At 42.3% G+C, this 252,397-nt stretch overlaps 3 protein-coding genes and 1 long non-coding RNA gene across 20 annotated transcripts; 1 reads left to right on the top strand and 3 right to left on the bottom strand.

The window, feature by feature from the left end:
- Positions 1–4,609: 4,609 nt before the first annotated feature.
- On the bottom strand, positions 4,610–56,101 carry DHX9 (DExH-box helicase 9). 2 transcript variants are annotated; one of them, XM_025920939.2, is made up of 28 exons: positions 55,964–56,101; positions 53,254–53,386; positions 51,619–51,759; positions 35,551–35,665; positions 33,965–34,077; positions 33,045–33,193; positions 30,682–30,728; positions 28,935–29,071; positions 28,489–28,578; positions 28,231–28,392; positions 28,012–28,089; positions 26,831–27,022; positions 22,091–22,232; positions 21,574–21,656; positions 18,976–19,132; positions 16,916–17,016; positions 15,207–15,420; positions 14,918–15,012; positions 14,554–14,627; positions 13,201–13,353; positions 11,691–11,851; positions 10,828–10,939; positions 10,100–10,261; positions 9,876–10,003; positions 8,716–8,945; positions 8,194–8,309; positions 7,253–7,453; positions 4,610–5,069 (listed from the first exon to the last, which is right to left on the bottom strand). In XM_025920939.2, the coding sequence occupies exons 2-28, from the start codon at positions 53,362–53,364 to the stop codon at positions 4,703–4,705; spliced, it is 3,831 nt and encodes a 1,276-aa protein (XP_025776724.1). In that variant the 5' UTR covers positions 53,365–53,386; positions 55,964–56,101; the 3' UTR covers positions 4,610–4,702. The 2 variants fall into 2 exon arrangements, with proteins under 2 accessions (XP_025776724.1, XP_086550167.1); XM_086694041.1 differs by lacking the exons at positions 33,045–33,193; positions 33,965–34,077; positions 35,551–35,665; ... (1 more) ...; positions 53,254–53,386; positions 55,964–56,101 and adding an exon at positions 31,545–31,680.
- Positions 56,102–71,899: 15,798 nt separating this feature from the next.
- NPL (N-acetylneuraminate pyruvate lyase) lies at positions 71,900–109,721 on the bottom strand. Of its 4 annotated transcripts, none has more exons than XM_086693862.1 (12): positions 109,583–109,721; positions 104,968–105,053; positions 95,106–95,179; positions 93,315–93,402; positions 89,505–89,562; positions 84,054–84,129; positions 82,406–82,498; positions 81,536–81,684; positions 81,370–81,416; positions 78,710–78,794; positions 75,545–75,584; positions 71,900–72,492 (listed from the first exon to the last, which is right to left on the bottom strand). In XM_086693862.1, exons 2-12 carry the CDS (start codon positions 105,033–105,035, stop codon positions 72,308–72,310), a joined length of 963 nt encoding a protein of 320 aa, XP_086549988.1. In that variant the 5' UTR covers positions 105,036–105,053; positions 109,583–109,721; the 3' UTR covers positions 71,900–72,307. The 4 variants fall into 4 exon arrangements, with proteins under 4 accessions (XP_086549988.1, XP_025776891.1, XP_086549989.1 ...); XM_025921106.2 differs by lacking the exon at positions 109,583–109,721 and adding an exon at positions 109,378–109,500; XM_086693863.1 differs by lacking the exons at positions 82,406–82,498; positions 109,583–109,721 and adding an exon at positions 109,378–109,500.
- Positions 109,355–244,483, top strand: RGS8 (regulator of G protein signaling 8). Of its 13 annotated transcripts, none has more exons than XM_086693850.1 (7): positions 109,355–109,777; positions 116,037–116,152; positions 215,838–215,911; positions 220,378–220,479; positions 221,544–221,608; positions 238,010–238,176; positions 239,406–244,483. In XM_086693850.1, exons 1-7 carry the CDS (start codon positions 109,723–109,725, stop codon positions 239,586–239,588), a joined length of 762 nt encoding a protein of 253 aa, XP_086549976.1. In that variant the 5' UTR covers positions 109,355–109,722; the 3' UTR covers positions 239,589–244,483. The 13 variants fall into 13 exon arrangements, with proteins under 13 accessions (XP_086549976.1, XP_086549979.1, XP_086549987.1 ...); XM_086693853.1 differs by lacking the exon at positions 109,355–109,777 and adding an exon at positions 174,068–174,148 and having other exon boundaries at positions 116,081–116,152; XM_086693856.1 differs by lacking the exons at positions 109,355–109,777; positions 116,037–116,152 and adding exons at positions 212,139–212,283; positions 217,792–217,921.
- Positions 244,484–247,169: 2,686 nt separating this feature from the next.
- LOC147572633 (uncharacterized) lies at positions 247,170–248,832 on the bottom strand. The gene is made up of 2 exons (XR_015246032.1): positions 247,867–248,832; positions 247,170–247,348 (listed from the first exon to the last, which is right to left on the bottom strand). It is a non-coding gene; the product is annotated as an uncharacterized LOC147572633 (long non-coding RNA).
- Between the last annotated feature and the right edge of the window lie 3,565 nt (positions 248,833–252,397).

Here is a 252,397-nt window from a genome sequence, read left to right as displayed (position 1 = left end):
TAAGGACATTTCATCAAAGTTGCTGAGGATGAAAATGTTAGGATTCTAGAGGTCAAAGACTGATCAAACCGAGGTTAGATGAGCGACCTGTGGTGTGGAATGAAAAGGGGTGAGTTTGAACCTCATTTTTCTTTTTTGTAATACTGGCAGTGGGAGTGGAAACTTCCCATTTCATTACTATGCCAGTAGCAGCTAAGGGTAGAACCTCAACTGCACAATGGGACCCACAATGCCAAAGCCTGCTGTCACTTTACAAAGTAGCAGCAGTGAAACTGGCTACAAATCAAAGGACGGAAAGGCATTCCTCTGGCAGCACGGGGTACAGAAAAGTTGCTCTGATTATAGGAGAAAGTTGCCATTCCTTGCAAGACAACTGCCCCGAAGTAAGGGTTCTCTTCTAGATTCAACAGCTACACCCAGAAAACATTACATTTGAGGACAGGGGTATAATTTTTCCAAACTATTAAAATGAAAGACGAGAAGACTATGCAAATATAGTAGTATACTTCAGTGGATTGAACTGAATCAGGTGTTCTTAAAGTGAAGTACATAGGGGCTTGAAGGGTCTGTGATCTAGTGAAACTTTTAAGTAAAAAATTTTGTGCATGCCTTCTGGTGGGGAGTCACAGCTTTCATCATATTCTCAAAGGAGCCTCTCAGCCCACAGAAGCTTCTGACCACTGATATGCGTAATATTTAAGTCTCTTTTCACATATTCTTTACTATTCAAACTGAAGCCTAAAGTGGTCTTATAACAAAATTATGTTGCTTTTTCTACAGAACACTCATTTGTTCTGTAGAAAACTCGGGCAACTTATAACTATTTTAATACCAAACATTACAATACAAAATTTTTTTATCATTTTTTAGATTTTGCATTTGTATAAGGTGCACTTTTACTTACCAATAAAATTCTGAAGCCATTGACAGCTATCATTAGCATACTAATTTAATTTGGAAATGCTTAGAACTATTACTAATGCCAAAAAACTTTAGATTTTATTTATATCAGAGGGTTAATCAAATCCTATTGTACTTCCTATTATTTTAAAAAGATAAAATTTTTTAATCATTTCAATTATTACTAAAGTATTAAAAATAACCACTAAGTATATATAGTTCATATTTTTATAGGTTAGTATGCAAAATACTACATAGGTTTACCAAAGTGAGAAGTGTTAAACACTGGATTATATAATTTCCTTTAACATCTCTATAATTAATTTCTAGGTTTGAGGGGAATATGTGATTTCAAAGTTTGGAAATTCCTGAACGATCTCCCATTAAGATTATCCTACGGGGACCAACTTGTTCCACTTTGCACAGTACTTTCCCAGTTTCAGTAGTTTCCATGTTTCAGTCCTGGGTAAACTGGGACAGTTGGTCACCCTAATTAGTTCCCAAGGAGATTCTTTCCTAAAAGCTAAATTATCAGTAAGTAGTTCAATAACTGTAATCAGCTCTGATTCAGTAGTAAATTTTCTTCACATGATTCAGAATTTACACTATACCAAATAGGACAGTCTACAAATATCACAGGACACAAATACACTTCTAATTAACTTGCCTTTCAGGTAAATCCAGTGGGTTCAGGAACTTTTTCCAGTCAAAACCAAAACCATCCATCAGTTTCAGGGTAATTCACACTTCCATTTCTGGCGGTGTTTCTCTTATCCCAATTCTGCTTCTAAAATCAGAGGCAGGGAAACTGGCTTTCAAATATGTGCTTTGCCACACACAGTTGAGGTCCTCTTTCTAGGTGTCTGTGCTGACCCTAAGTGGACACAACTGTTTGTGGTCTCCTGGTCTGTTCCTCTGGCAGAGGTGAGGTCCAGAGGATTTTATGTGCACACTCACAACATAGAGGAGATCCCATCAAACTGTAGCTGTTGTTTAGGGACACAGCGTTGACAGCCTCTTGACACAAAGACTACGCAGAGCACGGTTTCCCGGAACTGGCACATCGGCTTATTCCCTCTCTGGGCCCAGAGGAATCTCTGCGATTCCCTTCTGTATCACCCTCAGCCTCAAAGAAAGCTGAGTCATCATTTCTACAATCTTCAAACTGAGAAGTACACAGTGAAGATACCATCACACGACAGGTCCATTCTCATCCCGGCCTAAATTTCTAGCAGGGGAGACCCAGTTTTTTCAGTGCCAACTTTCCCTACACTTCCAAACCCCAATGAACGTGTGTGATGAGCAACTTTACACCCTTCGACAGATCTTTCTCCCCAATTCTTTCACCCTGTGTCTAGCCCTTTTCATCTCCTGAATGGGAAAGGGGTACAATCAGCTCTCTTGTTTTGGAAACGCTTTCCAGTCACCTCGTACCTGCAACGTCCCTTAAACTGAATATTCTCTTCATCCCAGGCAGATATAGAGGGACGTTTGAGAAAGAAAGGAAACACGGCACATTGGTTGAGGTCTCCAGGTATTTTTTTTTTAATGTTTATTTTTGAGAGACAGAATGTGTGAGCAGGGGACAGGCAGAGAGAGGGAGACACAGAATCCAAAACAGGCTCCAGGCTCTGAGCTGCCAGCATAGAGCTCAATCCAGGCTCGAACTCAGGAACCCATGAGATCATGACCTGAGCCAAAGTCGAACACGTAACCAGCTGAGCCACCCAGGTGCCTCGATATCTCCAGGTATTAATATGCCACAAAGTAATCCTCCACATGGCCTTCCGCTCCATGTGTCTGATAATTCTTAAAAAGGAATGGTTTCTGGAGGTTATAATGGATTCTTTTGACAATTAAAATCAACTTAAGTTGACTTCCACTTATAGCTATGGACAGTCTGATGGCTGATTTTCCTCCCCACTCCCATGCAAACAACTAGAAAACCAAATGACCTATTTAAAAAAACCCACAAAGCTGTTATCTCCATACATGTAACTGGTAGATCACGGCAGAGGAAGAAAGAACCAAGCACAGCACAAGCAGTTTCACGGAGCTCAAGAGACAGAGGCTGTTTTAGGGAGGATAGCTATAATTGGTGGAGCAAACACAGGCAGCAGGGAGCCACAAAGGGAAGAGCTCTAGAAATCTGCCTAGGCATTTCCTTAGGTTCTTAGCAAAAGACTAAAAGATTATGCCTAACTGGTTCTTTCAAGTTCTAGAGAATGTAATTGTCATCTCTCTTGGCCATTCTGGTCATCTTTTGATTTCTCATTTGTAGTTAAAGCTGTTGGTGAAATGAGTACCAGGTGAGTGAGGTGTTACTGAATGTATATGTTCTGTGGGAGTTTTCACAACACGTGCAAAAGGCAAGAGAAAGCATGGTGCACTGATGAGGCTAGAAGTTCAGTATGGCTGGCGAGTAGGACTGAGGCTGGAGGAGGAGAGGGGAGAAGGGAGAGCAGTTTCTACTCTGAAGGCTCTAGGGAATCAATGGTTTAAGCCAGGAGTGGGTGGCGGTGGTATGAGATTTGTATGGGAATGTTTACGCTGGCTGCAGCATCACTGCACTTCCAAGTGAACACAAGCCTGAAGAGAACAGGCAGCTGGTTTACGAAAGCACAACCAGAAAGTGTTTAAGGCTTTGGCCAGAAGCAGCTAAAACTCCTGTGATTAAAAAAAAAAAAAACAAAAAAACAAAAAACCAAACATACACACACACACACCAAAAACCACAGATGAACAGGGGAACACAGTATAGGATAGGGCACCGGGTGAATTAGGTGGTTCTCTTCAGTCTGGAAAGTGCTGAGTTCTTGGTTTCTGTGGCTATCTAAGCAGCAGTTGTTAATAGGATCTGGTGCTCAGAAAGGAAATCGTAGTTGGAGATACAATCTTGAGATCTGCAGCTTTAAGATGAACCCAATTCTATTCAGTCCAAAGCCTTTGTAATCTCTCCTGTACTGTGCTATTTCTCAAGTCAGAAACGTGAAAATTTATTGAAAACCATATAGTGTTATAAATGTATAAACATCTCTACTAAAACTTGATGCACTGGTGAAGGTTCATTCTTTGATTTATAATCATTGAAGAGTTTTGTAGGTTAATTTTTAATTCTAATTAAAATTAATTTTTACACTACAAACTAACTAGAAAAGAGAATGCTGACCTTGGTCTTAGACTTTTCAAAGACAAAGCTTGGGAAAAAGTAAAAATATTCAGCCGTAGGTCAAAAGTTTTATTCAAGTGCAGAGGTCCATGTGAAATTGTGTACTGGCCAGGATTTGCTGTAAGAATAACAATTCCATTTCAAGGCTATTTATTTTAACTACTACAAGCAGTAATATCACTTGGTATCCTTTAGAAAACTGAAAGTACAATTTTTCCTGTGAAGCTTAAAACTAACTAATAGATGTAACTGGCATTGTAAAATTACTCTACCATGTAAGGTCAACAACGAACTACATGGCCAGTATTTGGTATAATACTTTATTTTCTATTGTAGTAAACTAAAGCCAAGAAAATATCAAGTTAATTTTAAGGGCAAATCTTTACTCCTTAAAGAAAAAATACAAACTGTGGTACTTTTATAATAGGTCATCATATTTTACATAATATAAACAAAACCACTAATGTAGCTATACGCTTGGTTTCCTTAAACTACAATGAACCACAAAATGGATGGAAAATGGGTTTAGTTACTGGCATCAAATAAACAACTTGGGGGAAATAGGTAGCATGCAATTTTTTTTTTTTTTTTTTTTTTTTACTGTCTATGCATAGGAACTGACATAACCAAGCTTTAATAGCCACCACCTCCTCTTCCTTGTCCAAAGTAACCTCCCCCAAAGCCCCCTCTCATACCCCCTTGCTGGAATCCCCCAGATCCTCTGAAGCCTCCTCCACTAGCCCCTCTGTAGTCGCCTCCTGAGACACCTCTAAAGCCACCTCGGGCACCTCCTCTATAGCCTCCGCCGAAGCCTGCCCGAAAGGAGTTGGGACCACCACCATAGCCACTGCCACCGAAGCCTCCACTACCACCATAGCCTCCGCCACCTCCGTAGCCTCCGCTGCCATAGCCTCCACCACCATAACCAGAAGTTCCCCATCTATATCCACTTCCATTATCATATCGAGCCATCTTGGGAGGACGTGGACCATCTCCATACCTAGGAAAAGTACAAAGAAAATGAGGGGTAATGAAAAACTGCATAAATCAAGATGTCTCACCAAAAACCCCAGTTCAGGATACCCCACACTGCTTACTCCTCCTCCTCTGCAGCTTTCCTTAGAGACTAGCACTCTGAATTCAGCAGCTGTCCAGTCAGAAATGTGGCTGGGGTCTGTCTTCACTCCTTCCATGCGCTATTCCCCCCCCACTGCAACCCATCACCAGTTCTTCCCAATTCTCTTGCAAACCTGTCTGATCCACTCACTTCTGTCCATTTCAATTCTCCCTACTGTAATTCAGGCCATCGTTATATTTACGCAACTTGAACTCTGTCTTGTATTTATCCCATCCTTTCTAGGTCAGGACTTTTGTCCTTCACAGAGCAGACTATATGTGAAGCCTCCTTAATCATGATCCCTCCTGCCAAAAGTAATCTCTCCTCTTCTAAACACCCAAGAGCACTACAGTTGTATCTGCCTATGACACTTATTTTCTACCTTTCTTTTTGAAGACTATTCTCAATAATTCTTCATATATTTGACCCTCTGGGCAGGGCAAAGTATTAACACAATAAATAAGAGCACTGTTTTAGGAGTTGCTATGGTCTTAGTCTGAATCCAGTCCTACCATTCACTAGCTCTATGGCCTTCAGTCTGAACTTCTCTGTGCTAGTTCCCTCATTCATGTTAATGGAACAAGATCTACCTACATCACAGATCAAATATCAGAAAAGCACTTAGCACAGTGCCAAGAATACAATGAATACTATGCGTTATGATTAATAAGTTTTAAGAAGTAAATCAGTTATAGCGAGATATGACCCAGAATCCATAAAGCACATAACAGTTCTATATGTTAAAATTACAGTAGTTTATAACCAAATGCAGTAAGTGATCCTTAAGAGGGAGATTAAGGAATATTTTTGGGTAATTAGAAAAATTTTAGTATGTTTGTATATTAGATAGTGTTATCACAACACTTACATTTTTGGAGTGTGATCATGGTATTGCAGCTATGTGCTTAAATGATACACTAAGTATACCAATGTAAAATAACAACCGCTGAGAGTCCATCACAAAGGATTAAGAAAAAGTGGTGTGTTTGTGCAAACAGATATATGAAAGCAAGTGGCACAAGATGCTGGTGATTAGGGAGTTTAGGTTACGATACCATACGGGGGTTGCCATTTCTGCAGGTATCAAATGTTTCCATATAAAAAGTTGTGGGCAAATAAAGATTAAAAAGGTGAAAAAAAGTGAACCAAAGAAAAAAATTTAAGAATTAAGATATTTCACATTCTTCTCTTTACCCTTCAAGATACTCACACTTTTCTCTTTAAAAAGTTTATTTATTTTGAGAGCGAGAGAGCAAACTGGGTAGGGGCAGAGAGGGAGAGAAGAGAGAATCCCAAGCAGGCTCCATGCTGTCAGCGCAGAGCGTGACTTGGGGTGCTGGCACTCAACGAACCATGAGATCGTGACCTGAGCCAAAATCAAGAGTCAGAAGCTTAACCGATTGAGCCACCCAGGCATTCTAAGATATTCACATTCTTCCACTTCCCTAAGATAAACCTTGAGGCTTTTCATTTGAAGAAACAGCAATTTAACACCCACCAACATTTTTTCGCTAGAGATAGCAAAACAGTACTGTGCAAAAAGAACTGTCTGGGCTCTGTCACTTTCCTGTCATGTGACCCACCCTGGGCTTTGAATGTACTTTCAAGATCCCCTTCAAACTCCCAATATGCACTGACATAATATATCGTTAACAGAGACAAAAGTTAGTAACATCCTTCTGAGTGTGTTAACCAGCATTATATTTCATATTGAGTGTACGTCTAGAATTTTAAATAACCAGGCCTCTATCAGTTAACTGTGGGAATTTTAGGCCAGTGTAAGATCACTGTCCTCTGGGGCGCCTGGGTGGCTCAGCTGGTTAAGCGTCTGACTCCTGATTTCAGCTCAGGTCAATGATCTCATGATTCTCGAGATCAAGCCCCATACCAGGCTCCATGCTGGCAGCTTGGAGCCTGCTAGGAATTCATTCTCTCCCTCTCTCTCTGTCCCTCCCCTTCTCGTGTTCTCTCCCTCTCAAAATAAATAAATAAATAGCTTAAGACAGGAAAGAAAAAAAGATTCCTGTCCTCAGCTTGGTTCAAAGAGAAGTTACTGGGGTACTCACCGTGTACTGCCAATCATGAGGTTGATACCAGCAGCTGAGGGCCTAGAGATCTGGCGGATCATGTTCAGCATATGCTCATTAACGGGGTCCAACTGGCTGATGATATTAGGTTGTTTAGTTACTTCAACAACCAGAGCCTCCATGGCTGCCCGGAGAGCAGTGATACAGGCAGCAGCTTCATGAGATATTTGCAATCTGATCCTAAAATAGAGAAAAACGACAAAGTACAACAAGGGTACATATAGCAAAATACGACTACCTCCCTATTTCATACATGGTAACTGAAGAATAAATTTAACTTCTTACTAAGTACCAACACTTTCAACTACAGGTATCAAGAACAATAACCGTCTACACTAATTTCTTAAAACTCACTGCTAGCTACTGGCAGGTATTGAGAACCAAGAAGTTTTTCAAGCAAAATACTGTTAGGTTAGCAACGCAGATCACTTAGCTTCAATAAAAGAATGGAAGAAATTACACACTGCTGGAGTGTTACAAATTTTCAGGAATATGACTGAGCCTACTGACTGGTCACTAAGATCTCCATTTTTGTCAAGTGCTAATTACTACACGCTTACCAGTCGTCTCTAACCAACATACAGAGTACACAAAACAAGTACCCAAGTTCCAATTGGATTCTGATTCCCTAGGATAGTATTCATGGGGGCAGATATAGCTCCAATGCCTAATGCATCTGCTTCTATTGGTATAGGTCATGTAAGACTTACTACTGAGTATCAACTGCCAAAGTATACCACTCTCCAAGAAAAGACAATGTTATAAAGCACTTGTGTCACGAAATTGTCATGTTTCACAAATTAAGTTAGATTGGCAGCTGTATCCCCTTACACTTTAAGAATGTGTATCCCCAACTTTAAGAATGCTGTATCCCCCAACTTTAAGAATGCAGTTTGTAGTTCACATCTGAAACTCCGTACCAGTCATCCACAAGCACAATCTGTCCATCAGACTGGACTTTCTTGGAGGCAAAGAGAAGCAACTGCAGGGGGGTGACTAAGGTCATGCCTTTAGCAGAGATGGCTCGGGTTCGAATCTGCAGATGGAAAAAGAGGCAAGAGGAAATAGAGGACATTGTAATTCCCAAATAATGATAATGAACTTATGCTTTGAAAATGAAAACTCGGGGCGCCTGGGTGGCTCAGTCGGTTAAGTGTCCGACTTTAACTCAGGTCACGATCTCGCAGTCCATGAGTTTGAGCCCCGCATCGGGCTCTGGGCTGATGGCTCAGAGCCTGAAGCCTGCTTCAGATTCTGTGTCTCCCTCTCTCTCTGCCCCTCCCCCGTTCATGCTCTGTCTCTCTCTGTCTCAAAAATAAATAAACGTCAAAAAAAAAAAAAAAAAATTAAAGAAAATGAAAACTCATGTTCCCACTGCACTTTAATAAGTAAGGACAACCTAGATTTTCACTGCTAATTTTTCTAAGTGAATCTTTTCTTACCTTTTCACCAAATACAAAGAAGGGAGATGGGTACTTCATGTCTTGGCTACTGAAAGGACAATTAACAGACGACTTGTGGATAAGTGCATTACGCCCTTCAGTGGTGAGAATCTTTCTCTTTTCCTTATGATAGCACACATTAGGGTACACCCCAAAAGCCAGGAGAGAGATAACAACATCCAAATTATTGTCCGGTCCGGTGTTAGTGAACACTTGTGTCAGCAAGCAATCTGTTAAGAGGAATGGGGTAAAAATATCAGATATCTGGGTAATGATCCCATAATGCATGTAAACTAGTTAAGAGAATTAGGTGAACTGACTCCTTCCCATGTCTTTTTTCCGATAACCTGCCTGCCTGACTTCCTCTATTCTCTGAACTCTTGCACCCACATTAAGTTCAAGGAGAAACTCTGCTGAGTCTCCACAACAAAAAAACTAAAATACCTGTATTTTCTAATACAGACTTGACCACAACATAAGCCTGGAGTGATTACTTAAAGACAAAAAAACAAAACCCCTCCGCATACATTGGTTTAATCATCTACTCTCTGAATAAGAGCTAGACCAACAGGACAATAAAAATATTCCATCTGCTGTTCTTAAATAGCCATTCTTTCTAGAGAAGATGGGAGTTCAATAGCTCAATTCGCATATGAAATAAACAGCTGGATTACTTGTTTCTCCAGCACACATCCAAGCCCTTTTACCTGCCAGCACACGAAAGCCTCAATTAAAGCCACTTAAAATTTAACATGGTAAATTTCATATCTACACGTGAACACGTGGGCAGGCTGATCAGTCAACTTCACAAACCACTAATTGAGGTAATTCAACAAACTGCTCATTCTAAAACTGCTAAAAGCTATGCCCCTTCTTAAAAGAGACTTAAAAAGTCTCTAAAAAGTAGTACAGTTTTTAAAACATCTATTAATCATCTTTGTAGTGTGTTACAATTTGAGCATCACAACCTTCCGTTTCCTTTTTTAAAAGGCTGAATAAAGGTGAAAAACTGATTATCACTATGGTTCAAATAACTAAGAAATAGCTAGGAACACAGAAAAAGCACAGGGTCTAAAGTGAAGCTAAAATATACTGCACTGTCAACGTGTGCATGCTACATAAACATCCTTCAGGGAGGTTTCAAGAATGTGAGTCATTACCTTCTGGAAATCCAGAATTAATCAGAATCTCTTTGAGCTGAACTTTAGCTTCCCACGTCATTCTTAGTGTAGCCATATTGAGTCTTTTGTGCTCACAAAAACGTATCTCTGCTTCTTCTCCACCCATTCTGAAATAGACAAAGAGTCATTCTCAAAGCCCAGTATCACATTAGAAGCTGGAGACGGTTCTCACATCTTACAACTCTTCTCTTTCAAACCCATACCTAGCATCATCCCAAGCTTGGAATACTGATAAAAGAGCCACATGATCAGAAAATCTGTTTCCGGCAAAATTTCGATGAACATAACCCAGTCGCTTTCCTTCACTAATGAACGGCTCCGGAAAGCAGGTGGCAGCAGAGATGGTACAGACGGCATCTCCCACACTGAAAGAGACAGGAAATACAGTCAGATCGCAGTCTTGTTCTAGCAGTTCACGAGCAGTACTGTCACTGTGGGTCAGAGCCTTTCTTGGCCATGATACTGCTTTATTTGCAGTGAGTTGGTTTAACAAAGAACTTTTACAGCTGCTCTCTCCAGAAGCAGAAAGGGAAAAAATAAATAAGGAGCTCTGAGATTAATGGATGCATATTAATCATAAATTATGACCAAGTATTACATTTTTTCTTTCCTTATTCTCTCTTCTCCCATCTTTTCAAATCTCTCCATCTTCAAAATTTCCTAATGTTATTTCTCTTTCAAAAACAACTACGTAAGCCCCTGAGAGTAACTGCACTTCTGAGAAACTAGCTCTTTCCCCCAACAAGTTGGGCCCAGGTGTCCATCTACTGAAACGATTCATTCTCCGCACTTCATACTTTCCTCAGTATCTACAGTAGGCCACTTCTATACTTCAGAAGTTAGTTTTGTCTTCTATTTTTTTATGGGGAAGGGAATAATATTCTGAAATTGTTCTGCCACTTAAGTATCAGCAATAAGACAAAGCACTTACTAGAAAATACATCCCATTATCATCATTTTGCCAAAACGAGGCTCAATGGGGAGCTTAGCCAGGATTCGTCCCAGAGGAGTCAATTCATCATTGGCATCTAATGCATCAAGCTCTGTGGGGAGAGATTTGTTTATGAGCAGACACAGTAATGAATGCCCCTTTAACCAAGGCAAAGGTGAAACATTTCCTTACAGGCTAAGGTTAGTTTTCAGTATCTGTCAAGCCAACCGCGAGCACCATGCCCACAGCCAGCAATTCTCCTCACTCAAAAATAGAACAAAACCAAATTCGGGAGTACCTGATAAGAAGAAGGTATTAGAATTAGGCTGCTGTAGGTTGTGAAGTGGAATACAGTCCATGAGAACTCTATACATGCAGTCAAAATGACAGTAACAGCATTAAATACACATGTCCTAACAAGTCTAATACCATCTATTGAATTTTTAGAAAGATGAAATCTAAAGTCTAAAGTTCATATTAACAGATGAGTACTAGATTCAAAATTCAAAACCAGATTCCCCTGGCTCCAATGCCCTTATTTTTTCTCCGATACTTTACCACTTTTATGATGTGATTATAAAACACAAATAGATCTACGTAAAATAAGAGAGCTACATAAAATATTGTATTGTGACTAACTCATGTTCTGATCATTAAATATTGGTTAAGAAAGACTCCTGTTACTTCTTTCTTACTTCATGTTGCTCATTTTATAAAACTGACCACACTAAATACATATGGCAACATTGGAAGTCTTATCACAGCCCTGCTGACTGTATCTTGATTCATTTGTTACATGTTAGTTGCAGGACAAGACAATGGCATAATTTACATGTATTAGGTAGGTCTGTATTTGCAGGTACCTCTAAGAGTGTGCTCTGCTTCGATCACAGCATCCAAAGGCGGAGGTTCAATTGCCTTGGCCAGAAATTGGCCAATTCCTCCCAGACGCAGAAGTTTTATGCTCAATGCAATTTCATGCAATGGTGTTCGGAACATCTCAGGTGTCATGTGGGTTTCCAGTCTTAGAGAAAAAAAGCATAAAATAACCATCTTCCCTTGTATATACATGTTTGTTTAATAAAATCTTTGCAGAGAGATCGTCAGATTTATAGTTTTAACTCCCTCATGCTTTGCAGAGAGATCATCAGATTTTATAGAGCTCTCCTTCCCTCATGCTTTTATAGTTACCAAAGCATGTTTTATATTTACTACAAAAAGACTCTCTGGACAAGACCCTCTTAACTGAGCAGTGACTTGTAACTTTATACTTATATTTTGATGTTATTTTCATCTGAGGAGTGAAGAATGATGAAAAATTATCCTGAATCCTTAATGTTATTATCACACCTAGGACTTCTTCAGGTCCTGTCTGCTGACAAACATGGTTAAAATACTAGCTCGACAGAGTGGAGGGGCAGAGGAGGGTACAAGGGGAGGAACAGGCAAAATGGGTGAAAGAGAGTGGGAGATACAGTCTTCCAGTTATGGGATAAATAAGCCACAAGGGTCCGAGGTAGAGCACAGAGAATATCGTCGATGGTATTGTGACAGTGTTGTATGGGGACAGACAGTAGCTACACTTGTGGAGAGCACAGTATAATATACAGAGCTATTGAATCGCTGTGTTGTACACCTGAAACTAACCTAACATCAGATGTCAACTATACTCAAAAACAAATGGGCACCTGGCTGGCTCAGTCGGTTAAGCATCTATTAACTCCTGATTTCAGTTCAGGTCATGATCTCAGTCACGAAATCCAGCCTCATGTTGGGCTCCATGCTGAGTATGGAGCCTGCTTAGAATTCTCTCCCTCCCTCTCCCTCTGCCCCTCCCACTCTTGCCAAATAATGTCCATACAGCCTCCCTTTAAAAGATTAGTAGTAATCAGGTAACCACTATCAAACATGCCATCAATGACAAATTGCCACAATGACAATTCTTGCCACAACCTTGTTATGAAAGACAACTATCCTCCAATATACATAACTGGAGGCATTTATGTACTCTGAGTTCATTAGGTTCATAGCAGGGTGGGTATGTACTCTGAGTTCATTAGGTTCATAGCAGGATGGGGGGAGGGGATGAATGAAGGGGTAAAAAAAAAATCCTTAATCTTTATTCAAGAATTGGTCTCTTGGAGCGCCTGGGTGGCCCAGTCGGGTTAAGCATCTGACTTTGTCTCAGGTCACGATCTCAAGGTTAGTGAGTTCGAGCCCCATGTCAGGCTCTGTGCTGACAATTCAGAGCCTGGAGCTTGCTTCGGATTCTGTGTCTCCCCCCCTCTCTCTCTGACCCTCCCCTGCTCGCATACTCTGTGTCAAAAATAAATAAACATTAAAAAATTAAAAAAAAAAAAGAATTGGTCTCACCTCTCAAAACGAGCTCGGCTACACAGGTGAAAGCAGAATCCAGGCCGTACGCGGCCAGCTCGTCCTTTCCGCTGCTCAAGGTTTGTTTTGGACGCCCACACTGTAGCATAGTTGGTCATATTGTTGTGAGCAGTGAACAGCTTCACTTTCTGCCTAAATAGGAAACAGCGGTTAATTCTAAGACTTATGCACGACCAGCACATAACTATTGTTATGTCCACTGAGGGGTGGATGCTTTCCAGTGAACTATGCCAACTATCTGTGAAAAGCACCAGTAAGAACCTGATGGCATCTTCTGATCTGTCAAACTTCTAAGAGGGAAAAATAACACATATGTGCCACATGTGCTTGACATCTTGGCCAAGTTACTAATACTCATCTTTTCGTGCCTCATTTTCCTCATTTGAAAATGACTATAATACTCTTACTGACCTCACAGGATCTTTACTTATAAACATTAAGTGAATTAATGAACTCTGTAAAGCACACAAACAGGATCTAGCACATACATGTAAGTAAATGATAATGATTTAAACCAACTCTATTCCAATGTTTAGTTTAACTTCCAGGCTACCTGTGACCTAAAAGTTATGTGCTGAACCAGAATACGTGGCACTTCTGATGACCTCACCAACTGGTGCCTGCATGGTCTTTCTGAACCCCTAAGCAACCTCAGATTCCTTCAACGATCCACATAGGCAGCTGGCACCAAGAGACTGGAAGTGGCCCATAGGGCTGCGTGCTCTGCACCAGTCCCTAGAACGGGCACTGGCAGATCTTTCTCGACTGCTGGGACAAGCTGTGGGACTATGTGGAGAAGACATGGGCCAGATATAACAAAGTTTTGACGTTTTCTTCTCTCTGGGTGTCTCGTGTACTTATCTGTACACAACGCATCCCTGTGTATTTGTCAGGATCATCATGTACCAAATATGAAGTTTTTAAAATTTTTTTGAAGCTTTTTAATTCTTAAGTGAATGATTCAAAGGTAGGATATCTTATCATGAGATAAATACTGGTCATCTTTATACACTAACCAGCCTGCTACTGTGTGGCAGTGGTCAACGGAAACACCCAATGAGAAATGAGCAAACATCAGCAGACAAGAGCAGTGGGAAGCTCAGAAGTTAGTGTTAAGCTTTTCACTTTCTACTATAACAGACTTATGACAAATCAACACCAAGAATTACTAATTAGCCTGTATCATAGTATGTATAGTGCACAGCAATTCTGACAGTACAAGAACACAAAATTTCAATTAAAAAAAAAAAGGTGTTTTTGATTCCGATACTAGATACTACATGGAACATTCTTCAGATTTACTCTACGCAAATAGGTGCCTTGGAAACTTACTTGCAGGAGTCAATGACATAAACGACATCATTTATGGTAATGCTAGTCTCGGCAATATTTGTGGACAAAATAACCTGTGATGAAATATTAAGAAAAATTATACTTCAGAAAATATTCTACTATGCACTTAAAAGAACGGATTTGTTTATGTAACAAATGACAAGAGAATTACAGGAGCCTTAAAAAAACCATCCACCTGCAGCCTGACTTATGAAAAACTTAACTCACAATGAGAAGACCCTTTTTTTCCCTCCTCAATTTAGCTGGATTACAATTTTTTAGGGGTAGCTCTTTGAAGGCCTATAACATCTGCTTAGAATCTATGGAACTTCCCAACCCATAAGTGTAAATGTTTATTTTTTACCTTGGTCACTCCACTTGGTACAGGATCAAATACTTTGCGCTGTTCCTCTCGAGGAATCTGAGAATGCAGAGGTAGAATCTGATACCTATGGCTTCCTATAAGAATAAGGAAAAGTTAAAGTTTAAAAATAATAGCGTATTTTAAAACTGCTCTACGTAATGCATACTTTTATTCAAATACTGACACAATACTACATTTTGTTTTCACACTGGCTAGGGAACAAGCAAAAATATTAACTTTCACTGTCAAATATTGTGTGAGAATTCGAAGAATTCAAAGAATCACCCACCAAAATGAGGATTCATCTCCAAATGCTTCTGCATAGTATAAATCAAATTCCAGCCAGGCAGAAACACCAACACTGCTCCGGGAACATTGAGGGTCTCAATGTACTTGAGTAGAGCCTCGATGAGTTCAAAAGGGGTTTCCTTTTCATTCAACTGTGCCATGCTCATCCTGGTTTCTGGACCGTACTCATCACCACAGATAAGGTTGCAATTTGCCTGCAAAAATTAGGAGACATATTCTGAATGGTCTCAATTACTGCAGCTCATGAGGTGTCTCTTGGATGTGTTCTTCACATTCAAATAACACCTAATGTCCTTATTAATTCTAGCTGATTAATCAGATCTGCATATAGAAATTTAAGCTCTAAAAATGTAGAACCTGCTACATGTTGAGATACCAAATTTTTCTCATGACCTATGTATGGGAAATACATTGGCAATGCCAAAATCCAAGCACAATCTCTTAAATTCGATTCTGCCAACTTTGAATGGCTCCATCTACCAAATGTATTTATCTCTCTTAGGACTATACTCTGTTGACTTCTCAAAAATATTTTCCTTACTAATTAAGTTCTATGATCCTGTGTATCAATTACCATATAATTACTTTACTTATACACAATATCTCCCTGTAGAATTCCCAGGCTCATCTCATACCAAATGTGAAGTCCTTTAATTTTTAAATAAATGTCCTCCTGGCAGCTCACTTGATCATCTATTTCTATTATAATGTGTCTGGGCCACTTGTGTGGCTCAGTCGATTAAGCATCTGCCTCTTGATTTCAGCTCAGGTCATGATCTCATGGTTCAGGGGTTTAAGCCCTGTGTGGTGCTCTGCCCTGACAGCATGGAGCCTGCTTGGGATTCTCTCTCTCCACCACCCCTCCACTCACTCTCAAAATAAAAAAATAAAAAGTGTCTGAATTTTCTATAAAGTCTGCCTGAGATTCAGTGATAAACAAAACCTTTAGTAATGAGAAACAGAATTGTTACAACTGGTCTTTTTTTCCCCCCGATAAACTAATTTGTTGTTCATTTATATTAAGTCTTCTGATTAAAAATATCCCAGATTATTATTGAATTCTGCACTGCTAAACTGTCTTTTAGTATTTATTCTGTTCAAATTTCCAGATACAAGATGAATTTTTATATTACCACTGATTGAGCTATCAAAATAAATGTCGGTTTTCTTTCTTGTTTCTTCTTAGGAAATCCCTCCTGACTCCCTGATTTAATACTCTCCATCTGATAATGTCATCACCATACAATCTCTCTAATCTAGGAGGATGGCTGCTGCTTTGAAAACTTTATTGTATATATAGATCACATGGAGACTTTGTTAAAATGTAACTTCTGATTTAGTAGAGCTGGGGTCGGGCACAAGACTGCCTCTCTACCAGCTTCCCAGGTACTCTGGCCCATAGAAAATGTAATAGCAAACTCTTATAAAACCACATGTGGCCTTTAAACATCTTACTATTTCCTCCTCCTCCTTTTGACCTTTCTCCAGAGATGATTTAACTTGTGGTATGAAAAGAGCTTGTCATACATGGAATTCTTTAGAGTGAAATACATCAATTAATTAAAAAACATGATAGCTTTTAAAAAGGTTTTCTTTAATGGTAACTCATTGCAACTTTTTACTTTAATCATTCTGTTCACTGCATTAACCACCTGTCCCTAATGAAAATTCTCCATGAGATTCACTTACATCATCATCCTCAAAACCATCATCATCCTTCTCCTTCTTTTTCTTGTCCTTTGGTGGAGGAACAAAGTGGGTCATCTGAATACAGTCTTCCAAAAAATATTCTGCCAGGACAATCCAGTCAGGTAAGTACAGTCAACTTTCAGAATGGAACAGTCTTCAAAACTCATTTTCTAATTCATAACTCAAAATTACCTTAATACCTTCAATCTGATTATTCACAATTGGCAAGAAATTCCAGTGTTAATAACCTCTTTTTCCAAACTTAGTGTTTGGACTAAGGCTTGGGCCTTGCAGGTAGGTGCAGTGTCTCTCATTCATGTTCCCACTAAGCCAGACAGGGTATCCCCTATATACAATAATCAAACATTTGTGGTATGGCTGCAGGGCACACGCACTGTATTGTACACTCCCATGGTACAGCAGTTAGATATGGAAAGAGAGGTCTATACAATAATATACTGTAGTCCATCCTTCCTCTATAAAGACGTACATATAAAATGGTCTCCCTTTGGTTATTACTCTAAAGAGGGACATCAGCAAAGCTGGAGTATCTGCTGACCAATTATATCCCTGAGGTTCTCTGCTGGGTCAAGAAATGTCTCAATCTATGAACACTTCCCCTCTATATGCTAAGAGTCCCAAGTGCAAATCATCACATTATACCAAGGGTACACACAACCTACATGACTCATCACTGACGATGTTAAACTTGTTCACCTGAGGTAGTGTTTGTTAAGTTACTCCAAGTTACTACAAACAGTATATATACAAGAATATACAAGTATACTCCAAATTACTGTGAAGTTACTTTTGCTTCTCCCTTTCTACACTCTACTCTGTGGAAGCAAGTCATTAAGCACAATACACTCAAGGGACTGGGAGGTAAGTCATGTTTTCAAGGTAAGGAGGAGAGTACATAATTTTTTGGGAATTATTCCATATGAGATCTGCCTTTGTTACCCATTTATTTATTCAACCACCATATAGATTCATGGGCATTTATTTTATCCTTAGGGTTATAATTCTGTACTATGTTCCTTTCTTTTTGGTCAAATTATTTCAGCTCTTTCCGGCTGGTTCCTGTGTCCCTGAGTCTCCATCACTGTGGTCAACAGAGCTAGGAAATATATGCATGTATACTCACCTGTGTATCCATACATATCTGTAATGATTTATCTATTCACTTGTATCTGAACATGACATCTTACTGATTGTCTCTAACTGTAATCCAATACCACCCAGTTTATTCAAAGCTTCCCTCCTACTTACCTGTACCCTCTAAACTCCAACAGTAAACCTGACTCCCCCATCTGCCATCCACTTAATTGTTTTTTCAATCTCAATATACATGTAAAGCAGTTTTAGAACTGTCGCCCTTACCCTCACAAGATACAACTGCCCTGGCTTTTATTTTAGGCCTACTCTTACTTTGGAATTTCAAAAAAAAAAAAAAAAAAATAGCATGCTAAATAGCCATTTATCATTTCATACCCACATAGCAAAATTTTTAGCTTATTTTCATGCCCTGAATTTGACTGTGCTAGAATTTATTTTTCTAACCAAGCTGTTAGATGGCTGTCCTAAAAAACGGTAATAAAATCTTCTGAAAAAGGAGGTCCTAACCATCAGAAATACTTGATCTTGAAACACACACCTTAATGTCATTTTAAAATATGCCTGCTCTGGCTCTAAGAAAGATTCTCTTGTTAATTTGACTCTGGCTGCTTATACTGTTATCTCCCATAAACATCTATAGGCTATACTGATTTACACCTGACTGTATATAATTCTGAAAGCTATCTTCGGCTGTAAGGAAGAGCCAGGAAATTTACTGGACTTGCCAACTCCTCAAGAATGAATGAAACTTGTTCTTGCTCCTCAGATTACACTTGCCATAGTTTGACTAAAAGCCCAAGAATGCCATGATTCATTTGATATTCTACATTGGCCTGTATTTTAAATGTCTTTAGAACTATTATTCCAATCTCCAAGATTAAGCAAATCCAAACACTAATGCATAAAAGAAGTTTACCTTCCCATCCCACCTCCAAACTATTTACCTTGAACTGGATAAGTCCTTCCGTAAACTTCAATGATGGGGCAATTGAAGAAATATTCACAGAACATACTGGTGTCAATAGTAGCAGACATGAGAACAATGCGAACTTCAGGATAAGCCTGAACCACATCACGCAACACTACCAAAAGGAAGTCAGTCTATTAAAACACAAATGAAAATACAATCGCGTAAGTTCATTCTAATGAGAGACACCTAAGAGATTTCTTGTCATGCAGACATCAGTGAAATTCAGGTTCTTTGGTAGCTTCCAGAAGTGTAACATAGAGGGCCACTGTGAAATTCAGTAGAATTTTTAACAACAGTTTTTAGACTAATAGCTGTGGGGATTAGAAATGAGTGCTATTTGGACAGAAGAAGAGGAAAAAAAACGACCGCAAAGAATTCATCAAAATTTTCAGTGAAATTTCTATTTGTAGGCAAACAAACTTTAGCTACAGAAAATGGGAAAGCCATGAGCCCAAACTCAGTTATCCAACCACCTGCAAAGCTAAAATGTTTTACAATGTTACAAAGGTTGTATTTGGTTCATTCAAACAAAATAATGGCCAAAATAGTTATTACTTAATAAGGTACCGTACCCATCTACCTACCAAATAACACAAAAGCTACAGCCCTATAGCTGTAAACTCTTCTCTGGCTGCAAAGCCCTCTTGCTCGTCACTTTCTGCCTCCCTCAACTACAGAAAACGATCCCGAATTTTTATTCCTTTTCAGATACCTTTCCTCTCTCATCTATGCAGGTACCCTACAGACATATACATATTTCTATTGGTCAGTGCCATCTAGATGTTTACTTATATTTTTTACTTAAAGAATTTTTAAATTGCTTTGGCATTTTTCCTTAATCTATCTGGAAACTGATTTTTGTATTTAGATAGGAGGCAAGGATCCAACTGCACCTATTTCCTTATGGATGACCATCTGTTTCCAGCTCTATTTGCTGTAGAACCTATTCCCCTTTCCCAGTGACCCAACACATCATCACTCTTTTACCAAAGGTGCATTCAACACACCATCTGTTTCTACACTCTGAATAATTCAGTGGTCAAATGGTCAACCCAGGGACTATACTATCTCAATTACTAGAACTTCCAAGTTAAGTGCTGATATCTGAAAAGCCAAGACTATCCTTTCTGCTCTTCTTCAGAAATCCTGGCTATTTGGGGCCATAAATTTTCTCTGTAAATATTCATAATCAGCCTGTTAAATTCTATGAAAAACGCTGATGAGAATTTGATGAGAACTGCATTCAAACCGCATCAACTTGGGAAGAATGGACATCTATATGATTGATTTATTCTTTAAGTACTTGACATTCTGACTACAGCAATGTTATCTTTTGTTTTCTAGCTGTTCGTTTTTAATATACAAAATACAAATGACTCGGGTAATTAACCTTTTAATCCAGCAGCATTGCTGAATTTTCCTATTCCTCTATTATTTAGAATAATTCATCTGTAAGTTGGATAATTTAGGATAAGGTTCATCTGAAAGAGAATATAGTTTCTGCAAAGGTACTTTTTCATTTTTTCATTGAATGGTACCTTCATATTGACCTGACAGTCTTTGAAGGAAAATTGACCAAAACTTTTTTTTAATTTTATCTTTTTTAGGAAAATAGCAATGGTGATCCATGAGGTTTCCAGTAGGATTTGGAATAAACTAAAAACACTGGATTGTACCCATGCTGGTGAAGACAGTTTTGAAACATTTCATTTTGATTAAGTTCATTAGAAAAAGAACTACAGTTTTCAAGAGATTCTGAATGACAAAAACCACAAAAATTTTATCCTACTGGAAAGTTAAATTTCAGATTTTAAAAGTTATCTGATAAACCAAACTTTCTTAGTCATTTTAGCTCAACCATAAAGGTCAAAGTTTTCTCAAAATAAAGATGGCTAGCAACAACAGCTGTAAGAGTCCTGTCTGAAGAAAAGGCCAATGAATGTTTTGAGCAACAGTGGCTTGCTAACAGTTTGAATGACATATTGTCTATTCAATAACACCTCTGGATATGGAAAATAGTGGCATAAAAACAAATTGTTGCTTTATGGTATCAATCTTCAAATCATACAATTATATAGTAATTGTATACAATTTTTGCCATAGACCAAAAAAGGGAAGGGTGTGAAATAAATGCTAGTTTCCTCCTAATTAGAGCATGATTATCATTAACATCTGAAAAGATCAGAGCTGCACACATCCAAAAAGACATTACTAATTCTATAAAATTTAAAAATAACATTTACCATAGATAAACCTCCAGTTCAAAGAAAAATTGATTATTAAAATTCTATCAGTGATTCAGTCATAAATAGTTCAGTTGCTGAATTATGCTAGCTCTTACTAATCACTGCAATGACACTTAACAAGAGAACTTTACTTTCAGAATTCAGTGCATTTAACCAAGAAAAAAAGGTTTACTGCCTGTGCTAAAAACAGTTGTCTACTGTATTAGTGACTGAAGTTTCTGATTTTGATAGAAGATGTAAAGTGGGGAAAGGGAAAGACATTCTACTTTTTTAATTTTTTAAATTCAGAATCCTAGCATTAGTACTTTAACTCTCAAGTTACTCACATTTATGTCTCTTTCGTGTATTTCATCTACAATTACATGACTGATTCCTCGAATGCCTGCTTCTAATTTTCTTAGGAGCACACCTGGAAAAGGAAATGAGAGCAACACCTGGAGTTAAGTTTCTATGTTGATTACAGTAGGGAAGTATAAAAAGTGAAAAGAAACAAACTTCTAGACAATCACTATGCTTTAGTTAATATAACCCCACCATCATTTTAAGAATGACACAGCAACCTGAATACTTAAGTTACTAAAAAGGTTAACAGTGTACTCTGAAACATATTTGTTTGACGAAAAGAGTATTAAAAGATGCAATTCTACTAACCTAAGCTACAACAAGAGGGTAATTTCATGCTCTCCATTTTGGAAAAAAGTGCCAGAAGTTCTATTTAAACTGGAATTCTAAGACTGGCTCCTGAGTTCTCATTTCTAGCCACTCTGCACCGTACCAAGTTTTCTTCATAAACGACACAATATAAACCCCCAGCGAAAGGCCAAAATAAAACCCATTACTGACCGACAGTACAAAACATTATGCTGGCATGAGGGCGGGGAAGGACGGACTCAAATCGAACACTGTAGCCACAGCTTTTCCCAGGCTCTTCTCCTCTCTCATATGCAACTCGCTCAGCCACGGAGACTGCACTTATTCTCCTGGGCTGAGATAAGAAAAAAAGAAAGTCATTCAAAAGCTAAAAAAACTACAGTTATACTTATTAGGGTGACTAAGTTAGTGTAGTAAATCTGTCCCACTGCCAGATCACTGCCAGCTCAACAATCAACACAATTAATAGTAATGAGCTTTTCAGCAAACTCCAAAATTTATTATGATAAATCATAACAAAAACAATTACCATTTAATTCTGTGGCAAGACTCTTAAAAATGCCGTTTTTCATTCTGTATATAAAGGTATCCTCAGGTTTTTATAGAAAATAAAATTTCTCCACCACTGGGCTAAATGCTTAATGATATTCAGAGTAATTTTCCAGCAAGGAAGGGGGTAGGCACACAGTGGGAGATGGTTCCTGTAACTTCGCATCAAAGCGAGGGCACATGTTTAAAAAATTATTTAACTGAGCTGTATAGCTTTTAGAAGGTAAATACGCTCCTTCTTTGCCATATGTACTATGACCATCTTTCATTTGATCATTTTATTAACTCATAAAGTAGTCTTTGAATATTTGTATCAGGAGCCATAGACAGTGCTAGAGATAGAAAACTGAATGAAATCACGCCTGTTCATGGCTTACATGGCGAGGAAAACTGGAGTGTATATTACTATTTCCAGCAATAAATATGCTAAACCCAGGGGGAATGCCATAGGCTAATGTTTTAAGCGTTGGACCTTAATTTTTCTGAAAACAAAATCTTCTGAAGTATTCCATATTCTTGTAGGCACACAATATTTACATGGTGGATACTATGGCTATTATGATATCCTGGAGGTACATGCAGATTTATAAAGACTGAATGCTTCGAAGTTGACTTGAATTTGATTTTGTCAAAAAATTCTTGATGGCAGGGTTATAAAGTACAAGTTCCTTGCTTGGGAAAACTTTTTCTGAGTTTCATGTTTAAATATCAGTATGTTATCCCAGGTTATGACAGTACTATTTAAGAAATCAGAGAATAACAATCTTAAAAAGAAAAGAATCCGTAACAAAAATTCAATGACTTCACTAAAATTATCCATATCCTTTGAATACAAAAGAATGATTTATGATTTTTCTATCCTTAATTTAAGAGTCTCTTAGGTAATGGGGCTAATAACCAATATAGGTAAGTATGCAATCACCTAGTTCATATTTATCCTGTCCACATAGGTATTAAAAGATGCCTTCTTGGGGCGCCTGGGTGGCGCAGTCGGTTAAGCATCCGACTTCAGCCAGGTCACGATCTCGCGGTCCGTGAGTTCGAGCCCCGCGTCAGGCTCTGGGCTGATGGCTCAGAGCCTGGAGCCTGTTTCCGATTCTATGTCTCCCTCTCTCTCTGCCCCTCCCCCGTTCATGCTCTGTCTCTCTCTGTCCCAAAAATAAATAAAAACGTTGAAAAAAAAAATTAAAAAAAAAAAAAAGATGCCTTCTTGAACACATGGTGTTGAATTTTCCTGAGCTTATACTCTGCTTTATGTACCTTGATTTGCTGACCTATGCTAGTTTTTACTGACCACTACTGACCTGTACTCTGCACCTCACTAACTGTGAACAAGCATCACATGAAGAACTGAGCTCTGTATTTATCCTTCAAGAGAAGAGTTCTGCTATATACTTGTATCAGGAAATGTGAAAATGATATTCCACTAATAAGCACAAAATACAATGTTTTCCGGGACCTTTCAAGAAGTTTGCTGCATTCTACAAACAGGTAAATTCCGGACACTGCTATTATCTCCTTGCTCTATTTTTGTCTCTTCTGAAGTTCTCAACATTTCTACTAACTAGGTGACTTTAGAAGAACTTCAAATCTATTAGGATATTTGACTCTTTGGAGGTATATTCATAGGTTACTGGATACTTGAGGGTTGATTTTTATCTCCCTGGTGCCACTTTCAGGTCTATCATCTTTGTAGTTTCCAGCCTTCTAAAATGACTACAGACAGGAGATGGCATATTCCTTAATTAGTACCTATTGTAGTTCTTAACTCTATGGCCCCCAAACACAACTGTCTTAAGAGACTCAAGAAAGCCATGAATGAAAAAGGTTATAAATTAACATAAGAGGTGCTAAAACAACCATCTTCAGAAGCACTATGGGCCACATTTTCTTGAATATGCACAGAAAACACCAGTATCAAGAGGACTATTCATCAAAACAGCAGAGAGACAAATGACCCTGTAATCTTCTTCCCTTAATTTTTGCATCCTTCTCTGACCTCTCAGCTTCCAGTTTCCTCAACAGTCTTCACTTTAAAACAAAAAAATCCACTTAAAATACATATTGAAGAAAGATTTTATTCATAAATGATTTGATGGAATTTTTCCTAAGAGTATGATAAAGTGCATAAAAGTTTATTAAAAAAAAGGAAACATTAGGACATCATACAAATTTTTAAGCTTTTAAAGACTTATTACAGGGGCGCCTGGGTGGCTTACTCGGTTAGGCGTCTGACTTCGGCTCAGGTCATGATCTCGCGGTCCGTGAGTTTGAGCCCCGCGTCGGGCTCTGTGCTGACCGCTCAGAGCCTGGAGCCTGTTTCAGATTCTATGTCTCCCTCTCTCTCTGACCCTCCCCCATTCATGCTCTGTCTCTCTCTGTCTCAAAAATAAATAAATGTTAAAAAAAAAAAAAAAAAAAAAGACTTATTACAGGAAAAAGGCAGAGACTGATTTTGGGGCAAGCACTAGGACAAAAAGATTCAGTGTAACAGTTCAGTCACTTGTTCAAAATTAGAACACAAGCTACATTCCCAACTGATGTAAAATTTAAAGCATAAGTGACCACCTGTTATGAACATTCCATCCAGAGAAGATGAAATAATTCTCTGAAGTATCTTTCAACTTCATGATTCTATCACTTTATCAAAGAAAACAAGAGGACTAATAGAGAAATGAAAGCTGTTTTCATATGCAAAGTAAAACATTTGACACACCCTTCCATCCTGTAGCTCACTGCTTACATTTGTTATAGTCTATCTAGGGAAACCTGTGCATTTTACAGATCAAGCCAATGGAAATGTCCACAAATTATTTGGGAAGGGACACACGCTAGTAAGCAAGTTACACGAAGTTGAAGACTGTAACACAAAAGCCAATTTTGTCTAGAACACATAAAGCCATTTTTGGCTGGATCAACTTGGCTTTGACATTTATTGGATGGCTAGTGCGAACACACCTTCTTACTTAAGAAGCGGTTTTATTCTACTCATGACATGTGAACCACTTTCTGTGTGAGAACACAGGTTTTCAGCTCATCTGCTGAATTCTGCATTTCTTCCTAGATGACTATTTTTGAGATTAAAAGTGGAGAGTTGTAGTAAGGAGGGTGGGCAGAGGATAGCTTAAGACTCCTAACAATACACCTCCTACAAGATAGGTAAACATTAAGAGCAAGGATATTTTACTGATCACAGTACTTGGGGTTAGAACTTTCACTGTAAGGCAAAGGATTCACAGCCAGTGTTGGGAGTGGGAGGGGTAATCAAAGAACATTTTGAGAAAAAGAAGAAAGCTAAGGATCCTTTCCTAGAAAAAATGCAGACTTACCATATCTCTTAAGCCTAAGATAGCATTGATTTTTAATGCAACATTCATTCCTTCAGTGATTCTTTTTTAGGCTAAAAAACCCAACTGTCATATCAAACACAGAAACCAATTAAAAGATATACCTCAATTTCAGAAATTTTTTAAAAATATGATTTGTACATATACACATAAACGCACAGGCACAAACATGTTTTGCTATTTCAAGGTTCACAACTCCTTCCCAAATATCAACTGTGTGTCCCAGGTTATGAATCCCTAAGTCAAGGTCTGAGCCAGCCTGAGAGGTGGTATCTAGTTTATTGCAATGCTCTCCTTCTAAGTGCCAGAAGTACTGGGTTAGAGCTGATGAGAACTGCTTTAACCTGAGAAGATTTGGAAGAACTAATCAGCTCTTCCCTATTGCTAATAAGGTAATACAATGTCGTAGTTAAAAGGAAGAATCCTGAAGGCAAGTCGGTTGGTTTTGAATCCTAGTTCCACCATATCCTGTGTTAATAACTTGAGCAATTTATTTAGTATCTTTTTGTACCTTAATTTACTGAAGGAGAAATATTAAACAAAATAATAGGTACATCTTACAGTCATAATAAACTTTAAAGGAGTTAAAAAAAATACCAACTGTTTAAAACAGAACCTGGCATAGGGTAACCATTCCATTAGCGTCAACCATTACCTGTTCTGTTAGCTTGCCTACTCTTGCTCTCAGTATTAAGGTGGTAAGATGGAGAGGACCAAGATTTGCACGTGAACTTAAGGAGAAGGTACTCTCAGTCCTGTCTGATTCTAGGCCAAAAGACTCCCCCTAGCCAGGACAAAAAGAATCACTCACATGGCTCAGTTCAGCCCATCAGTGTAAGAAATTAGAACAAGACTTAAATGCGTATTTTTTTTTTTTAATTTTTAAAGGGTCTAATGTTCTACCAATTTCAGTACCTTATGTGGCTACAAAGGGGAGTTAATCAAAGAATTAGAAACAGCCTGGCCGCTACGTTTTTCCTACTCTCAAACTCGATCAACACCAGACACATACCTTCTAAGTTGGCTTACTACTTACCTGAGTTACTACAATATTACACTCTGCTGCTCGGTCATTCTGGATGAAGTCATCTAGAATAAACTGTGGAACCTGTGTAGTTTTACCACATCCAGTAGCGCCTCGGATAATGATAACTGAATTTTGACTAATTGCTTCCAGGATTTCACTTTCAAATTTCTTCACAGGCAGCAACTCTCTCTCCTGTAAGATCTGTTTTATAAAAGTTACATATCAGTCAAATTTCTACCAACATATACATTAGAAGCAACTGTCTTAATCATAAAAAAATTTCCCATCTCTATAAAAACCCTCCTTTCCACTAGCTCCATACTCAAAATACATTTTTGGGAGGGCGCGCCTGGGTGCTCAGTCGGTTGAGCGTCCGACTCTCGATTCTGGCCTCAGGTCATGGTATTGAGCTCCACTTCAGGCGCCAAGCTGAGCAGAGCCTGTTTAAGTTTCTCTCTTTCTCCCTTGTCCCCTCTTCCCCACTTGTGCACTCTCTCTAAACAAAATAAATTTTAAAAACCACATTTTTTTTTCCATAAAACAATATACATATTTATATCATTAACAGAACTATCTCTTTTCACTAAGTTTCTGAAGAATCTATCTGTGGCCTTGTCCACACCCTTATTTTCCTCCTTTCTCCCTGAACATTCAATACACATTCCCTTTCTTGTAAGGTGTTAATGTTGTTTTACTCAGGAAATAGTTAAAAATGCCAAAAAAAAAAAAAAAAAAAAGGAGGGGGTATTAGCCTAATGTCTTCATTTACATTAGAATCCCAGGCTCTTGGGGCACCTGGGTGGCTCAGTCAGTTAAATGTCAGACTTTGGCTGTCATGCATGATCTTGCTTCTCAGGCTCTGTGCTGACAGCTCAGACCCTGGAGCCCGCTTCGGTTTTCTGTGTCTCCCCCTCTCTCTTGACCCTCCCCTGCTCACGCGTGGTCTCTCTCTCAAAAATAAACAAACATTAAAAAAACAAAAAACAAAAAAAAACAACCCCAGGCCCTTAATTCAAAACTATCCTCAGAGGTAACTACAATTACTGGTTTCATAAATACCTTTGATCTATATTCCTAGAAGGGCAAAATGTATCATCCACTGTTTGTTTTTTTTTTTTTTGTCTTTTTTACCCTACCTATAAAGTTCTGAAGCTCTGGGTACCATATGTCTAAAATCTTCAATGACTTACTGCTTGCAAATCATGATCCTGTTCCAGCTGGTACATTAACTCATTCTTGAGGTCCATGCTAATTTGTTCTGGAGTAGCCTGTAAAATGGGAAGGCAACAATCAAACAAAAGTACATAACTTATATTTAAATTGAAAAGTTTTTATAATCTGGATATCTTAATGAAATGTATTCAAAAGCTTAGATAACAGTCTGAGCTCAAAAACAATGTTGCACTCACGTAAGCCAGGGGCCCCTCATCAATGTTGCTACTAGTCCAAGGATTCCAGTTGGATTGTGGAGGTGACCAAGGAACCACACCAATTTGGTTTTGTCGCTGAGATGGCTCAAAGTGAGCCAATTTGCCAAGGTTAAGTACAACAGGCAGAAAAGGATCCTCAGGCTATTAAAAAACAAGAAAAACAAAAAAGGCAATACCAGTTAGTTGTCTGACTAGAGATGTTCAATACAAAGGTGTATTAAATAACTGTATGCTTACTGGGGGCACGATCTCAAGATTTAGCTCCTGAATGACGTTTTGCAGCTGATGCTCTAAATCTTGTGAGAGGTTAACTTTGTAAGGCTCCACCTATCGAAAAAGGAAAGCCATGAAAATTATGTAATATACGTATGAATAAAAATTATGTCACATATGAGCACTACTCAAAACTATAGCAGTGTTAAGAGCATATAGTTAACTAGGTCTACAATATTCATAAAACAAATAGGTCAATTCCCTGTCATGAAAAAATGACTTTAATGATTATTTACTCATAGCCCACTCTGAACACAGCATCACGCCAGACAGAGGATTAGAAGGGCCATTTCCATTTCTTGAGGTAAGATTCCTAAAACTATGAATTAAACTTCTTTAGCCAAATACAAATCAAAAGCTAAATTGAATCTTAAGAGTATCTCTCTGTACTACTAAGTCTAAAGACTCACAGTCTCTCCTTCTTTCTTCTTTGTAAGTCCAGAGTAAGCTTCAATTACTCCAAGATGGTAGAGTTGTCTGACAAGTGACAGGGCACAGGACTGTGCTGCCAGTTTTTTATTTGATCCATGTTCGCGTGCGAAAATCCCTATAATTTAAGGTCAGGATTACCAAAGACAATAGGATAAGTCATCTGAGTAAAGAAAAATCTCATCATAAGCCCCATCAACTAAGGGGCTTAGGTACAAAAGTACCCCCCCCCCCAAATAGAGTAGGTTGTAAATTCTTTTTCATTCTAACTGCTAACCATCAGCAATTGCATTAACAGCGTATCAATTATTTTGATTACAGGCTGATACAAAGACACAGACAAATCATCATTATGAAAGCAGTTAACGTATTTCAACAAAGTTGTCACTATTTTTTTCATCTGGCATTAAAACAGAGAAAGAAAACATAGTTTAACTTTTGAAAAACAGAATAAGGAATAAAAATGGGTCGAAAGTGGTCACTGATTCCAGGAATCGCTGATAGTCTATAAAGAATAAGATAATAAATAGTTTAGGCTTGGCAGGCCATATCGTGTCTGTCATAGCCACTCAACTCTGCCTTGAAAGCACGAAAGCATCCACAGACAACACTTAAACTAGAGTATGACAAACTATGGGCCCAAGAACTAAAAATGGCTTATCTGTTTTTAGAAGAGTTATAAAAATAACAACAGGTGATAGATGTGACCCGCAAAGCTTAAAATATTTATGATCTGGCCTTTTACAAAAGGCCCCTGCCTTAAACAAATGAGTGTTGCTATGTTCCAATAAAATTTTGTTTATAAAACAGGTAGGGAACTTATATTTGGCCGGAGGCCTGCAGTTTGCTGTTCCTGGCACCAGAATGAAGCCAGCAGCTACTCAAATTCTTCAAGAAAATGGCACAAATTATACTGCCTTTATCCTCATCCCTTAGTATCTCATCCACTCAAAGTCTAACTTATTTTTAAAGTCTAGGATAACAAATTTCAACATCATCTCTTGATGATTTGAAGATCTGATTTTATGAGAAGTCTTTCATATACTATAAATCATTGATGTCAGTTCCAGAATTCTGAAGCTGGATAGAATCTTAGGCTGTTCTCTCAATTTGCAGATAAGTAAATGGAGTCCCAGCAACATTAGGGACAAAACCAGGTACACAGGACTAGTTCCTTCCTTTCAAGTATAATAACACTGCCTGCTTTAAACTTATGGTCTTAGAATAGAGAATACATGATCAGATCTTTGTCTTTTTACTTCCTTTATGAATAACCCCAACCTCTTTGGTGTTTATTTTGGGTAACTTTCTCACCTCTTCTTGACTCTATGACTCTGAAATGCTACACATCCACCTTTGGCTTCAAATGCTATCATTTAACTTACTTTCTAAATTTCACTTTGCTAGTTTTACCTGAACAAACTGGGAAACATTCTCATGCAGAAAGATATTAAAAAAAGTTTTAAAGCTCTCTAACACTGGTAGACTCCTAAATTGCCTACCTACCATCTCTTCTTACCCTTTGAAATATACTAACATGATCTCTTTTTCATATGCAAACTGGGAAACTGAGCCCTCTAATTCATAGAATTACTAATATTCTAAAATACCCCAGATGCTACCTTTCAATTAATACTCTTTCAGTTAATATAACTTCACATATATGTGGCTGAAGACTGTTACTCCACTATGGAAGACTCAGAATATCACAAGAACAGTAATACTTACTTCTGCCCAGCTGCTTGATATAAATGGTCATTTCTGCAATAAAGCTCCTGTAACAACATATACAAACAAGGTTAGGAATTTCACTGTTAGAAATGACTAAATCCAGGACTCCCAAATCAGGCAGGCTTTCCAACTGCTTAGGCAAGTCACAGCAAAAAACCATTGTAAACACTTATTTCTGTTCAATCCTAGAATAAATCAAGTGTATGTAAACTTCAAATAATGTACAACATGGCACAAGACAACCATAATCAAAGTTGACAAGCCAACTGTTCACAAAAAAGAAAATGTTAAGGTTTAGATGATGTTTACTTACTCCAAAGGTTGCAGTCTGAATAGCTAGAACACATTCAATGAAAAGGAATTTTCCATTTAGCCTGGGGCAAAGAAATAGGCCCCAAATTCTTGAAATTGTAATTGTGATTATTTTAAGATCGCTTTGCATGGGCCACCCACTAATAACTTCAATCTGTTAAGATAAGCTAAATATATGCATGCATTGCACACATACACATGAACATACGAACACTATGCATGCATCTGTGGCTCCTGAGGCAGGGGTCTGGTATATGCCTGCAGTTGGAAGCAGCCCTTGATAACAAAAAACTTGTATCACACTTATTTATTAAATCAGAGAACAAGATATTTTTTTTGGAAGTTAGAGCTAAAACCACTAGCAGATTCTAGGGAATGAATTTAGGTTTCAATAAAGCAAAAACTGTCCTTTGAAAACTGTATGCTATCTGATCCTTCCACTGCTCAGGTACATTCTAGCCTTGACTCTGTGCTTTGAATAAAAGGTTAGGTAAGGCTTAAGAAAAAAATAAACGTTAGACTCCTTCCTATACCTCTTGTGAACTGACCTTCAGGCACAGCGGCTTCAGGGGTCAAAGGCCACTGGCTTTCAGGGGAACAACATCCACCCTTTCATTAATGACACCGATGCCAGTATGTTTCTCAGCCAGGCTTAAAGTCAGCACTCAATCTCATTCTCCTCCACCTAGGGGGAACAGCGACACCAGAAATCAGTTTACAATAGTTTTCCATGTGATTGCTTAGTTCAGCCTAAGCAGCAGCACATGTGTGTTATGAACACAGACCTCTGGTGTTGCTGTCTGTTATGCCTTTAAATAAAGGACATAAGGAGATGCTGTCCTAGCTCCCCCAACGGTCTTTTGCCTCCCTCATTGTCATATCCTGAATTCTTCAATTCTTTGAATCAGGAGTCATACTGGTATCAAACATGTTTTACAACAAGCTTGGTTTATCGGTTCTTAAAGTCACCAAGTGATACTAATAAGCTCAATCAGTTCAGAAGGACAACATATTAAAGAAAAATCAATAAATGGATCCTTCCTTTATAACCTCCAAGGGTTTTAGAAAGTCTGATGTCAGAATTAAGTATTTTGAGAATTCAGGATTGAACAAACAGTAGGAAGCAGGGGGAACCATGCTCTGAACATCATTTTGATCATAGTGTCAAAATTTTATTTTGGTAATAATTATTTTAGGATTACTAGATGTAATGAAGGGAGAACACTGATTTTCATGAAAAATACTTTTAATTCATTTTGAGTAATTTATTTCACATAAAGGACAGCAAATTAAATCATCCAGAAGGTATCCATAGCCTTCTTTACCTTCCAATAAAAATACAGTGCCCCCAGAAGAGTCTAATCCATATGAGCCTTCCTGGGAGTAATAATTACTACACCCTGGAATGCTCTCAGGAAGAACAGCAAGCAGGCTGAGAAACATACTGTCAACTGTTACAATGACCTCCCTTTATGTTCAGTTTTATAAACTTAACAGGATAAAAGTCAGCTAATTTAACTCACATACAAAGACTGAAGCTATCCTTCAGCTTTACAATAAGCCTTTACACACTTCAACAGGACTCAAGAGCTGGCAACTTTCAAAGCTAAAGGGAAATTTGGATCTAGACGCATGCAGTTCACCCGAGACTTTGAAACTTGAGTGTCTAACTTGATCCATTAAATAATCCTTACTACTACCTTTAACAATACCACAGCGACAGTAAATAAACTCACCACCTTGGGCTAATTGTTAAGCCAAACACAGACAAACCACCACTTGTGGCTATGATTTTTGCCTCTCACAGATACAAAGGAGAACCTCAAAAGTCTAGCAACACAGATTTTTGCAGAACTTCTAAAAATCACACACCTAAGTGAAAATCCTAGTAAACTACTAATTACAAATCAAGGACAATTTTTCTTGCGCAACTTGTTTTCACAATTCACTTCTAATCCACAAACTGAATCAGAGAACATGTACAAAAATAGAACGATGAATATACAAAACAACCTTACTATAGAAGGAAAAGACTGAAACAAGCAAACCTGTTGTGATCAGGACCCACTTGGGTGTACTTATATTCTCCTTGGATCTTTTCTTTTTGGAAATACTGGTTCAGGCGAGCCTTAGCATTTTCCAATGTCCAGTTTCCATGAAGCCCAGCATTTAAATCCACTTCTTCTGACTCTAAAGTCTGTTGAATCAATGATAATTAAATTTGGCTCCATTAATTTTAGTTTAGTTATGCATATTTAAGGTAAAGACATTTAGGGGTGCCTGGATGGCTCAGTTAAGCATCTGACTCTTGATATCAGCTCAGGTCATGAGCTCATGGTTCATGGGTTTGAGCCTGTATCAGGCTCTGCACTGACAGTGCAGAGTCTCCTTGGGATTCTCTCTCTGGCCCTCCCCCACTCCACTCTCTTAAACATTAAAAATTATAACAGTATCTTCTTTGTGCCATCCTTTATAATGCAAAAATGGTTTTTAAAGTTTCTAATCCTAGTCAAAATTGAACCAGAATTAGTTTTTACTGCATCTGGTGGTCCTATTGTATAAACAAGCCATTAGCTAAACGTACTGTATTTAAACTGTTCCCAAGAAACACTGATGAATTTTTTTGTTGGTTTTAACACTTCAAATACATTAAGTGGAAAAATAAGCTGTCCTATTAAGACATTTTTACTCTGATTGCTCGTGAAATGAGGTTTACTGAGGTACCTACATTTCCTGTAAAGCAGATGAGGACACATTCTACCACCTGAAAAATACTGTTATTTCACAGGCGATCCTAGTGACCAGAGTTAATGGGTAGATTGGGTTTATATTGTCTTGTGTGAACAAGTAGTCTCAAACGACAACTTAAAAGAATCACCAAATTATTAAACTGAATTATCTTGAACCTTGCAGTGAATCAAGCACTAAGTCACAATCCTGGATATGTGACAAAAGATGACAGCCTTACCGCTTGTACTTCTTGTTCTTCCTTTCTTGAATAATAGTCTTTCAAGTTGGCTCCTCGATCCCATGTGGGCCCAGGAGGACCATAGCCAGAGGCCCCAACTCCAGAATTATTTTCTATTAAGGAAAGAAATTTAGTGTTCTCTTAATGAATCAAACTGTAGGAAGATCCTAAAACATTACAAAAGAATATTCTTAGAGCTTGGCATTCTGTAATTAGAAAGCCAAAGTTTCAATTATTTGGAAATGGGCCCCAAATCTTCATGACTTACTTAAAAAGTGTTTCATGATTGGAGTATAGGTCTAAATTGATAATCTCAAGGCTTGTATGTAGAGGGGGGCTCCTGGCAATGATCATAAGTTACTGATAATCTAGCACACATTTTCAAGTTGATTAAACTTGATACCTGATTAAATTTGTTAAAACTGCTTCTTTGCTAACTATGACCTTGAGAGAAAACTGTTAGCACTAGTGACGGGGATTAGGAGAAGCTGAAAAGGTGTAAGAAAGTGATGAATCTTGGTAGGAAAGCAGAGAAAGATAGTTAATAGAGAAAGATAGTGAATATTGCCTATTAGCTCTACAAAGATTATGACATCCTTTTAAAAAAATTTACTCCTCACAACAATCTTCTTACAAAGTAAATACTACTGTTATTCTCATTTCATAAATGTTGGATCTGAGACTTAAGCAGCTTGACCAAGATCCTAGTATATCTTTCCTATACTGGGCAGACCAATAAAAGCTTTGATAATAATATACAGAATTCAGCAACACTTTGGATCCATAAAGTAAACAAGTCTACAATATATCTGGGAGGAATTACAAACAAGAAAGGGCAACAGGGGTGTCTGGGTGGCTCAGTGGGTTAGGCATCCAACTCTTGGTTTCAGCTCGGGTCATGATCTCACAGCTTCATGAGTTCAAGTCCCGCATCAGGCTCTGTGACGGTGGTGTGGAGCCTGCTTGGGATTCTCTCTCTCTCCCTCTCTCTGCCCCTTGCCCACTCACGCTCTCTCTCTCTCAAAAATTAAACTTGGAACAGATAAATAAAATAAAATATGAAAATAAAAATAAAAAAGAAAGGGCAATAAACAAGACCCTTTAATCAAATGTTCTAGCCTGTGCAAAATCTAGCCAGAGATAAAAATTAGAAGCTGGAGCTCCTGGGAGGCTCAGTCGGTTGAGCATCCAACTCTTGATTTTGGCTCAGGTCAGGAGCTCACGGTCTCATGGTGAGTTCTGAGCCCCACACTGGGCTCTGCACTGAAGAGTGTGGGGCCAGACTGGCATTCTTGCTCTCCCTGTCTCTCTGCCCTGCCCTCACTCTCTCAGATGCATGCTCTCAAAATAATTACAACTTTAAGAAAAAATTTGTAAAAGCTAACAACAGCTAAGGAATCAGGCTATACCATGTTTAATAAGAGAAATCACTGGTGGTATTTGTAAACTTATGAAGCCCCTGCATTCTCTCAACATTATGAGTTTACTATAGTAATTTCTTTCTATCCAAATGAGAAAGAGATAATAACTAAGCAGGATCATGTGTATCTTATCCACTGTCATACATGCACTTTCAAGTCCCTTACCTGCCTTAAGAGCCAAATGGGGAGGAAGAGGTCCTCCCATGGTTGCTGGTAAACTTTCGCCTGCGTTTGCCGTGGCATCAGGTGTATCAGTAAGTGGAGGTGGGGGAGGTGCTACCTGCAAGAGGAAGAGACAAGGTGGTGTCAGTAATTTCACCCTCACAGGGACTAGTAAATTCTTTCACATAAAGGAAGTCCACATGTCACCCCTTCGTATCTCCATAATATTAGTATCTTTGTTTTCAGTGATTAAAAAACTATTATGTTCTCACTTGAGGCAGAAAAAAGGGTAGTAAAAATTATTCATAATTCTCCAGCTGGAGATTTTGTATGTAAACAAATAACAGTTTTTCCCAAAAAAAGTCCAATTAGTTTATGGTATATAGTTAATCTTTTTCCACTCAGTAGCTTTATAAATACATTCCACATTCAAGAAGCATCTGTCAGGACCCTTTCTATGTAGTTCTGGGTACTGAGGAAAAAATGAACAAGAGAGACAGCTGTCCTGTATTTACAGAGCTATATTCAAATAGCTGTATTATAATTCTACATTCTTACAAAGCTAAACAACACATAATAGGTCAAGGACAATACAATACAGCCAAGAAAAATTATGCAGAAAATAAAAGGGACACTATGCGAGACCACTATTTAAATGAAGTGAACTAGGAAAGTCATACTCCTAAGTGACTTGAAGAGAGAGATGAAACCGAGGAGACAACCAAGAGTATGGGTAGAAAAGACTTCCAGTTGTCTTATATACACTGTATATAAAATGTAAAATATTTTACATACATCTTTTACTTCTTTAAATATTAATCTACGTGAATTTTAATGACTTACTACTCCAATGGATGGAAGTAGTACGCATAACTTAGGCAATACCACGTTGATGAACATTTAGCTTGTAGCTGATCTTAAATTATAGAACAACACCGCCACAGACTCTTTGTACTTTGGCTTCTTTCAGGAAAGATTCACTTAAGTGAAATGCCTGGAGAGTGCCTAGGTGGCTCAGTCAGTTTAACCTCAACTTCAGCTCAAGTCATGATCTCATGGCTCGTGAGTTCAAGCCCCACATTGGGCTCTGTGCTGACAGCTCAGAGCCTGGAGCCTGCTTTGGATTCTGTATCAGTCTCTCTCTGCCCCTCCCTTGCTGTCTAATATAAGTAAACATTAAAAAAAAGTGAAATTCCTGGGTTAAAAGGCATCAACACCTGGGGTGCCTGGCTGGCTCAGTTGGTGGAGCGTAGACTCTTGATCTCAGGGTTGTGGGTTCAAGCCCCATGTGGGTGTAGGGATTACTTAAAAATAAATTTTTTTAAATCTAAAAGGCATCAACATTTTAAAAAGCACCATGGTGTATTACAGAAAAATTGCAATTCTATATGTGCATCAGCACTATATATATACACGACAATCTATTTCTCTACATTTTCAATTCTGGAAATTACAGCAAGTGTTTTATACCTGTACCAATATTAGCTCAGTTTTTTGTTATAACAGCCTATTATTTTAATTTACATTTCCTTTGCCTATTATTCTATCTGGATATCCATTGTTCTCATTAATTTCTAAGAATTTAACATTTCAGTGCTATTAATTTCTTGTCATACAAGTTGCAAGTAAGTTTTACTGTCCTTTTCCTTTTTTAATTTTGTTACTACTGCTTACTGTCCAAAAAGGTTATTTTGTTTTTGTTTCTTGATCAAATCTAGTTTCTTCTTGTGCTAGCCTCCATACGATGGCCTCTCCTGTCCAAAACCTGTTCTGCATTATTTTATATACATTTTAATTTAGAAATAGTATTATGTAAATATAATTACTGTAATCTTACAATAGTTAAAAGTCTTCATTAATATGTGGTAGGATCAGCTGGTATACTTTCAAATTCTTCTTGGCTATTTTTCAGCAATTATTTTTTCTAATTAACTTAAAAAAAATTTTTTTTAATGTTTATTTATTCTTGAGAGAGAGGAGACAGAATGTGAACAGGGGAAGGGCAGAGAGAGAGGGAGAGAGAGAATCTGAAGCAGTCTCCAGGCTGAGCTGTCAGCACAGAGCCCAACATGGGGCTCAAACCCACGAACCGCGAGATCATGACCTGAGCCAAAGTCGGACGCTCAACCAACTGAGCCACCCAGGCGCACCCCTAATTAACTTTTTAAATCTAATTCATCAAAGAATGTTAAATTTATACAATTTACTCAAGGAGAATGGCTTTCCTAACAAGGAACTGATTGACATGATAATGCAACCTCCCACCCAGAAACACGGTATGGCTCTATATTTCATCAAGTCTTCTATCTGTTAAGACAATTCTCCATGAATATCTGTGGCTCTCTAAGTCTTGTTTACACATCTTTTCAAGGAGGTTTGAATAGCAAATAATAACCTTGGAAGGCAGAGGTAAGATCTTACTCCAGGGTAGGGAGCAGATTTATTTCCTAATGAGGATAGTAAGAAAGATAGGGTTGCAGTTTTGCCAGCAGCTTTTTTTTTTTTTTTTAAGACCGACAGTTTCTTAAACTCCAAGTACCTCAAGTGTAATACCAATTAACTGTGCCCTCAGGATCTACCTGGACCTGCTCCATATTGTCCCCAAAAGATTTAAGGACATGGGGGGGGGCAATACAAACATGAAGCTCATGCTGCCTGCTATCCCATGAGTAGTAAACATCCTTTGTCTCTAACTCAGAAGTCCTGTGTCTTCTGCCATTAGGCTGAATCATTAGATTGCAAGTATGGTAAAATCTCTTTAAGACTTAACACTATCCTTCAGTAAAAATCTGTCACATTGAGAGTAATGGCAGTGGTAGTGGACACATTGGGTCTTGTCTTAACTTTACAACTATCTGCAAAGAAGAACTGGTTTTGAGTTTTTCCCCCTAATCCACTGGGAGTAAAATTTTTGTAAATACAATGAAAATGAACTGCTAGAAATATAAATCAGACATACAAAATACAAGCCCAAGTTCTCTAACTATTATAGTCAACAAATGTAAAACTGCTGTCACTCTATTAGCATTTCTAATTGTGCACTCCTTTTTATACTTACCACCGTAACAAACATTTTGAGCAGCGCTGCTCCATGTTTTTATACCTGTTTTTAGTATTTACTATTATTTTTACTATTGTTTAAAGATTTTACTTATTTTTAATTGTTTTAACATTTATTCATTTTTGAGAGACAGAGGACTGTGAGTGGGGGAGGGGCAGAGAGTAGGGTAAAGAGATTCTGAAAGCAGGCTCCAGGCTCTGAGCTGTCAGCACTCACGACCCGTAAGAACATGACCTGAGCCACCCAGATGCCCCTAAAGATTTTATTTTTAAGTAATCTCTACACCATCGTGGGGCTCAAACTCACAATCCTGAGGTTAAGAGTTGCACGCTTCACTGTCTGAGCCAGCCAGCTACCCCTACTATTATTTTTATTTATTTTTTTTTTTTTTTTAATTTTTTTTTTCAACGTTTATTTATTTTTGGGACAGAGAGAGACAGAGCATGAACGGGGGAGGGGCAGACTGAGAGGGAGACACAGAATCGGAAACAGGCTCCAGGCTCTGAGCCATCAGCCCAGAGCCTGACGCGGGGCTCGAACTCACGGACCGTGAGATCGTGACCTGGCTGAAGTCGGACGCTTAACTGACTGCGCCACCCAGGCGCCCCATCCCTACTATTATTTTTAGAGGACACTTTTCAACATGCCAAGAAGTATTTTTCTACTTCATTTCCTTAGTACTTTATGTGTAATAAGCATTTTATCAAATGCTTTTTTTATTTCAAAAAAAATTTTTTTAACGTTTATTTATTTTTGAGACAGAGAGAGACAGAGCATGAACGGGGGAGGATCAGAGAGAGAGGGAGACCCAGAATCCGAAACAGGCTCCAGGCTCTGAGCTATCAGCACAGAGCCCAACGCGGGGCTTGAACTCACGAACCGCGAGATCATGACCTGAGCCAAAGTCGGACGCTTAACCGACTGAGCCACCCAGGCGCCCCTCAAATGCTTTTTTTTAAACCTCCACTAACTCAACCACTGAGTAGTTAGCATTTTTCTCTCAAAAAACTCAATGTGATGTAGCTAGAAAGTTCGACTACAGGGTTTTGCTTCAGATGTACTGGAGGTGTCATGTAAGATATGGTATGTACACCATACCACTTTTCTAAAATATGGAAAGTCTGAATTCTCAAACCCACCTAAGCACATGGTTTTTTGATAAAGGAATATGAATCTATAGTATTTACTATTGTCTTAATTAACCTTGGGATGGATTATTTATCTTTTGAAAAGGTTATTTAAAATTTTTACTCATCACTTTTACTTCTTTCTAATTCTATAAAATTTCTGATTTTATCTTTATTAATTTCTTCTTACTCTAAGTGTGTTCTATTTTCCTGAGCTGAAAATCACTAGTTTACTCATTTAAAAAAAAACTATTTCTTATGCAATAATACAAGCATTTGATGTTTCTTTGAATAAATGACAATTCCTCTGGCCTTCCAGAGTTCTGACACTGTTAAACAGCCTGTAATTTTCAATTTTCATTTAAAACCAAGTGTTTAAATTTCCTAATGTTTAGGATTGTTTTGGTCCCTTTGCTACTTTCTCACATTACCATTTTAGTTTTGCCAATATACACATAAGCATTTTTAATAGTAAGTGGGGATTGGTATGTTGTGAACTGTTTGTATTTTCTGCTTTCTTAAAGTTTATTTTGATATTAATACTGTTACTCCCATTTTATTTTGTACTTCATTTGCCTAGTATAGCTTTACTCTGGTCTTTACTTTCAATCTTTCTAATTGGAAGACTTCTTTATTTTATAGATAGCACATAATTTGAGGCACAGTGTTCTTCCAAGGTTAGGGCTGTGAAGGCACAGTACAGTTTATTCTAGGGACAGCTCTAACAGCCAAGTTCCAGGAAAAGAAAAACAGTGGGCAACACTGGTGCTGATTTGTCTTTCTTTCCACCACCTTGCCCACTCCATGTCCAAAATGCTGTTCTATCTCATTCTGTATCTATGTAAATTTAAAAGAAAAATCTCTTCAAGACTTGAGATGTTTGGGTGGGATAACTTCCTGTTTTGCAGTGACGAAGAGTGTTACAAATGGAACGCTTCTATCTCCCCAAAATTAGTATTTTGAAATTTAACCTCCAATGTGATATTAGGAAGCAGGCCCTTTGGAAGGTGATTAGGTCTTAGGGGAGGGGCCCACATGAAAGAGGTTGGTGCCTTATTGAAAAGGAGAGAGCTCTCTTGCTTTTTCTGCCACGTGAGGATATAGTGAGAGGAGAACCTCACCAGACACTGAATCAGCCAGAACCTAAGACTTACACTTCCCAACTTTCAGAAGTGTGAGAAATATGTTCCTGTTGTTTATAAGCCACCCAATCTATGGTACTTTGTTAGAGCAGCCTGAACCAAATAGGAAGGATTTTCTTTAAATCTTTAAATTTCTTGATCAATGAAGATGAAGGTAGAGGGAAAGAGGGTATTAACCACCTGTCTCCACACTTTGTGGAGTGGTCCTGGCCAGCTCAGTCTGTGACAGTTTTGAGTCCCCTATGGAGGATGACCAGTGTCTCCTTGTTAAAAGTACACATCCTGTTCACTACTTTCAAGATCAAGAGACATATGTGACCTGCCTAACACAGAGAAACAGACACAGAGAATTAGGCAAGATGAGACAGAAGAAAATGTCACAAATGTAAGAACCACAGCAAGAAACCTAAGCAAAACAGGTATAAGTAACATGCCTGATAGAGATTTTACAGTAATGATCATAAAATTTTTTTTTTCAACATTTATTTATTTTTGGGACAGAGAGAGACAGAGCATGAACGGGGGAGGGGCAGAGAGAGAGGGAGACACAGAATCGGAAACAGGCTCCAGGCTCTGAGCCATCAGCCCAGAGCCTGACGCGGGGCTTGAACTCACGGACCGCAAGATACAGTAATGATCATAAAGATACTCTCTGGACTTGAGAGAAGAGTTGAGGACATCAGTGAGACCCTTAAGAAAGAGCCTGAAAACATAAAATAGAACCAGAGATGAAGATGGAATAAATGGCAGGCTGGAAGTAGAGGAAAAAATTAAGTAGAAAATGGAGGAATGGAAAGTAATCAAGCTAAACAAATGAGAGAAAAAAAGAATTATGCAAAATGAGAACAGACTCAGGGAACTCAGTGATTCCATCACGCACAATAACATACATAGTACAGGGATCCCAGAAGAAGAGTGAGAAAGGAGGGTAGGAAATTTATTTGAAGAAATAATAGCTAACAACTTCCCTAATCTGGGGAAGGAAACAGATATCTAGACCCGGGAGACACAGAGATCCCCAACAAAAATCAACCAAAGGAAGTCCACACCAAGACATAACCATCAAAATGGCAAAAAGTAGAGATAAAGGAAAAAAAAATTAAAAGCAACAAGAGAAAAGAAGACAGGTACATATACAAAAGAAAACCCATGAGGCTATTAGTGGATTTTCCAGCAGAATTTTTGGCAGTTTGAAGGGACTGGCATGATATATTCAAAGTGCTGAAAGGGAAAAAATTTACAGCCAAGAATATTCTACCAAGGAAGTCTATCATTTGGAACAGAAGGACAGATAAAGAGCTCCTCAGACAAATAAAAACTAAAGGAGTTCAAGATGACTAAGCCAACCCTACAAGAAATATCAAAGAGAACTGTTAAGATTGGAAAGGAAAAGACCGTTAAGTATGAAAAGTAGGAAACACAGAACCAGTAAAAATAAGTATTTCTATAAAAAGTCAGTCAAGGGATTCACAAAATAAAAGGATGTAAAATAGGACACTATATACATAAAATGTGGGGGTTGGAGAAGCGTAAAGAATGGGTTTTTAACTTGTTTTTGTAGTTTTTCTTTCTCTCTTTCGTGGTCTGCTGGGTTACTTCTGTGATATACTTGGATTGTTTTCTCTTTATTCTTTGCACATCTGTTAGTAGTTTTAATTTGTGGTTGCCATTAGGTTGTATATGATACCTTCCACATATATCAGTCTGTATTAAGTTGATGGGTTGCTGCTTGGGATTCTCTCTCTCCCTCTCTCTCTCTCCCCCCACCTCAAAAAAATAAACTAACTGAACAAAAAACTTCTGGGGGTGCCTCCATGGCTCAGTCAGTCAAGAAATCTGACTTCACCTCAGGTCATGATCTCACGGCTTGTGAGTTTTGACCCCTGCATTGGGCTTGGCACTGACAGTGCAGAGCCTGCCTGGGATCTCTCCCTCTCTCTCGGCCCCTCCCCACCTTGCGGGCATACACTCTCTCAATATAAATAAATAAACTTAAAAAAAACAAAAACGAAAACAACTTTTAACAAATTAAAAATTAAGTAAATAAATAAAAACAAAAAGCTTCTGCACAGCAAAGGAAACAAACTACAAGACAACCAAGGGAATGCGAGAAGATATTTGCAAATGACATACCCAATAAAGGTTAGTATCCAAAATATATAAAGAACTGCTACAACTCAACACCCAAAAAATAAATAACCCAATTAAAAAATGGGTAGAAGACATGAACACACATTTCTCTAAAGACATCCAGAGGGCCAACAGACATATGAAAAGATGCTCAATGTCACTCATCATCAAGGAAATACAAATCAAAACCATAAGATATCACCTTGGACCTATCAGAATGGCTAAAATCAAAAACACAAGAAACAACAAGTGTTGTTGAGGATGTGGAGAAAAAGGAACCCTCCTGCACTTGTGTTTGTAGGAATGCAAACTGGTGTAGCCACTGTGGAAGACCTGTACGGAGGTTCCTCAAAAAATTAAAAATATCAACTAGTGATCCAGTAATTGTACAAGGTATTTACCCAAAGAATTCAAAAACACTAATTTGAGAGAATATATGCACCCTTCTGTTTACCACAGGATTATTTACAATAGCCAAATTATGGTAGCAGCCCAAATGTGCATTAGGATTCTCTCTCCCCCACCCACACCCCTCTCCCCTGCTCGTGCTTTCTCTAAACAAAAAAACAAAAAAACAAACCCTGACAGATCTCACATTCCAAGACCCACAAGATGGTAGCAATCTGTAAAATGCCTCTTAAAGGGCTTGTGTGCTTGGACTCACCTGCCCCAAGGCTCAACTCAGAAGTAGCCAATTGCACTGAGTTAAAGTGAAAGGACGCAAGGCACTTGGCTTATATTAAAACCTTGGCCCGAGGGGCAGGTATCTAATTTAACACACACATCTAGAAATCTGTACCCAGGAATGGAGACCAGTAGGTGCTGTCTTTGCATGCTTCAAAGCACCAGTACCTCCCAGAAAAGAACCTTTACACGTGCCTGGTGCCTTAATTTTTGTTGCTGCTGCACAGGGGATGCCTCTTGATCACCTGGCTCTGGAGGCCAGGGAAGCTTGTGTTCCTGGTCACATACGACTGTAATAATGAGCATTACCCAGAAAGGAGCTCAAAAACCTGTCTGTGGCCCCAAATTTCATGACTGCTGCCAGAGAACACCTCGACTTTGCCTGTCTCACTCAGGTGCCCTGTGCAGCTTATGCTCCTGGGTCTCACAAATCTGTAACCCATAGAAAAAGTTATAATTTTTTTTTGAGTAGAGTTGACACACAATGTTGTATTAGTTTCAGGTATACAACATGATGACTAGATAAGCTTGCTGGAGACAATTCTTGAACAGCTACTGCACCCATAGCACAAAAAGAGGCAACAGACCCAGGAGCTGAGTCTGTCTGTAAAGGAGGCCTACTAGCTAATCATGACTGTGGCCCAAGGAAGAGGCTTCTAATGAAAGAAGCATCTCTTTCATTAGAAATGAAAGGGGCTGACTGTAATCCTTTCCAGAGACTTCTGAGAGAAGGTGCTATCTTTATGTTCTTCTGTTGTGTTCCAGAGTAACAGTGTCTACTGAAGGGAAGCTTTACATTGAGCGCTTTTTGCAGCTAACACCCAGGGATGCCTTCTGATTGCCCTGTTCTGGTGACCAGAGGAGCTCTGCATTCTTGGGGTCCCCTAGGAGGGTGTCAATCAGAGCAGCGGTTCTGGGCAGGTTACAATCCTCAAGGCATTGTACAGACAGTGGACTGAGGCACACCCCAGTCTTTCTGTGAAGGTCACTTTGCTTGTCCTGAAGCTCTAGACAGAGGGGCAGGCTTCAGGTTGGGCACTCACTGGCTATGGAGCTGCTCTGAAGGAATGTATGCTATGGAAGCCATCTTCGTGCTCTCCCTCTCCTTGCTTCAGCTTGCTGGTATCTCCCAGAAAGGAGACTATACACTTGACTGAAGCCCCCAAATTTGCAAATGCAGCCCAGGGAACACCTCCAGATTATCTGGCCCTGATGGTCAGCAGGGCTTATGCTTTTTGGCACCTCAGAACTATACATATCTGCATTACTTTTAGAAGTGCTGCCCGAGGGTCTGGCTTCTAGTCTGCGAATCTAGGTGCTGAGATCCTACCCTCTGGACACTGAGAGGTCTCAGCATATCCTCAACTACTAGGAGCTATTAAAAATATAACAGGCTGCTTGGTCAAGCACAGAGGTTTGAGAAACAACCAAGAGCTGGGGCAGCAGGGCTGAATGAAAAAGTTCATCTCCTACACAAGGCCACTCCTTCAAGACTTGGGAGAAGTTGTTTCATCTATTGTATAGGAACCAACATAGTGAGGCAAAATGAAGAAACAGTAATACCTGTCAAAAGAACAAGATGAAACCGTAATGAAATGGAACTATGTAATTTACCTGATAAAGTCTTTAAAATAATGGTTATAAAGACACTCTTCAAACTAGGGAGAGGAATGAACACAAAACTTCAACTAAGAGATGGAAAATGAAAGTACGAATTAGGTAAGTCACGGAACTAAGAAATACAATAACTGAACTGAAAAATACAGGAGAGGTGTTTAACAGCAGACCAGATGAAAAAGAAGAAAGAATCAGTGAACTCAAAACCAAGGCAGTGGAATTCACCCAATGAGAGCAGCAAAAAGGAAAAAAAAAGTGAAAAATGTAAAGACAGCCTAAGGGACTTCAGGAAAACATGAAATGGACTAAGAGCTGTATCATTGGGCTTCAAGGAGAGAGAGAGAAAGGGGCAGAAATCTTATTTGAAAAAATAATGGTTGAAAATGTTCCTAACATGGAGAAAGACAAAGATATATTCAAAGTGCTGGGAAAAAAAAAAAAATTCCAACCAAAAATACACTACCTGCCAAAGTCATCATTCAGAATTAAAGGAGAGAGAAATTGTTTCCCAGGAAAACAAAAGCTTGAAGCGTTCATGACCACTAAACCGGCCTTACAAGAAATGTTAAAGGGACTTCTTTAAGCTGTAAAGAAAGGGCACTTATTGGTAACAAGAACAAATTATGAAAGAATAAATATCTTTTATACATAAAGCCAGTATGACGGTTAACGACAAAAGTAGTAAAAATAACTATGATTACAATTGGTTAAATGATACACAAAATAAAGAGATATAAAATGTTATCATCAAAAATATGAAATGTGCAGGGCGCCTGGGTGGCTCAGTCAGTTGAGATTCAACTTCAGCTCAGGTCATAATCTCACAGTTCGTGGGTTCGAGGCCCACAATGGGCTGTGCTGACAGCTCAGAGCCTGGAGCCTGCTTCAGATTCTGTCTCCCTCTCTCTCTGCCCCTTCCCGACTCACACTCTGTCCTGTCTCTCAAAAATGAATAAAGACAAAAAATTTTTTTTAAAAATCTAAAATGTGGTGAAGGGAGTAAAACTGTTGAGCTTTAGAACTTAAATTACTGACTTAAGACAGACTGTAGATATTTGTTACATGTAAGCATAAAAGTAATCAAAGCAAAAATGTGAAATAGATAAAGAGAAAGGAATAGGAGCATACCATTAAAGAAAATCTTCAAACCACAAAGAGTAAGAGAAGGAACAGATAGAAACTAGAGAAACAGCTAGAGGGGCGCCTGGGTGGCTCAGTCGGTTGAGCGGCCGACTTCGGCTCAGGTCATGATCTCGCAGTCCGTGAGTTTGAGCCCCGCGTCGGGCTCTGTGCTGACAGCTCAGAGCCCTGAGCCTGCTTCCGATTCTGTGTCTCCCTCTCTCTGACCCTCCCCCGTTCATGCTCTGTCTCTCTCTGTCTCAAAAATAAATAAACGTTAAAAAAATTAAAAAAAAAAAAAAAACAGCTAGAAAACAATTAACAGTATGGCAATAAACACACACCTATCCATAATTACTTTCAATGTAAATGGACTAAATTCTCCAATCAAAAAGGAGTGGCTGAATGGATAAAAGAGCACAAACCATTTATAGTTGTCTACAAGAGATACAATATTTTGTGTTATGTTATTTTTATTCAATTTTTGACTAGGCAAGGAACTTTATTTTTTGTCAGCTAGTTTGTCTCAGCGTGGCCTGTAATGGTCAAAGTGTTCACTGCCAAGGATGTCTAAACTTTAGGGTTGTTAAAATGAATGACTGTTCATTGGTTTGTGAACATATTCACTTCTTCAATAACAGAGATGTTGTTTACCCCTAACTTCTTTAAGGAGTACGGAAGTATTTTTATCATCTACTGGAGACGTTCTATGAATCACTTTCTTTCGATAAGCAGTTCCTTTCCCACTAATGTGCACTTGTGCTTGCAGTCTGGCGAGTTTCTCCTGGTTCATGACAGCTTCATTCATCTTGCTGGAGCAGAAATGGGACCACGGTGGGGGGACTAGGGTTGGTGCTCAGAGGGTCTCCAGGGAACAAGCTGAGATTAGGGGCACACACGGGGGAGAAGCAAGATGGCAGCTAGAGGGAGGTCAGAAGTGATCCAAGAGATACACTTTAGATGTAAGTACACACAGAATGAAAGTGAAGGGCAGAAAAAGATATCCCATGCACTGGAAACAAACATTTTCATTTGTCTGGGGTATCAAACTGACAAAATAGACTTTGAAACAGAGTGTAATAAGAGACAAAGAAGGGTGTTACAAAATGATAAAAGGGTCAATCCAGCAAGAGGATGTAGCATTTATAAATATTTCGGCACCCAACGTAGGAGCACCAAAATATATAAAGCAAATATTAACAGATGTAAGACAAAAAGAGTTAATAGTACAATTATAGTAAGGAACTTTAATACCCCAGTTACATCAGTGGATAATCATCCAGACAGAAATCAGTAAGGAAACACTGGATTTAAATAAATGACTTGTTAGAACAGAAGGACTTAACAGAAATTTACAAAATATTTTTAAATAAAGGAAAAGAATCAAACATTTATCTCATTTCCCTGTCTAAATTCTAACAGTGTGATTACTGATGAGAAATTTCCTTTTATGTAAGTATTCCAGCTAAAAATCAAAGGAAATTGATAATGAAATAATAAATCTACACAGCAATAATCCACCCCTACTAATATCACAATTATGTACCTCCTCCTGATAGAAGTGTAGAATATTACTTTTGGAGTTTTCTTGTTCTTGCTCTTTCACTCTAATCAAGTCTCAGTCTAATCAAGTCTCTAGATCTAACTACCAATTATGGAAAACAGAGGGGCAGAGAAATGTTTTATGAGACTAAAGAATAAATGATGTGCTTTCTTCAACAAATTGCAAAGAAAAGTAAGAAAGAGGGTGAGAGAATTTACTGATTAAAAGAATTATCAATCACTTGCTGTATAAGGACATCATTAGGAGCATGATTTAAACAAACTGTAAAAAGTGGATTTATGAAACAATCAAGAAAATCTGAATATAACTGGATGTCTGAGGACATTAAGAAACAATTCTTAAAAATTTTTAGGTTTGGGGGTGCCTGGGTGTCTCAGTCAGTTAAGTGTCTGACTCTTGATTTTGATCAGATCATGATCCCAGGGTCCTGGGATCGGGCCTTGCACCAGGCTCCTCACAGAGCGTGGAGCCTGCTCAGGATTCTCTCTCCCCACTTCACCCTTCTACCCTAAACAGGTTTTTCTCTCCCGAAAATAGAAAATAAATAAAAAAATAAACAAATATTTTAAGGTACAATGATGGAATTATTATGTTTTTAAGAGGATTATCTTTTAGAGATACAAAGTGAAATAGTAACAGATAAATTATAGGATGTCTGGAATTTGCTTTAAAATAATCTGAAAGTAGAGAAGCCCTTTTGAGAAATACTGCAATTGGATTTTGACAACGTGGATTTGTAACATTATTCTTACTTCTCTACACATTTGAAATTTCTCCCCCTCCTTCAAAATTTAAAAATATCCTTTGCATTTAGAAACAGGCCACTTTTGGCAAGAGCAATTTGTGCAATGAAAGGGCAAATGCTAGATGAAGTGACATGAACAGGATTTGGCAAGGATGAAGAGGTGAGATAAAGATGGTAGCTAGAAGTAGAAATTGGGCTTGTTGTATGACCTTTTTCCAAATTCACCCATTCATCATTCATTCATTCAATCAAAAAACTTCAAGTGCCTGCTGTACAGACCAGAACCATTCTAATGCTACAGACACAGCAATGAACTAAAAAGCAGATAAAAATCCTGCTCGTATGACCTTTTGTTCTCACATGAAGGTCTGGGGAAAATTAGGTTAGAAGAGAATTTTTTATACTATGTACAACTGACATTTTATGCTGGATAATTCTTTGTTGTAGGAGGCTATCTTGTGTATTGTAGGATGTTTGGTAGCATCCCTGGCCTCTATTTACTATATTTCAGTATTGCTGACACCCCCTTCCAGTTGCAACAACTAAAATGACTCCACACATTGCCAAATATCCCTAGGGGACAACATCGCCTTCAGCTGACAAACAATGGGTTGAAATTAGTTAAGTGCTATTGAGAAAAATGAAACAATGAAAGAGAATAAGAAACACAAAAGTCTTGAGGTAGAAAGGTGCTGGAAGATTGAGGAATGGCAAGAAAGCCAGTGTAGCTGGAAAAGAGGAAGTCAGGGAGAAAGTGGCAAATGCATAGACTAGACTGGCCTTCCTGCAGATAACGGAGACATCTAAGGGCGAAAAGAAACCCCACCCTCAAACCCCAAAGGCCCTAACAATTATATGCAGGTGTTAAAAAGTGAACAAAAGCTGGTAGATTCTGGAGGTGACTTGAAATGAGAAATCAAGGATAAGCAAAGGCTGTAATTCCTGTTTATTATGGCTTTTAGCCTGAGGAAGACCATGTGAAGCAGCTAAAACTCCCCAGTCTTTCTGGCCTGAAGAATCAGAGAATATGAGCCTGGGGAAACAAACACTGCTAGAAAGTGAGGAAGCAATCCTAAAAGGGAAAGAAGGAATTCTTTGTACAAACTCGCCCAAATCACTGGCTAAACCCTGAACAACACATGTGCAGGACAGACTCTAAGCTCCCTAGCAAAGATCAGAAAACTCAAGGGAGATAGATGTGAGCAGTTACCCAAAAGACAGGGTTTGTAGTTTGAGTTCCAACCAAACTGACAGCACAACAAATCAATAATATTTCAAAAAATATAACTTACAGTATCTACAACATAATTATCACAATGCCCACGATAAATCCAAAATTACCTGACATACAGAATGAAAAAGGTGAACCAATCTCAAGAGAAAATAAAATCAACAGAGCCCAACCAGGCCCAGATGTTAAAATTTGTAGTCAAGATTTAAAAATTTTTTTTTTTCGGGGCGCCTGGGTGGCGCAGTCTCTCTCTGTCCCAAAAATAAAAAAAAAAAAAAAACGTTGAAAAAAAAAATTAAAAAAAAAAAAAAAAAAAAAATTTTTTTTTTTCAACGTTTATTTAATTTTGGGACAGAGAGAGACAGAGCATGAACGGGGGAGGGGCAGAGAGAGAGGGAGACACAGAATCGGAAACAGGCTCCAGGCTCTGAGCCATCAGCCCAGAGCCCGACGCGGGGCTCGAACTCCCGGACCGCGAGATCGTGACCTGGCTGTCTAAATACCCCTTCTTTGCTTTTCAGTCACTCCCTCATCCCTCACTACCCTACTTTCTCTGTCCCTTTCCACTTACAGCTTCTCCATGGTGGGTAATCTCTTATCTTTTTAAAAATTAATGTAAAGGGGCGCCTGGGTGGCGCAGTCGGTTAAGCGTCCGACTTCAGCCAGGTCACGATCTCGCGGTCCGTGAGTTCGAACCCCGCGTCGGGCTCTGGGCTGATGGCTCAGAGCCTGGAGCCTGTTTCCGATTCTGTGTCTCCCTCTCTCTCTGCCCCTCCCCCGTTCATGCTCTGTCTCTCTCTGTCCCAAAAATAAATAAACGTTGAAAAAAAAAAAAAAAAAGAAAGTAAGTCTCCTAACTTCTGGGTCAAAACAATAAAAGGGAATAAAACATATATATTAACCTTCAGAAACAACGCAAAATATAAACACAGTGACAATAAATTGTTGAAATTGATATAGATATTATTCCTGCAATTTTTATAAAAACTGAGTATTTCATTTAAGTTACCTTAGGTATTTATCTTAAATCATGTAAGATTTAAGATCACATAGATTTAAAATTTAAGATCATATAAAAATTCGAATTTTCATTTTTTAATTAGATAAAGTTTATTTCTTAAAATCAGTACTAGACAGGAGTCTGTTGCATATTTACATAATATAATTTAAATTATCATGGTATCAAAATGATTATGAATGATTATGCCATTGCATGAAACAGGATTTTCTCTCTGCTGTAATAAGGAACTGCCACTGGGAGTAAACACTGCGTCTTAAAGTGTTACTGATTTTTATATTGTTTGAAATGTTATCTTTGGAAGTATACAAAGCACAACAGGCTCTGAAAATTAGTTTATGAATGAATGAAATATATAAAACCACAAATACAAAGATTAAAGGAATTTTTCAAACCCACAAGTCAGGTACATAATGAGAATGAAATCCTAATCTTAGTAAAGTGCTCTAAGAGAACAAGATTCTGAGGTTCGCTAAGGAACACGTTAATACATTTGAAAACAACATTGAAAAATCATCATCCCATGTCTCCATATGGCAAGTAATAAAAAATTCTGCAATTATCTAGTCGTACAATATATACAAGGCATGACCTTGTAACATACATTTCAAGTGCTGGGCCATGAGTACTTACCCCAACAGCTGGGACTTCTTCACTCTTTACTTCATTTATCCGAACCAAATAGTTAACAAAATCTCTGGCAGCATTGCTTTGTGCATCTTTTTTATTGGTGGAATTGCCCATGCCAGTGTAATTATAACCTTCCACCCGAACCTTTAATGGTCAGAAAAAAAAAAATGCATTAAAAGAGATTGACCTGGGTAATTCTGGGATTTAAAAAATTCATAATTCAATTATGAATTAAGGGATAACAGTTAAATGTTGAAGATATACTCTATACAAACACTGAAAATAACATCCAGGGAATTCATAGGCTGACTTATAAAAAAGCTTTGTGTTTTCCAGTGATAAACTAATCTAAAAACTATAATTTATGTGGCTCAGATATTCTCTTCTCATGTAACAGAATGTTCCACGTTAACAAGTTCTCCATTTGCATTTATTTTAACTGATTTGACTTGAAGCAATCAAGAATTGCTCTACTTTCTACAGAAATTAGTAAAACCACAAACAGCTGATATGACTTTTCTAACCTGCACTACTGGTACTGTGGAAGTTAAGGAAGACACATCTTCTCACTAGAATTTACCTATCAGATTGTTTTAAAAGTAGGGGCGCCTGGGTGGCTCAGTCGGTTAAGCGGCCGACTTCGGCTCAGGTCACGATCTCACACTCTGTGAGTTCGAGCCCCGCGTCGGGCTCTGTGCTGACCACTCAGAGCCTGGAGCCTGTTTCAGATTCTGTGTCTCCCTCTCTCTGACCCTCCCCCATTCATTCTCTGTCTCAAAAATAAATAAACGTTAAAAAAAAAAAAAAATTTTAAAAGTAATGCTCCCTTGAAAATGACTTACAATAAAACAGAATAGCAGGCAAGTGACAATAAAGAATGTGCAACACATTATCATTCCAAACAGAAAACAATGTTCTCTTAACAACAAAACAAGCAGGAAAAAAACCACATAATGGGGACACCTGGGTGGTTCAGTTGATTGAGCGTCTGACTTTTGATTTTGGTTCAGGTCATAAACCCAGGGTCATGGGATCAAGCTCTGCATCCAGCTTTGTGCGGAGTGTGGAAGCTGCTTAAGATTCCCGGGGGGGGGGGCGGGGAGCACCTGAGTGGCTCAGTTGGTCGGTTAAGCACCCGACTTTGGCTTCAGGTCATGATCTCACAGTTCGTGAGTTCGAGCCCCACATTGGGCTCTGGGCCAACAGCTCAGAGCCTGGAGCCCACTTCAGATTCTGTCTGCAGCTTGCACTGTCTCTCACATTGTCTCAAAAATAAATAAACATTAAAAAAAAAAAAAAAAAGATTCTCTCTCAGGATGCCTGGGTGGCTCAGTCAGTTAAGCGTCTGACTTCAGCTCAGATCATGTTCCCATGATTCCTGGGTTTGAGCCCCATGTCAGGCTCTGTGCTGACAGCTCAGAGCCCGGAGCCTGCTTTGGATTGTGTCTCCCTTTCTCTCTCCCCTTCCCCACCCGTCTCTGTCTCTGAAATAAACATTAAAAAAAAAAAAAAAAAAAAAAAAGAATCTCTCTCCCCCAACCTCCCTCTGTCCCTCTCCCTGGCTCACACGTGTGCTCTCTAAAATAAAAACAAAACAAAACAAAACTTCACGTAAATGTAAATTGTATTCTGCAGTACCTCACACATGAATTTTTGCCTGTTTTTGTTCCCCACTGCTCTAATTTCATAGGATGGGGTCATCTTCCTTTTGCCACACCAGGCATACAGAAAATTCTTAACATCACCCATGATTCAAGAGTCTTCTTCAGACCTAAGAAAACAGAAATTAAATTGCATTATTTGTAAGAGCAAACATTAGAAATAACCAATAACTGGAATTAACTCAAAATCTAGGTTAAATACAGGATATTCTAGCATGCTACTATTAAAACTGCATGACAAAACTTTTAATGACAAAAGTGGAAGGTCTATGACATGCTATGTGAAAAAGCAGGATACAAAACCACATGATTTGAACTATATAAAAGTATATATGCATAAATCAAGTCTGAAAAAGAAATATCCCTCAAAATGGTTATCTCTGGGTGACCACGAGTGATTTTGACCTTTTCCTAAAAAACATTTGATGAAAGGCCTATGTTTTACATTTTAACTCACTTAATCCTCAGTGACAGATAAAATTATATACTAAACACTTTCTACAGAGGAAGAAAACCAGGGACGGCATAGAAAGTTTAGGTAACTTTTCCAAGTCACCCACTGTGGAGGCATAAATTCAAACTCGAACTACTATATTAAGAAATGGTCATCAATCAGTTTGCGTATACATCAGTTTACTGTCATTCTGAAGTATGTCTCCTAGCAGACTATCCTCCAAGTTGTACACTATATATTACACCAAGAATTCAGTACTTGATCTGAAAACAGTAATCTATTAACTTAAACACCAAATTTCTTCTTTAGGCCTTGTTATTCATTAAAATTTGAGGACATTAAGTTTTGTTGAAGTGCAACATACCATACATGTTGGCACTCTCCCTAAGTCCAGTTTATAAAGACAGCAAAAGATACGGCGCCTGTGAGTCTAAAATCTGATTCTAAATTAAAAATAAGATACAGTACCTGAGACCAAATTTAGATCTAGAGAAAATATGCAAATAAAATTAGTTTGCTGCGAGAAAAAACCCTATTACTAGCATTACACCTCTGTCTTCTGTTAATGTTGTGTATTTTATTAGCACCTAAATCTAATGTCATAAAACTGGACCCTAGTATAAACTTGTTCATTCTGTAGCCACAAACGAACCCTGGGGAAATCCTATTGACTGAAAAGCTGTGGAAAGCTCATGAGGTCTATCTGTAAATTCCACCCCTGAATAATTAATTTAAAAAAACAAGCCCTCACGGTGAATGGGTAACATGAAATATGAAGGACTACACTATCAAATTCCTTCCTCCCCAGCAGTCTCATCTGACGCCATTATAGTCAGTATTAACTGTATTGTAATGATGCCCAAATATACACTCAAAATTTAGTCTTTTCTCTTATTTAAGCTCCAAAATCAAGTTCATCCAACAGTCGCACTAATGTGCATATGTTAACTTGACGTCCCAGTCAAATCAGAATTTAAGTTTCCTCCCCAAATCTGTTCCTCCTTCCCTAGGTCCAAGTGTTTTCATATCCCAAAATGGCACCGCTATCTACCAAGTTACTCCTATCACAACTTGGGGAGTCATACACTCCCTTAAGATCCTCCATAGGTATCCGTTGAGAGACCTCAGCATGCGCCAGGCAGTAACCTTAGAGGGTCATCTACAAGAACTATCTTCCTTAACCCTTAGAATAATTGTACAGATAAGACTATTATTATTATCTTCCTTTAGGGAAGAATAAACAGAGACAAAGAATACCTTGCCCCAGAGAAGACAAAGCCCCTAACCGGGAGACCCAGAATTCCAAGCCAGGTAGTCTGCCTCCTCATCTACTACGCAATTTCTGCCTCCAAAACATGTTTGCAATCCATTCGCTTCTCTCCGTCTCCGGCCATCACTACCGCACACCTGGAGTGCTGCAACAACGTCTTAGATCTCATAGCTCTAGATTCCTGCTTCCACTCTGGCCGCCCTAAAATCTATTCTTAATTCCTTCCCACCATACCCCAGTAACATGGCCTTCTTTGTTTCTTCCCAATCTCTGCTCTCAAGCGCTAATTCCTTCCACCTCTGCGATTCTTTTCCTCCCCATCTTTATAGCTGACGCATTCTCAACCTAAGGGCCGAGATATCAGCTCAAAAGTCTACCTCCTCCGAAACGCTTTCTCTTACCACCCTAATGAAAGTAGCTCCCTTGACACCACCTCCCATTTCCTCGAATCTTTTTACTGAAACCCGCAGACGCTTTTTTTCCCCGTTGCCTCCCACTACGACAGAAACCTTCTTGCGGGGGGAGGGGTAGGGACTGTGCCCCACGTGTTTATGGCTCTACCACCCAGCCCGCAGGACAGCGCCCGGTATTTGCTGCCACAATGAATGGAGGGCCCTAAGTGTGTGTGGCGGCATCATGGCGGGCTCACCACCTCGTGATTCCCTCCCCCCTTTCAATAGGCTGCAACAGCGCCACCGCCACGCGCAGACAGGAGGAGGAAGAAGGGTTTGAACGCTTCGGACACCGGGCTGGCAATCGCTGGGGGAAAGACGGGTCCACAAAGCGGACCCGGACAGCGCAGGCGTGGTGCGGCGAGCCGCGTGCAACCCGCAATCCGGGAACCCGGCGGGCGCCTCGCCCCTTCCCCCATCCCCCACAGCCGCCCGCGCTTCGCAACAAAGCCCGGCTGCAAGAGCGCGGGGCCCACGCCCCCAACGAGTGGCAAGGACGTCTCTTCCCTACCGCGTTCTCTTCCTGGTGCCAGAAAACACAGCCCTTTTAAGACCGTCCGCAACCGCGGCCTTCCTCAGAGAGACCCGGGACAAACACCGCAGCTCGCTCGGAGGCGGCGGCGAAATGGCTCCGACAGCGTCGCCAGTGGGGCGGGGCCAGTGCGCGTACGCGTGCGCAGGAAGCGAGCTTGGGACCAAGGGCGCCCGGGGGGAGGGGCGGGGCTGCAGCTCCCTCGCCCCGGGTAGCGTCCCGTCGCCAGGGAGATCTGATCTGCTGCTTTGGGCCTGCAGCGCTGGGCCTACTGCGCCCCAGCCACACTTCTTCCCGTACTGTGCTACCCACTTTTAAGGTTTTTGAGAGTTGGGGATCTGTAGAATTTTGACGTAGCAAAATGTTTCATAGTCTCTATCATAGGACCTTCAGTAGATGACAGATAAATGGTAGAAGATAGGTGGATATCTTCCTCGAATCTTAGGTGCTACCTTTATAATTAAATTAGATGGCATATATATGAAAGGGGTTTAGCTCAGTACCTGGGACATAGTATGTGTTCAGTAGCTGTGAAGGGAGGAAACTAGCCTGGCTAGTTGAGGCTACTCACTGCTGTGTGGGGCAAATCGTAAGCGCTCAGTAAAAACCAGCTTAATGAGTGGATAAAACCTGCAAGGTTGTTTTTGCTTAAATTGGATAACCTTTTGTCTTCAGAGTCTTTGGACTAATTTGTATTCTTAAATATTGTAGTAGTCGTTGCTACATTTTTGAACTCTAGTGCTTCCCATGAAGGCAACAATACAAAAAATATTTCGTTTGTCTTCAGAGTCTTTGGACTAATTTGTATTCTTAAATATTGTAGTAGTCATTGTTACCTTTTTGAACTCTAGTGTTTCCCGTGAAGGCAACAATAAAAAAAAAAATATTTCAAGTTGGGTTGTTCCAGAGACTCCAGACTAAACAATCGTATGGGCCCATCATATCTTATCCATCCTCACTTTTCACCTCTTTTACTGCTTTTTTTTCTTTTTTTTTTATGTTTATGTATTTTCTTTTTTTTTTTTAATTTTTTTTTCAACGTTTTATTTATTTTTGGGACAGAGAGAGACAGAGCATGAACGGGGGAGGGGCAGAGAGAGAGGGAGACACAGAATCGGAAACAGGCTCCAGGCTCTGAGCCATCAGCCCAGAGCCCGACGCGGGGCTCGAACTCACGGACCGCGAGATCGTGACCTGGCTGAAGTCGGACGCTTAACCGACTGCGCCACCCAGGCGCCCCATGTTTATGTATTTTCGAGAAAGAGAGAGAGAGCGTGCCAGCGGGGGAAGGACAGAGAGAGACAGGCACAGAATCCAAAGCAGGCCCCAGGCTCCAAGCTGTCAGTCAGCACAGAGTCCAATGCAGAGCTTGAACTCATGAACTGCAATGTCATGACTTGAGCCGAAGTCTGAGGCCTAACTGACTGAGCCACCCAGGCACCCTTCTTGCTTTTTTTCTTAATTCTTCTAGCTAATAGTGATCAATTCCTCTAAAACCCTGTTGCTCCTACAGTTAGAATAAGTTTAGCATTTATTTTTTCTTTTCTTCATGTGTTTGCTCTCTTCAGTTAAGAGTAAAATCATTCAGAGAAAGATCTTCATCTTTTATTTCTTTGTACCTTTCAGGGTGCTTAAAGCAGCGGGTGCCTGACAGTTATTTATGATAAAGGAAACTCAAGGAGCACACATGGATTGCAAATGTTTTTGTACTAGATAACGAATACAGCAAAAATGACAACATGTTAAGTATAAATAAAATTTTCAGAGGTGTATCTTTAGCTTCCAAGAATTATGAAGAATTTTGTTATTAAGTTGGTTCTTAATTTGTGCCTTGCTCTCCTCCTGAGACCTAGAGTCCCCAGTGGATTGGTGACCATAACTAGCATTACCTTTGTAGGTTGCTGTTGGCAACTATCACCCTCCAACATCTTAACATTTGTAAATGAAGCTTCGAAACCTGCTCCAGAAGTAGAGTGTGGTCAGATTTCAGTATAACAACTAGATGTTTCCAGTATAGGACTATCTAGAAGACTACAGAGGTTGGCAAAGCAGGATAGAGCAGTGTGAGTGGACCACTTAATATTTCACATTTACCTTTTTAAAGTTATTCTTATGTTTTTTTAAGTTTTTAAGTTATTTTCAAGTTTTTAAGTTATTACCTAGAAATAACTTAAAAAAAATTTTTTTTAACATTTATTTATTTTTGAGAGACAGATCATGAGCAGGGGAGGGGCAGAGAGAGAGTGAGACACAGAATCTGGAACCAGGCTCTGAGCTGTCAGCACTGAGCCTGACATGGGGCTTGAACTCACGAATCACAAGATCGTGACCTAGGCCGAAGTCAGATGCCTAACCAACCGAGCCACCCAGGCACCCCTAGAAATAACTTCTGAAAGAGTTGACTTGGTTCCTGAGTTTGGTAGAAGATAAAGATTATAAAGATATGTATTAAAGTCAATCTGAGGAGTGTATGGGGGGAAAAACCCCAGCAAAGTTTCTCATGTCATTTGTTATTTCTGCCAACCCAATGGACTGAGGCAAAGTTTCTTCCAGGGAGAATGAGACAGTTATTACCAACACCTATAGTTGAAATGGATGATGAGAAATGAGGGAGAATGTTTTGGTTCATCACTCTTCCTCTGTTCCTCAAATAAGCAGAAGGTTGGGGATGGGGGAATGGAAGAAGAACGCCAGGGACCAGAACTAGAATTTAAGCAGAGTTATGATGTCTTGAGGAAGTCAGTGTTGGTAAAGTTTGAACCCACTCATAACTTGTGAACACCAATGACACTTGTGACCTTCAACACTCCTGTACTACTACCATATACAATGTTGCATTCAGACAGGAAGTTTTTTTGTTTGTTTTGTTCTGTTAGAGACTTCCTGATAGATGGGGTAACTTGACTTGAGAGTCTTAGGAAGTGGCCTATAATGCTGAATAGGCTAGGGTCCTTGTATTCAGGGTCCTCCGAGAATTGTTTACACCCTTTTCACTTCTAAAACCAGAATAAATTATGTTAAAGTTGGTAGGTTTACATTAAGAACATATAAAAGGGTAAAAGAAGTGAAAGTGATGGATAGAAAGGCAAAACCCAAGGAGGAAGACAAGTTGGGTGCTCTCTGCATTCCAGGAGGGTATACAATCCAAGTTATCCTGTGGGCCAAATTCGTCTGCCACCCTCACAAGTGCATCCACAGAATCTGGATGTTAGTTTCAGGGAAAGATATAAAAAAATAATTCCTTTACGGGCACCTGGGTGGCTCAGTTGGTTGAGTGTCTGACTTTTGATCTCGGCTCAGGTCATGATCTCATGGTTTGTGGGGTCAAGCGCCATGTTAGGCTCTGCACTGCACAGAGACTGCTTAGGATTCATTCACTCTCTCCTTGTCTCTTTGCCTCTCCCCCTACTTGTGTATGCCCTCTCTCTCTCTCTCAAAATAAATGAAGTTAAAACAATTTTTTTTAATGTTTGTTTATTTTTGAGAGAGAGGCAAAGCATGAGTAGGGGAGGGACAGAGCGAGAGGGAGACACAGAAGCTGAAGCAGGCTCCAGGCTCTGAGCTGTCAGCACAGATTGCAATGCAGGGCTCGAACTCACGGACCAGGAGATCATGACCCGAGCAGAAGTTGGACACTTAACTAACTGAGCCATTCAGGCACCCCAATGAGTGAACTTAAAAAAGAAAAGGGGCGCCTGGGTGGCCCAGTCGGTTAAGCGGCCGACTTCGGCTCAGGTCATGATCTCGCGGTCCGTGAGTTCGAGCCCCGCGTCGGGCTCTGTGCTGACAGCTCGGAGCCTGGAGCCTGTTTCAGATTCTGTGTCTCCCTCTCTCTCTCTCTGACCCTCCCCCATTCATGCTCTGTCTCTCTCTGTCTCAAAAATAAATAAACGTTAAAAAAAAAAAAATAGGGGCGCCTGGGTGGCGCAGTCGGTTAAGCGTCCGACTTCAGCCAGGTCACGATCTCGCGGTCCGTGAGTTCGAGCCCCGCATCAGGCTCTGGGCTGATGGCTCGGAGCCTGGAGCCTGTTTCCCATTCTGTGTCTCCCTCTCTCTCTGCCCCTCCCCCGTTCATGCTCTGTCTCTCTCTGTCCCAAAAATAAACGTTGAAAAAAAAAAAATTAAAAAAAAAAAAAATAGTCCCTTTAAGGAAAAGTTCAAAAGTACGAACCACAGGAAAAAAACAAAAGGCATTGGTTATATTAAAATTAAGGATATTTGCTCAAAAAGGACACCGTGAATGAAGTTATTGCATAGTTGACAGAGTTGGGGAAGATATTCATGATGTTCAAGGTTGTCAAGAGATGTTTAAGGCTGTCAAGAGATGATTAACTATTCTGAACTATTCAGGAAACTCCTTCAAACCAACAAGAAAAATGTAGCAATCCTGACAGAAAAATGGGCAGGGGACAAGAAGCAATGTCAGAAAAGGAAAACCAAAAGGTCACTAAGCATATTCAAGATGTTCAAAAGTGTTAGTACCAGGAGAAATGCAATTAAAACAATAATCAGATATTACCACATGCCCATTAGATCAGCAAACATTAGAAAAGTGAATACTGTCAAATGTTAGTGATGATGTTGGGATATAAGGTTCACCATGCCCAGCTTGTAAAAAAGCAGACTGATACAGCCATTCTGGGGAGAAATCAGGTACTACTTACTCAAACAATCTGTATGGGTAAAATCAAACAAGTCTGCTCGTGTGTGTGTGTGTGTGTGTGTGTGTGTGTGTGCGCGCGCGTAAGTATGTGTGTGTGTATATGTGTGTGTATACACATATATATGTGTGTATATGTATGTATACGTGTATATACACACACATATGATAAGATATATATATCTATATAAGTTTTTACATAAGTTTTACATAGATTATATATATATCTATATATCTATAGGTTTATAGATATATAGATATATATATGAAAGTTTTACAGAAGTCCAAAAGAGAACATTTAAGATATGTTTATTACAGCATTATTCACGTTGGCAGGGAGTTAGAGGCAATTTGATGTTCTTCCCTAGACAGGTAAAATGCAGTGGATGTTAACCATGGAATCTAATGCAACGGTCAGAAGAAATGAATTGGATATACACAGAACTTAAGGGTGTAGGGTTAGTGAAAAAAAAAAAAAGGAACAAAATAAGTTATCTATGTCAATTTAAAATGACACTAGGGGCACCTGGGTGGCTCAGGCAGTTGAGCATCTGTCTCTTGATCTCAGCTCAAGTCATGGTCTCACAGCTGGTGGATTCAAACCCTGTGTTGGGCTGACAGTACAGAGCCTGCTTGGGATTCTGTCTCTCCCTCTTTCTGCCCTCCTCCACCCTCAAAATAAATTTAAAAACTTCAAAAAAATGATACTAGATATTTTGCAAAAAAATGTTTTTAAAAGTTACGCATTAAACACAGTAGAATAGATGTCTATTGTATTGGGGGGGAATGTGGGTGAGGAATTATTTTAAAAGGAAAACATCTACCCTTCTAGACTCCCTTGGATAGATACGCAAGACTGTAAATGATACAGATGTCAAGGACAGATATAGGGTCTAATTCTTTTTTTTTTAATAGGGTGTAATTCTTACTTATATTAATTAAAATAAATGTTTATGGAGGGCTTAAAAAATTTTTTTTTACTAGGCACTGTTCTGGAGGAAATGGCCATAAATAAGACAGATGACATCCTTTTCTCATAGAGCTTGCATTTAGAGATGACTTCTGTGTAGTATGATAGAGTAGTTTTATCAGACCGACTCTCCTGCCAATAACAACTCCAAAATCTGAAGGGAAAAAAAAAATCCAAACAAGACTGCTGTTTGAAGCATTAGAAGTAAGGCAGCTAATATCTGAGGAGTTAAAATCCTGGGGAAGAGGGAAGAGCAGAGCTTTTGAATCACTTTGCACTTTGATGCATTTGCTGATTCCTAACTAACCTGCCTAGGGCAAGAGATCAAGAAGCCAAATAGAAAACAGAGGCTATGAGGCTGAAAAACTAGGTAGAGCTTTCTGGAGCCTAATGATACTAGAGAGACAAAACCTGGACCAAGGAAGAGAGGCCAGGCTTTCATCTGATACCCCCTGCAGAAGTACATTCTAGAAGGAAGGACAAACTCAGGGGAATGAGAACCAGCCTTGAATCATCGTACTTTCTCATTGGACCAAAGTGCTCTGTCCTCCTCTTCTGGCAGAATGACCTGTAACTTGTAAAATTTTTTATAGAATCTCCCAAATTCAATAAAGAAAAAAAAGTCTCCAGGCAAGCCAGGAGACAGGCCAAATGACTGAAAATCAAGAGGAAAAAAATAAGATGGGGTGCCTGGGTGGTTCAGTCGGTTAAGCATCCAACTCTTGGTTTCAGCTCAGGTCATGATCTCATGGTTCATGAGTTTGAGCCCCACATGGGGCTTGGGATTCTCTCTGCCGTCTCTCTCTGCTCCTCTCCTACTCACTCTCTGTTTCTCTCAGAATGGATGAGTGAATAGACTTAACATTTTTTTTAAACTTTTAAAAAAGAGAAAAAATAAGAGAAGCACTCCCATAAATGATCCAGACACTGAAATCATCAGAGACTTTATAAAAATTGTGATTAATATGCTCAAGAATAGATGAGCCTGAGTGGCTCAGTCGGTTAAGCGTCGACTCTAGGTGTTGGCTCAAGTCATGATCTCACAGTTTTGTGAGTTTGAGCCCCGTGTTGGGCTCTGTGCAGACAATGCAGAGCCTGCCAGGGATTCTCTCTCTTCTCCCTCTCTCTCTGCCCCTCCCCTGCTCATGCTGTCTCTGTCTATAAATAAATAAATAAATTAAATAAATAAATAAATAAATAAACTTTTTTAAAAAGGAAAAATAGATGAAAACATTGAAGATGATTTACAGAGAGCTGGAGTGAGAAGTATCAAATAGAAATTTTAGAAGTGAAAATAGAAATCACCGAAATTCAGAACTCAATGAGGTAATAGATTGTACATAGCAGGAAAGAGAATTCATCAATTGGAAATAGATCAATAGAAGATATCCACATTGACCTTGCAGAGAAAAACAAACGATAAATACATGAAAGAACCTAAAAGATGAGTGGAACATGGTGAAAAGTTCTATTGTACACATAATTAAAGTTTCAAAAGTAGAAGAGAGATAGCATGGAGAAAATGCAATGTCTGAAGTGAAACTCCCTAACACCAATGAAGACATAAAGCCACAGCTTCAAGGAAGCTTGCATTTTAGCAGAGAGACAATTAACATGGATGCAAATAAAATATTCACTGGTAACAAATGCTATGCAGAGAATTAAATATAATGCTGAGATAGAATTTGACTGGATGGCTATTTTAAACTTGGATGGTTAAAAATATCATTTCCAAGAAGGTAGTATTTAAGCTAACATCTGAATGGCAGACAAGAAGACAGTCATGTAAGAATGAGGAGAAGAGCATTACAGACTCTTATATCCCCCTGTAAGGAGGAAAAGAGGTAACAAGTCATGTAGGGCTGGATAACGTTTAAAACAGTACAGTGTCTGGGGCGCCTGGGTGGCTCAGTCGGCTGAGCGTCCGACTTCGGCTCAGGTCGTGATCTCACGGTCTGTGAGTTAAAGCCCCATGTCGGGCTCTGTGCTGACAGCTCAGAGCCTGGAGCCTGATTCAGATTCTGTGTCTCCCTCTCTCTCTGAACCTCCCCCATTCATGCTCTCTCTCTGTGTCTCAAAAATCAATAAAGGTTAAAAAAAATAAAAATAAATAAAATAAAATAAAACAGTACAGTGTCTCTGTTCTCAAAGTGCCTTGAACCCATATCTTCCTAGCCGAGAAGGTCCAAAGATTATCTGTTTAAGACAAGACATCTCAGAGGAGAAACTCTACCACAGGTCAAGGCAAATTATGGTAAAGGCCTAAGCTCTTAGTAGGTAAGGTCTGTGGTACAGATAACTGGATATTTTGAAGGAGAGGATGTTGGGGGAATAAATGGCTTTATTTCCCCACATGATCCTAATTCCTCCCTTGAAGCAGACCTAGTGGCCATAGTTTTTGCATTTCATTTCATTCCTTCTGATCCATTTTTAGTCAATCCCCTGTAAGAAAAGTCTGTGATTCTCCTGTGGGCCACAAGCATGGTCTTTTCTGAACTCTCTCAAGGGGGTGTACAGATCACCATGCTTTCAATTACATACAGACTACACTGAAAGAACTCCCCCCAAATTTTCATGCATAATTAATTCAGTTAATTGTGGTCCCTATCTTTTAATTGAGGTATTTACATATGTAAAGATTATAAACCCTTAAATGGACAGCCTTTCTTTTTTTTTTTTAGCCTATGTGTACACCAATAGAACTACCACCCAAATCCAGATACTGACCATTTCTATCATCCAGACAGTTATCTTGTGTCCTTTCTCAGTGGTAACTATCATTCTCACTTTTATGACAATAATGTTACTTGTTCTTCAACTTCATAAAAGTGGCATCATGTTCTGTTCTGGATCTGGCTTCTTTCACTCAACATAATACTTTTGAGATTCATCCATGTTGTTAGATCTAGCAGTACTTTTTATTACTGTTTGTACTCTGTTCTATTAACATTCCACAATTTGTTTATCCACTCTCCTGACGATGGGCATCTGAGTAATTTCTAGTTTTGGCTAATGTGAATAGAGTTGCTATGGACATTCCTGATTAAGTCTTTGGCTTCTCTGCGTTTAGTTTTAATTTTAGTTTGCAATGGGGGAAACCACAGCCCTTTGAACTGCTTGCAGTATTAGAATTCCATCAAAGCAATATTTAATATTTAAATGTGGCCCCAGCCCTGTAGCCTTTAATCCAACTATCATCAATAATGAGGGCTTAGAAATAGTTGAGTCTTCTGATCATGATTTGAAAGAACATAAAAGACCTTGGGCAACTTTTTTTAAGAAGAAATTCAGAGGCTAAAGGAAAAAAGAATGTATATCGAATGTACCATTTCCACAAAACTGTCTTAAAGTTTAGTTTTCTATTGCTACGTAACACATTAGTATAAACTTAGTGGCTTAACTCAACATTTGGTTATTATCTCACATTTCTGTGGTCACATTCTTGGTAGAACATTAAAAAGACTGTGGTCCTATTTGCTCTTAGGAAGAGTAAACAAATTTTATGATGCTAAGCTTGAAGAGTTTTAAGTGGCTGGTCAATGGTCCATAATCAGAGAGCAAATGATGGTTTTCCTATTGGAAGGCTAACAAGGGCGTGGGCAGGTGTGGGGAATAAGCTTAGGAATTTCCTGAGCCTGCACTGATGGGTTAACAAGGCATAAAGAATTAGAAAGCCATAGGATGTACACACCAAAGTTTGGGTAAACAAGATTAGGTAAATCAAGAATAGGTAAAGTGGGGCAAAGGTCCCTGTATAGGACAAATGCATAGAAATAGGGAATCTCAGGATGAAAACATTCAAATATGAGGTAAACAAGATTAGGTATTCAGGGTGGAAGCGCCCCCCCCCCCCCCAACTTGGTTCTATAGCAGAAAGCTGCTTTCGCAGGAAGGAAGGACCAAATTAGGTAAACAGGTAAATAGAGCTATAGACCTCTGCAGGGCGAAGTTGCCCAAAGCTGAGCTAATTAGCAAAAGAAAGATGCCTTTTTGACCTTGAGGTAGCATGCTCTTTCTTGTCCCCTAGAACAGTCTGGGTAAACAGCCTCATGTCTGCTGTAAACAACTGTAAACAATCTTCCCCGCAGGGCGCTAGGATTTTGTTTTGTATTAAACCAAACCCCTAACACCACTTATTTTCAAAACCCCCATTCCCTCATGCCCGTGAGTTAATGTTCACAGTTTCATTGTCTCTTTGTGCACATCCAACACCACGTTTGTAAGCCTTCTGATCCTAATAAAAACGGAGCAAGGACCCTTAATCGGGGCTCTTGTCTTCCCCGGACATCAGCCTTTCTCACATTTTTAATCCTACGTCCCGCTTTCTTGCTGGACAAGAAGGAACTCCAGACCCAGAGTCTACGACAGGCGGGAATGCATGGAAGAAACTTGCAGGAAGGAATTAGGAGACAGGCTCTGATTCCTGAGAGTGGTTTGTCGATGGGCCTACTTCCTGGAATGTGGCAAGTAGCACTGTTTGAGTGCCCAGGAGTTGTGCTTCATCGGGAATCGAACCCCAGGCTTGCGGTATGAGACCATGGGTATCTGCTATTGAACAGAACAGTGTGGTCATACATATTGGTCCAGATGAATCCTATGGGAGAGTCACGTTCTCTAGGGAGAGTCATTTGGGTTCTAGGGTAAGATTGGTTGGCTAATGTTTTATATAAAAAATAACTTACTTATATAATTTTTTGAATTATATTTAACTGGTCACATATAATTTATAAAATTAATAATGCATATGTAAATGTAGTAGTAAAAAACTTAAAACAGTAATGTATAAAATATTAGAGTCATGCTCCCAAGAGCCAATTGTTCCATCTCCAAGAAGTTTGCAAGCCAGTTGATGTCGTGTTGTAATTTGATATCACCATGGTGGGAATATTTAGACCACAGAAATTGGCAAATGTGACAAATCTGGGCCTTTTCCCCCCAACCCCATGCTCTGCCAGAGCCAGTTGCTGACCACTTGTCCACTTAGCAGTGGCCCTGGTCTGGGCAGGTCCTTCAGCTGTTTTGGGTTGAGTCTTTCCTTCCCTTGAGTCAGGAGTTGGGTGGCTGCTGGTCTTCCAGCGCCAGTCTTCTTCCCTGCAGCCTGTGAAGCCTGATGGTGAGTTGTGCTGCTTCTGAGCTACCTTAAGCCTGGGGCTCAGCCTGTGATGGGGTGGTTGAGAGTGGTACCTCGCGCAGTACCCAACTGCTGAGCTTCCAGGACTACCTACACTTCAAAGAGGCCTTCGGTGGTGGTTGGGAGGCTCTGGTCCTTTGAGGCTGTTACCTTGCTGTCTATTTTCCTTTGAACTCTATGTTCTTCTCCAAGCAAATGTTCTGAACATTACCACCCATCATATTTGAGGATTTGGAGTTCCTTTGAGCACAGCTGTGCTCCCATATCTCTGATCATTCCGTCTCAGACTCCTATGCCACCTCCTCTATAGGCACTCCAAATGCCAGTCATGCCTAGGTTCTCTTCTTAGCCCTCTATGTATACTCTGTTTGGATAATCTTATTCTTCTCATCGCTTCAACTACCATCTCTATGTTGATATTTCCTCAACCTCTATCTCCTAACCAAACCTTCTTTTGAGCTTCAGATTAACATATATACATGCTTGGCGGACCTCTCTATATCATGTCCCACAGGCTCTGATTCTTGGGTGTCAACTCTGATTCCTTCAGTATTGTGGTAGACAACCTTCCAAGATGGCCAACAATGGTCCTTGCCTCCTGGAATTCATACCCTGTTAGTCCCATCCTACATTGTACCAGAATTGGTCTTCTGTATGACTAATAGCATACAGAAAGGGATGGTAGGTCACTTCTGAGATTTCTTTAAAAGACCATTATTTCTGTTTTGGGCTCTTGGCCCATTCTTTCTCTCTCTTTCCAGAGGAAGTAAGCTGAAGCCTCTGGTCAACAGCCAGGAAGGAACTGAGGCCTGCCCACTACTTTTTAAGTGAACCTAGAATCAGATTCTCCAGCTCCAGTTGAACCTTGACATGAGTGAAGCTCTGGTCAATAGCTTGACTGCTATCTACAAGGTTGTAAAAGAAACTTGAGGCAGAACCACCCAGTTAAACTGCTCCTGGATTCTCAACCCTCAAAAACTATGTGAGTTAATTAATGTTTGCAGTTTTGAGCTGCTAAGTTTTGGGGTGATTTGTTACAAAGAATATATAACAAATACAAATATCTTCTATATTCAGATTCTATTCTTTCATTCCTTTCTGCCACTTCCTTAGTTTAGGGCTTCACCATTGGGTGCCAATTGCAATAGGCCACCAAATAGTTTACCTGTTCCTGGTCTCTGTCTTCCAATCTACTCATCGTATTGTCTCGAGTGACATTTTTAATACACAGTCATGTCACATACCTCCCTATCCTATACACACATTTTTCAATAATGATGACTCATTGTTTTCCCTTTTCTTATCCATGCTTCTTTGACCTGCTTGTTCTCAAATCACTTAGCACAAGGCATTCTCTAATTGTTAGTCCCTGTTCCAAATAGTTACACACAGCTCATTCAAAAACCCACAGACATATTTTTTTGAATGATTTTTAAAAAAAATTTTAAATGTTTTAATATTTACTTTTGAGGAAAAGAGGCAGAGCATGAACAGGGAGGGGCAGAGAGAGAGAGAGATAGAGAAAGAGAGAGAGAGAGAGAGAGAGACAGAGTCCAAAGCAGCTCGAGGCTCTGAGCTGTCAGCACAGAACCTGATGCGGAGCTCGAACTCACGAACCACAAGATCACGACCTGAGCTGAAGTCAGACGCTTAACTGACTGAGCCACCCAGGCACCCCCAGATATATTTTTTAAATTAATTTTTTAAATTTACATCCAACTTAGCATATAGTGATTTCAGGAGGAGATTCCTTAATGCCCCTTACCCATTTAGCCCATCCTCCCTCCCACAACCACTCCAGCAACCCTCAATTTGTTCTCGATATTTGTGAGTCTCTTCTATTTTGTCCCCCTCCCTGTTTTTATATTATTTTTGCTTCCCTTCCCTATGTTCATCTGTTCTGTGTCTTAAAGTCCTCATGTGAGTGAAGTCATATGATATTTGTCTTTCTCCAATTTCACTTAGCATAATACCCTCTAGTTCCATCCATGTAGTTGCAAATGGCAAGATTTCATTCTTTTTGATTGCTGAGTAATACTCCATTGTATATATATACCACATCTTCTTTATCCATTCATCCATCGATGGACATTTGGGCTCTTTCCATACTTTGGCTATTGTTGATAGTGCTGCTATAAACATCGGGGTGCATGTGACCCTTCAAAACAGCACACTTGTATCCCTTGGATAAATACCAAGTAGTGCAATTGCTGGGTTGTAGGGTAGTTCTATTTTTAGTTTTTTGAGGAACCTCCATACTGTTTTCCAGAGTGGCTGCATCAGTTTTCATTCTCACCAGCAGGTGCAAAAGAGATCCCCTTCTCTGCATCCTTGCCAACATCTGTTGTTGCCTGAGCTGTTAATGTCAGCCATTCTGACAGGTGTGAGGTGGTATCTCATTGTGGAAAAACCCACAGATACCTTTCATTTCCTACCGTCTATGGTTGGATGGAAACACAGTAAAACTTCCCAACCCAGGAAAAAACCTGAGAGTGGCCCTATAATCTGGGCTTCATTAATAATAAATGCAAATTTCTGTTGCAGTTCTTGCCTTGGGTTTAGTCTCATTTTCAACTTCATTTCGCCAGCTATTCATTAAAAGGTTTAGCAGTGATGTAATATTTCTCTGTTGTATAAAGAGTATATATGAATGCCTTGGATAGCTACAAAAACTAGTACTTCACTGTGTGAATGCCGTGCCAGACACTATTCAATATTCATTAAGAACTTTATATGTATTATTTGGTGTAATCCTCATAATAACCAGGAGACAGGTAATACATATTATAATTCTCATGTTATCGATAACTGAAAGACTGAGAAGCTAAATGAAATGTTGTAGGTCATACACAGAGAGTGGTGGAGCCGGGACTTGAACCCACACAGCCTGGACCTGAGCACATACTCCTCACCATGAGGTGACCCTGCCTTTCATACAACCATGCCATACCATCTGTCATTTCATACTATGTTGAACCCAACTCTCCACTATATCAGTAGGCCCTTGGGCTTGAATCTTAGGGATAACACTAGCTAAGAGGTATTGTTAAAAGTGGACATACATTTTTAAGACTCTTGGTGTGGAATATAGTCTGGTTTCCACCCAGTCAAGATTCCTGTTCTGGCTCTGCCACAGACCATGTGTGACCTTAAGATATTAAACTTCTCTTTGCCATAGTTACCCCATTTTAAAAAAGGGACGATGCTCTGTTGTATCAGTTCTAAAATACACTTTGAAAAGCATTTTGATATCTCTAGAATGAGATGGAATGTCCTACTTTATCAGCATTTTTTTCTTCCTCAGAGGTATATCAAATGATATCTTACAATGAAGAGCATCTTAGAAATTTAATGAAACATCATTAATCTACATCATAAAGTAACTATAAAGAATAGATAAATAAGCATACGAGATTCAGGACTTGGCATATACCATATTTAAAACTTGTTTTTCTCTTTGAAAAAAAAAAAAACAAGCATCTGAAAATTACCTTGTGTTCACGACACCTATGTGTGGTTGGAAAGACGAGACCCCACCTAGAGCAAGAATGGCAAGAGGTACATAAATAAGGAATCCAGGGTAAGCTGCAGTGATCAGTATGTCCCAGAGCACAAAAAGTGATGTGTCACCTCTGAGGGACAAAATGTACCAGCCCAGAATATCCCAGTAAGGATGTACATTTTGCCCATAGGCTTGGTTTTGTTTACAAAATAGTAAGTCACAGTATCTTATTCTTCTAAGATTTAGTTTTAAATGTGTTGCCACAGTAACCCATGGCTCAAAAGCCAGGGAGGATTTGATCTAACATTAAATTCAAACTTAATGCAGTAGACCCTGAGAAGTGTGCTGCTGAGTGAGACTGTGCATGGTCACTACCTAACCAAGCAGTAGAGTTGGAGACAATGACGACAGAGCCTGATAGATGCCAGACACAGCAAAAACAATAACGCCTGAGTGCTTCAGTCGGTTGAGTGTCCTACTTTGGCTCAGGTCATGATCTCACCATTCATGATTTAGAGCCTGCATCAGGCTCCCTGCTGTCAGCGCAGAGCCCACTTCAGATCCTCTGATTCCCTCTCTCTGCCCCTCCCCAACTCATGCTAAGATAAACATTAAAAAATAAATAAATAAAAAGTATACCTGACATGAATTTCAAGTACTTGCCCTTTGCCAATGAGCAGACTCATTACAGAAGAAACAAAAACAAAATCTTAGATAAGTGACAGACTGGATAGTCCGGTTTAAAATCATCAAGGGTTGGGGCGCCTGGGTGGCTCAGTCGGTTAAGCGTCCGACTTTGGCTCAGGTCATGATCTTGAGGTCCGTGGGTTTGAGCCCCACGTCGGGCTCTGGGCTGACAGCTCAGAGCCTGGAGCCTGTTTCAGATTCTGTTGTCTCCCTCTTTCTCTGACCCTCCCCTGTTCATGCTCTCTCTCTCTCTCTGTCTCAAAAGTAAATAAACATTAAAAAACATTTTTTTTTTAAATAAATAAAATCATCAAGGGTTGACTGGCAGTATATTTTGTTACTAGGAAGCGCTCACAAGGGTTTGCTGGAAAAGAGATTAAACAGCCAGGGATATAGTACGTAGAAAGGAAAAAGTAAAGAAGGTGTGTAGGGAAAGCTAGACTGAAATAAAATCTTTGGGTCCTCCTCAAATCTTCCTTCACTGAAGAAATGTGCTTGAAAGTATGACCTAGAAATAACAGGGGCCCCTGGGCTAACTGTAAAAGGGACATTGGCCTTCACTTCCAGTAATTCAGGGACCTGTTGGGGAGACACTTTCTTCTCAATGGGGAAAGGGTAAGTATGTGGTGCCCAGGGGAGAGCCCTTTGGTTCTTTGAGATTTTGAGCTGTGACAAGTTCTCTGTATAGCAAGAAGTGGAGACCTGAGTTCATCTTTGGGGAGGGCCTTTTCTTGGTTCTGTGAAAAGCACTCTCATGGGCCCTTTAGTGGTCAAGGAAGTTTCCACATAACCCAATGTTTGGGGGGAAAACTGTGACATCACAGTTAATCTGAAAGCAGATAGTCTAGAGTTAGACTGAGCAGCAAAGTGAGCTGGTGTGTTAATAGTTGTGTAAAGTTGAGTCATGTTGTAATTTGGTATTGAAGTAAGTGTACCCGCCTAAATGCAGTAGCTCAGAACTGTCCTAGATTCCAAATGAATATTTATTAAAATGAAAGTACATTATAGGGGTTTAAAATTAGAAAATTTTAAAATAGGATTAAGAATCAGAAATCAAGATAATGGGAGCTCCTAAAGGCAAGTGGAATGAATCACTTATAATTTTCCTCTTGATTCCGCTTCATCCATATAAGCAGAAATTTCTCCACAAAAATGTTGTGAAATATTGAATGATTTAGGGTTCATGACCCCATTTAGGGTTTTTGCCCCTTCACAAAAATTAAACATTTTAGGATCACAGAATGTACTTAAATACTTGTCGATTGAGGTGAGATTTCATTTGTTAGAAAAGTGTTTAGTTCAAGTTCATTTAAAAAGCCCTTGAGAAATGAATGCAGTATTCAAGGTACACACTCTGATTTGATAGAAAGGCCTTAGCTACAGGATTCCAAGTTTCCATCCTTTAAATCAGTGGAAGAAAGGAAATCCAGGCTCTCCAGACTAGCTTTGGCTTCATCAATAAACTCTCTGGAAGCTCTCTGCAGGGGAGGCCGGGGTGGGCCCATTGGAATCCCAGAAACCAGAGTCATGATGGCTTTCGTCTGCGACACTCCAAAACCTAGATAAGAAAAACAAATGAGGAAATGTGACTGGGACTGTCCACTTTGCCACAAACATCTCAAAGCGAGATCACATTCTTACAGTGACTTCTATGACAGGATAAGGTGGGAATAAAAGAGGGGAACATTTCCGGTCACTATGGCAGACTTAGCAGACACAGGAAATTCCTCTTCCTGTCTCAAACACATAGAAAAGATGGAATATTTTAAACAACTTGGCAAACAGTAAAACAAAACAAAGGAAGACTCAAAGTCAACCTCAGAAACAAGGAGGGACCAAAGGTATCGGGAAGAGGGAAGTCAGTGTGGTGAGGAGTTGCTGAAGCCAACTGGTCCAGGAGGACAATCTGATTCAGGGATATACTGCCATGGATCGAATGATAGGACTTCATCGCTAAGACAGAATTTAGTTCAAGTAAATCTAAGAAGTCCCTGAGAAACGCACTATTTAAGATGCTGCTGTTTTAGAGCTGGTGTTATAAAGCTGGTCAGGAATCCAAGAAGAAGCCTTGGGTCTGTGCATAGAGGGGGTTGAATTAAACTCCCTGTGTGAAACTGGGAGCCAGCCTGCCGGCCTCGGCATAAGAGAGGCAAGGAAGCTTCATTTCCACGACGGTTGTGGATGGAAGAAGATCATATGAAAGAAACCCCAAGTTTCTGCCATATATGAACACTGAGTCCACATTTGCATTAGGTACTTGGTGTAAGAACTGGATTAAGAAATTAACCTAAAAACTGGTTAGAACTGGTAAAAGCTCCAACAGAGGCAAATGTAAAACCACTTGTTACGACACCTTATAAACTAGAGCACAATGGATTCTCCAGAAAACAAGTCTCTGAAGACAAATTCAGAATTAAAATTTACAAAATACATGAGAAAAAGAAGTCACACAAGAGCTAGCAAATGCTTAACTGACAAATCTTACATCGTGAGAATTGATGATACAGAAATATCTGGGGGAAAAAAACAAAAAGAAATACTAGAAATGAAAAATTTACATTCAGTGAAATGAAATAGTAGAAAACAGAGCTAAACATAGAATTAGGGATTTTGAAGGCGGATCTAAGGAAACAATACAGCACAGCCAGATATTTGTTTTAATCAGCTACCGTTTTTGGATCTAGGGTATGAAACATAACTTTCTTTTGCTAAGTTAACTAACTGAACATTGGGAAGGAAAATACTAACATGACCAAAGATACAGTATAGTTTGATGAATGCAAAATGGCCCTCCCAGGCTTATTACAAATGGTGGAATAGGGAGCTACCCTCATAGTAAGACTACAAGTTTATTTATTTATTTATTTTAAGCATTTATTTTTTGAGAGTGCAAGTGGGGGAGGAGCAGAGAGAGGGGGACAGAATCTGAAGCAGGCTCTGCACATATAGCAGCAGCAAGCCCGATGTGGGGCTTGAACTCAGAAACCACGAGATCATGACCTGAGCTGAAGCGGATGCTCAACCAACTGAATCACCCAGGTGCCCTGTAGACTACAAATTTATTAAGATAGTCTCTCCTTGACTAAATCACGAAAGCTCCAACCTGCCAAGGAAGTCTGAAACGATTTCTTTAAAGATGTGTTCTCTTAAATCATAAAAATTATCTTCAAGAGTCCACATTCAAAACGCAAATATTCTGGGGGCACCTGGGTGGCTCAGTCCATCAAGTGTTTGACTCGATTTCAGTTCAGGTCAGGATCTCACAGTTTGTGAGTTCAAGTCCCACAACGGGCTCTCTGCTAACGGCGTGGAGCCTGCTTGGGATTCTCTCTTTCCCCTTCTCTCTCTCTCTCTCTCTCTCTTATGAAATAAATAAACTTAAAAAAAATGCAAATATTCTGGCAAGAGTATCAGCTAGTATGTTAGAGCTCTATGTGGCAGAAATGTTGCAGTGTCACTGCTAGACAATCTTATATGTACACAAGCACACTTTTAGCTCTAGTTTTAATAGTTTAATATTTATTTAAATGTACCTTAGGAACATACACACCTACCACACCAAACCCACAATTTTGTGAAAAGTATGGCTTAGGTAGGACAAGGGAATAATACTGTACTTGTGGCACATAAATAGGACAACAATCATGGAAGTGGAAGAGCGAATGGGAAACAGCATCTTCGAAGGATGAAGACAGCTAGTGGAGGACCTTGCAGGAATGAGGTGCTCCATATGATAGGTGTTTGGAGCTCTGGAGGAGTCGCCAGAAGACAAAAGGCTCTGAAAGGGAGGTGGGAGGTCTGCCAAGAACAAACCTAAAACTTTTCCTGGACTCGACCCAAGTTCTCAGAAAGGGCCAACCTCCTCAAGAGGTGGACTAAATGGTGGCATTTGTCACAGGATAAGATTTAGGAGATTGTGAGGAGGTTTCTCTATGCAAATTCACTGTATTTCCCTCAAATTCTACTCTGTCCTATTATCCAAACCTCCATCATCTGAGCTTACTTATGTTAATAAACTCTCTTTACATTGCAAATACTCTTGGGAGAGCTGTCAGTCATTCACAATTTAGTAAGGTCTGTGTGCAGACTGCCTTCCCCCACCAAGCCCTCGGGCTGAAATCTGTGTGGTAGAATTTTAATGAGCAACGGCAGGATGGTGGGAGAAAAGGATAAAAAAAAATGGTGTGCAGAGGCGGGGGAGGCAAACAAAGTGATAAAATGGAGGATTGAGATTTGTGGAAGGGTGCCAAAGACCCTCCAAGTAGGTTTACTTCACCATTTTATAGGGTTGGCCTTAAAGCTAGTATTGGAAATAAAACTCTGCTTGCAACGGAACAGGAAGAAGTGTCCTTGCTGGGGGAGCCTGGGTGGCTCAGCTGACTGAGTGTCCGACTTCAGCATAGGTCACGATCCAACATTTGGTGGGTTCGAGCCCTACACTGGGTTTTGCACCAACAGCACAGAGCCTGCTTCAGATTCTCTCTCCCTTTCTCTCTGCCCCTCAAAAATAAACATCAAAAAAAATGTTTTTAAAGGTGTCCTTGTTGAACCCTCACAGTGATGGTGTTCCATTTCCTTTACACTCATAGCAGGCAAAGCAGAAAACTTACCAAGTTTGAGCACAAAGTTGATAAATCTCTGAATGCAAAACTGGAAAGAAAAAAGAAAAACACAAATCTATAGTCAGTATTACTAAGCTGTGATAACAATTTAGAAATTTTGGAAGTCAAAGGACAGAAACCCCAAACTAAAAAGCCCACACACCCTAGTTGTCTCAAGGCCTGTCAGAGTGGAAAAAAACAGCCAAGTGAGGTTGGGGTTGAGATCCACCCAGGAGAAGGTAGGATCTTTTCACATACATAAGCTTTATTAAAAGGGCTCTTGCAGAAAAGAAGTGCCAAAGATAGAGTTGTAGGCTAGAGCTAAGATGGGGGCAGGCACCCTTTATTCATCTAGCTTGCATAGCTAAACTATCAGCTATTGTGGCTGTTCTCAAACTGGGGTACACTAACCTCTGGGGCACTTTCTTTCCAAGATACCCAAGGGACATTTAGCCAAGGCTAAGATTTATGGGGATAAATAATTTCTAGATCCTCAACATCCATAAATGCTATTTTCTAAAACTGATGAGGTGGAGAATTCGCATGTAATACAGCTACAGGTTGTCCTTTTGTATTTCCTTTTCATAGTCCTTTTTCTCCCACTTTTGAAAAAAATAAAGACATACCTCCCATATCACTGCCTTGGGACACCTCTGGGAACCAAATAAAGGAGCAGATCAAAATACTGGTATTGGCACTGACAAAGTGACAAAACGACTCCTCTAATTAATGGGTAACGAGTCCTCTAAAAAACCATAGGGCTTTCAACTTCTTGCTTTCAACATTATTTTCAATGTTGCTACCCAGGCTGTTAGTGAAAATCACTAAAGCATTCTGTGATTTTTAACATGACTCAAAAACTGTTCAAAGAATTGAGTGACTTCGCTGTAACAAAATTTCTTCCATTCCTACAGGGTTTCGCAGCACTCATTTCTCTAAAAACAAAAACCAGAAATAATATCGATGCTGAAATTAAACTCATGCTAGCATTAAGTAATATTCATCCAAGAATTTGTGAACTAATTCATAAGAAAAAGACTCCATCCGTCTCATGAAGAGATGCCTTTTCAGTAACATTTTACTCTTATGTTGTTTTCATCAACTGTATATGGCCTAGTAACAGAAAATTCTGTGCAGAATGAAATTTTAACACCCAGAACCTCACAAACACGTATGTATTTATGTTCTTTTCTCCCTCTCACACAAACTGTAGCACATCACATTCATGACTCTATACCCTGCTGCTTTTTTACATTTAATATATCATGGAATATTTCCAGGCCTGTACATAGAAAACTATTTCACCCTTTTAAGGGCTGCATAGAATTCCATTGTGTAACTCAAACTCAATGCATTTAACCATTTCCTTATGGATGGATATTTGGGTTGTTTCCATCTTTTGGTATTATAAACAAGGTTGTACGGAACATCTCTGTACGTGTGTCATTTCACTTATGTAAATATAACAGATGGCATTTAAGTCCATTAGAATGAATAAATTCTGCCCTAACTTTTTGCTTCTTCACTTGATTATATATTCCCTTAGAGCAGAGACCAGTATTAATGAAGTTATGCACTTGGCTCAGACCTTGGCATATAAATAAATGAGTAAATGAGACCCACTCACACTAGCCTTCTATAAGAATAAAACAGAGAATGTGGTAAACTAAATTCCTTACCAATACTATTTTGAGTGGGACTAATGGGGGAAAAGAAAGAGATGGAAACCGGACCAGTCAATGAAAGAAACCACTAAATGGAAGGGCTCCTATCACAGCTGTTTTACTGTCTACTCCATCATATGGTTTCCCTGTCATTCAGCTTAGAACAGATTGGAATTTTCAGAAATAACTTTCACTGGGAAACTAAGGAAAAAGAAAATAACCATTGGTGCAAAAAAAAAAAAAAAAAAAGGCAAAGTCTGCACAATTCAGACAGACTTCTTATCTTAATTTAAACCAAAGTCTTGTCAATGTTTGGTTTAGTTGGCAAAGCTTCCTAAGTCCCTACCCTGTTCTTGTTCTCAGCTTCACCTGATCTGAGGCTGAACAAAGGCAACTATTAAATCAGCTATTTAAACTTGAAATAGGAAGTAGATTTAGGATCGCTCAATGTTCAGGTCTAAAAGGTGGGGAATTAATCATTCCTGGCAACTGCTACCTCACATTCTCTCTGACTTGGAGCTCAGGTCACCCCCTCTCCCTCTAACCTCCAGGATGTTCTGCACTTCTGCTCTATAATCTCTAATTTCCCTAAAGGCAGCCTGTCTTGTTAAAAAAGATTCCTTATCTGAATCTTATTGGGACTGAGCACCTGCTCTGATCTTGCCTATGCCTTTCATTCAGCTTATTTTCTTGGGATACTCTACTCCGTCACTTTATTATACTCCACTCAGTCACTTTGATTATTTACTATTTCGGAGGCCAAGTCCTTCTCTTGTGCCTACGCTCTTTCTTTCCATCCCATTCCACTTGTGTCGAGTACACATATTACCCAGCTGCGAGATTGGTTCTGCCCTTCAGGAGTCTCTTCATTCTCTGGACAGCTGGCCTGTCCTCCATGTAGCTTTAACAGTGGCCACTATCCCCCCCGGGTTCCTCCCTGTAAAGCATCATCTCCTGCTACTTTTCTCTTCTTAGTTCAAAGCCAGTGTCTCCTTTTAGATCACTCACTAGGCTCTTGTTTCTGCCTGGTGGATGCTTCCACCAGTTCTCAGCACACTGCAAGTGAAGGTGACTGACTGGCTCTGACTTCAGCTCAAGTCTTCCCATTTTGGGGTTACCAGCTTCACAGCTTCTTCATAAACTCTGGAGACTTGGGTGTCAGGTCCTCAAGGGGACAGCATTTGGTCACATTTTTCCCAGAAATCTATCACTGTTATTTCATACTCACAAAAATACTTTGAACATAGAGTAAAAGATCGTTTGTAGGAGGAACAGAGAGAGATCATTCCCGTACAGGGACGGTCCTGATTAGCTTGCAGGGAACACAGACAATGGGGACAGGTTTGGTTTTAAACAAGAACAGGTAAGAAGCAGAAGGAAAATGAAGAGAGAGGCAGCTGGGCAATTTTAACAAGGGCAGGTAAGGTAGGAGTGCTGATGAGAAAGAATAAGAATTATCCAGTGGAAAGAAAAGTGGCTGTGATTTATATGAAGGGAAAATCAAGTTAACCTGATGGTTCAGGGCTGAAGAGAAGTCCTTTCGTTCAAAAGCCTCCAACATCTGGTTTGTCTTTTTTCCCAGGTAGTTATAGGTACTAGAAAGAAAACAGTATACACTGCAAGATCAATAACTCAGCAGGAGAGGTTCTTCCAATCCCTTTGATGCTTAAAAGGGAAAAATATACCAGGCCTTCCAGAAGTGTATTTTTTGGCCCTAATCTATTAGAGATCAGGTGTCTTCAGTTCTGAGTTTTGTAGCGACACTAAGCAGTGCCAAGAGGAGGCACAGAACACCAAAGGGGATAAAGAAAAGGAAGAAAAATGGAAAATGATAAAGTTAGAAGAAAAGGGAAAAAAGTGAGAGATGGAGTTAGTGTATTTGGTAGGGAGTAAATGAGGCCAACACCTGCCTCAGGGCACATGTGCAGGCACAATGCTAGCCAAGAGCCGTGGATAAAATATAGCATCTGAGCTGAGGCCTTGAAGTCTTATGCTGAAGAACTGGGTGAATGGGGCAAATCCCAGCAGATTGTCTAAATTCTCTGCCCAGTTTATACACTACCTGTAATAAATATGCTTAATTCATATATTATCTAGAAGCTAGTTTCTAATAATAATGTTAATAAAGATAATAATAAAACAAGAGATCATTTACTGTCTATTGTGTTCCAGGTGCATGTGTTCCAGGTTCCTCTCAAAGCCCTGCAGGGTAAGCCTGGCTTCTGTTTCACTGTGAAAAAACTCCGGCTTAAAGAAGGCTACAGAGTTGTGGCAAAGGCTTTCACCACCTCACACCACCATCTATTACAATTCAGCAAACATAAACGTGAGAATAAGTCCTTTGATCTGATAGAGTGTAGGCTGGAAAAAAAAGTCTCTAGCTACCAATAAAGACAAATATCTTAGACTAATCACTGAATTTTTAGAGAAATCGGCAAGGTAGATGTTTACAGAAATTCTTAACAAGGATGCTTCCCCAGTGTCGAGCAACTTCTCATAGAGTTAAGTCAGTATCAGAAAAATATATTTATCTTGGTATATGAAGAACAGAATGCTGTTGGTACTTCATATATGTAGACCCTGGAATGAGCAGCAAGGGATTCCAAGAATGTGAAGTTCCACATTACCTTCTGGTCATAAAGTAAGGAAAAATAAAACATAATAGCTGAGATAAGTCACTTACAGATGTGGAACACTTCTAGGTCACGATATGTACGTGAACGTCAGGGGAGTTTCAGAATACTAAAATTCAAATCCCAGGGGTCTTAGGCATATTTGGTTAGAGAGAATGTGATTATAGTGAAGAAGAAATAAAGTCTAACCAAATGTACTTTGCCTCCAGATTATGTTGACAGAATTAAAAATGCCAAATGGGGGCCCAAAAAAACAAAAGTCAAAAAAGTAAGAATTTACAGCGGAAAAAAGTAAGAATTTCACAGCCAGCATATCCAGGCATTCAGGTCTCCTTGGCAGAAATGTCCCTGTAGTGACAATGGATATTTCTGGCCATCCTGACTTGGTGAATAAGCCATTAAATTATCCAACTTAATTATTCTTTCCTTTTAAATAAATTTTTAAGTTATTTATTTATTTATTTATTTGAGAGAGAGACAGACAGACAGACAGACAGACATCGCGAGTGGGGTAGGGGCAGAGAGAGAGGGAGACAGAGAATCCTAAGCAGGATCTGCACTGTCAGCACAGAGCCTGTCATGGGGCTCAAACTCATGAAACCATGAGATCATGACCTGAGCTGAAATCGAGAGTCGGATGCTTAAACGACTAAGCCACCCAGGAGCTCCCAACTTAATTATTCTTCATCAAAGCCACACTCACCAAGACATGTTATCAATATTACTTTGCTTCTCCCTACACTTTTCCTATAGGGAGGAAATGTACTTTCAGTGAATACAAATTATTTCAATCAATCCCTTGTAGGCACTTTTCTAATAAATTAGGTTACCATGTGCAGTGGACATGCTGATCGAATTTCCTGCCTTCCCTAGCCTAAGTAGGCATCAGGCCACATAATTCTACTTTCTTGGCTGCAGGTGACTGGACTTCAGGCAAACTGAACAGGAGGTGTGATCTGGTGACACCCTGAGGTGCCATGCTTGGGCAGCCACGATTGGCCATGTGCACACGCTGACGCACAGCAAGCCCACGTGCAGAGCCAGAGGGGAAATAGAGGGGTGCGCAGAGAGACACAGGGGCGAGAGTCTCCAGAGGGCCACAGACAGGAGAGTGCTCTGCTGTGGCTGCTGAGAGATTTGCAGTTCTGGATTCTCATCTTCTCTGAGGCCTGGCTGCACTTCCTCCTCTTGAGTTTTATGTAATTTTCCAGTAGTTTATACCTTATCTTTGTCTACATTAGCTCCTTTGAATGGGTTTCTGTTACTAGTAACTAAATAATTTCTGACGGGTTCTGTGCATGCTCTTGGCTCTGGTGCCTCACCTCTGATTGCAGCAGAGGCTTATAGGGACAATGATTGGGTTGCTAACAAACTGCTATGCCCTACTTAATTCCTTTGTACTGAAAGACTGGGGGAAAGAAAGGCAATTTGTATTAAAAACGGTGTCTGTGCAAGAAGTATAACCAATTAGGTGGTGACTACCTCTCCCTGGGGGACTTGACATTTATAACTGTTGGGAAAAATGCGTCATGCTTACCTGCCCACCGCTCCCGTCGCTCCCATCACCAGAGCACTCAGTAGTTGCTAGTCAAAAACAGACACAGAGTATTCGCTTTTATGAACAAGAGAAAGCAAGAGGCTGCTGCTCTATAGCTTTATAAATGGTTCCAGAGGGCAACTAACCTGACAAGTGAGCGACTTACCTCATCCACCCCAAAAAGGAAAGCAAACTGCCGCTCGCGATTCTGATCAACACATTGCCCAAAGTCTAAGAGATCTGTGTCACTGAACTTCAGCCCTTGGAAGGTGGGGATCTTCTCCTGAATCCCGTCCAGCAATTCCTCAGCACGAACTGCTCAAAACAGTCAATGCCTCACTAATCTGCACACTCCAGAAGATGCCAAACCGCGTCTTGTAGGTCCCCCTGCATCTGCACAGAGTGCCAGACCTGTTCTCAGCTGGACATCACGCACCCTCACCTAGTAGTTCCTGTACACTTGTCAAATTATAGCCCCAAACCTTCTGTTCTTTGAAGACAACACGTGCATGTTTCCAAGGCGCAACTTCTACTTTTTTCTTTTAAGGAAGTAGAAAGGAATGAAATCTAAAAAATAAGCCCCTAAGAAATGTCATCTAATTGTAACAATCTCCTTGTTGGAGAAGCATAGTAACGATAAAAGAAAAGCCAGGAGAGAAGTGAGGAGGGCTCAGGGTACCTCAGTACCTACCACACTGAGAATATGGTAGAGGACATGGTAGACACAGTCTTTCTCCTTGAGGGTCTTACAGGCTTGTGTCTTCTCATATAAGAAGCAGGGGTGTGTGCGATAGACACAACATATCTGCTAGAAGTGCCTACGTGTCAGCTCGTCTTTCACACTTAAAAACTTCCATTATAAGGAAGTGTCAACGATGGATAACACTGACTTATTGTGGATCAACTGGAACTGTCTGGTCAACAATATTATGCTTTGATGATGTGGGGTGGAGTGGGATGGAGTGGGAGTTTTCTTAGTGAAACAGGGTAAGATATGGGATGGAGGGACAGAAACATTGAAAGAGGCCACACTTACTCTTTACCCCCGTCAAGGCAGGAATGTGATAGTAATAAAATGGCAATGCTGGGGCCGCAGCAGCCACCTCCTTTAGGAAATTAATCAAGACATCTGAAAGAAGAGCAGGAAAAGCCGTGGTGTGAACAAGCATATAAAACGCTGGCTTTCCCTGCTAAAAACAACACACACACACACAAAAAAGAACCATTTAATGAAATGCAACCATCCCTCTCAGCAGCTGAAAATTCTTGATCACTTTTACCATCCCTGAGATTGTTACGGCAATGTCATTGCAGCTTGTTCCATTCAAAGTTTTATTTTCCTTTCTGGAGAAAGGCCAAAATAAGATGATCACTTTCGTACCATACTAAAATACTATTAAAAAACTGGTGCAAACCCTCCCAGGTATTAAGAGAAGATCATGAAATACTCTCATAAAAGCCAGAAGCCCATCAAGAAGACTTTTATGCTCTTTCCCCACAAGGGTTAAACGTGGTCAGGGAACAACAAGGAATCTGCATTAGGATCAGAATCATCAAGTTTTAACTGAGAAAATTCTACAACAAAGAGGTAAACAACATTTGCTTAAAGAGGGAAGTTATAAGAATAGAGGCATATCTCACAATAATTCAACCAGAGGCTGGTTCTTTCCCTGTTTGGGGAGAAATCCAGATATGGCAGAAGAGAACTCACTCTACTTTACTGAGAAGTTGCAATTTCCTACATCATCCACTGTGAGCTTCAACTGCAACATTACTACAGATGATAAATAAATCTAGCAGACTTGCTTGCACTTTGGCTAGTGGGAAAGAGATTTAAAAAAAATTTTTTTTTTTAACATTTATTTATTTTTGAGAGAGAGAGAGAGAGATAGAGCACAAGCAGGGGAGGGGCAGAGAGAGGGAGAGAATCTGAAGCAGGCTCCAGGCTCTGAGCTGTCAGCACAGAGCCCAAGTGGGGGCTCCAACTCACCAACTGTGAGATCATGACCTGAGCCTAAGTCGGATGCTTAACCAACTGAGCCACCCAGGCTTCCCTAGCTATGCATTTATTTAATCATGCATGCAATCATGGATTGTCTGTTTTCAATCTTTTCAAAATTTGCATTTCTTTGTTAATCAGGAGGATTAAAAAGACTCAGTACACTTGGAAACCACAAGTAGTTTCCATAGAGAAAGCAGAGAAGGAGAAAGCAATTAACTTGTTATTTTGGGAGACAATGGATGTTTCTGTGAAATCTCCCTCAAATTCATTACTCATTCAATCTTGAATAGAACGTGTATTCTCAAGATGCCCATCACTTATATTCCTCTGTTTTGAGAAAACCGGTCCCATGTTTTGCCATGTTACTCTGACACTGCAAAACCGGCTGGACTAGGAGTGAACACCTGACTCAAACAGGCACCTATAGGCTGACACGGGGCTTGGTGGATGATGACCCAATCAGATTGTTTGGCAAAGGAGTTGAAGCCCTTCTCAAAGGAGTATTTTCTCACATGGATCCAGGAGGCCAAATATCCTGGCCAAGTATACTGCTGTATACTACTGCAACTGCACACTGTCAGTCCATAAAACTTTACTTTCACGAGTTCAGTGTAACCATTTTGAATGAAGGCAAAAAGAAGCGGCCCGTGTGAGGCGCCATGTGTTTGGACTGTCTACTTACCTTTGTTCCATGGCTTGAGAAAGAAAGGCGCAATGACAGCGATGCCATCGGCTCCTATTTCTGCTGCATGTCGGGCCTTTAAAAGAAGAAATAAGACCATTGTGGGTCTAGCCACAATTCTGATATGTGGGTGTGGGGGTTTCCCCACATCAGCAAGCAATTCTCTGATACCAGCTGTGTGTCCCACAATTCTACTCAACTCTGATGCTATCTACCTGGAGACAGAATCAGATTCCACAGGTTAAGGGCTCAGTCCTGTAAGACTACTCCACCTCCTCCAACTTTAGATGCCAGTCAGAAGCCCAGGTTGTCACCTGTGTTTCTGGCTCACTGGCTACAGGCTGGGGGTTCCAATGATTCCCTTCTTGGGTTGATTAATTTGCTAGAGCAGCTCACAGAACTCAGAGAAACTATTTATTTACTAGATCACCGGTTTATTGTTAAGAGGATATTACTCAGGAACAGCCAGGTGGAAGAGATGCATAGCATCAGGGAGGGAGACAGGGCTTATGGTTTCCACATCTTCTCCCAGCACCGGGGCACCACTCTCCCCAGATTGCCACATGTTCATCAACATGGAAGCTCTCTGAAACCTGCCTTTTTGGGTTTTAATAGAGGCTTCCCCGTAGAGGCACCATTGATTAAATCACTGACCTCTGGTGACTGATTCAACCTCCAGTTCCCCCTCCCTCTCCAGGGGTGGAGGTCGAGTAGGACTGAAAGTTCCAACCCTCTAATCATGTGGTTGGTTCTCCTGGCAACCAGCCCTCATCCTTAGTTGCATTTTTTTTAATTTTTTAAATGCTTACTTGTTTTTGAGAGAGAGAGAGAGGCAGAGAGAGAGGGAGACACAGAATCTGAAGCAGGCTCCAGGCTCTGAGCTGTCAGCACAGAGCCCGATGTGGGGTCGAACTCACAGAGCATGAGATCATGACCTGAACCAAAGTTGGATGCTTAACCCACAGAGCCACCCAGGCGCCCCTCAATTAGTTGCATTCTAAAAGCCACCTCATTCATGTAAACAGAGACACCTTTATTGCTCTCATCACAGAGAATTCCAAGAGTGTTAGGAACTCTGTGCCAGAAGCTGAGCAAAGACCAAATACATATTTATTATAAATTACAATATCACTTGGAATAAGTGACTTATTATATGCACCTTCAGTTAGATAATGAGAGTAGCAACAAACTACTGACAGTAGCACTTGAAGTGATGCAACTGATGCACCACTAGAGAACAGAAAATAAGCCAAATTTAATGATAAATGTCATTACCAGGAAAATCCCAAATTGCAAAGTAGAGACCGCTGTTGGAGGTGGCCTGTGCATTTAATCTGATTCTTCTTCAGACTCTGTCAGTACAAAAAAACCTTACTAAAGCAGACATGAGTGGTTCATTAAAGGGAAACTTGCAGGTGTAATTTCTCTTCTAGTGTTCAGCCCATTGGATCCATTGGATGACGCTATCTTTCCTGTCCAGTGCTTTAATAGTCATATTTTAAAATTTATTCTAAATTTATTTAAAAATTTTAATTTATGGATTGGGAATGAAGTTGAGGATGGTTGAGAAGAAAAAGATTATGCACATAAAGGAAGATACACTGTACCACTATTCTGAGGTTTTCTCAGATTTCTCCAGGAAAAACAACATTCCCTTCTGCTGGGCCCTCAAACATCCTTATCTATTTCAAGTAGAGTACCTAAAGTCTACTACATGGCAAGAGAGTTGTGTACAGTGACTGTTCTCAAATAGAATGAGTTCCCTGAGGGCACGGGTCAGATTTTACTCTTGTGTACAGTTAGTTAATCATGGTGCTGAGCACATAGCAGGGACTGGCGGATTGCTTCAGAACATGTCCCACTACCTAAAATGGAAACACGCTTCCCTTTGAGACTTTAATACCTATACCTAATAGATCTGATTAGCTTTCTGCAGAAGTAGGAGAGCCAAAAAGAAGACTGGGATATAGTCCAAAGACCAATTGTGACATTGGGTGTAATTTCATTAACATGGGGTTGGAATGTAATGTATTTGAATAATTTGTTTTAGCACTCTGTTTAGGGCAAGAAGTAGAAGGGTAACCTTAGCTGGAAATAAGGAAACAGCTAAAGACAGTTGATGGCAGTGCCCATTCAAACCCCATCCAATGGAGTTATGGCTAAGCAGATACAAAATTATCATCTCATTGGTAAGATTATCCCCACAGTAGGGGATTATCCCTATAGCAGGGGATTATCCCTATAGCAGGGGATTATTTCTATACTAGGATTATACTCTTCTAGTGGTTAGCCCAATAGAGGACGGTTTTCATGTCATGACATGACAATACTTTAAAATTTATGTCACACATAGGGAAAGAAAGCAATTGAAAAGAGATGGAAAAAAAAAGGTTTCCTACATGATACTTCCTAAACTGAAAGACCTATCAAGAATAAGAAGGATAGGGGCGCCTGGGTGGCGCAGTCGGTTAAGCGTCCGACTTCAGCCAGGTCACGATCTCGCGGTCCGTGAGTTCGAGCCCCGCATCAGGCTCTGGGCTGATGGCTCAGAGCCTGGAGCCTGTTTCCGATTCTGTGTCTCCCTCTCTCTCTGCTCCTCCTCCGTTCATGCTCTGTCTCTCTCTGTCCCAAAAATAAATAAAAACTTGAAAAAAAAAAAATTTAAAAAAAAAAAAATAAAAAAAAAAAAAGAATAAGAAGGATAAATCAAGTCTCCAACTTCTGATTTTAGGCTTATTAAGCAACCATCTAGCAATATGTCTTCCTGTGTGGCTTGCCTAAGAGTGTTGAACTGCAATTTTGCAAATATGTATAATGCATTCTATTTCTAAATTCAGTAATAGGAAAAACAAAACGCATCAAGAAGATGTTGAGGCCAGGTCAAGTCATTGGACTCTTTGGAATTAGAATATATAAATTCTGAAAACATGGTTAATTTAGCAGTGGTCCAGGTACCAGGCCTTCTGGTAAACACTGCAACATTGTTGAGCTTTCTTTTTTTACCCAATTCACAAAGTCCTGGAACCACCAGGTCATGTACTTTTCTGCCAGCAACTTTGACTCCTTCTACTCCTACCCTTTGCTCCATCTAATCTGCTAATCTTCAAACCCAGAGCAATCCAATTGTTTGTGTTCTTGAACCTGTGTTCTGGTTGAAGACTGTACCTAGGAAGAAATTTCCATAACCTAGTTGAATGGTGGTATAAGAAATTTATGACTCAGCTTCAGTTGGTTTTCAGCACCACTGGGCAATCCTTTTTAAAAATTTGACTAATTAGGGGTACCTGGCTGGCTTAGTCAGAAGAGCATGTGACTCCTAATCTCAGGGTTTTGAGTTCAAGTCTGCCAAATGTGGGGCATATAAGTTACGTAAAAAAAATTTTTTTTGTGACAAAATCACATAAAATTTACCACTTTAATAATTTTTAAGTGTATAGTTCAGCAGTTATGAAACATATCTCTACAACTTTTCTTTTAGTTTTATTAATTAAAAAAATTTTTTTTAATATTTTATTTATTTTTGAGACAGAGAGACAGAGTGTGAGCAGGGGAGGGGCAGAGAGAGAGGGAGACACAGAAATGGAAGTAGGCTCCAGGCTCTGAGCTGTCAGCACAGAACCTGACGCTGGGCTCAAACCCGTGAACCTTGAGATCATGACCTAAGCTGAAGTGGGACGCTCAAAGGACTAAGCCACCCAGGCGCCCCTCTACAACTTTTCATCTTCCAGATCTGAAACTCTATACCCATTAAACAATTCTTCTTTTTCTCTCCCTCTAGCCCCTGATATCCACCATTCTACTTTGTTTTTATGAATTTGACTACTTTAGATACCTCATTTAAGAGGAATCATATAGTATTTGTTTTCTAGTGACTGGCTTATTTAACATAATGTCCTCAAGGAGGTTCACCTACATTACAGCATGTGACAGGATAGATTTCCTTCCTTTTTAAGGTTGAATAATATTCCACTGTATTGTTAAAAAGAAAATCACAGGACCCAGATGGAGTCACTTATGTTAAGGCCCCACATCAGCAAACCAAGACTTAATACATAACCTGACTGCAGTTTCAATCTTCCCAGGAATGTAACCTTTAAACTGTCAACATGGAACTTCCTGGTCAGCATGAGGAAATTTATTGCCAGACCCCTTCCATTCCCCTTAGGAGGATGACCTTGCTTAAAACAATGTGTTCTTTGCTAATAATTTTCTTTTCTTCACTCCCTTTCCTTTTCCAGGCTCGAAAGAACTTCTTTTTTTTTTTAAACTGTACTTATTTTGAGAGAGTGAGAGCATGCATGCACATGGGAGAGTGGGGGAGGGGCAGAGAGAGAGAGAGGGAGAGAGGGAGAATCCCAAACAGGCTCCACAGTGTCAGCACAGAGCCTGACGTGGGGCTCGATCTCATGAACCATGACATGATTTGAGCCAAAATTAAGAGTCAGATGCTTAACCAACTGAGCCACCCAGGCCCCCCAGAGCTCCCTTCTATTTGCTAGATTGGATGCTGCTGGATTCATGAATCACTCAAAGCCAACTGGATCTTTTAAATTACTCAGCTGCCTTTTCGTCCTTTAATAGTATGTCTATACCACATTTTATCTATTTATCCACTGATGGGCATTTGGGCTGCTTCTGCCTCTTTACATTATAGATAATGCTGATTCGAACATGGGTGGGACAGTCTTCCTGTGTTTCAGTTCTCTCTCCCATTCTCTGAGGCGGTAACTGCTCTTCACACTTGAACCCCATCTACCATTTCCTTCATGCCCAGCAGATGGCTTTGCTCTTTGCTTCCGAGGGAAAGCTGAGGTTCGCTCAAGTTCTCCTGACTCGCAAACTTAGCTCCATCTATACCCACCCTGACTTCTGCTACAGGAGTTATCACCTCGGGCTACTCTCATCATGGCTCTGTGCCTGCTTCTGGATGGTGAGCTCTCTGAGGTCCCTCATCTCATACTCCCCATGACAGCGTCCAATATACAGCAAAAACAGTATTGAGTTTAACCTCAGCATAAAAAAGGAGCCCCTTCCCTTATGTGGAATCTAAAAAACAAAAGAAATGAATAAACAAAAAAATAGAAAGAGAGATATACAATACATACGTAAATGAAGAGAACAAACTGGTAGTAGCCAGAGGAGAGGGTAGTGGGGGGATGGGCAAAATAGATGAAGAGGATTAAGGGGTACAAACTTCCAATTGTAAAACAAGTCACAGAGATGAAAAGCACAGCATAGGGAATATAGACAATAATATCGTAATAACCATGTATGATGACAGCTGGTGACCACACTTACCCTGGTGAACACGGACTAATGCATACAATTATCAGCTCACTATATGAATTTCACTGAAATTAATATAACATTGTACATGTCAACTGTACTCCAGTAATAAGAGAAAAAGGAGGACCCTAGAGTGGTCTCTCCCAGATGGACCTCCATACATACCAGTTCTTGTGACTCCTTCAAGCTCAGTGCTCCTACGTGAATTACTACCTGATCAAGCCTGCAAAAGAGAAAACAAGCTGCATCACTTGGGAGTTTAGAGTAACACAGAAGGGCTGCACTATCCTGCTTTGTGCTGTCTCACTAATCCTGGAAGTCGGCTAATGCCTCACTAATCTCAATCTCAAAACCATTAAATTCTATAGTGGTCTATTTAAAACTAATCTAATAAAGGATTAAAAAAAAAGAATGTCCAGGAAATAAAATTTAAGGTCCAACGAAGCAGAATTTTGAAACCAATAACCGATTAATCGATATTTTTTTAAAATATAATTTATTGTCAAATTGGTTACCATACAACACCCAGTGCTCATCCCAAGAAGTGCCCTCCTCCCTGCCCATCATCCTCTTTCCCCTCTCCCCCACCCCCATCTACCCTTAGTTTGTTCTCAGTCCTTAAGAGTCTATTATGGTTTGCCTCCCTCACTCTCTGTAACTTTTTTTCCCCCTTCCCCTCCCCCATGGTCTTCTGTTAAGTTTCTCAAGATCCACGTATGAGTGAAAATATATGGTTATCTTTCTCTCCCTGGCTTATTTCACTCAGCATAATGCCTTCCAGTTCCATTCACATTGCTGCAAATGGCCAGATTTCATTCTTTCTCATTGCCAAGTAGTATTCCATTGTATATATAAACCACGTCTTCTTTATCCATTTGTCAGTTGATGGACATTTAGGCTCTTTCCATAATTTGGCTATTGTTGAAAGTGTTGCTATAAACATTGGGGTACGTGTGCCCCTATGCATCAGCACTCCTGCATCCTTTGGGTAGATTCCTAGCAGCAGGGCTATTGCTGGGTCATAGGGTAGTTCTATTTTTAATTTTTTGAGGAACCTCCACACTGTTTTCCAGAGAGGCTACACCAGTTAAACTCCCACCAGCAGTGCAAGAGGGTTCCCATTTCTCCACATCATCGCCCGTGTCTATAGTCTCCTGATTTGTTCATTTTAGCCACTCTGACCAGCGCGATTGATACTTGAATACTATCTTTGATGAAGCGCTGTTTTAGATGGTGTATTTGATGGTGATAGGTGCCTGGAGATAGGTGTAAAATTGAGACATTTTTTGGTTGGAGATAAAAATAAAGAGGTTCTTCAAAGGGTACAGCCAGGAACCAGCCATATGAGAAATGAATTCACTGCATAAAGCTTTTCCCTGTCTTGTAAGTCCTTAGAATTTGGCCTCTTATAAGAGAGGTTTCCTCTGAGACCCCAATATTCATCTTCGGAGGTGCTCCATGTGACCCCGTGGGCGGAGGCCACAGTGAGACGGGTGTTCTCAGGGAGGGTTAATAAAACTCAGCTGTGAGGCCAGTCATCCCAGTGACTCTTCTGAGGGACCCCGGAATGACTCATGTGCCATCCTCACGGGATGGAGACACCACATTCTTGTTTAGGCCCAATCAGTGAGTCCTCAGTGATTCTTGACTTGTTAGGTCTCAGGTGAAATGGGCCTCACTAAAGAGGTGATGTGATCAGGTTTGCATTTTTATAGGAAAAGCCCTCGAAAAGAAGGGAAGGCTGACTGATGTGCTCTACTCTTACCAGTAGCTTGTCTGCATGACCTCCTCAAACCTTTCACACCCCTTCTCCTGGCCTAGGTTAAAACAAGTCACACATTCCTTCCTCCCTTCTATCCTGCTATTAATTGCTGCTAGAAAAAACCACCCTGTGGCTTTGATACCAACTCGTAATTTCCCAATTCAGGAGAACAAGGCTCCAGAAAGCCTTCTGGTCATCACGACGGACTTCCCTTCCAATTCCCTGCAATGGCTACTTCAAATCTGGACTACTCTCAAGCTTTATATTCCAGCCCAACTCCTTGTTCCTGGCAGATGTCTTCACTTCCAATACACCAGAAATAAAGATGTTTCATACACAGACTGCCCCCCTTCTCCTTCTCTGTGCCTCTACACTTAGTTACCTCCCCATCTATGCTTTCCTCCTAGCTTCGTGGCTGTCCTCTAACGTTGTCTACTTTTGGTTTTATCTCAAGCCCCGCGTGCCCCCAGACCTTCCCATCAAAGGTAGCAGCTGTCTTCTCTTTGTTAATCTTTTCTCCCATAACGGTGTCTTTTCGGCAGAGAAACATGCGCAGAACTACCCTGCTTTACAACAAATTACCCTTCTTTTAATCTTGCTTCTTCCTCCCTAATCTACTACTCCATCTCTCCTTCCCTTCACCAGAAAACGTTTGGAGAATGGGCTGCACTCATGGCCCCCACCTCCGCACACCTGCTGCCTTCTATAGCTCACTGCGGTCTGCTTCTGTTTCAACAACCCCACTGGCTCTGCTCTGAGGTCATTGGTCACAGTTACTGCAAACCAAGCGGTCTTCTCAGCCCTCCATCTACTGACTTTCACAACATCCAATATTTATAACAAATGTGGTAACACAGCATCTACTGCCAAGAATTACAATGAATTCCTATGTAACACTCGGTACTGTGTGCCAGCCACCATCTCAATCCTCGCCACCACCTTAGAAGACATGTACTTTTATTCCTATTTCATAGGTGAAACACAGGGCGGTTAAAGGACTTGAGTTCAGAAGGCTAGTAAGAGACAGAACCAGGACCCAAACTCAGGCAGTCTGGCTGCACAGTCCCCACTCCTAATTATTGTGCTACATTGGCATGCTCTGAAACTATTCTTCCTTAAGTGGTGGGATTCACCCCTGACCTCTCTCCTGCCCTTCTGAGGGCTTTCTGTCTTTGTCCCCTTCACTTTCTCCCCATTTCTGGTGCTTTTCTTAATATTGATCTTTAACTTTCCTCTTTTTTGTGTCCATGGTCTTTAATCTGTTTGGGCCTGCTGGAATTTGGGCCCAAATCTGACTGGAAATGAGCTGAAAGCTGATGGATCAACAGGAAACGTGTATGCGGACATGCATTCAGACTTGGCATGTAGCATCAGAGTACTCAAGGTGTTCTGAAGTCACTTAAGGATCCCCAAGGAGGTCATGGGCTTCATTTTGAAAACCTCTGCTCCAGGGTCACTTGGGACTTACCTCCAATCTTTGCCACCACCTAAGGCAACATCAATCATTGCCTTCTTTGACCCCTGCTTATGCTGGTTATCACAAGGATCAGTGTTAAATTTCGTGATTGGACATCTCCATTGGATGACAAGCAACCTGAAGGCAGGGACTCTGTTTCATCTCCCCAGTGCCAGCACAGTGCATCACACATGACAAATAAAGCTTGGTTAACTGAGTGTGCTTACTGAATGGATCCTGTCCTATTTGCTTACCATGGCATGAATGGAGCATTAGAACAAAAATATATCATTACACTGAAGTTTAGAAAATGTAGAAAGTTCCCTAAGACTACAAAAGGAAGCACCACAGAGAGCATGCTGAGTCGCATGCACAGAGAAGATGTAGGGCAGCCAGGGCTGATATAAGCATCAGGCACCCATCCTGAGAGGAGTTGTTCAGAAGAGCCAGGGGACAGCAGAGTCTGTCACCAGCCCCACTCCCTCTTATCCCCTCAGTCCAAGGACAGGTAACCCTTATAGACAGTAAGGGGCAGCTTCCAGATGGATCCTCTGGGAGACAGGTGGGCCTTGCAGTCTGCCTGCTTCCACCTAGAAAGGAGGGGCGCTCCTCTGCCTCAGTGCCTCGCTGAAGTGCCCGGATCCCCATGCCTCAAGCCTGACCTCTGACCAGAAGGTGGGAGACTGTGTCATCAGAAAAGAGCAGTACTCCACACAGCTCTCTGCAAGAGACCCTTTATCCTGGTGACACCACTCACTTGTTCCGCCCTTTTGTCATCCATTCCTCTGCGACCTGGCGTCGCTCTGAGACGCTCAGGGACAGGCCTTCTCCCGTTGTGCCATTCACTGTTCCAAACAGAGAGTCAGTCAGTGGGGCCAACCAATTCCTTTTGCTCCTCCAACAGCAACACTGGAAACGCAGGGTCAGAACTCCTTGCTTACGAGGGAGGGACATGGGGAAAGATCAGAGGATGGAATCTGGGAGGGGGAATGCCATGTTTCCATTTTTATCTAAGACTCTGTCTTTTTTCTATCTTCACCTTGGCCAAAGCAGCGGGAAGGCTAATTTATGACTTGTAATTACAAACCTGTCCTTGCTATCAGAACAGATAGCAAGTATTTGAATGGAGACTGTCCTCATTTTAGGCAAATTTTGGGCAAAACTCCCCAGTTCTATTATTTGGGCTTGATTGGCAGGAAGATGAACACCATCCAGAGCTGGGATGTCATGGGCATCACACATGGGAGTTACTTATGAGGATAGTGGTGCATACTGCGTATCTAAAACGACCTCAGTCTACAGTTTAACATGATGGCAGCACTCTAGGACAATTTTTAAATGGTAATTCATAATTAAACACCAAGGATATTAATATTTCTTGAATAAGCACTCTTACATATTCACTTATTCTCACAGCAACCCTGCAAAGTACAAATGATTTTTCTCATTTACAGATGAAAAAATGAGGCTCTGAATCACTAAGTAATCTAAGTTTGAATCCAGATCTGTATGTTTCCAAAACTTGCCCTGCTAATACAATAATCTCTTAATGGACCACAGAAAGTATGCAAACAGCACTAGGATACATTACAGGAGCCTAAGGCATATGGCAGCACTTCGGATCACCAAACACTGAGCACTCAGGTGGGGTAGAGAAGGGGAGTGAGAGTAGGAAAGAGTGTTTTTCCCACTCCTTTGGGGTCTTAAGAAATTTCAAACATGCTCTACTAGTAGGGATGTTCCGACTTTTTCCCTACACCCAGGGGACATCTGTGGCCTTTCGATGAGTAAGAATCTGTCTTCCTCACCACAGCTTGGAGCTGTAGGGCGGACACCAAGTGGTTCTGTAATCAGGTTCTGGTTTTAATGTGTGGCCTGCACACCTTTTCACAGAAGTTTTAACCTCCTTTGATTCTGACCTTATGCTTCCAGTTTTTAAGGGGCCCCTGTTGGTAGAGCAGTAGCTCAGGAAAAAGACGTAGTGTCCAGTCTATGGAGTCAAGCACCCAGAACACAACACAAGGGGTAACTCAACCAGAGGTAAGCATAGTTCTCAGGCCTGAAATATTCAGGGTCTGACTTTTTAATTTCCACCGTCTCTGAAATGAATGAGGGTAACTGCTGGACCTGTGATTCCCTTGTGTGCTGCATGTCGAGTCTTTCTACATTTACCATATGAAAGGTCTGGTTGAGGTCAGAATAAAGCCCATTCTTAAGACAGAGAAGTCTGGATTTTGCTGTTACTCTACCATTTCTTGGTTCAGTGCGTTAGGCACCCTGAATAATATATCTGAGTCATAGATTTTCCTCCTTAAGTGGGGATAAAAATAATACCTTATCTGTTTTGAAGGTACACCACCAAATTAGATAATCTCTTGAGATGCCTTCCACATCTAAAACTGATGAGTCCACAGATTCACAAATTTTATTTAGCTTAGCCAGTAACCTATGGCACAAGACACTGTGACCTCCTACTAGTAACCAGGTAAGAGCTACTCTCTAAGGATTCGGCTAGAGATGTATAGAGAAATCTCTAAAGATGACTCACCAAAAATATTCTTCACTCCCTGTTCTTCCACAAGATAGTCCACGTACTGACCAATGACTGAAAAGTTGATTTCTCTAAAGGACACAGGAAAAAAAAAAAGAAGAAATGCATATTAAGACTTTTTTAGAATATTATTCAACCAACCCTCAAATCTATAAACTGCTCCCTTTTGTTAATAGTTATTAAAAGTCCACCCGGCCAGTGTGTAAAACTGTTAACCTGCTCTAAATAATGCCTGAGTTTTTCCTTGTTTTTTGAGTGATTTCTCTAGTTGTTCACATATGCTTCACTTACGTGAGCAACACATCACTTATTTATCAGCAAAGGCTTTACATTTAAATATCCCCACAAGTAATATTTAAAAAGTAATTACTTAGTAAGCTTTTGCCCTTTTGGGGAAGAACAAATGGTTGAAGCCGTGGTGAAATGAGAATTTAACATTCCATTTGGTGAGAGGCAATCATCTTTTAGGCTTACAAGATAGGAAAATTCGATCTTAATATTTAAGAATTTTAGCACTTAATATTTGTGACAGCAAATTAAGCTTCAATTGTATTTGCTAGTTTTACATCAAACAGGATTAACATCGGAGAGGAACTTGGCTGTCACTGCCTCTCAAAGCACGGTCTGTGGAAGAGTAGCACAGGCATCTGGGGTCTGTAAGAAATGCAGAGTCCCAGTCCTCACACAGTCCTCCCCAGTCAAAATCCGCATGGGAGTAAGATTCCCTTGTGATCTGCATGCATGCACTGGGCAGTCTGAAGAGCAATGACCCTGTAAGGATCTGATGCTTAAGGCAATAAGGGCTCTTTTCCTTAAAAATCATACTGATTTTAAAATCTAGAAACAGATTTACACACATCATATAAAGTGACGTGTTCTCAATCAAAGTGCAGGTGAAGATGATGGGGGCTAGAGAGCGAAAACTCAAAGGAAAACTGTGCTATGGCTAGCAGGTGTTAAATGCCACAGAACCCATGGTTACACAGCCAAGAACAAAAGTGCTAGTTGGCTTCCATTTACATTTTTGTCAATGGGGACCAGAAAATCTCAGTTTAATTTTAACCTTGTTAACATCCTTTTCATCTTTGCTTATTGTATTCCTTACCACATGAAAACAAAACAAAAAAAATCTGATGCATAAAGAAAACAAAGACATCAAAGGATATTTATCAAAGATAATAGAAACACTAGAGATAACAGCAAAGAATGCACAGGCAGTCACTATCCACAACATGCAAATGACAACTAATCAGAGCCAGTCAACTGGGAAAGTGTGCTTTAAAGCAGTTCTAAGGCCCCCTGAGGGGAGCAGACTCCCTCCATAATGGCATAATGGCATAATGGCTCACGAGCACAGCCTCAGAACATTGCTGCCCCTGCCCCCCTTGCTCAAATACCAAATCCTGGCCTCTCAGTCTTGCTGAGCAGGGGGGCTCCCTCAATACAGCACAAGAACAAATTTAGGTTGTTCTCACCTAAAGGGAGAATGGGTGAGTTATCTGCCTAGACAATCCATCTCAATACCCTCATTTAGGTCAGCTTGACCTGTTCAACTGGGAATATCTATGTTCCTGCCACTTGGAACCTGCTTCTGGCTGCTTCCATCAGCCCTCCGCCACTTGGGATAAGCTCTGAGATGCAGGAAAATCAGTAGTGGCTTTGTCTGTGCATGGCTAACCCTGATTTTGACCAGTAGTGCTCATCTACCAATGCAAGCAACCAGCAAATAGCTCTGGCAGACCTAGGGAACTTCCAAATCAGACTGGAAGCAGGAAAGAAATCTGGTGGGCAACCGTCCATGTTGGAATCACAGACTCAAACACAGTGGCTCCTGTACACTTTCACTGAGGTCTTGACAGCTCCCCAATCCCATCCCGGCCACGTACTGAAGACCACCTAGAGCAGGCCTGGCTTTGTCACCAAGGAGGAGCCCGTAGAGCTCCAGATTGTCAGGGACTGGTAGGTACTGTACTTTGATGTGCATTCTTTTGGTTTAGTCTAATACTTCTTCATTTGGAAAGGGAGGCTGAAGAGCTTGTTTCCATTTTCAGAAATACTTAAGGAGAGAAACTGATTTAGTCTGTTAGGGTGTGTGTGTGTGTCCCCAGAATGGACTCTAAACTCAGCAGGGACCCACACTGCCAAGTGGGCCTCTAATGGCCAGTCTAGTACACGTGCTCAGCACCCTACCTGGCTCCAATGAAATGCTCAATCATTATTGCTGTTACTACTCCTCATGACAAAACCCAGAAACACCTCACACCCTCAGCGAAGTTCACATCCCTACTTACATATTTACTTTTAAGAGAGACAGAGAGAGAGACAGACAAGAGTACAAACTGGGGAGGGGCAGAGAAACCGGGAGACACAGAGTCTGAAGCAGGCTGCAGGCTCTGAGCTATCAGCACAGAGCCCAATGCAGGCCTCAAACTCTCCAACAGAGAGATCATGACCTGAGGTGAAGTCTGATGCCGAACTGACTGAGCCACCCAAACACCCCAAGAATCATTTTGTAAATTGTTTATGCTCACCCTGCAGGCTAGAGCAAGGACTTCCAGAAGGCAGGCCTGTGCCTTTTATACCTCACAATCCCTAGTCTGTGCCTGGCATAGTGCAGAGACTCAATGATGGTGAAACACCCGTGATCGCTGTCTTAAAAGCAGCTTATCCCCACACCCGCAGGATACATTTAAACCTATAACGTTAACTGAATAAAGGAGAAACTAGTATATAAATAACTAGACCATTGAGAAAACATGATAAAGGCTATGACTGAATCAAAAAGTATATGGGATGGGGCGCCTGGGTGGCTCAGGTCACGATCTCATGGCTTGTGGGTTCGAGCCCGGCGTTGGGCTCTGTGCTGACAGAGCCTGGAGCTCTTCAGCTCAGAGCCTGGAGCCTGCTTCAGATTCTGTGTCTCCTTCTCTCTCTGCTCCTTCCCTGCTCTCACTCTGTCTCTCTCAAAAATAAATAAAACATTAAAAAAAGTTTTTTTAAGTATACAGGGGTTTAGAAGAGGGACTAATTATTCTAATCAGGGAGGCTGGGAACAGAGACTTCGAGGAGGAGGTGGATCTGGAATAAACAGGATGAAATCTTGCACTCCTCCCTCCCTTGGCCCTTCTCTTTCCAGGGAGTTGGCTGCACCCTTTGACAAATGTAGGCCAGTACATGAAGCCCATGATTCCTCTCCTCTTTCAGTGGACTCCATACTATTTTAGGGCTTCAGTGGGTAGTGCTTCCATCTACACTGACCCCCTTCTCACTACTCCTTTAGGCCTTGCTGGATGGGAGCTACAATTATACTAGGGTTAGGGATGCTATGGGTGATACATTTTCTAGCCCCTCAAGAAAGCGGCTTGTTGGGGCGCCTGGGTGGCTCAGTTGGTTAAGGATCCGGCTCTTGGTTTCAGCTTAGGCCATGATCTCATGGTTCCTGAGTTCAAACCCCACATTGGGCTCCAAGATGACTGCACAGAGGTGCTTGGGATTCTCTGCCTCGCTATGCCCCTCCCGTTTGCACATGTGTGCTCTTTCTCTCTGTCTCTCTCTCAAAATAAACTTAAAAAAATGAAAGAAAGAAAGCAGTTTGTTGCTTTTCACAAAATGCTCCTAAAATCCTCTTAGAGAGAGAGAGGTGGAAAAGAGATGGCTCCTAAATGTTTGACCTTCACAACATTAAACATTTATTTTCTTGTTTAAAAAAATGACTTTGAGGGGGGCCTGGGTGGCTCAGTCAGTTAAGTGACCAACTTTGGCTCAGGTCATAATTTCATGAGGCTTGTGAGTTTGAGCCCCACATGGGGCTCTGTGCTGACAACTCAGAGCCTAGAGCCTGCTTCCGATTCTCTCTCTCTCAAAAAATAAACACTAAAAAAAATGACTTTGAGAAGGCAGAAGATCTAATAAGGCCAGGCCTGCATTTTTTTAAATTCTTTATTTTTGAAAGACAGACAGTGAGACAGAGTACAAGTTGGGGAGAGACAGAGAGACAGGGAGACCCAGAACCCGAAGTGGGATCTAGGCTCTGAGCTGTCAGCACAGAGCCCAACGTGGGGCTCGAACTCATGAACTGTGAGATCATGACCTAAGCTGAAGTTGGACGCTTAACCAACTGAGCCACCCAGGCGCCTCCAGGCCTGCATTTCTGAACAGCATTAATGGCTGGGAAGAGCAGAGGCTGTCCCCTTTGGAGGCACAGAAGCTCCCCCCCCCCCAAAACCAACTCAGGGATTTCAGATCTCTGCAGCCCTTGGCTCAGTGGCTCCAGTCACAAGTGAACCCAGTGAAATACCCAGAGCTGTTACCATATTTGTCACAAAAGCATCCCAACAGCAGGGCTAAGGTGGGAACAGGATGATAATCCTCTCTGGCAACTTTACTCCCTTCTCTGGTTTCCCACCCTACTCTCTCTCTGTGTGAAGTGTGGGTTTATGTAAATTGCTGTAGGCACTGTCTCAGCTAGGAGGAAGTCACCAGCACTATTGGAAACAGTAAGACTGGATGATTCTTATCCCCACTGGATGGCCATTTGGGGCCTGTTGCTCAAGAAAGTGAGAAGTGGCACAAGCCAGTTCACTTCCAAAGGCTGGCTTTCCATTGCGTGTGTCTTCCTTCACGAGCCCCAAGAACACATCTCACTGCTGGCCACCTCAGGGTTGTATGATCCAGAACCAAACGCCAGCCTTGTTGAAGTCACTCCCCGATTTAACTCCAATTTAATACCTTAATTTCAATTCCCAGGGGTTCAGATTCTTTGCCTTGGGCCCATGAGTTTCTTTTCATAAAAGTGCTTAACTTTCTTCATACTGTAGAAGCTCTGTCATTTATATTTGAAAGTACACACCATAAAAAAGGGGAGAAGAACCTACGCAGGATCTCTTTGGATGTTATCACTCTTATTAGTTTGATACTTTTCTATTTGCAAATACATAATAAAGCATTTTCTCAAATAAATATGGTCATATTTATTGGTACTATAAATATGTACCAAAATGGTACTATATATAGTACCAAATATGGTGCTATATTTTCACTTAGCATGCCAAATCGAATATTTCCCCACATCTTTAGATATTCTGTTACTAGACTGGCTATGCAGCATTTCATTGTATGAATGAACAGATTAATTTAGCTAATCCTCTAGCCTTGGACATTTAGTGCACCTGTAGACTATGTAAGAGGACAGAATATTTATCCGATTGTTTTTGCCACCAGTCACGGCCCTGAGTGGGTGCAGTTTGAAACCGTATGTAGACTGTATCTCTTCTCTTAGGGGAGAAGGATAACAGAATTCATTTGAAGTGGCTTTTCAGAGAAAAATCTCTATTGCTGTTTATTTCCTCTCCTGGTGTATGACACTAAGTGAAAGGTTCCCTTTATTTGAGAATACAGAATCAAAGGGGCAGGTCATGAGCATGCCTGTCAGAATATCTGATATTCTTTTTTTTTTTTGGCCTTTTACATATAACTCTCAGTATTCAAAACCAGATGAAAGTTATGTGTGCTTTTGGCAAAATAACTACTTGGCTACTTCAAAACTCCTTCAGCAGGGAAGTATTCAGGGACCATAATTGTCCTGCCTTGCCAGAAAACATTCTGTTCTGAGAATTTGGGTCATGTAGTCTCTCAACACAGTTAAGAAAACAATACTCTACACAATTCCAACTCCAGCGGTCCAGGCCCTTTCGGACTGGGGTAACAGGTCTGTTTTTACCAGAGGGTGATGTGAGGATTCCTGTGATGAAGCTAAAGGCATTCTGGGGAGGAAATAGTCTTTTTCTTGGCATTTTGGCCAATCTGAAATGGACTTTCTGTTCTAAACATTGTACTGGCCCAAGGGAAGGAGTGACTTCTCGAAACAACTAAGGAAAACGAACGTCTTCTACTCTTGTGTAGAAAAAGATGAGAACTGAGGTGGGTAGAGAAAGACCTTTCTCTCCAGTGACATGGCTAGGGGCAGTGTGTTAACCTTTAGGATCTTGGTCTCATCAACTGTACAAACAAGATTGTAGTTCTCTCCCAGATTAAATTGGAACATGTACAGGGCACTGGGTAGTTCAGTTGGTTGGCTGAGCGTCTGACTCAATTTCAGCTCAGGTCATGATTGAGCCCTGCATTGGGCTCTTTCCTAAGCATGAAGCCTCCTTGGGATTCTCTCTCTCTCTCTCTCTCTCTCTCTCTTTCTGCCCCTCCCCTGATCATGCTATCTCTCTCTTCCCCAGAATAAACATTAAAAAAAATTGGAACATGTACATTAAGATGCCCGACATGATGACTGACACCTAGTATTTAGCTCATCAGTGTTAGCTTCTTTTCCTAGTGAAATAACAAAATGTACCATTCACTGTGCTACAGGCTGAAGACAGAATGATGAATAAAAAACACGCTCAGTCTTTGCGGATTGCCTGGTACTCAATAAATATCCATGGAATAAGGTGAAGCAGCTATAAGCCTGGAGGGAGAGACAGGTAAATGAGTACCTTAAAAGGCATGCACAGGCTGATGTAATGTGTAAAGATGTACACAGGCTGATGTGGAATCCCAGGGGAAGGACTCTATCATTCTTTTTACGGAAAATGGGGAAGAAGCACCAGAGGATGGTTTTGATGGATGAGTAGAAGTGCTCACGTGGAGTAGAGGGAGGGGAGGATGGTGGTAGAAAAAGGCAGAGGAAACAGAATGAGTAAAGGCACTGAGGGAAAAAACTATGAGGTGTTTGGGGGACCAGAAATGTAGCAAGAGAGGTATCCAAGAGAGTCTGAGCTTGAACTTGTATCAGTTCATCTCGGACTTTAATGTGCTAAAGAATCATCCAGGGATAGTTAAAATGCCTGTCCTGATTCAGTTGGTATGTAGTAGGGCCTGAGATTCTGCATTCCTAGCAAGTTCCCATGTGATGTAGAGCAAATAGTCTGTGGATAAGCAGTAAGGCTTAAACAAAAGGGAGTCAGCAGAGATTCTTAAAGAGGACGTAATCAGATTTATTTATGAGGAAGCTCACTGTGCTACAGTGTGCAGGCTGGACTGGGGTTACAGGTGCTTTTACACATTCTTACGGGACCACTGCAGTATCCCTCATGACATAACACCAGAGAAGACTCTTTGAATTTTAAGGGGCTTTGGAGAGGATATAGCTGAACTCCCTCTCTTTACAGAATATGAAAGAGAACTTTTAACATGTGACAAGACCTCCTTGGGGTCAGACAGCTAGTTGGTGGTAAAGCTGGGGGGGTCAAGAACCCAGACATTTTAACTAAAACCCACCTAACCATGTTCTGTCTGAGAACTTCCCCATTCCATAACTTTAACTTACATTCAGCATTGAATCAGAGTATTTCTCAGACTTATGAAGAAAAAAGGATGCAGGGAAGAGTTCTTTTTCAACCACTCTCACTCATGGAGGCTGTGGCTTACTTTATGAGCCAGGTTAGGGAAACACCCATGATGTCAGGTCACCAGGCAGAATTTCCAGGTATCTGATTCCACATGACCCTTTTTTTTTTATCTCCTGGAAACATGTCAGAAGTTCACATTCCCCTGTAGGCAAGTAGGCAAACGCCCACCTGTCCTCGGTGGGTGCTCCAATCTTGCCTTATACCTACAGGAAAGCTTGGATGGGGCAGGCAGAAGAAGACAGTGGAACTAATATAACTTATATGCTTACTATGTGCTATGACCTGACATACATTTTAATTTTTTTTTAAGTTTATCTATTTATTTTGAGGGAGAGAGTGAGAGTGAGCACAAGCAGGGGGAGGGGCAGAAAGAGAGGGAGAGACAGAATCCCAAGCAGGCTCCGAGCTATCAGCCCAGAGCCCCACATGAGGCTCGAACTCACGAACCCTGAGGTCATTACCTGAGCCAAAATCAAGAGTCGGAACTTAACCAACTAAGCCACCCATGCTCTCCTTAATTTAACTTAATTCTTAAAAATTTTTTTTCTTTTTAGTTTATTTTTTTGAGAGGGAGAGCATGCACATGTAAGCGAGCAGGGAAGGGCAGAGGGAGAGAAAGAATCCCAAGTAGGCTCTACACTGTCAGAACAAAGCCTGATGTAGGGCTCAATTTCACAAACTGTGAGTTTACAACCTGGGCTGAAACCAAGAGCTGGACACCTAACTGAATGAGCCACCCAGGCACCCCCAATTTCACACATCAGGAAAGTGAAGGTTCTAGAAAGGAAAAGAATTGAAGAAGAGGAAGAAATAGAGAAATGGAGACAGCAGGGCCAGAGATACTGGGGAGTAGAGAAGGATCCAGAAAAGCAGAGTCCTTTATCTCTAATACATGGGGCTTGGTGTCCTGGGAAAACAGTGGAATGGGGAGGAAGAACACATTGACACTCTCAGTGAGTCCCAAATGAACAAATGAGACTGTTCAAGAGGTCCCTTCTAGGCTGAGGGGTCTGATGAAAAAGGTTAAAGCAGCATCAACCAGTAGTCGTGTTCTGAGCTTGCAAACAGGATCCTAGTCAATAACAGGAAGTGAATCCTGCCTGCTCATGCAGTCACATGATTTATCTGTTTTATGGGGCCAACAGTGGCTAACACACAAAGAGCTGACTTCAGTCTTTCTTCGAACTTGTGGAAATGGAGAAGCAACAGAAAAAAACTGCTATGAATCACTGAGTAATCTAAATGCCATCTCAGCAAGAATTCGATTTAGACCTAGTTAAACACATGATTTTTCAGGAAACTGAGAAGATGGAGGTTTTGAACTCCAATGATCTGAGGGAAAACTGTGATATGGCCAGCTCTGAATGAGAATACAAAGTCCTAAGAAATTTCACCTTTTTTAAAGGGGAAGGGTTAAGGTTTACAAATTCAGCAACATAAGACCAAAAAAATAAAATGCCGTGCATAAAGATATCTTAAATGCCCCATCATCTTTTCATCCCCATCTGATGCCACAACAGTGGTTCAAACAAACTTACTGACCTAAGTGCATAGTGACCCTGTGCTGAGCACCATCATATGGATGACCTCACTTGAACACCTGTAAGTCCACCATGCAGGTGAATTACCATTGCATTTTATAGAGAAAGAAAGGAGAAGCTTTAAGAATCCAGAATTTTGACTGTTTTTGGCAGACTGACCCCTCTAACAGGTCAAAAGCATTTAGATCCAGGTGGATAAATCCCTTTTTGGTTAATGCCAACGTCTGGGGAGGAGTTACACGTTGCATGTGGACACCTACGGCACGTGACCGTTATCTGCTAGGACCGAGCAAAGGGCCTGCCATAACATTCATCTAGGAGCTAAAATACTTGTTTGGGTAAGGAGTAAGGAGTTCTCAGCAATCATCTGTTGTTACCTCGAATTCCTGCAGGCTGCCAACATTTAACCAATGCTGAAATGTGATTACAAACATACTAAGGGGTCCACCTTGCAGCTAACTTCCCCACTTTCCTCAAGGGAGGGCATTTTAATCACATCTACGAATAGCCTGGGGTGGAATCATGCAGCTTTCCAGGGACAGGATCTAGAGGGGCCAGGTCAGTGCTAATAGCAAATCCTGCTAAAATGAGATTCTCCTCATCCAGTTCCACTGGCCTTATTTGGGAAAGCCAGGGCTCTGATGAAATTCAAAGAGAATTTACTATTCTGGAGCTACAGATGCTGGGAGAAAGGCAAGATGCCACATTGTACCTTCTCTCTTCCTGTTCAGTCTGTGACACAGAGACCTCTTCTCTGACTTGGGGTCAGAGACCATGCGGGGGGGGATGACTGACAGAAGCTGCCATTTGGCAACAGTACCACAGAGGTGCACAGTCTAAGTGACTGCTAGTGTAGAGGATTTCTGTCCATGTTGCTGGAATGAGAACAGATCCCCTTAGGTCCCAAGTGATAGTTACCCATGCTCCGTCATTGGCGTGATGGTTGCAGCAACAAGACCTTGAAGTTTCTTCTTCCGGGAGGCCATTGAGCTGCTGAAAAATGTCTGCAAAACATACAATATAATTCCTCTCCTTCTTCAAGGAATGCCAATTAATGATCAAACTCCCGGGCAAAGTCCATTCCCAGTTTAAAATTGTGAAAAATGCTTACAAGTACACAAACACACAGAGCAAATGAAGAGAATGTAAAATGTAGAGCTTAATTTTGCAGACAAGGAGATTATTTTTAAAGACAGGAGCGGGGTGGGGGGGTGACAAGTGTTCCAGGAAAATACTATCAGAAAGGCCTCCCACTTTGTCTATACAGGTGATTCAGGCAGCCTGCAACCTCACAGAGAGGGGGTACATGACAGCAGGCCCAAGAAAGAACATCAATTTAACTCAAGGAGATCATCTATCTATCTATTTATCTATCTATCTATCTATCTATCTATCTATCTTTCTTTCTCCTGACCATACTTCAATTTAAGTAATAGTAATTTTATACATATATAACATAAAACATATGTATAAAATTATATATATTATCCTATATATTATATAATGTATTATATATTATATATTTTTATATATAATATATATATTTATATATATTATGTATTATATATAACATATATACATTTTATATATAATACATTACATATATAAAATATATAACATGTAATATATAATATACAATTATAATATATATTATATATTATGTTTATATAATATATAACCTATAATTTATATATGTAATTATATAATATATAATTATATAATTATATAATTACAATTATATACCATATAATATATAATACATAGTTATAATATATGATAATATATATCATATACAATTATAATACATAATATATACAATAATATATAATATATATAATATAAATAATATATTATATATACATAAATACTATTACTTAAATTGACATATGGCCAGGAGAAAAGAGACATTCTTTTGTTTTTCCATATCTTCATTCTTTTAAGGAGAAGCTCACCTAAAACCAGCACTTACAGTCTTAAGGCTTCTGTGTGATCTACTTAACGATCTTCAGATTTACCTATGTTTGAAAATTCTAATTTTGACTAGTTTTGCCCTGTTTTCCTAGCTCTAGTAGACCATGTACACTGTATCATAATTGTTTATTCATCTCTCCCCCACTAGACCAAGCTCCCTAGGACAGGGAATACATTTCATTTGCCTTTGCTTTTCCTGCACTGAGTTACCTGGTAAGACATCTTGTGTTCAATTAAAAAGTGATGAATATGTAGGTAATTGAATGAGGTGTTCAAATTGTAACTGGATAATGACTTCCACAGACAGGGTGATCATGGCTGAGAAAATCAACCTGACCCCACTTATGTGGGGCAAAAGGATCCCTCCCCATCTGGCAGAGAATACACCTGTCTGCACCAGTGTAAAAAAGCCAAGAGTCTGTCGAAAACAGCCAATGAGAGGCAAGAGAGTATTGTGGTTAATAGCTTGGATTCCACAGGCTGACTGCCTGGCTCAACTCTCAGCTTTTCCACTTACCTAGTTACAGAACTGTTATTATTTTTTGAACTGTAAAACACAAAAATGCAAAGCCATGAATGCAAAGTCTTAAAAATTGAAGAAGAAAATAAAATATAACCAAATAGTATTTGGTGACAATTAGACAAAACATGGTTGGCTTAGAGCAAACACAGTGATGTCTCTAGGTAATGGACAAGTTGGGGTATATTACAGGTCTGAGGTCACTGGCACATTAAAAAGCCCAGTGTCTACTATACTTAAAGTTGACCCATACAACGTAACAATTATCAACTGTTTCATTTTGTTTGCTCTTTATAACTGTTAACCTCATTTCCCCAAATAGGAGCATAAAGTTTACAGATTACAAAGATCATATCTTTTCCTTTTTCTGTCTCCCCCAAGAGTTCTGGCTCAGGTGAGCCCTTCAAGCCAGAAACAGGACAAAACAAAGACAAAGACATGAAAGGGCACACTGTGGCAAAATTTACTGCTTTTATAGGAAGCCAACGTGATCCCTCCCCTTACAGATACGTCCCTAGCAAGACTTGCTCCTGAAATTAAGCCCAAATCTTTCAGGTAGTTTCATTCTGTATTGAAGGGCAATAAAGGGGAACCTTACATGATATACGGGATACTAGGATTTTTCTGCCTTGTCCTAGTTTGAAGATGAGACCAAAATCCTGTTGGGCATTTTGAGACAAATGTAATCACCTGGCCCATGGGGAAAACACAAGGCCAATAACATAGGCCCATCTATCCCAGAGGAATGTCTGTGCATGAAAGGAGATGGACGCTATGCCTGCTGCGTATCTCCACCGGGCACTCCTGCAAGCATTGAACTCAGGACACCTCAGACTGAACCTGCCACCTGTCCCCTATGATTGCTTCCTTTAGTCCTTACAGTGGAGGAGGTGGAGCATCAGCTCTGGAGTCAGACATCATGGGTCTGCATCCTGGCTCCACCAGTTCCCAGTGGGGTGAGCCTGGAAGTGTTATTTACCTTCTCTGTGCTTCAGTGTTCACTCCTGTTAATAACAGTAGTCATATTTCATAGGTTGTTGAGAATTAAATGAATTCTTGTAGAGTGATTAACAACGGCGCCCAGCACATAGCAAGTGCAGTATGAAGTCGCACCAGATGGCTACAGGACATTAGCAAGTATTCTTGCCTCTTATCTTCCTTCCCTGCCCCCTTACTGCCTCTCTCATAACTTACCCTTTATTACCTCTTATCTAGACCAACAGGCACAACCCCAGGTCTAAGAGGATCAAAGGGACTCAAGAAGGCTCAAATGATAACAGTCTCAAGCTAGGGTCAGCACCAAAAGTCTAATTCAAACAGTGCTAGGCTGTTCACACTAGACTTCTGTATTCTGAGCTTTTAGTTACATTTATTTCACACTTAGGGCAGTTACAGATACTCTTAGGATCATCAGAAGCTTGGATGGGTAGTTTTATATATGGCTTTGATTGAAAGAAACAAAACTGAGTGCATGTAAATGCAATTTGGTTACAAAATCTCAAAAACATAGAACCTGTAGGGATGTGGGGTCAGAGTCAGGAATTCCTACCTTAATCCCCACTCTCCTCCTCCAATCCACATAGGCTTCCAGGTTAATCTCCTGGAAGCACAGACATTTCTAAGCCTGCCTTGGCCCAGCTCAGAAAATGCTAATGACTTCCCCTGGCTTCAGGAGGAGAAATGCCAAACGTCCGGGTCCAGGGCTCTGTATAAATCTCTTCATGCCTGAAGGGCACTAGCTCAAGTGTTCCCTGTTGCTCCTACCCACCTTCTCCCATCTGGCCTGCTTCCTTAGGTTCTCCCATCTGGAATGACTATCTCCCACTTCAGCCCCTTGAGTCTAGACAACTTTTAAAACTCACTGTACAAGTTAAAGAACATTCCCTGATCTCCCAAGAGGAAGACAATTTCTTACTCCTCAAAATTCCCTCAAACACTTGCTTTTCCTTAAAAATGTTACATGTTATTAGCAGGGTGGTTTTGGCTCCTCTTCCACAGCATCAGCCACCAGGGAGCAGGAACAGCTTCAAAAAAATCTGTCTCTGCACGGAGCAGTACACGAAAAGACCAAAATTTGCTGACTTTGTGAATGCTGAATTTCCAGGAAGAGATGGGGGCAAAAGATCACAAAAACTGTAATAGGTAACGATTGATATTTTGTACATTCAAATTTTAAATAAACTTGTTAACGTCAAGCTTTGGCATTCTTTGTAGCTTGTATCAAAAGCAAGTGGTTAGAATGTTCTCCACCCTAGGGCTCAATGCGAATTTAGAATGTTAATAGAGATGCTGGGGAGAGGGTATTACTCTTGAAATCTTGTATCTCTATCCACCAACACTTAGTACAAAGAATTCAAGTCAAATCCTCGGAAAAGGGCAAAGTTAAAACAAAAAATCTCTGGGCGAGACGGAGGATGCAACTCTGGGCATGGTGATGACTCGAGAAATACGCGCAAAAGAAGAAAAGAAATGGAGAAACGAAAGAAACAAAACCAAAACGCAGAAACATAACCGAGTTCCCATAAAATGAAGGCATTGGGTCAAATGCAATGATAAAGTCTGTTCCACTCCACAGCTGACTCAGCTCACTGAAGGGTCCTTGGAGAAGGCTATGCAGTCCGGAAAGAATCCAGGGGAGTGGTCCCTCTGTGCAGACCCCTGCCCCAGGACTGGAGCGTGTCGCTTTCGCACTTCCTCTAGCCCCACGTCCCAGCTTTTCTGCCTTCCCCTCTCCTCCGGGCCGTCACCGTCCCCCCGCCCCTCTGCCCTCCTGCCCCCATCCCCGGGTGGGCTGCAGGTTTCCCTCCGCCCGTCCGCCCCGCGCGAACCGCGCTCACCGGATAAGCCCGGGTCCGCCTCGGTCGCGTGTGGGCCGCCGCCGCCGCTGCTGCCGCTGGCCGCAGTGCCGCGCGCCGCCGCGGCCTTTCTCTCCTCCGCTGCCGCGCGGCCCCGCACCACGTGCCTACGCGCCCGCGCAGAGCCGCGCGCCCCGCACGCCCCAGACGCTGAGCACACGTGCAGTTTAGCCTCCCTCCGCGTTACCTGGGGGTGTGGGCGAGGCGCCGGGACTGCGAGCTTCCGAGCTTGCGCCTCCGGAGCCGCGGCGCGTGCTTACGCGCGCCCAGATTCCGCGGGGCAAACTCTCCCTTCCCCTTCTGCTGCGCGGGTCGTACCGCTTGCGGATGCCTACTGGGCTCCTGTTCGCTTTAACTTCTGTCCAGGGCTCGGCAGCAACAGGTACTTCGTGGTTGTGGGCTTTGAAATTTGGGCTGCCGGTTCCGAAGCGTGCTGAGAACCCTGCCTGCCAGTCGGGGATCCAGTCTGTGCTTTTCAGGCTAGTGCTGCTGCCCCAACCCCGCGTGCCCTCATGTTCAAAGGTGATGAACGGATATTAAAATTGGATTCGTTTCTAAAGCGGTAGCTTTCCTGGGTATTCTGGAGAACAACTGAAAGAGTTTTGAACGGGATAATTATTTTTAAACAGAATATCTCTACTTGTAGGAATGTCAAGAGTTTACTTTCTAGTGTCACATGCTGTGCTAATACATAAGAAACATAGACAAGTCCTCAGGTTTCTCTTGTTAATGTGAATTATCCTCAATTTTGCATAAAAGACAATGGCCTATGCTTATTTTATTTAGGGAAAATAAATTTCCCTTAGGGCTTTCTACTTTGCATTTTAAATGCTTTTAAACCCATTGTAGAAGTACTTTCATTGCATGCGGCTTCAGCAGTTAATTCATTAATCAATTCATAAAACAATCCTTTGTCGTGAGTACTATTTTTTAAAGTCATATTTTACAGTTGAGGAACCATCATCCCATTCTATTTTTTTAAGTTTATTTATTTTGAGAGGGAGGGAGTGCAAGTGGAGGAGGGGCAGAGAGAGAGGAAGAGAGAGAGAATCCCAAGCAGGCTCCACGCTGTCAGTGCAGAGCCCAACGCGGGGCTGGAACTCACAAACGGTGAGATCATGACCTCAGCTGAAGTCCTGTTTAGGCCTAAGTACCACGCTTAACCAACTGAGCCATCCAGGTGCCTCAGCACCATCCCATTCTAAAGATCAGAAGAAAAAAAAAAGTATTTTAATGAGTTTGAGTAATTTGCCAAAGGCCACAGTGCCCATGAGTAGTTGAGCTGTGATTTGGTTTCAAGTAGTGCGGGAGATGATACTTTTAACCACTACTCTATGTTTTCCTGCAAAAAAGGAAGGGAAAAGTCCTAGTTATGTCTGTCTAAGAATGTCAACAAGAATATATCCTAATGGGATGTAAGTTTTTTCAAAGTCATACTTTAATACATGCAAAATTAAGTATTTCAGTACCCAAAAGTTATAGAACATCAGGCTTAATATTGTCAACCAATAAACCAACATGTTAAATGAATAAACTACTGTTTAAATATATGTAGTAGTACAAAGCAATGCCTTATAATAGTGTGTTAGGGTTTGCTAAGAAACAGATGCTAAAACTGGATTTGAGGTGCAGGAAATATACTTGGGGAGGGACCCAGGGAGAAGGCAGGGAGAGCCTTGATGGTCATACAGGGCTGACACCTGTGGTAGAAGCTATGGAAAGAAAGGGGGTGGGGAAGAGTCTCACTAGAATGGTGAGCATCATAGCCTCTACTACATGCTCTTAAGAAACTCACAGCCTCTCCAATGAATTGTGGGGAAGACATTTACCTTTAAAAATATGTATGCTAGTACAAAGGTATGAAACACTGAGGGAGGGAAAGACTCTGATCTGGGCAGAGGGGTGAGTGTGTGGGCATGATGAGGCAGGAGAGCATTTCTGAAAAGTCTTCCTGGTGGAGGTTGACACTTGAGCAGTCTTAGACAAGGAGGAGGCCTTAGAAGAAGGGAGAGACAGCCAAGGTTCACTGCTGGCCCGAAGTCCTCTAACACTTGTCTGATAAGTGGCAAGGGCTCTGTGGCCTTTCTTTTATTGTTGTACAGTGTTATTTAATCATCATTACTTTTTATGCTTTTCTTTCTTGCCCCCTCATTCCACTGCGAGGTGCTCAAGGCAGGTACCTTGTCCTATTTCTTTGTTTTTCCCACAGCGCAGAGCTCAGTGCTTATCTACCTGCAGGCAAAGAGGGTTGGATTTGGAGACGTTTACTCCCTTCAACTCTGCTTTGTTTAAAAAAATATATATGTTGGGGTTCCTCATCGTATTGTGTTCACTACAATTCAAGTTTGAAACTCAGTGATGTGGAGGAAAGAGCTTGGGGGGATACAGTACACTGTAATTGATCAGACTGGCCACACGTTCCATCCTTGGTGCTGACAGTGGAGCCTTATCACAGGTTCCTGAGTGGACTTGGAGAAACCTTCCCAGAAAGGTTCCCCTTACCTTCTTGTCATGGTGCTGAAATGTTCTAGTACCAATTCCACTGTGTGGGAGGTGTTCCCCTCACTAAGAAGGAATAGTTCTCTGATGCCAGCTGGGTGTCCTACAGTTTAACTCAATTCCGACAGACACTATCTCCCCAGAGATAGCATCAAATTTCACAGGTTAAGGGTTCAGTCATAGAAGTCTGCCCTCCCCGCCCCACCCCCACTTCAGATGTTACATCAGATCCTATTACCTGTGCTTCTGACCCATTGGCTATAAACCAGAGGTTCCTTTGACCCCCTCCTTGGATTTGATTAATTTGCTACAACAGCTTATAGAACTCAAAGAAACATTTTACTTACTAGATCACTGGCTTATTTTAAAAAGCTATAACTTGGGAACAACCAGGTGGAAAAGATGCATAGGGCAAGGGATGGGGAAAGGGCTCATAATTTCCATGTCCTTTCTGAGCACAAGTGTATGCTCTCCCCAAATCTCCATATTTACCAGCTGGAAACCCTCTGCCCGCCCTCCTTTTTGGGTTTTTTGGAGGCTTCATTACATAGGCAGTATTTTTTTTTTTAATGTTTATTTTTGAGAGAGAGACAGAGAGACAGAGTGTGAGTGGGGGAGGGGCAGAGCGAGAGGGAGACACAGAATCCAAAGCAGGCTCCAGGCTCTGAGCTGTCAGCACAGAGCTTGACATGGGGCTCGAACCCACGAATTGTGAGATCATGACCTGAGCAGATTGGACACTTAACCGACTGAGCCACCCAGGTGCCCCTACATAGGCAGTATTGATCAAATCACTGGCCATTGGTAATTGATTCAATTTTGGAGAAGGTTGGGGATGGAACGGAAAGTTTCAACCTTCTAATCACATGATTGATTCTCTTGGCAACCAGCCCCTATCCTAAGATGCTTTCGAAAAGCTAGTCACCTCATTAACATAACAAAAGACATTCATTGCTCTCATCTCTTCGGAAATGTCAAGAGTTTTAGGAGCTCTGTGCCAGAAATGGAAGACCAAATTTATAGTTTTTATTATAAATGACAATGTTACAGTTGTCCTTACCAGGAAAGAGGAAATGGATTGTAGACAGCCAGAATACTGCTACATTGGGGAACGTTCATGAAGGAAGGAGAATGGAATTTGGGTCTTGAAGCGTTGCTCTCCATCGTGGGCCTGAGAAAGTTCTCTCCATGGTGAGGAAGAACAGTTCTTTGCATTCCATGTAAAGGAATACAACCAAGTTATAGGTATGAGAATCACTCCTGGAAATTCTGGTTGTGTGGGTATGTCGGTGGGGCTGGTAGAAAAGCACAAGTTTATTTTTGCATCAAAGTCCATAGATCTTCAGAGAAGGAAGCAGGCCATGACTAGAAGTTGGACAGATTGCTAGTCCCCATTACAAAGACTCTTCCTTTTTATAGGTTAATTTCTGAGACTAAGTGCCTACTAGTAGAAGGATGTCTCTTGAGGGGAGAAAAGTCCTATGCATAAGCTGCGTTTCAGAGAACGCTTTGAGTCACAGGAAGGGACAGTTTTGAGAGTAGTTGTGCTCAGTTGTCTCCTGGCTCAGCCCTTTGGTGAATGCATATTGGTTTCCAGCTCAAAGGAAAAAAATGAACAGAGATGTAACTCCATATTGGCATTCTTAACCTGGACTCTGTGACTCCGGATTTTTAATAGCAATAATCTTTTAATAATACTAATCTTTATTGAGATGCTATTCAATACTATGCAATTCACCTATTTTAAGCATATGGTAGTTCAATATTCTTTATTATGTCACAGAGTTGTGCAATCATTGCTACAATTTTAGAACATTTTCATGACCCCCCCCCCCAATAACCCATATGTGTTAGCAGTCATGCCCGTTCCCTTCCTCCTCCTGGCCCCCAGCTCTAAACAACCATTAGTCTTTCCATTTTTATAGATTTGCCTGTTCTGGACATTTCATATAAATGGAATTATGCATCATGTAGTCCTTTGTGTCTGGCTTCTTTTCCTTAGTGTAGTATTTTCAAGGTTCATCCATATTGTAGTAGGAATCTACTTCATCCCTTTTTATACCCACACAATATTCCATTGTATGAATATACAACATTTTATTCATCCATTGGTTGGTAGACATTTGAGTTCTTTCCAGTTTTTGGCTATTATGAATAATGCTATTATTGTGATTGTGGATTTTAGACCTCCAGGAATATTGTCGGCATCTTTTTTCCAGTGGAGTTAGTTTATAGCATTCTGGCTTCTGTTTGGTTTTTCAGAAGCCCCAAGTCCTTACCAAGATCAGGGCTTTTACACCTGCCTGGGCGGCCCTTCTTCAGTCTGACTGCTACTCATCCTTCAGATCATGGCTCAGGTGTAACCCTCCTGAGAAGCTGACTTGTGCAGACCCTCCTCCTAGCACTGTGTTCTTTCCATTCCTGTCACAACTTATTAGCGTGTTTAGTTCTCCCCGTTAGTTGGTAAGCTTTGTGAGGGCAGTGGTCTGTCTGTTCTGTTCCTTGGGACACATCTAGTGCCTGCTACATCATAGGCACTCAATAAGTAGTTGAAATACTATGCAATGCAGAATGACTGTTGGTGACAGAGAGAGGTATCCTAGCTCTGTTGCCAGAACATAGCCTTTTGCACTGATGGGAGGAGGGTTACCCCCTTGTTGACTGGTATTGATATAAGAGTAAGGACTCCTGTGGCCGAGAAGGGTGGTATGAACACAGAGAACAAGAACTAGGGAGCATTGAGGACACTGGATCCAGATAAAGAGGACTGTATTGTCTCTCTGAGAGCATGAAGGGAGGGATTCCTGATGTATATTAAATCTGGACGATGTTGCCTTGTTGCTGACTTTGAGACCTCTTTCTGAATTGTATGTATGGACCAATGTGCCAATGGGTTACCCACATTGATTTATCATCCCCTAATAGTTGGAAAACCCTTTGAAAATTTGGGCCTAGTTTGATGACTAGCAACGGAGAAAGTATGAGGGGGCCATAGTCTGAAAACAGAAAAGGAAGTTAATATTAATTTTGCTTGGCCAGGTTTCTTTGACAATATTCAGAAAAGTACAGAGGCAAACCTCCTTTGAAGGATGTTCAGCCTGTGTTAGGTACTGCCTGATGAACATGAGGCTGTTGGGACGCATGCAAGTGAGTCTGGTCCACTTGTAACAGTACTCTGTAAGGTTCCCCGGGGATCTAAAGAGTAATAAACATGTCTTCCAAAAGCTTCCCAAAGCTCAATAGCTGCTCATATTATGAATTAGGTAAGGACTCACCACTAGGTGACAGTCTGTCAGCAGAAATTGCTTTCTCATTTAATGACTCTTTCCCCAACTGCAAGTTTCTGGGAATATCAGTAAAAATAAAAATATTAGGCAATCTTTTTCTGATCCCGTTTCCCTATCCTCCCTTTCCCAAAAATCTATGGAGCTGACATCTTCAATGGTAAACATTCTTCTTTAATCTCTTTCCTTAATATTAAAGTAATGAAAAAATGATGTGTGGAGACACAGAAAATTAAGTTTCCCCTCCCATACTACTTCTTTGGGTTTTGAAGATAAATATGGCTATAAAAAGAGTACACTCAGTGGTCTTGGCTTTTTTTTTTTTAATGTTTATTTAGTTTTGAGAGAGAGAGACAGAGACAGAGACTGGGAGCAGGGGAGGGGCAGAGAGAGAAAGAGGAAGACAGAATCTGAAGCAGGCTCCAGGCTTTGAACTGTCAGCACAGAGCTTGACACAGGGCTTGAACCCACAAACTGTGAGATCATGACCTGAGCCAAAGTTGGATGCTTCACTGACTGAGCTACCCAAGTGTCCCTTGGCTTTTTTTTTTTTTCTTCAAGTTTATTTATTTATTTTGAGAGAGAGAGTGGAGAGGAAGAGACATTGTGAGTGGGGGAGGGATAGAGAAAGGAAGACCAAGAATCCCAAGCAGTCAGCGCAAAGCCCAATGTGGGGCTCAGACTCATGAACCATGAGATCATGACCTGAGCCGAAATCCAGAGTCAGATGCTCAACGAACTGCCACCCTAGAGCCCCTTGACTTTTTATAGGGAGAGGATATTTAAAAATCTGGTTCAAGTTTAGTTTATAAGTATTTTCTCCCTCAGGAATATAAATCACTCTATGCTTCCTTTCAGCATTTGAGGTGAAGATGGAGCTCTTAGGAGAAATGTATTTTAGCTCATTTATGAAGAAGTTTCGTTTTATGTCCTCTTTGAGCAAAAGGAAGACTCCCTGGAAAGTGTTCGGTGAGGTAAGTGCAACTTGAAATTTCATTTGCTTCCACCTAAGACTGCTTCAGTTCTGGGTAACAGCTGAACTCGGCACTAATGGTCTGGACTTGGGGAAGTTTAGGCCCCTTCTGTCAGCTGGTGAAGGGGGTGGGAGCTCAGATGGCCTCCTGAGGGGTATTCTGGGAAATTTTGTTGATCCTGCCCCTCCTCATTCCTCTGCCCAAGCCATCGTGCATTGCTGGCCCCAGCTTCCAGTGTTATTTCCATGGCCCCCATTGATGAGGTTCTTCCAGGCCTACTGGAAAGTTCCCATAAGTTATTCTAAAATCTCACTCTATTCCTGTGCTCCATTTTGCAGGCTAGGTATCTTAGTTACGGCTAAATTATCTCAGCTCTGAAAGAAATGCCTCCAATCTATATTTGGCCATACATTTAAAGGTGGGCCAAGTAGGTTAAAAAAATAAGCAAAGCAAAGTACAGAATGGTATTCAATTCTGCCATTTGTATTAAAGGAAAACAAGGTGCGTGTAGGGGCGTACCTGTATGTGAAGGTATGTTATCTGGAAGGATAACAGTGATAGTCAAATATTTAACAACTGGGTCGGTTCTGGGAACAGGGATGGCTGCTGGCTTGAGATCTGGAAGCGTGCTGGGGATCTTCTAATATCTAAGCTTTAACCCTGTAATGACTGATTGAAGTTCTGGGGGGGAGGGGGCAGCACTCCAGTGGCTTGAAGCAGCAGCTGTTTACTAGTCTGTAGAGAACCTTTAAGCAGTTTAACAACATGTGGTTGTCCTGGTGTTCCCCAGCAGCTATCCACGGGTCCTCCTGGGAGCGGGGATTTGAGGAGGACGGACTTAGTATTCAGCGTGCCCTTTAGCACTGTTTGAAATGCTTTGTTGTTGTTTGAATTCTATTCAATCACGTACTTGGAAATTGAATTTAATTTTGTTTGGCTCAGGGGAGAAGTCTTATTTTTAGAATTTGGTTCTGGACATTTCTGTCTAGTCATCTGACTCCAGTCTGCCTACAGACTCAGGGCTGTTCTCTTTTGTTCCATCTTGCAGGCAGCTCCTCCACCCAGAGCTTTGCTTACACCCCTCTGCTCACCTGGCTGACCCCCTTTCACCAGCACCAACCCCCCAGTCCTCAGCGTTACTGTCTGAATCTCCTTCTGTTACTTATCCTGCACCTTATCCTTATCCTGTTACTTATGTCCACCTTACCAGACCTCAGTTCCATTACCAACTAGGATAGACATTACTGTGCTTAATCTTGTGAGCAGAAAATATGTGTTCTTTCTTTTTTTTCTGTGTTGGAGAACCTGTGCTTCCCTAAGTTTTGTTTGAGCATCAGCACAAATGGCAGTGGTTGTCATAACCATGGTAAGAACTCATGTTGCATTGGTTTGGGCATCCACCTGCCTGGTGCAGAACCACCCCGGACTCCATGTCTCCCCTGGTTTGCCTGGGAGGCAGGGTGGACCTTCCATTGTGCCCCCTTCCATCCTTTCCTCTTTTGCTTTGAGCTCTTTGTTGGTGTCCTCTGCTGTGCAGCTACTAGGGAGCAGTGTCTGGTCTCAGTTACAGTCCCAGCCACTCTTAAGCCAAGGTTGCTGTCTTCTGGTGCCTAAAAGTGTGCAGAGAAGCTTTTCTCTTCTGCTTTGCCACATTCTGTCACCCAGGTCCCAGAGCAGCATGACTTGCTGAAGTGAGACTTGAGTGTCTTACTGAGCCTCCTCCTCTCCACCTGAAGGATCTGCTCCACAGGCCTCAGGTGTGAGTCCATGGAGCCAAGGCAGGGAACTAAAGACCGAGACCAGGCATTTCTTCCTACCCACCCCACTTCCCCACCCCAAGCCTACCCTTCCTGTCCCCCTTTCTCCACCCGAGGCTGCCACAAAACTGTCTTCCAGCAGTAGCTTCCTTGAGTCTAATCAACTCCTAGCCAGGTGAGCTGTTCCCTTAGATTTATCAAAGTTGACCTTTTGTGATAGGCACAGTTGGACTCGGGCTGGCACCCTGGCCACAGATGTTCTCTTTACACTTATCTCACTGTGTGGTAATTATATGTTGGCATGTCTCCTTCCCCAAGTTCCTCCAGTATGAGCTCCTAACTGTGTGGTATGCATCTTTGGCCAGCACCCAGTCCTTGCTTTCACGGGGCAGACCTTGATAAATACTTTTTTGAAGAATAATCGATCACAGTCATTTCGCCTAGATATGCAAAAGGAAGCCTCTCCTCTTTACCAAAGGACATCCAGGCAACAGGCACAGAGGGAGGAGAGCTATTTGTTTATTTATTTATTTTTTTTTTTAAATTTTTTTTTTTCAACGTTTATTTATTTTTGGGACAGAGAGAGACAGAGCATGAACAGGGGAGGGGCAGAGAGAGAGGGAGACACAGAATAGGAAACAGGCTCCAGGCTCCGAGCCATCAGCCCAGAGCCTGACGCGGGGCTCGAACTCACGGACCGTGAGATCGTGACCTGGCTGAAGTCGGACGCTTAACTGACTGCGCCACCCAGGCGCCCCGGAGGAAAGCTATTTGTAAAGGGACATCCCCTACCCTACAAAATAGCCATTCAAGGCTCTCTGGGCTTCTTGTGTCTTCAGGGGAGCAGAAGAAGCAGGGTGAGAGCAGAACTTCAGGGAGCTTCCATTGGTCTTGTTTTGAGAGAATAACATGTTGAACAACTGTTTGGTTACATTTTACTGTGCACCTGCCAATTGAAGAAACAAGGACAAAAACATGACAGGGTACAGTATGGCAAAACATATTGACTGGAAAGGGAAAAGGTAGATGACATACAGGAACAGAACATTTTATTTGTATCATCCCAAATTCAGAGAAATGTGGTTAACTCAATGCTCCAGTCACCTAAATGTTTACAGTGGAGGTAAAAGTGACAGACTGAGGCATGGATCTGCTAATGCTGGACATCGGGTGTTTCTTCTCTTATAATTTACTAGAAGGAGGTCTGGTGTCATGTGGTAGACCACGGAGTGTAAACGACCCTCCAACAGAGAAAGATCAAGAAATTGTGTAACTACCTGAGCTTATTTTCTGAGAAACAAACCCATGAATCACAGCCAAGGTCAATCCTCTTCAACTAGTATGTGAGACTAAAAGAGGTACTGATTATGTTTATTATAATAACAATATTTAACACTTACTTCAAGGCATGGCATTTTCACAAATTGGAAAAAATAAGAATACTCCAGCAGTCTTATGGATACTCAGTGGCGATATCACATATAATCACGGTCATTGGAATAATTGCAGAGATGACGAACCAGGGTTTAATTTTAGGGAGAGAGAGGTGTTAAACAATTTGTTGAAGGTCACACAGGTGGTAAGAAGTCTGTCTAATTCTAAAGCGTGACCTCTTTCTCTGCATAGCAGTGCCTCCCATGTTGGAGAATGTTACGATGGAAAATCTTCAGATGAAAAGCATGGGATTTTCATGTGATTTTAAAAATGCTGTTGTCTGGTCACATGTTTTGGTTTCCCTGTTCTTTGTACATAGAAAAACTCAGAAACTCAATGACTTGTTAGGTGACAGAACAGGTCCTACTGAAGAGGAGTGGCTAGAATGACCAGAGCACCCAGGTGTCCTGTCACTCAGCACCTTCCCTATCTCCCATTCTGGGTTCTCCATAGCTCCGCCCATCACAAAATCAATCTACCAGTCTCCCAACCCACGCACGAACCAATAAAGCAGTTGGTATTTGTCGAAAGCCCACTTTGTTGTTCCTAGGGCAGTGTTTGGTGCTGTGGGGAATGCCGAAGCAGCACCAGACAGGGCCCTTGCCACTTTGGTGCTTATAATCTAGGTGGAGAGACAAGGCAAAAATACATGACACAATTACAGAATCTGACAGAATGTAATAAAGTGCTAAATTGTGTGGTACAGACAATTAGAGAACAAGACAGTATATAATAAAGTGCTAATTGTGTGGTACAGACAATAAGTATAATAGGAGTTCAGTGAAGGGATGGATGAGTGTGGGCTGTAGTCTTCAGGGAAGGCTTCTCATCATGTCAGGGCTGCCGTGTTTATCTGGTGCATGATGGGAAACTGAATACGAAATAGAGGGTGGATGAAGAGCAGAATAACTGTGCTGTACTTTGGTATCTCTTCTCAGCCTAGATGAAGGCAGAAAGGGAAAGAATTCTTTGAGAGGTGGCATTCTCTGTTTAAAATGAAAATCAAGTAGAGAAATGCCTTATTTTCTTTATTAATTGCATTAGAGAACATTTCCACAGAAACTTAAAATCATATTTTAAATTGAATAATGTACTACAGTGTACTAGGAGAGTTCAGTGTTTACAGAAATCATGCTGAAAATCCTTTCATTAATGAAGAGTACTTTTGCATGACAGATAATCACTAGTTTATATAAGACTCCTTAAAGCAGGTAAATAGATACTCTCATATACTACTGGCAGGATTGATAAACCTTTTGCAAGGTAATTTGGCAGTGGGTACCTCAAGCCTTGAAAATGTGCCTATTCTGGAGTCTATCATTTTTACTTGGGGAATTTATCCTAATGATGTAATTATGGCTGGCTGCAAGAATAACTCTTCTACAAGGATAATTATCACAGGGTTGGAGACAATCTAAATGCCCCCAAATAGAGGACCAATAAAAAATTAACATATTTATAAAAATGGGATGTGTAGTCACTAAAATGCTACCATGCAAAACCATTTAACGTAGTGGGACATGTTCACAATATATAGATAAGCGAAAAAAAAATTCTACAACTCCTAGAGTATGATTCCATTTTTGTTAAACATATGTTTTATGCAAAGAAGCGTATCTGAATGATGAAGATATATATTATTTCCACTTCTTTATGCTTTTGTGAAATTTCCAAATGTTTTCTAAGCTACATGGTTTACTCTGAAAACATTTATTAAAATCCTGTGGTTCTTGGGGCCCCTGAGTGGCTCAGTCAGTTAAGCATCTGACTCGATTTTGGCTCAGGTCATGATCTCACGGTTTGTGGTGGGCTCAGTGCTGACGGTGCGGGACCTGCTTGGGATTCTCTTTCTTTCTCCTTCTCTTAACCCCTCCCCCACTTGTTCTCTCTCTCTCTCTCTCTCTCTCTCTCTCTCTCAAATGTGTTCCTGCACATCATTCCCTCATCCTCCAATTAATTTGGGTGAATAAACATTAAAAAAATCCTGTGATTCTCTGATTTAATTTGTTCTGAAAGTTTGGAGAGTCATAATTTGGACTGTCATCCGTGAGTTTTCTTAGAGTGGACTAGACCTGTCCTGGAAGGGATTCCTACAGACCTGGGCGGTGGAGGTAGGTTAGAGCTTCAGATCTCATGCAGCAAAGAAGTTCTGGGCCAAGGGACAAGCTTCAGAAGCATTATTCTATTTTTCTTTGAATTATAAATGATTCCTATTTAGCAGAATGTGTACTTTATTTTCATGGACTCACATCAAGCTAGGAGATAATGGGAGGTATGCGTACTCTTTAAGGCTTTTATAACATGAATTTTTAGCAGCAGAACCTGGCAGGGGGCAGAAAGCCCAGAGCATGGATCAATTTTTTAGACTTACGGAATGCTAAAAAAAAATATATAGATGTACCAAAACAGAGTTTCAAAATTTGTGGTGTTTAAAATAATGCTTATCTTGAACAAATCAATACCTTTAACACAGAGAATACAAAAACAGGAAGTTGAATTTCATCATTTTGGGAACATGTTAAAAGCCTGGATTTGCGATCTTTGGTGAATATTTGGGTCTAGGCTAAATTAGGCTCTGCCTGGAAACCATGTGGGGGATGTGGAATTATTGAAAAAAATCGGAAAATATCTGGGAAAGATTTTGGAATTTTTGGTCCAGGGGATTTTCCATGTCTAAAATGAAAACAAAATATTCTTTTTCTATTCTGAGGACTTCATTTAGAACTATATTGAAAGGGGCTCTTCTCTGAAACATTTCAATACAAAAGCACTGTATTTTCTCATCTGATGATTTGGTGTCTTCCATTTTCTAGATTTTGACTAATTTAAGGTCTTAAAATATACATGTTTCAACCCCTTTTAGTTAATAATTTTCTATTTTTACCTCCCCATCTAGCTTCTCATCTCTTAGTTGGCCCAGTGAAAATAAAGTGCAGTAAAGTCAGAATTTTACTGCGTTTCCTGGGCCCTCCAAATATAGGGGAAATCCTTGGATACCCAGGTTCTTGAGAAGTCAAACCTTAGCTAACACTGGGACGTGTTTGCTTCTCTTTGAAGAATCCATCCTATAGGAAAACTTCCTTTTGCCAAAATGGGCAACATCCCCTTTTGCCAAAATGGGCACAAGAAGTTGTGAGGACTTGTGCCTGCACATTTCCTCATCTTCCAATTAATTTGGGTGAATTAACCCCTCTGTGCTCCAGGCTTTCCATTGGGTGGCATGGTGCAGTGCGCAACTCAAGTATTTGTGACAATGGCAGCCTGTGCTGACATGGACAAGCCTTCCTTCCCGTGACTGCCATGTAGAAAGTCTAGATAAAATGTGGCAGAAATTTCAAATATTTATATACAACTAGTCTTGAAAAAAGTAAGGAAAATAGTCTAGTTCTCAGTATGAAAAAGGAATTCAGAGCCAGTGTGATAACTGTAGCTAATGTTGCTGGAGCTACATAAAGGTCCCAGAATCTGGAGGCTGGCATTTTGAGGCCCTTGTAGGGACAGGATATATGGCCCCAAGGGCCAAGTTTAGGCAGAGAACTGTGACTAGGCTTGTTAGATTTAGCATTTAAAAGTATAGGATGCCAGTTAAACTTGAATTACAGATAAACAATGAATACTTTTAAAAACATAAGTATGTTCCAAAAGTTGAATGGGACATACTTCTACTAAAAAATGTTTATCTGACATTCAGATTTAACCAGATATTCTGTATCTTATCTGACAATTCTGTGGCAGAGTTCTCTCAATAAATCCTGGAGGCCAGCAGGGGTGCCTCATCTGTGAAGGGATTGTGTAACCACCTGGGTGTAACTACCTTAGAGAAACATTCACAACTGTTGTGGGGAAGCAGAAAGGAAGCTTTAATTGGTCTGGGGCTGTTAGTGGGAAAATGTAAGTGTTCCCCAGGCCTTACCATGTGTAGATATAGATTTCAAGTTTACATTATCTATGGGTATAGAAATGTTAATCTGAGAAATTATAAAAGCTGGTCTAGGACCTTTGAAACTCAGAATTTCACCAGGGATAAACAAACTGCTGTGTTAGGGGTATTTCTACAACTTATCGCACAGATATCCATTGGGATAAATGGTCCTGCTGAAGATGAAGTCTTAATTAAAAATTACAAACCAGGACCCCTGAGTGGTTTAGTCAGTTAAGCATCTTGACTCTTGATTTTGGCTCAGGTCATGATCTCATGGTTCATGAAATCAAGCCCCACATCTGGCTCTGTGCTGATAGCACAGAACCTGGTTGGGGTTCTCTCTTTCCCCCTCTCTCTTTGCCTTTCCCTGCTCTCAAACATAAATAAATAAGCTTAAAAAAATTACAAACTGAATGAGGAAATAAGTCACCCTGAATCTGGAGATAAAATAAAGAGGAAAGTTAGTTACCCCAAAACTGAGCTAACTTCAAACATCTGAGAGAGGTTATGAAATAGGTATGTTTTAAATATCAGAGACATAAAGGAAGGAGTAGAATGAAATAATTTATTATGTACAAAGAACAGGTTTATTTGCAGAAGAACCAAATAGAAAGTATAGAAGTTAAAAACATATTTGTTGGCTTTAGAAATTCAAAGGGATGTGTTAAATAGCACATTAGACATCTGAAGAGAACAAGTGAAGTGTAAGAAAGATCTAAAGACATTCACCTCGAATGCAATGTGGAGAAATAACGAGGTAGAAAATATGAATATGAATAAGAGAAAAGAAAATAAGAGAAATAAAAGAAGGAGAGGTCACGTGTGCATGTGTGCGTGCACACATATGCAGACAGGTACACACGCAGTAAGGAAGGCATAAGGGGGAGAGTAGAGACAACAGAGGTACAATTGTTAAGGTATAATAGAAGTTGTTTTTTTTAAAAAAAGACCTAAAATATAGAAGCCTGAAGAAGATAGGGATTTATTTTTCTCCCATATAACAGATACTAAGGGCGGGTGAGTGGCTCTGTTATTTTCATCTGTGGCTTCTTTAGCTCTAGTCCTGGGGTCTGCATCCTAAGCAGCAGTGGCGGTGGCAGGGTCGGGGTCGCAGAGAAGGGAAAAGGATCATGTTTGCCCATGTCTTTTAAAGGCACTATCTAGAAGATGCATATGTCACTTCTCATATCACAAACCCATTAGGGAGGCAGGGAGAGCTGTGTTCCCAGAAAATAAAAAAAGTGGTAATTCTTTTCCCAAAGGAAATAGAAGTAGATCCTATAGATCCTGAGAGTTTATCCCGCAGAGGTGAGGCAATGCTAGAAGAGGTCATGACTGGGAGTTTTCCAGAATTGTTGAAAGATAAGAGTCCTAAGAATGAAAATCTGAGCATGTCCCAAGCAAGATAACTAAGAACAAACCTCACAGTGGGCTGATATTGTAGACTATTAAAGAAAAATAAGACATTAAAAACAGCTAGAAAAACAGATTAATCACAAATGCAGATCAATAGTAAACTTTTTATCAGCTTCAATACTAGAAAACAATGAAATAATATCTTCAAAGTGTTGGTGAAAAATAACCTAGAAATATCCAACTGAACTGTCATTCAAGAATAAGGAAAAACTTGGGACAGCTGGGTGACACAATCAGTTAAGCATCTGACTCTTGATTTCAGCTCAAGTCATTACCTCACAGTTGTGAGATCAAGCTCCATGCTGGGCATGGAACCTGCTTAAGATTCTCTCTCTCCCTTTCTCTCTGCCCCTCCCCTGCTTGCTCTCTCTCTCTCTCTCTCTCCAAAAAAAAAAAAAAAAAAAAAAAGGAAAAAAATAAAGGCATTTTCTGGTAAATAATTTAAAAATAGACTCCTGCTGAAAGACCTACCAAGGAATGTATTTTGGTAAGATGGACACAACACAGAAGGAAAGTGTGGGATGCAAGAAACAATTGGTCCCCTCCTTCCTGTACAATATTCTTAAACTCATTTACACTTAAAAACTCATCTCAAAACATATAAAGCAAAAAAAAAAAAAAAAAAAAAAGGCAGGATTATGAGGATGAGAGGTACCATGGAAAGCACATCAGGTAAGAAGACTTGTGTTGTGTCCTCTTCTATGACACTTTAGTTTTCAGAACTTCAGGTGAGACTGTATATTTCTATAATTTATTCTAACTTAAAAAAACAGCAGTGACTCAACTCTGATTCATTAGTTTTATGGCCTTGTGGTATAATCTTTCTGGTTTAGAGGTGGGCTTTGGATTATGATAGTCCTAGTTGAAATTCTCGCTCTCTCATTGACTGACTTTGTGATTGTAAGCAATTTAACCAATTAAAGCTCTGTTTCCATATCTGAGAAATAGGAAAAATAATTGTATTAGAGTTCTTGTATTAGTCAGAGTTCTCTAAAAAATAGAAGCTGACTCTTGCTGAATAAATGAAAAAGCATTTTATTTTAAAAAATATTGGGTGGTGGCACCTGGGTGGCTCAGGTGGTTAAGCGTCTGACTCTTGATTTCAGCTCAGGTCATGATGTCATGGTCTGTGAGATCAAGTCCCACATTGGGTTCTGTGCTGACAGTGCAGAGCCTGCGTGGGATTCCCTCTCTCTTTCCCTCTCTTAAAATAAATAAATAAACTTAAAAAAAATTACCAGGTGGATCACAGAACTGTTGAGTGGACTGGAAAATGGCTTGAGGATAAGTCTTGGGGTACAGTCCCCCAAACCAAGCTCCTGCTTCTATACAGTTGCTGCTTCTACATAAGAAAAGTACTATTTCAGTCCCTGGAGAACAGTCACTACAAAACCAGACACCTCTGCCTCTGCCTCCCCGGCGAAGATGCAAAGATGGAAGGCCCACGGAGCACCTTTTTCCTTTTGTTGCTTAATTCTGAATCAGTGTCTTGTGGTAGTGTCCCTAACTGGCAGGAACTAATTCATGTGCCCGAATCCTCGGATTGCAGAGTGTGTTCTGACTCCTGTGTTGGACTGGTAATGACTCATGACTTGAGTATTTCCCTAAATTTAGGAAGGAGTCTCAAAAAAGATAAGCTGCCATGAATAAGATAGATGCCAATAATAATAATAATAATAATAAAAATAATGATAGTGATAATATATGTCCAGAATTTGAACTTCTTTCTGTGTGGGGCATCTGCCATTTTGAGAGTCTTGCTAGGTGGAGGATCTTCATCCTACAGCAGAAAGGAAAAAAAGACAAGATATTGGCTCACTTAAAATTTTGACCTGAGACTTAGTGTATAGACATGAGACAAGCTCTTGTCCTGAGCTTCCTGACAGTGAGAGTGACAGAAAGAAGCAGGGACAGTTTGGTAGTCATTCTTATGGCCGTGGTGTTGATGGCTATGATAGCCATCTTCCAATGTTCAGTAGCAATAATCACAATAGGGTGCAGAGTCCACAGCTCTTACCCTGACGAACATCTTTTTCCTTCTCTCAAAATGGGTGCACCTTACTTTAGAGGGTGTGTGTAAGCATTAATCAGGAATTGCATATAAAAAAGTCCTCTGAGAACCATCCAGCACCTTATATGTACTTCCCCTATCACAATTGCCAGCCTTGGGAACATAGCATAATGTTTAGAGTTCCAGACAAAAAGGACCAATCCATTTAAACATTAAGAGAATAGATAAAACGTATAAGAGGAAACAAAGACTGTTAATTCATTTAACCATTATTATTCATTGGCCATTACAAGACTAAAAATGCACCACTACATTTGCTCACTGGGATAAATGACAGATCACCTACTCTGACAAGTCAGTTATTCCATCATTATATTGCCCTCAGTGTGCAATTGAGATATTTGGATTCCAGCAATAATATGTATGTCTTTTGAGTATGTTCATTTGTGGCTCCAGATGAGGCTGATTCAAAATTCTCTGGCCATATTACATTTACTGTTAGTTAAAAAAAATATCAACACCTCATTGCCAGAACCTTGTGTGATAGGAATGTACAGATAATTTACCAGGGTTTTTCAGTTTGTTTTTGTGTTTCTGTCTGCATAGATTTGATGTATCTCTGTAATGTTTCCCATCCAATATTCGTGTATGTGGTTTCAGTTGCCTTTTTGTGGCATTTGGAGTGGAGAGGGATGGCTGGGGGACTCTTGAATCCTTTTGGGCTCAGTCAGTGGTGTGCTGGCAAGCCAACTTTGGGAGAGGAAAAAAAAAAACCCTAATTTATAGCATTTGTCAGTTGCCAGGGTGAAATACTCCCACCATGGCTAATTTCAAGCTATGGATGCAGTGCCACAAAACATGGAACTGGGAGGACATGTGCAAAATCAGTCCTTTGTGGCTGCTGACAGCTCCCAGAGCACACCACTGCTTGTATGGTAAATGTTTGCTCGAAAGGTAAGAAAACTCCACGTAGGCCATAAATCACGCAGCATGGTTTCATATATGTTAAAGCTACACTGGCCAAAAACCAAAAAATAAAGCGAAGGCAGATTCCTAATAAAGTGTTTTATTCCAAGGAAACCTTGAAACTTATTGTCCTTTGAAACTTCTTTAAAACTTGCTAATTTAGAGGCACCTGTGTGAGCGTCCAAATTCAGCTCAGGTCATGATCTCACAGTTTGTAGGTTCAAGCTCCACGTCGGCCTCTGTGCTGACAGCTCAGAGCCTGGAGCTGCTTCGGATTCTGTGTCTTCCTCTATCTCTGCCCCTCCCCTACTTGCGCTCTGTCTCTCAAAAATAAATAAATGTTTAAAAAGATTTAAAAAAATAAAACTTGCTAATTTAAATGAAAAGGAGGCAGAGACATCTCTTTCTACCCTGGAGTGAAGAAGGAGAGGCCTCTGTTCTGGGTGGAGCCCCTTCTGTGAGTTCCCTTGTGAAGGGGCTTTTTCCAACCATATTGAATCACGTCTTGTGTTTATCTGGTGCTTTTTAGTTGCCTTCATTTGATTCTCTGTTTTGAAGTGGAGAAAGCTTACCAAATGGAAGGATTGAGATTTGATTGTTTTGATTCCAAATCTGATGCTTTCCCTGCCTTCCCAAGGCCTCCAGAACTTTCCTTGGTCCCCCCCCCCCCCCCCCGCTCTCAGTTCAGCTCAGACAGGATGTTTTCTTTCCTCCGCCAGGAAGCAGCTTATTTCATCAAGCCCTTCTTCCCACTTTCACAAGAGGAAGTTCCCTTGGCCTTCAGTGGACTTGCTATTTTCAGTGTCTCCTCGGATCACATTCCTGCCAAAGCCTTTCTCTGCTTGCAGATAGACTGTGACTAAGCACTCCCACATCACCCCTCAGAAGGGTGACCTGTCCCTTGTCCCGGGCAGCGCTGGAGGAACGCAGTGCTTGAGAGCTGCTGGGGGAAATGCTAAGTCTCATCTCGAGCGATAACATGTGCTGGGCCGAGTCATTCTGCCGTCTCAGTGATAACAGCGAGCCACTCTGTTAATGGTGCTAATGACGAATTTTTATGATGTCAGTGATTAGTGCACAAACTCTGAGGTAGCTCAGAACCTTACCTCTTTTGGCTTTAGAAGCATGCACAGCAACAGTGATCACTCAACAGTTTCATGCAAGGAGGGGAACACATGGCTTGGGGAACTCAAAAGCTTACGTGACATTTAATTAACGCATTCATATATTCACCTTATATTTATTGTGCATCTGTCATGTTCACGGCTCTGTGGTAAGGCCTGGAGACTCCCCAGGTAAAGTGTTGGTGTTTGCATTCCTCATATTTGTGCATCGTGGCAAGGCAGACATGCACACCAGTGGTTGTAATTGAGTGTGATACATACTAAGTAGAGAGAGCACAAGCATGGGGAAAGAAGTATGTAACTCTGCCCAGGGGAATGAAAGAAACCTTCCCAGGGGTTTGGAGCTGGAGCTAGAATGTGAAGGACAAGAATGACACCAATTATCTAGTGATTACTCTGTTCCACGAACTGTCCTGTTCTAAGCATCTTCCATATATTAATCTGTTTAATTTCTCCCAAACTCTATTTTATCATCCCCATAGGAAGCTGACTCACAGATAAGTTAAATAACTTGCCCAATGATACCTAGCTGGGGAAATGTAGAGATGGGATTTGAACCCGTGCCACTAACCTCTGCACTATACTGCTGGGATTTGCTGACATTAGCGGGGTGGTTAGGCTAGCATGACGGTGGGTATTGGAGGACGTTCCAGGCTGAGGAAACAGCATGGGCAAAGGCCCAAAGATGTGAGAAAATATGACATGTTTGTGATTCTTGCTTTGAAATTTGGTGGGAAAGCAACATAGAGCTATTGAACATACATGCATCATTTTTATTTCATTGCAGAAGTTTTCCTAGAGAATATTTGGAAAGGAATTTATCAACACCATTTCTTAAAATGTGAGTGTTTTTAAATGGCTACTGTCCAACTGTTCACTCTGCTGAGTTGTTGGCTGCGGGGTGTTTTAAAAAATTTTTTTTTTCAACGTTTATTTATTTTTGGGACAGAGAGAGACAGAGCATGAACGGGGGAGGGGCAGAGAGAGAGGGAGACACAGAATCGGAAACAGGCTCCAGGCTCCGAGCCATCAGCCCGGAGCCCGACGCGGGGCTCGAACTCACGGACCGCGAGATCGTGACCTGGCTGAAGTCGGACGCTTAACCGACTGCGCCACCCAGGCGCCCCAAAGATAGTCCCTTGAGGGGTGTTTTAAATACATCCCCAGAAGGATACACATTTCCTGATTTCCCATTATTCCTGAAACTGATTTATTCTAATGCTACTTGAGGCCAGAATTGCAAATGGATTCCCACAGAAGGCAGTTAGCATTTCTGGAAGAAGATTCTTTGGCAGGGGCACCTGGGTGGTTCAGTTGGTTAGACATCCGACTTTGGCTCAGGTCGGGCTCTGTGCTGACAGCTCAGAGCCTGGAGCCTTGCTTTGGAGTCTGTGTCTCCCTCTCTCCCTGCCTCTACCCCATTCACACCCTGTCTTGCTCTCTCAAAAATAAATAAACATTAAAAGAAAACTTAAAAAAAAAGAAGAAGAAGATTCTTTGGCATAACCACAAGGTGTATTCTTCATTGTGGCCCAAGTTCTTGCCAGTGTCAGCCACGGGTCACCAGGTGAGACAGTGTGCTCCATGCAGTATTTGACCACCTCCTCAGGACTGTGATGTGTGAAGATATGTACTTCAGTCACAAAAGCAAAGTGTGGCCGTATTTGGCCCAGAACAACACCTAAGTGGGAGATAACCTCGCCAGTTCCATTTTTCTTTGGTAATTTTCTGCTCTCAATACCCTGAGATACATCCTTCATTTATTCATCCAGCATTTTTACATGCCTACTCTAATAAAAGCTGATAATAACAATTAACATTAAGAGAGCTTACCACGTGGCAGGCACTGTGCTAAGCACCTTAAAATTATCACATTTAGGGGTGCCTGGGTGGTGCAGTCTGTTAAGCATCCGACTCTTGATCTCAGCTCAGGTTGTGATCTTACGGTTCGTGGGTTCGAGCCCCACATCAGGTTGTGCACTGTCAGTGCAGAGCCTGCTTGGGATTCTGTCTCTCCTTCTTTCTCTGCCCCTCCCCTGCTTGTGCTCTCTCTCTCAAAATAAATAAACTTAAAAAAAAATGATCACATTTCGTCTTAACAATATCCCTGTGAAGTAAGAATATCATTATCCCCAGATGAGAAAATGGAAGGATTAGGAAACTTGCTCTATATGACATAGCTTATTGAGCTGGCAGAGCTTTTCATCACAGAGAGTCTGAGTCCAGAACCTACTGTGCTATGTCATCCCCTATGTCCAAGGTTCTATAGCAGACATGGCTAGGGATGCAAATAAGAAACTGTAATCAAGTCAGACTGAGACAGGTGTAGAACTCTGGGTATCAGCCCTTGCCTCCCCAAAATGTATGCCCCCGGTAGGCATGGCATGAACTACATTCTCTGGGACAGCACCAGCATTGTGCATAATTCCATTCCTTTCCCCTTTCACCCCACCCTCCTGCCCCAGAAAAGCATTTTAGAATGCATATGAGTAAGAGTGACATTATTATAGTAATGGCATTGAATCAGAAGTAATTTATGAAGGTGATAAATCCTGTGCATATTTTCATACAGGATGAGAGTGGGAATAAATCTCATGGTGCAAAGAAAAGTATCCAAGAAATAGGACATTTCCTTTGTTTCTGTAAATCACCTTAATTTTGGCTCTGGACACCCAGCCTTTTGGACTGGCAGGAAATTTAGCCTCTGTCATTCTGAACTAATCCCTGTTACTTCCAGTGAGCTTGTGTCAAGATTCTAGTGTCTTATGCAGGGCCAACGTTTTGCAGAACAATTATCTCTACTGGTTCCGTGGAAACGGCTGCCGTCTTTGGCCCCAGGATCCCTCTGGCCCTTGAGGTCCTAAAACAGAACCCCAGATGACAACACAGCCTCCCAGCTTCCCCAAGGGGCATCGGGCCTTCTCCTCTGAGATCTCTTCAATCAGTCTCTCTTCTCCCTAACCCAGGCCAGATCTTTTTCTCAGAGGGAAATCCCTCCCCACTTTCTTTCTGATGTCCTTTTCCCCTCACCAAACTCTGATTATTCTCTGTGGGGTTTGCTCTTGGGAGGGAAAAAAAAAAGCAAGCCAGGAACTAAAGTATCTTTTCTGTTTGTTCTTGCTGCTAACCACCTGCAAGGCATGTGAGCTAGAATCTGCTTGAATTAGAAGGGGAAAATAGTAATAAAAATAATAGTATCTAGTCATTAGAGTAGAATTTATCTGGAAACAGATATTCTTCATTTCTTCTTTTTATTCTCCTCTGTCTTCTTCTTTACAAAATGCAAATAACTTTGTTTTTGATTATAAAAGGTGCTGTTCAGCAAATTAACACTATAGTTATCTTTAGTGTTTAGCATGGTATATATTTTTTTCAGATTTTTTTTTTTACTATGCAGACAAGATTTAACAATATTCAAGAGATATTTGAGTTCTTGCTGTGCCTTGTAAGCTTGAGTGAGGAGGTTAAGGAGGTTAGATTTTATTTGAAGTGTCCGCCCATTGCAGAGTCTCTGTAGGGCAGTCACCAATCTTTTTTACATGTTTTAAAGATTGCACCAGCTGTCCCATGGAGAGTGGATTTGCAGGATAAGACATGTTGTAGAGGTCCAGATAAGAGATGATAGTGTCTAGGATAGGTTGGCAGTCGTGGAGGTGGAGAGAGAGGTAAGTAGGGATTCTGGGTCTGTTTGGGAAGGTAAGTGGACAGGCCTAGCTAGGGACTGGATATGGAGGTAGAGGGCAGTGAAGAATTGAAGATGATTTCTAGGTTTGGGCTTGAGTAGCTATGTGTGTGTGTGTCGGTGGGGGGGTAGTGATCTAAAAATAGGAAAGGCTAGGGGAGGGTGATAGCCTTCATTTCTTTTATTTTTAAATTTACATCCAAATTAGTTAGCATATAGTACAACAATGATTTCTGGAGTAGATTCCTTAACGCCCCTTACCCATTTAGCCCATCCCCCTTCCCACAACCCCTCCAGTAACCCTCTGTTTGTTCTCCATATTTAAGAGTCTCCTATGTTTTGTCCCCATCTCTGTTTTTATATTATTTTTGCTTCCCTTCCCTTATGTTAATCTGTTCTGTGTCTTAAAGTCCTCATATGAGTGAAGTCATATGATATTTGTCTTTCTTTGACTGACTAATTTCGCTTAGCATAATACCCTCTTGTTCCATCCATGTAGTTGCAAATGGCAAGATTTCATTCTTGTTGATTGCTGAGTAATACTCCATTGTATGTGTATGTATGTGTATGTGTAGACACATACACACACACCACATCTTCTTTATCCATTCATCCATTGATAAGACATTTGGGCTCTTTCCATACTTTGGCTATTGTTGATAGTGCTGCTCTAAACATGGGGGTGCATGTGTTCCTTCGAAACAGCATACCTGTATCTCTTGGATAAATACCTAGTAGTGCAATTGCTGGGTCATAAGGTAGTTCTATTTTTAATTTTTTGAGGAACCTCCATACTGTTTTCCAGAGTGGCTGCACCAGTTTGCATTCCCACCAGCAGTGCAAAAGAGATCCTCTTTCTCCACATCCTCACCAACATCTGTTGTTGCCTGAGTTGTTAATGTGATAGCCTTCATTTCTTAAAACTCTACCCTAGAAGAGCACTTGCTAACTCCCTGGACCTTCCAGAACCTTGAGCGATGAATTTTGGGTGTGAATCTTGACCAGGGGAGGCACAAGATGATCCAACGGGCTGCAGGAAGAACATTTAAAATTGCTGTTTAAACTTGTTTTTTCTTCTCATCCGTTGAGTGTGCATAAATATGCTTTATAATATGCATATTAGCACTATGTGTTTTATGTATATACATTTGTATATGACTTGTGAATAAACAAGAATGATTAAATAAAAGAGAGAATAAACTAAGAGTCATGGCAGATAGTTGATTGTTCACCAAAATCTGTCCTTGGTTGCAGATTATACACTTGTAGCTGTGAGTAGTGGTAGTTGCTGCCCAGTCAGAGGCAACTTTCTCAGACCCTCTGTAAGTAGCAGTTACCAGTTCTCCCCAATGGGAGGTGAGTAGAAGTGACACCTGTTAGTTCTGGACCAAAGCTTTTGAGAAGCAAGCCTGCTTTGTACTCTTACCTCTTCTGCTGGCTTAGATGCAGAAAATGCCCCAGTCCTGGGGATGATAGAGGTCTGAGATGGGAGGAACTTGCATCCCTGAAACATTACTGGGAGGGGAACCACTCATTTACCAAGAACGTGCACCTTAGGCTGTTATAGGACCAAGAAATAAACTTGTGTATTTGAGCCATCACACACATCTCGGTCTCTTTGTTATTTCTGCTTAACACAGGCAGCATGCTTCACATTTTTTATTGAGGTGCATGTGCAAAATATTTGGAGGCCACTGGTCATAGCACTTGCCAGATGCAAATATCAGGGGTTGTCTTATCCTGTCAGATGCAGGGGACAGCAGCTTACCATTTCTCAGCCATCCCCTCATATAATCAAAAGTTGTAATGAACCTGGAATGATGTTTAAATCAGCTGAGTTTTATTTTTGCAGAAAGTGAAATTTTGGGGAAGACTCAAATTCAGATTGCCATTAATTATATAAAAGCAACTGGCCTTATTGGTAATCCAAGGGTCAACTTGGAAAATGTGGAAATACTCAGTGAAACTTATTGGAAGAAATCAGTGAAATTCAGCAAGATGGAACATTTGTTTGGCACCGACTTTGCTAACATTTGCAAATACCTTCATGTCCTCAGATTTTAGCTTTAATGGTCTTCTTTCAAGGTCTATGGACTTTTAAAATCCAGCTGTTTTCCAGTTACCTTTGCAAATGCAGAAACAGTTCTATGCATTCCCTCCACCCTCCTCCCTGGGGCTTAGATGGTGAGACTCAGAACGCCTTCCTCTGAGCATTTAGAGAAGGAATGGAATGATGTATCAAGGCAATATTCCTGGAAGCTGAGATCAACAGACCGTGATTAAAGTCAGCTTGCAGTCATATTGGCTGAGTATGCCACGCCAGCTGCTTGTAAACCCCACAAGATGATGGATGTCTTAACTGCTATCCCTACTGCTCTCCAGAATTTGTCAGCAAAAAAGAAAAATGGGGACGGTTACAAATCCCAGAGATTCAAAAATTCTTTTTGCAACAGTGAGCGGTGAAGGCTTGGGTGACAGTTATGAATGGATCACTGGCCATTTGTGCGATGGCGGGAGGAGTGTCTGAACCTTGGCACTGTAATCAAGAGCCGCAGGAACTACCTGGACAGAAGGGGGAAGCGAGGCGGTAAGAGGGCTCTCATGGCAGATCCATTCTCATTCTAACCTGAGAATTTTAGCCAGTCGCTGTTGTGCGAAACTCGCTATTAATATTAGAGAAACAAAATTTTTGTTCACTATGGAGGAAGAAGTGGTTATAGGGAATGGAAATCTTGCATGGATTCAGGGGTGAGGCACAGACGTTCTGGTGTAGAACTGGGGGGAGGGACACATAGGAGGGAATCCAGGGGCTGCTGGCTCGGGAGGCAGAAGGATGAATTTGATTCAGTCATCTTGGGTCTTGATTCTAATTTCCTTCCTTTTTCCTCTCCTTCCTCCAGTAAGAGAGCTAAGAATAAAAATGCTGGAACCTACTGTTTTATTTTCACTCAAGAAACTGATTAATGAGGGCTGCTGGGTTTAATCAATGGTTGTCTATTTCAGCTTAGAAAACACTATTTTGGGGAGTGGAAAAAATATTGGCAATCATTCACCTTGTGGAGAGGCTGCATTATTTTGCCAGTGGTTGAAGGACTAGACTTTGGCATTACGGGAGCCTGGGCTAGGTTACATGTGCCACCACCTGAGTTAGGATGTTTAATAGCTGTGTGACCTTGAGTGATTATTTCACCTGAGCCTCAGTCCCCTCGCCCAGGAAATGGTGATAATAATGTATTTGCCTCTTAAGTTTGCCGTGAAAATTGAGTAAGAGCTTTTTATGTTAGTTAAATGTTAACTCTTTCCATTATCCACCTATCTTTTCTGCTTTTATCTTTTCAGAGGTAAGATAGAGACTGTATTTGTTTATGGATACTTTGGTTTTGAGCCTCTGCTCCTGATGAAATTTCCTGCTGAGTGTTTTCTGTCCCTACTCATCACCATTGAATCTGGAGAGTTAACATCACCTGTATTCATTTCTGTCTGGAGCACTCTCCTCTTTTTATTTTTTTAAAGATTTATTTTATTTTTAGAGAGAGAGAGAGAGCACAAATGGGGGAGAGGGGCAGAGAGAGAATCTCAAGTAGGCTCCATGCTGAGTGCAGAGCCCGAAGCAGGGCTTTATCCCTGAGATCATGACCTGAGCTGAAACCAAGAGCAGACACTCAAACAACGGAGCCAACTAGGTGCCCCTCCACTCCTTCTCTTGCCTTAGGAAGTGAAAAATGAACGGATAACAAAGGGAAGTTTGCTTTAACTTCCTGAAGAAAAACTGTAGAATAATAATTAGAATACTTACTATTTTCTGAGCCTGGTCAATGCTAGGCACCCTTACATAGTTTGTGCAGAGTTGCAATCTCTGTTTTAGGAGCATGTCATCTAAGAGAGAAAGAGTCTAGGGGTCCAAACTCAGTGTTGTGTTTATGGACCAGATGCACTAAATCCTAGCTACTGTACTTGATTGTATGAGAACTTCATTCAAGCACCCGACCACTGTAACCTCTCACATCTGGGAGACAGGGAAACATCAGTTAGTGTTCAGTTCTGGAAGTAAAACTACCCTAGGTATTTTAAACAGAAAGGGAATTAATGTAGGAGACTGGGTACTTCCAAAATTATTGGTAAGAGATAGGAGGAGTGTGTGCTAGGCGGAACCTTCACAAAGACTCCTAGGACATTGCAGAACTGAGCCACAAGAGAAATGAGAACCTCTGGCCCCTGTTAGGAAAGGCAGCCAGAGGCTATAACCATTGACTTTCACAACACAGTGGCATACATCTAGAGATCAGAAAGACAGCATTAAGAAGCAGCTACTGCTGCTGCTTCTGCAAATTATCTAGACGGTGGAATGTGGAATCTGGTGATCTCCGTTGCCCAAGCAGCTTTCAGTATCCACAAGGTGGGGAATGGAGATGGACAACGCTGACATCTTCTCTGTCCGCAGAAAACAGAAAAGGTAGCAGGAAGATGGCTGCAGTCCCCTAACTAGAATCTGGAAGGTGTAGTTCCAGCCTCTGTCACATTGGAAAGCCCTTGGATATAGGTGAGAACAGATTCTGAGCCACAATTAATCAAATCCTGCACACTGCCCTACCTGAGTCCTATTATAGGCATGTCTAACTGTCTCCAGTTCAACAATATGCACTCAGCATAACCAAATCAGTTCATTGAGGGAGAAAGGGAGATTTAAATATGCTGAGCAATTGTGTTGAACGCTCTATTCAAGGAGGGAACCTCAGATCTGGCATGAATGTGTGATAGGAGACGCAGTCTCTCTGTTTCCTTGGTGTACCTCTCATAGTTGGAGAATCTTGCTGTGCTCAGTCTGTATACTCTGAATAAGTGAGCAGAGTGATTGGAGAATTGTTCATTGTGACAGTCTGGTCCCAGATACAAGACCAAACCATTTGTGTTTACAAGATAAATGGTAAACTTGAAGACTGTTCTAGGGGGATAATATTTTAAAACTGTTTATGAGTTTTTGCCTTCCTAGTTGAAATTTTAGACTCCCTCTTCCCCCTCCACCCCCAGAAGACGTGGTTTCATTGTACTTCACTTAGAATTCAATGAGAATCAAATCAAATGGGAAGTCATATGAAAGTATGTTGTAAACTGTAAAGTCCTGCATCATATCTGGTGTTATTATCATAACATATCATTGTAGCATAACAAATCATAACATTATTATCACAGTGCCTTACATTGAATGGGTGCACTTACCATTTGCCAAATTTGTTTTATTATTGTCCATCTCTCTTTTTCTCTCCTTTTTTCTTTCTCTCTGGTTTTCCCCTTCTTTCCATATATAAACATAAACTTTAATAGGGATAAACTTAATAAGGATAATTGTAAGTTGTGTAATTCATTTACAACACATATAATGCGCATTGTGTTTTTACTGGTGTCTGACAAGGAGAATGTAAAAAAATTACCAGTTTCTGTGCTAGCCCTCATTTAATTAAGGACAATAAGAAACCATAGATTTTTCATAGAAGAGAGTCCCGAGTAGGGAATTAATTAGAAATTACACCACACCACACATATGTTACTTATGATTTTATATATATATATATATGTGTGTGTGTGTGTGTGTGTGTTTTTCTGAACTATTTGACAGCAAGTTTCTGAAATCATGCCCCTTTGTCCCTAAATACTTCAGTATATATTTTCTAAGAAGAATGTTCACTCAGGATATTTAACAATGACATACTATTATGTAATTACAGGTCTTAAATTTTGCTAATTGTTCCCATAATGGTTTTTTTATAGCAATGATTTTTTTTCTGGTCCAGGATCCAATTCAGAATCATACATCTGGAATGATTTTGTGGCCTTTCTTTGATTTTCATGACTGATAAATTTGATGAATTTACGGCAGTTATTTTTTAGAATGTCCCTAAAATTGGGTTTGTCTGATGTTCCCTCATGATTAGAGTCAGATTATGCAATTTTGGCAGGAATATTAAATAAGTGGTTAATGTTTCTTGAGCTAAATTGAAAACACAATCCAACATAGATTCACTAAGTGATAGTTTGAAGGTCAGGGGGTCAGCCCAATATGGAAGCCAAGTTCTGCCATTTAACCATGGGATATTGAGTTAGTAAAATGATGGTAATGATAGTAATAATAATGACTTTATTTGGTAATATGCAAAGTACTTTTACATTCATTATCTCATTTTATCCTTTAACTATCTCATGATGTAAAAATTATTCTTACTTTACGGATGAGGAAACAGGCTTGAGGAGATCAGGTTCCTTGCCCAAGGTAACACAAGTGGAGAGAGGCAGACCAGGGGTCAAACCCAGGTCTCAAAACCAGGCTCTGAAGCTTGTGCTTCTAAACCTACATTCTGGAGTGGAAGTCACATTGCCTTGTTTGGAATTCATCTCTAAAAAGAGAGGAGTAAATAAAACAAAAGGAGTAAATAAAAAGAGAGGCAAAAGGAATAAAATAAAAAGATAAGATAACTTCCCAGCCTTGTAGATTTCACAGAGCAATAAAAATCATTTTAAAAATTGCGAAATAGACACAGGGCTTATAAAACTTTATAATGCCAAGTAAGAATCTTTTTTTTTTTTTTTTTTTCAACGTTTATTTATTTTTGGGACAGAGAGAGAGACAGAGCGTGAACGGGGGAGGGGCAGAGAGGGAGACACAGAATCGGAAACAGGCTCCAGGCTCTGAGCCATCAGCCCAGAGCCCGACGCGGGGCTCGAACTCACGAACCGCGAGATCGTGACCTGGCTGAAGTCGGACGCTTAACCGACTGCGCCACCCAGGCGCCCCAAGAATCTTAAAATACAAAACAAATCTAATATTAGTACTATTTGATAAAACAGCATTTCAATATAAAAAATATTAAAAAGCTATAATCTCAGAATAAAAAACAGTCTTTGAAATTGGATATATTAGTTTGTAGCATACTCAGTACCTCGTCATTAATTTTCACAGTTCACTGGGGCCTTGTAAAAGCTCTTCCCAGAACAGTCCCCTTCTGGGGCCTGGCATTTGGGGAACTCTGTATTATGGTGTATTCTTCCTCTGTTGTCCAGTGACTTTATTCAACTTGACAAAAGTGTGTGAGCAGAGAAGGGAATAGTACACAATGAGATAGAACAGGATTGGAGGAGGGTGAGGAGAATTACAATATTGAGCATTGTTTAGGTTATCAGCTCTTAGGATTTATGGGTTACTTTTGATTCTTCTTATTACTAACTCTGTAGATCCTTGTTCACTGCCTTTTGCCTGTATTTACTGCTATTGTCCTTAAAAAAAAACAAAAACAAAAACCTTCCCGGTTCCTCTTCTTTTGCTCCTCTGTTCTTTACCCTTCACTTTTAAGAGACATGGAAGAGTTGACAGAAGACTAAATGCAAATCATCATTTGGGTAGTGTAGGAATGGAATGCCACCTGTTTTGTGTCTCAGGGCTCAGGATAGAACGTTCCGGGAGAAAGATTCTGTGAGTTAAGTTAGGCACTCATCCTGGCACAGAGTATATTTGTTTTATTTTTGTGTGTCTTTTATTAATGCATTAAATAACCAGATCTTGAAGTGGGTGTGGTAACTCCTGTAATGTCCAAGGAGGGATGATTGTAAATAATATTTTACAACATTATATCAACTGTAATATGACATTAAAACCACCATGACATGGAAATTTGTTGAACTCCTATACACTAATAACAAAGTAGCAGAAAGAGAAATTAAGAAAACATTTTCATTTACAATTATACCACAAATAGTGAAATACCTAGGAATAAACTTACCAAGGAGGTGAAAGACCTTTACTCTGAAAACTGTAAAACTTTGATGAAAGAAATTGAAGACAACACAAACAAATGGAAATATGTACTATGCTCATGGATTGGAAGAGTTAATACTGTTAAAATGTCCATACTGCCCAAAGCAATCTATAGTGTAACGCAATCCCTATCAAAATACCAATAGTATTTTTCACAGAACTAGAACAAACAATCCTAAAATTTGTGTGGAACCACATAAGACCCCAATAACCAAAGCAATCTTGAAAAAGACTAAAACTGGAGGTATCACAATCTCAGATTTCAAGATAAAAGGCTATAGTAATCAAAACACTATGGAACTAATAAAAAAATAGACCCATAGATCAATAGATCAGAATAGACAACCCAGAAGTAAACTCACTCTTATATAGTCAGTTAATCTACGACAAAGGAGGCAACAATATACAATGGGGAGAAAGATAGTCTCTTCAATAAATGGTGCTGGGAAAACTGGACCACTTTCTTACACCATACAAAAAATAAACTTAAAATGGATTAAAGATTTAATTGTGAGACCTGAAACCATAAAACCCGCAGAAGAGAAGACAAGTAATTTCTCTGACATCAGCTTTAGAAACGTTTTTTTAGATATGTCTCCTGAGACAAGGGAAACAAAAGCAAATAAACTATTAGAACTACATCAAAATAAAAAACTTCTGCATAGCAAAGGAAATATTAAAACTAAAAGACAATCTACTGAATAGGAGCAGATATTTTGCAAATGACATATCCAATGAAGACTTAGTCTCTAAAATATAGAAAGAATTTATACAACTCAATACCAAAAAACCCAAGTAATCCTATTAAAAATGGGCAGAAGACATGAACATGACTTTTCTCAAAAAAAGACATACAGATGTCCAACAGAGACTTGAAAAGATGCTCAGTGTCACTCATCATCAGGGAAATGCAAATCAAAACTAAAATGAGATATCACTTTATACCTTTCAGAATGGCTAAAGTAAAAAACACAAGAAACAACAAGTGTTAGGATATGGAGGAAAAGGAGCCTTTATGCACTATTGGTAGGAATGCAAACTGGTGTAGACACTGTGGAACACAGTATAGAGGTTCCTCAAAAAAAAAAAAAAAAAAAAATAGAACTGCCATATGATCCAGTAAGTCTACTACTGGGTATTTACCCAGAGGAAAAACAAAACAAAACAAAACACCCCTCTAGAGCATTATTTACAATAGCCAAGATGTGGAACAACCCAAGTGTGCACTGATAGATGGATGGATAAAGAAAATGTGTGTGTATAATGGAATGTTACTCAGACATAAAAAAGAATGAAATCTTGCCATTTGCAACAACATGGATGGATTTAGAGAATATAATGCTAAGTGAAATAAGTCGATAAGAAAAAGACAAATACCGTATGCTTTCACTCATATGTGTAATTTAAGAATCAAAACTAATGAACAAAGACAAAAAGAGACAAACCAAAAAACCAAACTGTTAACTATAGAGAACAAATTGGTGGTTACCAGAAGGGTGGTGGATGGGGGGATGGGTGAAATAGGTGAAGGGGATTAAGAGAACACTTAACACAATGAGCACTGAGTAATGTATAGAATAGCTGAATTACTATATTGCACATGTGAATCTAACATAACACTGCATGTTAACTATAGTGAAACTAAAATTGAAAAAAATATGGGTAGAGAACCTGAATAGACATTTTTCCAAAGAAGACATGCTGATGGCCAACAGATACATGAAAATATGTCCAACATCACTATTCATCAGGAAAATGCAAATCAAAACCACAATGAGATAATCACCTTACATCTGTCAGTATGGCTAGTATCAAAAAGACAGGAAATAACCATTGCTGGCGAGGATGTGGAAAATAAAGAACCCTTTCACACTTTTGGTGGGAGTGTAAATTGGTGCAGCCACTGTAGAAAACAGTAGGGAGGTTCCTCAAAAAGTTAGAAATAGAATTACCATGTGATCCACTAATTCTACTACTTGGTATTTACCCAAAGAAAATGAAAAAAAAAAAAAAAACCCACTAATTTGAAAAGACATAGGCACCCCTGTGTTTATTTCAACATTATTTATAATAGCCAAGATGTGTAAGCAATCCAAGTGTCCATCAATAGATGAATGGATAAAGAAGATGAGGTACATATGTACGTACACACACACACACACACACACCAGAATGCTACTCAGCCATAAAAAAGATCTTGCTATTTGTGACAACATGGATGGACCTAGAGGGTACTATGCTAAGTGAAATAAGTCAGACAGAGAAAGACAAATACCATATGATTTCATTCATATCTGGAATCTGAGAAAGAAAATGGGTGCTCAGTTGGTTAAGTGTCCAACTCATGGTTTCAGCTTAGGTCATGATCTCACAGTTCGTGGGTTCGAGCCCCGCGTCAGGCTCTGTGCTGACAGCTCGGAGCCTGGAGCCTGTTTCGGATTCTGTGTCTCCCTCTCTCTGACCCTCCCCTGTTCATGCTCTGTCTCTCCCTGTCTCAAAAATAAATAAAACGTTAAAAAAAAATTAAAAAAAAAAAAAACCCTTACAATGGTAACTCACTTAGGGAGATTTTTCAAAATACAGAGCTGGGGCTTTGCTCTCTGGGTCTTAGGGAGGTTTGCCATGGGGTCCAAGCTACATAGGTAATTCTAATTTGTACCAATGGTTGAGAGTCATTTCCTAAGTGATTTCTGAGTGCTTAATATGCTTCACACCCATAACTATAATAATAATAATAATAATAATAATAATAAGGCATCATCTTAGGCATTTTTTTTCTCTTTCTCTGAGTTTCAAAGCATACCTCTCATCTTTTATTGGCTTCATTTTTCACTTCAAAAGTGGAAACGAAGCAGGGTGCCTGGGTGGCTCAGTCAGTTAAGCGTCCAACTTTGGCTCAGGTCATGATCTCATGGTTCCTGAGTTTGAGTCCCGTGTCCGGCTCTGTGCTGAAAGCTTGGAGCCTGGAGCCTTCTTTGGATTCTTCTCTCTCTGACCCTCCCCCCGCTCATGCTCTGTGTGTCTCTCTGTCTGAAAAATAAATAAACACAAAAATTTTTTTTAAAAAGTGGAAACAAAGCAAAACTTCACCTTCTTCGATAAAGCAGTTTATATGAGGAAATATCTGCAAAATGCTTCTGGAATCAGATGTCTTCTGTAAGAATAAAAATCATACTTTTATTTTGGAAGCAAACTAGGAGAAGGCAGAGGTAGATTATAAATTTCAGGGGTGGCTTGTAAAGTGCTAATTCATTACAATGGGTAAGCAATGTTAGTCTATGTGTAAGAATGTGGAACAAGCAGGAAGTGAGCTTTTGCAGATGTGAGGTTTGAGGTAGCTGACCTAGAGCAAAGTCATAGAACTTAAAGAAGCATTGACTTTCAAAGTTGGAAGGAACCTTAGAGTTCCTTCATCTCCATCCTTTATCTCAAGCTCAAATCCCTGGGAAAACACCCTGCCAGGGCCACATTATGAATTTCATAGGTCTGAGGTACATTTGCTTTTGTAGGCCTCTTGTTCCATAAAAAATACTTAAAATTGTATTTTATGACTCCCTTGGTACAACCAACTATAATCCAGGCTGGATTCATGATTATATATTCATTTTTCTTATGATTTTGAAAGAAATTAAAGCATTTTTTGGTCCTTAAAAGAATCATGGGCCCTAGGCGCTTGCCTCCTGTACCTAAAGGAGACATTGGCCCTGCTTCCAGAAGGGGATACTGACTATCTTACAAAGCAGCTCATATATTCTATTTAAGGATGATTTCATTTTATAGAAACTTCTTTCTTACTTTGAGTTGAAGTTGCTTTTTTTTTAATTTATTTTTTTAACACTTATTTATTTTTGAAAGAGAGAGACAGAGCCCAAGGAGTGGAGGAGGGGCAGACACACACACACACACACACACACACACACACACAGAATCTGAAGCAGGCTCCAGGTTCTGAGCTGTCAGCACAGAGCCCGACGCGGGGCTCAAACCCATGAACTGTGAGATCATGACCTGAGCTCGGACGTTCAACCGACTGAGCCACCTGGGCACCCCGCTTTTTTTTTTTTTTAATTTAAAGACTTTTATAGTAGTTCTTTTCCCTAGTGATAGTCTAATCCCTCTGCTCCATGTCCTATGGACTAGAGCCTGGCTATTCAAAGTGTGAGCCATATACCAAATGCCTTGACATCACCTGGAGGCTGACTAGACATGTAGAATCTCCAGTTTCATTCTGTATCTACTCAATCAGAATCTGCATTTAAAAGCTCCTCAAGTATTCATATTCACATTAAAGTTGGAGAGGCACTGTACTGGAGAGACTAACAACAGCAGATATTTATTGAGCACCACTTTATGCTGGGAACTATTTTAAGTGCTTTATGTGGATTGCTTGATTAACTTTTTTAACAATCTTATTTTCCCATTTCACAGTTAAACAAATTGAGGCACAGAGAAGATGAATTTATCCAGTGTGCACAAAATCAAACCAGATAGTGTAATTCCAGGATGAATGCCCTTTACCTCCATGCTAGTTTGCTCATCCTTATGTGCTTCTTTTGAGAAGTTGCTGCTGCCTTGCCCCCAGACCAGATTGCCATGGCAGGAACATTTTTTTTTTTTTTTTTTAATATACCATTTAACTCTACCCTCTTGCTAAGGCTGACTGAAAGAGAGGTGGATCCCTGATCCATGCTAGGCCATCCATAGGTAGACTGCAACTTATTATTTGGGTGATCTGCTAAAAAGTAGTTGGTAAGCTGGACTTCATTAAAATTAAAAACTTCTGCTCTGGGAATACCATAATGAGCTAATGAGAAGACAAGACACAGACTGGGAGAAAATATTTGCAAAAGACACATTTGATAAAGGACTGTTTCCAAAATATGCAAAGAATTCTAAAATTCAATAACAAGAAGACAGCTTGATTGAAAAATGGGCTAAAGACATTAATGGACACCCCATCAAAGAAGATATATACAGATAGAAAATAAGCATATGAGGGATGTCTGGGTGGCTCAGTCAGTTAAGTGTCCAACTTTGGGTCAGGTCATGATCTAGCAGTTCATGAGTTTGAGCCCCCTGTCGGGCTCTGTGCTGACAGCTCAGAGCCTGGAGCCAGCTTTGGATTCTGTGTCTCCCTCTCTCTGCCCCTCCCCTGCTCTCTCTCTCTCAAAAATAAATAAAAACATTAAAAACTATTTAAAAAAAGAAAATAAGCATATGAAAAGATGCTCCACATCATATGACATCGTGGACATGCAAATTAAAACAGCAAGGAAGTACCACTCTACACCTGTTAGAATGGCCAAAATCGGAAACATTGGCAATACCAGATGCTGATGAGGATGTGAAGCAACAGGAACTCTCATTCATTGCTGGTGGGAATGCAAAATGGCACAGCTACATTGGAAGACAGTATGGTGGTTTCTTACAACTTTAAGTATATTCTTACCATGTGATCCAGTAATCTTGCTTCTTGGTATTTATCCAAAGGAGTTGAAAACTCATGTCCACACAAAAACCTGTGCATGGATACTAATAGCAGCTTTATTCATAATTACCAAAACTTGGAAGCAACCAAGATTTCCTTCAGTAGGTGAATGAATAAATAAACTGTGGTACATCCGGACAATGGAATATTATTTGGTGCTAAAAAGAAATGAACTATCAAGCCATGAAAAGATGAAGAGGAACCTTAAAAGCATATTTGTAAGTGAAATAAGTCAATTTGAAAAGGTCACATACCGTATGATACAATATTCTGGAAAAGGCAAAACTATGGAGACGGTAAAAAAAAAATCAGTGGTTGCCAGGGGTTGGAGGCAAGGGAGAAGAGATGAATAGGCAGAGCACAAGAGATGAATAGTGGATTAATTTCTTTAGGCAGTGAAATTAGCCCATATGATACTACACTGAAGGATACATGTCGTTATACATTCGTCCAACCCACAGAATGTACAATACCAAGAGTGAACCCTAACATAAACTGTGGAGTTAGGGTGATTATGATGTGTCAGTGCAAGTTCATCATTGTAGCAAATGTACCACTGTGGTGAGAGATGTTGATAATGTCAGAGCCTGTGTACATGTGAGGGCAAGAGTATATGGAAGATTTCTGTACCTTTCTCTCAATTTTGCTGTGAACCTACAACTGCTCTAAAAACATGAAGTTCTTAAAAAAAAAAAAAAAAAAGGAAGCCAAGCCACTGGGATTCTCACTCAATGGTATTTAAATGAAGAAACTTGAAAAGAATTTGCTAGTTGTTGGAGGGAGAAGCAGATGGGTGGCCTGTAGATGAGTCATGTGAAAGGTGACTTTTCTAAAAAAAGCACTTGAGCTTCTGCTACTGTCGTGTTTAGACCACCTTAAGTTCAAATCCACTCCCACCCATTTCTCCAGGAGGCCCAGGCCTATTATGGCTCCATCTTTTGGGTTTCCCTGGGAGTCTCCTTATAAGTCCTCTAACTATCCCATTTTACTTGAGCTAGCTTGAATGGGTTTTTGTAGTTTATTATTATAATTTTTTAAAATGTTTATTTTATTTTTGAAAGAGACAGAGTGCAAGTGGGGGTTGGGCAGAGAGAAAGAGAGGGAGACACAGAATCTGAAACAGGCTCCAGGCTCTGAGCTGTCAGCACAGTGCCTGACGCGGGGCTCAAACTCACGAACTGCAAGATCATGACCTGAGCCAAAGTCAGACGCTTAACCGACTGAGCCACCCAGGCGCCCCTGTAGTTTATTATTATAAAAGCCAAACTACAATAACATACATTCACATATTTGAAAACACCTATGCATCTCCTTGAGCTACTCCTTTTCTTTTCTTTTTTTTTTTTTTTTAATTTTTTTTTTTTCAATGTTTATTTATTTTTGGGACAGAGAGAGACAGAGAATGAACGGGGGAGGGGCAGAGAGAGAGGGAGACACAGAATCAGAAACAGGCTCCAGGCTCTGAGCCATCAGCCCAGAGCCCGACGCGGGGCTCGAACTCACGGACCGCGAGATCGTGACCTGGCTGAAGTCGGACGTTTAACCGACTGCGCCACCCAGGCGCCCCAAGCTACTCCTTTTCTAAGTGAAACACCTCCAGTTCTACCTGTTAATCTTCATGCTGTGTGTGTCTGCTTCTTCTTTGGTCCTTTCTCTCTGGACCTTCAGAAAAGGACCAATATGAAGGCTGGAATTGAAAGCTACTTTTATGGAGGAATTTAAAGGGAAAAGAATGGGCCTCCTAGTCTCACAATTTCTTCCTTAGCCCCTAGGAAGACTCTTCCTCAGAGCTTTAAAATCGGTTGTGGTTACAGGAGGGTCTTTAGAGGGACTACAATATAACTGGAGTAATGATTAGCAGCTGAGAGCGAGGCCCTGTACCAGTGAGGAATAGGCCCCTTGAAGAAAAGCAGTGAAAATCAGGGATGAGAGAAGGGCCAGAGGGGTTTTTTCAGTCTGCTGTGGCTTAAAGGCATTCCAAAGGAGAGAGACTGTGGTGGAACACTTTGTCCCCCCGAACTCTGGGGAAGCAACAGGTGTGCAAACTGGCTGGTGACTAGTTTGCAGCAGTAGAGAGAAACTGTGGTCTCTTCCCCCTTGTGGTTGTCGTGTTCAGGTCAGTACTAACTTTAGCCCTGCTGTCCTCAATTGGGGACAGTCCACTAGTGGATTAAATCCTCCTTAAATGACTGACAAGCTGTTAGCCAGAGATCAGAAGAAAGGAAAATAAATTATTCCATCTGTCCTCTGGTGCGTGATGACTTCCGGGGAAGCCATTCTCCGGTGTTTTGTGGTATAAGAACACTTTCTAGTCATATAGCACCGGTCTCTCAGGAATTTAAGGTCCTCCATGAGCATGTTATCAACTGCTCTTACCTGGGTGCCTGGAAAGGAGGGAGGAAGCAAGGACAGCATTTGGCTTGTTTTCTTCCTGATGATCACTCTTTTAGCCGAGACCTCAGGCCCTCTGAGAGGATGGGGAAAGAAACCCAAGGATTTCCTCACTGCATAAATAGGCTCAAATATTGCCCCTCTCCTGGCTTCATATTGGGTGTCCAACCACTCATTAGTGTGTAATTACCCTCATCCCATCATTTATTTGCCTTCCTTCAATGGGAGGTAAATATCCTCATTTCTGGATGGGGAAATTTGAGGCACAGAGAAGCCGGGCAGGATGACCAAGTTCTCATGCCAGACCACTGGTGAGTCTGAAGCAAATCTTATCAAATGTTCAGCTACCAACACGTTTCTCCACCTTCTTCCTGCCTTCAGTGAGCAGGGGACTGCTCCAGAGCGGAGGTGGGCTGTGACTCTCTGAATCTGAGGAAGTTTGTCCTGACACAAGTTTGAGGATAAGGGGGAGGTGTCCCTGGAGTTGGGGGCCGGCATGACTCCAGGGTGGTTGGCTGACCTTCACACGTGCTCCCCTTGGACCCACATTCAGTGCCGTTCTCATCAGCTCAGGCAGCCTCTCTTGGGACTTGAACATTTCAGAAAGGATTTCAGATGGTCCTAGGACATAAATAGCTATGGCAGGAGAATGTTGCCTCAGCGATGTGATGACTGAATCAGCTCCACATTGAATTAGCAGCAATCTGGTTCTCAGGGTAATGGAGTGATGGTAAATGAACATTATATTACATTTTTACTCTGTGAATGAATCCTTAGTAAAAAAGATAAATAGCTTCCAGGTGTCTTGCCACAAGATTTAAACAACTGAGTCACTGGAGCTTGATGGAAGATCAAGTGGCAGCATACAATCTCCTCATGATTCAGCGGCAGCCAACTTGGATTATGCCCAGTTCCAACTTTAGCATCATTCTGGAGTCACCACCGCACAGTCAGTTCCCCTCCTGGAGGTGCACAATGGGAGGAAATTCTAATGAAGGAGACAGAGCTGCCACTGTCTCGCCTGCCTGAGCATCCCCAGAAGCTACAGGCTGCCTACGCCAGGAAGGGCTGTTCCCGAGAGGAACCACCTGTGGATGTTCCATGTCAAGGCTTGGGATCATTGGCCATCCCTGAGCAGGTGTGATTGATGCACATCCTACAGTTGCCCAGGATGAAAGGTAATCCCTCAAGAATGTCCGATTAGGTGGTCCAGCCCAGACTGTTGTGACAGGAGATGCACTATTCTCACTGAGGTAGTGTCTCTGTGGCCCTTTCAAAAATAGGCTGGCAGTTCTTCCCCTTAGAGCGCTGATGAGCCACTGGAAGGGTCTTGTGAAACCACACAGCGTTCATTGTATGGTATCTTTCAATGGGAAGCACACTGACATTTACTTCTTTCTGCTTGGGAAAGCTCCAAATTAAAAGGAAATAAGTAGCTTGGTATTATTGCTTTTGTTTCTTATGGTTGCTGAAATAGTTCTGGCTCTCCTGGTTCAATTCACGATAACTGCAGCTGAAATTACATGTGTCTGAAGATAGGATGTGCAGGTCAGAGCTCCTGAATGGATATCGTCCTTTGCTTAAAGGGAATCTGCTCACTTTAGCTTTTCAAAGCAGTCTTTGGCCCACACGTGAATGTGAAACGCCCACAGAAGTCTGTAAATATGGATTATTTCATTGATACAGTCTCAACAATTCATATCATTGTGTTTGCACTTAACAGGTTATATTAGCAAACAACAGGAGACATGTGTGGCCCCTTGTCCATTGGGCAGCTTTATGATTAAATACCCACATTGTTGATTTGTACTGAGGGACAACAATGAATTGTTTCAGTGGTGTGTGATCAGAAACCTGGCGGGTGGGGGACAGTGGTGTGGGAGTGCAGCAGCGAGAGGGTCTAAAACCAATTTGTAAGATGGGCTAGGGGATGTTTAGTTCAGGGAAGAATCCCCAGGGAGGCAAGCTGTCTTCAGATATTTGAGGGACTCACTTGCCCTGGGTAGAAAGAAATAGGCTGCACCCCTCTTACCATGGGGGTAGAACTTGGACTAAAAGAAGGTAGATGCAGGGGGACAGTCATGTATATGTGGGAGAAATCTTTAAATTAGGATACTTGGGGGAATTTACTATAAGGAACAACAGTTGAGGCTGTTTGCAATGATGCAGGGGTGGCGTGGGGGTGGGAGTGGGGGATGCTCTGAGCAATGATGTGCTCCAGATCCCTGGGACACATTCAAGCTAGGGAAGTGATGGCATGGATTCCAGCATCGGGCGAGAGGTTATACCCGATGACCTTAAGTTCCATTCCAGTTCTAAGAACTTCACTCATGGTTTGACTTAGATGCTGATGTCATTTGCTCATATGTGAATCAAATATGAGAAATGGCTTAACAATGTATGTTGGGGAAGAGCATATTTATGCACTAAAACCTCACTGATTTAAAATAATTGAAGGGGAAAGACAGTTTGGTTGATGAAGCCAATTATGAAATGCTTATAAATATTAAAAGGCCATTTTATAACTTCCAAGTCCATGGGTGCATGGAGTTATGTCTACCCAAGTTGCCTGATCAAGATTCTGCTTTAATGAATAGAGAATGATTTGTAATCAGCATATCAGAGCACCAGGCTTGCTGGTCTCTGCTTAGATTAGAATTAAATCGTTTGTAATTCGGAGTGTTTGAAAACAGTTGGTCTCTTAAGGAAATAAATAGACCCCTCAGAATTTCATGTCAAGTATTTGTTTGTTGTCAGCCCTTCCTCCTTTCTGTTGATAATGCAAGGGGAAGTTTCTGATAAACTCCTGTCAAACATCACAATTAAAAACAAATAGAAATGCACCATAAATGATATTTTTGCCATATTTTTGCCAGATGAATTCTTCATTTTCTCGATTGGATAATAGACTGCTCAGTAAGAGGGAAACTTTCTGAGGGGCTGTTAATATCTACAGGGTGTGGCAAGAAATTGGATTTAACTTTTTTTTCCCCATTCATTCCTCAATATTTAATGTTTGAAAGATCACATATTATATGATTGTATTTATATGAAATGTCCAGAATGGGCACATCTATAGAAACACAAAGTAGGTTAGTAGGCCTGGGGTGGAGTGTGGTGGGGACTTTAGAGGGGAATGGAGAGTGGCTGCTAATGGGTATCGGGTTTCTTTCAGAGGCAGTGAAAATGTTCTGATATTGATTGTGGCGATTGTACAACTCTGTGAATATATTAAAAAACATTGAATTTTATGGTTTAAATAGGGGAATTGTATGGTATGGGAACTATTGCTGAATGATTATGGAGCTGGACTATGAGCTAGTGCTCTGGGCACTAGAAATAGAATCTTGGGGCACCTGGGTGGCTCAGTTGGTCAAGCGTCTGACTCTTGATATCGGCTCAACTCATGATCTTGAGGTCACAAGATTGAGCCCTGCGTGGAGCTCCACACTGACAGCACAGACTGCTTGGGATTCTCTCTCTCTGCCCCTCCCCTGCTTGTTCTCTCTCTCAAAATAAATAAACCTTTAAGAAAAAAAAGAAATAGAATATTGAACGACACTGAGTCCCCGCCCTCATGGAACTTGCATTCCGGTGGGGGAGTCAGACAATAAACATGTAAGCAAACATGTAAAAACATAATTTTAGGAAGAAATAGTACTACGGATTAAAAAAAAAAAAAAAGCAGGATAAGGAAATAGAGAGTGATTTGTGTTTGTATACTTATGTGTATGTGTATATGTGTGTATGTATCTGAGTGTATAACATATCTGTGTACACATGTGCGTGTTGTGTGCCTGTGTTCTAATGTGTGCACTGCGTGTATATCTGTGTGTGAGTACACACGTGTTCTCTATTTCAGACAGGGTGAATTAGGAGGCCATCCTGGGGAATATCACTTTGAGCAGAGATCTGAATGAAATGAAAATATAAGCCATCCAGATAAGTGAGATAAGTATATCTCAGGCAGTGCAGAGACTAAGGCAGGAGTATCATGGACTGTACCACCAAGAAGAGGGACAGGGAGGTAGTGGGAAAGAAAGTTAGAGAGGTTGGCAGGAGTCAGATTATGTAGGTAATAATCATGGTAATATCTGTGAATTTTATACCCACTGCATCTTAGCACTAAAAATCACTGTTAACTTTGCATGATGTATTATGCCATGCATAAGTGCTTTTCACAGTCGCCATCTTGTTTGATGCTTACCACAGAAGTTGCGACTAGCCATCTCAGTCTATAGATAAGAAAAATGTGGGACTTGTGATGAACAATGGCTGTTGTATGCAAGTGTTGAATCACTAAATTGTACACCTGAAATAATATTACACTGTATGTTAACTAGAATTTAAAAACTTTAAAAATCCAAAAATTTTTTAAAAAAGAAAAATGTAAGAAATTGTCCATGATTCTCCCTGCTCCATGAGCCCATGTTCTCACTTCAGAACTTGGCCTATGTCTGGTAATTCTTATATCCTCCTCTCCTAAATCAGCACTTGGTGTAAAACATAGGAGTAGTAAATATTTATGGACCTGACTTCTTTGAGATCTCAAAGTGAGTGGACAACCAAGCCAGAACTTACATTCCAGACATCTAACTCCACATCCCATTCTGTTTGCATTGACTCAAATGGGCCATATTACTTTTCTCTTCAAATCAAAGGATGATGAGGGTGACAGGGTCTTCAGGAGTCTTCTTTGACATTTACAGCCTGTGGGTGTATATGCAGTTTCACAGGACTCTGCTAAAAGGCATTGGTCAGACTCTTATTATTACACAGTCCCACCTTACCTGAGGAAGTAAAGTTTCCTTAGCATATTCTGTTAGGTGACTTTAGCATAATTCATTTTTATCCACTGACTCTTACAGTTTGGTAATTTTCATCTCTGCCATACTAGCCAGACTCCCTCTTGGCAAACCTACCATTTCTCACCTTTTATCTACGTAACAAAGTGGTTGAGAACATAAGCTGAAATCCTGAAGTGAGTTCCAGTGTTGACCCTGTTCTTCGTAGATGCACACTCTTTGACCATTCGTTCCTAAGTCCCAGTTTCTTCATCTGTAAAATGGAGATGATAATACTTTTGATTTCATAGGGCTGTTTTGAAAGTTAAATGTGCCTGTGTGGTGCTCAGGGAAGTGCCTAGAATGGAGGAAGCATTCAGTAAATGTCAGCTATTAGTAGCTAGTCTGCGTTTGCCTCCCTCTCTGGTACCACTCACTGTAGAATGATGGCTAGGAAGGCAAGAAGTGAGGTAATCACTTGTCGGTGCTTCTCAGGACATAGAGTTTAGGATGCTGTTATGAAAGGACAGTTAGGATGCTGTTATGAAAGGATGGTCAGAATACATCCTTGGATCGGATGGAACACAACATGTGCACAGATGGAAATTTAGGTTGATTAACTCCTGAACATTACCCCGGGGTTAGGGGTTGGTGATTACTGAGTCCCCCCAAGTACACTATTTCATATGAATTCTGTGGCTGTGATTGAATTCTCCAATTGGAGGCCATTCTTACCAGGCAGTGATGGAAATTGGGGGTTAGAGATTCAGGAGAACAATGTGGGCAGGGATGAAAGGCTATTGATAAAAAGGGTCATTTGCTTCCCTGCCTCTTCCATCTTTTAGATTGTGGAGGAAGCTCCTCTCTCTGGTCTTCACTGCTGTTTTGTCTCCTGTTAGCATGATTGTCTCTGTTGCCAGGTAACTGGCTGGCACTTGCAAGGGCTTCTGGAGGAGTGGGCTGTGCTTGGCTGCCCGCTGGCTGGGTGGCTGGGAGGAAGGTGCAAGGAGTCAGAGGTCAAGGCCAAAAGGAAAGGAAGCATCAGTGCCTCTACACATATACCTGTACACATACCAGAGGCATCAGTGCCTCAGAGATCCCCACCAGGCTTATGGAAGAAGGGGAGGCCTGAACACTTAGAAATAATAAAGAAATTCTCAGCACCGCCTTTTCCCATTCATAGTAATCTCTGGCGCAATAAAAAGCCAGTAACTATAAAATACCTTGGAAAAGGAAAAAACAATTTGGCTTGTTCTTTTTGTTTTGTTTTTTTCTTTTCTTCTTTAAAAGGAAACCTAATTCTTCAAAAATTCCAGAAAATGTATGTGTATGTATGACTGCAAGTGACTTAATACCCCCATCCAAAGCACATCAGTTCCTTCATCTCAGTACTCAACGTCAGCTGCCCCAGTGACTATTTCTGTCAGCACAGGGAGAAGATAAATTGTCTTACCAGACTATGCAGAACCCCCTTGGAAAGCCATCTTTCAGATGCTTTTCTCTTGTGTATTAAGCACTGGTTCTCTTCCTAAAGAGGAATAACATACTGACACGAGAGAGAGAGCAGATAGAGAAGCAAAACAGCAGCTGACTCTGACCAGCATATTTCATTGTTCACCTGAAAGCTGAGTATTGTCCAGCACACATGTGGCAGAATAATCCGTTTTCACCTGGGCAGAAGCCATGAGTGTCAGCTAGAAGGGACCTGGGAGACCATCCAGGATGATCCCCGATTTCAGGGATGAGGAAAGACCAGAGGTTAAGTGTTTATCAGGTTCAGGGATGAGACTCCAGATCAAACCTTCCATGAAAGACAGAGAATGTTCTCTTAATTCTCCAGCTTTCACATCTTTTAGTGTCCTTGCCATTAACCTTCAGCCTCTTGCCCAACAAAATGCTTCTAAAACTGTCTCCCTGGCTCTCCAAGAGATATTACAGCCTCTTCATTCTGCCTCAGCTGCCTGAATTGAATGGCCATCCATCCCTGAACTGGTTTCCCAGACTCATCCTTGGTTTCAAGGTCTTTTATTTACTCTTGAGTGCTTACATCATCTCTCTCCCTCTTTCTGTCAATAAATGTTCACTGACTCCAGCAAAAGAATTTCATCTTGATTTCTTTATTCCCTCATTTCTTGATTCCATATTTTATATTAACTACTTTTTAAAAACTGTTTATTTATTTTGAGAGAGAGAGGGAAAATGAGTGGGGGAGAGGCAGAGAGAGAGGGAGAGAGAGAATCCCAAGCAGGCTCCGTGCTGTGAGGCAGAGCCAGATGCAGGGCTTGATCTCATGAACCATGAGATGAGAGTTGGACACCTAACCAACTAAGCTACTCAGGTGTCCTTTATATTAACTTCTTTTGATGTTTCAAAAAGGATTGGCCATAAAAAGGGTGCCCATAGTATAGCTGGCCCATGGCCCATGGAATTGGGTGAGTCCATCACAGGAAATGTTAGATTCTTTTTTTCTTTTTTCAAGTAACACTAAATAACTGGCCTTGGAGAAACTATAATTTCATTAAAGAATCTAGGATGAGAAGTCTAAAATATATTTATTTTTATTTTGAAAAAAAATATTTTCTTAAGGCATATAGAAGTAGTATAAGCTACTACTTGTTGAGCCCTTACTATGTGCCAGATCCTGAAATAGATGCTTTACATATGTCATTAAACATTATCAGCAACACCATTAGGAAAATATTGTTATCACCACCTACCTCAAGTGGAAACAAAGTCCCAGGGAAGTTCAAGGTCATGCAGTGAGTGGGCTTTTTCTAAATCTATGGCTTTTGCTCTTGTCACAATATCAGTTTGCCTCCATTAATAAAATAGTTTTGGCTTGTCATCTTAAATAGATGTGAATACAATGTAATAAATTGCCATTTTATGAGCCATGACAAAGCAACTGTTGGTTATCTACTGCCGGGTAGCAAATAACTCCTGAACACAGTTGCTTACAAAAGTATTTATCTCACAGTTAAGTCAGGAATCTATGCATGGCCATGTTGTTTGGCTCAGGGTCTCTCACAGGCTCTACTCAGGGCTTCAGCTGGGTAGTCATCTCAAGGCTGAATTGGAGAAGGACTGGCTTCTGAGCTCGCTCATGTGTTTGTTACCAGGACAGAGTTCCTTGCTTGCTGTTGATCTGGGCCTCAGTTCCCTCCTGGTTGTTGGCTAGGGACAACCTATAGTGGGCTGAGTGGTGGCCCCCAATGTTATGAGGTCCTAATCTCTGGAATCTGGGAACATTACCTTAAAAATTAAAAAACAATTTTTAATTGTGGTAAAATACACATAGCATAAGATTTACCATATGGTAAAGCTTTACATGATGAGATTAAGGCTTCTGAGATGAGGAGATTATCCTGGACTATCTGGGTGGGCCCTAACTGCCATCGGAAGTATTAGAGAGACACAGAGGGAGATTAGACACAGAAGAGGAAGAGGTAGTGTGACCACAGAGCCGGTGACTGGAATGATAGAGGCACAAATCAAGGGATGCTGGTGGCCACCAGAAGTTGGAAGAGGCGGGAACAGATTATCCTCTAGAGTCTCCAGAGGAAGCACAGCCTCGCTGAGCCCTTGATCATATCCCAGACTTCTGGCCTCCAGAACTGAGAGAACACATTTCTGTTGTTTGAAGCCACCAAGTCTGTGGTAAGCTGTTACAGCAGCCACAGAACTAATATACTGTCCTCAGCCCCTTGCCATATGGGCCTCCTTACAGGGCGTCCACAGCATGGTAGTTTGTTTCATCGGACACGGCAAGCAAGACAGAGTGTGAGCAAGAAGGAAGTCATGGCTGTAGAACTGAAACACAATTATACTATCCCAACACCACTGCTATATTTTACAAATTAGAAGCAAACTACTAAGGTTCAGCCCACACAGCAGGGGAGGGGATTATAGGAGGGCATGAATACCAGGAGGCAGGGATCACTGGGGACCGTCTTAGAAGCTTCCCACACAGCAAGCTGTACAGTATTTGGTGTGAGATAAGGGGGAAACCAGAAAGCATCTCAAATTGCAGACAGGCCTCTGCTGAGTGTTTTTCTGCTTCTCACTTGGTTCATTTGCTGCGGCGGCGTTTACCTGGAGAGCTCTTGTTAGGAATGACATAATTTCCTGTAGAATCCATTTTGATTCACCCTACTTTGCTGGGAAGAGTCCGATCACATAATCTCTACCCCTCTTTTTTTTACACCAACCTAAAATCTCGTATCTTTCATATAGACTTTCAAGATCAACTGGAAGTTTTATATGGATTCCCAGTACTCTAAGCATAATAAACACATGACCTTTATCTTTTCTGAAAGAGGAGAAAAAACAAGACATCCATAGAAAGATTCTGGGTAGGACTGATACATACAAGTACTTTTGATATATGGAAGCAGTTTTGTTGTTGGGTTTATGCTGAAGCAGGTAGACTGTTTGCATTTAGCTCTGTTCCTCTGGAAGGATACCTTCCACAAAACAGTGGAATTGATGGAGCTGATGTTCAGATCCTCCTCTCTCTCCATGCATCTCTTCTGTACTGGTGTCCTGCTACTATCCCAGGGCGTTATAATCCATGACATAGCTTCACATCTCTTACTGGGTCATAGTGCTCTGTGCTACGCTTCTTGAAGCATCATTTGCTGACCAGCTAAATCCTAATCACCTGAAGAGCTTGATGAAAATGCAGATATTTAGGCCCAACCCAGTTTTGCTAAATCTATGAAATCTGGTGTGGGACCCAGAAACCTATATTTTTAATAAGCTTCCCAGGTGATTCTTATGCACAATAAAGATGAGAACGCTAACCTAAACCCTTTTCCCACCTCAAGCAGTTTTCGTAGCTGTTTGTGAATGCTACACACTTGTTCTATGATATTTGTGTTCTCACAGTCGCCTTTTTAAGTATTTGGAAATATTTAACTCAGTAGTTCTTAATTAGTGATAATTTTACCACCGGTGAGAGGCAAAAGAATTTCAGTTGTTACGTGTATGACCACTTAAAATGTTAATAGTCGTTTAGTTATCTTTAGAGTATTTATGGCAAATTGTATAGGTTTTACTTTTTTGGGAGTGATAGAGTTTCTTCAATGAATGTATTTTTATAAAAAAAAGTTAATTTAAAGGAAATATAATATATAATATTATATATTAATATACAAATAAAAAATATAGATTTAAGGAAAATATAATAAATAATGATATGACAGACATAATCAAATGATTGAACTTTGGGAAACACTCTCCTAACCCAAGGGAAAGCTCTTTGTAGATTTCAGGCATCACAGTGGGAACTGAAGGAGGTATTTTGAGGGCAGAAAGGCCCTTTGTAGGTCACTGCTGATTCCTTTATGTCGGGGAGGTGCTGGTGGTCAGTATCAGTCATGAAGCTGGTCAGAGTGAATAGATAAGCCACGCCCTTACAAGGTGTGTCTTATGAATGTAGAAAAGAGAGAACCAGAGGAATAAGTAGTTGCATACTGGCTTAGTGGAGCTGTATAGAGGCATAAATTTATTCAATATCAGGACTGGTTCTTGGTAAAAATGCAGTGGAGACAAAGTGCCCTCCCACCTCCACCCAACTGGGTCCTCTGTCAGTGGCATAGTGCCCTCCTGTCCCCTCCTTCCTTCTCTTTCCCTCTTCCTTCTCTTTCACCCTGAGCTCATCAAATTTTGCTGAGATTTTTTTTTTCAGAATTGTAAATGACCCCTGTTATCCCAAAGCATTTGTTTTCAAATTCTGTTGGATTGAAGCATTTTACCTCAAAAATTAACTGATAAATAAATTTTATTGGAGATGAAAAAACCCCACTTTATTTTCTTTTAAAAAATATATAGCAGTGACTTTTCTTTAGTTACAGATGATTATAATGTTCTATAAATAATGTAATACATATATGTTAGAACAGTTTGATGTTTTGGGGAATTTGATTCATCATATGATATATTCAGTAAGTGCTTTTGTGTATTTGAATTTCACTACCCATATGAGATCTTAGGATCTTAGGATCTCTTAGGATCTGTTGCCCTGGGCAGTAGCCACTAGCCACGTGGGGCTGTTGAGCACTTGAAATGGAGCTAGTCTGAATTGAAATGTGTTGTTAGTGTAAAATATACATCGAATTTCAACACTTAGTGTAACAAAAGAGGATGTATACTATTAATAATTTTAAAATATTGAGTATATGTTGAAATGATAATACCGTTGGCTCTATTGCGTTAAAATATACTATACAGGGGCGTCTGGGTGGCGCAGTCGGTTAAGCGTCCGACTTCAGCCAGGTCACGATCTCGCGGTCCGTGAGTTCGAGCCCCGCGTCGGGCTCTGGGCTGATGGCTCAGAGCCTGGAGCCTGTTTCCGATTCTGTGTCTCCCTCTCTCTCTGCCCCTCCCCCGTTCATGCTCTGTCTCTCTCTGTCCCAAAAATAAATAAACGTTGGAAAAAAAAATAAATAAATAAATAAAATATACTATACAAATTAATTTCACCTGTTTCTTTTTACCTGTTTTAATATGGCTACTTGAAAATTTAAATTTACATATTAGCATATTAGTGCTACTCATATTAGCATATTAGTGGTTCACATATTTCCATGAACACAATTGCCTTAGAAAATACTAAGTTCAACTTGCAGTAAGTCACAACTTTTTGTTGACTTGACACTTAGTGGTCATGTGCTCTGGATTTCCCAACATCCTCTGAGTGCTGACAGTACAAAATTCTGGCTCTTTGGTTCCTAACTTGGGTATTTAGGTCAATTCCCTTACCTCCTTAGTTAATATTAGTAGATTCTATTACGGAAAGATCATCTTGGTCAAGCCTAATTCTTACAAAACCATACCTTATAATGAAACAACATAAAAATGCATAGAAAAGTATTTGGATCAACTACAAAGTCAAAGAAGAATAAAGGAGTATCAGGATATTGAAAATATGTTTGTAACAAGTCCAAGATTCCTTCAGTTATTTTTTTCTTTGGCTTATTGATGCGAATCTTCTAATCTTTTTATCTGGCGAGTATTATCCTCTTCTCAAGTGGGATGATTGGACTTCATAAAGCTCTTTTTGCTGCAGATCTCATAACACTCGGCTCTGAGAATCATAACCATCATCATTATAATTGAGTTATTCAGCTTCCAGTCAGTCATCGCCCATCTATGAATCTAGAGTGTTAGATCGTATTGTGACTGACCTGCTTCTTGTTTACCCAGATCGGAAGCCGAAATAAATAATTTTGGCATCCAAGATGTGTCTTTTGTTTTGGCCATGCCATTAAACAGAATACTGACGTCAAGAGCCTCTGTTTAGTCTGTTGATGTTGTGTCTACATATATTCCTAATTTTATTAGACAGTATAGATGAGCACTTGGTACTGGAGGTGGATATGCCTGAATCTTTCTTCATTACTTTTTTTTTTTTTTTTTTTTTTTACCTTGAACCCTGGTCCTTAGCTGTATTTGCCTTGCCTCCTCAATCCTCAAGCTGTCCCTGTCTCCTTGTGCTCCAGTGTGGCTTGAGATTTGAGAAATGGGTGAGTCACTCCAGTGTACTGTCCCAGTCCTGTCCTGGCCATACTTGCATCTGGGCCCAAATCCCAGTCCTAGCTTAGCTCCTACCTGCTGGCTCCATTTATCCTACCCTGCCAAAATTCCTTAGGATTTTGATACCTGATGCCCTGTGTCAGCTTGCAAGTTCTAACACTCATCAAAGTCAATAAATATATAGCAAATGGATATAAAAATGCAGCATCATAGGGGCACCTGGGTGGCTCAGTCGGTTAAGCGTCTGACTCTTGATTTCAGCTCAGGTCATGATCTCATGGTTTGTGGGTTCCAGCCCCACATCGGGCTCTGTGCTGACCTGCAGAGCCTGCTTGGGATTCGCTCTCTCCCCTGTCTCTCTGCTCCCTCTGCTTGCTCTCTTTCTCAAAGTAGATAAACTTAAAAAAAATGCAGCATCATACTTCTGCAGTCTTTCATGAATTCTCCTAGGTAATTAATTTCCTGGAATTTTGAGCATGGTTCTTTTCTTTTTCCTTCCTTCCTTCCTTCCTTCCTTCCTTCCTTCCTTCCTTCCTTCCTTCCTTCCTTCCTTCCTTCCAAGACTTCATTTTTTTAAAACAATATGTATACCCAACATGGGGCTTAAACTCACAACCCCAAGATCAGGAGTCACATGTTCTATGAATTGAGCCAGCCAGGCACCCCTTGAGCATGGCATATCACTTCTTACCCAACACACTTGGGAGTATCTAAAACAAAGAACAAATAAAATTGCCACAAAATTGCGTTGAGATTTAATTAACAGAAAACCCTGTATAACACATGTATCGGGTACTATGAGGAGTCGCTACCTATAAATATAGCATTCGGATATCTTTATATCCTCTGTTGTGAAATTGATTCACCTCACTCACACTTTTGACATTGAAATCCTTTGTCAGAGCAGGCTATGGAACCATGAGATACATTTGCTTCTGTGTTCAGGTTTCCTATATGTTTCATACATTGGATATTTTAGTTTCCTGAAGTGACTTTTCAACTTGGTTGTATTAAGCTGTGATGGCTTCACTTTGTGATTTCTGTGAAGCCACAATAACATGTCTTTGTAGCCAGGACTCTACCTGAGGCATGTGCCACAAGAAATCATCTTTGGAGTTGCCAGGGTGAAGGACTCTTGATTCTTTTTACTGTGGCCGCTATCTTACTTTTGCCTTGAAAGAATCTTCCAGGAGCTTCTACTCAATCAGCAATTCCTTATTCCATAATAGCACATTCCTATTAGTCAATCATTACCAACATATAACATTCAGTTCCTAATAACAAAACTATTTCTAGCCCAAGTGCTTTACAATGACCATCATCCACTCTTAAGTTCTCTGCCATCTTCATAAGTCTGAAAAATCTTTTGCTGAAGCCATATCTTCTCCTGAGAGATTTTGGCCAAAGGATTTAAACTTTTTATTTTTTTTAACGTTTATTAATTTTTGAGAGACACAGAGAAACAGAGCACGAGCAGGGGAGGAACAAAGGGAGAGGGAGACACAGAATCCGAAGTAGGCTCCAGGTACTGAGCTGTCAGCACAGAGCCCGATGTGGGGCTCAAGCTCACAAACCGAAAGATCATGACCTGAGCCATAGTCTGATGCTTAATGGACTGAGCCACCCAGGCACCCTAGGATTTAAATTCTAATGTTGAAATTTTAACATTAGCCATCAGGGAAGAGGATTTGGAGTGAATGTTATACATACTTCCCAGGCTCTTAAAATTCATCTGTCTAGTTGTTTCTTTATATGCTCATTGTTCATTTATTCATTCAAGATATAATCATTTAATACCTGTTTTTGGACAGGTTCTGATTGAGGCATTCATTGGGATTGTAGCAGCCGAGAAGATTCAGTACACTAAAGACAGTCTGAGTACTGCTATAGTGCTGAGTAAGAGTGTGTGTGTGTGTGTGTGTGTGTGTGTGTGTGTGTGTGTGTGTGTGTGTGTGTGTGTGTGTAGGGGAGAAGAAGAAGGAGAGAGAGAGAGAAGGAGAGAAAGGGAGAGTTCCCTTAGAGAGGGAACTAAAACAGACTTTCATTTCTAATTTCATTGGGTTAGTAGTTGTGGATCTAGCAAATATTATTCTGGAATAAGATATGTGAGGATTGTTCTGCTTACCTTATAGCAAAGTTTCCCATATTTTCTTGGAAGATAGAATCATAGTTTTCACAGAACACCAAACAACATCTTGGGAGCATAGTTGGGGAAAATACCCAGTTGGTCACTGATATTGGTTCTTTCGAAATTAGCCTTTCTGAAGTTGTAAATACCCCTTTCATTCCCCCTGCGAGTACCCTAGTCCCATTCTTTACCTGCCATACCTGGGCCATTGCAATAACTTTCCATCTGGTCTTGGAGACTTCAGTCTCTCCCAGTGCAATCCATCCTCCATACTGTAGCCTTTTCCTGAGCATTCTTTAGTTGTAAGTGAGACTCAGAGAGATTAGGTACCACAAACAAGGTCACATAGGTAACAAGTGGCAGGGACAAGAATTCTTTCTATTATACTAGTGTTTTTCAAACTGTGATCTGTAGAACCCTGGAGGTCTAAGGACATTCCCAAGTACTCTGTGAGGGTTTGTGAACTTTATTTTCATTTAAACCATAATCCCTCAACTTCGAGATTATGTTAGACCACCAGAGTGACCCTTTCCTTGCTGAGGACTGCAGCATGGTTTCAGTTGTTGTGTTTGTGCTCATTGTAATGTTGAGGCTGAGTAATGTTGCTTTAATTGGGATTGGCTTTTGAAAAAAAAAAGCAGATTGAGACATTTTTTTCAGCAGTGATTGCAAGAATCTTGATTTAGAAAAAGACTTTTCCAACTTTTGTAGCTCTAAGGAAATGTTTTAACTATAGTTGGAGGGTTTATCCTATTTCCTTGGGGGCAGGATGGACTCACATGGGTGACACAAAGCTTGGGGAATAGGCAAAGAGGAATTGTTTTATAGTATCAGGTAAACAAGAAACAGGAAGGAATCCAACTGCCAGTCAGTCAACCAACAGGCAGTTAATTGGAGAAATTAAAAATACCAGAGTGGGGCCCCTGGGTGGCGCAGTCGGTTAAGCGTCCGACTTCAGCCAGGTCACGATCTCGCGGTCCATGAGTTCGAGCCCCGCGTCGGGCTCTGGGCTGATGGCTCAGAGCCTGGAGCCTGTTTCCGATTCTGTGTCTCCCTCTCTCTCTGACCCTCCCCCGTTCATGCTCTGTCTCTCTCTGTCCCAAAAATAAATAAACGTTGAAAAAAAAAATTAAAAAAAATACCAGAGTGGAGCAGGTCTCTTTGCACGGCTAGGTTTGTGAGGGCTGAAGGTGCAGGATTACTGAGCTAGTTTCTGCCTAAATCTTCAGGGGCTGCAGATGCTTCTGAGTGAGTGTTGTAGGAGCTACCAGGTAGCAGGCAGATTAGTGCCCATGTCCGTGCTTGGGAAGGAAAGGACAATTAAGGATTCTTGATAATTTTCAGAAGCAAGTCATGGGTGAGGACAAGAATATAGAATGCAGGTTGGAGAAAATTCTCAGAAAACCTGCCCTGGTGGATTTCCCTGCAACAGAGGGAAGTGAAGATTTCTGTAACCCTGCAGTCTTCTAGTGCAATGCACACATTTTAAATGTGGGCCAGGGGATGGTTTGTAATGCTGGTTAAAAATATAGCTTTCTGGGGCTGACTCAGAATCTCAGAATATCAGGGAATGAGACTAGCCAGTTGGAGTATTCCAGAAAATTCTTAAGTGTGTTAGAATTTGAGGTCTACTGGCCTAGGGACTTTCTCTACAAGGTAGGAGGTGAGTTGCTAGAAGGACTCTAAAATTTTCTTTTTAAAAATTTTTAAATGCTTATTTATTTGGAGACAGAGAGTTTGTGTGAGCAAGTGGGGGAGGAGCAGAGAGAGGGAGAGAGAGAATTCCAAGCAGGCTCCATGCTGTGAGCACAGAGCTTGATGCGAGGCTTGATCTCATGAACTGTGATATAATGACCTGAGTTGAAATCAAGAATCGGACGCTTAACTGACTGAGCCACTCAGGTGCCCCTAAAATTTTCTTTTTTTTAAACCTGGCAAATCTTTGCAAGAAAAGGTGATCATCTGTTAGAATGATAAGGCATATGTGTTTTAAATTTGTGTGGGCCCTTAAAATGTAAGTCCCCCCTCCCCCCTCCCCCCACCAAGCCCCAGGAGAGAGAACCCATTAAGTCCCTATGCATTAGAATCACTGAGTTTCTTAAGGACAGCAAGAGGGACCTGAGCCTCATTGTGAGTCAGGACTAAAGATATTAGAGGATAGCTCATGTTAAGAAAAAGATTGAAAGTGGGGCACCTGGGTGGCTCAGTTGGTTAAGTGTCCAACTTCAGCTCAGGTCATTATCTCACAGCTTGTGAGTTCGAGCTCCACATCGGTCTCTTTGCTGACAGCTCAGAGCCTGGAACCTGCTTTGGATTCTGTGTCTCCCTCTCTCTCTGCCCCTCCACTGCTCATGCTCTCATTCTCTCTCTCTCTCTCTCTCTCTCTCTCTGTCTCCTTCAAAAAGTAAATACACATTAAAAAAAAAAAGGTTTAAGAAAAAGATTAAAAGAAACGGTGGGGAAATAAAATTCAAATAAAATTCTTGGGCTTGCCCATTTGTTTCTGCCTCTAAGGCCCTTTGCTTATTCCCTCCACCATCTTTTCCAAACCTGACCCTTATATGCCATTGCCTCTGCTTCCAAGCTAGGGAAACTTTTTTCTTCATCAGCTCTTTTTGGATGTGTTTGGAATTTTGCCTAAACAAGGTCTGCCAAACCTGTACCTATGTTATTTTTAGTATCTCCTTTGCATACGTGCCCTGAGGAAGTGAGATCCTCCGTGCATTCTTTCTGCTGATGAATATTTGATTGGCAACCTTAAAATTTTTCTTTGTGTTTAAATTATAAACTCACTGCAAGCACAAGGAACCTTTCACAGTCTCTTAAACTACATGTCAATATGTGTTCTTGTAGAGCTATAATTACCTATTATTTCGTGGCTTTCTGAATTAAATATTCATTAAACAAAAGTTGAAAATCTTATCAAATCTATATAAAATTTTTAATGTGCAAAAATTACTAATCAGTAGGCTAATGTAGCTTTATCAGGATTTGACTTAGGTGGCAAGGAAGGACATTACATTTTTTTTTTTTTTTTTACTAATGCTTTGCCTTTTGAAGCCGTTCACATTTATAGAATAATGCACATTTTCATAGGATAATGAATTATTATGTGAGGGAGTTTCAAAATGTAAATTAGAAACAATTTCACTGTGCTGTCTTTGGCGTAAGGAAAGGATGTGATTTTTGAATAAAAATGGAAGTTTCCCACTTTTGCCAATGATCAGAACTGACAGAGCCGGTAGAAGGGAGCATAGTGGATGGATATGGAAGAAACCTCTGTCAGGACTTCACCAGCCCAGGCCACTCTCTTTCACCTCCAGGTATTCCGGAAGAAGTTGCATACAAGCCAACATCTTCATCATCCATGCAGGTGTACACATTCTAGGGAGATAATGTCTCTAAACAGTCTGCCATTTCATTAAAAAATGTTTATTCAGGTAATACATGAACCTTGAATTGAAAAAGATCATGTAGAGAGCATTTAAAAGAAGCAATAGTATCTGCTTTACCACATACCCACTCACCAGAGGCAACCACCTTTAAGTGGTTTTGTTTTTAGTGTTTTTGGTAGTTACCTTCATTTCTAAGTAGTATACTTGTCCTGTGTAATGTTTTAAAAATGTTTATTTATTTTTGAGAGAGAAGAGAGAGAATCCCAAGTGGGCTCTGCACCTCCAGCATGGAGCCCAACGTGGGGCTCAAACTCAGGAACCATAAGTTCATGATCTGAGCCGAGATCAAGAGTCAGATACTCAACCTACTCAGCCACCCAGACACCCCTGTCCTGCGTAATTTTTGTTCGATTATTTTAAGATAGATCTATTGATTGCCCCATCAGACATGAGTATTACACTATTCTCCCTTCTATTTTTTAATGTTTATTTATTTATTTGCTTTTTTCTCTTATTTCTTTTTTTAAAAATTTAATCAATTAAAAAAATTTTTAATGTTTATTTTTTTTTTATTTTTGACAGAGGGAGAGAGAGAGAGAGCATGAGTGGGGGAGGAGCAGAGAGAGAGGGAGACACAGAATTTGAAACAGGCTCCAGGCCCCGAGCTGTCAGCACAGAGCCCAACGCAGGGCTAGAACCCACGGACAGCGAGATCATGACCTAAGCCAAAGTCGGATGCCCAGCCGACTGAGCCACCCAGGAACCCCTTTAATTAACTTTTTAAAATTTACATCCAAGTTAGTTAGCATATAATGCCACAGTGGTTTCAGGAGTAGATTCCTTAACGCCCCTTACCCATTTAGCCCATCCCCCCTCCCACAACCCCTCCAATAACCCTCTGTTTGTTCTCCATATTTAAGAGTCTCCTATGTTTTGTCCCCCTCCCTGTTTTTATATTATTTTTGCTTCCCTTATGTTCATCTGTTTTGTATCTTAAAGTCCTCATATGAGTGAAGTCATATGGTATTTGTCTTTCTCTGACTAATTTTGCTTAGCATAATACCCTCTAGTTCCATCCACATAGTTGCAAATGGCAAGATTTCATTCTTTTTGATTGCCAAGTAATACTCCATTGTATATATATACCACATCTTCTTTATCCATTCATCCAGCGATGGACATTTGGGCTCTTTCCATACTTTGGCTATTGTTGGTAGTGCTGCTGTAAGTGTTTATTTATTTTTGAGAGAGAGACAGACAGAGACAGAGGCAGAGCGTGAGTTGGGGAGGGGCAGAGAGAGAGGGAGACACAGAATCCAAAGCAGGCTCTAGGCTCTGAGCTGTCAGCACAGAGCCCGACATGGGACTTGAACCCATGAACCACGAGATCATGACCTGAGCCCAAGTTGAACACTTAACCAATTGAGCTACCCAGGCGCCCCATTCCCCTTCTAATTTTTAATGCAATTGTTTGTTCTGTTGGTTTCCTGTTTTCAGTCTTTAAAAAAATTTTCCTCAAATCTCCATTTCTTGTTCAATCAACTTTAGACATTGATAACCCAGTATGTTAGACGAAGAATTTAGCACACTTATCCTTCCTCTATTTTTTTCCCTCTTTATTAGTTTCATTAAGTCTTGGCTCTTGGATTTCATTGACATTATCCATAACATACAATGTCTATCCTTATGTCAAACTTCTTTTACCTGTGCTATCTAGAGCGGGTTTCTAGTCTTCAGGATTTAAAGATTCCATATGGAAATGATTTGGAACATATTATTTATATAATTCTGTGTCCCATTTTCTTATGTACTCAGTGCTATCTTGAGCATTTCCCCATATCCTTATTTTTTAAACTATCACTCGTCATGGCTGCAGACTATTCTAATATATTAGACACACTGAAGCTTGGCTTTGGCTTTGGTATTTAGCCAGAACATGCTATTCATCATTAGTTTGGGCTTAGTCTTTGAAGCCCTAATAGATGAATATCTACTAAGTACAATATCATTTCTCACATCTCTGAAGTTGAGTGTGAGAAGTGATTGTGTAATTGCTTATTTACCATCATCAAATATAAGTGTAACAATACCTGTAAAATGAACACTTCATGTTTTTTGGATTTGTTGTCAATATTGGGGTATTGGGATACTGGAACATTCAAATATTGGATAAGTTTTCTTCTAAATGTAATTTGGAGTGAAAAGTCTTTATATTCTTTATTTAGTTAAGTCTCTTAGATGAAGTATAAACGTTATTTTTGCAAGAATAAAATTTTGCAATAGTTAATATGATTGTGAGATATATTATATAAGTATATAATATATAATGTATATAATATATAAATATAAAAATAATTAATAAGAAATTTCAGATAAATAAATAGGGAAAGAATGTCAGTTAATATGCATAATAAAAGAATACATTAGCTAGGTTACTTTAGATAGACCCATATGCTTTCTGAGTCTGCAAATATTTATAAGATTAATTATAACACAAAGTAGAGAAATGTGGAATAGACAATATCAGAATTCTAATCTTTGTAGAATTATTTGATGTTCTAAAATTCATAACACCAAACAAAATAGCCTATAAAACTATATTTAGTTTTTAGTTATTTAATTCCATTTGGGTCATGAGTCTCTCAAGGAAAGGTTCTGTTTGGAAATTCTTCACATTTTAGGAGAATAAGTAAAAAGCAGAATGTCAATTTTACTTCCTTGAAATGTCATGAAGAGAAAAACTCCAAATCATGAAAATCTCAATTTATCATAAATGTCTTCAATCCAGACATATTGGTAGCCAATACTTCAATTGTACTGTTCTACATACTCTCTCTGTATATTAACTCACATAATGCTCTTAGTGGGCCCTTAAGTTATGGGTCTTATTAGCTCATCCTACAGATGAAGAAGCTAAGACTCACATTAAGCAATTTTTCCAAGGTCACACAGATAGGAAGTGGGAGAGCAGGACTTGAACTCAGGCAATCCTGACTCAAGTCTGTGCTCTTTACCAAGGTGTCATCTCTTACATAAGAGATACCTGAAAAATGCTTAAAGAGAGTTCCTGACATGAAGTAAGCATCCAAAAAAATGCTTAGCTCTTATCATCAGTTGTTGGCATGGAGTGGGGAGTGCTGGAATGAGAGAGAGGGAGGAGCTGATGGGTTGTTCACCTTTTACTCCCCCAGTCTCTGGAAGTTGGGGATGCAGGGGTGGGGGTACATAGCCCCAGGAAGCCAAGAAGCCAGCTTCAGCTAGGAGGGTCTAAGATAACAAAAGCCTCCACCAAAAACCTCAAGCCTGGCTGTCGGGCTCCTGGAGGCCAGGGACCTGGTACAACTCACAGGCTGCTGTGGCTGGGTTCCACCACCAGCTTCCTTCTCGCTTTGGAAGAGTAACCACAGAAGTGGCGGCAACATGAAAGTTTCTTTAACATTGGGTGCACTACTTTCCAGTGCTGCTGGGGAGGGGTATGGTGGAATGGAGATTTCAGTGGAGTGATACGTTAGCACGGCATTGGGTTTGGGAGGCTTCGTAGAACTAGCTCTTCCCCTAGATGAAAAGAGGGTTACCTGGGGTTGCTCAGAGGATACTTGTAAGCATTCTGCAGAGAAAGCTTAGTAAAACTCAAAGCTGTTTTCTTGAAAACAGAGAAGGTTTGGAAACCTAAGGACTTTTCTGGGATTAGCGCTACATAGGCACAAATGAAATTCTTTCCTAAGGGCAATCATTGCCAGTTTACTGTAATTAACTAAGAACATCAAGCTGCAAGCTACTGAGAAGCCAGTGATAGGAGTTTTGGGCCCAGATGTTAAAGATCCAGAGGAAATGGAAGCAGTGCTAATAGAGTGGTGGAAGCTGAGACAGCTGGTTTACTTGTGTCTAGGTGTTCATAATTTATTAACTATCTTCTTTACGTGCAACCTTTAAAATGCACACACATGTTACTCATGAGTTGTTAACATTCATGTTTTGCTACCTTGATGGGGTTACATTTTATTTTTTTTTATTTTATTTTTTTTTAATTTTTTTTCAACGTTTATTTATTTTGGGACAGAGAGAGACAGAGCATGAACGGGGGAGGGGCAGAGAGAGAGGGAGACACAGAATCGGAAGCAGGCTCCAGGCTCTGAGCCATCAGCCCAGAGCCCGACGCGGGGCTCGAACTCACGGACCGCGAGATCGTGACCTGGCTGAAGTCGGACGCTTAACCGACTGCGCCACCCAGGCGCCCCAATTTTATTTTTAAAGCTCCTCTGATATTTCTTTTTTTGCCTGTGAGTGGGGAATGTCTGGGTAATTAAGTCACATTACCTTAACCTCCGGCACCACTGTGTAGCTGAACCTACTGGATTTCAAGACAGAATTGAGTAGAAAACACACTACCTCTAGAATACCAAGAACACCAGCCTTACAAAGTCAGTCCTATACAATGGTGGCACATATTACCAAGTTTCACTTTGGGGTCCTTCTCCCCATTCCCAGCACTCTGGGGATCCCACAGCTACCCCAGCACTCACTCCTCCTCCTCGTAGGAGGTGGCTCTTGGATCCCTGTCCTATCACCCACCCTAATTCCTATCACCATGTCCCCCATGTGTGTGTTCCTTCTCATGGCTATGCTGGCTGACAGGTTGGTCTCTAGTTTTGAAACCGTAAAGGTTCAGGGGCGCCTGGGTGGCGCAGTCGGTTAAGCGTCCGACTTCAGCCAGGTCACGATCTCGCGCTCCGTGAGTTCGAGCCCCGCGTCAGGCTCTGGGCTGATGGCTCGGAGCCTGGAGCCTGTTTCCGATTCTGTGTCTCCCTCTCTCTCTGCCCCTCCCCCGTTCATGCTCTGTCTCTCTCTGTCCCAAAAATAAATAAACGTTGAAAAAAAAAAAATTAAAAAAAAAAAAAAAAAAAAAAAGAAACCGTAAAGGTTCAAATGCTCTTTTTGGTCTAGGAAGTGTACAAAGAAGTGTTAGGACACATCCAGTCTGAGTCTACAGAAGTTAGCAGCAGTCCTGCTGGGGGGTATGGTGAACATCTGCTATATTTGGGCGTCTGTTTTAGTAATTAACCTTATGGCACACTTCTATAATACTTTTACAATTGAGAATCATCAATAATTCTGAATAAAATGCAAAATTAATCTGAAATGAAGGCATACAGTGGAACAATTTAGATACATTTAAAAATTGCCGTCCTGATATACTGAGCTGCACTGTTATTATGGGAGACAGCCTCCAAGATGCCCTCGAGGACCCCAGCCCCTTGGTTTTCACACTTTTGTGTAGTATTCTCCCACCTTGTTCCAGAGTTGGTCTGTGGGACCAAAAGCATGTAGCACAAGTAATGATGTGTCACTTTTGACGTTAGATTATAAAAGATTGCAGTTTCTGTCTTGGGTTCTCTCTTCCTCCCTTGCTCATATTCTCCCTGTCTAGGGCAGTCATTACTCTGGAGGAAGCCAGCTTCCATGTCATGAAGAAACTGAGGTGGCTATGGAACCAAGCCCACTTGGTAAGGAACTGAGGCCTAAGGACCTTCAGGGCTATGAGAGAATACATTTTCATTGTTTTAACCCACCTGGTTTGTGGTAATTTGTTATGGCAGCCCTAGCAACCCAATGCAGGTTAGTCTGTGAAGCAGCAAGGGATAACAGATACAATTATGTAACCAAATTACTCTTACGCTATATTTGCTTTTTCAATGAATAAGTATGTAGAAAAGACACTTACTTCTTTGGGCCGTTTTTCTGTGTTTTTGGCAATTTTGCAACATTTTACCTGGATTTACTTTCTCGATCAGGGCAAGAGGGGTACAGACGTGTTAAGACATGGCACATTGGGATGCTTAAAGCATGCACCTTCATACACAAAACCTGTGGTGCTGGCATAAGCTTGTGCCCTACCCACTTCAATTCTGATATGTTTGATTTTGCCCATCTCTATCAAAGGGTGGGGAAGGTATTTTATAATTACATGCAGTGTGTTAGGGAGTGCACATTTTGACTAGACATCAACGAAACCAAATTCTCTGCTTACAATTTTATATGTATGTGAATATAAGAGTTTTCCATAGACTAACTATGACTTAGTGTAAGCTTCAAACATGGCTTCTCTACTCCCACATACTTCCAGTGTTGCTCAGTTTCACGTCATGATATGAACTCTAGCCTTGCATCTTTGTGTTGTAAAGCTGAATGAGTTAGCACAGTGGGTGATAAGAGTCCTCCTAGAAACCATTCCTACACCAGGTGGCTAGAAATGACTTGAAATATACGGGAAAGTGACTGATAGACACATAGATAAGCTCAAACTAAATGTGTCCCTGGCTCAACTTCGTCTTAGCAGATCCCCAAAATACCCTTTCCCTGGGAACGAAGCAGTCTCTTTTCTTTGGCGTTATTGCCTCAAGGATGATACAAGCATAAGGCTGCCATGGCCATTTCTATATCTCTGTGAAGAAATCCTGCCAGATAATGAAGCCTATCCAAGAAAAGCAGAATTAAGTGTTTGGGGGTGGGGTGGGGTGGGGAAATAAAGAGACAGAGACAGAGGGATAGAGAGAGATTTTTTTCTGATGACACCCATAGACCCAGTTGTGACTGAAACCAAATTTAGTTTTTTCAGTGACATGAGCCAAGACTTCCAGACTCCCCTGTTTTTGCTTAACTGAGCTGGAACTGTTTGTCTTTTCCTTATTTTTTCTCTGTTGTATCCTCAACTCCTAGAATTTGGGACATGACAAGCCCTAAATATTTGTTAAATGAATGAATAAATTGGATTTCTTTAAACCAGAGAAGGCCTTACTAAATCAGGAAGATTAAAAAAAATTAGTTATAATCAAGGTAGAATATAGACCGAATGCTAACGGTAGGCTATTGATAAGCATACATTTGGGCTAATCAGGCAGCACGCTTGGGGCACATTATAAGCTAAGGTCTAGAGAAAGGAATACACTGGGCATGCTCAGAGCATGTGAGTGCCGGGGTCCTGTTGGGTATTGAGTTGGGGGGTGTGGGGGTGATGTTCAGAAGGCGGGTAGCTCATCTCTGAGAGCTTTGGATGACCAGCTGAAGAACTTGAAATTTATTTGGTAGCCAATGGGGAAATCAGTGGATGATTTTCAAGCAGAGAAGTGAGCTATTATCCCTCCCATGGGTAGTTTCATTTTAACAGAAAACGCAAAGCTTCTACCTAAAAGGATATACTTTTACGTAATAGAGATTTAAGGTCATAAAGCAGGTCAGTGAAGATTTTTGTGAAAGAACTTTCAGTAGTCTCAGATTACACCATGTAGGCCACTGCTATTTTATGACTAGTTATTTTCCTTTGATAATCTGGGCTTAGGTTCAGTCATTTACACAAAAACCTATTTGCAACTTTTGGGACTCTGAAATAGAAACACAAAGGCCCAAAAGGAAGTAAAGGAAAGAAAAAACAAGAAAAGTGAAGAGAAGCCTTTTTTCTCTTCAGGTTCATTTTATCTTTTGGAAAAATTCAAAACGATGAGTAATATATTTTAGATAAATTTTCAGCAATGATAAAACCATCAGATGATTTAAAAGAGAAGCATCTGAAGAAGCAGAAATTACATGAATAGCGTAGAAACTAAGACCAATTTAGCATACTCTGATTGGAACCTAGGGTAAGTGACATAAATCAGACTGGAAAAAATAGGGTGTGGTCAAATTAGACTGGGAGCATGAAGGAAAAGAACAATTTTGTGAGCAATCCAGTTAGAGTATGTGACATATTTTATACCCTTAGCTAACAAAAGGACCATAAATTGTGTAAATGTAGTGCACTTATTTTGATTATTCTGCAACATGTTATTTGTTTCTTCCTTTACCAATCTATGTAAATAAAAAAAGTTTTTTCCTTTTGATGTAGAAAATTTCAGAAATTTTATATTTCTGGTTTCAAGGTATCTTGCTCCATCTCCTGAATTTACATTAGTTTTCTTCTTCTTTTTGTGATATCACTTGTGAAAATGCATTTATTATTTATAAGTACATTATTAGAAAGAGTTTAACTTTTTACTCTCTTCTCACTTAAAATTCTATCTTCTGGTTTTGCTTTCTGTGATAGAGGGAAAAATGATTCGAAGTCTACTTGGTGCTACTCAGCTCCTGGCCCTTATGGTGATGAGTGCAGAAGGCAACAGACATGGTGAGGACGTGGCTGGATATAATGAGACATCTGGGATTGATAGGGACTAAGGAGCTGTGGAAACAAGAAATAACCTGGAGGAGTGTGGGAAGATCTCAGCAACTACTGGAGGGAGTTGGTGGTGGGGACAAACCATTTGTATAAGCAATTTTAAGGAAGTTTTGATTGGGGATAAAAAGCGTCATACCCGCCACTGAATCCCTTACAGATTCCCATAAAAACATCCCATTTCCATTTGTTGATCTTACGATCAGATTTGTGAATATGCAAGTGTTTTTTGATTTATCAGAGTGTTGAGATTGGATTCAAGGTGAGAGGAGAAGATGGCCCAGTTTTATTTGGGTTACTTTAAAAAAAATATACCATTCTATGGCGATTTAAACTATAAAAAGAAGACTTTCTGTAAAATAGGGTCATGACAACATCTATAAAGCAGTGTTTTTCTTCTTTAGCCCTCTCAAATTTCTCATACTGTTCTGGGGTCCCAGATTCTGTGCTGCTTAACATGTACTCATGAACTAATCCTCTCAGCTACGATCTGGTTCCACCAATTTTCTCTTTTCTAGTCAGCCTAGATGATGTCTTTGACATCATGGCCACCATCATGATTCGTTCAACACGTATTTAATTAGTAAGTATTATACACCAGGGACTGTTCTAGGGTTGAGGACATACCAGTGACAAGACAGACAATTTTTTTCCCTTCTTGGAGTTCACCTTCCCACGGGAGAGGCAGACAATTAACAAGTAAACCAACATGGTGGTTTCAGATAGTGATAAATTCTCTGAAGACATACAACCAGAAAGGGAATCAAGAGTGACAGTGGGTGCAGGTGTAGGGAGGCATTCTTTGAGTTAGGGTGGTCCCTCAGGGCAGGCCTTTCAGAACCTCTGAAACAACAGACTTTTAAACCTTTTACTTGCAGGTGTTCTGGGTGTTGTTGATGAAACGAGCTGGGGAGGTGATTATATCCATGTGCTGAGGTTAGAGGTGTCATCCTGTTTCAACAATTTCAGTTCAGAGTCATTGGCATGTAAAGAGAAGGAGACGCTGTTCATTTCAGGAGGAAAAATGGGCCTGACATTTTCCATACAGAAGTTATTGGGGTTTCCAGTAGCCTCTTCTGCCCCTCTCCCCTCCCTCTGCCCGCCCCAACCTCAGCATAATTTTCACCTTCTTGTACCAGGACGTAGTGTGGCCCTCATTTAACGGTGTGCAACTATAATGCAGCAGGTTATTAAAATACACAAATGCGCAAGGCATTTTCTCAGAGCTTACATGGTCTTCCTAACTACTCTGTACAGATGAATGTTCTAGGTCAGAGGTTAGTAATAGTAATGAGAGCTACTCAGAGTGATTGCCTACTATGTGCCAGGGACAGCTAAGGTGTTTTACCACATATCTGCTCCAGTTTTCCTAGGAGACAAGCATTAAGCACGCTTATTGTGTGTCGAAAGAAGTTGAGGTTGGAGAGATGAAGACTGTCAACTCACACAAGTACTGGGCCTAATTTTCTGCCTGACCCCAAACACCATTCATTTGCCACCAAACTATGAGCATTTCTACAGTGAAATCTGGCATTTATATTTGACCCCAGAACCTCTATGATCTGAGGCATGGAAGAGCGGCAGGTCCAGAATTCAAACTCGGGTCCCTAAATTGCATCGTATCTAAGAGCATGGGCCATGGTGGGGGTCACACAGATCTCCATTTAAATCCAGGCCATAGAACTTAGTAGCAGCATGACTGTGGACAATTTATGCAGCCTTTCTGACTCTCAGTTTTCTGATCTGAATCCTACCTCAAAGGATTATTTGGGGGAATTAAATAATGTATGTTGTTTTTAGGGCAGTTTTTGATGCATGTGAATTCTCAGTACATTCTAGCCATTATCATTCTATTTCACTGTGGTGGACTCCAATATGACCAGTCTACAGCCACCCACCCGCTTCTTTGCAAAGAAAATCACAGTTCTCAAGCAGCTATAATACCTGACAGGCTTGACCCTCTCCCCATCCCTGGTAGGTAAATCATGATTGGTCTAAGCCAGAAGTTCTCAAAATGTGGTTCTAGGATGGGCAGTATAGATATAACTGGGGGCCTTGTTAAAAATGCATATTCTCAGGCCCCAACTGAGAAAGATCTATGGAATCCAAAACCCTGGGAGGAGAGCTCAGCAATCTGTGTTTTCACAAACCCTCTAGGTGACTCTGTTAAAGTTTAAAAACCACTGATCTGAAGCAGCTGTGATCATATTATCGCCCTTTCCAATAATTGGGTTAAGCATGGACATATGGCCCAGTCTTGGTCTGTAGGGCCCGAGAAGGAGTCAGCTGGGGAGGGGAAGTGTGCTAAAGTTTTCTTTGCTCCTTTAAAGAGGTGCATTCTTCTTTGCAAGATGCTATTTGTGGTGTATGGGATACCTGGAATTATTCACGCCACTCTGAAACTAGGAGGAAGATGATTTTTTAAGAAAGGCAGAGCAGAAAGGTAGAAAGAACCGGGTCTTTGTTAACGCTGCTGAACTGCTGAGTTAGCCAACCTCTAGACTTCCCCCTTATGTGCTATAATAAAATTATTGATATGTAAGCTACTCTTCGTTGGGTTTTCTTATTTGCACTCTCTGATATTCCCACATAACAGTTGTCTCTTATGCAAGCCAGTGCTCTTTGGAGTGTAGAAAGATTATGGTGCACTGAAAATGTGGGCTTTAATCACAGTAATTATTTATTTTAGTTTCCATTAAAATTAGTTATATTTATTTAGTTTTATTGGTGATGGAGGGGCAAAGCATTCATTTTGTTTTCTCTCTAGACTCTGAATGAGCCAAGATGTCAGACAGCTTGGTGAAGAGATACTGAGTTGTTCACATGTGTCCAGTCATCTGGATGCTCGGCTTCTGAAAACGAAACATCTGGAGCGTGAAGCAATGGTTTCACTTTTCAGCTATATTTTGGCGTCATACGGAGACGATTATTAAGAAAATCCAGACGATTATTAAGAATAAAGATTTATGTAAGAGATGGGATCACCCAAGAGCATTGCTGACCAGGTGTCCTGCCCATACGGCTCTTGCTTCATTCACTTTTTCAGTCATTCAGAAGAACTGAAATCTGCCATGTGCAGGGTATTGTGTTATGGGGGGGAGGGGGATAGTTATGACTTCAGATGTAAATATACGCCACAGGAGGAAAGATAGCCTTTGTCTTCCAGGAGCAAATAGTTTAGTGGTAGAGCAACTGGTAGGATGGAATAAATTCTGTGTTAGAGATTGGTAAGGTGTTTGTGGGGGTGTGGAGAAGGGAGCTGCCATTTACTTAGCTTTTCATACTTCTTGTGGGCTTGATGACACAGATGCTGTTTTAGGCTTGGGGGTACAGTGATCAGCATTACCAGCTCTGGTCTCTAGTCTCATGAGGCTTACAGTCTAGTGGGAAAGACATGAATGTATAAACACACATACAGTTATAAATTCAGATAATCCAATGAAAGAAAAGAACTGTGCTACCAGAGAGAGTAATTGGGGTGATGTCATTTGCTTTGGGTGTTCAGGAAAGGACTGTCTGAGGATGTGACATTTAAGTGGCGACCTGAAGGGTGAGTGGGAGCGAACATGATTAAGTTTGGGGGAGGAGGGGGAGGAAAGGTTAGAAGCATCTTCTTACAGGAAGTGGCACTAGAGTCAAGTCTCAGAAGTCAAACTGGTGTGGTGGAAAATGTCTCTATATGTGCACATAGAGAAGACTGTAAGGAATATTCCAGAATGCTAACAGGGTTTTATCTCTGGGTAATGGGATTATGTATATTTTTTAATTTTCTTTTTTCTGTTTTTATTTATTATATCTTTGGTGTACTTTTCTGTAATAATAATGATGCTGATGATTATAATAGGAAAATAATAATAATAATGTTTAAAAAGTAATCCTAAAAAGAAGGAGAGAAAAATGGGTGTTTTCAGATAGGCAATGAGAGGGTCAAGGTTTAGGTGTATGTGGTGGCCGGGTAGGCTGGGGTTGGGTGGGGGGAGGTAGTCTTGCTAGGCAACATCTTGTAGTGTTTAAATTACTGCTAGTCACTGTATTTGAATGTCTTCTTAGGACTACAACATGGCAGTGGGGGAGGGGTTGAGAGATAGAACAGGAAAGTAGGCAAGAGGTCTGGTCAGGAAGCGTTTCAAGTCCATCTGTGGTCAATATGGAGTAAGGTGATCAGATTTGTATTTTAGAACCCCCCTCCCCCCCATGATGATGGTGTGGAGATATACGGGACAGTGGCAGTCATTAAGGTGAGCATCATAGGGCAGGGCAATGTATTTTTTTTTTAAGTGGCACATTCAATGGAGAGACCTCAGCTGCTCTTGATGGCTTATTGGTAAATTTGGTGATTCCTGTCTGTGTGGACCAATGCATCTCAGTTGAGTGATTAAAACATTAACTTCAAATGATTAATTTAAGACCAGTCTCAGGCCAAACAACTGGGTGGGTGCACTTTTTTTTTTTTTTTTTTTTTTTTGCCTCAGCCGTGTAGTTTCATGTAGTGTAGACTTAGTCTCTCCTTATCATGGTCTTCACCATTTATCCAGTGTGGATTTTAGGAGGATGAAAAGCACCTGTCCTTTTCCTACCTTAGTGAAAGATCAGAATGAGGTAACGTCTGTAGAATGATTAATTGCCTCACACACAAATACCACTGAAATATAAACTGTCATTATTTTCCCTGATACCAACTTTCTGTGCAGGTTTTAATTTTGTCTGCTCATTTCAACCAAATTTGAGGTCTCCATGACTACAATAGAAGAACAGAAGGAAAAGAATACTTCTGTCTCGGCACATCCTAAATGGCATTGTTTATTGTAAAATGTGGGTATTTTAAAGGATGCCCACATTTTAAAAAGGTATAAATGCTGTTCATATGGTGCTCCAAGCCAGGGATGTTTTTATGTTCTAGTCGTGGGTGATAATGTGAACACATTGAGAAGATGTATCAATAAGGACTCTAGAAAGAGACTAAAAGATTCAGGGTAGAATTCAGACGTGGCAAGATATGCTTATTTATTCAACTTCTAGGACAGGGTCTGGGCTCTCTGAGACTTGGGTAATAAGGTCAAATGTGGCCACGGATTGACGTCCAAGTGGTTGGATGAGTTTACATCCTGAACACCTGAGTAAAAACTCCAGGAAAAACTGTCATGTTTTCATGCATCCTGCATGGGTATATGGCAAACCTTCCCAACATGATTAGGACATGATGATAAGTCAGCACCTTTTTTCAAGAGGCAATGAGTGTATTAGAGGCCTTGCAGTTAGATTTGAGTCCTAGCTAAGCCGCTTACTATCTGTGTGGCTTTGAACAAGTCCGTTGACATCTAGACTTAGATTTTCTCACCTGTTAAACAGGAGTAACAAAGCCCACCTTCAGGATTATTGTAGGGAAATAAATAGGATAATATTTATAAAGTCCCTGGCATTTAAGAAAGTCTTGAGTCTAATTGTTGCCTATACTGTTGTTATTATATGCACTTTTAAGCTGCAGAGAGCTGTGTATGCAGCTACTCAAGAATTTTTATTTTTAGGGGCGCCTGGGTGGCGCAGTCGGTTAAGCGTCCGACTTCAGCCAGGTCACAATCTCGCGGTCCGTGAGTTCGAGCCCCGCGTCGGGCTCTGGGCTGATGGCTCGGAGCTTGGAGCCTGTTTCCGATGCTGTATCTCCCTCTCTCTCTGCCCCTCCCCCGTTCATGCTCTGTTTCTCTCTGTCCCAAAAATAAACTAAAAAACGTTGAAAAAAAAATTTAAAAAAAAAAAAGAATTTTTATTTTTAAACATAACACAAATGTGAAGCGCTAGGATGATGGGAAGCCAAGGAGGAAAATAGGGGCTGACATGGTGGGAGGCCCAAGTTAGGGTTTCCTGGTGCTCAAGGAGCTGAGATCCCAGGCTCTATGCAGCATCTGAAAATGTTTGGAACTTAGCCAATATCTGGAGCCAGCATATTCCTGGCTGTTAATGCAGATGCCAAGTGTTTGGCAGACAGAGGTGTTAGGGTGATGCCTGACTGTGGCCACATCACTAAGTTGGCTGGTCCTACAGCAGAAGGGGCCAGTGCTGGTTGACCCCAGCCCACTGAGTATCTGTCTTGATATTTGTCACTGGTGTGTGTCCCCAGCCACTTCTCAGTCCTCCTTTCCTTCCTCCTGGGTCTTGTCCTAGTCAGGTGTTCTGCTTCCAGTCAGGTACCCAGTCTGTGTCCTATTTTGGTTTTCAGCATAAAGAGAGCAACCCTCTGGAAAGGTATTTGCCAACGAGGTGGGACCTGTGTTATTTTGAAAAGGACTCTCAGACACTGGAAGAATTACATTTTAATGACAGAATGATAGGCAACAGGTTGATGTTTGAGGTCCGGGGGCTCTGTCTAGCATTTGTGATTATACGTCATCCAGTGGCCATGCTTTCTGCTCAGAAGGCCAGTACTTGCCAGAAATAGTGTTTTTAACTCTTACCTGGAGGAGGGAGATAATCAGGGGAGTGCTTCAGTGCAGGGAGTGACTGGCTTATCACCTGTTCACTTCCAGCCTCATGCATTTTGGGCTGACAGTGAGTTTAATTGCAGAGCAAGGTGCTTGTGTGATGTACCCCTGGTGCCTCATCCATCTGCTCAAGGCAGGAATCCCACGCAAGGGGGTGTCACGCACGGGGGTGTTCCCTCTGACTTCCCGATGCCTGTTGCTGTGCACTGCCGTGAAGGTGCTGGGAAGAAGTGCCAGGGAAGAGGGCAGAAAGTACTCTATAAACATGGCAAGTGCTACACTGGGAGATTCTTTCCAGGGACTGTTGATTTCCATGACAATGTGGAAATAGTATTTCTACTACCTACATTTTTGGGTTCACTTTCTGGTTTTCAGGCTCTGTGTTGAACAGTTTTCACGATGTCTTGAACACCCGTTGTTTGTGCTTGTCCTGCTTTCATCCTCAACTTCTGGTAATAGCACCTGGATTTTTCTCTGAGGACCCACCCGTCCCCTGGTGTGTGCCATCTTGGGGGACCTGTTTTATTCACTGCTTCTTCACCCCATCGGTGAGGGTGATAGGGATGGCTGGACGCATGATACCTGACGCAGACGGGTGGGTTGACAGCAGTTTATTAGCCATATACACTCACTGGGGGAGGAGAAGACCACATGTCACACAGAGCCATGTGGAGATTGTACTTGGCAGTAGAGTAAACCAGCAGGGGCTCTGGGAGGCAGACTTTGTAGGCCCTTGGTTCTCACACAAGGATGTGATTGGGTTGTTTGAATAATTCCATGAGTCGGCAGTGAAACCAGCTCCTCCAGGGCAAATAGGTATTGCCTTTGGCCTTTTGATACAAAGGGTCTTTGGCTAGAGGACCTTATTTGCAGGAGCAGAGGGGGAGGAGAATTTGTGGTCAGGCCACTTGAGGTCCTCCCTGTTTTCCCCAGATGTCAAGGCACACATGATATTGGATCTTAATTTTAAGCCTTATACCACATCTGTGTATCCAAGTTCTGTGCCCTCCTCTGGTAATGAGGATAGGTGTGTGACCTATTCTACACCAGTCAGGGTCTCTCTCTTGGAAATACGAAACTTGAGTTGGATGAAACAAAGTGGGAAAAATGAATAGAGCTGATTAGTCCAAATAGAGCTGCCCTGGGGAAATCGTTCATTTCTGTAACCAAGAATCTTGGTGTTTCCCTCGATCCTGCCTTTTCTGGGATGAGAGCGTTCAGTTTTTTCCTCTTGAGTTTGGGAGCTGTCTCATTGGTTCAGTTGTCCAGATTTGGATTCTGTTGCTTGCAACCAAGAACTGTAGCGTTTCACATTTATTTGACCCAATAGCCCTAAAGGATAGGCGGTTTTTATTATCCCTATTTTAAAGACGAAGAAACTGAGGCAAGGAGATTGTGAAGACTTCCTGAGATCACAAAGGAAGTAAAGGGCAGTAGTGATATTTGAAAAAAACAAAACACAAGAGTTAGCTTGACAATAGTTTGCAACTTCATATCTTCCTCTTAAAGACAGAAACTAGAGATAGCTTGTCAGAACTTTAAATTCCAACTACGTAGGGAAGTGCCAATGAGATATGGTGTCATTATGGGGTCATGCAGTGGCAATAGCTCGTACGCCCTGTGGTAAGTGCCCATCCAGCCTTTGGCCCTGCGGAGTAACTGACAGTTCACCAGGAGCTATGGAAGCTCAGTCCTGGGTTCTAAAGACAATTAGGTGTGAGGTGCCACATTGATACGGAGACATAATTAGACCATAAAAGAGAAAGGTCATCTTTTCAAAGGGCTCTGTTAAGTTTGAGCCAAGCATATTGTGGCTGGGTGGGAGGAGTACGTGTGTATACTTCAAGGCGCAGAGATTCCTGTGTCTTTTCCCTCAGTAAGCACTTATGCCTGGCCTTCGGTGAGCAAAGGGAAATGGGCTGAGGAGAGCAAAATTGGCCAGAGTGTAGATGATGGGACCCTAGGTTTTCCCCACTAAGAAATAAGACCCATAAAATGTGGATTTCACAAGAGAGGTATACAATCTCCTATATAGGATAAAACACACACACACACCCACACACACAACCCTACACATACATAAAACCATAGCTGAAGAAGTAGGAGGAAAATCAGGAAAAGGAAGAGCCACTACAACCAAAGAAAGAAATCAGGAGAAGAAGGTATGTGGACAATGAGAAAAGGCACTTCGGTCAGGTCATTCTTTCTAGGTCTGAGGATGTCAGCTGTCCAGCATTCAGCACAGGCAATCCTTTCCTTTCCCTGTCCTCTGCCTGTGTAGAGCTGCTGAGGGGAGCTGTGTGTCAGTGAGCAGATGTTGGGGCAGCAGTGTCTCCTTGGATATTCAGAGGTCACCACCTCAGGCCTGTGGTCAGAGAGGAAGTGGTTTCCTGCTGACGCACAGCTCTGGAGCCTGGGGCGAGAGCTTGTGGTAGCCCAGAGCCCTGTTGCCCACTGAGGCCCAAACTTACTCCCCAGACTTTGCAGTCAGTGGTTCTTAGCAGGGTCTGGGAGCTTCAGTGCTGAAGGACACAATGGGCCCCTGTCTGGAGCCAGCCTGGTGGCAGGAGAGGTGGAGCTGTGTTAAGACACGCAGAGCTAAAATTATCCTGCCCTTATTTCTGCAGCTGAAAGACACATGCTGTGAAAGTCATGGGTATTATGCTGTCAGTCCATTGATGCCTTCAAACCCCTTGTCTGAGCCATTATTTCACCTCAGGGGTGGGGGAGCCCAGGCACGCCTCCATAGAGAGGGCTGCTTTTTCAGCACAGGGCTGACAGTGGCTGTAAGCCAGGTCCTGTCTCTCCTTCATGCATCTTCCTTGAAGGACACCATAGGGCCCAGGCCAGGGTTTCCTCCCCACTATGACCTGGGAGGTACAATGAGCAGAAATTCTTTTATCAGGTCATATTGTGAAGACATGAGGTCTGAGTGGAAGACACACAGAAGGAAGCTGACTTTTCTGGTTGACTATTCAACAACTAGCACTTCTTCCCAAGAGTTGCTGCTACTTAATCTATTGGTTATGAGTTTGGAGTTAGACTGCCTTGGTTAACTTTCAGCTGCACTACTTACAAGCCATGTAACCTTGGCTTAGCCTCTCTAAGTCTCGGTGTTATTATTGCACAATGATAACCTTATCTCATGGGTTGTTGTGATGAGCAAAAGAAATGATCCACAGAAAAAATTTAGCACCATGCTGACATATAGAAAGTATCTAATACTTGCTATTTATTGATCATGATGACCACACAGCTGTCTTAGATGCCTATGCCCCTTGAACTTTTTCTGGCCACAGCATGGAGATCATCTGTTCCCAAGTTAGGGGGTTATTGGAATGATTATCTTGATGGCAGGTGGGGGTAGAAATAGGAAAAAGAATAAAGATGGTTTCACAAATACTAAAATCAAATTTTTGATGCTTCTGGGCACACCCTACCCTGCTTTATATTTGGATTTGGACTTCTAGGTTCAAAGCCAATGTTCTTAGAAAGCTGGACTTCTAGGTTTAAAGCCAAGCTCAAATGGCCAATGTTCACAGTTGTTCCAGTGTTCTTAGTGGGCAGGAGGCCATGTTCCTCAGCTGGGCCAGCTCTGAGTAAGGCAAAGTCGAAAGGCTGTCGTTGCCTCTCCAGCTGTCTTCCTCGATGCCCCTTTTATAATAGTAGTATCCTCCAAGGCATGTGTGTGGGGGGTCTTCACAATCTTTTCTAGTTCCATTCAATACCTTGTTTTAGAAAATGATCTGAAACAAATTTACACTGAAATGTAAATGACTGACAGTTGAAAGTATTACTTCTTCAGGGGAATTTGGATTAAAAAAAAAGTTCATGCATTTATTTTGAGAAATAGAGTGCAAGCAGGGGCAGAGAGAGAGAGAGAGAGAGAGAGAGAGAGAGAGAGGAATAGAGAGAGTCCCAAAAAGGCTCTGCACTGAGAGTGCAGAGCCTGATGTTGGGCTCAGTCTCACAAATTGTGAGATCATGACCTGAGCTGAAATCAGGAGTCAGATGCTTAACCGACTGAGCCACCCAGGTGCCCCAAGATTTTCATGTAAAATAACATACTCTCATACTAATTTTAAGAGTAGGGAAGGCATTCTGGGAACATCAGGTCTTCCTATTTAGGTGGTTAGTTACCTGCTCTATCTTGGTCTTCAAATTTCTCCTCTGTGGCTCAACTTTAGCAGGTGGCATGATTAGCACCAGCTGAACAGGAGAGCCAAATTACTATCCTGATTTACAGAGTGTATTTCTAAAAAGTTTATTGGGGATTCTGAGGCATGAATCGCACCGTCTCTCCCTGACTTGTTCCTAAACCCCTTCAGTTATAGAAGAAGCTATTAAAATAGGTGGCTCCTTTTTCCTTGCTGAGTCAGGGGAATGAGAGGCATTTCTGGGAACTTGAATGCCTTCCAAGAATTGGGAAGGGCCAACAGTTCTATACACAGCCTTGTTTTAAAAGCAAATTCAGGGGCGCCTGGGTGGCGCAGTCGGTTAAGCGTCCGACTTCAGCCAGGTCACGATCTCGCGGTCCGTGAGTTCGAGCCCCGCGTCGGGCTCTGGGCTGATGGCTCAGAGCCTGGAGCCTGTTTCCGATTCTGTATCTCCCTCTCTCTCTGCCCCTCCCCCGTTCATGCTCTGTCTCTCTCTGTCCCAAAAATAAATAAACATTGAAAAACAAAAATTTATAAAAAAAAGCAAATTCACCCTCCACATTCTGTATCCTTTAATTTAGGTTGTCATTTCCTTGTACATGTACAAATATTTACTCTTACTTTAGCATTGATTCAGTAAATATTATAGGATTGTTTCTAAGGCTCTTTGCTTCATGCTCACCTATATTAATGCTGTATACTGTACAGCATTTTTTAAAAACTGTGATACAAAATAAGAATATATTTGACGTATGTCATTTCACATAACAATAGTTCCCTTCACTGTGCGTAAAAAAGTGTCATTTGACCTCTGAAATTGATTTCATAGGTCACTTGCAGTCAGGGGGCCAGGACTCCTGTTTGCACCTGGCTTGCATGTACATAAGTGGTCATGTGTGGCATGAGTGCCTCTGATGATGATGCTGATAATGTTGGCCTTTGGTAATCTGGCTGGCGGTGCCTTTTGTAAATTCATCACTCATTCCTAGCCTGAGGCCACTTTTTCCTCCCAGCAGTCTACCAAGGATGTCTTGAGTCTGAGGTGGTCTCCTGGAAGTGGGGGTAGTAAGAGTGGATGTGGGATTCCCTAGTCCAACGAGAGACACACACATAATCCACATCACTAATTCCTTTTGGCATAGTGGAAATGACAGAGAAAGTGGGAAGGAACCGGTTTTAGTGGGGAGAATCTGGGTGAGGTGTAGTGCCTGGAGCTACACTTTTGTCCCACTTTCCATACAGGTCCAAGACAAGACAGCCCTTGCCCCTTACTTGCTTTTCCAAAATTGGCATGTTTTCAGTGGACAACTGAACTGGGGAGAGCCTCTGCCTTTTGAGGGGAGTGTAGCAGATTCTAGGCATGGGGATATACACCAAAGAGAAAGGGGTGGTGGGGCTTGCCTGGAAATTGTTGAACTGAGGACAATGTAAGACATTGAGTATTTGCTTCCTCAGTGATTAACTCGTCAGTAAATTCAGACATGGAGTCTCAAGGGGAAACCCCTCCAACCCATTATCGCCAACGCTCGCGTACTCTGGGAAATGATTCCTGTGCTGTTTTATATAAGCTGAGAGACTTGCATTTTATACAAGCATAGAAACACAGAAACCTGAAGTATGGGAACTGGAGGAATCGCTATTTATCTGAGTCCCATTAGATCAAAAGCGGATGTTTGAGTTAAAAACAGCGCTATTTTGGCTCACGTTTAAGGCTATAGTTAAATCTCAACTGTATAAATGTAAAGTCTTCATGTACTCCCTTTGACAATATGGAAAACTTCTTTAGGGCAGAGACTGTATCTCATCCCTACTGTGCATCTCCTGCAAAACCAAGTGCCACGCTATGCCATTTGTTGCTGTTCAATAAATATTTGTTAAGTGAACGATGCAACTAGAAGTTTCACTCCTACAAATTTTTATCTCAACCCAGCTTTTCTCAACACTCAGCCCACCCCCTGTCCCCCTCCCTGACATCCCAGTCAGTGTTGTGCCAAGGGAATGCAAACAAAACCCAATTAGGAAGGTAAATCTATTTGGAAATGCACACATATAAACAAATGTAGGCCAAAGGCAAATTTAAATGATTTCTCAGAATTGTCTGTGGTTATTATCCATGACCCTGTGCTGGCCCAATTCTTGGAGATAATCAGGTTATAGTTGATATTGGTTCTGCATTTCTACTTTAGAACAGAGGGAAAAGACAGGAGGATGCTGTGAGCACGGGTTAGGAGAAAACAAAGTCGTGGTGAGCTGAAGACACAAGACAAAAGGGTGGTATTTTTCTTAGCTGAATTCTATGTTGAATTGACCTTTAGACCACCCCTGGACAAGTTCAATTTGCTCTCTCTTTAGGTTGTTCAGGATTGGGCTGTGGGTGGTAGGTAGGATTTGTGAGACCAGAGAAGTTTGCCATTCACATCAGATGCCACCACTTCCCCAGCCCCCAGGGAACAGTTCTGGGTCATAGCTTTTGCTACCACATAGGCATCTGTCCCAGAAATTTGGGTTGCAGGAGAAAGTGATCCTTCCTCTTCAGAGCAGAGGTGCTGGGAGTTTGGAGAGGTGGAAGCTTAGAGGTGGGATCTTTGCAAAATTTATGTCAGGGCTCTGACTTGGAATTGTATGTTCAGTCTGGACCATTCGGAACCCCTCTATCTCATTCAACATTGCAGAGTGCAGGGCACAAAACAGGCCCTCCAGTGAATGAGTGGATGAGCACATGAAAGCACTGGCTGCAAACAGTCAAGTTTGTTCCTGCCCTTTTGTTATTTGCCTACACTTTCCAATGACCCACTGCACTCCCATTTAGAGGTGACTTACTGAGCCATGTACCTGCAGTTAGATAACTGTGATAGAAGTACGTTAGATGGGCATCTGTTTGGTGTCAGTCATGACAAAGGTTTTTATGTCTCTGGAAGTATTGGGTCATCCCCTGGTGACCCATGCCTTTGACCTGGTCTAAAATTCCCATCATTATTATCACTTAGGGGTCAGATAGCAAAGTTAAAGAATTGGATTTCTTTAGGAAGTCACAGAAAAATGTAATATGTGCTTATTTAGAACATCATAGATAATGTTGGCATTTTACTTAGGACCTTTACCCCTCTCCCAAGTTAGCTGGTTGAGTCCTTTGTTAATGAGTGTATGAGATACAAGGCAAGTCCTTTAAAACCAAGAGTCAGTGATGGTGGAAAGATCAGAGCACAGGTAACCCCTCAAGGATTTCAGCTCAAAGACTGATTGGAACTTTTGCCTCTGCCTATTTATTTATTTAAAATAGTTTTTATTTTTGAGAGAGGGAGAGAGAGCCTGAGAGCATGAGCAGGAGAGGGGCAGAGGAAGAGGGAGAAAGAGAATCTTGAGCAGGCTCCAAACCCAGCCTGAAGCCTGACGCTGGGCTCAGTCTTTTGTGAGATCATGATCTGAGCTGAGATCAAGAGTCAGACGCTTAACCCCTGGGACCACCCAGGCACCCCTTGCCTCTGCCTATTTAGACAGAAGAACCTGCTTTCCAGTTTCATCCAGGCTCTGCACCATCACCAGCTGGAAATTGAAATCCTTTGTAAGTAGCATTCAGTCTTCTAGGCTGCCAGATATGATGGATGCATCTAAAGACTAATCTTGGGGTCATCTGTGTAATCTTAGCTCATCCCAGGAGCAGCAGCTCCCTGTGATGCAAGCACTGAAGGTACTTTGAGGGGCATGGTACACTTTGAGGGGCAAAAAGTTCCATTTGTCCCCAAGGAAGATCGGGCATGGATATGGTCCAAGAGAAGTGATAACTCCCATCTGTCTCTTCTTCTGAAGAGAAGAACTTTGCTAGTACTTTGCTACCAGATAAAGTTTCCTGAAATGCTGCTGTTGCGTCACAGTCCTGCTCAGCGATGCTGTCTGTTGTCCATCAGCTCGAACTCCCACTCTTATTCTGCCACCAATTTCACTTCTTTGCCTCATTTGAGATAGAGCTGCAGGTAGAGGAAGAAGCAGGCTAAAAGTCATGTGGGACCCATTTAACGGGCTTGCAAGAAAACGCAACAAGCATGTTGGGTAAACATATATGACAGTTTTTCAATAATGATTCACAATATATGCAATTTATTTATTAAAATTGGGAAGGTAGGAGAGGCTATTCAGCTGGGATTAGGAAAACTTGAATATGAAGCCAGTTCTTCTATATTACTATTATAAATCCTTAGGTAATTTGGTTTTCTTCTGGTGTCTCAATTTCCCCAAAGGTATTTAGCCCACTGGATTGTTAAGGTGATCAGATTAGAGGATTGCGCAAGAGTCCTTTCAGATATTAAATTTTAAATTCAAAGCACTTTCAAATACAAAATCTCATTTAGTGAATAAAAATTAGAGATTGCATTAATTCTTTTTTTTTAATTTTTTTTTAACGTTTATTTATTTTTTGAGACAGAGAGAGACAGAGCATGAACGGGGGAGGGTCAGAGAGAGGGAGACACAGAATCTGAAACAGGCTCCAGGCTCTGAGCTGTCAGCACAGGGCCCGACGCAGGGCTCGAACTCACGGACTGCGAGATCATGACCTGAGCCGAAGTCGGCCACTTAGCCGACTGAGCCACCCAGGCGCCCCAAGATTGCATTAATTCTTTTTTTTTTTTTTTTTTTAATTTTTTTTTTTCAACGTTTATTTATTTTTGGGACAGAGAGAGACAGAGCATGAACGGGGGAGGGGCAGAGAGAGAGGGAGACGCAGAATGGGAAACAGGCTCCAGGCTCTGAGCCATCAGCCCAGAGCCCGACGCGGGGCTCGAACTCATGGACCGCGAGATCGTGACCTGGCTGAAGTCGGACGCTTAACCGACTGCGCCACCCAGGCGCCCCGATTGCATTAATTCTTAAGTATAGTGTTGTTTTGGTGGGGAGGGGTGTACTTAATAAAATTAGAATGTAATAAAAAAAGTATTCGGTCTTCCCAATATGCCTATGGCTTCCAGTCACTCTGCTATTCCTGAAGGCTATGGAAATCAGACCATGGGAGAGCTGTCCTGAACCCTCTGTAGCCAGAGTCAGCCTGAGGAGGACCTGGAGCCTCACCGAGGTACCACCCTGGGCTGGCACTTCCTTTTTTTTTTTTTTTTTTTTAAGTTTATTCATTTATTTTGAGAGAGACAGAGAAAACGTGAGTGGGGGAGGGGCAGCAAGAGAGGTAGAGAAAGAATCCCAAGCAGGCTCCATGGTCAGTGCAAAGCCCAACACGGGGCTCAATCTCACGAACTGTGAGATCATGACCTGAGCTGAAATGAAGAGTCGAATGCTTAACGGACTGAGCTACCCAAGCACCCCTGGCACTTCCTTTCTCTTGAGAGAGAAGTCAAGAACAGTGTTGCCCTTGGTTACATTTTAGGGAAGGGATGCTAAGGGGGTGCACTCATTAAAATGTACAGGGACAAAGTAACCCAATCGGTTGTAAAGTGTATGCGGGGTGGGGGGGGTGTGTTTTGGGGGGTCAGGTTGGGGTGAGTGGTTACACCTGCTTCCTTCCATTTTCCAGGGCAAATGGCTTCAGCTGCTGCCCAGCAACAGCCAGCTAATCAAAGCCTTTGAGAGTGGCTTTGAAAATGTGTCAGCCAATAGCCATACAGGACCGGCCTAACAGCTGAAGGACACCCCCTCCCCTTCGCTGGAGCAGAGAATGGGGAAGGAGCAGATGGAAACCCTTCTCCCCTTGGCTGGCTCTCAGGACACATTGTTATGCATTCAGGACTCAGAAGCTGAGACAGAGGCACACTCTTCACACACTTCTGCCCTCGGCCCAGAGCTCCGGAAGGAGTCTCGCAAACCCCTCTGTGGTCCTCTTCACTGGGTGTGAGGTGCAGGATCTTATCCAGTGCAGGCACCCTAGAAGGGTTTGCTCTCTATTAAATTTGCCTTCTCGTGTGGCATTAATCAAACAGCTGAACCATGCCGGCACTGCCGGAGCACAGCATTCATTATAGTCCCCAAGGGATCCCTTTCTCTAGATTTCAGACCCCTGGCTCCTGGAATAGAGATATCCGTTCTGCCGGGAAGGCCCCAAGTCTGAAGCGTGTTGCAGCCCACTCAGGAGACTTTTCTTCCCTGCATCCTCATTGTAATCCCCGTGGTTCCTGGAGTCCCTTCGGATTCCTTAAGTCCCCGCGGCAATGAAGCTGACTTTTGGGAGCCACTGCACAGGGAGAAGAGCCTCCAACAAGGATGTGTATGGGAGTTTTCCGGACACAGCCATATGGCATGCGTCTAGCCTCTTTTGTAAAATATTTTCCACGCTCCTTGTGGCAAGCGCCAGTTTCCAGAGGCTGAGGTTAGGGAAGTTCTCAGGCCTGCTTCCTTTGTCCTCCTGCCATTGAGGGCTGGGTGTCCAAGCTAATCTTTGTTCCCTGGGAGGTGTCTGGAACAGTTGTCTGTCTGCAGAAGCCCCCATCCTCCCTCCACTCCTCTACCCCCACACACCCAGCGAACTCCTCTGGTGTTTCCCATACCAGGCTTTGCAGACAGAAACACCCACTCAGCAGGGGCGCCTGTGTGGCTCAGCTCATTAAGTGTCGCACTCTTGATTTTGATTCAGGTCATGATCTCATGGTGGTGGGATCAAGCCCCGCATCAGGTTCTAAGCTGACAGCACAGAACCTGCTTGGGATTCTCTCTCTTCCTCTCTCTCTTCCCCTACCCCCCCCCCAATAAATACATAAATATTAAAAAAAAAAAGAAACACCCACTCAGCCATAGCTCCCCTTTCTTTTTTTTTTTTTCTTTTTTTTTTGTTTGTTTTTAAAAATTTTTTTTTGTCAACGTTTATTTATTTTTGGGACAGAGAGAGACAGAGCATGAACGGGGGAGGGGCAGAGAGAGAGGGAGACACAGAATCGGAAACAGGCTCCAGGCTCTGAGCCATCAGCCCAGAGCCCGACGCGGGGCTCAAACTCGCGGACCGCGAGATCGTGACCTGGCTGAAGTCGGACGCTTAACCGACTGCGCCACCCAGGCGCCCCCATAGCTCCCCTTTCAATATCTTTTACATCAGATGAAATCGATGAAATGAATGAGGGCCTGTCTCTGTCATGATACGAAAAACCCTCTGCCCCAGAGGTGGAGGAGCTCAAGATGATGGAAGTACAGCGGGAGGAGAAGGTGCTTTTTTTTAATTGACTTTTTACTTTCAATTCCAATATAGTTAACATACAACATTGTATTAGTGCCAGATGTACAATACGGTGATTCAACAATTCTCGACATTACTTAGTGCTCATCACGGTACGTGTTCTCTTGTCCTCATCACCTATTTCACCCATCCCCCCACCCTCCTCCCCTCTAGTGACCACAGTTTGTTCTCTATAGTTAACAGTCTGTTTCTTGGTTTGTCTCTCTCTTTTTTTTCCTTTGTTTATTTATTTTGTTTCTTAAATTCCACATATGAGTGGTATCTGTCTTTCTCTGACTAACTTAATTCCCCTAGCATTGTACTCTCTGGATCCATCCATGTTGTTGCAAATGGTAAGATTTCATTTTTCATGGCTGAACAATATTCCATCGTATATATACCACATCTTCTTTATCCATTCATCTATCATTCAGTACCTGGGCTACTTCCATAATTTTGGTATTATTAAAAAAGCTGCAATAAACATGGAATATTTTTGTAATCTTCATATACATGCCTAGTAGTGTGATTACTGGATCATAGGGTAGTTCTTTTCTTAATTTTTTGAGGATCCTCCGTACTGACTTCCACAGTGGCTGCACCAGTTTGCATTCCCACCAATAGTGCATGAGAGTTCTTTTTTCTCCACAACCTTGCCAATATTTGTGGTTTTTTGTGTTTTTGGTTTTAGCCATTTTCACAGGTGTGAGGCAATATCTCATTATAGTTTTGCTTTATATTTCCCTGATGATGAGTGATATTGAGAATCTTTTCATGTATCTCTTGGCCATCTTTATGTCTTTGGAGAAATGTGTGTTCATGTCTTGTCCCCATTTTTGTTAATCTTTATTTATTTTGAGAGAGAGAGAGAGAGAGATGGATAGGGAGAGTGGGGGAAGGGGCAGAGAGAGAGAATCCCAAGCTGGCTCCATGCTGTCAGTCAGCGCAGAGCCTGACTCGGGGCTCAATCCCACAAACTGTGAGATTATGACTTGAGCCAAAACCTAGAGTTGGACGCTTAACTGACTGAGCCACCCAGGCACCCCATCTTGTGCCCACTTTTAATTGGGTTATTTGTTTTGGGGGTGTTGAGTTGTATACATTTTTAAAATATATTTTAGATACTCTTTATCTGATATGTGATTTGCAAAAAAGGAGAGGCTGCCTTTAATATGAGAGGGTGAATCAGGATGCCCGAGTCCTAGCTCCCTGTATGCAATAACCCATCTTCTGTGTGTAACCTTTTGCAGGATTATAAAAAACAGTCTAACCCAAATAAATACTTGATGTTTCTCTGGGTGCTTTTTTTTTTTTTTTTTTTTGCAGGCATACAGTAAGTCTCTGAGCACTTACATGGACATTGTGACATATGGAACTACCCGTTCATTACAGAGATGTGTGCACACAGTTGCTAATTCCTCTTGTTCCAGTCTCCTCAGGAAATTCTGTGTTTATGAGGTAAGACTTATTTCAGAGTCAAACAAAATCATGATAAGCATCTGACTCCAGCTGGGACCACTCTACCCTTTTCTTATTCAGGACTGGCGAAATTTTCAACACTGAAAGAGCGTTTTGCTCGGCAGCAAATTCACCCTCACCTAGATAAGATTGCTGATGTTTTTTTTTCATCCACAAAAAGGAAAAGTCCTGGGGAAAGGTTTATGTGACTTTAATCTTAGAGGGGAAATAATTCTGCATCAGGGAAAGATGTAAGTTTCTTCTAGGGCTTTATGGAATTCTTTTTTGGCTTTCCAGAGAGAAGGGATTATTTTTCTTCAAGGAAATTTCAAGTATTAATAATAAATGACCTTATTGAGTGCTTATATGTGGCAGACATTTCTGTAAGTGTACAGGTATCAACTTATGTATGATCCCTGTTTTACAGATATGAAAACTGAGGCACAGCAGGGTTGAATCACTTGCCTAAAGTCACACAGCTTTTAAGTGGTGGAGTCAGGATTCAAACCTAGACAGTCTGGTTCTAGAACCTGCCCTCTTAAGTCCTATGATGAATACAATAAAACAAAAATCTAAACAAAGAAATAAACCATACAATGACCCAGATGGTGTCAACTCCTTATCAAAGGCTGTCAACTAGTTTGTTGAATTTTCATGGCTTTGGCTTCTTCCTTCTCCCTGATTTTATATTGTTCACCATTCTAGCAGAGGGTAGCAGGGGAAGGGAGAAACAGAGGAACTCAAAATCCTTCACTTTACATGATCATCAGCCATTCTAGTAACTGTCAAGTGAGGAAAGTGATTATTTGTGTCCTCCTTCCTAGTATTGCCTCTGGTTCCCTGAATTGGAGACATTATTAATGCATTAAAGATTTTGGAAATCCTACCCTTTCTCATGGCCTTTCTTTTCTTCTACTTCAATTTGAATCATTTTAATAAGCACTCGCCTGGCCTTTGGCAATGAAGAATTGTGGCCCACTACATTTTCCCAATTACAAGATTCCATCAAATGAAAGATGAGTTATGTTTTTAATACAGCGTTATTTTTTGAGGGGCATTGATGCGGATCGGGGTCACCAGCCTTACTACATTATAAGTATATGCTGATTGTAAAACATCTTGGCCACAGAAATGTTAAAATGTGAGAAAAAAATGTGTCTTAGAATTGAGAAAACGTAGTATTTTATTTCCATCTTTCAACAAAGAATAAGCCTTGTTAAGGTAGTATTTTATAAGGGTTCTTCATACATGGTCTGCCCTCTCTGGGTATCAGAATTTTGATTACAGTTGTCAGCTGGAGTTCAGCCTGGTTCAGATATCTATTTTTAACAATAGCTGAAGGGTTGCTCTTTTTCAAGACAAGAGAAGGATTACTTAAGAATAAGGGAATGACTCATAGAAGGGTCAGAGCTTCTTTCTTGTTAGGAAGGAGCTGTCTTCAGTGGCTGCCCCCTAATGGGCTGGAAATTGCATGAAGATTCCTACCTATGGCAGAAGGATTGAAAACCTCAAGGGAAGTGAGCCAGGTTTGAGATCCACCAGGGCAAGTGAAGAGATTCAAACTCTAGCAGTCAATTCAGACCTAAGGGTTTAGAATAAGAGACTAGATTTGGAGCCAACAGTGGTTGAAAAACAAAAGATGGGCTTCTTAGATCATCGTTGAGAACGGCCTTGGGATGTCTATGAGTTATCTTCAGGACTAGCTGGTGGATTCTTAAATTAGATGGACTTTGACGAAGGGACAAGAAGCAGAGTAGAGAGAATGAAAGCTAGACAAAAAACCAAGATTGTTTTGTTCATGGGAGTATTCCTAGCAATGGTAGGTAGCCTTAGCACAGTGCCTGGTCCATAAGAGGCATTAAATAAACATATGTTGCTTAAGTTAATAAATAAATCGTCTCTCTTGTAGAAGTTCATTTGTTCATTCATCTTTTCATCAAATTTTATATTGAGCACCATATATTTATATAGATGCTCTTAAGTGGGTAGATGTAGGTGCTTGATTCTATGGAAGTTTTGAAATTCCACATCTATGAGACACAGGATATATACAAGCAGTTTACTAAACACTTATCTTAAGCTTGCGCACATGTACATTGGACTGTAGTGTGTTCTGCTATTTATGTCCCATCTCTCATATCTAAAGACTGGATGTAGACTGTCTCTTCAGTTCAGGCAGGAACTCTCTTATTCTTTCATTTGCTTCTGCAGTGTCTGTTGACCAGTTCTGTGTACTGGGCCATTCATGTTAGATACTAGTGTCAGAGGCGATGCTTTCTTAAATGCCTGTTTAAGAGTGACTGTAGGCAGTGTGCAGTTTCTCAAAATTCAGAATTGGTTTGCAGAGTCCCCTCAGTAGGATTCCTGAGCTCCATTAGCTGCACAATTCTGAGTGTGCTGAAATGGAAGAAGATTGTTTTCCCTCAAAGTGTTCTGGGAAAATGTGAGTTGGCAGCTATTTGTTACAATACGTCCATTTTCATGGTGCTGAAAATTTATCTCACTTATATCTGCTGCAGTGGTGGGAGGTCAGTACTTGCTCTAGTGTCAGCTTCCAGGTCGGTCTGAAGAAAGACTAACCTCTTTAGCAGAAGTTGTGAATGCTAAGATATCCCCTAGGTGTTCCACCAAGTAATTGTTTTGTACATGCAATGTTGTAGGCCAGTGGTTCCCAAATCAAGTTCATCTATTGGTGCCAAAGATAAAGTCATCACTGGTCACAGAAAAATGGAAGAAAAAAATAACACAATGCAGTGTGTGTGTGTGTGTGTGTGTGCACGCACACACACATGTATGCACACATATGCACACATACATGTGCATATGAATGTGTACGTGTTTAAATATTTATATTAATTTTATGTACCTAAATGTGGGTGCAGGGTTGCTAGCTGTATTTTCATGGGAGGAATTATCCTTTATTCTGAGATTATGTCCTTTGTATGTTTTTGGCATCAAAATTATCTTTATTTTAAGGTGCTTGGGTGGCTCAATTGGTTAAGCATCCGACTTCAGATCAGGTCATGATCTCACAGTTTGTGAGTTTGAGCCCCACATCAGGCTCTGTGCTGACAGCTCAGAGCCTGGAGCCTGCTTCAGATTCTGTGTCTGCCTGTCTCTCTGCCTCTTTCCTGTTCATACTCTGTCTCTCTCTCTCTCAAAAATAAACATTAAAAATTTATCTTTATTGTATAAAATTATGGCAATGGTAGATAACTCTTTTTAATGTTCTTATTTAAAAAAATAAAAGTTTGATGACCCTGTGGTTGCCATTTGGGAATTTTATAAATTTAACTGGGCCATGATGTATAGGTCTGGAAATCACTGAAATGCTACACGAGGCACTGTGAAGGGTAAAAAGGAATGACTCTTTGCTCTCCAAGAGTAAGCAATTCCTGTAGGAAAATTAGACACTTAGGCAAAATAGCCTGCATGAAGTTAACTTTCAAAGCTGTGTTTGATAAGTGGACTGTGCCATTATAGGTGGGTAGATGAACATACCTATTATATACAAGAACAATTTAACCACCCTGAAAAAATATTTACCATCCTGAGGCTAAGAAAGGTTGTCCAAGGTTTCAGAAGAAACAAACACAAATTGACTTTCTCATAAAGCCTGGGTTTCATTGATTTACCTATGTCAGTTTTGCTCTTTAATGTCAGAAATAAAGTTGGGCAGTTACGATGAAAATGGTGTTCAGGGAGTGGAGCTAGAAGTACCCAGAATGGGCTTCAAAATCTGGGCTACTCAATGATGTATCTGAGCTTTTGCTGTGTAACAAAACATTCTACAACTTCTTGGCTTAAAACAACAAACATATATTAAGGTCCTAATGATGTAAGTTATTTGGACAATCCTGATTGGGTTGGCTTTGCTAATGTTGTTCATGTGTCCAGAGTCAGCTGGTGGATTGACTATTGGCTGGGTTATCTAGTATGACCTCACTCACGAGTCTGGCAGTTGACTGGTTGTTGATTGGTACCATAGTGGTGACTAGATCACATGTTTCTATTCATCCAGTAAGCTTGTGGAGATTTCCTCACATCTCCACAAAGGCTGCAGGAGCTGGGCACTGATAAATATTTGAAACATCTATGCCTGTACCCCGGGAATTTAATCTTAGGTAAGAAAGAAAGCTCCATTTCATCTTTGATTTTTTGAGCACATGGGATGAGATGAGGAAAGCAAAGTGAAACAAGATATAGTTTCTGCCTTCATGGAGTTTATAGTCTAATGGGAATACACAGATGAGAAACCAGATAATGAAACACACACGCACGGGTAAGTATAGGATGTTATGAGGAATCAAGGGGTACATTGATCCTGAGTGGGTAGATGGGATATCCATTAGTAGTCTAGGCTGCTTACATATAAACTCATTAATGTTCATAACATCCCTATAAGGCAGGTGCTATGGGTATCCCTGTTTTACAGAAAAAAGAAAAGTTGGATCACAGAAAGGTTAAGTGATGTGCTTGAGGTCACAAAACTGGTAAGTGGCAGAATTGGAATTTGTGTACAGAGTATCTGTTCTTAACTTGCCACAATCCATGTTCTTGACCATTTCCATTTGCTGCCTATGGAAATGGGGATAGGGGAGAAGTGGGTATAATTGAAGGATCATTCAGACTTCCTACAGAATAACTTGGTTGAGAGCTGAATTCCTGGATAGGTATAAATTCTATTCTCTATAAATAGCCTTCGGATACTTGCAAGTTTCAATCTCTGTGAGTGATGCTCATGTGTGTGTTTGCACATGAACACATGCAGGCCTGTGCCCACATGCACCCACGTATAGAGAGGATTGAACTCTAACAGATAGATATATAAATTGGTCCATATGGTAGGGTTCAGCTTTCTTTGTTCCTTTAATTAACTGTATCTATCTGTCCATTCGTCTATTCTATTTTCTTTCTATTTGGAATCTCCTTCCTACCCTGGGACTGGGTTATTTGGATCTTCTTCCTGTTTTTGTTTCCTTTTTTTTTTTCTTCAGGTTGTCAGGTTCTGCTTTCTCATTGCCAGAGTTTCTCTTCTGCTGACAAAGGAGGTGGCCCCCTCCCTCCTTTCCTTCTTTTAAACCTTAAGCATTGACTAGGTTCCCTATGACAGGTGATACTATATGAGAGAGCAAAGGAAGACTTCCTCAACAATGGCTAATCAATCAGAGAGACACAGCCACTTTTGCTGGAAGTAGAATATGCCTGAGAAAGGGAGGGAGCCTAACAAATCATTTAAGACTGAGCTCAGACATTCATTTATGGGATGTGTGTGTGTGTGCATGCATATGTGTGTGTGCGTGTATGTGTGAGAGTGATATACTCTAAGGGAGATATTTAGAACTTACACTTCAGTGAAAGGCAGAGGTTTGTTTTGTTTTAAAGTTTATTTATTTATTTTGCACATGCGAGAGTGCACAAGTGGGGGAAGGGACAGAAAAAGAGAGCGAGAGAGAGAGAGAGAGATTGAGAGAGAGAGAGAGAGAGAGAGAGAGAGAGAGAGAATCCCAAGCAGGCTCTGAGCTATAGTGCAGAGCCTGATGTGGGGCTCAAACTCATGAACCACAAGACCATGACCTGAGCAGAAATCAAGAGCTGGATGCTTAAGCAACTGAGCCACCCAGATGTCCAAAAGCAGAGGTTATCTAATTTCTGATTTTGGTTCTTCAACTGTTTCTGTATGTCTACATTATGCAAGAAATGTCCTAACTACAACCAAGGACAGCCTCTGTATATTATTTTCTGCTGTCGTCATAACAAATGATCACAAACTATATCCCAATGGTCTTGTAGCCAGGAAGTCTGACATGGGCCTCACTGGGATAAAAACCAAGGTGTTGACAGGGCTGCATTCCTTTCTGGAGGCTCTAGGGAAGGACCTGTTTCCTCACTCATTTGGGTTTTTTAGCTGCATTCAGTTCCTTGCAGTTGTAGGACTGAGGTCCCCTAGCAAACTGATTGTAGGTCCATTCTCAACTCCTTCCCATCCTCTCCTGTTCTGAACACCCCCCCTTAGTCCCTCACATCAGATCAAGCCCTGCCAATCCAGCCTTCCCAAATCTCTGTACTTTGTTCTTTCCTCTCAGGTGCACTGTTTCATTTTGGTTCTCATCCTCTCGCCTAGGGATTTACAACATAACCTTGATTGGATTCCCTCTCTCCCAGTCCCTCATCACTCAAATGTGTCATCTCAAAGCACAGGTCTGATCATGAAAATGACACTCTTTTATTTAAAGCTTTTTTTTTTTTCCTATCTGGTCACAATGTGCCCCTTAAATCACATCTTCCATGGTGGCCTCCTATCCCACTTCACTTTCTGCTCCAAACACACCAGGCACCTTTAGACTCTGCCTTTGCCCAGGCTGTTCCTCTGCCTTGAGTTCTCCCCCATTGAACTCAAGCTTGTCAAAATCCATAGGTCATCTTCAAAGTGCAGGTCAGATGAGGCCTCCTCTGGGAGGACGTATGTGATTTGTCAGGTGGCTGTCCCCTCCCTCAGCGTTGAGGTGGCACTGAGTCCTGAGCTTACTTATGTCCATGCATTGGAGTCACTTACTTAAATCTGTCTCCTTTCTGGACCCTGTGAGACAGAACTAGGTTGTCTTAGTCATCTTTGTGTCCCCCCAACACACAGTAGGCTCCGATGACGGCTGGCTGAATTGACCTGATCTTGTTGAATTGGTGTGATGTTTTTACGCAGCAGTGAGATGGTGACTGTGGCCATCTGTAGAGGCAGTGTGCTGACTGTCCGCCATACCTGAGGGGTCATCTGGGGCAGTGCTTGGCAGGACTCTGGAGACAGACCTGAAGAAGAGCACTAGCTTGCACCAGGGATGGACAAGTCCCTGGAAATTTGCAGCACGCCGGTTCTCCACCCCCTCCGCATCCCGTCCCCTCCCTCCGGAGAAGGCCCTTATTTGAGATCTCTCTTCCCCTCATTAGCTGAGCTTGCTGAGTGTTCCCCAGCTGCAGCTTCCTTTGGTCCTTCTCCGGCTTCCACTGTTTGTTTATTTTCTTTCCTGTCAGCCTCTTCCTCTGCTGTGGTTGTAAATAGAGCTGATGACTGTCAGCTCCGGGGCCTGTGCAGTGAACCTGCCCCATGTCAGTGGCAGGTCAGGTAGACTCTAGCATCAGATGCTGCGGGTTAGCCCTCAGGCTAAGAAGCTTCTCCAGGCACTGGCCCAAGCTGCCCAGCAGATTTTGCTCCTGACCATCCAAATGGAACTTTACAGACAGAAGCATCATGTGACATGCTCCATCCCCTCTGGGTGGGTGCTCCCTTTTGCTCCTGTTCTTGCCACGGCAACCTCCTGGTCACAGGTTGGGCAGGTGGCAGAGGGGCACTCAGGCTTGCCTGCAGTGTAGAGTGACGTGTGACACCAAACGCTTCATGCATTATAGTCTTTCTTGCCAGCTTTTCCCTTCTCTTTGAGAAAGTTGGAGCTGTGCTTGGTCTAAAGTGTCTAGCTATTCCAAATTCCTAAGGCAGAGTGGCCTTGCCAGTTGGTCACGGAAGGAGATGGAGACAACCTTGACAGCAGGCTAGGAATATGGTGCTTCATCTTTCCCCCCACACCACCTAGTCAAGTGATGTTTCCAGCCTGGTCCGTCTTTGAGCCAAGGCAGTGCATCCTCTCTCCCCCATGCCAGTTACCCGAGTTCACCTCCTTCTCCTCTGTGCAACTCAGGGGATCTCCTCCCTCCTCCCTCCTCCTCCTCCTTCTGCCACCCCCCTGCTCTCTGCCTCTCCCTGAATTCTCCAGAGCAGCCGGCCCCTCAGTGATGAGCTGTCAGCGGGAGAGCCACACAACACAGGCAGTGGCATCCTGCTTCAGTCTTCAGTCCTCCCCCAACTCGGCGTGGCAGTGCGCATCATCTGTCAGAGTGCCCCTCTCCCTCCCTCCGCCTCCCCACCCCCTTCCCTTGCCGCCAGCTCTTTCCCCGTTCATGAGATGCAAAGCCCTGGCGGGCGGGCGAGCAGAGCTGAGCGGGAGCAGGAGCCGCACGTTGCAGCAGCTCTGCCAGGGGCGCAGAGGTGAGGTGGGCCGTGTCCCTCTGCCACCCTCTCCCATGTACCAGGAGGTGGCTGACTCTGTCACTCAGGGCCTCACCGAGCCATGCCCAGCTGGGGCCGGGGCCAGCCACACCTTCCCGGCGGCACTGCCCACCGCCAGACAGGTAAGAGAGAGCAGCTCCTTCCAGCAGGGCCTGGATGGATCCCTGGACTGGCCAACCCCGGCCACAAGTCTTGCTGAGAAGGGCAGGGCACCGCAGGGCAGAAAAGGCACTGCCCTCCTGTCAGTCCTCGTTCATTCTGTCACAGAGCTTTGCAGAGGGGGGCAAGCCTGTCACCCTTGCCTGGAGCGAGAGTGCAGGAATATGCCCATTCTTCCCACTTAGTGGGCGCCAAGCTGCAAATGTCCTTTTTTTGTGTTCTTTTTTTCTCCCCAGTCCTAACTCCTCATACCCCCTGAAACCTGTTTCCTGGTCCCAAGAGATGCCATTTCTTCGCTCAGATCCCTTGTTGGGCGGAGGGGGGGGTTGATATCAGGACTGTGGCACTGCCTCTTTTCGCTCCATTCATGTCTTTTCTGTTTTAAGTGGGTCGTCTGCACAGCAGTCTGGCTGCCCACAGCATCTGTTTTGTTTCGTCCAAGTGCAGGTCCCGGTGTTGCTGGTGACTAACACTGGTGACACATTCCAGTGCAGGATTCACAATCACAATGAGTCGGAGGCAGATGAAGGTACATTGGAGGTCGCCAGTTTTTTCTGTTGTTATCTTTCCCCCCAGCTTTGTTGAGGTGGAATTAACAAATAAAATTGTGATATGTTTAAAGTGTCCAATGTGATGATCTGGTAGATACATGGATTCCCACCATTGAGGTAACTAACATCCATCGGCAGGTTACTGATTTCTTTCTTTTATTAATTAAATTTGTTTTATTATTATATACATTGCTGGAATAACATCATAATTAAAATTTTGCTCACATTCTGGATTGTTTGCTTGAACATATTCTTAAAACTAGACTTGCTGGGACAAGGTTTTTTGTTTTTGTTTTTGTTTTAACTGAGATATAATTGCCATGTACCATTATATTAGTTTCAGGTGTACAACACAATGATTTGGTTTGTGTATGTATTGCAAAGTGATTGCCACAATAAATGTAGTTAATATCCATCATCATACATAGCTACTGGGTTTTTGTTTTGTTTTGTTTTTTTGTGTGTGTTTTTTTTTTTTTGTTTTTTTTTTTGGCAGGTCACCAATTGCTAAGCAGTGAATTGAGGGCATAGTTGCCACTTATAGGAGGTGATGAGTCCCTGGCATCAGCTAAATGGGTGCTTCTCAGGGCTGTCTCAGTAGTGACTTTTGGGAGGTGTGGAGGAGGAGAGTGGTTTTTCTGTTTCTGTGTTAGAGCCACTCAATGTCAATCCATTGTTTCACGCACATCCTGAAAATCTGGCTTTCAGGTCCTTCTAAGTCCTGATCTTGGGGTGCTTTCAAAGTAATGAAATAAGGAAAACCTGCTGCATCCTGCCGTGTGGGTTGCTTTTTGGATTATTTGTTCCTACAGATTTGGAAAACTTCAGGGTTTTCTTGGAAGATGGAGGAGGTGCTGGAAAGTAGGGGAATGAGATAGCTGTGATCCTGAGATCATATAAGTGTTTGGGAAAAGCTCAGAGCTGTAAACATGCAATGTGATATTATGCTATCGATGGCTGTTATTTTGGGAGTGATAGCCCCATGAGCACTGAATCAATCCCGTAAACTAGTTTTTGTTAACCATTTGCTCTCTTCTCAGTCCTTAGAGTAGGTTTCCTAGAGAAGGTCCATGGGCCTGGGGTGAACAGGGCTATTAGAGTATGTAGACAGCCCTGTAGTCCACCGTGTCCAGGCGTCACTAAGCCACCCCTGGGGACCGGCTCCATTAGTCACTTAAAAAAAAAATTCACCCAGTGCCTAATACACAAAGAATCGGAAAACTTTCTCATAATATGTGTCTGGTTGGATTAAGTCTGATACTGAAGCCAAGGTCTTTCTTTCATGGGTCAGTTAACTCTGACCTGAAGATCATGGTTCCTTAGCTACGATAGCCATTTCACAAATGCCAGGTACTCTAGGGGAGTGAGTGAGAGTGTGGATGGATGGCTGAGCAAATCCCATCATAGTTCCATTAACAAAAGCCTCCAAACGTGGATCTCAGTGATGAAGATCTATTCACGCTGAAATGTTGTATAGAGTAGGGAAAGCCCTGGTGGTCCTGGGTTCAAGTCTCCCTAGGGCCATTAATGGAGTTACCATGGCCCCTTCACTCAGGGCTACTGAACAACTTTGCTTCTGTAGTCTGTAAAATGGGCACAATAATCAGCACCCAGCTTACTTCCAAAGGTTTTTGTGAGATCCACTAGAAGGAATAATGGTAGCTCCCAGCTACCAAGATGTGCCAGACACCTTTGCTAGGTAATTTCCCTACATGATGCTGTTTAATCCTCTCGACTTCCCAGAGCATATTGAGGCTAGGAGGTTAAGAACTGATCAAATTCATCCAGAGAAGTGAAAGCAATTTGTAGGTTGTGATTGTGCCACATAAATGTAAGCTTTGTTTTGTGTGATGGCTTCATGGCTTAGACTTTTTGTGCTGCCCATCCTATCCCAGACTGTTTTGTGCTTTTTTATTTCCTCTTGGTCCAAAAATCTACACCTCCAGAGATGCTAGAAGTGCTCCTTTGCTCCCCATCTGCGCCTCAGGGATTAGGATGTTTTTCACTGGCCAGGAAGCTTCAGCCTTCTCATCGGGTCCTTTGTTAGTGTGCTGTGTATGGAATTTCCAACAGGCTTCTGACTTTTTCAACAAAAGGCCCTAGATGGAAGAGGGCCTCTTCCGACCAGGCCTTGTCTCTCAAGGAAAAGTGTTAGAATCTGCTCGGCATCTTTGTGCATCAGAGTGCACTCACACAGCCCTGGGGCCTCCTCCTGCCCCCAGCGCGGATGTTAATATGCGCCCAGCACAGGCTCAAAAGCAAGTTGCCTCCTTTCCCTGAGGGCTCTGTGAAGGTAGGAGCAGATCCCAGTGGGAGAGCTGTCCCTGGAGGAGGCCGGGGCTCCACTCCGCTGATTTCTACCACTGTTGCTGCACCAGAGCCCAACCCTGGTCTGATGGCTATGAGGAGTTTCCTTTTCGCGTGACTCTAAGTGGCTGCCAAGAATGGAGCTGGTGAAAGCCATTGGCTGAAGTCATTGAAAATGGAGGATTAGAAACAGCTTGTTTTATATTCAGAGGAGGGGAGAGGGCCGAAGCTGCCTTCTGCCCACAGCTGTAGACCCTGATGGCAAATGGTAAAGCTTTTGTTACTGCCTAAGGAGGGGAAGAGATTGATAGCCAGCGCCCTGGCACCACAAGATAGGAGGAGAGAGCCACATTTCAGTTGTGGCAGTCCCTCGTGCTTACATCACAGCCCCAGGGCTTTGAAAACTAGGTCCTGCTGCTGCTCTCTCTCTGGCCTGCTGCCCCTTCCTCTGCAGCCTCCATCCCCACACCCATTTGGTGTTGGGCTTCTGCTCTCTGTGACTGACACCGTCAGTGTGACTTCATGTTTTCATGAGACTGAATAATGTACAATCCATGTTTGCTTATATATCCCACTGAATTCTTACAGTAAAACAGGAGGTTGGCATTGCCTTAGTAATTCTGATTTCATAGATAGAAAGCAAGGTCTTCAGCCAAGATGACCCAACAATGAATGGGCAGAGTTGGAACGTGAACCCTTGTCACCAGATCCTGGAGCCTGTACCATTTCTGTGACTCTGTACGTGGTCTCACTCACTTGTCTGCTGGCTGGTTCAGCAAATGTTTATTGAGCATCTTCTTGGTGCCAGGCACTGTACGTGGTGTTGGAGATATAGAGATGGAAAATACAGCTTTCACTTACATAATGTGCACAGGTAATGTACTCTGCCTGGTACATTGTTTGGCACACAGGAAATGCCTCAATGTTAGTTGAATAAATGGATGAATGAATGAATCAATGAATGAATACACTTTCCTGCCCTTGATGAACCTAAGAGTCTGATTAGTAGAAGAGAGTTGCAGGCACCAGATCAGGCCATGTTCTGATACACAGAAGCATGTCTGGGAGCACATGGTAGGGCACTTATGGAATCTGGGTGTGCAGGGGAGGCTGCTTGGAGGAAGTGGTCCTGAAGTGCAATTTGAAGGATGAGAAGGCATGAATGAGGCCCAGAGATGTGGAGCCTGTGGTATGTGCTCAAGATTGTGAACCACATGGAGTCATTGGAGCATGAAAAACAAACCAGGGGAGTGGTGGGTGGCCCTCGAGGCAGGTGGGACCCAGCTCTTGGGGAGCTCATGTGTTAGGATGTTTAACTTTATCCATAGGCCAGGGGGCTTATAGGTTGTGAGGAGAAGTGAATGTAGTCATATTTATGATTTAAACTGGTTACTGTGGCTGCAAAATGGAGCTGAAGTTAAGGGGGGTAGGTTGATCACAGACACCAAAGACAACGAGGACAAGAACCAGGGATGAACAAGTGGGACCTGTAGCAGGGCAGTACTAGTAAGGATGGAGAGGAGGGGACAGATGTGAAGATGATGAGGGAGATTTGATCAGTATGATCTGGTAATTGGTTGACTATAGGAGATAAGAGAAAAGGGAGTAGTGTCTAATTACTTCCTTATTTCTGGCTTGAGTTACTCAGTGGTTGGTGGTGTCAGAAACAGACCAGGAATTCCAGAGGAAGATTTGTATGTGTGTGTAAGGTGATGGGGGTGGGGTGGGGGATAAAATGGGTCAGGAGAAGAAGGGGCTATGATATGGTTAATTATTAGACATATTTTTATTTGTTGTGCCTGTGGGATACCTGACGGGTATGTCCAGCAACCCATGGGCTGTAAAGAATCTATATGATTGGAAGAGCGACCGGAATTAGAGGAAAATATTCAGAAGTGGTCAGTATACCCAATGTAGTTGGGACTACAGGCAAGGATGAGATTGCCCAAGGAGCATTTAAAGAGAGAAGAGCAGGAAACCAAGGTTAGAGGGCAGGAGAATGTCAGCATTATGGAGTGGGCAGAGGAGGAGCCAGCAAAGGAGACCAAGGAGGTCGAGGGGGTGGAGGTGCCAAAACTAAATCGCCACCATGGCAAATGCACCCAGAGGTCCATGAGGACAAGGACCATGGACCACTGAACCTCACAATATGGAAGTTGCTCTTTCAAGGGAGCTGTAGGGATGGAAACCAAACTGCAAAGGATGGAGGAAGGGATAGGAAGTGGGGAAACAGGAAATTCTTTCAGGGAGCTTTGCTGACAAAAGGAGGAGCCTCCCACCCCAGGGGAGAATATTTTTGTAATGAAAGAGTATTTTTATTTATAAGTATAGAATAACATGGGAGAAGGAAAGAATAAAGGTACAGGGTTGATAAAGCAGGGCAGATGGGAAGGAGGGGCTCAGGGCCACAGGAGGAAGGATTTACCTTGAGTAGACACATCCATGAATGGTGGGAAGGAAGGAAAGTTGTGTGTAAGTGTGGCTAGAATCGCAGGGGATGAGACAGGGAAAGGGCTTGAGATAATTCATATCTGAGGCCTCAATTATCTTGGTGAACCAGGAGATCAGGGTAGGGGTGTGTGAAGGATTGTGTGTGTTGCATGAGCCCTCTCTTTGCCTCCACTGTGGACTCCCACCCTTCAGCTGCCTTCATGGAAGCCAGCTGGCCAATGGGAAGCTAGTTTGTAAAAGCCAAGTTCACTGTTTGAGGCTGAGGTTACAATAGGAACGAAGAAGGGTTGGGGAGGTAAGCACACAGGTCGTCATTTGTATCCTGATCCAAGACTTACTTACCGTCCTGGATTCTGGATGTGGAGATGGGCAGCTCAGCAGTGGGAAGAAAGGATATGGCGGGATTCCACCCCAGGAGCTCTGGGCTGGAGTTCTGACCATGCCTTACGGAATGTGACCTTGGGCAAAGTCTTTAAAGTTTACTTTCTGTAGGTGATAACAAAGACTCATACCCCCTCGAAACCTCTATGAATTTTGGCAACTGCTCCATAGAAGTCAAATAAAAGGTTTTTCTGAAAATGGATTTATTCGTGGGAAAGAAAACTTACAATACCGGAAATCAATTCCTATTCAAATTGCCTCTTTCTATATTTCAGTTTTCTTGCACTAATAGTTTACACTTCATAGGCTTATTTTACTGAAGCATGTATTGTCAGTGGTCACACTATTTAAAACAGTTTTATGCACAATTTTAAATATACACAAGAGAATAGAACAGTGAACACCTGTGTATAACCTCCCAGCTTCAACACCCTGCACTCCCATCCACCCTAAATGATTTTGAAGCAATTCCCAGATAACATTATTTCAACTCTAAATATTTCAGAATGTATCTCTATATAATAAGTTGCTTAAGAAAAAAACCCCTCAATATCACATTAATATCAATATCTAATCAGTGCTTAAATTTCTTGTAATATTTTATGGTTTTAAATTTGAATCAGGGTCCAAAATAAACTCCACGTATTGCATTTGGTTGATAGATAGATAGATATGTGTGTGTGTGTGTGTGTGTGTGTGTGTGTGTGTGCGCGTGTGTGTGGACACATCTAACACATACACACACATCTAACACTGGTGACCATTGTTGGAGGAACAGTCCTATAATTCCTAAAATCCCTATAACATCTCATTTTGTGTCATTTGCCCCGTGTTGGTGTACCATTTAATTTTAGGAGGCCTAAGGAACAATTGCATAGACTCCAAAGTTTCTGAAGTTTAATTTTATTTTATTTTATTATTTTTTTTTCAACGTTTATTTATTTTTGGGACAGAGAGAGACAGAGCATGAACGGGGGAGGGGCAGAGAGAGAGGGAGACACAGAATCGGAAACAGGCTCCAGACTCTGAGCCATCAGCCCAGAGCCGACGCGGGGCTCGAACTCACGGACCGCGAGATCGTGACCTGGCTGAAGTCGGACGCTTAACCGACTGCGCCACCCAGGCGCCCCTGAAGTTTAATTTTAAAATTCCTTCTAGATACACTTAAAAGGAGAAGCATAACAATAGTGAATAAAGAAAAGAGGACAGAAAAGGCTGCAGTGAGTGGTAAAGAGACACATGAGAGCTCAAGAGGAACAAAAGAGAATGAAAAAGGTACCAGAGACACGTGTAACCCCCTATCCACCAAGACGCTTGAAAAGCCTCACAAACATGTTTCATACATTTTTGTGTCACCTCGGTTAGCAGGTAGTACCCATGAATCTTTTAATAACAACGTTGTGTTCATTTAGGGCATTTTACCGAACAGTTTATCAAATAGTGGGCAGATGTCATCCAAGTAATCCCCTGTGTGAAGTAGGGAAGTAGTAGGAATCCTAATTCCCATTTTACAGATGACGAAACAGACGAGACGGCTAATGATCGTGGCTCACATTACACACTCATTTGCCGTTTGCCGTTTGCCAAGCATTGCTCGAGCCACTCGGTTAATCCATGTAACAATCCTCTAATAAGCCTACAGCTTTGGTACTGTTATCTTTATTCTACCTGTGATGAAAACGACTCAGGAGGAGTAACGTGCCCATAGTCACAGATCTGGAAAATTACAGAGTAGGGATTGAAACTCAGGCCTGTCCAACCCACTTTTCTTTTTTCCAGGTCAGTATACTCCCCACTAAATCAGCGATTTTTTTAAAAAGACGTATATACTTACTTGCTGGCAAAATTCTATTTCAATATTTTTATTTATTTTTGAGAGAGAGTGTGTGAAGTGGGGAGGGACAGAGAGAGAGGGAGACACAGAATCCAAAGCAGGCTCCAGGTTCCAAGCTGTCAGCACAGAGCCCGACTCAAGGCTCAAACTCACGAACTGTGAGATCATGACCTGAGCCGAAGTCGGATGCTTAACTGACTGAGCCACCCAGGCACCCCTGGCAAAATTCTATTTAAAGAGAAGTCCAGAGTATCACCAAGTATAATACAGATTTTCCTTGACTTCTGATGGGGTTATGTCCTGATAAACTCATCATAAGTTGAAAATATCCTAAGTCAAAAATGCATTTGATACATCTAACCTACCGAACTTCATAGCTTAGCCTGGGCTACCTTAAACATGCTCCGAACACTTACTTTAGCTACAGTTGGGCAAAATCATCCAACACAAAGCCCATTTTATAATCAAGTGTCGAACATCTCATGTAATGTATCGAGTACTGCACTGAAAGTGAAACACGGGATGGTTGTAAGCATACAGGTTGGTTGTAAGGGTATTAGTTGTTGACTCTTGTGATCTCGCGGCTGCCGCTGTGCGGGATCATGAGCAAGCATCCTACCACGTATCACCAGCCTGAGAAAAAGAGCAGAATGCAAAACACGAAGTCTGGTCTCCACTTTATGTGTGTCCCTTTCTCACCACAGCAAAGTCACACAGTCATAAGGGGAACAATCTCAGGTGGACCCATCATAAGTCGGGGACCATCTGTGGTAGGGCATACAGTGGACTAGAATTTGCAAGGCATCTTCCTTCCCACATCCTTTTTATAGGATCCTTTATAGGATCCTTTTCTTTCTTATAGCCACTCTGAAAAATAAACAGGACAGTTCATTTGTGTTTTATGGGAGAAGAAATCAAAATTCAAAGCTCTGTTGATTAAATAAACACACGGGGCATTTGGCAATAAACCTCCTCCTCTACTACCATGGCTTTTAAAAAGTATTATATTGCAGACAGTAATTCCCTTTATCTTCATGATGTTAGTGACCACATAGCTAGTTAGGGTAGTGAGTGTCATGGAGCTAGTTAACGCAGAGTTAGGACCAGAGGTCTTTTCTTCTCATTCCAGATCCTGTGCTCGTTCGGGTCTCTGTGCAAACCTCATGGGCTCACACCTTTGACTGCTGACTTCTTTCCGCATCCCCTCTGATATTCCTCGTGAGAAGTTGAGCAGACTTATTACAAATTAAATATCTGGATGCTTGAACTGATGAGCAGGAAATGAGGCTGCTAATACTCAGAGGGATGAAATCGAGACGTATTTTTTTTTTTTTTAAGTAGAATTTTGGGCCGAGTGGCCTCTTTCTGTCCTTCCCTTCCCTGTGTCCTTCCAGTCTCCATGGAAACCCCAAATCAATGCAGCATATGTTGATTCATGTTTCTGCTGTTACTAGGAAGCTACAGAGTGGAAATTGCTTTTAAAAGATTTGTGGAAGAGCTTTAGCATGCTGACCAGAATTCAAATCTACTATCTGAATGAGTGTTTCATTAAAAGCTTTTAATGTGGCACTGTCTTAGGTGGTATGTTGATTAAATAAACACACAGGGGGCATTTGGCAGTAAACCTCCTCCTCTACTAACATGGCTTTTAAAAATATTATATTGCAGACTGTAATTCCCTTTATCTTCAATTTAATTACATTTTTGTGGCCTGTGTGACAATGCCAGGTGCTCCTTTTGCTCTTGATTAATTCCACCCTGCCCTGACTGCACTGTTGGGAACAATAGTTCGCAAATACCCATGCTGCTGCCCCTGAGCGTCGTTAGCGTTAGGCTGACTGCAGTCTTGACCCTGAGACTGTGGTAGTCCAAAGTGTTTGCGCCATAAGGAATCCTCGGTGATTTTTCAGATTTTTTTTTTTTTATGAGCTCAAAATCAAATCCAGCTGACATTTATTAAACACCTGCTTCAGACGAGGCAATGAGAATTGATAGCAAGGGGAGTAAGTCAGAGTCTGTCTTTGTGGAACACGTAGTCATTTGGGAGGATCGGAAAACATAAATCACAAGGATAAACTATAGACTGTGATGGGGGCTGTCAGAGTCACACGGCAATGTGGTGGTGTTGGGATGGAGGGATTCCTTTTCTGATTGAGGGTGTTCTGAAAAAGCTTTGGAAAGGAGAATTTTTATTTTGGAGGTATTGGGTTGAGAGAAGGACCTGGGAGTTAAGAGGGTAGATCCAGGGTGTGGGGGAACATTCTGGGCAGAGGAGGCAGCAGAGGAATCAGGCACGTGTGTGTGCACAATGGGATACAAGACCGGATAGGCAAATGGGACCAAATTGTCAGGATGTCAGGTAGGACACACTGCCACAATGAAGCCCATCGAAAATGACTATAGAGACGATTCACTTTATGGTACCTGTTCAGTGGGTCACTCTGGTGGTAGTGTAGTGAGCCATGAGGTTTATGGGGGGTGGGGGGAGGCATCGAAATGGGGGCAGGAAGATCAGCTACTTAGGAGGGAGTGGAAGAGGAATGCACCAAGCTGGGTGCCCAATGACCTCTGAACGGCAATGTCAATGAATGAGAGGGGATAAAGTTAAGAAATAGTTCAGAAATGTAATGAGAAGTTTTAAAAATCAGTTCAACGGGGCAAGAGAAAAAGAAGCCAGAAATACCTCTACTCACTACCCTGGGGCTAGGACAGAGCACTGTCATGAGCAAGCATAGGGAGCCCAGCAGGAAGGGAGGTTTTGGAGGGAAAGGAGGTTGTTTCGGACACAGTTGCATCTGCAGAGTCTGAGGGGGATGGAGTTGTCTGGCTGTCCTCTGGAAAAGAGGCAGGACTGAAGCACGGTTGCCAGAGGTTGGGTTTCCCAGGAGGAACAAACGGAGAGGGAGAAGAGCTGAGAGGGGCAGGGAAGAGTGAGAAACTCAGAGTGAGAGCAGGGCTTGTGATGCCTGTTTTCCTGGGAAAAACCCTGTGTCCGGGCTGAGATGTCCTATGCCGAGTCTGCAGCCAGCAACTCAGGAGCAGTGACCAGAAGAGAATCCAGGGCTCTGTATTCCTGGGCCAGGGCTCTAACCCCGGGGAAACAGTGCAAGTAGGTGAGTGCCTTTGTCACTACTACCCCTCCCTGCGTGCCCTTCCCTGTCTCTCTCCTTCAGGAGAGGAGACCATGCACGAATGTGGACCCCCTCCGCTCTGCTGAGCCCCCCACCCTGCCCCCACTGGAATGCCTAGTGTACCTGCCTCTATAGGAAGAAAGATTAAGTTAGAGTCCTCCCCTGAGAGGGACCCTGTACTAGGTCTGTGCTTCTCAAACTAGGGTACGGTGTAGTTACACTTTGATGTTTAGGAATGTTTGGGTTAAAAAAAAAAGTTTGGACTAGCTTTCATTTTTCTTTTTTTTTTAAGTTTATTTATTTACTTTGAGAGAGAGAGAGAGAGAGAGAGAGAGAATCCTAAGTAGGATCCGTGCTGTAAGCATAGAACCTGATGAGGGGCTCAAACCCACAAACCGTGAGATTATGACCTGAGCCGAGATCAAGAGTCGGAGGCTTAACTGGTCAAGCCACCCAGGTACCCCTAATTTTTTCTTTTTACTCATGTTAGATGCATGTCCTAGCTCTTTATATTCCTGCTGTTCCTTAAATTTTTATTAATGATTCTATCTTTCCTTAAACACTTTGGTTGGCTTATTGACTTCCTAGGACTATATCATTTCTCCAATGGCTAATTGAAGATTATGATGCCAAGTTAATACTAGTCAGCCCGCACGTGAGACTTGGGCCCATCTGCAGTCCTGCCCTAACTCCTCAGTGCCTTTCAATCCTGGATGCCAGATGGGGCAGCCTGGGACTTGGAGGAGGCCTTTATCTCACAATTTTAGCACCAGAAGAGGAGTCCCATGATGATGCTACCTTTGTGTTAAAAGCAAGAGTCATAGCAAGGGTTGGAAACAGGAAGTTTGGTATCAGGCACCAGCTCTGCCACTTTTAAGTGACTTGTCTCTGTTTCTCCATCTGTAAAATGGGGACGATAAAAATGTCAGCCTTGTAAGTTTGTTGTGAGAGTTAAATAAGACAGCAGCGGTGCAACGTTGAGCACAATGTCTGGCACATACTGAGTGCTTGTTTAAAAAAGGCTGTATGCATGGAATCAGAGAGGATCCACCTTGTGGAATAACTTCTCTTGGATTAGGGAAGTGCTTATCAATGGGCCGTATTCACAGTTTACATGTGAACTTGTTTCTTACGATTGCCATGTATCAAGAAAATGTCTAGAAGCAAAGGATTCTCTTTATGCTTCAATTCTTATTCTTTTTCAAAAATTTATTTGCTTTGCAAGAGAGAGCAAGAGAGAGAGAGAGAGAGAGAGAGAGAGAGAAGGGAAGGGGCAGAGAGAGAGAAAGACAGAGAGACAGACAGACAGACAGACAGACAGAATCCCAAGCAGGCTCCTTGCTGTCAGCATGGAGTGTGTGTGATGCGGGGCTTGAACCCCCGAAGCTGCAAGATCAGGACCTGAGCCAAAACCAAGAGTCAGACGCTCAACCAACTGAGCCACCCAGGCACCCCCTATGCTTAAATTCTAAACCCCAGGTAGCATCAGGGTTCAAGACAGGGGCTTTGAGGAATGGAAAACATTTCTCTTGCATCTCATTTTATAACACGAAGTTCCATTTACCTAACAGAGGCACACTATGGACATTTCCAGAGAGAGACAATGAGTCACTGTGGAGGCAGCATCAGACTTTTTATTTCATCCTGTCGTCAGTGTGTGCTTGAGGCATACTCCTATCACTGCGAGAATATGGGTTCTGCACCAACAGACCTGCCAGGAATTCGGTCCCAGCGTGACATAGTAGGGAAAGCTCTGCTGTAAGAGTTCTAAGAAAACAAGTCTGGTCCTTGAGTTGCCCCTGACGTGTTGTGTCACTTAGAAAAAGGCATGCTACTTTTTCTAGCCTCAATCTTCTCATCTGTAACTTGGGGAGATTAATACTCTGACTATGGAATAGGATTGTTGAGAAACAATACACGAACATGCTTTCCACATTATGAAGGGTTAAACAAATGGAATCTAATATTTTTATTATAAAGCCATCACCTTCTATAGAGATTTCTGCTGCCTGTAGCAAATGCTGCCTTCTAGGTGTCCGATATGACTTGCGGCAAAGGTTCGGTACGCTTGGAGCTAGTTCCTGAGTGGGAGCAGGAGATCCAGCCTTAGAGACTAGAGTAGAATGTGGTGAAGGTCAGCTTTGTCCCAGGGTAGCAGTTTGCAAACGTTAGCATGCATCAGAATCACCTGGGAGAGTGGGTTCCATCCCCTGGGCTTCTGATTCTGTAGGTCTGGGGGTTGGGCCTGAGAATTTGCATTTCTAACACATTCCCAGGTGATGCTGACAGCTGCTGGTGGAGGGTGGTGTGGGGGGGTGGATACTCAGAGAACTACTGTACTAGGGCAATCAGGAAGGCAGGAAGAGGGAGTCCTCCTTCTGGAGGAGGAGTGAACCAGACAGTGTGAAGGTCCATGTGGGTAAGGTGGTTTGGAAGGACAAAAAATGCAGAAGACAGAAAAATAGGGATAATGTGCAGATTGGGCAGAACAAAGGGAAAAGTCTCACTCCATAACAAATGCAAGTAGGGGGAAGTTGCTAGGTGATGGATGAGGGAGAGAGGTGAATTTCCACTGTAGGAAAAGCCAGCAGAATTGGAAATATACATGTTTTAAGGAGGCAGAAGAGGTGGAAATTTCTCATTAAGAAGTCAGGAGTGATGGTGTGTTTGGTGCTGGGGGGTGGGAGTAGAGACAGACGGGGGAGAAGTGCCTTCGTAGAGTAAGGGGGACAGCTGAGATGTGGCAGAGGGGGTAATTTCAGGGCTGTGTGGTTTGGCTTGGTAGTGAAGCACAATAGAAATTGGGAGAAAGGGGGTGGAATTTAGATGTGTGACCTGCCCCGTAGCTTTCTTGCTCTCTGCATTTATCACATCACATCACACCCAGCAAGACAGCCCCCCTCCTCCTGGCTCATTAGGAGATTTGATTCGGCTTGGCTCCTGCTGTCAGCAGCTGTCTGGGGCAAGATCTTTATGCTCCCTGCTCCCTGAGCAGCAACCAGCCTTCAGCCAGCAGCAGAGCTCATTAGAAGAGGGCCCCCTGGACACTTGATTTTCAGCTCATTGGTGGCCGGAAAGAGTTAATACCTACGGCTTTGCTGCCCCCTGCACAGCCTCTGGGTGCAGAGGGAGGCAGCTTTGGGCTGTGGGGACTTCTCCCTGAGCTGCAGCCAGAGGAGCAGGGAAGCAGGTTAGTGAGGCTGAAGAGGAAGGTATGGGAGGAGTGCCAGGCGAGCTCTGTTCAGGGGCACCTCCTGCATCCTGCCAATGAGGATGGGCGTGCAGACTGTGCCCGGGAGCTGAGCCGCCGCCCGCTGGGTGTAGGCTGCTTCAGTATTTACTGGATGTGACAAGCAGAGAGAAGAGCTTTCAGCGGGGCCGCCTGCTGCCCGGCTCGAGTGGTGGGAGGTGTGTTGTGCGTGCATGCGTGTGTATATATGTGTGTGCACGCACGAGTGTGCCTGTGCATCCATGCACACATGTTCTTCACCCACCGAGGATCTGACTGCTAAAAGAAAGATCTACTCTTTCCCCAGAACTCCTTAGCCTGCAGCCTCTCTGACCATCCAGTTGGCAAAGACCTGCAGGCCATGAGGACCGGTCAAAGACAGTGAGTATGGCTTTTGCTTTTCTCTTTCCTCTTCAAGGTGCCCATGTGGGCTGATTGCATTATCCATATTTAATTAACCTGCCTCTCCATGCATATTGATTGCTTTCTCCCTGCTGAGACTCTTCGTTTCTCTTCCCCTCTTTAAAAATCGTTGCTCTTTGCTTTTAACCTTTGTTTTTTCCTTGAGTATCCTCTCTTTCCATTATGTCCCATCCTGTCCGCCTCAGAGTCACCTGTAACTTGGTGTCCACCTAAGAGGGCACATTGCTGCAGGCCTGTCTGGGCTCTGGTAACCCCGAATTCTGTCCCCTAGAAGTCAAGGGCCAAATGGAATTAGAGTCCCAAGATGCTGGGGTGAAGGAGGCAGCGGGGGCCAGAGTGTCCTGTAGATTCTTATTTAATCGAATCCAAGGCTGAGCTGAGTGAAGGGATGGTGGAAGGTCCGAGGGGCAGCAGTGGGCAGTGCTGGATTTGGAAGGGAGAGAGGCAGGCATGGAAGCAGTCCCAGCAAGCCAGTAGGAGCTAGCAGTGGGAACGGGAAGAGAGGCAAGGCAGTGACCAGAGGCCTGGTAACACCTGCCCCCAATGACCTTGCCTGCCATGTATGTGGGGAGCAGTCCCTGTTTCTGTTCAGCACCAGAGTAATGAAGGCCCCTGGCACAGGCTTCCCATCCTCTGTGGCTGTTTCCCATAAGCAGGAGGAAATGAGGCAGAGGTGCCCCAAACAGTGATTCCTTGCAGCTGTAGGAGAACCTTAAGGCTGCAAAGAGCTTCGATTTCCTGACTTCTGGCCAGGCAGGTGTGCGCACCATTAGGACAAGGATGAAGGAGACGTCCTCACTGGCAGGGAACGTGATCTAAGCTCAGTCGCCTGGGGATGAGCTTTTACACAAAGTCTAACTGGTTTTATTTATTTATTTTTTAGTTTAGTTTTAAAGCAGTCTTTTAATTTTATTAATTATGGTATTATTCGAGACGGTATTTCAAAAAGTATTTGTTGAAATGTTCCGTGTAATATCAAAATAACTTACATGGAGTAAGATCGAGTGGGGACCGTATCTATCTAAATTAGGTTTCTTTTAAAATGGATTCTATGTTTGGTGTCAGGGTTCCCCGGGGGAGCCCTTTATGGATAGGCTGCTCTCTTCACGTGTTTCTTCCTGTCATTTTTGTGGGAACAAAGGGTTTGAAGTACTGAGAGTGGGACCCTCAGGAGAGAGAGATGATCAGTCGATGAGCCCTCAGCCTCAGTATCCCCTTTCCTGATGTCCTCCCTACTTCAGGTCGGGAACAGGCCAGTGCCCAGGCTGAGGAAGGTCAGGCAGCCTCCCCGTGGGCAAGACAGAGAGGTTGGCATATTCATTTTGTCAGCTTGTGCCTGTGATCCCTGCAAAGGAGCAAGCCTATGCCGTGACAGTGCTCGATGAGCCTTCACCCTTCCTCCTGCTTATACCCTCCCAAGGCTCCTTGCATCCCATCCTTAGAGGAAGGCGAGAATCAGAGAGGCAGCCAATCAAATAATTCTAGAACAAGCGCTGACCACCCACTCCCCACCCCTGGCTGGCTGTTCACTTGGGCCCCACCGGAATAAGACAAAGAGAATGGTAATTTTTGGCTTGCCAGGCCCATGCCTCCCTCCCCTGGGGCATGTGCCCCACTTCACTGTTGATGGGCTGTGTTTTGGGGACGTAGGAGCCACCCAGCAATTTGTCCCTGTTCATCCTTAGTTGGTCACCCTTCCTCAGGACAAGCAGGCATTTGTGGGGAGCGGGCTGTGTGTGGGAAGGTATTCTGTCAGCGGAAAGCCATCCAAGAGGATTTGTAGCGCAGTCAGATAAGAGAGGGTGGTCCCCCTCTTACAGCAGATTCTTTGATTTTAGGTGAGAGGACGTGAGAGGGATTTACCCCTGTGCCCCGCAGTCTTATCTCCCGCCCTGACGTCCCTGCACACCGGCCAGAGGGTTAACCGTAAGCGTGTGCCTGCATGGCCGCTTTACTGATGCCACGCAGGTAATGATGCTAACCTGTCTTCCCGCGCCTGTCCCTTTCCCCTTTCTCCCCTGCTGTTTGAGCCTGCCCCAGCCTTCTAATCCCACGGGTGGTCCACTTGCATCCAGCCCCTCAGGCCATCTGTGTGGACCATGCTGTCCTTCCTGGGTGCTTCTTGCAAAGTTGTGGCCTTGCAAACGGGACCTGCCTTAGAGCCAAACCCTCCTATTGACTGGTGGGACTCATGGGGTGGGACTGTGCATGAGCTTGTACTGAACCATTTAGGGACCTCTGTAAGGTACTGGAACAGGGAAGAGAGATGAGGGCAAGCTTTGATTTCTGGTTTTGTGTTGTTGTTGTTGTTGTTTTTAAGTAACCTTAACCTTTGACTCTCACTTCTGCTCCCATTATTTCAGACCTAACTAACAGGGTTATAATTCAGGTCTCAGCTACACAAGATGGAAAATCAAAACCATTTGGCCCCAAAGAATATCTTGTGGAAGATCTTTGCAAACTATTTGGGAGAATCACCGTTGTCTTGGTAACAAGTATACCCTGTACACTGGCCCCTGCTAAACTTGGTTAGATGGCTTTTGTGGATTTGCCATTTTTTGAAGTCCTCTTAATTGCTCTTCGGGGGCATTGACCTGACTATTCTGTGAGTGATGATTCTGGGGCACCGAGGAGTGAATGTACTCCCTGAAAGTTGGGTTTTGGCCTTGGTGCAGCCAGAGCAAGACCTTTACTTGAATTCATGGAATGTGGTGACTCAGGGACCCTTAATCAGTTGCTCACATGGCCTGGTGTCAGAGCACCCTGTGATTTGTAAGAGTGAGTGGACATAACATGCTCACCATCGCCGGAGATAGAATGGCTAGCACCAATGTTTTAAAATGCCACAAAATCGATGGCTTCATAATGCGCCTGGCTGAGATCAGAGGTGGGAACATAGGACGTGCAGACCCAGTTTTCTGCAGGAGAGGGGATATTTCTGGGAACTTGGATGTTCCAGCTTTAAAAGGCTCTCGGAGATGGGCTGTGGAATACAAATGTCCACCCTTGCCAAATATAATACCATCCCAGTTGACGTTTGTTGGAGAAGCTGGGACAGGGATGAAAACCCATGTGGAGTGAAAGGAAGAGATCGAATTGGATGGCTTCTAATGTCTCTGCCCAGGTCCAGGATTCGTGAAACAGGGGAAGGGAAAGCCAGGCTGGAAGAACTTCCCTTCCACATGGAAAATAACTTCTATAGGACTATTTCTGTGGCAAATTGTTACCAGTGTGCATGTGGTGGTGCCCTTTTAGGTCACTCCAAAGTCCTGATTTGATTACCCCAAACCCTTCCCACTTACCTTTGCTCTGCATGCGAGGAGCTGCCACAGTTAAAGGTCCAGGGTCAGTAAACTTACTCTGTCAAGGGACAGAGAGTAAATATTTTGAGTTTTATACAGTCTGTATTGTAACCATCCAACTCTGCCCTCCTGCTTGAAAGCAGGTTTAGACAATATGGAAGTGAATGGGTGCTGTCGTGTTCCAGTAAACTTTATTTACACAAACAGGCATCTTGTGGGGCCATAGTTTGCTGATCTCTGGTTAAAGGTTAAAAGGCACTAATGTTGTAAGTCAGAAAGAGACATTCGCGTAATTTCCCATTGGATTCTCCATAACAGAGAACCTTTAAACATCTTAGGAAAATAAAAAGTACAAGAATTTTACACATATGTGTTAAAATTGTAAACATGCTGATTGAGATAAGCCAGAATATAAGTAGGAATATGAGAGATGAGTGAAGTCCATGAAAGAACTGAGAAAGGGGTCCTGGTTCTTGACGACCATTCATTGCAGTCACCTATGGGTGTTGGTCCTTGCTGGTCCGTAGCCATTTATGTATAAGTATATATATCCCCCCAGGTTTTGGGATGAGTGGGGAGAACCTGAGTCAGAATTAATTTGCCTTAAAGCTTCATTTGTGTGCTGAGATTCTGTGGTCTGCACCCCTGTCTTATGCGAACAACTCTCTACCCTCTGTGTGGGTACCACTTCCAAGGCTTTGCAATCAGAAACTGCTTCTCTTGCTCCTTTGCCCTCCTAGTGGGAGAGCAAAATGTGGATTGTTATTTTGTCTTCGCCGTATTTCCTTTCCCTACAGAGAATCCCAATTTAGAAATTCTTCCAAGCTAATGACCTTCATTGACTTACTATCAAGTTGAATGTTAGCTTTGAAAAAGCCTTAAGCCTCTAGGGGGTAGGGTACCTATTTACCATTCCAGTAGTCGAGTTAGGGAGTGAGTATATCCCTTGATCTTCTAGGTATCTCTCCTCTTGTTCATGAAATCTTTAGGGACCGCCTGGGGCAGGATGGGGGGTCAGGGGAGGCAGCTGAGGCTCCTGCAGCAGCAGTTCCGGGGGGCTTTTCTAGAGCTGACAGGTACGATCACAACAGTTCCCCGTCCTTCTGCCCTGTGTTGTTGCAGGAACAAAGGGATGAGGACCCGCCTGGGATGCCTGTCTCACAAGTCAGACTCGTGTAGTGATTTCACAGCTATTCTTCCCGACAAACCCAACCGTGCTCTAAAGTGAGTAGTGCGGCCACCTGGCATTCCCAGGGAGCTCACCATGGGGTGCCCACCTCAGGGCTGTAGGACCTGTTCTTCTCTATTGAGTTGTTGACCAGATGAGCCGGGTGACAGTAAATCCCTGCCACTTGGCAGCTTCTTTTATATCCCTAAACGAGAGTGCGTGGACGTGTACTTTCCTTTTCAAAATGCATGATTTAATTCAGAATAGGAACCCTGTTTTTACTTTTTTTTTTTAACGTTTCTTTATTTTTGAGAGAAAGACAGAGTGTGAGTCGGGGAGGGGCAGAGAGGGAGGGAGACACAGAATCCGAAGCGGGCTCCAGGCTCCGAGCTGTCAGCACAGTGGGGCTCGAACCCACAAACGAGATTATAACCTCAGCTGAAGTCGGACGCTTAACTGACTGAGCCACCCAGGTGCCACCAGCTCTTTTTACTTTTAAGAGAACCATATTATCCACCATTCTTACGAATCTGTGATGAAGGATACTCCCTGGTTCTACTTAGTTGGCCATCTGAGCTCTTAGTTTGGAAACAAGCACTCAAAAATACTCTAAAAATGCGGTTAGGTTCAGATAATCTGGATTCAGTGCCTGTACTGTGCAAGTACTGTGTTAAATGATGTCCTAGATGTTACCTTCTTTAACCCTTGCGAGGTTCTGGGATGTGCATCATGATACCCTTTGCACAGGTGAAGAGATTTATGTCACAGTAAAATATGGAGTCAGAAGCTCAGCCTACCTTTTCTGACTCTAAGGCTGGTTTCTTTCCATTGTTGTCTTGGCATCTTTATATCATGTGCTTACTTAGCTTGGTTTTTTAGACTGAAATCTAATGTACTCAACACACTGAATTCCAGTACTGAGGTTTGCCATCAGTTACTTAAGAATGTACCCATCGACAGTGACAGAACTGTAGGAATCCAGGTGTGGTTCTTCGTCTGTACCCCTTCCTCTCATTGTTCTGATTTGTTTGCCTGAGCAAATCTCAATGGTTGCTGATGGCGGGGCAGGGGTGGGGGGTCATTTCAGAAATATTCAAGAGAGATGTTTCTTCTTTCCTAGGAGACTATCCACAGAAGAAGCCACGAGGTGGGCAGATTCCTTTGACGTGCTTCTCTCCCATAAGTGTAAGTAGAGTCAGGTCTCATTGTGTCGCAGCAAATCACCCGTTTAGCAAAAGATGCACAAATTCCCACCATGATCCAGGTACTGTACTGGGTGCCCCACACAGCTCAGGTCCCTGCCCTCACAGAGCCTCCTGCTTAGAGAAGTAGATGGATAACAAAACACAGTTTAAGTGTAGTGGGAAGAGGGCCTTCTTTCCTGCATTCTGGGTTGAAAGTATGGTCCCAAGAAGCCTTCATATTTTCAGCAGTTCTGGCAAGAAAGATTTCAGTTTAGGGAGTTGGAGTGATGGGCTCAGTGGGAATGACCGTCTAGTTTCCACCCCAGATCTTGTTTATAAAATTAAATGACCTCCCTCCAAGTCCCTGGAGAGCCTTGGGTTACTCATCCATCAAATGTATATTCTGTGTGTTTTGTTAGTCTTTTGAGTTGGCATAGTTTTGTGTTTTCTTGTTGCTTTTTATTTTGGGGCTTTACTACTCCGGCTGTATCACACTCCTCAGTTTCTGGATTGGTGTGGTTTTTACTAGAACATATTTCTGCTGCCCCTTCTTTTCTGTTTTCCCTTTTCCTCATTTCTCATGCCTTTTGTCCCCCAACAGATACAGACGTAATCATGCATATTTTGGGGTGGGAAGGGTGCTTTGATGCCAGCCAAACTTTCCAGCTCTTGCTTTTTTCTCATCATAAGCAAGTCCAAAATTATCAGGCTTTGAAATTCTACTGGTGGGGTGTCTGGGCAATTTAGTCGGTTAAGCCCCAACTCTTGATCTTGGCTCACATCATGATCTCAGGGTTCAGTTCATGGGTTCGAGCCCCTGCTTAGGATTCTTTCTCTCCCTCTCTCTCTTTGCCCCTCCCTCCCCCTGCTCATGTTCTCTCTCTCGCTCTCAAAATAAATAAATAAAACTTAAAAAACAAAAAAAGAAATCCTAGTGGCAAGAAATACATAGGAGTGGGAGAGCAGGGGTGAGGAAGAGAAGAGGGTCTTTTGCAGAGGAAAGGTTTTACCCAGACCTTCAGAGTTCCTTTTATACCCTTCCTGCCAATAGTAGAAATCCTGATTGATCTGGGTACAGAAGGGTAGCTTTTAGCTTAGAGTCTTGTTTCCACTTAATTGGGGAACTTGATTTTTGTAAGAGGAGGTTAAGGGCATTGGCTGATATTCAGACCTATGTTCTTCATTTTGACCCAGCTCGGCTACTAGGTAATTGAGTGGCCTTGATGGAGTCCCCCAATCCTCAGATGTCTTTAGAACTGGTTTTTCTCTCTGCTGGATGGGCTGTTCCCTCTAACTATGCCCCGATCCTAGTAAACTAGTTAACAAATGCTCTTGAACAGATTTTAAAATGAAATGTGAGATCTAAGACTAAGCATATATTGTAGCAAGTAGTTTCGTGAGACACATAGTCATTTGAGTGTTCTGTGGACTACACTCAGGAAGGAAAACAAGCCAGCATAGGTAGAGTGTGTATGACATGTGGCTGTACCCCAAACAGCCAGCTTCTGTGGTAAATTTGCCAAGGTAATGGCATATGTTCAATAATACTTTGGATTTGGCAGGAAGGCTTGTTTTTATGAGGCTATTTTTTTGACTTGTTTTCTGGAGTCACATTAGGCTAGACAAGTGTCACTATTAATTTACACCTTCTTTCCTGGCTGGATTTACTTCAAGGTCATCTTGAAGTTTGGTTTCTATTTCAGCCTCATAACTGACTCACTTAGTTCAAGTCCCTGAGGCTGTTTCCTCATTCTGAAATGGTGATAGAAACACCTGTGTACTACCTGTCACCTGGGTATGAGAATCTTCACAAGAAGACACCTTTATTGGGGTTTTCTACTTAAAGGTGTTGTGTAAGAATATGGTGGTATTTTTTTTAATGATGCTTATTTATCAAATGCAAAATAAATGTGCCTTAAGAATAAGTTTGCAAATTTGGCTGCCAGTTATTAATGCTGAGCCATTAGAGACAAAGCTTATGGTCATTAAATTAGCGGATGGACTCTTAGGGTATATTTGAACTGCTGCAGTGACAAGACCTGGAGATTAAAAGGTTTACTTTTATTTGTTTGATTCAGTGACTTTTAGAGCTGCAGACACTTGGTTCTCCTTCCATCCTGGATGTATTTGGTTTCCAGGAAGGCAGTTACTCCTTTCTGAGATGGGGATTCCACTAAGGGGCCACCACATTGCTTCTTTGTCAAGGCACAACAGAAATAGGTTGTTTTGGACTTGGAGGTTCTGTGATCCTTCCTGGAGTCTGATGTTCTGTTTTGATTTCTGTTTAGCATAGAAATAAAAAGCCAATGAGCGAACATCTTTGAAAAGAAAGAGGCCTGTATTCACAGGTCACTGGCAGAATTTCCGTAGCCTTCTCCCTGTGAAGGCTAGGGAGGAGTTGGAGCCCAGGTTACCTTGAAGGGTGTTGACAACTTTCTTAAAGTCTAATTAATTTGGGTTAATGCTGTGACTCAATTAGGGCTGATTAAGCTTTTCCAAAGGGATTGCATGTGTGCTGGTCCCTCAGGAGGGACAGTGGTTGATCAGAGATGTGCAGGGCTTTCAATTAAGATAGCAAAATGTCCTAAAAAGTAAAGAAAGGAGAATCACGAATGAGCTCCGGAAACAATGTGCTTTAATTTTTTTTTTCAACGTTTATTTATTTTTGGGACAGAGAGAGACAGAGCATGAACGGGGGAGGGGCAGAGAGAGAGGGAGACACAGAATCGGAAACAGGCTCCAGGCTCTGAGCCATCAGCCCAGAGCCCGACGCGGGGCTCGAACTCACAGACCGCGAGATCGTGACCTGGCTGAAGTCGGACGCTTAACCGACTGCGCCACCCAGGCGCCCCAACAATGTGCTTTAGTCTAGAACCCACCCCCCTGGTAATCCTCTGTATGTAGGCAACTGTCCTCCCTGAGTTTTCTATTTCAGATAATTCTTTTTTTCCCCCATTCTCAGTTTATAGAGCATCTTTACCTTCCCTACTCTGCTTGAGTGTTTTGGGCACTCATTTATTTCAATAAAGGTGTACTAAGTGTTCATTATGTTTGAGGTCTGTGCTAAGCAGTTGGTTGGGGGTGGACAGGACAGGACCTCCCTGGTGGAGAATGCAGCCTTCTGAGACGTGGACATAAGAAATAATAGTGTGCTGACTACAGGCTACGGAGTTTCAAGATTTCAGATAGAATCCTGATATTGGGTGTTCCTCTTAAATTCCATTTTGTCAGTATTAGAAGTCCTTACTGACCTGGCAGCAGCGGGTCTGTTTTTAGTTTAGAGCATTGTTTGCACTTAATTGGAGAATATGCTTCTGCACAATTAAGTTAAGAACATTAGCTGGTAGTCAGACCTGTGTCCGAATGATTTTAACCCGGTTCTGCTTCTAAATAGCTGGGCAGCCTTGATGGAGTCCCTCAATCTCTTGGAAAATCTGGTTCTTCATCTCTACAATGAAGGATCTGGAATACGGTGTTTCAGAGACTGGATCCAGGACTACCCTCTTGTTCTAGGATGCTGTCTGTAGCAATCCCGGAGACTGAGCCATAACCAAACACCTACGGCAGGTGGTTTGAGTCAGCGCTGCCTGCAGGGTTACGTAAAGCTGCTTCAAAGCTGAAATTGTTCAGGCAACCAAATGAGGGGCTGAAGCACCTGGGTTACAAAGCCTTTCCTCCTCGACAGGGTCCCACCATGTAGGGAGCTCTTCTCAGGCTCAAACCTCAGGAAAAGAAGAAAGAAACTTCATTTTTTAAACTTTAGAAAGAGAAAAATCTGGAAAGCAAATATTTGGACCAGTTTGATTTCCAATCACATTTGCTTACAAGTGCAGGACCAAGCTGAAGAGATACCATGGAGGTCTGGGGGACAGCCACTTGCTGAGGGCTTCTTTTCTTTCCCCCAACTAACAAATGAAAAATGAAATTGCTGGTGACTTGATCAGCCAAAGAAGGATTTTTAATGTGGGTTAATTTGGCGTCTTTTTCCTGCTTATCCAGGGACAGTTAGACTTGGTGTCTGTGAGCTGTGCTCCTTACACTGCCCTGGAGGGTTTGTGTGTATGCATGTGTGTGTGCATGTACATGTACACATCGAGAAGACTTCCTGCCTGTGCACCTCATACCCAGGACAGCAAAGACTCCCAGTTTGTGGGAGAATTCTTTTCTGATGGGTTACAGGAGAGTAGGCACAAAATTGTGTGCTTTGATTTCCTCCTGATGTTCGTGTCCAACTTTTAATGGGACCCTCAATCCTGAACTCTGATTCAGTTCAAACTCTGAATCTTCCTCCTTCCTTTCTTCCTTCCTTCCTCCCTCCTTCCTTTGTGTGTGTGTGTGTGTGTGTGTGTGTGTGTGTGTGTGTGTGTGTGTGTATTTTCACATAAAAGTTGGATTCATTCCAGTTTTAAGAAGAAAGTGTAGACAGGGTTTCTTCCCCTTTCTCTCACTCACTTTTTTTAGCCTGATCCTATACCTGGATGACAGAACACCTCACCCTGGGCATCCATTTGGTCCTTGGCTTTGTTGCATTGTTTGCCCAGAGCATGGAGGGTCTGTGCTGACCTGTCCCCACCAGGCCCAGGGAATGTCAGGCGAGTGGAATAGTATAATTGAAAGCTCTTTTGCATTCACAGAGTTAGTATCCACCTCTAAGAAAAGGAGACCAATAAATAAGGAAGCTGTTGGTTTTTAAAAATTGGCCTCTTTGGGATAATGATTGAGATATAGAAAAATATAATGACTTGATCTGGTCACACAGCAACCAAGCAGAAAACCCAAAACAAACAACAACGTTAAGATTACGAGCTAATGAAATTCCTTAATTATTCATCCAAATGGTCATTAACTTTAGAATGTACAGTTTAAGTATCAGGTTTCCATTCATTGCATAGCCCTCCCCACATCCTTCTCCAAGCCAAAAAATTCTGGAACAGTGTTACTCAAAGTGTGATCCAAAGAAAGCAGCCGCAGCAGCTGCTGGGTACTTGTAAGAAGTGAAAATTCTGGGGTTTGGTCTCAGACCGACGGAGGCAGAATCTCTAGGGGTGGGACTCAGTAATTTGTTTTTCCTCAAGCCCTCCAGTAATATTTATGCCCACTAAATCTTGAGAAACACTCTAAAACATAAGTACGTAAAGCGATGAATCTGGAGCATCTTGGTGACACAGGTGGCCTGTGCTTTCCAAGAAACACACTGAAGACTGTGTTACAGCCTTCCAAAGTTCTAAGGCAGCACAACCCTTTGATGGTATGATGCTACCTATGCAGCGGGTATGGTGGACGGTGTTTGCCGTAAATAAACAAAGATGGCAAGTGTGTTTTCTGGATAAACTGAGGCTAAGGGTTAGAAAGAGGTATGTGAAGGAGACACGGATGGAAAAGAAGTTTCTCTTCCTCTTTGCCAACCTCTCTACATTGTTATGATCTTTACTTGCACCCAGGAATGTGGGTGCATTTAGCCTTTATAGAAGGAGTGCCAGGAATAGATAAGGTAACTATTCAAAGTCTGCTGGAAAAGGTTTGAATGAAAAGCAATTGGATGGGCCTCCAACATCCATTCTGTCGCTTACTGGCTCTGTGACCTTGGGCAAATTACACAACTTCTCTAAACCTCGCTTTCCTCATCTGTAAAAGGAGAATGATAAGCCTTGCCTTGCATAATTGTTTGAGATTTAAATGTGGCTATGGTTGTGAAATGCTAAGCATGATAACATGACGTAGAAGGGCTCCACAAAAGAGAACTCTTTTAATTATTTTTGTTATAACACAACATTAAATTCATCGAGGAAACGGATTTCATGCTTTCTGTATGCTAGAGATGGCATCAGCTTCTTTCCATGGGCAGCTGGGGGTTGAACATGAGGGTTGGGTGGGGACTGTATTAGAATCGTCAGGGGGGGTGCTTATTCATATTCCATAATACCTCACCCCCTTCGTATCATGAGCTTTTGGTATCCTTTCCTCATCCCTTCCCAATTTCCCTTCAGTGTATGTGAGAGAATCCCCCCTGGGGATGTAGTTTTTAACAACCCAGCAGGTGAATCTGATGTGGTCCCTCTTTGAGACTCCCTGCAGTGTTCCTGTATCAAACTAATTAGATAAATATTCCTGGACATTTAATTTTGGGAACCTTTTAGGTGATGGACTGGTGTACCTGGAGCTTTATAAGACTTCCCTTGTATTAAAGGAGTCATTTGTGAATGCTTTTACCCATTAGGGACATTTTTCTTTGTTTCCCTTTCAATAGAAAACTCCTTGCTAATTTCTTATACTAGTTGCGGATACAGGCCCTAGCTTGGTTTTGGTCATTGTTGTTACTTGACCTAGCTTCTGCTTGATAAAATAGAAAAGAACATTGGAATAGGAGTTGTAAGACCCAGGCTGTCCTTAGGCTTCTGCTACCACGTCCTAGGAATAAGAAACCATCCAACCTTAGAGCCTCACCATTTCTTTGTGTCCAATGTAGGCCTTAATCTCTCATGTCCTTTCTGGCTCGAAGAGTCTAACACCTGTCAAATCCTACTACTGTTATAACATACCATTTTGCTATACGTACACTAACAAAGTGAAGATCATTGAAGAAAATTATGTTAATCACAAGGCTGAAGTATAATTAGCATGCCAGTTGCTTGCCAATAAATGTCAGTAACTGGAAATAGTTTGTCCTCTAAATAATCTCTTACCCAAACCTTGCTAAGCCCCAGTTATTTGTTTAAAAACCTTTATTTTATAGATAACACAAAAGAAAGACTTTGATCCTAACGCTGTTCTCATCACAGATTTCAAAGGAGTGAACTCAGTTCTGCATCAAAGAGATTTTTGACTTCACCATTAGTATATGCATCCTGGATTTTATAAATAAATTTGCCTTTCTCATCCTCTGACATTGAAACCCATTCACCAGTTTATTTTTTCCTATTGATCAGGGATGCGAGAGAACTCTGGTGTCTGGGACAGCACTTTGGTAAACAGAGAGGTACCCCCAAAATATTTCTTGCGATCTTGTGTTTTTCGAAGCCTGGGGACTGAGCTGGGCTCCAGCCCACCCCATGCCGGCTGAATCAGGGCTCCTGGACGTCGAACTATTACCTAAGCCACCCTCCCCGCTGCACCAGCTGTACTGCTCATTCATAGTGACCCAGTTTCGGTTCTTATGTAAGCACCCTGCATCACAGAACTAAGAGGAAGATGCCGGCAGCAGGCAGCACGTGTGGCCACGGGTATGTTCTTGGAGATTCTGTGCATGCCCAGGGGGATGCCAAGATTCTGCTGAGTGTTCCAGGAATTCTGGACACGAGCCTCTCCCTTCCTGCACTAGATAGACACTAATTTCAAAAAGATGTGTAATGTTCATAGAGCCTTGACTTCTTAGAATGTCATACAGAGAAAACCAAAATGAAATTTAAAAAAATGAAATTAAAAAAAAAAAGACAGATCCTTTTGTTTCTCTCTCATCTTCCTGAACTATTCACCACCTACCACCTTTAAGTTACCAGGTTTGTCTAGGGGCATTAGGCATATTTATTCTGTATGATGGCACCTTAAGCCCCAAAATACAGGCTTCATGGTCACTAACTCGCATGGAGCACTCCCTGAGTGTCGGGCCCTGCGTGTCCTAACTCCCTTCACCCCCAAAGCTCCATGGAGCAGGTACTGTTAGGATCTGCATTTCACAGATGAGGGAACTGAGGCACAGAGAGGTTAAGCATAGTGCCCAAGGTCACACCTAGCTAGTGTGTGTCAGATCCAGGGCACAATCCCAGGCAGAATGGCTCCAGGGATCAGAAAGGAGTCACTCTTTCCTTCTACTTGGGATCTGTGGGGACTCAGAAACTCCAGGACCTGGGTATCTGGGAGGGAGCAGGGTCTGGCATGCACAGGGCCCCAGGCTGGAGAGCACAGCTCATGCAAAGCAGGTCATGCTGAGAGATGCCCGTAAATGCTCATGAGCCTTTCAGAGATAAACTGGCATCCTTCATTCTAACCAACTGCAGTTTATGGAGAAGCAGAAGGGAAGGAGAGGGTCCTGGTGGAAAGAAGGAAGGGGGAAGAGGGGAGGAGGGGCAACAAGGGACAGAGGACAGAAGAAAAGAGAGAGACGCTGGGAAAAGATGCTGAAGAGTCAGGCGAGGACCAGACAGAGTTTGCCGGGATGAGGTGGAAGGGGATGGAAGGAGGAAGAAAGGATGTAGCTGACGAGGAGGAATGGCTCTGGCTCTGGTCCCATCCCGTTCCTTTGCTGGGTCCCAGAAGCGGGAAAGGTGGGCCAGGTGGTCTGTACACAAAGCCCACTCCCACCATCTGCTCTGGGAAGGGGAGGGGCTCCCACCCCTTCTCACATCCATTGTTCCCAGGTGAAGTTTTTCTTTGCACAGTGACCCTCACCCCTGCCTCCAGAGCCAGCCCTGGGAATATGGAGGGTGGTGAGAGATCGGGGTGGAGAGGGGTGGGGGAGCAGAGGAGGAGGGCTGTGGGCAGGCACAGTCTGTGCAGAGCTTTGTGAGCTTTTTCTTTACCACAATCTGTTCTCTAGACGCTACTGCTTCTCAGGTCTGGACCCTCCCCATCTCTCCTCAAGCTCTTCTTTTGAAATCCCTGACAAATTTTAAGAGCCATATTTTGCTTTGGTTCCCCTCCCACTGTGTCTGAAACCAGCCCTGGAAATGCAGATGACCGCATTTTTGGGTTGAGGCTGCCTGAAAGCACTCGGCATCTTTACAAGGTCACTCAGCCATGCTTTGTTACAGTGTCCCCAGGCCACCGTTGGGGAATGTGCCAGTCTGCTCTATGTGACGCTGCTGTGTCTCGGGAAGAATGCTCAGGGAGGTGCTGCGGGAAGAAGAGAGTTTAGGCCTCCATTGTCACCACAGATAAGGTGATGGCAGGTGTCCTCCTGTGGGAGAATCTCCAGCTCTGTAAGCTAGGTGTCACATTTGCCTCATTGTGATGTACTTTTAGTGTGACAGCTTGATTTGGGGTTATTGTCCATCCCTCCTTTGAAGGAAGAGATGACGTGAGGTTCTCCGGCGATCACGAGAGGAGACACAGGCAGAGGGGTCTCTGAAGTCACACAGATGTGTGTGAACCCACTGTCCCCTGTTACTGGCCATGTGACTCCAAACATTGAACCCAAACTCTCCAAGTCTCACTTTCCCTCTTTGTGAGACAAACTCCCGTCCGAGCTAACATTTACTGACTGCTTGTAATGAGCGTTGGGCACTTTTACGTGGATCGCCTCATTCAGTTCTCAGAACAATCCAGTGCAGTAAGTCCCAGCATTATTCCCATTTTACAGATGAGATGATGTGGGCTTCAAGATGTGAGGACACTTTCTGAGGTCGCACAGATTCGGACCCAGACGGGCTCTCTGACTCCAGAACCTCTGCCTTGATAATAGGGTTGGTGTGAAGATTGAGTGAGTTGACATATGTAGATTGGACAATGCAGAACTGGTTCGGGGTAAATCCTCAGTGCATTGTGGTGATGATGTTGCTGAGGAGGAGGACAGAAAACAATCAGCTAAGAGCTGTGTCTGGTGCAGGCCTGATTTGCAAAGGGAGCACAGAGCAGACTCTTCCCCAGGGAGAGTTAATAAGATCCAACCCCTCACTTTACAGATGAAGATGCTGAGACCCAGGGAAGTCGAATGTGTTGTCCAAGGTCATAGAGCTAATTACGGGCCTGACTCTGATCAGAAGGGATGCTCCCAACTGGGACAGTGGTGCTCCCATCCCAGGTGGGACCAGAAAGGTTCTGTAGGCTGCCTCAGTGAAGCTGACAGGAAGTCATGAGCTGGGTATGAGTTTGCCATACATTTACTTCAAATCCCCATTCCTCCTGAGTCTGTCTCCATGGCTTCTAATGTAATCCAGTGCCCATCCTTGTCTCTAGGTTGTTCTTCTACCCAAGATACAACTCTGCCTTCCACAGGGACTGTTTCGATTTCTCCCCATCTCATCTATTGCTATCATTCCTGGAAACCTCACCATCCATGGAGTTACTCGTGGCCCCCTTGTCTTGGGCTGAGATAGCACTCCCTCCACCCCCCCACCCCCCCCACCCCCCAGCCATTGCTGGTGCAGGCATTGTTTGGGCCCCACCATGATGCAGAGCTGGAGACTGGACTCCTGACTCACATAAGAACACCTGCTTTATAATTTGGTGTCCATGCCACTTATTAATCATGTGACCTCAGGCAAGTTGTTTAACTTCTCTAAGCTTCACTTACTTCTCTACAAATGGCAATAATATGAGGACCTATGCTATAAGTATGCCAGAGGTACCTAAAGCATTTAATGCAGTGCCTGGCCCAAAGTGCTCGATCAGTGCCTGCGGTGGTTGTTTTCAAGATTCCTCCTCTAACTTCAACTTTTTTTAAACCTCCTGTTTATTCTTCTCCCCTTTTCCTGTGTCCCAATGTTTAGATCCTAAATCCTGCTGTTCTCTGGGTTTAAGCTTCCTTTACCAACCTGGACCTGATGGTCCTTTCTTTGACTGAGAGGCACATCCCCAAACTAAAAGTTCTTGCTTCCTTCTTGGTGCATCGTAACCTTGTCCAGGAACTAGAACCTAGGCCTTTACAAGTGTTTGCCTGTTTCTTATCATGTTCCTATTCATTTTTCCAAAGTAGCTGTTGTCAACCCTTCCCAAACCCCTACCACACACACTGGACTTATAATTATTCAATTAATTATCTTAAATTATTGCTCACTATCTGTGACCCTAGACTAGCTTTTGAGTTCTGTGAGGTGGTGACTTCATTGATTTACTCATGTCGTATCCTGCAAACCTAGCATATGGAGGCAGACCACCTTCACAGGGACTTCACCGCAAATTAACGAAGATCAAGGCTGTTCAAACTTACGTATCTCAGATATGTCCCTTCCCTGACCAATTCTTTCCGTCTTCATCCACCCTACTTTCTTTTACTCTACTCTGATTTTAAGGAGCACAAGTTCTTCTGCTTCTTCTGGTCCCCCTCCTTCTCCAGAATTTTCCTTCACCAGATACATTCTTTCGTTTCTTTAATCTTTTATCTTCCCTTGCTCTTTTCCTTCTGCCTGCAATACATCTGGAAAGATCTTGCTGTGGAGTCATAGGGACCTGGTAGGGAAACTTGGCTTTTCTTGCCAGCTGTGTAACTGGGACATTGCTTCGACTTCTGCAAGTAAGCCTTATGTCTTCATTTGGAAAATGAGAGTGCTACTATCTATGGATCAGCATTGTTGTGAAAATAAATTGAGCTAGTGTTTGCAAAATCTCCAGCAAAAAGTATGGCATATAGTAAATAGATAAAACTCCCTGCCCCAAATCCCAAATAAATACATCAAAATAAAACCCTACCATCCCTAGGTCCCACCACCTTCTCCTGCTAAAATCAGACAGGAACTCCTTCCTTCATTTTCTGGCACCCAAACTAGAAACTTCCTGGTATCCACATGCAGCCCTCTTCTCTCCATCATAATTCTGTTCTCAGGCTTACTTCTCTACCTTCCTAGGGGTAACATTTTATTAGTTAAACTCTTTCCTTTAATTTCAACTCCTCCTATTCAACCAGTCTTTTCTGATTAGATCCACATCAAACATACTCAAGACTAACAAAACAAAAAACAAAAACACAGAAAACCGCATTTTTTCGTGACCTCCTGTTTCCTTCTAGTAAAGCTGTTTGATCTTTCTACTCCCCTTCTTGCAAGAGACATCTGAGTTCACTGTTTTCTGCTTCCTCTCCTCTCATTCACCACCACGTTCACCACAGTGTGCCCAGGATCCCCGTTACACCATTAAAGCTGCTCCCTCCCATGGTTGCTGAATCTCACCACCGAATCCAACAGCCACATCTCAGCCCATAGCTAGCTTGACCTCTGGGTAGTGCTGGACATGTGGCCGCTTCCTCCTCCTTGAAATGTTCGCTTCCCTGGCTTTTTGCAGTGCTGTGTTATCCTTCTATCTCTCAGGCTCTTTCACAGACCTCTTGATGTATCTTATGAGTGGGCTCAATAATTGTTTACATTATTTTTTTTAATGTTTTTTTTATTTGGAGAGAGAGTGAGAGCAGGGGAGGGGCAGAGAGAGAGAGAGAGAGAGAGAGAGAGAAGGAGAGAGACAGAGAAAATCCCCACAGACTCTGTGCTGTCAGTACAGAACCCAACTCCGGGCTTGAACTCCCGAACCATGAGATCATGACCTGGGCCAAAATCAACAGTCGGACGCTTAACTGACTGAGCCACCCAGGCACCCCAATAATTGTTAACATTATTATTATTGTTGCTGTTATTATTATTATCATTATTAAACCCTAATCTTCTTGAACTGTTTCTAATTACTCGAACACTCTTAATTCTAGGCCTTCACTTATATGGCTCCCCCTTCCTGCCAGACTCTTCTCCACCTTCTCTTCCCTTCTTTCACTTAGCTTCTGGCTCTTCAACTTCACATCTCAGCTTAGAAGCTTCTCCCTCCTGCACATCTTGCCTTTCCTCCTTAGGTCTGGCTCAGGCATCCCTTCTGGGTACTTTCCTAGCAACCTCTGCTTTCCCTGTCATACCACTCTTCATGTATACCGTAATTACCAAATTATGTTTTCTTGGCTCAAATAGTCTCTCACCGTAAGTTCTGAGGGCTTCGTTGTACCTGTTTTTTATCCCCTCGCAGAATGCCTGGGTCCCATAATGGGTGTGTGCGAATGAGTGAATGGATGGGTGGAGGTGGCATTATTGCTGTGTTGGATTGGGAATTAGTATACCTTATATTTTTAATGCTACATAGTATTACCTGTGTGAACTCTGTCAAGCCCCTCCTCCAAGCTTCTTGCTCTATACAATTGAGAAAAGTTCAGCAATATTCCCAAGGGCACTTTGCAGGTGCTCTCTCTTTTTTAATCTGCACAAAGGCCCAACACAGTTGAGACTTTGATGAAAGGAGATAATGTCTGCATCTTGTCTAGCATGGATGGTTTCCCAAGCAGCGTTCTCTTCACCAATGCCATCGGTGAAGGCAGAAAGGTAATGTTCTTTCTTTATCTGTAACTTGATTCAGGTTGCTCGCAAGCACTTGTTTTTGTTCAGTGGAAAATAACACGAAATCTAACATTAACAGCAAACTTTCAGCTTTGCCATTCAAGGTATTTATTTAGTCTCTTCTGATTTAAAAACAACAGGCTCGTCCAAGTAACTCTTCCAAGTCACTTTGAATTTACTCTTTTAATGTTTTTTTTTAATGTTTATTTATTTTTGAGAGAGAGAGAGTGAGGGAGGGGGGGCGTAAGGCAGAGAGAGAGGGAGACACAAAATCCAAAGCAGGCTCTAGGCTCTGAGCTGTCAGCATGGAGCCCAACGCGGGGCTCAAACTCATGAGCCGTGAGATCATGACCTGAGTTGAAGGTCAGGTGGTTAACTGACTGAGCCACCCAGGCACCCCTGAATTTACAGTTTTAGATAAATGCAGTGTTTTAGCATTCTCTCCCTGCCCTTTCCTTCCCACGCCCTGCCCACAGTGGAAAAGCAGCCGGAGAAGGCCTTTGGCCTGTGGTCTTTAGGTCCTCCTTGCATCCACTGATAGTGTCCATCCGCTGCTTAGAGACCACCTTGCTGAGCCAGCTCTGCCTTGGCTCTCATGGGCACTGAATCTCCTTGGAGGCTTCCACAGCTCCAAATGGTACTCTACCCCGCCTCTGCCTCTAGCCCCTGCTACAGGTGCCTCTTCTGCAAACAATGGCAATCTCCTGGCAGGCAGGCAGGCTAGCTCTCAGGTCTGAGTTCCTCAGAGCCTGTGGAAACTTCTGGATTACCGTCGTAAGAACTTGGAGGAGACAAGGTATGGAAAAAAGAGCATCCACAAGGGTTTTTATGGGCAGGGATTTTATGACCTGTTTTCTGATGTAAGTGTTTTGTGCATTAGTAGTTTATAAAAGAAATCATTGAATGAGTGATTCTCTAGCCATCTCTCTGCCTAATCATTGCCACATTAGTGTTTCATGCTGTCTTTGATTCTCATTTTATCTTGGATTTCTACTCCCTCTTCAAGGTTGTAAACCCAATGTAGGAATGAGGGTGAGTGGGGCCCTGAGCCAACCTCTCATAGGAGTCTAACCTATGTTACCCCCCTCTTCCTTCCCTGGCACAGGAGCAATTTTATTTACATCCTCCCTGATGGAAAACAACCTTACATCATATTCTGCTTTCTCCATACTCCTTGTCTTAGAGGACCATATGTCTTGTCTTAAGGTGACCGTATGTCCTGGTTTTTGCCTGTGGTGGTCATGGTTTATGCCCATTGTCTCTGTGTAATTAATAGGCATGCCCCTCTTTGCTCTCAAAAATGTCCTGGCTTAGATGGTAAATTTCATGGCTACTCTGCTTTTGATAAACACGTGAAACTCAGGCCTCCAAACTTAGATTTCTTTTTGATTTAAAGCTTGGCTTTGGGAATTGCATCAAAACCCTTTTCTACCCCAATTTCCTGCCCCTTGCAAGTAAAGGCTTGGTTTTTATGACTGTTGTTCTAATGAGGGAATTATAACATCTATTTTTTTTAATGTATGTTTATTTATTTTTGAGAGAGAGAGAGAACACAAGTGGGAGAGGGGCAGAGAGAGAGGGAGATACAGAATCTGAGGCCTGGGAAGGCTCCAGGCTCTGAGCTGTTAGCACAGAGCCTGATGCAGGGCTCAAACTCATGAACCTGGAGGTTATGGCCCGAGCTGAAATCAGGTGCTCATCTGATGGAGCCACCCAGGTGCCCCATAACATCTATTTTAAAGACAAAGATACCCAATAACTTTAATTAGGAGAAATGAAAATGTTTCACAAAAGAAAAAACAAACATTTAAATATGGCAACAGCATGGCGCCACCAATCCATGATCCTGGGCAACACATTGTCCTGGTGCACATTGGTGGGCCTCAGATACTCAGGTGATTCCATCCCTTAGAATTAAGAACTGTTAACATATTGTCCTTTTGACAAATTTTAGAAAAGAAAGAAAACATTGTAGCCAGAGTCTTTTTTTTTTCTTTTGATTAGAGAGAGAGAGTGGGAGAGGGGCAGAGGGAGAGAGAGTGAGAATCCCAAGCAGGCTCCACACCCAGTGCAAAGTCTGACTCGGGGCTCGATCTCGCAATGGTAAGATCATGACCTGAGCTGAGATCAAGAGTCAGACGCTTAACCAACTGAGCCACCCAGGTGCCCTCAGAGTAATTTTTAACCAATGCAGTCACTTTATTCTAGGCTATGTCTGCCCATCCCCTGAGGACAGTTTGTAGAAAGCTGTAGCTCTTCTTTGAATAGTGAAGAGTATGTTGAGGGTTAAGATAATTCATAAAATATATTTTAATATAGAAACATTAGCTGAGTATATAGGCAATCAATGAATGTTGTTTTCCAAATCTATGTGGTAACCCTGCTCATCTTATTCTGATTAGAATCAGAGCACGTTGCTCTGTTTTGGCAACATGCATGACATTGATTTTATTTTATCTATTTTTTTAAATGTTTTTATTTATTTTTGAGACAGAGACAGAGTATGAGCAGGGGAGGGGCAGAGAGACAGGGAGACACAGAATCTGAAGCAGGCTCCAGGCTCTGAGCTGTCAGCACAGAGCCCGACGTGGGGCTCGAACTCACGGACTGTGAGATCATGACCTGAGCCGAAGTCGGACACTCAACCGACTGAGCCACCCAGGCGCCCTGCATGATATTGATTTTAAAAAATGAAAAGATGTGTTCATCATTAAGTCATTGCGAGAAAATTATAGTTAATCTTAATTAAAACACGTAATTTGGTAAGCAGGATCTTTTAAAATAAAGTATCCATGGGATGAACCATTAAAACATGGGGCCTCAAAAGGTTTTAAAAGAGGCTGGGAATCTTTTGCAGGCAATAGAATGGCTTCAGCGACTGAATTTCAGTAGGGTGTTTACTTTCAGAAGTTCTTCTGGTAGTAGTGAAGGATTTGCCCTGAGGCATTCACACCCTCCGGTAGTTTGTCTTGTAAAAGATTGTTTTTTTAGGGTGGTTGACTTGGATTAGGGTTCAGAATGCATTACGAATATCACTTTGGCCTCATTAGACTCAGGGGACAGCTGACTCTGCATTAGGGGACAGAGAGTGACCACTGAGGGCTGATGAGCAGTGACCAGGGTTTCCCACAGTCATTATTACTGTGGCTTCCTAAACATTTCTCCCTAATATCACTCTGATCCTTGAGTAGGAAGCAGAGCCTGCCTCCGGGGATACCGGTGTGTTTAAGAGGTAGAGTCTCCAAGAGGATGTGGAGGAGCAGTGGGGGTTGGACAATCAGGGCCAGTCTCACATTATTACTACCTTTCTCTCTTTCATCTACAGTCCGTGAGCTTATGCCTCTTCCTATCTCTCTTCCTTTTCACCTTCCCCACACCCACAGATGGGGTGGCCGCCTTCCGCGCCTTTTTGAAGACCGAGTTCAGCGAGGAGAACCTAGAATTCTGGCTGGCCTGTGAGGAGTTCAAGAAGACCAGATCAACTGCAAAACTGGTCTCCAAGGCCCATAGGATCTTTGAGGAGTTTGTGGATGTGCAGGCTCCGAGGGAGGTGTGTTGGCGGTGGCGAGAGTCTTGTAAGACCTCTATCCATGGCTCCTGGCTCACATCTCTCTCTTGGTGGGGGTTTGAGCCAGTCTTGTTGGGGACTGTCTTCTGAACTGAGCCTTGCTGCTCTGATGGCTCTTAATGAAAAGAGGATCACTTCTAAAGTGCACAGCCCAGGGCTTCTAAAGAGGGACTCTATTAGGAGTGCTTTAGTTGTCTTTCAAACATGTGCCTGCAAGACCTGTGTTTCTATAGGGATTCTGTAAGGATAGATGCCATTGAATCCATGTTAGTTTTCCTAGTGGAAGGCAGCACAGGTTAATGGGATGAGCATCCACTTTGGAATCTTATTCCAGTCTCAGCTCTACCAGTTAGAAGCTGTGTGGTCTTATGTGAGTTATCTAGTCTCTCTGACTCCCATTTGCCCCAAAGTGAAAGTATACCTTTCAAGACTACTCTGAGTATTAGGGATAAAGCACCTCGTCAACATCTGTCACTGCCTATTAATGAGTCATTACAGTCATTTATATTATTTTATAATAAGTTATTATCATTTATAGTAATAAAATGAATCTCTATATATGGCTGTGCTGAGTTATAAAACAGAATTTTACTTGGGAGGATTTTATAGAAGCAAAATGTTTGCTGTCTACGAGTTTTGGTGTGCTATATACCTAGGACTCTTCAATTATTCTTTGACTTGGGAGGTGGGAGGTCTTTGCCCAGGGCCAAGGATGCTGTAGACCCTTTAAAATGCTGCTTAGAACAGAGATGTTCATTCTAACCATAATCTCTCCTCCTGGGGCATTTGTTTCTTTAGTGGTTAAGAACAAACAAGAGGGCAAGCTTCCTTTAGGGAATCCACATTAATACTTACCTTCAGTCTCACTCTTTGCTTGACATCATGAAGACCCCTGGATTAGGAGTTAAGTGATTTGGGATTTTGCCTTGGCTCTGTTACTAACTTTCCATACTGCTTTAGAGCAGCCTTTTAGTATCTCTTTTCTTCAGTGTCCTTATCTGTAAATTGAGACAAAGAATGTCTGGTCTTCAGACCTCACAGGATTCTTGCTGGGATTAAAAGGGATAACCTCCATGAAAACAGTTTGAAAAGCATGACTAAGCTTACATATATAAGATACTGTCATTAGTAATTATTACATAGCTAGGAGCAGTTGCCAGGCACCTTGGCCCTTGAGGGCCTGTGACCATGCTCTCTGTTTGTGTCTCCAGGTAAACATAGACTTCCAGACCCGAGAAGCCACGAGGAAGAACATGCAAGAGCCATCCCTGACTTGCTTTGACCAAGCGCAGGGAAAAGTACACAGCCTCATGGAGAAAGACTCTTATCCCAGGTTCCTGAGGTCCAAAATGTACTTAGATTTGCTGTCCCAAAGCCAGAGGAGGCTCAGTTAGACCTCAGATGGGGACTCTTGGAGATCATTGGCTTCCCCCCTCCCCTTGCTGCCAAGACCATATTCTAATGTGAAATGTCATAGGTGTTCAAAAAGCAATGGCGTTTAGTTTGGGAGCCTGGGGAATGAGGAGTGGATGAAGGGCCATTCCAAAGTAAGATCCAGTCACCAGAGCTCGGACTCTATTCCATTAACCCATGTTTGTGTTTTGGTTAGCGGTAGCACCTTGCTGCTGTTACCCTCCTTCTGGGTCAGCAACTTGCCCTTCACAATGCCTTGGGTCATTTCCGCTGAGAAGGCAGATTTGCTATGCTGGGCTAATGTGTAAATAATGCAAATGCAATTCTCACCACTTCCACACCCTCCTAAGTTAGGATTCCTGGCTCTAACTTGTACTATACCCCTGTGAGGAATAGCTAGAAGACTCTGGCTCACCTAGGTGATTTGCTGTCACAATGTAGTGGCCAGTGCTAGTGTAGGAGAGAGGTTTGTGGGGAATCCCAGGTTTCTAACGCTGTCATTGACAGGTGGCCTCTGGGAGAAGGGGCAAACTTCATGGAGCTGGCTATTTCTTCCATTTCCACTAGACCAGTGTGAAAAGCTGTCATCACTGCCCATCTTAGCCTAGGAAATTCACAAGACATTTTTACCCTCACAATTCCATGAAGGGTCTTGGGAGATCTCTTACATGATTTCTGATGTGGCGTCTGCTTTTAAGAAAGATACAGCTTGCAGATCTTCCTTGATTCTACCAAGAAGTATTCCAGAAGTCGAATGACCAGGGAACATAGCTCCAGTAGACTTTTGTGCAATGGGGCTCCATATAACCTCTCTGTTGCTTAATGTATTCTCTGCCGTCACCTCCCTGTGGCATCACACATCACTGATCTCTTAGAATGACAGACAGCTTGGCAAAGGGAGGTGAATTCCCATAGCATGGACAGCTTTCATGGTGCCTAATACTTTCCTTGTCTCTCCCTGTCCCCCCTTCCATGCAGGTCATGTAATTATGATGGGGGAGAATGGGAACTTAGGCTGTAACTCTTCAGCTTGCTTCCTGGGAGCATGCTTTCTTAGAAAGGTCTCTCTCATGAGGGCCATCTTGGCTATTCAGCAACTTCCTTCTTGATCTCTGACCTTTTGGGATTGAACATGGAACAGGAGGTGAGGCTAAGATCACTGTGAACATCTGGCTGTGGAGAATCTTCCTAAAATGCTTTCATGGTACCCTGAGGCTCCTTTTGGAAATGTGTCAGGATACTCTTCCTTGGAGGGTGAGCTTTGTAAAGCACCCTAGCTTCCTGAGAAAAAAGTGGACTTCGGCACAAATTTGCAGTGCCAGGGATATGAATCCTCAGCAGAGAGACCGGAAAGTGGAAGAGGAGTCTGGAAGAGGCTGGTCTCCAGGTGGACCAAATAGTAGAGAATATGGTGGAGTTACTATTGGGATAATTCACAGCCGGTGGATTTGGAGTCATTGCAGATCTCCACAACTTTCAGCTTGACTAAATGAAATAGCTGCGATTAGGCGTAAGCTCTGGAGTGCAGGCGATTGAGAACTGGGCTGAAGCGTTCTCCTTTTGTGGGGTGATGGGCCCTTTAGGTACACAGGATTCTGGTGTTTGCATTCCTGTCCAGTAACTTTGTGAATTTCTTCCTTCCTTGGCTGCAGCTAGACAAGTTCAAGAAGGCTCTTGAGTCCCACTGGTGTTAGGGTCCATTGCTCCGCCATGACACGTTGTATCTGTAAGTGAGGGCTGGTGAGTCTGTCTGAACCATCAAGGAGAGAACACATACCTCTTAGCCCTCACACCGAAGCACTCTGTAAAATCTCATGTTCAAGAACTCCGATGCCTCAAATAGGTGTTGTTAGATCAGGTAGTGTTCCCCTGCCCCCACTGGTAAAAAACCATTCTTAGCTAAAGCTGCCAGAATTAATTTAATGATCAAATTCTTGAACAGGGTATTTTAAACATTGTTTACATATGAAATGTACATATTGTCGAATGTCAACTCTACTGTCGAATATGAGGTGCATGTAAATTGGAACCGCACAGAGTTATGGAAAAATGAAATGTTTCAGAGGGGCCTTTTTACCACTTCCACTATCCCCAGGAGAAGTCTGAACAAGACTGTTGTGCAGTGGCCTCACTTGAGGCCTAGAGTTCTTGCCAACCATTGGTGGAATGAAGGCTGCAGATGGTGGTGTCATGGCGCCCAGTGACTTCCTCCCACTATGGGGAGGCGTGAAGGACCAAGCTTGGGTATCCTGAATTTTGCCGCTACGTGAGCGTATTTGGGCATGTGTCTGTGTGTAGAGGAATGTGATGGCTATATTTATGGTACTCCCGTGGAGTGTCTGCGTGCATGTGTGTGTGTGTGAGACCATTGTGAGCATGAGTCCAGGACACCACAGAGACCATCTTCCCATGGGGTAGAGCTGTCCTCACACCCTTTCTGTCCTGCTTCCCACAAAAGGCACAGAGCTCTCTGCTCTGATGCCTATGTTCAGGCACTTAGGTCATGCCAACCCAGATTTTGGTCTGTGACGAAACAAAGAGAAATGTTTACAACATCTAGAGCAATATCAAAGCATACCTCATCCATGACCGTCCATGTCTCCCGGTCTTGCCCTCTTGCCCGTCTCCTCTTCCACAAGCCCTCATCTGCCTCACTAGGTGGGCCTCTGCAGGTGCCACTTCTTCCATTTAAGGTCTTCCTTTTGTCCTCGTGCCAGGCTTGTGCTGTGGACTGCCTTCTGGGCTTGAGGCTTGCTCTGGGCCTGGGACCTCTGAAGACCCAGGGCAAGCCAGGGCAGGAGGCCAGGCAGAGCTGTGATCTTTAGGACTGCTCTCCACCCCCAGGTGGCCTTTTGGCCCCACTTGCGTGTCAACCTGTTTTTAGGCTAGGTGTAAGATTTCCCATTGCCTTTGGCAAACCAAATAGACCATAATCAGTAACAACCATTCATAGCCCCGAGGCACCTTTGGGGTGAGGAAGGATCCTCTGAGCATGCCCAGGCTCACCCAGAAAGCCTGTTACAAGTGCTCATTCCCAGGTTGCACACCCAGAGATGCTGATCCAAAAGACCTGGGTTTTCAGACCCAGAAAACTGCATTTTTAGTAAGTCCCCATAGACCATGCTTTGAAAAAAGATGTTCTAAGACAGTGGCTCCCACCATTGGCTGCTCATTGGAATCACCTGTAGAGTTTTGAAATCTAAATGTCCAGGTCCCACCCCAGAACAGCTTGGGGCCACGACCCAAGACATCAGCAGTTTTCAGAGCTCCCCAGGTGATTCTACGTGCAGGTGAGGTGAGGAAGCACTGGCCTGAGGAGTGAGGATGTGCAGGGCTGAGCTTATGCAAACGTGTGGCCAAGAGGGCTGGAGCAAGCCAAGATGCAATCAGGCACAACACCCGGAACCCACCAGCCCCGAGCTTGATTCGGGGAGGCTGCCTCTGTGCTGTCTCAGTCTGATTCGCCCCTTTGAGATCAAAACGTTCCAGCTGCATGCAGTGTTCGGCAGCGGGTGTGCCGATGGCGGGGAGCTCTGGAGGGTATTTGATTAAGAGAGGTTTTCCCACTCATCCTGAGCTTCATTCGCAGTGCTTCCTCCAAGCTTGCCTCCTGGGCTGCTCCCTCGTCTGTTTGCTCTCATGTACTCTGTGTTTGGCCGTCTGCGTTTGGTTGTGCCTCTGTATCCAAGGCCATGGGATGACGTGGTAGTTGAAACTCAGGTAGCAGGGGAAAGGGTGTGTCGGGGTAATAATAGCGGAAGCACGACAACTTCCAGGTTTCTCATCAGAGGGTCACCCACCCCAGGAATATGCTCTTTGGAGCTTTCTTTTCCAAGGCCACAGTGGGGCTTCAGTGCCTGCTGTTAGCCCTTACGTTCGCCTCTTTGGTCTCAGGCTGGGTGGGCAGATGAAAGTTCCTAGTTGATTTTATTCTCTGGTGCTCCCCCTCCCCGCCCGCCCCAGAACTTGCTGCTCTGAATAAACCAAAGCTGTGAAACGGTGTTCTGCCCCGGGCGGCAGGCCCAGCCTTCGGGAGCAGGGCGGGGTGTGCACGTGCCCCGGGGCCCTGGACTGTGAGGGAAAGACACAAATCCATTGTGTTGAGAGCTGGGGGGGGGGGGGGGGGGGGGGAAGAGACTGAAGAGGAAGGAACAGGGTGGGAAAGACAAATGGCTGCGGTGCCGGCTGCCTCTCCATGAAGCAGAAGGGAGAGGTGAAAGTGGCACAGGCAGAGGCAGAGATGGTCCCCATCGACACGAGCGCCCGGAACCATCCTGACCCTGTCGGTGCCCACTTCCACGCAAAGCAGAGGAATCTGATTTTCCACCTGACACTGTCCTTCAGTGCGCCGAGCGTCAGCCCTCATTAAGTATGCGTCTCTCCGGGTCAGAAGCGGGAGAGGTGGCAAAAGTCACCCCTGCCTTTGAGAACCTGTGCCACTTGGCCTGAGATCGTGGAGGAAGAAGCCAAGAGCAGAAATGTCTTCCTGTCCCTGTGGCCTCTCGGGACCGCCCAGGGATGCCGTGGACCAAGATGGGAGGCTGCGGGACGGGGCCACTGGCCTTCCCAGGGTTGGGGGCCAGGCCAGCTCGAGAAACTGCTCCCTTGTGGATCGTTACTCCCTTTGGACCCTTCGGCCGCCTTCCGTGTGCCGTGTGCGGGGAAAGGTGGCCGGCGGCTTGCGCTCCAGCCGCGGGAGCCCTAGCTGAGTCACGCGGCGTGCACCACAGATCCGTAGCCGCCCAGCTGCCATGTAAACCGCTTGGCTGACGGAGTCCTCATTGAGTTGTCTCATTACTGTGCAAAGTGGGATAATGTCATTCACCTTTACTATAAACAAGGCTGTGAGAACATAATAAACACACCCTGAACACGCTGCCCTTCGCTCTCTGCCCACGTTTCTGGCCAGCTGACTCTTTATGAGGAGACGCTTCGCACAACACACGGGCTCCCCCAGGGGGGCGCGTGGCCTCCCCAGGCAGGGGCTGGCACAGGGCGGCCATCAGGAAAAGCAGCCGTGTGGGTGGGGAGTGGTTTGGGACGGTGTGGGGGGTGGAGGGTGACTTTAGGTGACGAGGGTGGCTTCGGAACCGTAAAGTGCTACACAAATACGAGGTTTTTATTAGCACCACCTACCGCTTGAAATGCAGGGAGAGACAAGGCTGAGGGATGGTGTATGTATTTGTTCAGCTGGAGCAGTCTGAAAATGGAGGGGGTTGATCTTGCTCATGACTGCGGCGCACTTCATACGGTCGGTGTGTCCCTGAAAAGTGTGCTTTAGTCATCAAGCACACTGGTCTCTGGTGATCGGGTCCGTGGAGGGGACCAAAGGAGAAGAGGGTGCAGTGTCTGCTTGTAAAAGCTCATTTTGCAGGTGTGGGGAAAAGCTAGAGATACACGAAATGTTAATAATCCAGATCATTAAAATGCACCAGAGAAGGTCTGTCTAAAGGAAAGCGGGTGTTTCTTCACAGGTGGAATGCTTTGGGTTAACTGAAAAAGCCTTTTGTCATGCAAACCATCACTCCCAAAATCCAGTGTTGAGGACTGGGCTTTGAGGGGTGGCAGCCTGGGCAGGACAGGGACCTGCTGCTGGGGAGGGTGTGTGATTGGTTCCTCTCTTTCCAGCTATGCCCCTTACCCTTATTGCCACTTGGGTTTCTGACCCTTCCAGAACTGAGAAGGGCAGGGAAAGAAGAGAGGGAAGGGAGTGGGGTGGGAGGGGGGGGTTACTCTTTGGGCCTGGGAAAACTCTGGTGGGTCCTTCCTGGGTTCCTTGGAGACCCTGCCTCTGAGGAGTTTTTCCCTCTTACCTCCAGCTCCCCTAAACAGGCTGAATGCTTTCCTACTCTGGCTGGTGCTTGCTCCTTCTTGGGAAGTGCCCTAGCTTCTCTCTGCTGCACTCTGTTTGTTCCTCCAGGCCACCCTTTGGGACAGCTCCTTGGATGACCCCATGCCAGTCTTCGTCTCAGAGACCCACAGCTGGCCGACTAGAAGCATTTGGGGCGTACTTGACCCTAGAATCACAAGGCTTCTGCTCTGCAGCCAGAGCCCCCTGCCAGCCCCCAGCTCATGTTTTGATTTTCTAGGCTGGGATTAGGTTTCCAAGCCTCAGGGGCACATGTCAGGCTCTCCCAAGGAACCCTGTGTACCCACACTCCCTGGGGGTGAGGTGAGAGGCAGGCACTTAGCCCTTTGGGAGGGAGGCTGGACTCATAGTACACTAAAAGCTCCAAAAACCTTCACAAATTCTCTCTGGCCCTGACCTTTTTCTCTGGTGGGACAGCTTTGGAGTGCCCCTCACTGGTCCTCTGCTCCCTCCCTGCAGTGTTTGCTGGGTCTGGAACCCTTTGGATCTGAGATCTATCTCCTAGGCCTTGACAGAGCCTCTTTCAGATGGAAAACACTTAACACTATGCTGAGCATCTCATTACCACGCAGTAAATGTGGGGAAAACAAGCAAAATCCCTTCTGTCCTATTGTCTACACCAAGCAAGTGGCCAGAGGAAAACAAGAGAAGTCATTGATATAACTCCCTCCTGTGGATGCATTTCTTAGTTGAGGTCTGTTCTTGTCCCCTGTCCAGGAGGTAGGGGACAAAGCCATTTTGAAAGCTAGAAGGAAAGTGTGGGGACCTGTCATGGGTGCTGCCTCCCCTGCCCATGACTGGTTCTATAGCACAGAGGGGACACCAATCCCCCCACCGCACGTCACAGTGGCTGTGTGCCCAGCCATGAAAACAAAGCCGCGAGCCTGAGAGAACCATCTTTGACTGGAGTTCCGTCAGCACACTCTTCCAGATAATTGGGGCTCTGATGCTAGACAGTCTGAGTTTGAATCTCAGCTGTGAACTCTGCTTACAAGTTGTGTGGGCCTAGGAAAGTTATTTCCCTGTGCTTCAGTTTTCTCATCTGTAGAACTAAAATAAAAACAGAGCCAACTGCTTGGGGCTGTTGTGAACACAGTGTACGTTAACACGGAAGCCTGTTTATCCCAATGCCTAGGACATAGCAGGCACACAGTGGGTACCAGCTGGTGCCTTCTCTCCCACGGATCACCAGGACTCCAGCCAGCACCTCCATTCCAAGTCCGCTTGGCTTCTTGATTGAAGGCAAAAGGTGTTACGTGATCAGTGTCTCCCCCTTTCCCACTAAACCATAAACTTCCTGAAGACTGTCTGCCTTGTTCCCTACTCCAGTCCCTGGATAATTATTGAAACAATATTATTTCTACAAATGTTTTTGAGCAGCCCTTCTAGATTAGGCACTTCTAGGGTAGGCTGGATGTGGAGGTCAGAAATCTACTACCTGGGCCCTCAGAGAACTTACTTAACTCTCACCGGAACTTAGCCCTTCACAAGCATTGGCACAAGGCTTACCAAATGAGGGGTATAGAAAGTGAGTGGCTGTAGATTCAAAAGCGGCCACATAATAGAAGACACTTTAGGAGCCAGGAGCTTTGTAGAGCAATTTAGATGCTCCGTCTCGTTGAATCCCCACCACAATGCTATGCGGTAGGGTGTTGATTTGCTAGGCTTCTGTCACAAAATACCACAGACTGAGTAGCTTAAACAACAGACATGTATTTCCTCACAGTTCTACAGGCTGGAAATCCAAGATCAAGGTGCAGGCACGATTAATTTCTTCTGAGGCCTCTCTCCTTGGCTGTAGAAGGCCACCTTCTTGCCATCTTTCCTCTGTGACCATGCCCCTTGGGTCTCTTCCTCTTCTTGTGAAAACACCTGTCGGGTTGGATAAGAGCTTACCCCAACAGCCTCATTTTAATTTAATCACCTCTCTGAAGGCCTGTCTCCAAATTCAGTCATATTCTGAAGTACTTGGGATTAAGGCATCAGCATATGAATTTGCTGGCGGTGGTGGGGGGTGGGGGGGGGGAGTGGGACATGACACAGTTCAGCCCATAGCAGGTAGATACCATTTTGGGTTCTTATCCCCGCATACAGATGAGGAAACTGAGGCACAGAGAGCTTAACATACCCAAGGTCATGCAACCTGCAGGTGACAGAATTGGATTTAGAACCCCAGCCCTGTAAACCCACAGCTGGTGTTTTTAACCCCTGCTTTGCTGTAGACTAGAAGGGAATGCATGGGTGGGGTGAGGTGCGTGGGTGCAGGGGAGGGGAGGGGGTGCTGGAGCTGAGCTGCCCCTGGGGTGGGAAGGATGCATGTATACTCCAACACAGGCCGAGGCGGAGGTGAGGGTTGGGGTGGGAATGGGGATCAGTTCCTTATCTTTTACTTGCTCAAAAATCTGGGCTCCCGGAGATGTTGAAGGCCTGATGGAAAATGCTGGTGGCTGACGCATGCACTGCAGAGCCGGCTGGAAATTGGATTCGCCGATTATCTGCCCGAGCTTTTCCCCAGCTGCGCGTTCAGGTGCCCTTGTGCCAGTTTGTTTGGTTTCTGTCCTGCTGTTTGTGCTCTGTCTCCTTTAGGATGATGGGTCTGCTACCGTCTCCTCCAAGCCCATGGTTCTCCCGAGGCAGGCTGAGTCATAGCCCTGCCCACAACCCCAGACGTGCTGGGTCTCTGTCTCCTGCGTCTGCCGTGGGACAGGCTCCGGGCATGCCCTTCCCACGGAGGGAGAAACAGCCCCATCTCCTCAGGCGTTAAGATTAGTCTTTCAGGTGCCAAAAGGGACAGGGGCTCTCCTCTTACACACACGGCAGGTGAGAACATGGAGATTCGGATGCCTGAGATTGAATCCTGAAACCTTTGCTTTTTAGGGTGTGTGACCGTGGGAAAGGAACTTTGCCTCTTCTAGCCTCTGTTTTCTTGTTAGCAAAAGGGGGATAGTAGTACCCACATTTCCAGGCAGGGTGGCTGTGAGGATTGGAAATGAGATGGGCAAAGCACTGGGCAGGAGCTGGCATGTGTAGGCAACGCCAAAATAGTATCCACAGGTATCGGAGATTTCGACCCTGGTTTGCTACCATCCCAGAACCGATCATGGGGCTGTGGGCAGTAGAAAGTCCAGGGCGGTAGGTTGAATGTAAGCTGTATTGACAAATGGGATGTCTGACACTGGAAGCAGAACAAGGTGCCTTTCATTCTGGAGGGTGCTCTGCCCCAGCCAGGGTATTAGGTCCCCGCCTTACATGCCCTACGACCTAAATTAGCAGGGATCACTCACTTGTCATGCAGGCTTTCCAGTGAGACACACAGAATGCAAACAAATGACCCAAACTTTGAATTGACCGAGCTAAAAACAAGATCCTGTGAGTTGCAAAACCAAATTATCTGATGGAGCGCTTTTGGTATGCCCTGCCCCACTTTATGCGGGGGGCCAGAATGCTACTCCTGACTTGTAGCCTTTGGAGACATGTGAGAAACGTCACTGATGTGCATGTTCTCACTCAAGGTCCCAGTGGCTCCGGAACCCACCTCGAGTGCAGAATAGCTGTGTATATGTTTGCTGGGAGGTTAAGGAAAATTATTTTAATCTTATGTCTTAAAAATGAAATTGTCCGGGCACCTGGGTGGCTCAGTCGGTTAAACGTCCGACTCTTGGTCTTTGCTCAGGTCGTGACCTCACGGTCTGCAAGATGGAGCCTCACGTAGGGCTCTGCACTGATAGCGTGGAGCCTGCGGCGGGTGGAGGGGGAGAGGGGTCCTCTTTCTCTCCCTCTCTCTCTGCCCCTCCCCCACTTGCACTCTCTATCTCTCTCACTCTCAAAATAAATTTAAAAAAAAAACACACAAACCTTAAATAAAATGAAATTGTCGAGGTTTTCCAGTCAGTGCTTTCCCAGGTCAGCTGTCACCAATAGCGAGGATGCTTTGAATCCACAGCTCCGCAGGGCTTAGGTTGGCAACGTCTGCCAGGAAATGGCAAGGAAGGGGTGAGGAGCTGGAAGGGAGCTTCTAGGACCTTATGCATCATCATCACATTCAAATAGCAGAATCCCCCAGGTGGGGGCATGCTGAGCAGGGCAGTCTCCCCATAGAGGGGAGAAAGGGAGTTGAGTCCTGGGGAGATGAATATGCAGCAATTACCCATAAGAATCTATTGGTTTGCTTCCCTGACTCAGGGCTGGCAGTTGCTAAGATAAAGGGGTCTTGCAAGGGAAGAGGGGAGGTGGTGCCTGTGGGCAGCCAGGGGGCTTGCAGGACCCAGCCCCTCCCACTGGCAAATGGCCCTTTGCAGGCAGCTCTTCCGAGGGGCTGGTCTCAGCCGGAGGAGACATTCTCACGCAGAGGGGTGGCATCTGGACCTGCTTTGTAGCCACGGAGACAGTCTTGCTCTGTGGAGGGAGCAGCTGTTGGCCACCTGCTCTCCAGCCTGGGTTAAGCCCTCTTTTGAGGAGGAGTGAGAGAGCCTGGCCTCTAGAATAAAGGAGGCGTTCAGCATTGCCTGCCTGGGCCATTAGCTTTGGGAGGTGAGCCGTGAGCAGGGTGCAGCGGCCCAGATGCTCATCACGTGCCCTGCTCTGCCCCACCTAAGGTCCCACACACAGGGCCCCCCTCCACACTCTGGCAGCTGGCCCGTCTGCCAGCCTTTTTGTCTTAGTAGCACCTGCCCCTGCTTCTACTTCCCTGTCCCCAGGGAAGCATCTGTTCCAGAGCCAGACAGGCTAGCAGCAGGCTAGACAGAGGCCGGCCATGCCAGGCCGCTGTGGAGAGATTCAGGGGCTCAGCCTATTTACTGCTCTCACTCTTCCACGAGGACAGGTTCAGCTTACCAGCTTACCCTAGAGGCTCACGCCATTTGGGGGGGGGGAGGTCTGTGCTTGTGGAGGGGGGACATTGGTGGGGATAGAGGAAGAGGAGATGCTCTTTGAAGCTGCAGGGAAAAACAAGGCCGTATGTACACACCCATGACCGAGAGAGAGAGAGAGAGAGAGAGAGAGAGAGAGAGAGAGAGAGGAAAGAAACAGACAAGGTGAGGAGGTAAAACACACCCTATAATCTCTGAGTTGGAGCAGAGAACTTGATGGGGTCACGCAGTTCTTGACATAGGGATCACTGATCACTGCTATTCGTGAAGCGCATCTTATAAGCCCATGTTTTACAAACATTTTCTTTCTTTTTTTTTCCCCTCATCATCACAAGGCAGGGCTGTCCTGGCTTTTGCTTTTGTCTTTTAATTGAGCTTTTATTGACATATAACATTTTATTAGTTTCAGGTGTGCAACATAATGATCTGCTATTTGTGTATATTGCAAACTGGTCACCATGGTTAAGGCTGGTAAACATCCATCACCTCCTAGTTACAAGTTTCTCGTCTTGTGACGAGAACTTTGAAGACCTACTCTCTCAGCAACTTGCAGATATGCAATACGGTGTTGTTAATTATTGTCACCATGCTGCACAGGACATCCCCAGGACTTGTTTATTTGATACACTGGAACTTACAAACATTTCATTGTTTAAGCGTCAGCACAGCCCTATGGAGCAGGCATTATTATCCCGTTTTATAGAAAGGTACGTTGGTCTCTGAGGGTTATTGCCGCTTCCCCAGGCGAATGGCAGGATGGGATTGCAGACCGAATGTGTCTGATTAGCACCAAGCTCTTAGCCATGGCCTTCCACCACTTCCTGGGCCTGTGCTTTGCCTTCCTGAAGAAAAGACCTCTCTAGATCACTTCTTCTACAGGAGAGCTAAGCTACCTATTTAACTTTTCATCTGTCGTTCATTTTCTTTCTCTTTTTACCCAGACTATAAGCTCCCAAAGGGCCAGTGTCAAGTCTGATACTTCTTGGATGGCAGCCTGTGCTGCCCAGGGCTCTTGTATGATGCACAGTGAGTGCCTGGATGTTCCCTCTAGAGTCAAGGTTATACCGGGCTGTCCTTCCTGTGCATAGATATCCCTGACTCTCTGTAGGGCTTCAATATTAGTTTTTTCAGTTCCAATCTCCCTTAAAACTGCTTGCAAATTCCATTAGGAGGTGAATAGAAGGTGAAGGTGTGGGTGAGGGCAGGTCTGTGGCTCGGGAAAGAGTGAGGCCTCTATCGGAGGAACAAGATCTGGGCCTGGAGGCCCTCTGGGGAGGGGTTTTATAGGCCCTGCCATTACTTAAATATACACAGATCTGGGAATCCTGTAAGCCCGAGGCCAGGGAACAGCTGCTCTGCCAAGGGCGTATCTGTCTGGTAATTCTCATTTTTATTTGAATGCCCATCTGCCCCATCACTGACGTCACCACACAGCAGGTCCTGTTTTCCCTGCCTGTTGCCTGTGCCTATGGTGTGGCCTTGCACTCAGGATGATCAAATGGCTCTGTGGGTGGCCTCCCTCTGAAGTGCATATGCATGGGGTGGAGGGGGCAGGCTGGGCCAGAGCGGGTGAGGATCCAGGCTGCCCATCAGGAACAGCGAGGAGGCTCTGGTGTTGTTTGTGTGTGTGTGTGTGTGTGTGTGTGTGTGTGTGTGTGTGCGCGCGCACGCGCGCCATGGGGGATGGCAGGCTGGGCAGGGGCAGAGTCTGGGAGCACCATCTTTGGTAGGAGGGAGGACGTGCCCTGGGAAAGGGCAGCTTCTGAAACCCAGAAAGGTTTGCCACTTCTGTGGCTAAGCAGTCAGCCCCAGGGGATTAAGGAGTCAAGTGACTTCCTCCAGAACCAGGGCTGCCTAGAGGTTCTTCCAACCTCTGGAGCTTCCCATGCCCAGCACAGGCCACAGCCATGAGAATAGGTATGCAAAGTGCTGAGAACATTCAGTGATTATAAGTTCTAGTCTCAAGCTAAGATTATTAAATATAATTTAATAATTATGTTACCCCCTCTATCTCCTATCCCCCAGTATTTCCTCACCTTCTGTTCTTCACAGT

The sequence above is a fragment of the Puma concolor genome, chromosome E4 (assembly GCF_028749965.1).
Source record: "Puma concolor isolate L17-30 chromosome E4, mPumCon1.1.hap2, whole genome shotgun sequence".
NCBI classification, from domain to species: Eukaryota; Metazoa; Chordata; class Mammalia; order Carnivora; family Felidae; genus Puma; species Puma concolor.
This window is presented reverse-complemented; position numbering and strand designations above follow the sequence as displayed.

Coding starts and splice junctions, on each gene's coding strand:
- DHX9 (XM_025920939.2), bottom strand. CDS start 53,364: ATGGGTGATGTTAAGAATTTTCTGTATGCCTGGTGTGGCAAAAGGAAG. Junction 13,354..14,553: donor TATGTCATTGACTCCTGCAA/GTAAGTTTCCAA, acceptor TTTCCTATTTAG/GCAGAAAGTGAAGCTGTTCA. Junction 10,262..10,827: donor ATAATGGGATGTATTTTCTA/GTAAGTGCTTTG, acceptor TGTCTCTTTCAG/TGTGGGAGATGCCGTCTGTA.
- NPL (XM_086693862.1), bottom strand. CDS start 105,035: ATGGCCTCCCGGAAGAAGAAACTTCAAGGTCTTGTTGCTGCAACCATC. Junction 95,180..104,967: donor ACGCCAATGACGGAGCATGG/GTAACTATCACT, acceptor TGTGTCCTTTAG/AGAAATCAACTTTTCAGTCA. Junction 82,499..84,053: donor TCTCAAGCCATGGAACAAAG/GTAAGTAGACAG, acceptor CTCTTCTTTCAG/ATGTCTTGATTAATTTCCTA.
- RGS8 (XM_086693848.1), top strand. CDS start 201,214: ATGAGCTGTCAGCGGGAGAGCCACACAACACAGGCAGTGGCATCCTGC. Junction 201,610..215,837: donor CACTGCCCACCGCCAGACAG/GTAAGAGAGAGC, acceptor CTCTTTCCCCAG/AACTCCTTAGCCTGCAGCCT. Junction 221,609..238,009: donor CGTGCTTCTCTCCCATAAGT/GTAAGTAGAGTC, acceptor CCACACCCACAG/ATGGGGTGGCCGCCTTCCGC.